Consider the following 286630-nt stretch of genomic DNA (forward strand, 5'->3'; position numbering starts at 1 on the left):
GCAACAGGGCTCAACTAGCTCAAGGGCTGCACTCTGACAGAAGTGGAAGTGCTCCCCAGAAGGTGGTACATAAGAGTTTTTTGTTTGCTTGTAATTTCCAACTTGATGGCAAGTTGTCCACTGTTTGCAAGTCACAGAGCAGAGAGTGGAACAGGGCAGGTGGAGCTCACGGCATGGGAGCCGGTGTGCACTCTGCCTTTGCCTACTTTCCCTGGACCCACCACTGGCCAACTGACTTACAGTCCCTGCTGGTCCCAACTCCTATGTAACTCCTACAACATTTTCTCAATGCGCTTGTGCTAGAGAAAGCATGTTGCGCCTACAAACAGTCTTCATTCTCTATGTCTCGTTAACTCCTACTCATCCCTCAGCACTCAAGATCCACCCCAACTTCTATCAAGATGCCTTCTGTAGTGGATGCTGTGGAGCCACCCAGATGTCCCCTTCAGGCCCTGGCCTCTCATCCCCCCAGCTGCTGGGAGAGTTGAGGCTAACACTCAGATGAATCTCTCTCTGGAAAATGCCCTGGCTGAAAGGAATAGGATGGGGGTGAGGGCCAACGTTGTGCCCCTCCCTGGGGGAAGTCTGCATCCATTGTCTAGTCCATGCAGGAGACAGGTTGGTGCTAAAAAGGCCCAAACCTCCTACCTCAATACAGAGCAACTCTGAAGGTTCACCTCAGCTGCAGAGTTCTCTGTGCGGCTGGCAGAGACTGCCGTTGTAACAGCAACTCGGTTTTCTCTTTCTGCCTGGTTCTACTACCTTCCCCCTCAAACTAGGGCTGATCCCGAGAGTACTTCTCAATAAGCTTCCCTACCCAGTGACACCTCTGTTGACCTCCCAGGCTAGAATGGTTCCCTTTATTATATGCTCTCCCAAAGCACATGTCTCCTTTGCAAGTTTTATGTCAGTTGGTGTTATCCAAGGCATACCTATGTGGCATAAACGGTTAGGTGCTTGCTACTGACTGAAAGGTTAGCAGGTTGAACCCACCCAGATATTCTTGGAAGAAAGGCCTGGCTATCTGCTTCCAAAAATTCACAGGCTTGAAAAGTCTATGGAGCAGTTCTACTCTGCACCCATAGGGTCACCATGAGTCACAATTCATTCAATGACAACTGGTTCGATTTTTTTGTTTTAGTGTTGTCTGGCCAATGTTGCTCCCTCCATTGGTTGTATTAGCTGCAAGGATGGGAGCCACATCTGACTGTCTGATTGTATTTACCCTTGCATTCCACTATCTGGCACGTGGTTTAGAAATATTTGGTGAATGAACAAACAAACAACTTTATTAACTATCTAGTCTAATCCCTCAGGAGGCCACCAACTTTGCTCAGGGCTGCAGAATGTTTCATTCTTTACTCAATAAATATTTGCTAAGAGAAACTGGATCCCTACCTCTAAACACCAAAATAATTCCAGATGGTTCAAAAAAGATGTTTACATGTAAGAAAATAAAACCAATAAAGTTCTAGAAAAGAAGATGAGTGAGTTTTAGAAAATAATTTTCAAATACGGAAGCCTTTATTTCCGTTAAGATTACAGCCTAGAAAACCCTATGGAGTAGTTCTACTCTGTAACACATGGGGTCGCCATGAGTTGGAATCGTCTCAACAGCAATGAGCTCTTTTTTTTTTTTGGTATAAGCATGACATAAAAAAATTTAAAGAAAAAAAAGATTATTATACATGACCACGTAAAATCAAAAACCTTCTTAGACAAAACAAACAAAAAGAAAAACAAACCAATAAAGAATATGTACTACAACTGTGTCAGAAAAGAGGCAAATTCTTTGATTACGCTAAGAATTCTTGCACATTAAAAAGGAAAAAAAGCCCACAGAAGAATGGGCAAAAAACATGAACAAGTATAAGAAATCTTATTTATATTCTCAGAAATGCAAATTAAAACAAAAAGGCAATGTTATTTTTCTATCAGAGTTAACAATTGACAATAACCAGTCTTGGCAAGAGTGTGGGTACACAGGAATTGCTCTCGCTCTTGTTGGCAAAAATTGGAACGAGCTCTTTGGCGGGCAATTTGGCAATATCTGTTAAATTAAAAGCATTTGCCCCTTTTGATCCTGCAATTCTACCCCTAGGAATTTGTTTATTCACAGTCAGGAGGCTGTACAGGAAGTACAGAGTAGAGCATTGCCACACAATAATTAAAAAAAAAAAAATTGGAAAAAAGGCTAGAACAATGGGGGTTGGTTAAGTAAGTTGTAACCGATCCTCACAATGAAATTCTTAACATCCATTATAAAGAATGAGGTACCTCTTCATGTATAACATGGAAAGATTCCCTGATGGAGATGAAGAGGAAAAAACAAATCATTAAATAGACATTTTTCATTTGGAAGGAGGGGTGGAGATATGGTGTGTATGCATGTGAGGAGTCACTGGGTGGGGCCAAAGATGTCTGCCTGCTAACCGAAAGGTTGGAGGTTCAAGTCCCCCCAGAGGTGTCTCAGAAGAAAGGCCTGGCAATCTTCAAAAAACTCAGCCACTGAAAACCCTATGGTTGCCTCCTTCGCCATGAGACCAGGAGAACTGGACAGGACCCAGCTACCACTACTGAACATTTTGATCAAGATTCTATGGAAGAATCTTGATCAAAAGGGGAAAACACAGAACAGAATTTCAGATTCTCATGGAATCCAGACTTCCTGGAGCCATTGCCCTGAGATAATCTCTAAACCTTAAACCAAAAATATCCTCTGAAGTCATCTTAAAACCAAACAATAGTTTAGCTTAACTCATAAAAAATGTTTTCCTTGAGCATTGTGCTCTTTTAAGATATATCAATATGGGATCAAGTTGACAATAGCAACTTGAAAGGCTAGACAGGAAACTTATGGGGCAGTGAGTTTATGTTAGCAGGAGAGGAACAAATTAGAAAAGGAGGGTGAATGACTACTCTGACAGGAATCACAATAGAGGGTTTCGGACAGAGCTGGAGAAAAATGCAGAACAAAATTCTAACTCACAAAAAATTACCAAACTTACTGGTCTGACAGTAACCCTGAGAGTATGGCCCCTGGGCACCCTTTTAACTCAGTACTGAAGTCACTCCTGAGGTTCCCGTCAACCGAAGATTAGACAGGTCTATAAAACAAAATGAAACTAAAGGGGCACACCAGCCCAGGGGCAAGGACTAGAAGGCAGGAGGGCACAGGAAAGCTGGTAACGGGGAACCCAAGGTCAAGAAGGGGAGAGTGCTGACATGTCATGGGGTTGGCAGCCGATGTCACAAAACAATGTATGTATTAATTGTTGAATGAGAAACTAATTTGCTCTGCAAACCTTCATTTAAAGTACAATAAAAAAAGAAAATGAGGGTGAGAATGGTTTGCACAACTGGAAGAATGTAATTGATGTTACTAAATTGTACACGTAGAAACTGTTGAATTGGTGTATGTTTTGCTGTGTACATTCTCAACAACAACAACAAACAAAATAAAAGAAATTATAAAATAAGTAAATAAATAGATCATAATGTGGTTTCAAAGATAAAAACAGAAAATGCTGTGTCCTACTCTGATACACATAGGGTTGCCATGAATCAGAGTCGACTTGGCAATTAGTTTATAGTAGTTAATGGCACCTCCCTTACAGGGTGGTCGTGAGGGCCTTGGGATACGGGGAAAGAGTGTTTAGAACAGTGCCTTGCTCACAGAAAGTACTCAGTACATGGTAGCTAAAAATAAATTACACATTATTTTCTTTTTGTCACATCTTACTTTATCTCTGAACCTTCTAAAGAATTGTTAAACATTGTCCACTGGTCTTAGCCCTGCAGCGAGAAGGAAGGGCTGGAGCCCGAGCTCAGGCAGGTTGTCTGGGCAGTGCAAGAAGCTGCCTGCTCACAAGGAGGACAGAGGGCCACACAGAAGTCTGGTGCCTTCAGGCTGGCCAACACACACCACCAACCCGGGCGAGTTTGTGGAACAGGCTCGGCTCCTAAAGGGGAAGCCCAGACACCCTCAGGGACAGGGCCTGGCTGGAAACTGTGATTAAGGGTGAGAGTTTCAAGTCCTTGTAATTTTGCTCTTAAACGGAAATGTTGCCTCATCTTACACTCTTGAGTCTTGAAGCTTGGATGTAAGGATTAACTCTCAGCGATAAGGCCAGGCACCAGGACCAGCTACGTTGTTTGTGGGACCCAGTGCAAAATGAAACTATGGGGACCCTTACTAAAAAATTGTTAAGAATTTCGAGATGGTTATGTTGTTGTTAGTTGCTGTGGGGTTGATTCCAACTCATGGTAACCCCACGTGTGCGGAGTAGAGCTGCTCCATAGGGTTTCCTTAGCTGTGACCTTTCCGAAGCAGATTGTCAGGTATGTGTTCCGAGGCTTCTCTGGGTGGGTTTGAACCACCAACCTTTTTGCTAGTAGTCAAACACTTAAGCATTTGTGCTACCTAGGGACTCCAAGACAGTTATAGTAAAGCATTAAACCAGGTGTGGGACACTTAATGCAAGACCCTATATGGCTGCACAGCTCCCATGCCCATGAAGCTATCTGGGATCTGCAACGATGGGGTGGGAGCTTTGGAGGGTTTGGAGTGGGAGGCACTAGACATGTGTGGTTTAGAAAGGCCACTGTGGCTGCAGCAATGTGTGGGAGTCAAGGCGAGCAGGGGTGGTGAGGGGCAGTTGGAACTTCTGCTGAGATGGGATGAGGGCTGCCTGGTATCAAAGGCAAGGGGATGAGAGAGGATCAGGATCTCTCTGGGGAAGTCCCCTGCTTCTCCCTTTTCTCAACTCACTGGGCCATTTCTGCATTCTTTGAGAAGTTCTCCCCCACTGACATTCTGGGGAAAGGGAAGCTCTGCAATTGCTAGGGGGGCTGAATTTCATGATTCGCCCCATTGCCAGCAACATATATGCCACGACCCTTCCCTTGAGGCACCATTAATGATTCCCCCTCCCCCACAGGACCTGCAGCCTGATGTCCTGCTGAATCATTTCACACCAGACTGTAACCAGCCACCCTGTGACATTCAAAGACAGATAATGAACAATACAGTAATAATAAAAGATAATGAGAGAAATTTGGGCGCAAGGGACCTTGGTACTGGGCACCCTAGCATCCCTCTCAGCTGCCCAGGCACAGGGGGATAGATGCAAGCTTGCTGCATTTCAGCTTGAATAAAATGGGAATAATGGTTGCAGGTATGTAGATAATTATAGAAACTGAAGCCTTTGGAAGCTCCCTCTCCTCCTAGGCTCTTAACCACTCACCTGCATTGCTCCAGTTCCAGCTGTCTAGAAGACAATACAGTCTTTTCAAATGGTGGAATTTCAGACACCGTGATTATCTGGGTGGGCTGTGTGTTTGTGGGTGGGTAGGGTGGTAGAGGGGAAACTTCTCCAGTCTTTTTCATCTACCTGGCACTAGATTAGCGCTGCCTCTACCTCCATTAAGACTGGCCCCGCCAGGATATTAAATCCAGCCTGTGAAAAAGCTCTATGTTAAATGGACTCACTTAATTCAACAACAAATCGCAAAGGTTTTGGAGCATGGGTCTGCTGAGTGCAAAGGCCTCTACCCTCCAGTGTAGGAAACAGGTGAGGAAGTAAAGAATTTTGAGACATGGATGTTCCAGGACACTGGAGGCAAGCACTGGGGACCTTGGTGGGTTTGCAAGACGTGAGCTGGACCAGCCTGGAGGTGGGAGAGTGGAAATCAATTTAACAGCAAGTAACAACAACAATAACAACAAGGTCCATTGAAAAGTTTATGGTACCCACTCCCGCAATATCTGAGTCAAAATAAAAATCATACTAAAACCCAAAAAACACAAGATCTATGTGTGTGTTGAAATGAAAACAGCTTCTTCCTAAGATTTTCTGATTGCATTAGTTGAAGATAAATTCATGGCAGCTGAATTCTTCATGTTTTCAATGCTCTTGCTTTATTGCCTGCTTGCTCCATGAGTTTACATCTGGAGAAATTAAGTAATTGTCTGCGATCCCTAAACACACATTCATGGAACAACCGGAAATGAAGTCTCTTCCTAGAGTCACTTCTTCCAACCTGCCAAGGTCCCCAGTGCTTACGTCCAGTGTCCTGGAACATCCATGCTTCGAAATGTTTTGTTTCCTCACCTGCTTCCTGAACTGGAGGGAGGGGAGCATTGCTCGCAGCTCTGTGCTCCAAAAACTTAGTGATCCCAGGAAGAGGTGACAGCTGATCTTGAATGATGTGTTGGGCTTTAAGAGTGAAAAGTGGTTGGGTGGTTTCAAGGCAGAGGGCAATTTGAAGGTCAATTGGCTTGTGATTTGTTGGGTCCAAAGATCTAGGCTTCATTTCTGATTGTTCCATGAATGTGTGTTTGGGGATCTCAAGCAATTACTGAATTTCTCTGGATGTAAATTCATAGAGCTAATACGGACTCCCTTCTGCCTGGCAGCCACATCTGGAAGACATAGAATTCAAGCAAGCTAATATAGATGAAAGGGCTTTGAAGAGTTTAAGGAACAATGGGATGCTACGAATGCAATGCATTATCATTATTATTAGATTATAGATGTGGGAACTGTCTCTTAGTTCTCAGATCCTAGGAATTTTTTAACCTGGGCTAGGGTGTGTGCTGGATTATCTGTGAGCAGGCAATAAAGCAAGGGCATTGAAAAAATGAAGAATTCAGCTGCCATCAATTTGTCTTCAATTATGCAATCAGAAATCTTAGGAAGAAGCTGTTTTCATTCCAACACACACATAGATCTTGTGTTTTATGGTATTCAGTATTACTTTTATTTTGACTCATATATTGTGAGAAAGAATATATTGTTATTTTGACGTGTATGTATTACTCATATATAATGGGAATTCCAGAACACTTAATTGTGCTCCTGAGGAACCTTTACATAGATCAAGAGGCAGTTGTCTGAACAGAACAAGGGGACAGTGTGTGGTTTAAAGTCAGGAAAGGTGTGCGTCAGGGTTGTATCTTTCACCATACCTATTCAATCTGTATGCTGAGTAAATAATCCAAGAAGCTGGACTATATGAAAAGAAGAGGCATCAGGATTGGAGCAACACTCATGAACAACCCGTGTTACACAGATGACACAACCTTGACTGCTGAAAGTGAAGAGGACTTTAAGCACTTGCTGATGAAGATCAAAGACCACAGCCTTCGGTATGGATTACACTTTAACATAAAGAAACGAAAATCCTCACAACTGGACCAATAAGCCACATCACAACAAACAAAGAAAAGATCGAAGTTGTCAAGGATTTCATTTTACTTGGATCCACAATCAATAGCCATGGAAGCAGCAGTCAAGAAATCAAAAGATGCATTGCACTGGGAAAATCTGCTACAAAGGACCTCTTTTAAGTGTTGAAAAGCAAAGATGTCCCCTTGAAGACTAAGGTGCACCTGACCCAAGCCATGGTATTTTCAATGGCCTCGTATGCATGTGAAAAGCAGACAATGAATAAGGAAGACCAAAGAAGAACTGATGCCTTTGAATTGTGGTATTGGCAAAGAATATTGAATATATCATGGACTGCCAAAAGAACAAACAAATCTGTTTCTAAAGAAATACAACCAGAATGCTCCTTAGAAACAAGGATGGCATACTTTGGACATGTTAGGAGGGATCAGTCCCTGGAGAAGGACATCATACTTGGTAGAGTACAGGGTCAATGGAAAAGAGGAAGACCCTCAACAAGATGGATTGACACAGTGGCTGCAACAATGGGCTCAGGCATAACAATGATTGTGAGCATGGCTAAAGACCAGGCAGTGTTTTGCTCTGTGGTACATGGAGTCGCTATGTGTTGGGACCAACTTGACAACACCTAACAACAATAACAATGTTGTGGGAGTGGGCACCATAAACTTTTCAGTGGACATTGTTGTTGTCGTTAGATGCTATTGAGTTGATTTCCACTCATAGTGATCCCATGCGACAGAGTAGAACTGCCCCATAGGGTTTTCTTGGCTGTAATCTTTATGGGAGCAGATCACCAGGTCTTTCTCCTGTGGAGCTACCAGGTGGGTTCAAACTGCTAACCTTTCAGTTAGCATGTGAGTGCTTAACTGTTTGCGCCGCCAGGGCTCCTTATCCTTAATTTTTAGTCCCTGATTTACCTCCTTCCAAGCAACCTGCCGGAAACAGCCAGCTGCCAAACCTTACTCTCAGTCCCCTGATCCGATCTATGTTCATCATTCCCTTTTGCAGCCTGGGATCACAGGGAAGTTTCTGGAATTGGGAAATCATGTAACTATAGATGCTATAGAAACGGTTGGTGCTGTTACAGTGTGCTTACATGCACCAGGGTCAGTGCTGAGGCTATATATGCATTGTTCACTTAATCCCTAAGACAACTCTACTAGGCAATTCAGAGATGAGAACCCCCGGGTTCACAGGGATAAAGTGACTTGGTTAAGATCACATCGTGCATGAGGATTAGAAATGAGATTTAAGCCCCTGGTACCTGACTGTTTCTCATACTGTCTCCTAGAGGCTAGAATAAGGAGGGGGGGGGGGCGGGCAAAGAGATCATTTCATTTTGAGTCTTCACTTTCCAGAATTACATGACAATAACATGGAACCTCATCTATATCCAAATCCATATTTCCAGATTCCCTGCTCAGGTTACTTTCACAGATATGTGTAATACATGTGAGTATAAATTTCATAGGAAAGGAAGTTTCCTTCAAAAGATCCAGTAAAGTATTTAAGTGCCTATTGGGAAATTCAGTCTTGCAAAAGTAAAACAGTGTTGTAAATTATTGACTTTTTCTTCCAATGTGATGCCTGCAAAGACCTTTACTATTTGTTCATTCAAAAATTATTTATTTAGCACCGAATTATTTACCTAGCTGCAACAATGGGCTGAAGCATAACAATGATCATGGAGATGGCACAGGACCAAGCAGTGTTTCATTCTGTTGTACATGGGGCTGGTATGAGTTGGAACCATTCGATGGCACCTAACAACAACAACCAAATGGGCAAGACTGCTAGATAACAAGTCCCTGGGTAAACAGGGAAACAAATCCATAAACCAACCAGTTAATAACAAGTAGTGATAAGGTCTATGAAGGAAACAAGCAGGGCAGCATGACACAGTGACAAGGGAAAGGGAAGGTCTCTCTGAGGAGGTGATACTTGAGCTGAGAGTTGAAGGATGAGAGCGGGTACAAAGGTGACAGTTCAAGTGAGGAAGAGAAAAAGGCCCCAGACAGATCTCTGGAGCAAGTCAATTTAGAGGATGAGGAGTCAGCGAGGAAGACCATAAAACTGTGGCTAGAGGGGTAGGAGGTAAAGCAGAGGGACATAGGGTCCAGAGAGCCAAGAGCATTGTATCAAGAAGGAAGACGTGGCAACTGTGCTTGAAAGGATGTTCTGGGGATTTGACAATGCAGAGGCCTCTGGTGACCTTGAAAAGGGGAATTTCAAGGAAATGTGGGAACAGAAGTCAGACTATATGATGGACGCAGAGGCTAGATCAGTAGGTTGGAGAAAGAATGTAAAGGAAGTGGAGTGTAGACAAATCTTCCAAGAAGTTTTGCTCTGAAGGGAAGCAGAGAAATGGGGGGAGAAGCTGGAAAGGGATTTGGGACCAAGGGAAGGTGTGTTGGCCAATCTCCCATCCAAGATTCATTCTTGCCTGTTTGTGTCCCACTCTGGGCCCTGGTTGCGGGTGAGTGTCCCCCATGAACTGCGTCACCTACCTGAGCTCTCTCACTAGAATGCTTCCAGATGTGTCCAGCCAAGGGAAGGCAAAGGCAGAAGGGTTGAATTCTGGAAGAGTGATGCACTGTTCTCCCCCCACTCCCTCTCTGCTTCAGTGCCATGTCTCTGGCAGTAGCTGTGTCCTTCTATACCTGCAATTCCCCCCAGGATGCCCCTTCCTCCTTGGCTCTGTTAAAACTTTCTTCCCTGGCCTCTTCTGCACTGGGAATGGTAAAAGCTTCCTACCATTGCTTATCTCTGGGTGCCCCAATATCTTTGTTTTCTCCCCTAACTTTGTAAGCCCCCTTTGACATCTCATCAACTGAGCCATCTGAGTGAATTCTGATTCTTGTCCTGATACAGAAGTGTTCTTTTTACTTATTTTCAAGACGTATTAGACTATGTTTGTATGCACATGGATCAAAGAGCAGAAAAGGAGAAAATGATGATGCAGAGGAAAGCAAGATCCAGATGATTCATTATTTGTGTAGTTATGTTCTGTAACTGAGTTAGCAAATACTGAACCATTACTCCTTGGGGAAATACACGGGTAGGCTCCTGCACCCTCTGGTCACAACATTTTCATCAATTGACCAATACTTAACCTTATTTTATGTGTGTTTCTGTTTAAAGACACCTTGCCTAATATATACTCTTGCTTCATTAACGTTGAACTCATGGCAACAGCTCTGTAACTCATGCCTGAATGAAACTTGTCTTACACGTGTATTTTATTCGCAAGGTGCATCCTCAGATGTACACTTAGGACCACTACGTATGTAGTACTTCAGCACTATGTTTGGGGACCATTTAAAACAGCAAAATCACCAACAGAAAGCACAAAAAATGCAAAGAACATGGCACTGAATAGATTTTGAAAAGGATGCTTGTTCACAGTATGAAAGCTGAAACAAGGCAGAACATTACCTTGTTCAACCTCATCTGGGAACATCCGCATTGGGCTACTCACATTTTTCTGCTGCTCTGTGCATGTTTGTGGAGCCCTGGTGGTGCAGTGGTTAAGAGCTTGGCTACTAACCAAAAGGTTGGCAGTTCAAATCTACCAGCCCCTCCTTGGAAACCCTATGGGGCAGTTCTACTCTGTCTTACTGGTTTGCTATGAATCCAAATCAAGGAGATGGCGACGGATTTGATTCGGGTTTGGTGCATATCTGTGAATGACTGAGAAAGTGCCGTGAGGAGTATTCATTTGGGGGTTACAAGTAGATCTTAATGAGCCCTGGTGGTGCAGTGGTTAAGCGGTCGCCTGCTAACTGATAGGTCAGTGGTTCGAACCCACCGGCCTTTCTGTGGGAGAAAGATGTGGTAGTCTGCTTCCATAAAGATTACAGCCTTGGAAACCCTATGGGGCAATTCTACTCTGTCCTATAGGGTCGCTTTGAGTCAGAATAGACTTGACAGCAACGAGTTTTAGCTTTTTTAAAAGTAAGGTTGCACAGTCGATTATTGTAACAGTTTCTGTTTTTTTTAAGCAGATCTTAGTGAGTGGGCCAATTCGCGAATATGGAACCTGTGGGTAATGAGAATCGACTTTACTTACCTTGAGCTTACTAGAGGGGCTAGGATCCAGAGTCAAAGTGGAGGGTAGTTGGCCTTGGACTTGAACAAGACGCCTCTTCTATGGGTACAAGAGGAAAGGCAGGAGGCATGAACACAGGCGCAGGGGAGGTGGTAGATTTGGTCCAATGGCTTCTAGTTTCTCAATGAAGGATGAGCAAAGAACATTAGCTGAGAAGTACAGGGCAGTTTATGGAGACAGAAGAAAGCATGAGACAGTCATCTTAGAGAATAGGAAAGTGAACTTTCTAGGAAAGGTTGGTAGTATTGCCAGGCACAAGGAGTGCCAATTTGAGGTTTGTGGTTATGAATCTTAAAGAGCCACTTGTCTGCAGAGCTGTGTGTTTTTCACCAGCATTGTGCAGCTGCTCTGGCATGGGCCTAGGGAAGGCAGAGAGCAGGGCTTTATCAGGGTTAGGATTAGCTGAGCTCATACCATGACAAGGGAGGGGGGCAAATTTCTTGAGGGTGTTAGCCAGGGAGTGATAGATATGATGGAACAAGAGATCTAAACTGGGTAAAGAGGGAAGAAAGGACATGAGCAGATGATAGTGGGAAAAGAATAGAGTCTGTGGCTTGGAGGTTTTGATGAAACATAGGGGAAGAGAGGAACCTAGAGCCCAAAATGAGTTGGAGTGATTGGGAGATTGGTACGCGTAGCCACAAGATGGAGTACCACATGGCGTACCCTGATGGCTTCAGAAGAGAAAGGATTTTGAAAGTAGAGGAGGATAAATGGTTGGAAGAGGCAATCGGGGGCAAAGAGGACCAGTGTCTCCCTACATCTCCCACAGTAGTTCTGCCTCCTGCCAAGTTGTCTGAAAAAAGTCCATGATAACTTGGGTGTCTTCGGTTTTAGGGTTGTGAAGGCCCTTTTTCAACTTGGATTCTTCCTGTGGCCTGACCCAGAGCCCAGTTCTGACCCCTCTGCACAGGTGGTAGTGATGTGTTCTAGAACGAGCACCTAGGGGGCCACACAGAGGTCAGTATCCCTGGAGAGGAACCCTGGTTTCTGTGAAATGCATCCAGTCATTTGTTTATTCAAACACACATTAAACACTGTTGTGGGCCAGGTGGGGCCCTGGTGGTGTAGTTTGACAGTTTGAATCTACCAGCTGGTCCTTGGAAACCCTATGGGGCAGTTCTACTCCATCCTGTAGGGTCGCTATGAGTCGGAATTGACTCTCCGGCAAAGGGTTTGGTTTTGTGGGCCAGCTGTATCTACTTTATTTCCCTTTCCCTTCTCGGCCACCCCGTGAAAAAGGATTATTATGCCCGGTTTTACAGATGAGGAAGCAGAAGCTCAGAGAGAGGTGCAAAACATTGCCAATGTCATACAGGATCTGAGTCCAAAGATCAGGCTTTTCTACAAACCCTGCCTTCCGGAGACTCAATATCCAGCCAGGGAAACAGGCAGGAAAAGAATAAAAAATCTGCCATGCGTGCAAAGTTCTATGGGAATACGGAAGTTGGAAAGATTAATTCTGTTGTGACTGAGGGGGTGAGGGCATATGAGCTAAATCTACAGGATGAATAGAAATGTACACAGGGGAGATGCAGAGGAAGACCTGCCGGCAGAGGTGACAGCCTGAGCAAAGGCAGGATGACATAAAATGCCACCGTGTGACCCAGGATTGTTGAGTATACACAGTGGGGACCAATATTAAGGCAGGGTTTTTAGCCTCATTTCTATTTTATAGCCCTGGGGCTCATGGACGGCGCTCAGGGATCCACAAACCCCCTGAAGTTTTATGCACAGTTGTGGGTGTACGTGTATTATTTTTTTTCTGGAGAGAGACTTTTATTTTCCTCAGATCCTTAAACCAAGACATTGCCTCGAAAAAGCCTTGAGTAGCAGATAAGCTTGGAGAGGTTGTCAGGGCCTGACAGTCAAGGACTTTGTAAGCCTTGTTCAGGAATTTGTACTTCACTCTGAGGTCAACAGGGAACCCATGGGGTTTTCTAGCAACATGGTAGGGGCCTTAGAAAGACAATCTAGGTTTACTATGCGCTGAAATGGAGGGAAAGACCTTTTATAAACTATGGAGTTGTGTACTGTTTATTGTTTCCCTAGAGTCTAGCATACTGACTTTTTTTGTGCCAGTCCACCTTTTCACAGGTGTACAACTTATTGACAGCGATTATAATAATCAGCTGTGCAACCCTACCCTTAATGGGATTTTTCCATCACAGTAAACCCTCCCTACCCCCCTCTCCCATCCCTATTAACCACTAATAAACTTTGGTCTCTATACTGTTGCCTTTTCTTGTCTTTTTATATAAGAGAGGTCATACAATATTTGTCCTTTTGTGATTGACTTTAGCATGCTGACTCTTAATACGTACTGGGGGCTCAGTAAATATTTGCTGAATGAATAAGGAACGAATGAGCACAGGTGTTGTTAACAATGATAATGAGAGTTCCTATCTCCGGGGGAACTCCATGAATTTCCGGAACGACTGAACGGAAGGTGAAATCCAGGAAACCAAAGCTCCCCCTGGGCTGCCCCAGGATCAGCAAAAACCTGTGTGCCTTGTGATGATGCTGGGAGTGGAGGTGGGAGTTGGGGAGAGTGGATGTGGCACCTGGGGTGTGGCTACACCTGGTTGCAGGTTAGCTGTAGGGGCGAGGGCTACAGCACTAGGATTGCTAAAACCCATTCCTTCCTTTCAACCCACAGGCTTGTCTTGTCTCCGTCTCCAAAATGTTTCCTCGGTCTCCTCTGCTCCCATCTGTTCCCCTACCTGGCCAGGGCCACTGCAGCAGCCTCAAATCTGCTGCCTCTGTTTCTCCTCTTCTGACTATCTATTCTCCATACGGTGGGCCAGAGGGCTTTTTTTTTTTTCTTTTTTGAACTTTAGATGAAGGTTTACAGAACAAACTAGTTTCTCATCAAACAGCTAGTATACACATTGTTCTATGACATTGATGAACAACCCCACGACGTGTCATGGAAATTACATGCGGATGCGTAAGTTCTTCTCAGCCCTGGGTTCCCTATTACCAGCTTTCCTGTTCCCTCCTACTTTCCAGTCCCCGCCCCAGGGCTGATGTGCCCCTTTAGTCTTGTTTTGTTCCATGGGCCTGTTCAATCTTTAGCTGAAGGGTGAACCTCAGGAGTGGGCTCATTACTGAGCTGAAAGTGTGTCCCGGGGGCCATACTCTCAGGGTTTCTTCAGTCACTGTCCGGCCAGCAAGTCTGATCTTTCTTTTTTGAGTTAGAATTTTTTTTTACATTTTTCTCCAGCTCTGTCTGGGACCCTCTACTGTGATCCTTGTTAGAGCAGTCAGTGGTGGTAGCCAGGCACCATCTCGTTGTACTGGACTCAGTCTGGTGGAGGCCGTGGTAGATGTGGTCTGTTAGTCCTTTGGATTAATCTTTCCTTTGTGTCTTTAGTTTTCTTCATCCTTCCTTGCTCCCAAAGGGGTGAGACCAGTGAAGTGTCCTAGATGGCCACACATAGGCTTTTAAGACCCCAGACACTACTCACCAAAGTAGAATGTAGAACATTTTCTTTATAAACTCTGTTATGCCAATTGAGCTAGATGTTCCCTGAGACCATGGTCCCCACAGCCCAGAGGGCTGTTTTAAAATACTCCCTTCCCCTGCTGAGAACACTGCCACTGCCTTCCTTGTACTTAGAGACCTATGCTTTGAAAATTTAACATGTACTCAGGTCACATGGGGATCTTGCTAAAGTGCAGTTTGTGATTCAGTTGATCTGGGGTGGAGCCTGTGACTCTGCATTTCTAACAAGCTCCCAGTGATGCAGTTGTTGCTGCTGTCGGACCACATTTGGAATCACAAAGACTTAGAGTAAAATCTAAACTCTTTCCCATGTCCTGGCCCTGCCCAGCTTGCCCGCGTCATCTCCAACCCTGTTCTTTCTCATCACGCTGTTAGCTGCACTGACCTTCACTCTGTTCTTGGAATGTGCCCAGCTGTTCCTGCCTCAGGGCCTTTGCACATGGTGTTCCCACAGCCTAGACCGCCCCATTCTTGGAGCTCCACATGGCTCAGTCCTTTTCTTTATTGAGGTCTTAGTTCAAATGACCTATTAGAGAGTACTTCCCTTACCACTCCATCTAGAGAAGCACTAAATAAGTTATTTGCTTTTTTTTTCCTTTGTAGCACTTACCACTGTATGAATTTATTTTAATAATATATGTGTTGATTTGTTAATATCCTATCCGCATCCGCATGTAAGTTCCATGTGGGCTAAGACTTAGTTTATTTCACTCTTGCATCCCTAACCCCTATCTTAGAGCCTGATCCATTGGGTAGATCCTCTTTTCATATTTGATGGATCTATACATGAATAGGAGTCCCTGGGTGGTGCAAATGGTTAACACGCTTGGCTGCTAACTGAAAGGTTAGAGGTTTGAGTCCAACCAGAGGCACTTCAGAAGGCAGGCCTGATGATACTTCCAAAAACTCAGCCACTGAAAACCCTATGGAGTATAGCTCTACTCTGACACACATGGGGTCACCATGAACAGAAGTCAACTTGACTGAGACTGGAGATATATGAACATACTCTCACGGCGGCTGTGGTGTTTAGAGGCAGGTGGGGGAGTCCAAGCTGCAACCAAGCTGAGTGTCACTAATGGAGGTGCCTGAGGTGGAGAGAAGAACCAGACGCTGTCCACTGAGGGTGCCAAAGAAAAAGCCTCAAGAATCTGGGGGTGATGCTAAACCTAAGAATCAACACAAAGCAGATGAAGTCATCTGAGCAGAAGAGACCCCTTCTGGAAGGCAGAGGGGTAAGAAAGGCACTAACAGGAGTTAAATGAGTTAATGAGGCATTTGGAACAGTGCCTGGCCCATGTTATTGTTGTGTGTTGTCAAGTCGATTCCGACTCATAGTGACCCTATATGACAGAGTAGTACTACCCCATAGCGTTTTCTAGGCTGTAATCTCTAAGGGAGCAGATCGCTAGGTCTTTCCTCCCCTGGAGCCACTGATAGATTCGAACTGCTAACCTTTTGGTTAGCAGCTGAGCGCTTAACCATTGTACCACCATGGCTCCTTGCCTGGCTCGTAAAATAAAACAAAACAACCAAACCTGTTGTCATCCAGCCAAGGCCGTAAATCTTTATGGAAGCAGACTGACACATCTTTCTCCCGAGGCGCAGCTGGTAGGTTCAAACTGCTGGTCTTTCGGTTAGCTGTTGAGCTCTTTAACCACCATGCCACCAGGACTCCTGCCTGGTCCATATTAAGTGTTTATTCGAATAAATAAAAATAAGTATGTTGAACATTTATTTTGTGGCCGTTACATTGCATGATGATCTCTATTCACCTGTGCAACACATAATTATCTTGCTGGTAAGGAGTGGGGCTCTGAGGTTAGGAGACTTGCCCAAGGTCATACAGCTCTTCAGAGATAGAGCTGAGGGCCCGACTCCCTAGACTGGCCCTATTCAAAGTTGCAGACACCCTGCTCTCATCCCCTTTCCCTGCTTTATGCTGTGCACTGCACCTGCTCCCATCTGATATAACGTGCATCCTATTTATTTGTTTATTGTCTATCTTCCCTCACTAGAATAGCAGTTCCCTGAGGGTAAGGAGTTTTGTTTTGTTTACTATTGTTTCCCAGTGCCTGGAACAGGGCCTGTCTCATAAGTAGGTACTTAATGACAAATTTATTGAATGTTGAAAGGACGAATAAAGAGGTTATTCCAAACCCCTTGCTTTCTCCACTTCTAAGAGGTGGTTCTATAAATCTGTGGCTGACCAAAACCAGTTGCCTTCAAATCAATCCTGGCTCATGGCAATCCTGTGTGTGTCAGAGTAGAACTGCTCCACAGGGTTTTCAATAGCTGATTTTTCAGAAGGGGATTGCCAGGCCTTTCATCCAAAGCATCTCTGGGTGGACTCAAACTGCCAACCCTTTGGTTAGCAGCCAAATACGTTAATGGTTCGCACCACCTCCAGACTCCTTGCGGCTGAGAAGATACCCAAATCCAGTTGAGAAGGCTAGTGTCCATCTGAGGTGAACTGAGGAGGAAAGCTGTGGCCAAATGGGTGCTTTAAACAAATCAGAAGAAATCTGTGTCTGCCGAGGAGGGACTGGACTACACAGAGCCTGGCAAGGGGGCTGCCAGGGAGCAAGCGCCTGTCTAATCTCCAGCCCTGACTCTGCACATACCACTGCCATGGGCTCACCAACAAGACTAGACAGATAAAGTAGCCCTGGGGGGAGAACGTGTGGACCAGGCCCACTGGCAGTTATAAGCTTGATAGAAATGAATAAATAGGCACTTATCAGGAAATCTCTTGTGAACTGAGTTGCAGTGAGTCAGTAGCTGAAGCCTGGCAGCCCTGGCTGCTGGACAAATGGAAGTCTGAGCCAGCCAGGCGGAGCTGTGGTCGGGCCCTGTGGATGGGCCCACTGGCCTTCAATGCTTCTTGAAGTGTGGTCTGCAGGCCAGCAGCATCACCATCACCTGGGAACTTCTTAGAAATTCCAATTCTCTGGTGCCATCCCTGACCCACTGAATCGAAAACTCTGGGGGTTGTGCCCAGTACTGTGTGTATTAAGAAGCCTTCCCAGATGATTCTGAGGCATGCTCAAGATTGAGAAGCACTATTACACAGTTTCTCTTTCAGGGCAGTTATTACTCAGCTGCCAGGGGATGGGGTAAGGTGACAGTTAGGGCTGGGGGGATTCAGAGGTGCAGTGCAGGGGGTCCTGATATAAACTGAATGAGGATTGGATTAGTAGTTCTTAATGCAAGGGGTCAGGGGTCAGGGGGGAAAACCCCTTGTATTTCTGAAAATCATCAGGGAAGGGGTTAGTTTGCAAAAGCCCATAGTGAAGTTCTCATAGCTTTGTTTTTCAGACCTGACATATAATTTATTCTGAAATTCTAAAAATCATTAAAGAAAGGTGTAATATTTTAACAGGCATAATAAAAAGGAGTGGCAGGCAGGCAGGTTAAATAAACTGCCACCCAGTACTGGTTATTTTAGTTCCTATAGCTCAGGCTGGAAGCCAATGCTTAGACCCCACCTCCTCAAAAAAACCTGAGTATCTGCTAATTGCCTAGGCCTGAGCTGGCCTGAGAACTTGGACAAACACAGCTGAAGGCCCATTTGCCTGAAGGAACTCACAAAGTGGTTGCCTAACCTTATGGAGCCCCTACTGTATGCTATGCACCTATTTGGCTCTGTGAAGCGGCTACCAAGATAAAATGAGCCAATGGCTTCTGCAATCAGGGATCTTTAGAAGAGAGAAGAATTCAGAGGTGAAACATTGCTTCTGGTTGGCAGATGTTTGAAGTAGGGATGTCTGGGACCTTTTATCAGAGTTTTGATTTTCCCTTTAGCCAGACAATGGAGCACATAAGGTGAACTGGTGGGAAGTGTGAAAGGGGGGTGAACAGATGGGCTTGCAAGCTAGATTTGGGTGCCTAGGAACACACAACTACCAGTCCATAGCAGTATTGCTCCCGAGCCCAGTGAGCTGGTGGGGGCCATACTTAGGAAATCTCAGGTTAGGCAGTAACAATCGCAAACATTCATCCAGTGACTACATGTGCCAGTAACCAATACAGGTGCTATACATACAATAACTCACTCTTCAAAAGAATCCTGTGAGACAGGTACTATTTATTACCAACCTATGTTACTGATGAGGAAACTCACCCAGCGCTAACTTGCCCAGTGGCACACAACTAGGAAGTGGTGGAGCCAGAATCTGAACCCGGGCTACTTGCACTAGAGCGCGCCCAACCGCACAGCATTAAATCAAAGTACCACCCCACATGTCTGGGCTGGCCTGCCGGGTTGCGGATGACAAAGGGAGGGGACGGGGTGGTTTAACCAGCAAGCAAGGCATGCACAGGCTTACTTGTGTTTACTTACTAATCTGTAGCGCAAAATTTCACATTGCGTTAAAGTGCGTTAGGCCCCTTCCCACTAGATGGCGGCCGGTAAACCCACATAGAAATTCTGGAACCTCACTGTCCCCATTTGGCAGGACTCGGGTGCGAACGATGAATTGCCGGACGCGTACCCTCTCCCGCCCCATCCGGGGGTCGCGGGAAGCCCCCCGGCTGTGGGCAAGGCGGTGGGCGGAAAGACAAGGCTCCCTTGGCTCCCGGCGCTCGGGGGAGGAGCCGGCGCGGAGCAGCCACTCCCGGCGCGCCGTGACGGGCCCTCCCGCGCCGCCTGCGCCCGGCGTGGAAAGAAGGGCCGGGACAGCGGCGCGGGGCGCGGAGCGCGGGCCGGGGCCGACCGCGAGCTCGGGCCGGGCGGCAGGTGCGGCGCGGACTACAAGTCCCAGCATGCCCCGCTGCCCTGACCCGGCCCCCGCTGCCCCTTAAAGGCTCCGGGAGCCGCAGCCGTCGGATCGCCGCGGCTTTCGCTTTGCCGCCGCCGCTGGGCGGGCGGAGGAGCGGGCTCGGTGGCCGGCTCGCCTAGCGTCCTGGCTGAGGCGGCGCCGAGGGCCCGCCTTGTCCAGCCTTCCCAGTTCGAGGATTCCCTTCCGAGGCGCCCGCGCTCCCGGGCCCCCGCCTCGGGATGCCGAGGCATGGATAAAGCGGCGCTGCGCGCGGCGGCGATGGGGGAGACGGAGGGCGGCGGCGGGGGGGACGCCGCGGCCGCAGATGGGGGCGCCGGGGCCGCGGCCAGCCGGGCGCTGCAGCAGTGCGGGCAGCTCCAGAAGCTCATCGACATCTCCATCGGCAGCCTGCGCGGGCTGCGCACCAAGTGCGCGGTGTCCAACGACCTCACCCAGCAGGAGATCCGGACCCTGGAGGTAAGGGGGCCCCGGCGTCGGGGGATCCCGGCCGCGGGCTGGGGCCGCGGGGACGGGGGTCCGCGGCTGGGAAAGCCGCGCCTACAACTCCCTCTCTGCCCCGGTTCACTCCTTCCCGAGTTGCATCCTGGAGCCCGGGCCGCCCCCTTTGAGGCTTCCTCTCCCTTCGCCACTCGCCGATGCGGCACCTTGAGGACCCAAGACCAGCCTCTCACCTTGGGCGGGATGGGGCGGGGGGAGGCGTGGTGGGAACGGGATGGGGGCTTGTGGGGCCCGTGGGAGGGGTGGGCTGCCTGCGGACATCCCCCGCCCCCTCCCACTCCACCCGCGCCTCATTTCCAGTTTACGGGGCCGCAGGACTCACTCTCCCACTGAGTCACACGCTGGACCTTTCGCTGTGTGACTGAGCCGAGCAGCCTTGGGCCGGGGTGACGGTTATGGGGGGCGTCCCCCTGAAGTGTGACCATAGGTCCGCCGCCCTCTGCCTTCCCCTGATGCCCCAGACTCCGTCTTGTCCCTTCCTTTTCCTCTCCTCCAGGTTCTTGTCGGCCGTCTTTCAAAAAGTGTTTGCTGAAACTGCATTTTTGCAGTTAAGGCATTTGGTGCTTTCCTTTTATGTTGCCACAGCGTTTCACTGCTCAAAATGTAATTACTCGTTCACTCTCCCCACCCCTCCCCCATACGTTGGATTTTGGCTTAGGAAGGATTATGCTGGGGAATGAAGCCTTTGGTGGGAAGATGACACTCTTTAAGGGGTTCTGGTGGAGAAGGCGTCGAATGTAAAGAAGAAACGAGATAAGCGGGCCCTTCTCTCAAATTACAGCTATAGGGAAGTGCAGTGTTAAAATGACTTTGAACCGGCCAGAAGGGGTGTTGGGCGGGGGGGGGGGGGGGAGTCTCTCCCTGCCCACCCCACACCCCATCCCATACACAATTGAGGGAAACTAGTGTCATTCCCAGCTTGCCCTTGTCCAGGGACTTGGAAGGCTCTGAAATTCCAGGGACCAGTTAATAGCTACCCTGTCTTGAGGAAGGGGCTGTCTCTACCTTGTATGCCACATCTGGCCTTCTGCAGGTCTCAGAATGTTTTGTTTTATTAGAACCTCATTTTCTCACCTCCCCCCCCTTATTGCTAATTGCCTCTGCCAGCTGTCATAGATCCAGCCAGCTATCTGCTGTAATTATTACAAGACCAGCCCTCCCTCCTCTTTGCACACCACAAGCCTGAATCCCTATTTGATCAAAAATGCTCTGGGGTGACTCTCCCTCACTTTTCTTCTCTTAAAAACTCGGAAGCCAGGGACATAGGAAGCATGCAGTCAGTGCTGGCTATTATTATTTTTATTACAGTTTTTTTATAGCAGTACTGACCAAGGCTTTGCTTAAAAAACAAACGAACAACCCCTCCCCTCCCGCAACTGTCTCTTCTGCATGCATGCTGCTGTTTTTCAAGTGACAAGAGAAATGGATTTCTTGAACACAGCTGAGTGTGTTTGCCCAGCAAAGTTCAGTTTTCAGGAGACACAATAGGGGCCTGTGTGGCTTAATTCCGGGAGGAGGGGTCCTCTGGCACCATGTGTCTGGTTGGACTTTTGTGTTGCTGGGATGAGAGAATATTCTCTGTGTTAGCATCTCTCAGGTTATCCCCATGTTGCTCTGAAGTGCTCCTGGTTCCCAGAGTGTATACAGGAGAGCTGTCTGCTGTTCTTTCTCTGGAAGTGGCACTGTGTCCTCCAGGTACCCTGACTTCCAAAGGCTCTTACTCTTTTTGGTGATAGTGTGGCATCGTGAGACCCCTAAATTGTGAGCTATTTTGGTCTCTGAGCTGGTTTACTCAGTGGCCTCCCTTCTGAGCTCCTGGGTGTCTGTTTGGATGTTAGTCTCTGGCAGCTGGAAATGCATGCTAAGGCCCGATGGGCATTTGCAGTAGAAATGGGAACTAAACCCAGCTCCATGTTCTCGCCGCTGCGATATGGATTCAGGCTCATTCTACCAGGTGCCGTCAAGTCGATTCCAACTTGTGGCAACCCCATGTGTGTCAGAGTAGAGCTGTGCTCCATAGGGTTTTCAGTGGTTGATTTTTTCAGAAGTAGATTGCCAGGCCTTTCTTCCGAGGTGCCTCTGGGTAGATTTGAACCTCCAACCTTTCAGTTCACTCTACTTCTCTGAAAAGCAAGACCTGGGGAATAGGAATTTAGACCCTTAGAGCTAGTTCCCTGGGGTTGCCACCAACAAGTTTGGGTGAATCACTTCACCCTGTAGGCCTTAGCCACCTTGCCTGCAAAATGAGAAAGTTGGAGTGGATCTCTGAGGGCTCTTGGCACCCTAAATCTGTGATTTAGTGAAGGAGACTGAACTGGGTTGAATCAAGCGTTCGTGATCGCGTTTACGTGCACCCCTGTTTAAGAATATCTAGGGTTCTAAACTCCAGATTTACTGAACTGATAAAATATGAGTTAAGTTTATAACTAAAAGAAGTTAACATTAGGGGTAGTGTGGCAAACAGAAAGCCTGAGGCTTTCAAATCAGGTCTGAGTTCTGTCTTTGTGACCGTGGGCAAATCCTGTGACTTTTGAACCTCAGCGTTCCCATCTGTAAAATGGGGATGAGACTGCGTAAACCCTGCAGCGTGGTTGTAAGTCTGTTAAGTCTGTGTTCTCCAAAATTCTGCCTGTAAGCTTTCTCTAGTAGGGTCAGGTGGATTCACTCCACAGGCCACCCTCAGGGGAAGGTGCTTCTATAGCTGGCCCTGGTTTCCAAGAGGTGGGTGACATAGTCCAGGAAACAATCCCAGCAGCTGGGCAGAGGTGGGCCACCCCCAGGAGGGTGTGGTGAGGCAAGGCAGGGCAGTGGTGATGTCCACTCTGGCCTTCTCTCCTGTTCTGTAGACTCCTCTCACATACCTGGCCAGGGTCCTGAGAGACCTGACTTGCAACATTGGATTCCTGGCTTTTGAAAAAGGGTCTGACGAGAGGGCTTGGCTTATGCAACTATGCCAGACTTCCTTCTGAATCTTAGGAACCCCAGCCCAGTCTGGCCGTCATTAAACAATGAGGCAGAAACAGCACATGAAATGCCCTGGCAGTGCCTGACCTGGGGCCAGCTTGCTGGTGCCAGAGATTCCAGGTTGTGTGCAGGGAGCAGTGTGCCTGGCTTGCCCCACTGACCAGAATGACTTTTCTCAGTATAGTGATCAGACTTGGACTGAAAAGGGTGGAGGGAGCCAGGGTTTCATATAATATTTGCCAGGCAGTATGCTGGACCCTTCTCGATCTCCTAAGATTTCCTGGAGAGCCATGGACCTTTACGACCTTTAGTACACACATTTTTTTTTCTTCCTCAAATGGGAAGGGAGGGAGATAAAACCTGGAACCAGAATCAGAATCTGTGAACAGATGTTGCGAGGCTCCTTCCTCCTAGCAGAACCTGGGGTGTCCTGTTTCCGGTAGACCCTCCCAGGGGTCTGAGAACTCCACCGAGGTGAGTGGAAATGTTTTCATTCCCCAGATGTGCTCAGTGAGGGACACCTGACTTGCCTCAGTGCTCCACCTGGGGCCCCATGCCAGCTCATTCCTTCATTCTTTCATCCTCTGTGGGTCGACCCTGTGCCAGATACTGGCAGGACAGTGGTGAGCAAAAGCACACATGCGCACGTTACCTCACGGAGCTTCAAGTCTCGTGGACGTTGTAACTTTGTCTGTTGAGGCCAACCTGTTAGTACTTTCTGGAGACAGGCCCTGCCACAGAGTCTCCCCACCTTGCGGTCTTACAGTGAAAAATTCCTCCTTAAGTAAGCTGACCTAGAAAAAGGGCCTTCCTGAAGGACCTTGCCCATAAGGCCTTGTTGAGGAGGAGACACTTGGGGGCCTGGGGCAGGCACAGTCTCTGCACTTTGGACACGTTCCTGCAGTGTTGCCCTGGAGCTAGGAGGCACCTAGGAGAGGGGGAGGCCAGGCTGTTACTGGGGGTGGTCAGAGATGCCTGACCTTCACTCAGCAGGGCTGTGCCAGAGGTCAGCCCCTTCCTTGGGGAGCACCTGAGCCCTCCCTGTGCCATCTGCTGTGACAGGAGAGCCATGCAATATGTCTTCCCAGGTCAGTCCTTAGGGCAGGTGTGAGCCTGCAGTCACTGACCACCATTTAGTTTTTATTGATTTGTTTACTGAACTCCTACCCTGGCAGGCTCCCCAAGACCTATAAGGATTCTGAGGTGGTATGGGACAAAGAACTAGATTTGGCCTTTTGTATCTGGTTTCTGAAAATAGCACAAGCAATTAAGGTGCTCTTTTGTCTTTCTAAAATAGCCATGCAAGCAGGGGCTACAGGGCCTCACACCTGTCTCAGACCTGCCAGCTGGCCTCAGGAAGGGAGGGGTCATAGTGCAGTCAGTCTTGCACATTCATTGGTTGGGTTGATCTTAACTATACATAAAGGCCCCAGTCATGCATATTCATTGAGATCCCAATGACCAGGGGAACCTGAACCTTGGAACCCTCTCTTTTGGGACCCCCTGGATTGGTGAGAACATCCATGAATGGGAGAGGGTGGCACGTCCCTGGGGACAATGGAGGCCTGTGCCATGAACTCTCCCAGACCTTGCAGGCAATGTGTCTCTTTGCTTGTATCCTTTCTGGTTATAGTAAATGGGTAAGTGTAAGTGTAGGTAATAGTCTCTGTGAATTTCATGAGCCGTAGAGAATTAACGAACCCACAAGGGACAGTGTGAGACTCTGACTTAGCTAAGGTGACTGATTCAGAGGAGGGCTGCGCAGGCGGTCATAAGGATGGAGTCCTAACTTGTGAGGAACCAGCTTTGGGTAGCTGGGTGATAGGGAAAGGGCACACCTTGAAGTCAGTGAAGAACAGAGTCCTTCCAGCTTGTGACCTAGCCCCAGGGGGCTAGAGGAAGAGAGAGAGCTGGCTGGTCTGAAGTGCAGGGAGTTGTGCAGACTCCTGAGCCTACGGCTGGTCCCTAATGGCCTGGCCTCGGGTGGCCACAGATGTTTTGACCTAACTTTAGGTGGTTAGGGTGAGAGAGGAAGTGCCACAGAAGAAGTGGCTGGTGAGGAGGAATGGAGGTGTGGGAAGGTGAAGCCTGGGTCCGTTTCCAGGTGGGAACTGGATTCATGCTGATCCTTACCATGCAGTGAATGACAAAGGTGGTTGTGTCCACCTTTCCCCTTTATTAGTGCAGTTGATGACAGCAGTAGCCTTGGAGGTGGGTGGGATGTTCTCTTGGTCTCCGGGGGCATGGTCAGTCTAATGGGAGAGCAGACAAGTACACAGTAACTCCAGGACCGTGCTTGTGCTTCAGGGAGGGGCCCTGCAGTAGGAATTCGAAGGGCTGTCTAGTTCAGCCTCCTAGTTTTATTGACGATCTTCCCAGAGTCACATATCCCTGGAAGAACTGAGACTGAAACCTGGTTTTGCTTTCCCCACCCAGCTGCTGCCACCGGTGTGGCATTTCTCTGCTTCTGTGCCGCCTTCGGATTTTGACCTCCTGCTGAAGCTATTCCAGCCATCCCCAGAAGGGTGCAGAACTGACCCACTGCCCCCCTGATGCCCGTTTTCACCTTGGCAGCTTTTCCTTTGGTGAAACGTGCCACAGGTGTCTCTCAGCGGCTGCCTGGAGAGGGACCTGACGTTTCCCTAGGTGTCCCCGGTGGTGTTCAGCTGTTAACCAAAAGGTTGGAGGTCTGAGTCCACCCAGAGGTGCCTTGGAAGAACGTCCTGCTGATCTGCTTTTGCAGAGTCAGCCACCGACAACCCTGTGGAGCACAGGTCTGTTCCGACACACGTGGGGTTACAGTGAGCTGAAATCTATTTGATGGCGATTGCTGTGAGCCTGAAGAGGGGTGGGTGGTGCTGGAGGGAATCCTCACCGGATCTACGGCCTGGATCTGGTTAGTTGAGCTTGAGGAGGCTATGGTTTGCTGCTGGGGACAGTGATGGGCATGTCTTCTTGGGGTCTTTGTAAGCTCCTTCCCCTTCAGAGCCATTTCCTCTGGCAGAGTGGTCTGGATTGGCTCAAAATCCAGGAAGGCTGCATTCTACACCGTGTGTTTTGGACCTGCCTACTTGGTGTGGTCTGCAGAGGGACAATGACAAAGGCTCTGACCTGTGGTGACAGTTGTTGCAGTGGGCGGGACCTAGCCAAGCCTGCACCAGGGCTAAGCTCTACTTTTTAAAACAGACGTCCTTTTAGAATAGGCTGGTTGAATCTTTATTTAGATGAAAGCTCCAAGGCATGTTTGGGGTAATGGAAGTGACCTTTGAGCAGAGAGGGCAGATGTGGAATGAGAAACATTCTTGGTCACCTGCTCTGTGTGAGCACTGCGCTAGGCTGTTGGCATGTGCTGTCCCATTTCACACTCACAATGACTCTGGGAGGTCTTAGCCCCATTGTACAGATAAGGAAATTATGGCTCAGAGGAACTGAGAGACTGTTCGAGCTAGTAGGTGGTTGAATCTAAACATCAGTCCAGAACCCATGTTGCCTTAAGAAACCACTGTGGGATTTCTGGGGTTGTGGCTGTTGAGACTAGGGAAGGACCAATAACAAAAGGGGTAACCAGGGGCATTTGTGTGGCTCAATTTGTGTGGCTCAATTCCAGATGCCTGGTCAACCCAGGCTGTGCAGCCTTTGAGCTCGGGATCAGGGCTGCTTCTCCAAAGTCCAGCCCAGCACATCCTCAAACCGTGAGGCAAGCGGCTCTGAGCTTGTGTCTAATTCTGAGAAACCAGAAGCTACCTGGTGATCGTACCAAAAAAATGAACCCATTGCCATCAAGTCAATTCCGACTCATAATGACCCTATGAGACGGGAGAACTGCCCCATAGGGTTTCCAAGGCTGTAGTCTTCACGGGAGCAGAGTGCCACATCTTTCTCCCGTGGAGCCACTGGTGGTTTCAAACCACTGACCTTTCGGTTAGCAGCTGAGTGCTTAACCACTGCACCACCAGAGTCTTTGCCTGGAGATCAACTTACTCATAATTGTTTTCGTGGCTTATTCTTTCTGAATGATTTTTTTATTGCTTTGATAAACTGTATATTCTTTCACTTTCTACTTTTAATTAAAATGTTTTAAAAATTCACGTAATGATATATAGTGATGGTTTTACCAAAAGAATACAGATGAACAACAACATCATGTATAGTGCTGCCTCTCAGAGTTTATTCCTATTAACTTCACTGTGCACCCCTCCAACATTTGCATATAGTGTACTACATATATGTAGATAGATGTTTGTGGAGCAGACCACGTGCATTGCCGTATAAATATCTTCAGCCTACGTCAGCACATAAGCATATGCAATGGGGTTATTAGTAGCTCCACTGTGTAATCATACCATAAATTCAACTAACCAGTCCCCCATTGTTGGCCATTCGGGATGATTCCAACTCTTGCCACTGTAAAACACAATGCACTGAGTATCTTCTTGGAAGTGGAATTTGCTGGGCCAAATGAATTTATGAACACGTTTAACATCTGTCCTATTCTTTAAAACCTGTAGCGCGGAACACTTCTCCCTCCTTCCCAGGCAGGATTGCCAGGGCTTATAAAATGGTAGCCAAAATGGTAGCCTTAGATTTACCCCTTTGCCAGTTCATCTGTATTTACTCTGAGGTTTAAGAGTGTAAATAGGAGACAGGAGGACATGGCCCCATGGCTTAGGTCTTGGATTATGTATCAGGAATTATGGGTTCTCATTTTGCAGTGGCTTGTGCTTGAGGTTCTGCACTGTGCATCATGGATTGTGGGTTCTAGTTTTACGGTTATCTGCAGCAAAACGAGGCCCCTCTGAGGACCTTTCTTTGCTCCAGGACAGCAAAAGGAGGGCTGAATTTCAGGTCTCTTGTGTCTGGGGACTGGTCACCTTCGGGCAGTGCACAACCATGTGGTGAGGTCGTGATCACTTGAGGCTCATGAGAGGTACTTCACTGAACTGTAGCCTCAGTTTCATCACCAATCACAAATATTGATCGGAGAGCTATTTGGGATATCTGGCTTTGGGATTGATTTAGTAGAGTCTGGTATTCCTGAGATAAGAGGGCTGAAAAGGATCTTGGGATTTCCATCTAGTCCAGCCCACTCATCTTGCAGGTGAGGAAACTGAAGACCAGAGAGGGAAGTGACTCACTGAGAACATCTACTAGAGAGAATTAACAAAGACTGGATGGTGAGAAGAGACGGTGGTTAGTTAATACAGGAGCACTGAGCTAGGCATCAGACCTGGGTGCTCACAACCTTGAGTGAGATATTACACTACCTTGACCCTGGTCTTTTGACTGAAGGTGAAGGAGCTTACCAATTCCATCCTCCAATGTTGGGACCCTTGACTTTAAGGAGTTTCCTGCATGAAGAAGCAAAGTAGCAAAGTAGCTTCCCCAGCCCCATGCCAATGTCTGAGGGACCCTGGGGACTGTGAGAGATTCTTGGTGAACAGTCTGCGGTGTTCTGTGGGTAGGCCCCCCCTTTAAAAATTTATTTGTTGGTGTTGTTGAGAGTTTACACAGCAGAACATGCACTGACTCAACAGTTTGTACACGTGCAACTCAGGGATATGGATTATGGTCTTTGAGTTGTGCAGCCATTCTTGCCCTCCTTTTCTGAGTTGTTCCTCCCCCATTAACATAAACTCACTGCCTCCTAAGGTTCCTATCAAATCTTTCAAGTTGCCATTGTCAGCTTGATCCCATATACATAGTTCTTAAAAGAACAGAATGCTCAAGGCAGATATTCTTTACTGGTTAAATTAGACCATTGTTTGCTTTTAAGAAGACTTTGGGAATGTTTTTGGTTTAAGCTTTTGAGATTATCTCAGGGCAGTAGTTTCAGGGGTTCATCTAGCCTCCATGGCCCCAGAAAGGCTGGAGTGCATGAGAATCTGAAATTTGGTTCTGCATTTTCCCCCTTTTGATGAGGATTCTGCTATAGAATCTTTGATCGAAACGTTCAGTAGTGGTAGCCCAGGCACCATTCAGTTCTTCTGGTCTCATGGCAAAGGAGGCAGTTGTTTGTGGATGTGATTAGCTGCATATTCCGTTTCCTCTTCCTATTCTTGACTGGGGTAGGCCCCTTTTTGAAAGTCAGTCTGCCTAATTGGCTGGCTCAGCCTGAATGAACTGTCTTGAGTCTTTGGCCCTAACTGGGGACTTTCAAGGGCTTCTCATACTTCCACTGAAAGATTCTCTGGGCCATAGGTTGGTGAGCCTTTACTTCTTTAGGGCCCAATATTTGTCTTAAGAAATCATGCAGGTATTCCATTGGTTTTAATATCAAGATCATGTTATGAATTCTTTATGATTGTTTCTAGAATCATAACCTCCGTTTCCATCTTGTGACCATCTTGACTTTCCCCTCAGTCCTAGACCCCAGGTGGAGATACAGAGGTAAACTCTGGGGACAGCTGTTTGGATCCAGAATGCTTTGTCATTGATTCCCAGGCACGACTGTTTCTCATCTACATTGAAAAAGTCTCAGTTCAAACTGCACCACTTTTAAAACCTGTGTGTTTATGTACATCCATATTTCTGTCTTCCTGGTGTTGGTGGGTGGCAGTGTGTTTGAACTGGGCAGACTGCCTTCCAAAATAACGGAGCTGAAGTCATCTTGTTTACTTGCTGTTTCTCCTCCCCTCTTCTATTTTTCCACCCCCAAGAATGAATTGGACTTATGTTTATAATGCAAAAAAGAAAAGAAAGAGTCGTTGCTGTATGTGGATAGACAAGCTATAATCAGAAAAAGTAACTTTTCGTACCATGAAATATGGACTTATACTAGCACCATACTGACCATGAGGGTTTTGCTTTCTGCAGTTGGATGAGGGAAGCTGCTTAAAGAGTGACGGGCTTTCTTAGGCCTGGCACCTGAGGGTTTTGAGTCTTGACTTAGTTAATTTGGGTGTAATTTTTATCTGGATGAGCAGAACCAATTTCCCTCATGGTATCCACAGAGTTTTGCTGATCAGAAAAAAAAGTTAGAGGTAATGGTGGAACATGACCTGAGTGCTCTCCCTTTTTAGGCTTCTAACCTGGGGGCTTTGCAGGGGCGTAATGCAGGCCTTTTGGTCCTATATTGTGTAGGGTACCCTTGTGAAGGAAGGCTTCAGGAAGTTCAGAATGTGCAGTCAGCAATCTCCTTCTTGAAGAATCCTGACCATGAAGACCAGTGTTCTAAAGGCTCTGAGAAGTCCTGCAGTGAGGGTTCCCAAACTCATTTGTCCAGGGGACCTTTTTCCCCGCTGCACTTAGTTGAGGAAACACTGCCTTAAGCCGTAAACAGGGAAGGAGGTAAGACATTATAGGCTTAGTTTCAACATCTGTTGTCTTTCTGTTTTATGTTTTTGTGGAACTGAGGTCCCATTGGATGTCCTAATTAAAATCGGGTTGGCTGAGGAGAGGCTGCTCTCCCATGGACCTACCCTGCCATGAGAGGTTGCCTTTTGTCTGTGGGAGGTGCTTTATGAAGGGAGGCAGAGCATGCTGTGGGCACCATGCCAGCACCTACCTTCATCCTTCCTACAAGCCTGTGGTGTGCCCATCATTCTGAGGAGGATAACACACACTAATAGGTCTCCCTGTCTTGGAGGCCTTGCATCCTGCCCGGGAGCCTCCAGCCCTGGGTGCCAGTTAGCCTGGTGCCAAGGGCAAGCTCCACTCAGGGTCTACCAGGAGCTTGGTGATCGCATCGATGGGCAGAGAACAGTCCAGAAGAAGTGCAGAGGGCAGTGGGTATGCTGGAGCCTGGGGCTGCTGAGGAGAGGGGAAGGGCTGGGCTGTAGACAAGGAATGCTTTTTAAAACAGAAAAGGAAATGCTAGCTCAGAATGGAAAGGAAAGGAAGCAGCTTCCTGTTTGTGGTGGTGGCCTTTTTGAAAGGAGGAGCTCTCTTTGACCCCTTGATCAACGGAGGCCTGGGCTGGCCGGGCAGGCCAGGGCCACTTCAAGTATACTGGGCCAGCCGCGGCTCCTGTGCCACCGCTTGAGGTTTCAGAAGGAGAGCACCAGCCCCACCTCCTTTTATTTTCCCCAGGTAACTGAGTCAAATGGATGTGTGGTTTCCAAAATGAGTATCTATACATGTTACAAAATGAATGTGTCATAGTAACTGACATTTACTGAGTGCTTACTCTGTGCCGGAAACCCTGGTGACATAGTGGTTAAGTGCTACAGCTGCTAACCAAAGGATTGGCAGTTCAAATCCGCCAGGTGCTCCTTGGAAACTCTATGGGGCAGTTCTGTTTTGTCCTATGGGGTCGCTGTGAGTCAGAATCGACTCGATGGCACTGGGTTTGGTTTGGTTTTTTGGTACTCCATGCCAGGCCTGCTTTTTAGGAGTTTTATGTGGCATTTGCACCTTCCATCCACATTGTGAGAAAGGTATTATTGTTACCCCCATTTTACAGGTGATGAAACTGAGGTGCAGAGAGGTTAAGTGACTTGCCCACAGTCATAGCTGTGGTGAGGCTAAGCTGTGACTTGACACTGAGCAGCCTTAATTACCTGCCAAAACCACGTGATCTGTGATTGGAAACCCCCCTCCCGATGACCTGGGAAGTCTGTTAGCAGCCAATAGTTTTTTAAGGCTCTGCTGGCCTCTGTCTGAGCACCGGAGGGTAGCCCTAAGCCCTGGTGGTTCCTAGGTGGGATGCCTGGGTCTGAGTTTACACTTTTTTTTTTTTTTTAAACTTTATCATGGAAATGTTCAAACATGTACAAAAGCAGGGAGACTGGTATGATAAAGTCTCAGGTAGGGATCTCCCAACTCCAGCAATAAAGAACTCTGGCCAACCTTGGGTCGACTATCACATTTACACTCCAAGTCAGCCTGGCTTTGAGAATGGTGATGTCTTGGCAGTTGGTCTGGAGGAAACAGAGTGACCAGAGGTGGATGAGCCTCTGGGAGGCCTTCTAGTCCAGCCCCCTGCCTCCACGCAGAGCTGTACCTCTCCCGGCCTGCTGGGAATCTCATTACCCTTTCCCATGAAATGAAGCTTTCAGCCCCCGCCCCTGCCCCGCCCAAGCTTGCTCTGGCTCCTGGCAGCCCGTACCTTGCAGGGAGTTTCACTATCTAACCTGAATCTCCTGCTGCACCTGAAACCTGTTCTCAGATGGTGGATCACCTTCCCACAGCCCCACAGGAGGCTGAGAGAAGACTCTTTTAATGGAGGCTGGGGCACCAGACCCAGCAGTCAAAATATGACATGTCCTGACTTCCAGTCCACTGTTCTTCACGGCTCTAGCATCTCATCCTCCAGCGTCCTTCACTGCTCTGTCTACGCAGCATGAGATGAGTGTATTTCAACCAGCACCTATTTATCGAGTACCTCGGTAGGTAAACCCTGGGGAAAAGAGCAGATGAATTCAGGCAGACCCTGTTCTCCAGTTCCAGGTTTCCTTGAAGCGGGATCCAGCACTCTCCAAGGGACTTCCTTGCCTTCAGTGTTTCTTGTCTCATGGTTCTGTCCAGTCCTTCCCAAAGTCTGATCTTGCTGACCACTCTCTGATTTCTTTTTCCCGGTTGCCTCCTGGCCCTCCCAGAGGTAGTTTTCTTTTTGTTGTTGTTTTTTGCTATATGCTCTTACAAGTGTTTCTCAGGAGCTGTGTTGCTTTTTACTAGTTGTTTCAGGTCTCTGGGTTTGGCCTCTCAAACACAATCATGATGTCGTTACGGGAAAGGACTGAGTGCCCGTCTCGAGCACTTAGTAGGACATGGAGGCAGGCAGTAAGGACTTCAGAGTGTATGTGGGCTTTGGGGTGAGAATCACACATATTCAAATCCTGTCTCTATTCCTTGGTAGCTGTGTGACCTCGGCCAGGCTCCTTAGCCCTCTGAACTTCAGTTTTCTTGTTAGTTATAACCAGGTGCTGCTGAGTCTGTTTTGACTCACGGTGACCCCCAAGCGTGTCAGAGTAAAGCAGTGCATCATAGGGTTCGCAGTGACTGATTTGTCAGAAATAGGTTGCCAGGCCTTTTTTCTGAGGCACCTCTGGGTAGACAGAACTCTCCAGCCATTCAGTTAGCAGCCGATCTTGTTAGTTAAACGGGAATAAAAAAGGTTTATTTTGGGCTCTTGTGAGGAGTTACTGAGACAGGGAAGGTATACTGGTCAGTGCCTGATACTTAGAAGGAATCAGTATTTTTTTTAACCCCGCTCACTTAACATTATTCTAAAGAACTTTTTCTTGTTTTTCTGTTATCTTCCATCCAGTCGTTTTAATTGGTACATGATATTCCACCCAGTGGACATGCTGGAATTTACCAAAGCATTTCCCGTTATTGGACATTTCGGTAATTTCCAGATTTCTGCTGTTATAAATAACGGGACTGGAATCATCTGTATAGATGCCTTTTTATTTTTGTTCTTATTTTGAATTCATTTCCTTGGGATATTCCCAGAAACGGAATTACCCAGTCACAGAGCATGAACATTCTTTGTGATAAGACTTGCTAAACTGCTCTCCATTTATGCTTTTTGAATGATGGTGTCTTGAAAATTGTACTCCTGGGTGCATTGTCTCATATTTTCCTTGCAATCCTTTTTGGCTTTTGTGCTTCCCCCGTCTCCCCAAACCCCGGCTGTTTTGGCCTTAGTAAATCATTCCCCATCTTGAATTTGCTATTTATTTCTCTTTTCCCTGGGTGGCACAAACAGTTAAGTGCTCAACTGCTATCCTAAAGGTTGGCAGCTCAGATCTACCTAGCAGTGCCATGGAAGAAAGGCCTGGCAATCTGCTTCGTAAAGATTGCAGCCACGAAAACCCTATGGAGCAGTTCTACTCTCTTGACAGCTGGAGTTGCCATGAGTTAGAATCCAGTTTACAGCAATGGGTTATCCATTCATTCAGTGACTTGACTGTTTACTGAGTGTCTCCTGTGTGCTGGGCACTGTTTCAGGCACAGCGGAAGGCACAGTGAACAAGACAGTCAGGGGGATCCCTTTAGCAGAAGGAGGAAGATAATAAACAAGCCAGTAGAGAAGAAGAAAACCTGAAAATGGGTTAAAGAGAGTTGGGGTTAGAGAAGAATGCGACTTCAGGTTGGATGGTCAGAATAGGTCTCCCTTCCAGGGAAGGACTACAAGCTGTCTTGAAAGATGCAGAGAAGGTAGGAACCCATTGAAAACTTGTTTCAGGCAGAGAGGCCGGCATGTGCGGGAGCTCTGAGACAGAAACGAGCTTGGTGAGTTCAAGGACCAGAAAGGAGGCCAGTGTGCCTGGAACACGGTGAGAAGGGGGTGGGTGGTAGCTGAGTTGATCAGAGGGGTAGACAGGAGTTGGTGTTGTTTCACTAAATTGGGCCACAGTGCAATTGGCTAAGCTCTCGACTACGAACTGAAAGGTTGGTGGTTCGAACACACCTAGAGGCTCCTTGGAAAAAAGGCCTGGTGATCTGCTTCTGAAAGGTCACAGCCTTGAAAACCCAATGGAGCACAGTTCTTTCTACTCTGCACAGGTGCGGTCACCATGTGTCAAAACTAACTTGATGGCAACTGGTAAATTGGTAAAGAATTAGTGCATTAATTCAACAAATAATTGTTGTGTCGGGGTATTAGAATCAATCAGAGGTGTGTTGTGCTCCAGAAAGTCAGCCTAGCGGCGGGGGAGTTTGTAGATGAGTGAACCAATAGAAGGTGCTGGAGAGGTGTGAATGAAGGCCTGTCACGCAGCACAGCTGACTCATCTCTGTACCCTAAGGTGTGCAGGGACTTGGGAGATATTTGTTGATTTGAACCAAGCTGTGCTCTGTGCTGCCAGCCTTTACCGGGTTAAGTGAAGCTCAGTTCTCTGCTGTAAGGCCTGGTAGTGCCAGCCAGGGAACGGAGGTTGTCAACTCAGAAGAGGGTCTGCTGATAGCAGGTATGCATATCTACCCACCCATTGTGGGAAACAAGCTGAGAAATAGACATGAGAAACTGCCTGTTACTGAGTTGCTCTGCCCTATTTTAGCTAGAGCAGGGGCTCTGATTTGGTCTCTTCTTGGGAATACTGACTTGGAAATATGGTGCTTTTCACTATTTTCTTCCCTGAGGGTTGGGTGAAGAGAGGAGGTGTGAGATCTGAGCAGACCCTTCCAGAAACTCAACTTTGGGATAACCTAGATTGTACCCACCTAGTAATTCGTTTGGAGCCCTCATGGCACAGTGGTTAAGATCTCGGCTGCTAACCAAAAGGTCAGCAGTTCTAATCCACCAGCTGCTCCTTGGAAACCCTGTGGGACAGTTCTACTCTGTCCCATAGGGTCACTATGAGTTGGAATCGACTCAACAGCAGTGGGTTAATGGGTTAATAATTCATTGGGTGGTGTAAATGGTTAAGTGCTCAGCTACTAATCAAAAGTTTGGCGGCTCAAATCCACCCAGAGGTGCCTTGGAAGAAAGGCCCTGGTGATCTACTTCCAAAAGGTCACAGCTATTGAAAACCCTATGAAGCACAGTTGTACTCTGACACGCATGGGTTTACCAGGAGTCGGAATCAACTTAATGGAAACAAGTTGATTGACCTGTGGACCTTATGACAATAGCAGGAAATGGAACTGTTGGAAGAAGTTGGCTGCCATTTTGTTTGGAGGAGGCCACATGACTCAAAAACTAGAAGGTGCTCTGATGCCATTGAATTGGGGGCCAGCTTTGATCAGTTAACCAACTCTTTAAGTTCCTTGTTTATGAGCTATTTGCCAAATAGAAAGGAAAGCCAGATCCTAGGAATATAATAACTTGAGGTCCCCACTTTCTGCCTTAGTTATGGCTAACCTGAGATAAATCCGTAAACCAAACTCGTTGCCACTGAGTCGATTCCAACCATAGTGACCCTATAGGACAGAGTAGGGCTGCCCCATGGAGTTTCCAAGGAGCACCTGGTGAATTTGAACTGCTGATCTTTTGGTTAGCAGCCGTAGCTCTTAACTGCTGTGCCACTGAGGTTTCCAACCTGATACAGACCTGTCCAGTTTTAATATATCAGACTTTTTACAGGAGTTCTCTCAGTCAACTCTTCAGAAATGATAACTTGATCAGCCCACTATGCAGAGGAGGAAATAAGGCTCAAGGTCAAGACACTTGCCCAAGGTCACATAGTAATTGGTAGAGCTGAGGTTCTAACCTAGGGTTGTCTGAATTCACATTTATGTCCATTTCGTTGCCAGCATCCCTCTGAAATCTGCTACTTTGACTGAGTCTTGTCCAGGCCAGAGAGAGGTCAGAAAAGACTTTGGTAATAACGCTGAGCATTTTGGAAGAAATAATGCTGGGGAGAAAAGGGACTGGAGATCTTTCCTTTCCACACTATTTGAATGAGATTAAGTCAAAGTTGTTAACAGAATGAAAAAACAGAGTACTGGCATCTGGCTTAGTAGATGACCATTTGCAGAAAAAAGGAGGCAAGAGGTGGATGACTCCTGATTGAGAAGGAAGATAGGGAGAGAAGAACCCTTGTATGGAGCTGGAGTCCCTGAGTGGTGCAAACAATTAAGCACTTGACTACTAACTGAAAGATTGGCAGTTTGAATCCACCTAGAGATACCTCAGATGAAAGGCCTGGCAATGTGCTTCCAAAAGGTCAAAAAAAAAGTGAAAACCGTATGGAGTGCAGTTCTACTCTGCACACAGGGGGTCGTCATGAGTCAAAATCGACTATGGCAACTGGTTGGTTGCTGTTGAGGTAGAGGGAGGTGGTGTTGAGAACAGAGGCCCTTATCTGATTCCACTGAGCTGCAGCTTCTTCATCTCAAAGAACTTTGCTTCTGGTTTGAAGCACCCTAACTAGGAAGGCAGCGTAGTGCTTGGGCATGATGGAGATGACTTGCGGGTACAGTTGTATTTTAAATGTTGGTGTCCAGTCTTAGGAGAAACAAGTTGACAAGTCCCTGGGGAGATTCCCCTGGGTGGCCCTGACTCACCTTGGCCAAGGGGACAGAACAGAGGAAACAGCAAGGAAGAATCCATCAGCGAATGGAAACTTATCTTTTTCGGGGACAGGAAGCTTTTTCTGTGTGGTTGGCTTGGTGGTTTAGGAGGAGAGGTGAGCATTGAGACAGAGCCCTGGGCCACTCTTGCAACTGCATCTTTGACGATTTTGAGAGTTTTAGGGAGTAGTTAAAAAAGAGAGAGACAGAGAGAAAAGAAACCAAAAGCCAGAGAACCCGTTTACTTGTAATACCTGTGTGTAGACAGCCATGTGGGCTGCCATCTGCCATGTGCCTAATGGAAGCTCCTTCATGTGCACCCTGCCCTTCCCTCTTTAGTTTGAGGTGGCTTCTGGCTATTCTTAGAAAAAGACTTCTGTGGCCTTAGATGACCAGCTCTTTTTTCAGCATCTAACAGCTTAAACTAAACTTCCTCTTTGGCTCTGTTTGGCTTAAGTAGTTTCCTGGTCTGACAGGATTTGCTTTCTTAGCACCCGGCTTATCGAAGCCCCGGTGCCACTTGTCACAGCAAACTTGACCCTGTTGCCCTGTGGCTGCCAAACCAGGCCATACTTGTGTTCTGAAAGTAACACTTGCTGCTCCTCTGGGGGAGGGGTAAGAAGCAGGCTCCTTGGGGTTCACTGCCTGGGCTCACTCGCCCTGTCTCCTCTTCCCCTTTTTTGATCACAGGATGGGTGCTTAGCCATGTTCTGGAAGGTACTGTTGGTCCATGTGCATCTTCTGTATTAATTGTAAGGCCAGGAGGCTGAGCAGCACCCTGTAGTGGGTGAAAGCGCAGGTCCTGGTGCTCTTTCCTGCCTAGCGGTGTATCTTTGGGCAAGTTGCTTAACCTCTCTGAGCAGCAATTTCTTCATCTGTAAAATGGGCATTATGATAGGGTTGCTGCTCATAATTGGCTCATAATAAGTGCAGTGAGCCATGTCAAGCACAATGCCTGGCATTAGAGTAAAAATATTTATATATATATATTACGATTTATTTTCTTAATAAATATTTAACTAGTACCCACTATGGGCTAGGTGAAGAGTCTGGATGATGCAAATGGTTAATGCGCTTGCCTGCTAACCAGGAGGTTGGAGTTTTGAGTCTACCCAGAGGTGCTTTGGAATAAAGGCCTGGTGGTCTGCTTCTGAAAACTCAGCTATTAAAAACCCTGTGGAGCACAGCTCTGCTCTGACATACACAGGGTCGCCAGGAGTTGGAATCAACTCGATGGCAACTGGTTTTATGGGCTGAGCATTATTCTAAGCTATGAGGAAAATAACTGTGAACAAAATGGATAAAAATTTCAGACTTTGTGGAGCTTGTGTCTGTTAAATGGTGAAAGTGCAGTGGAAAAAATGAAAGCAGGAAAGAGTGCTAGGGGTGGGGAGGGGTATAATTTTAAAAGAAGGGTCAGGAAGCTTTGCAGAGAAGGTAATATTTTAAGTAAAGGCCTCAAAAGAGTGAAGGAGAGTGCCCTGTAGAAATACCTGGGGAAGAACTATGGGAACTGAGAAACCGTGAGCTTGGCATGCTACAAAACCTCTAAGGAGGCCAGTGTGGTTGGAGCCAGGGGTGATGCCCTGGGGCACCCTGGGCTCAACATTTAAGGAAGCACTGGCTTCCGGGTGCTGAACTTCACTTACATGATCCTGAGAGCAAGTACTGCCTTAAATGCTGGGGCACCTGGCAGCCTCACTGGGTCCCAGCCCTAAGGAAAAAGCAGGAGACTAGGTGGCTTCAGGAGGAAGATGGGCCTATGACTTCCCAACCCTCTTCAGCTAGCCTACTCTCAACCTGTAGAATCCAAAAGGGGATTTGTAACTGGACTCATATCTTATTAAAAAATGGAATTTGGGGGTTGGTGCATTAGTAGATCAGTGGTAGAATTTGCCCTTTCCGTGTGGGAGACCTGGTTTCCATTATCACCCTGTGCACCTCCTGCATACCCACCGCTTATCTGTCAGTGGAAGCTTCCATGTTATGATGCTGAGCAGGTTTCAGCGGAGCTTCCAGACTAAGACTAGAAAGAAAGGCCTGGCAACCTGCTTCTGTAAATCAACTACTGAAAACCCTGTGGGCCACAAAGATCTGATCTACAACAGATCGTAAGGATGGTACGGGACTGGGCAGTGTTTCATTCCATTGTTCATGGGGTCAGCATGAGCTGGGGGCTGTCTGAACGGCAGCTACCAATGAGATTAACCTAGTACCAACCTAGCACTTAGTCCTGTTGCTGACACCCCCTAGAGTTTACTGAAAGGGCACCTGGGAGTGAGTCCTGTTCTGACCATGCGGGTGCATGGCAGAGCCCTGGCCCACTGAGGGTGTCATATGTGCGAGCCATTTTTATTCATTTCGCAAATGTGTATTGAGCACCCACAACCTACTAGGTCCCTGTCCTCTTCTGGCATTACTCTCCTCACCTGCATAATGAAGACAGGAGATACCCGTGGATCCTTTCCATTCTTCCAAGAGAGTTTATCTTAAGGCAATAATTCAGCAGAAAAGAGATGAAAAATTTAGGAGGATATTTGTATTATCTACGATACAGAAAAAAAAAGGAAACCAAACTAAATGTCCAGCTGTGAGGGAGTCAGTAAACAATACCATGGTGCAGCAGGATGTAGTAACACGATAGGTTATTACTCATGCAGCCATGAATTACAAAGGCTGAGTAAAAATATGACCATACTTATGATATTACATTAAGTGAAAATATACAGGAATGTAAAACTGTGTGTGCAGCATCTGTGGTCATGTAAATATGTAAAAATATGTATGCAGATGGAAAACACTAGAAGAGTAGTTAGTTGTGTTGGGAGTATGTTTTCCTTTAGGAGAAATTCCTTTATTATAGTCATATTATCTTCATTCATTTGTTAATTGGACTAATGAATATTTGAGTGCCTGCCGCATACTAGGCACTGAGCTGGTGGTCCTATAGGGTGGTGGATGGACTGGACTGGAGGCCCCTGTTCTTCTGGGAACAAGTGAGCCACACTGCGATGGCCCAATCCCCATCCCTTCTCCATGCTCCAGGGCCAAACGCTGATGATGTGATGCAATGCAAAAGTCAGACTTAGAATAAAAATGACACTTGGTGCCACAGATTCTCCTCCAGGGCCTTCAGGCCTTTGTCGAGCCAGCCCCGGATTTGGCTGAGAAGCAGGGAAGTTTCCAGAACCGCTGCCCCTCTTGAGGGTAGTGAGTTATTTCCAGTAAGCAGTCCTTGTGGGAGTAGAGCCTCGCTGGCACCGCAAGGGCTCCCCCAGCCTTGCCTCCCTGTCTGCAGCAATGCGGGGTGCTCAGTGGGTGAGTTGCAACCTGGTCTTCCAAGGGAGCACCTCAGCCCTCTTGACCACACTGACCTGTGTATGAGGAGTCATCCCAGAAAGGAGAACTGCTGCCGTGGGCATGGTTTCCTTGGTGCCAAACACTCACAGGGTAAACACTGCCTGTGACACTGCCCTGGGAAGCTGGTAGTCAGCTCAGAAAGCCTCTGTGTCTAAGTGTTGGAGAACCATTTACTGTTCTTGCAGCCCATGCTCCGGGAAAAGTCCTCTGGGTGTTTGCATGGTGGTGGTGGTGGTGATGAAATTTATTACAATACCAAATATTTATCGACTGCTCTCTTGGGTAGCACTGAGAATACCGTACCCCTCCAGACCTCCCAGAGTCCCTGATTTGTGCTCAAGTACTAACCTAAAGGTGTGTGGTTTCAGCCTATCCAGCAGTGCCATGAAATAAAGGCCTGGCAAACTGCTTCCATAAAGATTACAGCCAAGAAAATGCTATGGAGCAGTTTTACTCTCTAACACACGGAGTTGCCCTTAGTTGGAATGTACTCAAGGTCAACAGGTTTGGGTTTGGTTTTTCAGACTTCCCTGCTGCCCCGGGAGATTGATGGCATTATCACCTCCATTTATAGATGAGGGAACTGAGTCCCAGAGAGGGGAATTAGCTTCCCCAAGGTCACACAGAGTTACACTGATGGCCACAGAGCTAGGAGTCATTGGGATCTGGCTGTTTGTGAGGCCCATGCTTCTGCAGGCTCTGGGTCACGGCAGGCTCCCCTGCGCCGTGGTGCAAATTTAAAACCTGGCTGCACAGAGAAAACTACAAGAATGGGCTGCTCTCTGTCCTCCCACTCCCAGCCCAGCCCTCCCAGAATGCCATGGGCTGACATCTTGGCAGCCCCTCCACTTGGCCAAACCAGATGCTTCAGGGAGCCTCCTTTCTCTAAGTGCTGGAGCCCTTTAGCATTAAAGGAAGGATTTCTCCCTCTTTATTGTAGGGTCATCATGAGTTGGAATCGACACTGGGTTTTTTTTTTTGGTGTGGACAAAGACTACGCTGTGACCTTTCTATCCGTGAGTTCAGGGCCTAGCTCGGTGCGTGGCATGTAGTAAGTGTGGAGTAATTGAACGAGGGTTCTGGAATATGTGCTGTAATCAGTGCTACATTACCTTTATGACATTCCTAGGGAAATAACATGAATCCGTCCTTCGATGCAGGAGGCAGGAATGTGGCCTCTGAGGTCAGATCACCTGGGTTTGAATCATGGCTGTGCCACTCACTAACTCCAACCTTGGTCAAGCTATTTTTCTTTTCCAGTTGTTAGTGTCCTCCTTTGTACGATGGGGACAATCACATACCTACCAGTTAGGGCTGATAGGTGGATTAAATGAGTGAACATGGAAAGCTCCTGGGTCAGCTTTGCACACAGTGAGCACTTGATAAATGTGGGTTGTCATTGATCACCATCATCATTGTACACAGGGTTAAATGGAGTTGAACTTCTAGGGAGACTCCCCAGGATTGGGTTCTTACCCTGTCTGTGGCTTCAGAGTCCAGACCCAGTGCTACCAGCTTTCCTGTCCTTCCTCCTCCTTCAGGGAGCTCTGTTGGGGGACTGTGTGTGTACTTCCCTCTCTAGGCACGCTTACCTCTCCAGGAAGACTGGATGCATTTGGAGGTGGAAAGTCTTGGACAGACCCAGGCTCTGCCACTCTGTGGCCCTGGGCAGGTCTCTCGCCTTCTGGAGCCCATTTCCAGGTCTGGGAGATATGAGCAATCATAGCTACCCATAGTCATTGCCAGGATGATGAGAAAGGAGACAATGCTGTAAAGCACGTGGGGTGTTGTGGGCCCTCAGTAGATGTTCTCTTCGTACCCTGAGGTAAAGGCCTTGCTCAACCTTGCATAGGCTCCCCAGAGCCCAGCCTGTAGTGGGCACCCCAGGTCGTAGCTAGATGAGGAGACAATATGTGGCCAGGTGGGTCTCTCTTCTTAGCTGCAGCACCTGAAGTTGAGCTATTCTCACCTTACCTACCTCACCGCTCTTTGCCGTCCTTTCCTTTGTTCTGAGGCAGGTAAGGAGGAGGTAAGGGAGCTGTCCCTCCTGGTGCAGATGGCAGAGACGGGCCCCTCTGACCCATGTTGGTCCCTCTCCCTGGTTTCCCTGCTCAGACTCCCACCTTCTTCCCCTTCAAGTGTGCTAGGATACAAGTGACAGACACTTGGGCTATCATTCAGGCTTCTCTTTAAAGGTGGTTCAGCCCAGAACTCTGCCCGGGGATGCCCTCTGCTGGGGCCCTGAAGTGGGAGTGAGGTGGGATTCTAGCTGGAAGGAGGAAGGGCTTTGTGGGTATGTGAGCTGCAAGCAGGAGGGAATCTCATCCATGGGTCAAAACAGCTGAAGAGAGGCTGGTTCCTGAGGCCTCTGCAAGCGTAGGCGTTATGAGACCCCCTACTCAGGGTTGGGGTGTGAGGAAGACTGACCAGTGGAGGTAGATCTGCACCACACAGGCTGGACTGATGGTTGGGGTCACTGCTGGCATTAGGGGGCAGCCTGTGCTGCTGGGGGCATTCACACCTCTGCAGGACATCGTCACACGAGCAGTGGGGTGGTGGGTGTCACGGAGAGGAATCTGGAGAATGGGAGCCTCTTAGCATTCCTTGGGGGTGTGTGTGTGTGTGTCTATGTGTGGGAATGTCTGAAAGTGAATAGGAATTCTTGATGAAACTCAGGGAAAGATTTAATGATAAAGTGGCCTTTTGAAAATGAGAGTCTGTTCCTGTCAGTCTTCTTTTAAGATCTTCCCAGTGACCCCCATCCCACTCAGGGTAGAAGCCAAAGTGAAGGCCATAGTTTTTTTTTTTTTTTGAGCTCGGTGTTCCCCAGGACCATGGTCCCCACAACCCTCAGCCTAGCAATTTGGCCCCTCAGGGAGTTTAGATGGGTCTATGGAGCTTCCATGAGAATGCCATAGTTATATCCTTCTCCCCATTCGCTCATTTTGGCCCAGTTCCATTGGCCTGTTTTTTTTTTCCTTGAATACTCCAGGCATGTTGCCACCTGGCAGCCTTTGTCCCACCTGCAATGTCCTTCCCTAGACACCCACAGGGCCCATTCTCTCTCCCTTCACTTCTCAGGTCTTTGCTGAAATGTCACCTCAGTGAGGTCTCCTGACCACCTGCCCTATCTTCCACCACCTGCCCACCCTCTGTCCTTCCTCCCACCCTCATTGTCGCTACGTACCAACAACTGTCCCACACACTCTGTATGGCTTTACTTCTTAATTGCCTGTCTCCCCTTGCTAGAATGAAAGCCTCAGAAGGGTGGGTTTTTTAATCTGTTTTATCCACTGATGTATCCTCAGCACCTGAACAGGGCAGACTCTTGAATTATATTCAAATGAACAAAATAAATTAACAAAGTTATGAAGAAAGCTGTCAGTGCCTAATGCAGCTTGACTGTCAAAACCCAATAGGACCCATTGAGTAATTTTCCAGCTTTGGAAAATTGGAGTCATTGTCACACCAGTCAGGCCTCCAGTGCACCTGGGTGAAAACCTGTATCTTACTTTTTTTAATTCTTCTTTGTGTCTGCCAGGATAATGCTGGGTATGCCCAGGCTTCTGTGGTTAAGGTTGTAATATCCTGATGTCAATTTACAGGACTATAAAACAAAACAAAATACCTTTGACTTTAGCTATTGTTATTGACATTATTTATATCTCTTGGCTTTTTTTTTTTTTGGTCAGGTTTGCCAGAGACACTGGACTGAATCCCTGATCAAAGTCCTGTAAATCAGACACTCTGTTTTGTTTAAAATCCATGTCATTTTTTTCTTAAACCAGAAATTTTATTTTTTGGTCTTTAACTGAATTACAGTGAGTTTTGTGTTTCACATACTGCTATGAGTTATCTCCTGGACCACTGAGTTGGGAGGGGGGAGACCTGGCTCTGTCTTTAACTGATTTGGTAACTCAGTTTCTTTGAGCCTCAGTTTCTTCTTTTGTACATTTGAAGGATTTGGACTGGCTCATGTCCTCTGAGATCCTTTCCAGCTGCTCTTTAATTCTATTCCTTATGGACCAAACTAACAGATCATAATTTAAGTTTGTAACACACATGCACCTTATTTTAGTGGTGAAAGCATGCTGCACTTTGACATAATATGTACTGTGTCCCCTCAATTAGTCATGGGTCAGTCTCTTGTTTTCCTATTGGTGGAATTGGGGCCTTTGGAGCCATTGTCCTCTTGACGACCTGCCTGGTACCCTACTGCATGCTGCACCAGGGCCCCTCCATCCCATGGCAACCGGCCCATACAGGGGTTTACTTCTATCCCCTGCCTTCACCAAAACTGTAGATTTTATTGCCAAAGTTTGAGTCTGGTGCCATTGGGCTTTAGAATCGATTTGGTTTGAATCCTGAGTGCTGTCATGCTGTTGTTGTTATTAGGTGGTGTTAAGTATTGTTAGCTAGCTGTCATGCTAGCTGTGTGCATTGCTCAAACACCTTATGTTGAAACTCAGCTTTCTCGTCTATCAAATGGGGTTGATAATTTCTTCCCAGATGGTTTTGAGGGGTAACACAGTTCATGAAAACTGCTTAGCCTGGCACAAAGTAAGTATTGTTGATGATGGTGATGATAAGGAAAAGCTACTCGGGTGTGGGGCAAAGAATCTCTCCAAAAACTGAAAGGAGATAATGGCATTTTGGGACATCTATAAATCTGTAAGATTAATCTTTTGAATTTAAAAGATCCAGAATTAGCTGAGTTAATGCTATTTGGCTACAAAGCAGGTAAAACAGCAGTTGGGATTTGAAGGAAGCCTGGAGAAAGGCAGGGTTCTAAAGTGTAGATAAGTGCCTTAGAGAAGTGAGGCTAACAGGCAGGAAGACATGCCTTGCCTGGGGTAGAGTTTGGCCCATCAGTGTGTTCTGAGATCGTAGAGTGGGCCACCTGCAGGAGAACACCAACAAGAGAAGAGAAGGTTCCATTTATTGGTGTTGCCAAGGTAGAAAGTGAGCATGGGCACTCCCTCTCTGGGCTGGTAACTGATGAAGGCCCAGCCCCTTTAGATCCTTAGCATGCAAATTCAGTAAAGTTATGTGCATGTAGGTATGTGAGATAGGATTTTGTTTTAAGGAACAACTAGGATTTAAAAGAAATACAACTGGGATCCTCCTTAAAAGCAAGGATGGTGAGACTTTGTCTTACTTGGGGCACATCACTGAGAAAGACGAATCGCTAGAAAAGGACATCATGTTTGGTAAAGTAGAGGGCCGGCAAAAACGAGGAAAACTTTTAATGAGATGAATTGACACAGTAGCCTCAACAATGGGGTCAAATATATCAAAGATGGTGAAGCTGACGCAGGACCAGGCAACGTTTTGTTGTGTTATGTATAAGGTCATCGTGAGCTGGAGCCGGCTCAACAGCAGCTAACAGCAACAACCACCACGAGGATTTAACAAAGAATTTGGCCACAAGGATGTTCACTGTAGCATTATTTACAGCGACGAAGAATTGGAAATAACCTAAATAACTAATATCCCAAACATACAACTTCAGGATATTCCGTATGTAAAATTGGAGCATAGACTGATAGCCTCAGACCTATAGCTCTTAAAATACTAAAAACTTGCTGTAAAGAATTATCCCCTGAAAAAGTGTTTACAGTATGCCTTTAACAGAAAAAAAAAGTTTACCAAACAGTATGATCCTAATTAATTATTAAAAAACGAATAAATGGGGAAAAAAAAAAGGGTACACATAAAATTGTTCATGGCGGCTTATCCTTGGATAGTGGGATAATGGTTAACTGATTTTTCCTGATGGTGCTTTTCTTTCCTTTCTCTGTATTTCTCCAGTAAACATGCATCTGGATGGATTTTCATGTACTTTAAAAATAAAATGCAACAGACATTTCTCCTGTTTTATGCCCGTGTAAGGCAGTTCAAGTCCGCCAGGTGCTCCTCGGAAACCTATGGGGCGTTGCATAGGGTCGCTATGAGTCGGAAACGACTCGATAGCACAATTTTTTTTTTTTTTTTTTTAACATTTTAACTATTTTTATAATCCAGACCTTGTCTACTGCTTAGCGCGAATATTTGCTCATCTAACGTGGCTTGAGTCTACAGGTCAAAAAATAGATTTTTTTTTTCCAAGTATGTGAACTAGGACTTGAGAATGATGAGGGGAAAATGGAAAATTCACAGAGCAACTTGCTGACAGGTTCTTTGAAGTGAAATTATGTTGTGCTTAAAAATAATCTAAAACCAGGAAAGAGAACGTTAGATCCTATCAGCTCAGTTATGAGTGATATAAAAATATGACAGACGCTTTTCCTCTGTGACTTTACGTGCCATTTCATTCTGAGATCATTGGACTGATTTTCTGTTCTAGATGAAACTGTGCTTGAGGGAGCCATTGGAAAATGCTGAGATGCATTGAAAAGGCTGTGAGATGTTCCCTCAGGCCTGACTTCCCGCAATCTCCAGCTGCCGTGAGTGTTGGCTGCTGACAGCTTAGGGCTGAGTCCTTCCAGGAATTGCCTTTAGCTAGGGAGCTTCTCGTTCCCAGATAATACCCCTCCAAAGACTGGGGTACAAAGGTTGACCCACACGCCTCGACTAGGGGACAACTCAGAGGGGCCATCAGAACTCTAGACTTCCTCCCTATGGGATGGGCTGAGGGCCCTTTTGAAACTACATGGCAGCTCAGCTCTTCTTCTGCCCAGTCCTGCTTCTCACACTCCCTTTCAGGATTGACCGCTCCCCAATAAACTGCCTGCTTGAAAACCTCCATCTCAGAGTCCACTTCCTGAGAAACCTGACCTCAGATCCTTGATTTTGAGGTGAGTGGTTGTGAAGAAGAAAGTGGGAACTTCCTCCCAGCTCTGTGGCTATTCTGGTTGTCAGGAGGAAGAAGGAGGTTTGGCTCATAGAATGTAGTCTGGTGTCTCCTTGCTTTCCCGCCCCATTCAGAGCGAGTGACTTGGGTTCTTGGGGTCCTTAGTCAGAGATGAAGGCCACAGACATTGGTGGGTACCTGGTGAATCTACGTATCTCTCCATTTGTGCCTCCCCTATGTCTGCCTCCTGCCCCCACTTGCTGTTTCTTCTTCTGGGTCTGGCACTGACCGCCAGGCAGGGCGCCTAGCCACAAGCCCTGTCATCCAAGGGTTTGTGGGTCTCAACCTGAGTAGCCTCCCTGTGTGCTCAGAGCAGATTTGTGCTTCCGCTGAAGCCAGTGCCCTTGGAAGCCCTTTCTGTGTGGCTGTCTGGGCACTGGGCTTACTGCTACTTGCCCTCCTCTCAAACATTACCTAAACCAGGTGTCCTGTAGTCAGTAAGCTGATGGGCAAATGGAGGACAGTTGCTTCCTTAGCATTTGGTTGGGGGCCACCTCTCACGCCTGTAGGATAAATACAACTCTCCAAAGTGGCACTTTGCCTGCTTCTCCAACATGCTCCAGTCCTGCGATCCTGTCTCCATTCTTTCAATCTCAGATGACAGCCGTTTAAGGATACCCTCCCAGGATGCCTTCCTGTTTCATGCCTTCAAGCCTGGAATGCCCAGAATTCCTCCTTGTCTCACTGGATAACCATGCTCATCGATTCCCAATCTCTTTCCTGTCCAATCTTTCCCCAGCAGGGAATGTGCTGGGTGGGCCCTGAGAAATTCCTTCTTGAGATTTCCCCTGTCTCTGTTCCTGCAGCCCTGCCCTGTGAACATTGGACACTTCTCTCTGTGTGGCAGGGTGTGTTTCCCAGCAGGACCACTAGCCTCCAGCCTTGGTCTTGTGTACCTTTCAGAAATTTTGATCACGTTCTCAACGTGCACATTTTTGTTTACAAATTACACACACTTAACTGCTATTCTCCTGTATCAAGTCCATTATAATACATCTACAAAAACAGACATTGGAGAGGAAAAGATGAGGAAAGTTCTATTTTCTTCACACAGCCCTCCTCACGGGTCTTTGGATGGAAATTCCTAGATCGAGAACTCTATGGGGGTCGAGGATTTTATCTCCTTTTTCTCTGTAGCCTCAGTGCCTGGTACAGACAAGATGGACTTTGCTTTATGATGGAAGTTAATCTTTGGCTATGAGAAGGGTTTGCTGGGAAGCAGACAGGGTGCAGGGAGGGTCAGGCATTGGGTGGCCTTGGTCCATCCCAGTGTTGGAGGTCTCCTAGGTGGGTTCTGGCCTCTTCATGCATTTCAGAGGATGATAATGATAATAATTTTTCTTTATTGACGCCCTAGTGTGTTTTTTTTTTTTCAGTGTGTGCCAGGAAATAGCCATGGGGGCACTGGGGTTAAAGTGCTTGGCTGCTAACTGAAAGGTTGGTAGTTCAAACCCACTAGCTGCTCTGTGGGAGAAAGACATTGGTGGTCTGCTTCTGTAAAGATTACAGCCTTGGAAACCCTATAGAGCAGTTCTACTCTGTCCTATAGGTCTGCTATGAGTCGGAATCAACTCGACAGCAATGGGTCTGATTTTTGGTTTTAGCATATGCCAGATACCATAGCAGGTGTTGGGGGTACAAAGGGGCATCACCTCTACCCACAAGGGGTCCTGGTCCCCAGGAGAAATTGACCAGTGTGATGGGGGAGGTGCCCAAGGAACGTGAGGTTCCTGTGAGTTAGGGGAGGGTGATGCTCAGAGAAGGGAGTGGCCAACCTGCCTAGGAGTGGGGATCAGGGACAGCTTCCCAGAGGAGGTGGCGCTTGACCTGAGCCTGGAAGAACAAGTGGTGCCTGTCAGTTGGAAGAACATGGAAGTTATGCCATTCCTGCAGGTGGTGGGCATCCAGGGATCTGTATGTTGCTTGCGGCGGCCATAGTGTGTGGGGAGTGGTACCTCACATCTGTAAAATACGTCTCACATTCTCAAAACTCTTCCAAGAAGTTTGTCTTAGTTGTCTAGTGCTGCCGTAACAGAAATACCACAAGTAAATGGCTTTAAGAAATAGAAATTTATTTTCTCTCAGTTTAGGAGGCTGGAAGTCCAGCTCTGGAAGGAGGTCCTTTTTCCTTGGCTCCTTGGTAACGTTCATGTGGCATAGCATCTGTCCTTTCTTGTCTCTGCTTCCTTGCTTGCTTGTTTAATCTCTTTTATATCTCCAAAGAGATTGACTCAAGACACACCCAATACTAATCCTGCCTCATTAACGTAACAAAGACAACCCATTCCCAAAAGGGATTATAACCACAGGCATAAAAGCAAAAAATCAAACCCAGTGCCATCGAGATTCCGACTCTTAGCGACCACAGGCATAGAGGTTAGGATTTACAACACATATTTTTGGAGGACACAATTCAATCCACAACAAAATATCTCTTGAAGGTTTATATTAAGTCACTTTAACAATACCCCCGCTCTGTGTGAGAACTGGGGATGGATATTACCCCCACTTTTATAGACAAGGAGACATCCCAGAAAGATTTAGGGAAATTCCAAAGGCTCAGAGAGGCTGGACCTGGACTAGAACCCAGCTTCCCAGTGCCCAGCCAACTTTCCTGGCCTTGCCTGCAAGAAGGGCTGGCTTTGGCCTTCACAGTAAGAGTGAGAGGGGAAGCGTCCCACAGCTGCTGCTAAAGGGCCTTGCTGACCCTGTGGGCACTGTGGAGGGTGGCCCTGGGTCACTGGTGGCGAATGTGCCCACCTGGCCTGTTCTCCCCTCTCAGCAGTGAATCCTCCTTGCCCAGGCTGTCCCCTGGCTTGGTGCTAACATGTGGGCTGGTGGGGTCACAGGGCCCTTGGTCTGGAGCTGAAGCACAGAGGGTGCTTATGGGTAGACACTGGGCTCTTGATTTATTTGGAATCCCTGGGAAAGGCTCCCTCTGCCCTGGCTGTCTGCCTGTCATACACAATCAAAAAAGGAAGGTCCTTTACTGGAGTTCTGATGGGTGGACTCAGAGCCTGGGGATTGGGAAGTAATGAGACTGACTGACACCTTTTCTTCAGGGTGGGTGTAGAGGAAGCCCAGACCGTGCTACAGGAGAGCTGCTGAGGGCAGGGCTCATGCACTGGGTGGGGACATGGGCCGTAGAGCCAGACAAACCCGAGTTTGCCATTTGCTACACTGCAACCTTGGACAAGTTACTTAAATTCCGTAGCCTTGATTCGCTCTCCTCTGTAAAATGGGCTGTTTTGAGAACTAAAATGTGTTACTGCATGCCAAGAGCTTAGCAGCATGCCCTAGGTGTATAAACTAGTTGCTGTCAATTTGGCTCTGACTCATGGTGCCTCCACGTGTGCCAGAGTAGAACTGTGCTCCATTGGTTTTCAGTGGCTGTTTTTTTTTGGAAGTAGATTGCCAGGCCTTTTTTCCGAGGCCTCTCTGGGTAGACTTGAACCTCCAACCTTTCAATTAGCAGCTGAGCGTAGTAACCATTTGCACCATCCAGAATCTCTGGTATGTGGTAAGCATCCCCCAAATGTTAGCTGCTCTGATTACCCTCCACGCTCGCCAAGTGGGGAACTATTTGTTGAAAAGAGTGTATGGACTCAGGTTCATTAGAATTCCTTAAGTCAGCAAATAAGACACTGAGATCTGGACTGAGTTGTTTCTGGCCTCCAATAAATAAGGAGGGCCTGGTAGATTTTTACTGCAGGGAAAACTCTCCAGTTTTCTTAACTCCCCCTGGCTCTGCACATTTTACAATCCTCCTGCACAGGCTTTCAAGGATTTTCTTCAATGTAAACACACTGACAAGGGTGGTATTTAACACCTGGAGTCTGGTTTGGCTCGTGGTGCCCACCCACTGGCCCAGGTCTGGGACCTAAGGCTGTTGAGCTGGAAGGTCTGGTGCTGGGTGGCTGGCATGGAGGTAACAGCTTCCCCCACCCCCCTGCCAAGATGTGGTTATGACTACAAAGTGGCCAGACTGTGAAACTGCCCCCCTCCCCACCCTCCATCAGTGGTTTGCCCTGAAATCTGACAGTGCCTGAGAGAGAGTCGGAATGGGAGATGGGAGCCCTGGAGCCCTGGAGCCCACCCGCCTGTCTATGTGCCCACAGGCTAGACGCAGCAGCCCAGGTGACATGGGAAGGGGGAGGGTCCTGAGCTGGGACACTAACCTTGACTGTGCCCCCGACTCCCACCCTGGGGCTTGTGGGCCCCTCCCTTGACTCTCCCTGCTCTGTCTGTGCCTGCAGTCAGGGGAGGGCTGTAGGAGGCTTGGACCAGGAGGTACTTGGGTTTAAGCAGCCTGGGAGTACCTGGTTGAGAGAGCAGCGGGTAGAGAACTCTGGCCTGCACACTGGGGACTTGGCTTCTCCTCTGGGTCTACCACTCACTTGCTGCATGACCTTGGGCAAAACACTTGGACTCTCTGGGCTACAGTGTCTTCAACTGTAAAATGGGGAAATTGGCCCTTGGGTACTTTCCCGATCTGTGATGCTGAAACGCCCTGGGGAATTGCCAGTTACTATTTTTATAGACAAGCAATTCATGCATATGGTAAAAGACATTGAAAAGTTATAAAAAGGATGTATAGTAAACGAGTCACTCTCTCGTACTCCGTCCCACGGCCCCCCCAGTTTCCTTTCCCAGAGGCATCCACTTTAACAGTTTCTAGAAATTTTCTGTACACAGTGTACATATGCATCCATAAATGTACACATGTTCTCACCTTTAAACTGTGAAATGTCATACATCTAAAAGCATGTATAAAACATGGGTAGTTTAAAGACTACCACCTGTCTGTCAAGTTTGTCGTACTGTGGTCGTTTTATGTGCTACTTTGATGCTGGAAGCTACGCCACCAGTATTTCAAATATCAGTAGGCTCACCGATGGTGGACAGGTTTCAGCAGAGCTTCTAGGCTAAGACTAGCAAGAAAGGCCTGGCCATCTACTTCTGAAAATTAGCCAACATACAGCTTATGGACCACAACAGAACATTGTCTGACATGCTTGCGTTGGGCCATGTCATCAGGAAAGAACAGTTGCTGGAGGAGGACATCATGTTGGCAAAGTAGAGGGCCAACTAAGACGAGAGAGACCCTCAGTGAGATGGACTGGCATGGTGGCCACAGTGACGGTCTCAGCCATGCCCGCAATTGTAAGGATAATGCAGGTCTAGGGAGCATTTTGTTCTATTGTACGTGGGGTTGCCATGAGTCAGGGCTGACTTGATGGCAACCAGTAACAGCAACAACACAGTCTAAAAAATGATAATGCCAGGCACCCACTACTTATGTTAAGAAACAGAATATTCCTAGTCCCTTAGAACCCTTCTGTGCTCCCCATTCCTTTTTATTTCTAAATAATATTTTATTTTCGATGAAAGTTTATGTAACAAATTAGGTTCCTATTTAACAGTTTCTATCCAAATTGTTCAGTGACATTAGTTACATTTTTCACAATGTGTCAACATTCCTTTTAATTGCGTTCTGGTTGTTCCGTTTCCTATATTCTTGTTTCCCTGCCCTCTTATCTTCTCGTCCTTGCTTTAGAGTAATTGTTGACCTTTGGTCTTATGTAGCTGGTTTTTTAATGGAACCACTGTACTCACTGATAGTGTCCATTATATTGTGGGCCAATCTGCTATTTTGCTGAAAGGTGACCTTAGGGGATCCCCATTTCTTCTTTACTCAGATGGAAGCATACTATTTACACTCTTTTGACCCCTTTTTTTTTTTTTTTTTATTCTGTTTACTATGTCTGGGAGATTGGCTCCCATTGGTACCTATAGGGCTGTCTCGTTTTTTTTAATAGCCACAGAACATTTCCACTATATGGATGTGCCATTATTATTATTTTTTTCCTAATCCCCTCTTGATGGGCATTTAGGGTGTTTCCAATTTTTTGCCATTGCCAACAATGCTGCGATAATTTTCTGGCATCTAGGAACTGCCATTAATCAAAATGTGCAGTAATTGTTCTTGTTGCTTCAGCCTCTTTAGCCTATCGGTTACCTCCAAAACAACTTGGACACACTCAGAGCAGGCAAGCCCTGCCTGATCGTTGTCTCACTGGTCTCCTAACACATGGATGTCCTGTGCCACTCTTCCAACGCCTTCCTGGTGCCAGCACTTCCTGTCTGGAAGCTCTTGGGGGTGGGGTCTCTGGGAAAGAGCAGAACCCCCAGTTGGGCGTCCGCCATGGGTGCGCTCTCAGGCAGGGTGTGGAGAAGTACGCTGATGGGAACTCAGCTGCAGGTTTCATTCGAAGAAGAGATGTTCCTTTTATTTTGATTATGCAATGTCCCTGGCAAGGGGCCTGGGTCTGCTCTTCTGCTTTTCTTCATCTTTCTGCAGATGGGAATGAGGCCAGTGGGCTGGTTTGGGGGTTCTAGCCTAGGCCACTTGCATTTTTGAGGTGATCCTTTTTCCTGATTTATCTGCTTCCTCATTTCCCCAGGCATTTCCCCTTTGTTCTTTCTCCCCTTACTACCTCTTTAGACTAAAATTCCTGGGAACCTGGCTTGTGCCTTGATCCACACTTGCAAAAGTTCTGACTTCTTCCCTTTCTTTCCCAGTTTTGAATGTGGTAGTACCCAATGTGAAGGGGTGGGGTGGTAGGAGCTAAGGCCAGGGGCTAGTGAATTGGGATGTTCGGGGCCCTGGCCCCCTTTAGCTGCTTCTGTCTCCTGTTGAGCTGATCTTCTGCCATTGGTCTCTTTACTTCCTCCTTCTTCAGGATGTGTGGCTGTGAAATGTGAGGACAGCCCTTCCCTGGAGGAGGTCATGAAGAAAGTCAGCAATAGGGCTCGTGGACTTTGGATTTGAGGGGTGAGGGGCTGAGAGATGGCAGGGTCTTAGGGGGTGGGCACCTTTGCAAAATGGCAGTGTGCCCTTGGTTCACCAATCTGGGCAGAAAGATGACGATCCAAAGCTTGTCAAATCAAATTGGCTCAGAGAGATCAATAGACCTAGATCTGGTAGTGTGTGTGTGTGTGTGTGTATGTGTGTGTGTGTGTGTGTGTAAGGTGGTAAATTACTGGGCCAACAGCATGGACTCTGGATTCAAACGCCTGGGCCCATCCAGGATCCACCTCTCATCAGCACACTGGTGGGACCTTACTATGCCTTAGTTTCTGTATCTGTAAAATGGGGTTGTTGAGAGGATTAAATGAGATTATCCTTGTAATGTGTTAAAACAAACAAACCCAAACCTGTTGCTGTCTCCTAGTGACCCTAAGGACAGAGAAGACCTGCCCCGTAGAGTTTCCAAGACTTTAATCCCTACGGAAGCAGACTGTCAAATCCTTCTCCTGCAGGGCAGCTGGTGGGTTCGAACCACTAACCACTGTGCCACAAGAGCTCCTTGTAAAGTGTTAAACAGCGTGTAGTAAATACTGCATAAATGTTAACAATCGTAACCAAACCCATTGCTGTGCAGTCAATTCTGACTCACAGAGACCCTATAGGACAGAATAGAACTGTCCCACAGGATTTCGAAGGCTGTAAATCTTTACGTAAACAGACTGCCATATCTTCCTTCCGCAGAGTGGCTGGTTTGTTCAAAACACTAACCTTTCAGTTAATAGCTGAGTGTTTAAGTAACTGTTAGCAATTATTAATATCTTTTAGGTGGTTTTGTTGAAGCTCCGTTTGTAGCCAACAGTAATAGACCAACTCATTTGTCACTGGAAAAATACAGTTTTACTGTGAGATGACTAAAAGGTTTTATGTAAAATGTGACTATTTTATGGTTACTGGGTTATTGTTAAGGAATAGGAGCCCTGGTGGCACAGTGGCTGAGAGCTGGCCGCTAACCAAAAGGTCAGCAGTTTGAATTCTCCAGCTGCTCCTGGGAAACCTTTTGGGGCAGTTCTACTCTGTCCTATAGGATTGCTATGAATCGGAATTGACTCGATGGCAATGGGTTTTTATTGTTAAGGAATACAGGTGAAAGGAATATAAGTTAATTTAATGGATTTCAAACATTTTAGCCAGAGTAATCCCTCTTTCATTTTTAGGTAGAGTCTAAGATGAAGAGAAAATGGGAGCTGTATTCATTGGAAGGGTGGGGTGGGGGTGGCAGAATGTGGGCAGAAGAGGCCCAGGGTCTTCCTGCTGGCTCTCTGAACCTCCAGGGAGCAATTTGCAACTCTCCTACCTAGTCTATGGTTTCACAAGTCAGTGGTACTTTTTTGGGTGGTAATTTAACAGCATTTATGAAAGTGAAAATATATATTCCTTATGATTTAGCAGCCCAACTCTTGGGAATCTGACCTATAGAAACCCTAGCCTGTTTACATACAAGTATGTGTATAAGGTTGTTCATTGTAGCATTGTGTATAGAAGTAAAAGGTTAAAAAACCAGTCGCTGTCGAGTAGTTTCCGACTCATGGTGACCCCACGTGCGTCCAAGGAAAACTGTGCTCTATAGGGCTTCCAATGACTGATTTTTCAGAAGCAGATCACCAGGCCTTTCTTACGAGGCACCTCTGGGTAGACTAAAACCTCCAACCTTTTAGTTAGCAGCCAAGCATGTTAACCATTTGCACCATCTAGGGACTGTAAAAGGCTAGAGATGCCTAAATGTGTAGTAATAGGGAAGAGGTTGAATCACTTAGGAGATATTCCAAACCAAAAACCAAATCCGATGCTGTGGAGTTGATTCTGACTAATAGCGATCATGTAGGACGTAACAGAACTGCGCCATAGGCTTCCCAAGGAGGGCTGGTGGATTTGAAGTGCCAAACTCTTGATTAGCAGCTGGGCTCTTAACAACTGTGTCAACAGGGCTCCCTGAAATATTTCCAGCCATAAAATGGACAAGGTGGATCTAGGGACTGTTTTGGAAAGATTTTCACGGTATATTAAGTTTAAAAGAAGATTTGCAGAATAATAGATACATGGTATGATGCTATTTCTTTACAGTATATGTGTGTATATATGATCTGTACCTGCACATGTGTGCATATACTCACACACCTACACATAACATTTCATTGCTTGTAAGGATTTCATTTTCCTTGGACCCACAATCAACACCCATGGAAGCAGCGGTCAAGAAATGAAAAGATGCATTGCACTGGGCAAATTTGCTGCAAAGGACCTCTTTAAAGTGTTGAAGAGGAAAGATGTCACCCTGAAGACTAAAGTGCGCCGGACCCAAGTCGTGGTATTTTTAATCGCATCATATGCGTGTGAAAGCTGGACAGTGAATGAGGAAGACTGAAGAATTGACACCTTTGAATTGTGGTGTTGGTGAAGAATATTGAATATACCATGGACTGCCAGAAGAAAAAATAAATCTGTCTTGGAAGAAGTACAACCAGAACACTCTTTAGAAGCAAGGATGGCGAGATTGTGTTTTATATATTTTGGACATGTTATCAGGAGGGATCAGTCCCTGGAGAAGGACATCATGCTTGGTAAAGTACAAGGTCAGTGGAAAAGAGGAAGACCATCAACGAGATGGATTGACACAGTGGCTGCAACAATGGGCTCAAACATAACAAGAATTATGAGGGTGGCGCAGGACCGGGCAGTGTTTCAGTCTGTGGTACGTAGAGTTGCTGTGAGTCGGAACCAACTTGACAGCACCTAACAACAACAACGAAGGATAGAAAGCATCTGGGAAGGATACAGATCAAGCTGCTAATACTGTTTTACTTTTGGGGATGGAGGGGGATCTGTCATCTTACTTTGTGTAGTTCTCCCCTGCCCCAAAAAGGCTGGCACTTTTGCTTTCTATGCAGTGTAACTCTCTAGATTAAAAAGAAAGGAAAAAGAAAAAGTATGCTGGTCATTTTAGAAGAAAACAACTCCAAAGAGGGTAGTGGATTTGTTCAGGGTCTTACAGGCCTTGGATGAAAAAGCAAGGCTGTTGAACATGTGTAGGAAGAGAACTAAAGAGACTCTGTTCTACTGAACTGAGCTGGCTAGTGGAGGCCTCTTGCTCTTGCCTTGTTTTTCCCTCTGCAGGCTGGCTCTGTGGGCTGCTGTTCCTGATCCACTCTGCTTGCCATCTGGTGAGGAAGCAGTTGTTAGGCTGTTAGCAACACCCCCCCCACCCTATGTCTAATTTAACAAGCCACCCTTCTCTCAGTAGGCCTCTCTGAGGCTATGGGATCACCCTTTAATTATTTACAGGGGTCGGCCGCCTGATGAGGCTCCTTTGCAGGAGACAGACGGTACTAACAGATTAGTTGCAAATTGGGAGGAGGGAGGAGACAAGGAGGGTGCATGCAACAGCTAAGAGTGGGTGGCCTCAAAATAGAAATTCAGCGAGCATCTAAGAAGGTAATTTTAAACACTGATCATCTAGAGGCTGTGGTTCTGGGGTGAACCCAGCTGAAGGCAAGTTGTCCCTACCCGCATCAGATGCTTTCCTGGCAGAAAGGGTCTGCTTCGTTTGCCTTTGCCTTGCTCTGAAACCAGCATCTGTTCGAAGCTACATCTGCCACCTGCCTCTTCCCTGTACTGGCTTACTCCTCTAGGAACTGTTAGGCATCCACTGGCAAGATCTTTCTCCAGATTCCAAATACCAGCTCTGCCTCTGACCAGCCTTGTGACTTTGGGCAAGCCACTTCCCCTCCCTTGGCCTGAGTTTCTAGCACTCCTGAACACCAGGGGATCAGACAAGGAGATTCTCACAGCTCTAGCATGCTCTGCGAGTAATATGCCCATACATGCTCTTTGTTGGGAGAGAGCCATGATCTTGACAAATGGCCTGAGAATTCTAGGCACCATGGCTTAGTGCTCATTGTCAGGCCGACCTGGTGTGACTCCTGATCCGTCCCTTGTCTGTGTTGAGACTTTGGCGTACATCGGGAGGAGATAGGATCCATGAGCTTGAGCCTGGCTTCCCAATCTGTAAAGTGGGGCTAATGATACTTGCCTTGTGGGGCATGAGGGTTTGTAAATATGGTTAAATTCTTAGTACATGGTAGATGTTTATTATACACTTGGTATTTGGCATTCCTAAGTCTGCTTTTTGTCCCTGCTGTAAAATACATTCCATGTACATGTAGGAAGGGAAATGGGAATTACCTTGTTTTACAGGTACCCCAAGGTCACAGAGCCACTTCATAGAAAGAACTGGCACTGGGACTTGTTAGCCTTTCCCAAAGCAATGTGGTCCCTTCATCATTCTGATGTGGTTAACGTCTATCGAACATTTACTGTGTATAAGGCAAGTGACAACCCCAATATCCTTTAGTTCATATGAAACCCTATGAAGTAATGTTGTTATTAGCCGCCGTCAGGTTGGCTCTGACTCATGGAAATCTTATGTACAGCAGAATGAAACATTGCCAGGTCTTACGTAATCTTCGTGATTGCTGGCATGTTCGAGTCCATCATCGTGGTTATTGCGCCAGTCCATTTCACTGAGGGTCTTCCACACTCTCGTTGGCCCTCTGCTTCACCAGACATGATGCTCTCTTTTAGTGATTGATCCCGCCTGGTGATCTGACCAAAGTAAGCAAATTGGATACTATTGTTTTGTGATCCATAAGGTTTTCATTGGCTAATTTTTGAAAGTAGATCACTGGGCCTTTCTTCCTAGTCTGTCTTAGTCTGGAAGCTTTGCTGAAATCTGTCCACCATGGTTGACCCTGCTGATATTTAAAATACCAGAGGCATAGCTTCCAGCATCACAACAACACACAAGCCACCACAGTATAACACATTGACAGAGAGTTTGTCCTCATTATAAATGACGAAACTGAGACTGGGAAGTGACGTGCCTAAGGCCCCACAGCCAGTTAAAGGTGAAGTTGGAACTTAGAGTCACATCTTTCAGATCTTAGATTCCTCATTCTTAATCATCATGTCTGCTCTGCAGGACGGGAGTGCTTTGGGTGACCAGGGAGAGCTTCACCTCTGAAGTAAAGGCTCTGCAAACACCTGGGTCAGAAAATTTGGTAGATATTCTGAGTCCGCGACATTAACACAGTGCTGTGGCCTGTCTGACCCTATGAGGTGGTGGCGCCCCACGGCCCAGACGGACCAGATGATTCAGTTTTCTGTCTTGTTTATTGCAAGTGACCTTAAATTACCTAAAACCCAAGGAAACATGTCGCTAATTTTCCCTTTGAACAATGCTGATTTTCCCCTCAAATTCGGATTTAAATAACCCTTCCTTCTGTGTTGTCACACACTTAAAGAGCAGCATCATAAAAAAAAAAAAAAAATCCCAACCCTAAACTCTCTGTAATTACCGGGTATGGTGAGAAGGGAGGGGCACCGAATAGGAAATAATGGAATTGTCAGAGCGTTCTGAGTTGCATGGTTATATTCCGTGCAAGGTTGAAAACTTCTGTTGGCTGCTGGGAAAGTGAAAAAGCCAGACCTTGCCCTAACAAGGGCCTGGAGGTGCTGATTATTTTATCATCTTCCATTTGAGGCCCCCAGGGCTCCCATTTTGTGGTGTGATTGGCTGGACTTCACCACCTCTTCCTCTGCCTGGCCAAAGAGACACTTGGGGATTTTGAGGTGGTTTGGTTTTCTTCCCCACCGCTCAAAGCAGCTACTGGCAACAGCTGCCTTTGATGTCCATGGTGGTTTACAGCAGAGACCGGAAATGCTTGTGGGTCGCTGTGCGCTGGAAACAGGGCTCCTTCTGGCCCACCTCTGTTGACAGCAGGAAAAAAAAAAGTACAGTGGGTTTCCAGGAACAAGTAGAGATTTTTTTTTAAAGCCCCTTAAACAAAATCTTGCAATTTGAGAGTGAAAATGCTGCAGGGTTTCCTGTAGGGGGTATATAAGATGATTCCTGGAGAGGCAGGCATGTCCTGCGTTCGAGATATGGCTTTGTTTGACCATGCAAGCAGGTGAGCCTTCTGGACCTGTCAAAGGGAAGACGGTGGTGGTGGTGGCCGCGGTGGGGTGTGTGTGTGTGGGGGGGGGCGTGGGTGGTGTGTGTATGTGGGGTGTGTGTGTGTGTATGTGTGTGGAGGGGGGGTTGGGAACAGCAGGCAGCAGTAACTTGGAAGCTCAGCTCTGAGTGAGGTTAACTAGAGTGTGTCTATCCCAGGTGTTAAAAAGGAGGGAAAGGGGCGGATGTAGCTGGAGCCACGGGCCCAGTCAGTGCCGGAACTAGACACAATATATGGGGCCCCTCACCAGGCTGCAGCTAGAGTTAATGTTTTGCTAGAGACCAGTTCAGGGACCGATATTTTGGATTCCTGAGATGTGAACCAGCAGGTCTTTTAATTTACATTTAAAAGCAATCAAGAGCAGGAAGGAGATTGCTGGCATTTGTGCTGTTTAAAAACCAAGGAGATACAAAAATCTTGATTGAGCTGTTTGTTTCCTGGTGTGGCAGAGCCACCCTGCCAGCCCCAGGCTGGCAGCCCTCTCTGCGATGACGCCCCCATCATGAAGGCTCCTTCCCCAAGAGCGCCATTGGGCGGCGTCCCTTCCAAGCGCTCCATGAAGCAGATTTTGGACCCTGGCCGCTGACGCAGTGTGGCCTGCTGGGTGGTTCCCTGCACCGGGAGGCGGCCCTAGCAGTGTCCCTGGGCCCAGCCCATGAGCAGGTGCCCCAGGTGATCTTGTTCTGACTCAGAGGCTGGAGAGGCAGAGGGCAGGATTTCCCAGGCAGTGCGGGTCTGAGGTAGGCCAGCTGGTAAGTGGGGAACCTGGGCAGTGGGGACCAGATGGGGGTGGTCCCAGAAAGGGCATTCTTTGGGCGGAGGCCTCAGAGGAACAGAGTGGGTGTGAGTCCAGTAGGAACCCAGGAGGAGGTTCTGGACTTTACCCCACGGGGCAGGTAAGGAACTCAGAAAAGCTGAGCTTGGCTTTGGAGACGGTATCTGTCTGAAGCTTGGTTTCAGCAGGGTAAGAGCTTGCAGACTTTTGAAAAAAATGTGAGACTTAGAGGCAGAGAGAATTTTGGGGTACCTTCAAGAATTACTCCTCCCGGCCCCCCCACCCCCCCAGCTCTATTACTGATCTCTCATTCTCCTGGCTTTATCCCATGTCTTGGTTTCCAGAAAGACATAGTTTACATGTGTGTGTGAGATTTTGTGTGTTTGTGTGTGTGATTGCGACCAAGGGACCCCTCCCATAGAGGCAGCCGGGTACAATAGATAGCCTGGACCAGGAGTTCAAGGACATGTGTCCTGGTACCAGTGCTGACCATGACTTAGGGGTGGGTGACTTGGGGCTAACTCCTTGGTCTCCCTGGGACATAGCCCCCTCACCTGCCCCCATGTACAGATGGGCAATGTGAGGGTGGCTTGGTGATCATTTCTAACGTCCCTTCCAGCTCTGAAATCCTTTGAACAATGTTGTCTAGTGATACTGTCTCTAGCAGGTAACACCTGACTGCACTGTTGGTTCAGAATAACAGGACGAGTTCTCACGGAGTGTTCACTGCTTCGTCAATCACGCAGTCCTCCGTGGAACCCGGGATGGTGGCAGGTCTACAGTCGGTTCAGTTTCCTCAGGGCTGCTGTCATCAGGTGTGGGGACTCCTCTGAAAAGCTCAGAATCATCTTATTTTTAGGCAGGCTCATATTTGTCCATTGTGGTTAATTCATTTTGTATTGCCCCTGGGAGCCTAGGAATTCAGCCCTGGGGGACAGTTGGGAAAATGTGGCTTTCTGGGATGGGATGCCATTGCCTGGAAGCCTTTTTTATGGCTGGACAGATAGTGTTTCTGGAACCTACCTGGCTTAGCCCTGTGCCCCTGAGGAGCCCCAGGCCCAGCTTGTTGGGACCTTATGGGTGCATAAGTCAGGCCTGGCTCGTGGGATGGGTCTGTCTCTCCTTTAGTGACTGCAGTTTGGACAAGTCTTGTTTTGGATGAGAGACTCGGGCATTTACGCTTGTCTAAGGCTGGGGTGTTCTCTCCCAACTTGCCAAATATACTGAAAAGATAATCACAATGGTTTTTTTGTTCAATTTCTGTTTAATAAGATGGGGTGGGTGGTAGAAGGGTGCATGTGGTCATATATAGAAGCTTCTGTTTAGTAAGGAAACCCTGGTGGTGTAGCGGTTAAGTGCTGCAGCTTCTAACCAAAAGGTCAGCAGTTCAAATCCGCCAGGAGCTCCTTGGAAATTCTATGGGGCAGTTCTTCTCTGTCCTATAGGGTCTCTATGAGTCAGAATTGATTTGACGGCAACTGGTTTCGCTTGTTTTTTTTTCTGTTTAGTAAAACCCTAACTTCCCCTAAAATTAAAATTAGAAACCCTAAAACTCAGGAGTTGAATAGAAAAACCTAGGTAGCTTGCTGCCCTGCTTTCTATTTTGTCCAGATTTGTGGTTGATTCTGCCACCTAAGAAATTTAAGTCTTTGAGACAGGTTTTCTCTCACCCGATCCTATGGAGGGGAGACCCCACCTGGTGTGGGTACCTAGCCAGGCCTCTGACTGACAAAGCTAGAGAACTGAGAATCCAGGAATAGGGTTGAGACTGATGGGAACTTGTGGGTGCCATGGTAACCAGCACTGCTCAAGCCCCGGGGACCTCAGGTTAACGATTAAGCCCTAACTCTTCCTGCAGTTTCGCACGGGGCTGTGGCCCTCAGATTTCCCAGCCAACCATGGGTCCCTTTTACTTTCATTAGCTTTTCAGACTGAAGAAGATGAAAAATGTCTCAGGGCTACTGAGGGCCCACCAGTGGGAAGGTCGGAAATGTGGCCATCAATGGGCTGGTGGCTCAGCCACAACCATGCCACACAGTCTTCTAAAGGTGAGAGTTGGGGACCAACTGGGTTAGATTTCTGGACATGGCCACACAGTCCTCCCCTGAAGCTCAGCTTCTGCCAATTGCAGAAAGCTTTAAAAGCCCATGTTTATCTTCATTATTATATAAATAGGAAGTATCAGATCCTAACCCATCTGGTTTTTCCGGAGGGGGGTGGGCAGTAAGTGGTCTTTTTCTCCCTTCCCATTGGGAGAGGGGTTGAGGAACTGCTCATTGAGGTCAGCAAATGAGCAGATACTTGATCTTCAACCCTTTCAGTAGCACCTTCATTTTTGTATGGGGACGGTGGATGTTCACTCAGGGCTTGTAGTGCGCGTTATTGATCATCCCATCCCATCCCCGACACCTCCCTCAGGTTGAAGTGTCGTCAGCCCACCTCAGAGATGGAGAGGCCGAAGCTGGGGAACGTTAAATAACCAGTGCAGGGCTGGGTGGTGGGGGAGTGAGGCACTCTGGCGTGTGGGTGGGATGTGTCCAGCTAGCATCATGGGCTGACAACCCCAGGCTCGTTCACTTCTCAGGGCCGCAGCTCCTTTCTAGAAAACCCGGCTAAGGAAGAATAAAGTGCATGTGGGCACCCTAGACGATGTTAGGTGATGCCTGAATGTGGCCTCGTTAATTGCCGTTGAGTTGGCTCCAACTCATGGCAGCCTCCTGTGTAGCAGAACGAAACATTGCCTGGCTCTCCACCGTCTTCATGGTCGTTGATGTGTTCGAGCCCATTATTGTGGCTGATATGTCATTCCACCTCAGTGAGGCTTTCCCTTGTTTTTGATGACCCTCTCCTTTACCAACTACGATGCCTTTTTCTGTGATTAGTCTTTCCTGACGACGTGTCGGAACTAAGGAAGATGAGGTTTTGCCATTCTTGCTTCTCAGGAGTATTCCAGTTTTATTTCTTCTAAGACTGATTTGTTCATTCTTCTGGCAGTCTATGATGTATTCAGTATTCTTCGCTAATTGTTGTTGTTGTGTGCTATTGAGCTGATTTTGACTCATAATGACCGTATGTGACAGAGTAGAACTGCGGCCCAGAGTTTTGTAGACTCTAAATCTTTACAGGAGCCGATTGCCAGGTCTTTTCTCCTGTGGAGCAGCTGGTGGATTCGAACTGCCAACCTTCCGCTTAGTAGTTGAGCGCTTAACCGTTGGGCTACCAGGACTCCTTCACCAATTAATTATCTTAAATCTCACAGCAAAGAAGCTGTCTTCTTTACAGCCCCTTTCCAGTCCTTCTGATGGCCCCGAAGAGAAAGTCTGGTTGCTTCTTCCCTTTTTAAGAAGCAAGGAGCGGGAGTGAGGGAGAAACAGGCTTCAGAATGGCAGCCTTCCTCAGGCAACAGTTTGTCTGCTAGATTTCAGAACAATGTTTGATTTCAATTATACTTGCCATTATGGAAGCTTTCTAGGTATCGCACAGACACTGGTGTTCCACTTATGGTGATGATACATGGTTTCTTTTTTTAAAAATGAGTAGACTTAGGAATAAGTGTTAACTTAATAATAGTGTTGGTGGCCTATGCCAGAAGTGATGAACAGCCAGCGTTTGAGAAACCCTGCTTGTCCGTAGCAATGTGTATGCAATGAAGAGGGTCAGCCTTATTGGGCAGGAAGCTGAGCAAGCGGCTTGAGAGGGAAATGTATCTTTCTGGCAAGCCTGGCTGAGTAGACACACACGCACACAACAGGACTGTCAGGGCGGCATGCCCTCCTGGGATGGGCCAACAGGTTCGTACAGGTTTGGCCGCAAAGGTGGGGAGTATGTGTGCTGCTTGTTCCTTCAGCAGTAGTAGTGCTTCGCCCTCTTAGTGCCTCCTGACTGATTCGGTGTGCACACAGCTTAGTGTGACAGCTCTGTTTGGGGGATTTTAACCACAGCCCAGGAGTTTCTGAGGAAGAAGCACGGTTGGCCCAATCCCTTTGTCAAGCTGGGTTTGACAGTCTGGGTTCCAGACAGTCTAGTGGTTCTTAAACTTTAGTTGGCACTGGGATCACTGGGGAGCTTGGCAGAAGACTGGCTCTGAGCGGGGCCCCCGCGTTCTTTGCTCTCAGGGGATTCCGATGCACACCACTGTTTGGGAACCCCTGATCTGGGTCTTGGTTCCCATCCCTGGTTGCCCATTAGAATCACCTGGAGAGCTATGAAAAATACCAAAGCCGAGACCCTTGCCCCAGAGAAACTGAACCATAATCTCAGGGGTGGGGCTTTGGGATTTTTTAAAAAGTGCTCCACAGACGATTCTGTTGTGCAGGCAGGTTGAAATCCACTGGCCTTGATGGAGACTTTGGGAGAAATTTGAACCCACAGCTGGGAATGGTTGCTGTGAAGATACAAAGGGACGCATGTAAAGAAATGAGTGTGGCTGCAGAGGAAGCCCTCAGGTGAGTTCAGGTTGCGAGGACTTCTATAGGAAAATGAAGATAGAGGTGCCACCCCCTGTCTGCCAGTTTGTTGTGCTGCGGTGGCTCGTGTGTTGTTGTGCCACCCGTATTTCAAATACCAGCAGGATCACCAGGCGGACAGGTTTCAGTGGAGCTTCTAGACTAAGACAGACTAGGAAAAAAGGCCTGGAGATCTACGTCTGAAAATTTGCCAATGAAGAACTTACGGATCACAGCAAAATATTATCCGATGAAGTGCTGGAAGGCAGTACGGGACTGAGCAGTGTTTCATTCTGTTGTACATAAAGTCACCGTGTGTTGGCGCTGACTTAGTGACAACTAACAACTACCCAGGATGACAGCGGGAGTGGTACGGCCTGTTAGAACAGGGTTAGGAGGGTTAACAACTTTGAAAAATGCTAAGGACCATTAGAAGGGCTCTTAAGTTTTGTCCACAGCAAGTGGAATAAGGGTGCGATAAGCCTGTGGCTCGGCCAAGATGCCGTAGTGTTATCTCTGGGAGGTGGCAGGAAGCAGGTGGCAGTAGTTCCTGTTGGCTTCTTTCTTCTCTGTTAGGCCCATGGTGGCAAGGGTAAGTCAGCCAGGAGCAAGAGAGACTGAGGCGGAGATAGGTACAGATATGACCAGAGGGTACCCAGCTGCTTGATAGGAGGCTGATTCATCCCCAGGACTCATTTTCCTGGGTACTTGGGAACCTGGTCGTTACCGTTACAGGATGGCTTTCGGTCAACTTAAGAAGGCATGAAAGGAGAGTAAGGCCGCAGTGATTGGAGTGGGCCAAAAAATTGCCCCAGCTTTTAAGAAGTTAGGAAAAAATGAATTCCAGAAACCCTAGCCTGGTGAACTTGGGCTTCATTCCCAAGAAACTTCCAGAAAGCCTCACTAAGCAGCTGCTTTGTGAGAGTGTGGTAAGCCCAGGGTGGGTCAAGGTGATAGCTACTTACTTTTTTCAGAACAAGGCATGCCAGGCCAATCTTTCCCGTTCTGGTAGATAGCAGACTGCCAAGTCGGAGAGTGCCTGAGGCCTCTCAGGAAAGCACTTGGCGAAGTCCTTGTGATGTCTTCTTCACGGGCTGCCAGGGTGAAGCAAGATCTGGCTCAGCTAGGCACTTAATACGTAGCTGATGATTGCATGTGTGAAAATCCTTGTGGGTAAAGATGAAGCAATGGGGACTGAATGAGAGACAGCCCTGTGGCTTCAGAGTAAATTCAACAACCACTCCCCAGACAGAGGGAGTCCTTGAAATTTGATGTAGAAGGGGTCTGTCGAGGCTTTCTCATTGGAAAAAGGCAGGGGATTTGTCTGAAAGTAATGGTAACATGGCATGCATACAGTTCACCCAATTGTTACTTGGGGGTTGCCTGAGAGAACTGGTAGAGATTGTAGGGGCTGAAGTTGTCTTTTGCTGTGTGTACACCACCACTGCCCTGCCTGACTTGTTAGTGTGTCCGTGTCATTCTGGAGAATGGACTTTTCCCCTTCAGCATCATTGGAATAAAGCCATATTCCCTGAGATTGTGTAAGACCCAAGGCTGGGAGGACCCAGGCAGGATGGGTCACCATCAAGCTTACGAAGAGCTAGGTTGAGTGGCTGATTGTCCTGCACAAGGGGCGATATCATGGCAATGGGTGTAGAGCTTTGTACCTGGTCAAAAGGATTCTTGAAGTGACCTTCAAGTCTGATCTTTAGCATTAGAGTCAGCAGTGGCCCTAGTGATCAATTCCTTTCTTCTTAGAGATGAAATCTGAGGCTGGGCAGGTGAAGTAACATGCCCAAGGCCACCCAGCCACTTCTGCAGCTGGGTAAGTACCAGATGGGACAGTCTTGATATGACGACCTTCTGTATGAGAAAGACTCAAGATTTTGGTTACTGTTATAGTCCAAATAACTCCGTGGGGGTGTTGCTGTCGGAAAAGCAAATGACACCTTGGGCCATACTTGTCTAGGTTTGATGTCCAGACCATTGTCAGGGTTCAGTTGACCTGGACCAGCCAGGCCTCCCCTGGATGTTCATGTTCCATCTGGATACTACACTTTATTTTTAGCTTATTTGGTTAAATTAGAACGCAGTGTTTTAAAAGAATATTTTAAAGTTCTAAAAGTAACATTACAACAACTAGAAATTTAGGAAAAATGTGGGGGGGGCTTCACTTTGGAAGGGGTGTGGACAAACCCATGGGTGATTGGAGTGCAGGGGTGTGAGAAACGGGACGAAGAGGCTAGCAGAAGGACAACAGCAGTCACTGCCTTCCCGAATTGGGGCACCTTCTGCAAGGAAGAGAGCAAAGAGAACACAGTCATCATTGGGAGTTACTGTTATTTTCGTCACAGTGATCACCTAGTACTTTCTATGTGCCAGGCACTGCTATACACTTTGTATACATCCTCGTTAATCCTCATGATAATCTCGGGAGTTTGGGCATTATTACCCCTGTTTCCACATGAGGGAACTAAGGATCAGCAAGACCACTGCGCATACATGGTGCTTTTATGCACATTGCTGAAAAGTGGCCCTCTGAGAGGACCGTGCCAGGGCGCCGGGCTTGGTGAGGTTGTGTGGGCCAGATTCATGCCACCATGGCGGCCTCTTCAGCTGGTGCCTTTGTGCAGGGCTCAGGCTGTACAACCGTAGGTGATGGCTCTGAAAATAAACAAATCTAAGGAACTTTTCAAAGCCGCACAGCTAGTAAATAGCAGAGCAGGGATTTCAATCCAGGTTGGCCTGGTTCTGGAGTTGGTGCACCTAACCATTGCACGGGAGAGAGAACCACCCATTCATCAGAACTGTCCAGTGTAGACTGAGTCATACTGGGCCTGCCCTTGGATGTGGGACCTCACAGACAAGGTGGCTGGCTCCTAGTCAGGGCACCGCAGACAGAATTCCCGCTGTGGGTGGGAGGGAGGAATGACCTCGAAGGGCTCTTCTGCCAATTCTAAGAGCCTGTGATCCAAGTGAGGCATCTTTAAGAACGTAGTGTTTTTAAGTCTGACATTTCTTCTGCGCATTCTCTTTTTCTTTCACTAATTTAAACTCTCCATCTCTCCCTCCTTCCTCCTCCAGCCCTGGGGAAAAGGCCGCTTGACTCTAGCGGGTGCTGGGGTGTGGATGCTTGGCCAGGGGTGGGCCCCGCCTGGGAGCCACGTGCAGCCTCACAAATGGTCATTGTCAGCTGGGGGTGACTGCACCGCCTGTCATGAGCCCTTCTCAGGGGCAGACATTGGTTTATCAGCTTTTTGTGCATGCCTACACTCGAGGGTCGGCATATTCAGGGACCTACTTCTTCCATCTGGCATAATCATGACACAGATGTCATTTCACTTGAGACATTGGGGGCTGGAGTACAGATGGCAAGAATTTTGCGGCAGCTTCCCAGCCTCCAACTCCCACTGGGAGACAGGGATGACCTTGGGCTGGGTGATGACTTTGGGCCAGGTAAATGACTCTTGCTACTCTCCGGAAAAGAAATCTATGCCTGACCATTCCCATCTCTTCTTAGGGACAGTGATGCGAACTGCAGCATTGGTAGTGACAGTAACCCTGAGGGTCCTAGCTACTAGTGGGCAACAGTGGTTACCACCACCCGTCTGTCAGTTTGTGGTACTGTGGTGGCTTGTGTGTTGCTAAGATGTTGGAAGCTATGCCAATGGTTTTTCAAATATTAGCCGGATCACCCAGGTGGACAGATTTCAGTAAAGCTTTTTTTTCCAGACTAAGACAGACTAGGAAGAAAGGCCCAGTAATCTACTTCCAAAATTAGCCAATGAAAACCATATGGATCACAACAGAATGTTTTCTGATACAGTGCTAGAAGATGAGTCCCTTTGGTTGGAAGGAACTGAAAATACACAGTGGCTGCAACAATGCCCTGGAGCATACCAATGACTGTGAAGGTGGTGTAAGACCAGCAACGTTTTGTTCTGTCATACATGGGGTTGCCATGAGTTGGAGTGACCCAGTGGCAGCTAACAACATAACAACAACAGTGATTGGGTGCTCATCCTTATTGTGTGCTGAGTGCTTTACAGATATTAGCATGTTTAATCCTCACAGTAACCCTTCGAGGTGGACACGATTATCCCCATATTGCAGACATGAAAACTGCCCCTTAAGAAGATGGTTCTGGGTAAAATATCTTGAGAAAGGAAGACGTTGCCATTATTTTCTGTGCTCTTTAGGAGAGATTATGCTTCTTGGAATTCTTAAACAGAGCTTCTCAGTGGAGGGGGCAGCGATGATTTTGACCCCAGGGAACATTTGGAAGTGCCTGGAGATGTTTTTGGTTGACTCAACTGAGAATGGGGTGCAATAGCATCTATGGGTAGAGACCAGAGATGCTGCCCAACCTCTTCCAATGCATACGTCAACCCCACAACAAAGAATTACATGTCCCAAATGTCACTAGTGCTGAAGTTGAGAAACCCTTGCCTCCAGATATCCTACAATGCATAGGACAGCCTCAACAATAAAGAATTACATGTCCCAAAGTGTCAGCAGTGTTGAGGTTGAGAAACCCTGCCTAAAGAGAATGAGAAAGAGTATTCAGTCTTTCCACCTAGTCTGATATCATTAACTGCTGCTCAAACCCTCTTGGTGGTCATTGGAGCAGCTTACCATCTATTTCAGGCTCTCCTTCTACTCAGCACATGGTACAAGTGTACCTTCTTACCGTTCTGAAGTTAGGCATGGCCATGTGACTTCCTTTGACCAATGCACTGTGAGCAGGAAGTAACACGAATAGAAAACTTTAAGAGCTCATGTGCAATTTACCACATTCCTTCTTGGCTATGGCAAACATCAGTGCTCCCAGATGATGGAGGCTTCATCAGACTGCATCCTGGAGTAAGGAGTAAGGGTAGAGCTCTTAGCCAACTCACAATGGCCATGTAGTATGAATGAGAAATAGCTTTTGTTATTTAAACCACTAAGAAATTGGGGTTGTTTCTGTAGGGTCCCTATGAGTTGGAATCAACTTGACTACAACGAGTTATAGTTATTACCAAGGCATATCCTATCCTATCCTGACTGATATTATTCTCAATAGAACAGAAAAGAGAAGGAGTTAGTCTATGGATTAGGCAGGTGGTATATGTTTCTGTTTCTCTCTGGATACCCTGAGTGAAAGCTCATCCATTCAACATTTATGGATTGCTTACTACAGTGAAGACACCGTGCTCAACCTTGTTGGTTTAGAGATGCTGGCAGGTTGCTTCATAGAAGAAACAGAAGGGAGCTTAGGAGACCAGTCAGGCCCATCTAACCTCTGAGGTCTAGAGAGGTTAAGTCACTTACCCAACCATCTGCGAGTCTCCTGCTGGATTCCAGAAGCCACTTCCAGACTGTGGTTCCATGAATCTGGGGTTAGAGACTGCCGGCTTACTCAACTCAATAAATGGTTTGAAATCAGTTACTGGTCTGTGAACGTCTCGAGGGCAAAGTCCATCTTTACTTTCTGAGGGCCTCCTGCAGCATCTGGCACAGAATGTTTGCTGAGTGAGTCGAGGTGTCGGGGAGAGGGTAGAAAGTGAGGAGTGACATGCCATGAGAACCTCTGAGGGTTCTGAGGGAAGCCCCCAGGCAGGGACCCCAGAGCCTACACTGAGGAGTAGGTACAGAGTGGGGTGAAACCTGAGTAAGGAGGAGTGATGGCATAGAAACTTCGCACTTTTCTGAGAGTTGAAGATCTCCTGGAAGTTTCCTATCCTGAAGGACCCTGTGAATAAGGAGTGCTGTAGGGTGGGATACTGTCCTCCAGCGGCCCCAGGCGAGGGCTGCTGGTCCCCCCTCTTTGCCTGAGCAGGCACTGCTGTACCTGAGCAGCACGCACCCTTGGGAGGGTGTGCCATTGTACAGGGAGTGCTCTGCAGGGTCATTAATTCTGCTCTGCTCCCTCAGAGGCTCAGAAATGATCATTTAGTGCCAGGAGCAGGCTTCTCCTGGCACAGAGCCAGAGCTGTTCCCGGCAGCACAAAACAGAGTCAGCTTGTCTCACGCTCCCAGGCGACTCAATGTTTCCATCTATAAAACGGGCATAATTGACTGAGCTCACCCTACCTGTCTTCCACCAAAGTAGCCATGTGGGAGGGCTCTGTCCTATAAAGCAAGGGACAGATGCCCTTACAAGTCGGAAAGGGAGGAGTGAACATATTTATTTCTTGCCATTCAGTTCAGATTTTCAAGGAGCTTTTTTCTGAGGGGGAGGGGAGAGAGATTAGGACTGGAGTCTTGGGGCAGATCTAATGGTTGTTAGTAGCTGTTGAGTTGATCCTGACTCATGGCAACCCCATGTGTCCGGAGTAGAACTGCTCCATAAGGTTTTTAGGGCCGTGACCTTTCAGAAGCAGCTCACCAGACCTGTCTTCTGAGGTACCTCCGGTGGCCAACCTTTTGACTAGTATTGAGCGCTTAACTGTTTGCACCGCCCAGAGACCTTTGGGACAGCTCCGATAGCTCCTGCCTAATGGGCACCTGCTGGCTGTGGGCTTGGACTGTCCTAAGAAGACTTTGTCAGTGAGATTGTCCGTTTGAATCTTCTGGGTCTGTCCTCCTGACTCCTGCCGCCCCTGCTTCACTGTTCTAGGTGCTGCTAGCCTCAGGGGTCCATCGGCTCTGTAATGTGCCCTGGTTGCTCAGCAAGACTGCCTTTCCCACGGTGCCTGCAAGCCTGCATGTGCATGCATGTACATGCATGTGCTTCCTGTGAACCTGTACCTCCCCCTGCAACTTAATCCAAGAAGGTGCCAGCAATTTCTGCCTCAGCCAGGTGATTCATTCCAATTCCAGCAACAAAGGTTTATTAATATTATTATCAGAGAGGTGATGCGGCATAGAGCTTATGAGCCCTACTCTGGAGTCAGAGTAGGGTTTGAATCCCAGCCTTGCCACTTCCTGGCTCTGTGATCTTGAGCACATTACTAATCTCCCCATGACTCAGTTGCCTTATCAGTAAAACAGGGGAGATAATAATACCTACCTCAAGAGGGTTGCTGTGTGGCTTAAATGAGCTAGTATATGCAAAATGCAAATAGTGCCAGCACATTATAAACACATTACCTGTTAGTATTTTTGATTATGTTTCTCTCGTCTGTACCAGTTATTGGTGTCACCAACGGGTGGCCATCAGTTGTGCCTCCATCCCAGTTCTTTGATAAAAACAGTTGATGCTTTTTCGTTCTACTATAGTACTGTGCAAACATAGTTCAAGTCCCACCTCCCCAACAAGATCAGCTCCTCTAAACCATACCTGAGGTGCCCTGGTGGTGCAGTGCTTAAGAGCTCGGCTGCTAACCAAGAGGTCGGCACTTCAAATCCACCAGCCACTTCTTGGAAACCCCATGGGGCAGTACTACTCTGTCCTATAGGGTCGCTATGAGTTGGAATCTACTCGACAGCAACGGGTTTGGGTTTTTTTTTTTTTTTTTGCTTTAAACCAAACCTTAATAGAAATTCTGGAGGGTCACTGCTGCTAGGCTCTGGGCTAGGCATTGTGGGGCATATAGACCTGAATTAGGTATGATTTTGGCCCTCAGAGATCTCTGCTTTATGGGGTGAAGGTGGGTACATGGTCACACACGGTCCTTTTGGGCGGGGAACAAAGATAGAGGTCCCGCCTCCCCTTACCTTGTTCCTGGGATTGGGTTGTAGAACTCCAGACCTCAAGGAGGACCAGGACAGCTTTGTGCATGGTTGGGTTTCTTGGTACTTGTCTCATTGTTCTCAGAAGATAAAAATCAACACCAAACCCACAGCCGTCAAGTTGATTCCGACTCATAGCAACTATATAGGACAGAGTAGAGCTGCCCTATAGGGTTTCCAAGGAGCATCTGGTAGATTCAAACTGCTGACCTTTTTTTTTTTGGTTAGCAACCGCAGCTCTTAACTACTATGCCACGATAGCCTTCTTTAAAAATGATGCATTGCATAAAAAACATAATGGCAAAAAATAATTTGCTCACCCCTACCACCCAACCCAAAATGTCTTCAAATTTCCATGCTTCCTTCCTGTCCTTGTCTGTAGGCAGACAGCCATCTTGTAATGGATGTTGTAACTAAAGAGCAACGGCACTTTTTGAAGTTGTACTGCCCCCAACCCTAAAACTAGACCACAGCGTAGTAATGAATTCAGGTTCCTGCAGTTTGGTGGGCTTTGGCTCAAACGTGGCCTTGGCTTCTTCCTGGCTGGGCCATCTTGGGCAAGTTAATTTTGGGGCCAACTTTGTGGAGACTCTCTCTCTCTCTCTGGTAGCACGAGGATAATACTATCCTAACTCCTGCCTTTGTTGCAATAATTAAGAGATAAGAACTCAAAACCAAACCCACTGCCATCAAGTTGATTCCGACTCATAGCGACCCTATAGGACAGAGTAGAACTGCACCATAGAGTTTCCAAGGCTATAATCTTTACAGAAGCAGACTGCCACATCTTTCTCCTGTGAAGTGACTGGTGGGTTCGAATAGCCAACCTTTCGGTTAGCAGCCAAGTGCTTTAACCACTGTGCTACATAAGTGAAAATCCTAGCTCAGTGTAAAACCTCCCCACTCTTTTGATCATCTGTCTGGAGAGAGCAGCTTTGGGAGCTGGCAGCTGGGAGTCCCCTGTTAGGGAGGGCTGGCGTGTCTGCTTTCTAGACGCCCTTGGGGACATCGAGCTGGAATGAAATCTCCCCCTTTACAGTTGGTAACTTAGTGTCTCAGGGGTCAGTCCAGCTAAGAGTCTGCCCAGAGCACTGCTAAGGATTCACCTTTATGTCCTCATGCCCCCCATCCCCAACCAGGCTGGGTTTTTTTCTTCTGTGCTCTGGGTGTTGGTTCATCTCCCTGGGGAATGGTGCTATGGGGCCTGCAGGTGTCATGGAAACCCCCCAGCCCTGCCCAAGCCTGAGGACTAAGGAGGGGAAGCTTTTTCATAGCTAGACAAACAGGTATTTCCTGTCAGCCCCCAGCTGTGAGAGAAAGCAGCCCCCTTGGTAATTCAGAGAGAGGAGCCCCACCCATACCACCACCCAAGGCCAGAAACTCCCTGGATTTAATGAAGGGGGACTATAGAACTTTCTGCAAGAATGGAACTATCCGTTCTGCTCTTTCTAATACAGTACCCAGGACCCATCCACTTGTGACTATTGAGCGCTCGAAATGTGGCTGGTCCGAATTGCGATGTGCTCTGACGCTAAACTATACAGTGGATTTAGAAGTCAGAGTAGGGGCAAAAGGATGTATAAATATCTCAACGGTAATTTTAATGTGGATTACATATTAAAATGACAATATTTTAGATATATTTGGATATATATGTGTATGTATATATATTTTTTATATATATGTATTATATGTATATATATGCATATATATATATATACACACATGCATTGTCATGGATTGAATTGTGTCCCCCCCAAAATATCTGTCAGCTTGGCTAGGTCATGATTCCCAGTATTGTATGATTGTCTTCCATTTTGTCATCTGATGTGATTTCCCTGTGTGTTGTAAATCCTATCACTGTGAAGTAATAAGATGGATTATCGGCAGTTATATTGATAAGATCTACAAGATTAGATAGTGTCTTAAGCCAATCTCTTTTGAGATATAAAAGAGAGAAGCGAGCATAGAGACACGGGGACCTCCTACCACTAAGAAAGCAGTACTGGGAGCAGAACGTGCCCTTTGGACTTGGGGTTCCTGCGCTGAGATGCTCCCTGACCAAGGGAAGACTGATGACAAGGACCTTCCTCCAGAGCCAACAGAGAGAGAAAGACTTCCCCTGGACCCGGCGCCGTGAATTTGGACTTGTAGCCTACTAGATCGTGAAAGAATAAATTTTTCTTTGTTAAAGCTATCCATCCAGTGGTATTTCTGTTAGAGCAGCACTAGATGACTAAGACATACATCCAAACCTAAAAACCAAACCCACTGCTGTCGAGTCGATTCTGACTCATAGTGACCCTATAGGACAGAGTAGAACTGCCCCATAGAATTTCCAAAGAGCACCTGGCAGATTTGAACTGCTGACCTTTTGGTTAGTAGCCGTAGCACTTAACCACTATGCCACGAGGGACATTCATACATATATATATAAAACCCTGTTGCCGTGGAATTGATTCCGACTCATAGCGAGCCTATAGAACAGGGTAGAACTGCCCGTAGCGTTTCCAGGAAGCAACTAGTAGATTCAAACTGCTGTCGTTTTGGTTAGCAGCCATAGACGGTGCTGCCAGGGCTCCATGTATATAATATGCATTATTTTTGCTGGACAGTGCTCTTCTAGAGAGTATAGGTGGGCAGATGCTGTCCCCCACAAAGGGCTGACTGGGCTTGGAGAGGGGAGAATGACAAATACCTGGGCACTCCCCGCCACGTGCCTCCAGTGTCTTCTGCTCCCTGACCTGCCCCCTTGGTTAAGAAGGAGCAAGTTTCCTGGGCAGCTCCTGGGCCAGCAGGACTTAGTTGAAACTCTGTAGAGGGATTGTGTGGTTTAAAGGCAGTCAGTCCTCCATGGAGGCTTTAGGAAAAGGAGCAATCCTGAGTCAGACCCTGGCAGTGCCTAGCAAGGTTGCCCAGGAGAGGAGGCACTTCAGACATTAGACGTCTGTGCATTCCCTCCCATTGGCCAGATCATTGCTGAGGTTAGCCTCAAGCATCCAGGTATTTTTGCCCAATGTCACCAACATGGTGGTTCTTCAAACTTGTTTTAAGTGTTAGTTAAGGGTAAGCTTACCAAGCAAACATCTGCTTAGGTGTAAGCCTGGTCACAGGAGAAGACACTGATTCATGTGGGCTTTCTAGGATGGTGGAACCTGAGATGGCAATGTCTCTCCATAAAATAATAAAGTGGCTTTGTGGAATCTACAGCCATCTTGTGTGCTTGAACTGGTTCTCAGGGCTGGGAGTGGGCCAGATCCCGCACTCCTTGTGCCCTCATTGAGGTCCTACCCACTGACTCGGCTCTAGCCTTTGCTCTCAAGACCCCAGCAAAACTTCTACCTCTTTTTCCCGATAGCAACCTTTACAGTACTTTCTGAGCCTTTGCTGTCGTAGGTATCTGTCACTAACCTATGGAGCAAATATGTGTCCCAAGCTGTTTCCTTCCTCAAAGGAGCTTATAATTCTGATCTTGGGAGATCAAGCCTCTGGGAAGGATGAGATGCTGTACACCTGCCGGCTTCTTGCTGAACACAAATGTGAGCTCGTCCTCTCTGAAGAGGAGGGTACCAGGCTCCTTGGTGGGGGGGGGGGGGGGCGGTAATAATTACCACCCTGGAGGGGGTGATGGATCAGGCTTAGTTAAGTTGTATTGGTACCCATGGGAGGCTGGGTTTGTATCTAGACATCATTCCTTTTCATCATCATGTTTAACTATTTATATTGTGAAATATAACACATGTTCAGAAAAGTACATAAAACATAAATGTAGAGTTCAAACAATTATCACAAGAAGTGGAACCCCACCAGCACCCTACTAGTCTCCCTCCTGTCCTTGCTGGTCATAGTCCCATCTTTCACCACCAAGGGTAGCGTTAGCCTGGCTGCTATAGTCCTTCCTTGGTTCTTGAAGACATAATTTCAACACCAATGTGCATCCCTAACACTGTGATTTAATTTTGCCTGTTTTTTGAGTTTATTTGATTTATTTAGAGTTTTATAGAAGGAGACTCATGTTGTGTGTGTTCTTTAGTGTCTGGCTTCGTTTGCTCCCCGTTAAGTTTGTGAAGTGCGTGCATTTTTGTTGCACGTAGCTGTCATTGGCTCGTTTTTATTGCTGGGTGTTATTATGCTGTTGAATGACTAGCACAGTTTTGTATCCAGTCCCCCATTGGTGGCCATTTGGTTAGTTTCCAGTTTGGGATATTACCAAAAATCCTACTGTGAACATTCTTGTACATGTTTCTCGGTAAGCCTGTGTGTGTGTGTGCACGCGTGCACACATGTGCTTTCTTTTGGGTGTACAAGGTGATAGAATCACTGCGACCTGTCTCGTCTCCACACTGGTGTGTGTGTGTGTGTGTGTGTGTGTGCGCGCGTGCACACATGTGCTTTCTGTTGGGTGTACCAGGTGATGGAATCACTGCAACCTGTCTCGTCTCCACATCAGCCCTGTCGGTGATGGGGAGGGCTGGCTCAGCTCGGCGTGTTTCTGCTGGGGTCTTGGGGAAGCTTTGCTCACCATCCTGCCTCCCTGCCCCCAGGGTTGCCTCTGAGCTCCTGTTGGGGACACTTCACCTTTCCAGGTGCCGTGGGGAGGTTGAGTATCAAAGCTTGAGTGCTGTGTAGGTGGCATATATGAGTGGTGTGTAGCAGGTGTGAAATGGCTGATGAGGGGGGTGTACAGGTGGCATTGGGATCACAGCCTGTACATCACAGTTCTCTAGAGTGGGCCTGAATGCCCAGTTCCTTGCTGATTTAAGCCTTGGTCTCTGCCTGCAGCGATTCCTATGGAGTGGCTTTGGTGCCTTTCCAGCCTATTGAGCAGAGAGTGGCCAGAAAAGCCGAGGCCTCAGCTGAGCCTCCCGGTCGCTGCTTGCAGTGCAGCTAAGCTCTTAATGTGTTTTCATAATCAAAGCAGAAAGGTCCCATTGTGGCACTAACGCCTTTGCCATAATGCGCTTTTTGTTTCCTAACAAAATTCCAAGTTGCAAAAGCAAGTCAGCTTAGCAAAGACACAATACCAAAATATGGCCATTTGCCATTTGCTGCAGCTAGGCAAGCTCCCAGTGAGTAACAGCTGACCAGCCAGTGTTTTATTGGGGTACCCCAAAGACACAGAAATACTCTTCAGGGACTTGGAGGAGCATGGTAAGTAAGATATTAGGAGTTGTTTTTGTGACCCTGGAATTATAATCTGATATTGATGTATCTGTTAGGGTTTGTTTGGGTCCGTGTTTCAAAACATTTAAATAATACTGGGTTAGCCAACTAAGAGGGTTATTTTTCTCATGAAACAAAAAGTCCAGAGCCAGGCAGTTCTTGAGTTCCATGCTGCCTCCTTCTGTGTTTTTGCTCTGCCATCCTCAGCATGTGGGCTTTTCCCTCATGCTCGCAAGATGGCTGCCATATCTCCAGGTTTCTCTTCTGCTTTCCAGACAGGAAGAAGGGGGAGGGGGAAGCTGGATTTTGCCAGCTGAATCTATCCGTTTTGATGAGAAAAACTAGCATTCCTAGAAGTACCAAGCAATAGCTTACCCTTGCATTTCATTGGCTAGAACTGGGTCATGTGGCAGCCCCTGGTTGCAAGGGAGTCTGGAAAATTTGAGTGTTTTTGAGCTGAGCACCTTGTTACTCTGGGCAAAATCAGGGCTTCCCCAAGTTAAGGAAGAAGGGCAAAATGCGCATGGAAAAGCAACGACAGCACTTGCCACCATTCTCTGTCTATAATGATAGTGAGCAAGTTGTTTCACATTAAAGTGAATTTTTTCAGTAACCAAAACTTACTCCTTTAATACCACCACAATGTATTTTAATCATTTTAAATGAAACCTTTCCCAAGATGGCGCACACATTTTCTTCTAAATGATCTATGAGGTCTTTTTTTTTCATGGTGACTATCAATAGGCTCTACTGAGGTGTGGGTTGAAGGACTGCTTTGCCCCTTACTTACCAAAAAAAACAAAAACCAAACTCACTGTTGTTGAGTTGATTCCGACTCATAGTGATTCTGTAGGACAGAGTAGAACTGTCCCATAGGGTTTCCAAGGTTGTAAATCTTTACAGGAGCAGACTGCCATATCTTTCTTCCACGGAACGGCTGGTGGGTTTGAACCACTCACCTTTTGGTTAGCAGCTGAGCACTTAACCACTGTGCCAACAGGGCTCCTTACATAATGGCCCCCAAATGATGCTTTTTGAATCTTGGATCTGCTTTGCTGCTTTTTCCATTTCTTCCAGCATTGTCACATCTTGTGGTGTCCATACACTTACCTCTAGACACCATAGTTGTTCTCACCTTCAGGTTTTCTGCTTTCTATAGCCTATGGATGGGAGAAGCCAGATAACCATGAGATAGGGGTGCATGGATTGAGGATGGGCTCTGGGTGGGAGCACGAAGGACTCTCCTCTAGGTTCAATGGGTCCTTAATGAGTAGACTATGGGGTCTGTTTTCTCTGCTCAAAAGCATTTGATCTCTCCTGGCCTACCAGGTAAAAGAATTAAATCATCACACTTTTTATTTTAAAACCAGGGCTGTGGCATTCCAGCCTTATCCTTCAATCAAGGTGATACTGGACAGTGGTTTTCTGTGGCAAATTTAATGCTGATTTTCCTATCTCAACTCAAAATCACTCCCTCCTTGCCTCACCCACCCCTGGGAATGCAAGTCCCAATTTTATAAGCTCAATGCATATAAAACCTGGTTTTATCTAATTAAGAGCTGTGTCACATCCAGGCGGTGACCAAGGAGAAAATCCTGGCAAGGCAACTGTGTGACTTTAGGCAAGTTACCTGATCTCTTTGTGCCTATTTCCTCATCTGTAAAAGAGGGATAATAATCATTGCCTTGACGTCATTATAAGAAATAAAAAAGAATGAATTAATACATGGAATAGTGCCTAGCATATTGCAAATGCTTAGTAAAAGATTATTAATATTATCACTGTTCTCATAAATGGGGGTGTGTGCAGTGTGGGATTGGGCTGGCTTGGGAAGGTGTATGGAAAGACGCCAAACTGAGCCTCATTTACCTAATGACAGAGAAAAATCTATCGTCGGGACAACACAGGTGAGCCGAGAGCAGATGTCTTAGTGTATCTGTGCCCTTGCTCCCTGTGATTGCGCAGAGTGGAGCTTCTTCCTCCTTCCTCCCTGTCTCCCTCCCTCCTTCCTTCCTTCCAATAATAATTTTCATATCTGATTACAAAACTAATAGATGTTCATTGTGGGAAATTTGAAAAACATAAAAACGTAGAAGAAAATTTAAAAACCATTCTTTAAAAAAAATAGAGATTTAACTTGATGGCTTTTTAACTGGAGTTGAAAGACCACTGAGAATTGAAGACTGATTGGTTTTCCTAGGTGCTCTTAGGGAATCCTCCCTTGGCCCACTTCTATATTGTAAAACTGCATTTGTCCAGGGAAGGGACTCAGTGACTTAAAGTTGAGTCCCTATATTCTGCTTGTGGATGTTGTAAGCTAGGATTGAGTAGAAGATCGAGGACCTGGAATGATTTCAGATATAGACAGGTAAAGGAACCATTATAAGCAAGAGCAGTCAAACAATTCAAGCTACTTATGTATTCATTCCATCATTATTGAGGGCCTGCTATCCAGGCAGAACATTGAACTAGGCGCTTTTGATACAGAAATAAATAAGACATGGACAGTGCCTTCAAGGAGCTTCCAGTCTCAGTGGGTGGGAGACTTAACACTTTAATCAGTACAGTAAGTCGTTAGGGATGCTCTGATTGGAAGCTATCCTGGCTGCCAAGGAAGCATCAAGGAGGGAGGGGGCCATTCTTCTTAGGGGGCAGTGGAAGGTGACTGGGGACAGCAAGGGCTTTGTTGCAGGAAAGGGCATCCCAGGAGGAGAGAGTCTTATGAGCAAGGCCCTGAGGTGTGAGACCGTCGGCATGGATTAGTTTAGCAGCAAGATGAAGCAATAGCATCACCTGTTCATTTCTGAAACCATTTAATACTGGGCGGGGCAGCTACATTTGTGAAATTTGGCATAAACTTTAATATTTTTAAAGTGAAAGGTGAAGGCAGGAGTTACTTGTTTTGAAAATATCCTATGTTTTCCTTTCTGTCCCTTCTCTGGAAAGTGTAGAGTTTCCCCCAGAACATTATAGAAATAGTTTCTATTAACTCTGGGGTTTGCAATTCATTCACCCACCCAACCACCAGCCAGCCAGCCAGCCAGCCATGCACGCATACATGCATCCGTCCGTCTGTCCGTCCTCCAAGTGCCTACCCTCTACTAGGCACTGTGCTGTGGGTACGGATGGACAGATACAGCGGACACGGAGCGTGCCCTTGAGGGACTCTCACACTCCATTGAGGGAGGTGGACATCTACACTAATAACTGATGTCCTGTGTGGACAAGCTCTGTGCGAAAGTAGAGGCGGGAGCAGGAGCTCTGTGGGCAGGTAAGACTGTGATGCTCAAAGGGAAGGAAAAGTGTGTCACAAAAACTATGCCCCAATCCGCCTAAAAAAGGCATCGCCTTAGTCGTACTAGGAAAGTTCTATACCCTTCAGCTGTGCTACAGTGGAAAAGAGAGTGGGAAGAGAGCCCTTTAAGGAGCTGGCAGTCATCGGGACCTTCCCTGGCCGGGTACTGTGGTAGTAAAAAAAAAACAAAAAAACTAGTAGTACGCGTGTATTATTAACCCCGCGTAACATTTTACCAGTTTCCTTTGAGTCTGTTCGACTTCCTAGAGGTGAGGGAATTGTGGCTCAGAGGTTGGATGACTTTTCCAGAGCTGTGTTGCCTAGAAGTGGCAGGGCTGGCATTTACCCCGAGCTTGCTTGGCCCTGTAGCCCTGGCTCTTTGACCACACCCTGGAGTGAGAATGCACTTGACTTTTGACCCCCCCACCCCCCAGGCTGCAGAAGTGCCCTGGTGGCACAGTGGTTAAGAGCTCAGCCGCAAATCAAATGGTCGGCAGTTCACATCTACCTGCTGCTCCTTGGAAACTCTGTGGGACAGTTCTACTCTGTCCTGTAGGGTCATTATGAGTCGGAATTGACTCCGCAGCAATGGGTTTGGTTTGGGGCTGGGCTGCAGAACTCATTTCTGGGCCTTCCAAGTTGCTTTTGCAGGGGAGGCGGGGGCGTGGACAGAGCAATTCCTAACCCGAGGCCTCCCCGCAAATGATGGCTTGTGGTGGTCAGCAAATGTAAACCCTGAGAGTGGTTTCCCTGACGAGAGGCTTTCAGGGTGACTTGAGAATGAGGTTTTGTTTAATCAGAAGGGATTGTATATGACAAGGGGAGCCTCCACCCCTTACCCTTCTTTAATAGCTCCACACCCCTCAGACATGGGAGTCGAGCAAACCACTGCCCTTCTCTGGGCCTTGGTTTCCCACTCGGCAGATGCAGGCCCAGGCCTGCCCTGTGGCTGGAGCCTGTTGGGGTTGAATCAGCTACTCCCTTAGGGTTTTGAGAGGCAGGAGGACAGGAAATTCCCTTCAGGATTGTTTAGTCCAAAAACACTCCTTCCCATGCCCATTTTATAGCTGAGGAAACTTAGCTTCATTTAACCCTAAGCATTCAATGATTTAAAAAAAAAAAAATTATTTTTATTTTTATTCAATGATTCTTTGGCATAGGTGCGATTTCCTTTCTGGGCTCTTAGGCCACACAGCAGGGTTGATGCCAAGAGCAGGTAACTAGGATGTGACAGGCAGTGTGTGCCATGCTGAAAGTCACAACTCCAGCTGTCACCCTGAGTGGGACCTCCCTTCTTCACACAGCCTAGCCTTAGGCACTTGACCCAGGTAAGAGCTGAGGTTCCTGTCTGTGGGGGCCAGTGATATGAGTGTTTAGAGCAGACAGATTTGTGGGGGAATTTTTGTCACAGTTAAAACAAAACCAAGTGAAACAAAGAGGAAGGAGCTGTACTGAGCTTTATGATTGCTTAAGCCTTTAACTTGGGTCGGGGAAGATACATCCCAGAGTCCAGTCCATGGCATAGGCTTTGAATCTTGGCACCACCCCTTAGAAGCCGTGAGCTTTGGGAGAAGCTCTTAATTCAACTGAGCCTCAGTTTTCCCATCTGGGAAATGGGGATAGTAACATTGGACCCCACAGGGCTGCTCTGAGATGATGGGTACAAGGCAGAGTGCCCAGTGGGAGGGGAGATCTTAAGAAATGGCAGATTGTGCTTTGCAGGTGGGACAAGGTGTCAGGTAGTACTTTGTTGAGCTCTTTCTATCTAGTGATTCCATCCCTCAGGATCTCCTCCGAGTTAGGCTGCACTGTTCCCATTTTACAGATGAGGAAATCAGGTTCTGAGAGTTTAAGAAACTTGCCCAACTTCAATAGCAAGGAAAGTTTGACTCGCAAATTCTTTGCACTTCGCTATGAGAAAATTTCCATTCCTACGGAAGATGGCCTTCCATAAATTGCTGGGAAGGGATTTAGGTCACACCCTGGGATGCATTCCTGGTTCCAAGTGGTGCCTGTATCTTGTTACAGGGCAGGCAGAATGCAGTAGGTAAATATCAGCCTTAGATGGTTTACATGCCTGTGGAGGGGAGAGAATTAATTTTCCCCCCTCCCCAGACATTAACTTTGGAAAGCTGAAACCTCTGAATCATGGCCAACAGAATCATCAGAAAGTTTGTTGTTATTGTTAGTTGCCATCAAGTTGGCTTCGACTCATGCTGACCTTGTGTACAACAGAACGAAATGTCGCCGGTTCCCACGACTATCTCATGAGTGTGCTTGAGTCTGTTGTTGCCTTCCAACCTAGGGAGCTCATCTGCCAGCACTATATCAGACAGTATTCTGTTGTGATCCATTGGGTTTTCATTGGCTAATTTTCAGAAATAGATCACTAGGCTTTTTTCCCTAATCTGCCTTCATTTGGAAGCTCCTCTGAAACCCGTCTACCATGGGCAAGCTATCCTGTTGCTATTTGAAATATCAGTAGCATAGTTTCCAGAATCACAACAACACACAAGCCATCATAGTACGGCAAACTGACAGATGGGTTGTGGCATCAGAAACTAAAGGAGTTAATATTTAAAACGGGCTTAGAATAATGCCTGGCACATAGTAGGTGCTGTGGCCTGGAAGTGTTTGTTAGATAAAATGAAAGTAAATAAATAAAGAAATAAAATGCTAATGCCCTCGTAGGCCCCAAGTCTCTGTGTCTCTGCTGGTGTTTCCATGCAGGGCATGTACAATGGAGCTTTGTTTTCAGCCCCTTTGTCTGAAAGAGGCCTCTCAGTGGCTGACTCATGGGTAGGGGACTGGGCTGTGCCTGCCCGAGTTTCCCAGGCCCTGGCCACCTCTAGCTCCTGCTGTTTTTGGCCAGGGACTCCCCCTGTTGAGTGAATGGAGGGGACGAGAGGTGGGGACACAAGATGCCCCTTCACCCTGTGGTTACCTGTTTCCTCTGATGGGTGCAAGGGGAGATTGAGATCTGCCCGCAGGAGGGAGGCATCTCACTGACTGAGAGCAGGTGGAAAGAGGATGAGCTTTGGAGACAGGGTGATACCCTGTTTGCTGGTCTTCCTAACTGGAATCTTAGAGAACTCTGCCTCACATCAGCATATCCCTTTGAGAAGAGAACAGGCACTCATGGGTTATTTGGTCTCAGACTAGATATTTATCCCCACCAAGCCCCACCTCCAGACTTGGGCAAATTTTGGTCTCTGTGCATTTCTCTTTCAGTAAAATGAGGTGCCTGGCCCTTGGGGTCATGCTGAGGCTATATTGAGATACCCAGAGGAAGGTGCATCTGGGCCCTCAAGCACTGGTGGGTGCCACCTCTGGGAACATTGTTTAGAGCCTGGGCCCCAAGTTAGAACCACCTGGGGTGCTTTTAAAACATACTGATGTCAGCAGCACAGCCCAGACCCATTGACTCAGTATCTCTGGGGGTGATTCGGACGCACAATGAGGGCTGAGAACCTTGGTTAGAACGCTGGAGCTGAAAGGGTTGTTCCGAGTCATTTGTCCCACCTTTCAGTTCACCTGCAAGGAAGCTGAGGTCACAAGAAGGACAACAAGTTGCATAGACTATTCTGCCAGAGGCAGATTGGGTTAGGATCAGGTCTCCTGATGTCCAGCTGGTGGCTTTCCACCAAATACTGACTATACTGTGCTGTGTTATTCCCCATTTTCATGGTTATGGGAAAAGAAGGCAGTTGGGATTGTGCTGTTGACTATAAAATGTCTCCTCACCGCCAAAGCTGGTAGGGACCGCCCAGTGAGCCTGTGATCCTTCCATTCTCTGTGCCCATTGCATCTTTTCACATGACATCTCAGTGATGTATTTTCTAGGCTGTGAGCTTCCTGTAGGCAGGTTCTGGGTTATAGCTGATGTTTTCCACCAGTGCCTGGGCAGAGCAGACATTGGGTCATGTTTTGGGGGTAGAAGGGTGGACGCCGGGCCAAAACCACTGAACGCTCTGTCGCTCCCCTGAGCCCCTGGGACAAATGGGTCAAGCAACGGCCCTTCTGCATTTGGGGAAAATTCAGCTGGAAGATGCATAGTCAGGCAAAGAGTCAGGACAAACAAGGCTGGGAAGGGGCCTGTGAACTTGATCTCATAAAGACAGATTTACCCCAAAATAAACAGCCACCAATCCCCCTGCACAGCTCTGGGCCTCCCTCCCACAGGCCCTCCCACCCAGCTCTACTTTACAGTGGCAGAGTCAGTATACGTGTCACAGCTGGAATCCGGCTTGTGTTTGGAAATAAACAGGTTGGCCCCTCTCTCTGCCTGAAACTTTTCCTTTATCAGGAGACACTTACAAGCCACCACTGGGATGAGATGTTCCTTTTCAGCAGCTGGAGCGCTAGGGGTTGGAGGTAGGGGGTTGGGAGGGCTTTGCAGCTGAACCAAACACCATTTAGATCGTCCTCTTCTGTCTTCATGTTGGCATTGGAGAGGGCTTGAGGGAATGGTTTGATGTAACATAATTTGGGGGAGGGGGTGCACGCAGAAGACTAGCTTTTTTACCCCCCCAAATGCTGTGGGGAAAACAGTCAGTCTCCGTCTTGTACCCACTGTAAAAGCTGGCTCCCAGCTAGAATGCTTTTCCAGGGCGGCCCATCCTCAAGTGACAGCCAGGCAGTGCTTTGGCTACAGCCGAGCGAGTTAACCATTTGCAGCCCAGGATGTGCACTGTAGCATTGTTGGTGATCACGAAAAGCTGGAAACAACCCAGGTGCCTGTCAGCAGGGCACTATATCAATAAACGATGACATATTTACATAGCGCAGCCATTCAGCTCAGAGTGAGGGAGTGTCTTGCTATATAGGTGGTTGAGATGATTAAGAAAAGAAGAGAGAGAAAATCCTGCTGCCATCATGTAGGAACTGGTGGTTCAGAGGTAGAGAGGGCACGGCTGGAAGGCAAGGGTTCCTCTCCACGTAGCGCTGGGGGTAGGGTGGGGTGGCGTGGGGGTGGGGTGTAGATTGGTACAGCCACTCTCAAGAGGAAGTTAAGGATGTTCATGCCCTATAGCTAGAAATTTCCCTTCTGGTATCTGTACTAGGACAACTACCGCACAGGTGCTCAAGGAGAAATGGATACCAATACCAGTTGCCGTTGATTCATACTCGCGGCAGCCCCATGTGTATCAGAGCAGAACTATGCTCCATTAGGGTTTTCAGTGGCTGATTTTTTGGAAGTAGATTGCCAGCCTTTCTTCCGAGGTGCCTCTGGGTGGACTTGAACTTCCGACCTTTTGGCTACAGCTGAGCGTGTTAACCATTTGCACCACAGGATGTGCACTGTAGCATTGTTGGTGATCAAGAAAAGCTGGAAGCAACCCAAGTGCCTGTCAGTAGGGCACTATCAATAAGTGATGGCATATTTACATAGTGCAGCCATTCAGCGCTTAAATCTGATTTACATGAAGCAGTCAGACTGCATTTAAGAAAAAGATTGATAAAAAATCAGGTTCCAGAATATGTGCAGTTCTGACAGTTCTGTAAATTTTAAAAAGTCAAAACAACGCAGCTAAAGTATGAAATCCTAGAGAGGAAGGATACCCGCCAGCTTCACCATAGTGGCTGCCTCTAGGGAGGGAGGGTGGGTAAAAGGCTCTGGGAGGGCTGTAAAGGGGATTTCAACCTTATTTATAATGTTTTATTTCTTATTAAAGGAGCCCTAGTGGCACAATGGTTAAGCACTCTACTGTTAACCAAAATGTTGGCAGTTCGAACCCACCAACTGCTCTGCAGGAGAAAAGACCTGCCAATCTGCTCCTGTAAAGATTACAGTCTAGGAAAGTCTAAGAGTCAGTTCTGCTCTGTCCTGGAGGATTGCTATGAGTCAAGATTGACTTGATGGGACAAAACAACAACATTTCCTATTAAAAATAAATGTCTGAAGCAAATGTGATAAAATGCTAACATCTATTAAATCTGGTGGTGGGTGTTGTTATATTGTTCTTTTTTTTTTTAAATGTTTGAAATATTTTATTTGAAAAACGAGACATGTTCCTGCCATCGAGTTGCTTACAATCTAACAGGGAAAATGGGTAAATAAATATCCAGGGGCTCCCACATAGTGGATGTCATTGTTGCTGACCAGGATAAGGAATTCAGGAAGACCAGCTTGGATAGAGATTAAAGTTCAGCTTCATTTCACAATATCAGCAAACTAAAATAACTGTAGCTCAAATAAATTAGTTGTTTAAAATTTTTCTCATACATAGAAGAAATCTGGAGATAAGTAGCCTAGGACTGTGGCTGCACAGTCATTGGAGACTCAAATTCCATTCATCTCACCTTTCTGCTATCCCTAGAGTATGCCCTTTTTCCTTATTTTCCAAGATGGCTGCTAGAGCGCCAGCTATCATGTCAACTTTCCAGGCAACATGCCTGGATGAAGGATTGGAGAAGGATGCATCCTTTAAATAGTCTTTTTGAAATTCCCACATGGCACTTCCCTTATATGTCATTGGTCAGATGTTAGTCACACAGCTACACTTAGCTGCAAGGGAGGATAGAAACTGGGCTAGCTAAATGGAGAAAATATTGAAGTCGTGGTTTCATTTTACTTGGATCTATAATCATCACCCATGGAGGCAGCAGTCAGAAAATCAAACAATGTATCGCATTAGGCAGATCTGCTGCAAAAGACCTCTTTAAAGTGTTGAAAAGCAAAGACGTTACTTTGAGGACTAAAGTGTGCCTGATTCGAGCCAAAATATTTTCAGTCATCTCATACGCATATGAAAGCTGGACAGTGAATAAGGAAGATTGAAGAAGAATTGATGCCTTTGAATTACGGCGATGGCAAAGAATACTGATTATACTGCAGACTGCCGAAAGAATGAACAAGTCTGTCTTGGAAGAAGTACAGCCAGAGTGCTCCTTGGAAGTGAAGATGGTGAGACTTCTTCTCATATTCTTTGGACATGTTATCAGGAAGGATCAGTCCCTGGAGAAGGACACCAAGCTTGGTAAGGTAGAGGGTCAGTGAAAAAGAAGACCCTCAATGAGATGAATTGACACAGTGGCTGCAACAATGGGCTTAAGCAGCAGCAATTGTGAGGATGGTGCAGGACTGGGCAGTGTTTCATTCTGTTGTCCGTTGTGTTGCTATGAGTTGGAACCGACTCGACAGTGCCTAACAACAAAAACAACGACAAAACATTAGCATTCTGTTAGGAAGAAGGGAGAATGGAAAATGGGAGGCAACTAGATGGTGAAAAGCAAGAGAAAATGAATTTGCCTCAAGACCTTTGGGCCTGAAGGGGAGGAGAGAGAGACAGGGAAAGCTGGAGGAAAAGTGTTTTCTTAAGGCCAGAAAGACCTGAATGTGGTTTTGGAGGCTGAAGGGCAGCTAGACACCAATACTCCTCAGAGGGAAGGAGGTGGTGACAGGAGGTGATACGCTCCGAGGTGGGGGGAGAGGCAAGTTGAGGGAGGCCAGGCAGGTGGCCTCCCCTGCCTCTGCATAGGGACTTGTAATGTGATACAGATGAGACCTTTGCCCCAGGAATTGGGTAAGAGCAAGGAATTAAGTAGGAGCAAGTAAAAGAACTGCTGAAGCCATCCGGTTGTTGTCGCTGCCACAACTCAGCCCCCGACTCATGGCGGCCCCAAGCGTAATGGGATTGGACCATTGGGACCCATAGGTAGTCTGGAAGCTCTGCTGAAACCTGCTCAGCATCACAACGACACTCAGGCCTCCACTGACAGATGAGTGGTGGCTGTGCTCGAGGTGCACTGGTTGGAACTGAACCCAGGTCTCCTGTGTGGAAAGCAAGAATTCTACCACTGAACCACCATTGCTACCCCTAACATATCTGCACATTCAGTTTTCTCCAATATTAATTAAAGGAACAGAGAAAAACCAGTTGTCCAGGATCAGGAGACTGCAGGCTGGGTGTCAGGAAAAGATAAGGGTCTGTGGGTCCGTGTGTATGTGTGTGTGTGTGTGTATTTAAGCAAGGTTAAATAAATTATATTTGATGTACTCTGTCCTCAAAAGGCAGGGGGCACATTTTAGAAATAATTCCACTAGATACGGTGAAAAAGCAAAAAAACCTTGGCCCATGAAATTTGTTAATATTAGAGCAATAGGCAGTTTGCTTCCTTCCCACCATTGCTGAAAATCTGATCGTTCTAGACACACAGAACCGGTGCTCTTAGTCACCCAAATCAGCTTGCATTCATTTGCAAGCCACTTATTTGATATTAAACGATACCTGCTTGTTATTGGGGTGGTGGGGGGCAGCACCGCGTGGTGGTTAAGAACACAGACGCTATTAGGTGCTGTCGAGTCGGTTTCGACTCATAGCGACCCAGCGTACGACAGAAAAAACACTGCCCAGTCCTGCCAGATGAGTTGAGTTCAAATCCTGGCTCTGCCTCTTACTAGCTTTATGATGTTGGACGAGGCAGCATACAGCCAAGCAGGCTGTGCACTGCACATGCGGATGGGGGGACGCTGAAATTCAGGCTGCGCTCCATTTACAGGCGCGTGCCCTGTGCAAGACTGTGCCGTCTCTGCACAGAGGAAGGCCTGCCTTCTTCTAACTTGTACAAAGGCACCATATGGGCTAGCTCTGGTCCTGACCTTGGGCGGGTTACTTAACCTCGCTGTATATCAGGTAAATGGAAAGTGCTCAGAACCATGCCTGGCATATGGCAAGCATTGTGTAAGAATTAAGGATCCCTGGTGGTGCAATGGTTAAATACGCGGCTGTTAGCCAAAAGGCTGGTGGTTTGAACTCACCCAGCGGCTCCATGGGAGAAAGACCTGGCGATCTGCTTCTGTAAAGATTATAGCTAAGAAAACCCTGTGGTGCAGTTCTACTCTGTCACATGGAGTTGCAAGGTGTTGAAAATATAAGGATTAGCTGCTGTGATTATATATAGTAGGGGAGTAAGTTTTGCCCCCCGGGGTCGTCTTCACTGAAGGCTTATCTCATGGGGTTTGCCAAAGCCTGGTATTTGGAGGGCCTAGAGCTTTCAGTTGCTTGCAGTTACTCAACTCACATTTCTTTCAAGTGGTTCTTTCCAAATCTTCAGCTTTTCTAGGTGCAGCTCCTTCCTCTTAAGGCAACTGACCTTGGCGTTTCTGGTGCCCTCTTTACCTGAAAGAGGATGGAGTGGTTGGGCCTCAGGTCCCCCACATAGGCTAGGAAGGCTTCCATTTCAGAGTTTTCCCTAAATCCTTTCCCTAAATGTCAGACTGGAGAAATATAGGTGGGTTCCAGGAACGAGAACAGCACTCCCCAGCCAAGAATGGTTTCCATGGACGGTGGGTGTGGCCTTACCCAGATGGCACACGGACCTGGAAACCTGACCTGTCCTTTTTTTGGGGTTGGGCTGAACCAGACTGTACAAGAACAATGAGTACATTAATGTTCTAGACTATTACCAAATGTTTCATCCTGGTTATCGCCATCCTTAGAAGATATGAATTATCATATTTCCTTGAATTTAGGACAGATATCTTTTCATAGTTTAATATTTGTGACTTTGGGATGCATTGTATGATGGCATTAATGTAACATTTCTTTGTTTCCCCAAAATGTTGTTATTATATTGATGGCATATTTTATAAGTGAAGTTAAGTGTGCCTACCTCACCTGGGTTATTCAGGATAGGCTTCTTCGTATTGGTCAGTAAAAAAGGCTTTAACTTTATTTGCTTCTGAGGGAGTTGATCCAGTGGGGGGGATCCCTGGCCAGTGTATCAAGTAAATACTCTGAATAAGATAACGCATTTATTTTTGGACAGAAATTGAAGCTCAGGAGTGATTAAATAATTTGTTAAAGGTCATACAGCTAGAAAACGGTAGAGCCAGGATTCAAGTCTCGTGCTGTCTGACTCTAAAGTTCAGCCGTTTCTCCTCTTTCTCCCATGAAAGGTCTGTGTCTTCTGCCACCTGCTATTGTCTAAGATGCCTTCATTCAAACCCTATTTATTAGGCTTTTATTTAGAATAAGACAATTTTATGATGATGAAAATGACACACATTCTTTGGGGAAAATACAAGAAAGTGAAAACATTAAAATAAAAATCCTATATTGTCAGTGTTTGCATTTTGATACAATTTATTTTGCTACGAAACGTAAGTTGACCTCAATAAAGCTGAAAATAAATTTTGCCTTAAAGTAAATTAAAAAAAAAAAAAGCTGAATTGGAACTGTACCGTAAATATGTAATGGTTTTCTTATCTCGAGTTGTTAGCTTGTGCTGCTCTCATGGGCCTTTCCTGCTGTCGTTAGACATTCCTTTAGTGGTTGCATGGTGTTATACCACGTAGATACACCGGAACTTAGTTACCCACTTCCTGGTGGCGGGTATTTTAAGGAAGGCTTCCGTGAATAGCCTTATGGGCACCCTCGATTGTTTCTTCAGGATAAATTCCTAGAAGTGGAATTCCTGGCTCAAAGGGTGTGTGCCAATTTGTAAAGCTTCTGCTGCAGCGCCGTTTCTCGCTGCCGTCCAGGAAGGCAAGCCGCCGGCTTTTCCCACTGCAGCGCACGCCAGGGACCTCATGGGACTCACTGGGCCAGCTTCACCTTGCTTATTATTGAGGTGGAGAGGTTTGTTGTGGTGGCTGGCATCTGGAACTTTCCGTTTGAGATAAATGTGTATATTTCCTTGGCCTATTTTACTGACTTCTTTAAGGCATTACACTCATTCTTTAAGACTCGGTTTAAATTGCACCGTTTCCATGAACCCTTTCCTGATACTCATCTTTTCCCTATTGCTGGAAGTAATTTTATCTTCATCTCTGAATTCTTAAAGCAGCTTGTATCCTAAAACCTTTGTCAAATACTCCTTTGCATTATAATTTTACATCTTTGGTCCCTAGTAGAATCTAAGGTCTTCAATGTGGGACATAGGTCTTACTCATTTGTGTATCGAGTTCTGGGTCGTGCACACGGTCAACATGCTCAGCTGCTAATTGAAGGGTTGGAAATTTGAGTCCACCCAGAGGCAACTCCGAAGAAAGACTGGCAGTCTTCCTCCAAAAGCCGAGTTGTTGAAAACCCCATGGAGCACAGTTTTCCTCCAACATATGCGGGGTCACCACAAGTCGATGGAGTCACCACGATGATTCAATGGCAACTGGTTCATTTCTGCATTATCTACAGGGCCTGGCACAATGCCGGGTACTAGATACTATGGAATGGGTGGGTAGACAAATGAACACGCACTGCCCTGAAAAATAAAAACCTCACCTGTACAATGAGTCTAATTCCATCTTATCAGATTGTTCTCTGCCTTTCCTCCTCTTCCCCTTCTGAATCAGTGAGGCTCCATCTGTAGACCCAGCATGGCAGTAACTGGCAGTGGATTAACTGTCAAAGCGGCCTTGGTGGGAAGGTTGGGGCTTGGTGGACTGAGCCAGCTCTAGTTCAGGTAGAACATTGGATGGTTGGCGATTGGCTGCCCAAGCTTTTCTCCCCTTGGTCCAAAAGAATCATCCCCGCCCTCTCTTTTCTCTCTTTTGACAGTTTAAAGCCTATTATTATCATTAATAGCCTTATAAAACCAGTACATGGTAATTATAGAACATTTGGAAAACACAGGGAAATAAAAGGAAGAAAATGATCACCTGCAGCTTTCCCACTCAAGATCAACTCACTCCTGCTTTCCATTTCTGTTGTGTTGTCTTTTAGTTGCATTTTCTAGGCAAAACTTTTGTTTTTTTCCCTTTCATAGTTGTAGCCACATTTCGTGCAGTTTTTTTTTTTTTTTTTGGTCCTGTTTTTGTTAGTAGATCAGCACAAAAAACTTCCCATGTTTTTGTCAGCTCGTTCAGTGGCTTTGGAACGTTTTATTAAGTGGTTTTACCGTCACTTAGCCTTGCTTCTATTGTTGGACCTTTGGGTTGTCTCCACTGTTTCATTCTTATAAACAACGGTGCGATAGACAAGTTTGTGCACAACGTTGTCCTGCTGGTTTCTTTAGCTGGACTGTTGCAGCCTGGCCCATAGTGGCCCTTCCCCCGCTCACTGCCCTCCCTTCAGAGGAGAGAGGTCTGGTTGCCTCTTAGTTTCTGTTTCTCAGTATCCGTGTGTAGCAACATGTTGAGAAATGGCTTCCTTTTTCAGGAAGAAAATTCAAGTTCTTGAGCTTCGATGAGGCCACACGATAGTGCAGAATCATGCCCTGTGGGTGCCAGGGCTGCTGGGCAGGCCCTTGGCAGTGCATGGTTATCCCCTCCTCCACTTGCAGGCCAGGAGCTGCGGAGGGCACAGGCGAGAGGGAGGCTGAGCCTTTGGAGGGGCCACAGGCCCGGGGCCTGGCAAAGCCCCATTTCTAACAGTAAGTGGAGGGAGAGGCAGCTCCAGGGGACATGGTCCAGGTTCCCTGTAGGGGTTTATGGTGGACACTTGTGTCCATTTTCTAGCTAGTCTGTGGGTCCCAACTCGCGTACTTCATTGCTGATCACTCCCTGTGGTCTGTGGGCAAATCTTGCTGGAATACTCTCCTATGGGGGCTGCTGAGGCAGGAGCAGCTCTGGTGTCTTCAGCCCCACTCCTCCCAGGAGCTGCCCAGGCCTGCCCTCGAGCTCCCGAATGCTTCAGCTTGCAGCAAACAGCCCCTCTGAGGGGGCTGCAGTTACGAAGCCAGCATCGCGTAATGGTTCAGGGCAGGGACTGTGGAGTAACACTGCCTGGGCTCAGTCCCACTGGGGACAGTTACTTATTTCTGAGTCATAGTTTCATCCCCACATGGGGATAATAATAACACCTACCTCCTCGGATGAAATGAATTAGAATTTATAAATTTCTTAAAACAGTGTTTGGATTGTGTCTTAGTCATCTAGTGCTGTTACAACAGAAATATCACAAGTGGATGGTTTCAACAAACAGAAATTTATTCTCCCACACTTTAGTAGGCTAGAAGTCCAAATTTAGGTCAGCTTCAGGGGAAGGCTTTCTCTGTCAGCTCTGGAGAAAGATCCTTGTCGTCAATCTTCCTGTGGTCAAGGAGCTTCTCCATGTAGGGACCTCGGGTCCAAAGGATGCGCTATGCTCCCAGTGCCTCTATCTTGGTGTTGTGAGGTCTGCATTCTCTGCTTGCTTCCCTCTCCTTTTATCTCAATCCATGCCAGTTTGCTAAATAAAAACACAGAACCAAGCAAGCTAAGCTGCTTGCTCACACAGCAGGTCACACCCAGGCTTCTGCCACCCAGTATGGGGGAAAGCACTGGATGGGAGTCAGGACCCAGGGTCTGTCCTGGCACTGCCTTTTTTTTTTTTTTTAATAATTTTTATTGTGCTTCAAGTGAAAGTTTACAAATCAAGTCAGTCTGTCACATATAAGTTTATACACACCTTGCTCCATACTCCCACTTACTCTCCCCCTAATGAGTCAGCCCTCTCCCTCCTTCCAGTCTCTCCTTTCATGACGATTTTGCCAGTTTCTAACCCTCTCTACCCTCCTATCTCCCCTCCAGACAGGAGATGCCAACACAGTCTCAAGTGTCCACATGATACAAGTAGCTCACTCTTCATCAGCATCTCTCTCCAACCCATTGTCCAGTCCCTTCCATGTCTGATGAGTTGTCTTCGGGAATGGTTCCTGTCCTGGGCCAGCAGAAGGTTTGGGGACCATGACCACCGGGATTCCTCTAGTCTCAGTCAGACCATTAAGTCTGGTCTTTTTATGAAAATTTGGGGTCTGCATCCCACTGTTCTCCTGCTCCCTCAGGGGTTATCTGTTGGCACTGCCTTTTGACTTTCTGTGTGATTTTGAGTAAGTGCTGCCCTGCTTTTGTGCCTCAGGCTCCTCATTGGTTATTCATCTGTGTGTGCAAGGTGATCTTGGAGGCCCTTCTAATATTGGAACATTCTCGAATTTTGTGATTTAAAGCTAGTCCAGGTATCTTCAGGTATGTCCAGTGCTGACAGTAGCCCCACCTGGTTGGCATGGTCTGCAGGTTGGGTCTGACTGCAAACACAGGCAGCCCCCGAATTACCGAGTTCTGTTCCTAAGTCTGTCTTTAAGTCGCATTTTCACGTTAAATGAGAACAGTCAGATACAGTTCATATCTAATGTCAGTTAGTTAAATGTTTGTCTCAGTATATAGTGTCCCTTTGTATGCATAAAAAACATGAAAGAGACACTTGCAGATACAGTAAAACATCTTTAACATAATAACACAGTAATGATAATGTTTATGAGCATCACAAAGTAGTACCCCTTTGTTATTATGAACCATTGTATATGTCTCTAATTTTTAATATAATAGGCTTTGCAGCGGTTGGTTCCTGACTACAGGTTGCATGTAACTACGGGTCGTATGTAACCTGGGGAGTGCCTGTACTGTAGTGCAGGAGATCCAGAGCTTTTTAGGGTTCACCTGGGCTTTTTTTTTGCATAGATCTATCCTCCACCTCGACGGTTAATTAGAATACCCAGGTCACCTGGGAACAGGCTGTGGGTGAACTGGAATATGAGGCGTGTGCTGTCCTGTACGGAGGAGTGCTGCATGAACTCTGGGCTGTGGCGCCTCCTGCTGTATTGGCCACACTGGCCACAGGGCGCTCCGGCCCAGCCACAGACCCGCCATTGGTCACGCTGGCTACAGGGCACTCCAGCCCAGCCACAGCCTCGCGGAGCTCCGCACTTGGCCAGAAGTCTTTGTATGAGCAAGACCAGCAGTTACCCAAGAGCGTATGTATATCTCACTGTTTTGAGTTGTTACATCAGGAGGCTAAATATGCAGAGCTCTTGTGTTAGGGGGAACTATCAATAGGCCCTTGTTTCAGTTCTTTTCTGCAGAACAGGTAGGAAGGAGTAGGATGTACCTTGCAGTCTCCTGGTGAGGAGATGACTGTGTGTTGAGAGACAAGGTTGAGCCTAGTGAATTCTCTCCCAGCTCCACTGTTCTGAGACTTTCTAGAAGGTCCTGACCTCCTCTTGACCAGGTGGCAGAACAGCCTCTGGGGGCCTCGCCTGGGTTTGTGCACTGCCTGTCAGGTGTTCATTTTTGCAACACTGATATTGGAGCATAGCAGAAGGGTCTGTGTCTGAACCGTGGGTTTGGGGCAGAGATGGCCTGTTACAAGGCCAACGTAGTACCTCACATGGGGTGGGGGGCAGATGGGGTATCAGGCCTTCCTGAGTATAGATTTGGCTTTGACATGTACTAGCTGGGTAACATCGGGTTGGCTCCCTGGTACCAAGCTGCCCAGCACTGCCTGGTGCACAGTAAGTACCCAAAACATCTCTGTCATTCAAGAGGTAATGTAGGTTGAGATTAAGAGCATGAACTCAGCAGCTGAACTGCTTGGGTTCAAATCCCAGCTCTGCCACCTTCTAGCAGTGTGACTCCGGCAAGTTGCTTGACTGCCCCTTTTCCTCAGTTCACTCCTCTTTAAAATGGAGATAATGGTAGGCCCTCTCTCTCAAATGTCTTGTGAGGATTAAGTAACTTAATATATATAAAGCTCTGAAAGCAATGCCTAGCCCACAATGCATGCCCTGCCAGTATTGGCTGTTACTATCTAATTTCTTCACAAGTGGTGGTAGGTTGATTAATGAGGAGGTTTTCAGCCCCCCTCCGCCCCCCTTTTTTTTTGTCTAAACAGAGCTTCTCTCTATTCAGCGAGAGCTTGTCCATGATAGCAGGCATGTTTGTGTGTGTGTATCTTTGAGCCGTATTACCCCTGCCCAGACCTAGAGAATAGCTTCTGTTACAGCCCATGTGCTGGGCCTGGTGGCTGCCATGCTTGCCCCTCCCAGGGTCTTCTGTCTTACTTCAGAGTCTCAGTAGCTCTCCTGGTTTGCCTGACTCTTTTGCGCAGCCCACTTGCAAGTTCATGTCTGACTTGGAGTTCTTTTTGCAGCCTCTCTCTCTTCTTAACTGCCCAAGAATAAAGCAAGGGGTGGGAAAGCCAGCTTCTAAGTGATTGTGTTCCAGCCTGGTCTGGCCTCGTCTGCATTTGACCCTTTTCAAGAACACATGAGGGTAGCTTGGTGTTTGTTGAATGGATGAAGTCATTCTGGAACATGCTTAAAAATCTTAAAGCAATAAACCAGTCAGAATTGAACTGCTTTCAAAGATAACAAGATTCCATGATGATGACTGACAACCAATGTTAACAAGCTGAGCACTTTGCACCTACCTCCCATGAAGGTGGGCTGTTATTCCCCCATTTTACAGGTAGGGAGACTGATGCATAGAGAGGATGAGTAACTAGCCCAAGTGCCTAGTCCATGGCAGAGCTGGGGTTTGCGCACAGGGTCTGTTGGACTCCAGGCCCCGAGCATATGGCCATCCCTCTCCATCCCAGCTCTGGCTGGCATTCCTGGAATTACTCAACAGTAATATTCTGTTATCTGAATCCTTTCTAATTCCTCACTGATGATAGCATTGGTGACACACTAAACCAGTGTGTCCACTGAGGGGAAGAGCTTAGAGGGAGAAATCCTGTAGTCTCTTGGCCACTGCTTGTTAGAGAGGGTGGTCTCTTACTTTCTCTCTCCCAGAGCTGAGGTCACCTCTACCCCACCCTGGTTCTATTCTCAGGTTCTAGGTCAGGTTTCTTTTTTGTGTCACTTGAACTCCACATTTCTTTACCTTCTCCTGCCCGAATAAAGTGGTCCCTTAAGTTTTGGGGTTTTTAAGTGGAGAGTGGCCTTTACATATTTTTATGAAAAGAGGCACTGATGTCCTTTTCAAGCTGTCCCTGTCCCCCAGCCTCCTTTCCCTAAGAGACTCCCCTGGGGTGGGATTGACCCTGAATGGGTGTCAGTGTTTCAGAAGTCCTTGATTTTAATCTAATTAATTTAAGACCATGCTGTCTTTCATCTTACCTGCAGGGATGAAAGTCTGCTCCTGGAGAACACTGACCTTGAGATTCAGAAGCCCTGGGTGTGAAACTAACTCTGTTGTTGTTGTTGTGTTGGGTGCTGTGAAGTTGATTTTCAACTCATAGTGACCCCATGTAACAGAGTAGAACTCCCCATAGGGTTTTCTAGACTGAAATCTTTATAGGAGCAGATTGCCAGATCTTTCCCCTGTGGAACCGCTGGGTGGGTTCGAACTGCCAACCTTGCAGTTTGCAGCCAAGCACTTAAGCATCATGCCACCAGGGCTCCTTGAAGCTGACAGTATAACTTAGTAAATGTTGTGTGGCCTCAGGCACGTCGCCTAGCCTCTCTGAGCCTTGGTGTGTCATTTCTATAAAACAGAGATGAAAATAGTCCTGAAAGGTCTGTGGAGCAGATCAAACGAGATGACATCTTCACAGAGTGCTCTGCACTGTGAAGTGCTATGTCAGAATGTAAAGTGCTCTGACCAAGTATCCACAGCTGCGTAGTTCTCACACCAGGGTGTTTCATAGCAGGAATGAACGGGCACACCACTAGTAGGTCACTTTGGTCTCATGTGCGTATTTCCTTTCCTCACTGCAAAACTGAAACTTGGTAGCTTGATATCAGAGGTGTTGCTTAGACTTTTATTGTACAAAATGGGTCATAAAAGGGTGTGGGTGCTGATCTACCCTCAAGCACTGAGCTGTTTGTTTCTCTAAGCCTTTGCCATGCTTGCTCCATGGGAAGCATAAAGACACAGCAGATGGGTAATCGAGATCCTTCATTTGGACCCTTGCCTTTTGAGGTGTCCCCAATCAGCTGTCCCATCTCCCTGTCCTCTGTCAAAGCCATGGCCTTCCCCATGATTAAGGCTGCAGGGAACCAACCAAAACCAAACCTGTTGCTGTGGAGTCGATTCTGACTCCTGGGGAGCCTGTAGGACAGAGTAGAAACTGCCCCGTAGGATTTCCAAGGAGCCACTGGTGGATTCAAACTGCCAACCTTTTGATTAGCAGCCTGAGCTCTCAACCACTGCACCACTAGGGCTGAAGGCTGCAGGGAGGGGAGACAGGAACTGATATTCGCTGAACACCTATAGCACACCAGCTGACAGACATAGGTCGTTTCGTCTTCACGATGATCTTTCGAGGCGGATCTTTTCCCTCATCTACATCAGAGAACATAAAGGCTCAGAAATATTCTGTCAATTGCCCGTGGCCCCTAAGCTGGAAGGAGATGGAGGTGGGATTTGAACTTGGGTCTGTTTGACCCTGATCCCCGTGACCTTTCGACTAAGATAGGGAGATTGCACGTGTGCTCCTGCACTCTTTCTTGCTCTCGTACTCTCTCCTGCCAGGAAATCCTAGGCCCACTCTCCTCTGTGGAGTAGGGTGCTTCCTGCATGCGTATGGTTGGGGACAGGTGGACAGAACCAGTGACCCCAGGTTGGCTGGGGAAGGCCACTCTTAGGTCTGGCCAATGTGGCAAATGTGGTCCTCCTCTTTCAATGTGACCCAACTCTGGAGCTGTAGGAAGAGCTATAAATGGAATGCAACAGAGCAGTGACCTTTGCTCTTGACAATTATAGGGGTTTACCTCTGCCTGGGGAGGCAGGGAAGGGGCAGAGCTCAGAAATGGGGAGTTACCTGGGCTGGTAGTTACCTGTGGGCTGATATGCTGCTGCCAAGTTAGACCTTCAGCTGAAGGCCTCTGACAGGTAGCTGGTTCCTCTCTGCACTTACCCCTTCCCGCTGAAGTGCCCAACTCTGATAAATAAACATGGTTCTGCTTGGTTGGCCCCTGGTTGGCCCATTTGCTGGAGAAACTCAACTGTTCAGCTTCCTGCATTCCAGGGTGCTGGTATGCCAGAAATCCTCTGGACAAGCAGGAAGGGAAGTCTTGTCTGTATAGTAAAAATGCTAATAAAACATCTCTTGAATCTATTCCTTCCTTTTGACCAACACTGCCACCAACTAAATTACCATTTGTTCTCATCATTTGCTGAATCGCGGTGGCTTCTTAATTGATTTTCCTGTCTCGGGCTGCTCCACACCCACTTTAATCTGTCCTCCACATGGTTTACGGAATGATGATCATTCAAAAATGCAAGTCTTCCTTCACGTGCTTCTCTCTTCACTCCCCTCCCCATGCCTGCAAGATTGAGTGCAGATGCCATAGTATGGCCTTCAGGGACCTTCTTGAGATGGCCCTACCCGCTCACTGGCTCTGCTCCCGCCTTCCCTGTGCCCTCTAGTCACTTTTCCCTTAAAAAAAAAAAAAAAAAAAAAGGAAAAGACTTTTGAGACTCTAGTGGTGGGTTTTTAGTCTTTGCTTTAGCTGTGCCTTCTGCCAGAGGGGCCTTTCCTTACCCTCTGTGTGCCATGTACTATCTGACCCCGACCTGTTGTACTCATTTAAGGATTACCTCTTCTTTGATGCTTTCCCAGGTTCCCAGCCACCCTACCCCACAGTTAGGCACAATCTCTTTGGGACCCCACAGCATGTACCTCTGTTGAAACACTGAAGTGGAGTGCTCCATGTGCCATCAACTGATTGGTTTGGAGAGCCCAAGAAGGCTCCATTCACATATCCAGCACCTTAGTAGGGACCACTGGAAGGCTGGGCTCAGCCAGCTCATTCCAGTCTCCATCAGAGTCTTTAGGGCTCCAAAAGATCAAGGTGGAAGCTGCCGGTCCTCTTACATGTAAAAGCTGTAACTGGCAGAGTGTGCCTTCCACTGTACTCTAAGGGTCAAAGCAGTCACGGGTCAGCCCAGTTTTAAGGGGAGAGGAAATAGATTTCTAGATTGGAGGAGTATGAAATAATTTGTGGCCCTCAAATGAGCCTATGGTCACCAACTGGGTAAGAACAGCTCTTACTACCCACTACCAAGAGCAGGCACTCTTCCACCCAGTCTTTTTCTCTAACAAATGCGAGATGCTACACATCTCTGCTTCACCCCCAGCTCACAGGGTACATTCCTGGAAATCAGATCAGTTTGTCTCTAGGAGCAGCGGTACAAGTAGGGGTTGTGTTCCCAAGGACGTAGCATCAATTATATCAGGCAGGTTAAAACAACAAGGATTCCACATCCCTCTACCTGCTTACACACGTTAAATGTCCACTGTACTCCAGGTGCTATAAAATGAGCTTGAAGGTACAGTAAATGTTGATTGCAGAACACTTGGGCCCTTTTTCAAGTATAATGGAATTGATAATGATACCTGTCTCAGAGGATTAATGTATTAGATAATACACATAAAATGTGTAGCATCATGGCTGGCAATAAAAAAAATAGGAAAACCCAATTTAATAAAAACAAAAACGGCCCTGATATACAAAAAAATTAACTCAAAATAGACCATAGACCAAAATTGTTATAGATTGAAATGTGTCCCCCCAAAAACGTGTGTCAGCCTGGGTAGGCCATGATTCCCAGTATTGTGTGATTGTCCACCATTTTGTCATCTGATGTGATTTTCCTATATGTTGTAAATCCTGCCTCTATGATGTTAATGAGGTGGGATTACAGGCAGTTATGTTCATGAGGCAGGACTCATTCTACAAGGTTGGATTGTATTTTGAATCAATCTATTTTGATACAAAAGAGAGAAGCCAGCAGAGAGACACGGGGACCTCATACCACCAAGAAAGCAGCTCCAGGAGCAGAGTATGTCCTTTGGACCCAGGTTTCCTGTTCTGAGAAGCTCCTGATCCAGGGGAAGATTGATGATAAGGACCTTTCTCCAGAGCCAACAGAGAGAAAGCCTTCCCCTAAAGCTGATGCCCTGAATTCTGACTTCAACTAGACTGTGAGAGAATAAATTTCTATTTGTTAAAGCCATCCACTTGTGGTATTTCTGTTATAGCAGCAGTAGGTTACTAAGACAAAAACCAAAAAGATAAAATTACAAAATTTCTAGAAGAGAACATAGGAGAACATCTTTGTGATTGTGGGCTTGGGGAAGATTTCTCAGATAGCAAATAAAAAGCACAAACCAAAAAAAGAAAAAAAATTATAGATTGGACTTCATAAAAATTAAGAGCTGCTCTTTGAAATTTTGAAGGCCTTTCAGAGGAATGGTTTGGTTCCGAGAAGCACGAAGATATACCTACTTTTAGTTCTTGTAGATTTTATGGAAGCCATCAGAAGTGTCCTAAACCATTAGCCTTCAAAGGAAGTTTGAAATAATGCAGGCTTGATAAATGTTAGCAGAAAGAACTGCATTTGGCTGCAAGAACAGAAAATGTGAACAAAGTGGCTTAAACAAATAGGCCATTACGTTTCTCCTAGAACAAGAGGTTTGGAAATACGTGGCTCATGTTGGTTCACCTGAACAATGCTGGTGTCTTTGTGGTTCTCTTGGCAATTGTAATGGTTGCAGAATGGTTGCTTCAGCTTGTCCATATTCAAGGCAGGGTCAGGGAGGTGAACAGTACCAGAGACTGTCCCATTTATGAGGAAAGCAAACTCTTTCCCAGCAGTTTTCCAGCAGACAGGTCCTTATGTCTCATTGGCTACAGCTGTCACATGTACCTAGCTGCAAGGGAAGGTGAAAGTGGGGATAGGATCATCATGATGGTCCATGCTCGGTCACCATCCCAGATCAATTAAATTAGAGTGTCTGAGGCTTATGTGATTGTAATGTGAAGACAAGGTTGAGAACCACTGGCTCATACCAGTTCATCACTGAGTACATTGTTGCCTCAAAATTGGGTTCTGTGAGCAAGGAGGAAGTCAGATCTTTAGGTCAGGGAAGTGCCTTCATCTTGAAAATTGTTCCTGTTGAGTCTCTGGAGCAGAGATAGGTTACCAGGTGTCTTTAAGGATACTCGGGTCCTTGACTGTCTACCCTGGCCCGATTCAAGTTCCCTCTTTCTCAGGAGGCTTCGTGAATGCTTCTAACCCATATCAGTTTCTCCTTTCCCTGACTTGTCATACTCAGTACCTATTTTATGAATTAGAAAACGTGACATTATCTAATGAGGGTGCTAATCACACATAAGAGCTTAACTAACTTGTCAGTGCTTCCGGGCAGGGTCTGTGCCAGACCTGGGTGGGTCTCCCATCCACCCACAAGGTCAAGAGTGACCCCCAGTTGGTCTCAGCCTGAATTTGAACCTCCCCTCTGTAGCCTGCTGCCAGGCCCCTGGAGTTTGCAGCCCCAGTGGATCCAAGTAAGGGGTGGGTAGCCCCAAGTTCCCAGCTGTGGTGGCTCTCACCCCTGGCCTCCCTGGGAATGTCTCTACTTGTGGTCTGGGGCAGACTTGTTTGTTTGTGTTTGAAGTTCCCCGACTCCGAGTTTGACGTCAGGGCAGGATTGCTAGTGGGAGGCTTGGTGGGGAGATTGCCTGCACAAATGCACATGTCTGGCAGCTTCCCCAGAAGAACACAGGCGCCGGATGGAGTTGGTGAGGGGTGGCTGGTTGCGAAATGCCTGGCTTGGGAATTGAGGTCACTTGTACTTTCTCCTCTCCTTGCCTCACTTTCCCCGGTGCTCTCTCTTGCTGGGTGCCCTTGAGAGAGTTGCGAGGGCTTGGTGGTGTTTGGAGCCTGATGGCTGCATCTGGCACGCCCTGAGCTGAGCGTTGTGGTCGGTCTGCTCCTGTGTGTAGAGTTGTCAGCTGCGTCACTACCTTCAGAAGGCCTCCTTACATTCTCAGAAATCATTTTGCAACAGGCTGGCCATGGCAGCCAGACCAGACTGCTTAGCTGGCTGGGTTGGCAGGAAGTCCCCAGAAGCACGCTCCAGCTTTAGGGAGGGGGCAGAAGATGGGAAGTAATAGCCCTGAAGTTTGGGCAGAGCAGGCCAGGACTGGGGAAGGAGGGCCCAAGAGCCTTTCCATCTCTCCCTCGTCAGCTTCAGGGACCATTGGAGGGACAGCTGGAATAAGTCATGAGAGCTTTGGCGACTTCCTGAGGTTCAGGATGAGCGTACAGGGACTTGGCACTAGCAAGGATATCTGTGAGTGTCCACTGAAGAGTATGTGCTGCCTACTTCTTGTGGGGCAGGTGTCAAGGTCCCACAGGTGTTGATAAGTTGGAAACAAGTCTAAATGTTGCACCTGCTGGTGGAGGACTGAAGAGCAGAGAGAAGAGGGATAGAGGTGGAATGGCCATCCAGGATGTCAGAGAGGCTGCGAAGTATGCTGGGATTGCCTTGAAAGGGCCAATCCCAGGTACTGGGCAGGGTGGTGGCTAATTTTAATTAATTCAGTGCTGGTCTGGAGCCATTGCCTGTGGGTGGTCAGGATGGGGTCTCACCCACAAGGCAGGTTATTGCAGACCAGAGCTAGAGGCAGTGGCTTGAAGATTATGGGGTGGTCTATGATTTTATTCAGAGGTTTTGCTGCCTGCGACAACCTGGGCATTGCTGGATCCTGGTCTTTGGGCAGTAAGAGAGGTAGACCCTGCCCTCTGCTATCCTGCCTGTAGGGGTCAGGACTGGCTGCAGCTTAGAAGAGCTAAGTGGGTAGTAGGAGTCAGTATTTTGGGAAACAGTATGGCACATAGAAACAGCAGTAGGTTGGAGTCTGAAGATGGGGAGTTTGAATCCCTTCTTTAACCATGGTGCCCCATTTTTCTCACTCGTAATAAAATATACCTTTAAGTCTCTTTAAGTCTCATGGGGTCCCTGGGTGGCACAAATGGCTAAGCCCTTGGCTACTAACCAACCATTGAAAACCCTATGGAGCACAGTTCTCTGACATACGTGAGGTTGCCATGAGTCGGAACGGACCCCAAAGCAACTGGTTTGTTTTTTTTTTTCAGTTAAGTCTCGTGGGTTTATCATGTGTGCTTTGACTGTCTGTGAGTGACCCTAAACTTGTCGTTTTGCTGAGGCTAGACTCAGAATCCCTTGTGTTGCTGCCTGCAGGGTGGATGGGGGTCTTCCTTAGCCAGTGAGTGAGCCAAGCAGGCTGCCCAACACCCACATCACAACACAGCTCTGTGCTTCTCTACCAGATGTCAAATACAAAGTAGTTCCCATGAAAGGCCTGGAAGGGTCTGTAGTGTTTTTAGTTACACATGACTGTATCTTATAGGGAAAATGATTTGTTTCAGGCAAGCGTGAAGGTTGGCACTTCACCCTTGAGGTGTCAGAGATCTACTGTAATTCCTACTGCCTGGAATTCTTAATTCAGATCCAGAGAAAGAAGATGATAATGCAGTATACAAATGGAAGAGATTATCATTATTATCAGGATTGAAAATTAAGTGCTGACATGAATATACATGGGAATGCTACACATGGGAAACTGGTGTCCATCCTAGCCTGGGCCTGGGATTCATTTGACATTTATATTTCAGCGTCTGTCCCCTTAGATTTACTCAACCTGGCCTGCTTGAGAGATGAAGAGCTGGGCCACTGGGAGGGGCAGTGATTTGTTTAGGGTCCTGCGATAGCCCACATCTAAGATAGGGTTAAACTGACAAATGTCTTGGCATCTGGCTACTTCCATAGCCCTGGATCATGAATTTGAGAGCTCCCCTCAAAAGAGACCTCTTCCTCCCAGGGCCTTGCAATTTTAGGGTGGAGCTGACTTTGTTTGCAAAGTCAGTTGTCTGGAAAGAGGCTGTTCAGTGTTTTCTGCAAAGGGATAGCCTGGGTAAGGTATAACCCAAATGGCACCAGCCAAAAGTCTTTTATACTTCTCATCATCAAGGCTGTTCTTGCAGGATGAGCAGGAATAATACTTGTAAGATCCTTTTTATCGAGCTCTTTAGGGGTTCTAAGGAGCCCTGGTGGCACAGTAGTTAAACTATTGGCTGCCAACCAAAAGGTTGGCGGTTTGAACCCACCAGCTGCTCCACAGAAGAAAGATGTGGCAGTCTGCTTCCATAAAGATTTACAGCCTTGGAAACTGTGTTAGCAGTTCTACTTTATTCTGTAGGGTCGCTATGAGTCGAAATCAACTCGATGGCAGTGGATTTGGTTTTTTGTTTGGTTTATGTGTTCTGGACATTGGACTAAGCACTGTGCATACATGAATCTTGCAGTGAATTTTGAGGGGTGCGAGGAGCCAGAACCAACTCTGATGGCAGTGGATTTTGTGGATGGGGCGTGTGGAGCCCTGGTGGCACAGTGGTTAAGCACTCGGCTGCTAAATAAAAGGTCGGCAGTTCAAATCCACCAGCTGCTCCTTGGAAACCCTATGGGGCAGTTCTACTCTGTTTTGTAGGGTCGCTGTGAGTCAGAATCAACTTGACAGCACCAGGTTTGTTTTTGGTTGTGGGGCATGTATTATTTTATCGGTTTTACAGATGAAGATACCAAGGTGAAGTTACTAGTCACCGCCACACAGCTGGTAAACGATAGTGCTGGGGATGGATCTGCCTGGCCTCCAAGCCTGAGTTTCTCGCTAGGAGTGATGTAACAGTTAACTAATGGTAGGCATGGCCCCCTACCGATCAGAACAGGTACCAGTGGTAAACAAGAAGTGTGGTCACAGGCATGGTCATATGTGCCCCTGGTAGAATGCTCCCCCTGGTCATTACTACCACACCACCCAGCCAGGCTGCACAATGGCTGGCCCTTTTCCAGCTACCCCGTGGAAGCCTGCAAGTAGCTCTGCGTGGACGACTATTTTGGCTGGCATTGCCCTCTCTTTTGGAGGCAGGGCAGCTACTGCCCTAACTGTGCTCCACTGCGGCAGCCTCCAAGGAGTTGTCGGTTCTGTGGCCACAGAGGAACTTGGCATCCCAGGTCTGGCTGGTCTGTGGTCGCCTGTGTCACCTGCCTTTGAATTTTTGTGATGCACTCTGGAGAGTGGGCCTGGAATCCATGGGTGTCAGCTCTGGGGAGGCAGGTTTGGACCCAGTGGGAAGGAAGAATGCCTGCCAAGAACCCTACCTAGGAACAGGGACACATATCTGGGAGGCCTGCTGTGTTCCTGGCAATCCTTATAGCTCTGGGATCTGCTTCCTTTTCCGGTGGAAATTTTTCTCTTTCTGTGGCACATGCTTCGGTGAGAGCCTACTGCGTGTGCTCTGCATGGTGCTACCCTCTCCAGGAACATTTGACAAGCCTCATGCCACGGGATTGATGCTTGGGCAGCCTCGGTTCGAGATCCCATGTCAGAGTCAGACCTGGAGCAGCTAGGGGGTGGCAGATTATGTTTGAGTTTGACCAGGGTGCCAGATTTCTGGTGCAGGTGCTTGTATGGACAAGTGGCATTTCTGGAACTGCAGCTCTGCTTCAGCCACCTCCTCTGGTGCTGAGAGAGGAGGTGAGGGCATCTGAGGAGATAAAGAGCTCAGGTTTCCTGGAGTCTTCATGGCTTTAATATAAAGGTACAGGCGGTCTGCGTTGTTCGTCAGTTCCGCGTAGGGGATTTCACCCACTCGCTGCGATTTATTTGTAATCTCCAAATCAATGCTCACGCACTTCATCGGTCACAGCGCAGGGTGGTGAAAAATCGGAGTTCCCAGATATGCACACGTTCCCAGCTGAGGTTGAACTGGCTGTCCTCTGCCTTATTTCAGCTCTTACACTCGTGTAAGTGTCCTTTTTGCCACCTACTTAGTGCCATGTTTTTTGCATTTTTGTGCTTTTTGTTGGTGATTTCATGGCCCCCAAGTGTAGTGCTGAAGTGCTGTGTAGAGCTTCTAAGGGCAGAAAGGCTGTGATGTGCCTAATGGAGATGGTGCTTCATTCAGGCAAGAGGTACAGAGCTGTTGGCCATGTGTTCAGTGTTAATGGATCAACAGTACATTCAACAATGCATATTAAATAAGCTGTCTTTAAACAGAAGCACACATAAAACAAAGTCATGTGTTGATTGGCTGACGAAAATGTTGCGACCAGAGGAACATCTAACCCTGTATTTCCCCAAGGAGCAATGGTTTGGTATCAGTGGTAACTTTATACGACATACCTACTGGGAATAACAAGAATCGACTATACCTGATCCGTAAGTTCTGTCAGCTCTTGGGTCTTTTTTTTTTTTTTTTAATTTTTATTGTGCTTTAAGTGAAAGTTTACAAATCAAGTCAGTCTCTCACACAAAAACCCATATACACCTTGGTACATACTTCCAGTTGCTCTCCCCCCAATGAGACAGCCCGCTCTCTCCCTCTACTCTCTCTTTTCGTGTCGTTTTCGCCAGCTCCTAACCCCCTCCACCCTCTCATCTCCCCTCCAGGCAGGAGATGCCAACATAGTCTCAAGCGTCCACCTGATCCAAGAAGCTCACTCCTCACCAGCATCCCTCTCCAACCCATTGTCCAGTCCAATCCATGTCTGAAGAGTTGGCCTCAGGAATGGCTCCTGTCCTGGGCCGACAGAAGGTCTGGGAGCCATGACCACCCGGGTCCTTCCAGTCTCAGTCAGACCATTAAGTCTGGTCTTTTTACGAGAATTTGGGGTCTTGGGTCTTCTTTATCCCCATTTCTGAAACAGGCGTGATGGTGCCCACACCTTTTTTCTGCCCAGGAGATAATAAGAGTGAAGCTGAAGACTTAGCTTGATGAGGACAACAGCCACAGTAGCTACCAATGAACAAGCGTTCTCTTTGTTCCCAGCACTTTGCTGAACATTTTACGTCCATATTTTCTCATGTAAATTTTCACAACATCCTTTTGAGGTAGATCATCCCCATTTTATGGGTGGGGAAACTGAGGCTGACAGGTTAAATCTCTTGGCCATGGTCACCCGCTGAGGGAGTGTGGCTTTGAGGCCAGGACTGCCTGCCTCCAGAGCTGGAGTTCTTCCCCACAGAGTTATGCCGCCTCTTGAATATGACTGGAATAACCAATAGTAAAGTAGTAGGAACCATATTTCTTTTGCTCATTCCAGACACCTTTATATTTAGCAACTTACTTGGCCCCAACCTTTACAAAATGATACCTATTTTATAGGTGGTGAGATCTAAGCTGAGGTAAGGGAGATTTCTCCAAGATCTCAATCTCTTTTAGTGTCAGAGCTGGGACCAGAACCTACTTCCTTCAGCCCAGGGCATTTAGTGAGCACCTACTATATACCATGTGTCAGATAGCACCCACCAAACCTTTATGGGGAGACTTCGTGCTCTTCTGCATTTTGTGAAAACCAGGCCCAGAATCAGGGCTGTGGGTGGGGCACACTGTCATGAAGCAAAAGAATGTTGAGGGTGGGCTTCATTTCCAGCCCCAGGTCCTCCCCTGTGACCAAAGACCTAAGGACTCTTTCGCTCCTGCTGCTGGTCCCATCACTGAAACCCCAGGTGCTTTTCTCTTCCGGAAAATTTATAGTCTGTGGTTTTGTGGTTAAGAGAAAATGAGGCTGCCCATGAAAGGGCCCCTTATTGGCCCCCTAGGCCAGGCTGGCAGGCCCTGCTGTGGTTTGTCTGGGAAGGTAGCCCCTTGGTGCTTCTGTGCCTGCAGCCAACTTTCTGAAAAGTAAGGGCAGCCTTATTTTGCATAACAGGGAGCTGCTTCACTCCCACAACCTGGGCACCTCCATCCTTGGTGAGTGAGAACGGCTTTGGCCCTCAGCAGAACCCAATTCTGGAGCTGTCTTTCTTTCTAAGAGCTTGATGAGCTCCAGTAGGTATCAGCTGGCCACCTGGATACCAGACCCACTAGCAAATGGGCGACACGTACTGAGGTCTTCCCCTTCCCTTGTCTCATGCACAGCCAGCCAGGTGTGAGGGTTGTTAACTGGGTGCGGTGAGAGGTCACTTCAAATTCTGTACAGTCCTACCTGCAGGCCTGCTTTGGGCTGTCAAGCAGGACTCTCTAATGCCTTCACAAAAAGAAGCTGCTCACTCCTCTTCCAGGGACCTTGCTTGTTTTTCGAGAGTCTCTGAGATTCTCATTACTTGCCCAATTGGCATTTGTTTCCCACCCTCACTGCCTGTGCCTGTCTGGGCTACAAATTGAATGGTGTGTTCACCTAGCCATTCAACAAAGGCTTTAAAATAGCAAGCCACGTGCCAGGTATGCTGTGTAGGTTCCTGGGGTCTGACAGTGGTAACCAAGAAAACAGACCATGCCCCCCCCCCCCCCCCCCCCCGCCCCATGGACTTTACAGTTTGAAGAGTAAAACATTGGAACTGTGAGATGTGATCTGAGGGAGGAGAGGGCAGGGTGCTGTGGGGGACTGGGCTGGAGGGCAGGGTGGGGGTCATCCTGGAGGAAGGGTTGCCTAAACTGAGTCTTGGAGGCTGAGGGGTCCCTGAGAAGAGCCTTCCTGGCCAAGTGAGCTGCTTGAGGGAGTGAGAGCCTCAAGGCTGGAAAGGGCTTCACCCCTTGGAGGAAGCTGTACTGGAGAAAATCCAAACCTAGCCTCAGCCCAAGACTAGGTTGGCTAATCTCAAGCGTGGCCAAAGGCTTGCGCAGACTGTGTTATTCATCAGCTCCCAGAGGTGTGACCCCGGAAGTCCTTGTGCCAGTGACGGATGCTCGTCACTGCTGCTGAGAGCCAGGAGTCTGACTTCTCGGATTAATGTGAGAAAAGCGTGGTTTTGAGTTTGGGCAGTTATTTGATTTATTGTCCTGCCTTTCGTCAGCTCTTCGAAGCTATGGTTTGAGAGCAGTTTGGAGCTACGGGAAGGACTGGCTCCAAGAAATGCTTTAATACACGAAGATGGCCCACACGTTTCCTTTCCTCCTTCCCTTCTCAGATGTTTTGAGCACATGCTTGTGCCAGGTGGGGGATGGGGACTGGGAGGGTAGGTAGGGTGGAGTGTAGATGAGCTTGGAAAAGGAAATTGGGGCCCTGATTTTAGAGTTTACCTCTGGTCACACTTAGTGGGATGGATTAGAGTGGGTGAACCTGGAGGCGGGTCAGGAGTGCCTCTTCTTAGACCTGTAGGGTAAAAGCAACCTTGTGTCTTCGTGTTTGTGAGCTTCCTGCTTTGACGATGTTTGCAGGGACTTAGGCTCCAGAATAGGACAGCCAGGGCTTCGAGTCAGTTCGAACTAGTTCAGTCATGGCAGGCGAGGCACAACCAAAACAGTCCCAAATTTTTAAAATAATTGGATGATCCGGAACCATAACCGGAATGGGAAAAATTATGGGTCGAAGCCTTGGAATGGGAGACTCAGAAGAGGCTTAGTGAGCCCTTTCAGGAGCCCAGTGTGTGAGACTGGATTATTGCCAGGACTGTGGAGAGCAATACACATTCAAAGCAGTGTGCTCTGCTGCCATCTCTGACCCGGGCCCACTGTTTCCAACCCTCTGCAGGATCCAAGGGGCAAAAGATCTGGTTGCTATGCAACACTTACCCTGCCCTTGTTTTCTAAGAGAGATCAAGTTTCTAGTAGTAATTTTTCCCATTTCAGTTACGGTTCTGGGTCACCCAGATTTTTAAAATTCAGGTCTGTTCCCGTGTCATCTCCCTGACCATGACTGAACCAGGAAGAACAGGTTCGAAGCCCTGAGGACAGCAAATATGCACTTGTTGGCAACTCCAAGTTGCAAGCCTCAGGGGTGAGTGTATGATTAGCAATGTCTTTTTGGAGTTGTGAGCTTCAGTACAGAATGTTTGATTAGCAATGCCTGCTCGGGTTACTGGAGTAGTATGTGATGTAGGAGTGCCATGGGTTTGCCTCTCTACCAGTATTTTCATCTAACCTCGAAACCGTACGTTTGAGTGAGGTTATTTTGGTTCTGACTCAGTGTTCCCTTTCTAGCAATTGTTTCACTTGCCACTGAGCCCCATGATACCCTGAAGATAGTTCAAAGCCTCCCCAGAGGGCCAGTGCCCCTGAACAGGCTAAATCTGGGTCTGGCAGATTGTTTCTGAGTCTGAAACTAGACTAGTTTCTGCACTAATTTCTGGGGGGATATTTCAGAAAAGCTGATTTGAAGACGTGGTTTTGTTGTCATTTTGGGTCTTTATGGCTTGCTTCACATCTCTCCAGCCACAGAGGTTCTTCACCTGGAGTCTGTGGATAAAATTCAAGGGTCCACAAGCTTGGGTGGGAAAAAAAATTGCACCTTTATTTCCATTAACCTTAACTGAAATTTAGCGTGCTGTTGGATTTTGAATGTCAGCAACAGGGCACAGCCATCTTAGCAAATACCTGTGACTTGGTCACTGGTAGGAATCACAGCAATTTTCGTATCATATTATGGTTATAGGTATCTGAAAAAGTAGCTTACGCTTGTCAGAACTTCAAAATTCTGGTAGTTATTAGACCTCTTGCTAGATCTTACAATTTAATATTTCAGTATACAAGCTTTTATTGCTGTATCACAATTTTAAATAATACTTTGATAAATGTATTTAATTATAATTAATTTCCTTTGTAACCCTAAGTATTTTATGCATTTAAAAGCACTATTCTTTTAATCAGCCTTGGGCTGTGCCTTCCCACACCTTCCCCCCTCTGCATTTTTCAGTTAAGTTGGTGTTTTTAAAAGATTCCACCAGACGGACTTAAGCTACACTGTACTTATAGCCAGGTTTAAACTTCTTTCTTTCTTTTTTGAAATTCTAGCCTTTTGAGGAGGTCACTGGTGGTTCAGTGGTAGAATCCTCTCCTTCCATGGGGGAGACCTGGGTTCAGTTCCCAACCAGTGTACCTCATGTGCAGCCACGACATGGCCCTCAGTGGAGGCTTGCATCTTGTTATGATGCTGAAAATGTTTCAGTGGACCTTCCGGACTAAGACAGACTAGGAAGAAAGGCCTGGTGATCTGCTTCCAAAAATCAGCCCATGAAAACCCTGTGGATCACAACGGTCCAATTATAATCAAGGAGGGGCGTTGATGCAGGGCCAGGCAGCCTTTTGTTCCGTTGTGTTTGGGGTCTCCTTGAGTCAGGGACCAACTTGATGACAGCTAACAACAAGAAGAAGCCTGAAGCTTTGGACACCTCCCCACCCCCCACCCCGGGAAATCACAGACTCACAACCCTGCAGTTTACATACATTTCAGGGTGTGGATCCCTTAAAGCCTCTTCATGGACCCAAAGTCAAGGACCCTCACTAGTACTGCCACAGTACAGTCATGGCCAGGCATGTGCCCAGTGCTTCCTTTGAACTTTGTCATTTAATCCTCTCAACCTCCCTAAGAGGGAGCTTCTAATGTTATTCCTGTTCTATGTAGGAGGAAAATGAGGCTTTCCTGGGGCTTAGTAACTTGCCTGGAGTCCCTGGGTGGTACAAATGGTTAACACACTCAACTGCTAACCAAAAGGTTGGAGGTTCAAGTTCTCCCAGAGGCACCTTGGAGAAAAAGCCTCACGATCTACTTCTAAAACATCAGCCATTGAAAACCCTATAGAGCACGGTTCTACTCTGACATACATGGGGTCACCATGAGTCAGAGTTGACTCCACGACAGCTGGTTAGTTACTTGTTTAAGATCGCAGAGCTAGTGTGCGACTGAGCCCCTGGATCCCAACCCAGGTACTTTGATTCTAGGCTGGCAGCATCCTAGGTGAAAGGTTCCCCATCTTCCCCAAACCCCCGTGTCTTCTTGTTGTCAGTGCTCCTGCCCCCTCAAAGCAAGAAGCCCTTCTTGTGTTTAACCCAGTGTTCTGTTCTGACCCGTCTTGCCCATTTACTGTCCGATGATCATGGTTGTAAGGGTGGGGCAGTGTCAGCCATCCTTTGGTGGGGAAGATGTTTCTTGGGTGGTTGTCCAGGCCCTCTGCTGGCCCTCCAGACTGTTCTCCCCTCTCCTTCCCTGTTTCCTGCTTCACACTCCTTGAATGGCAGCAAAGGGGCGTTGGGCAGGCTCCTCCCCTCATCACACTGCTCTGGTCTGGCTGAGAGTCCCTGTAGTGCGTTCGGAATTGGCATGTGTGTGAGCCATGAGGAAACCCTGGTGGCATAGTGGTTAAGTGCTCTGGCTGCTAAGCAAGAGGTTCGCAGTTCAAATCTGCCAGGCCCTCCTTGGAAACTCTATGGGCAGTTCTACTCTGTCCTATAGGGTCGCTATGAGTCGGGATCAACTCGACGGCAGTGGTGGGTTTTATGAGCCATGACTGAACTGGCCTTTTCCTTCCTGAACTTCTGGCAGGCGAAGCTGGTCCGCTACATTTGCAAGCAGCGGCAGTGCAAGCTGAGCGTGGCTCCAGGTGAGAGGACCTCCGAGCTGAACAGCTACCCCCGCTTCAGCGACTGGTTGTACACCTTCAACGTGAGGCCAGAGGTGGTGCAGGTACGGGGGCCGGGACACAGGTCAGGGTGTGGGGCGTGAGGGACCAAGACATTTTGTGGGTAGAAAAAGTCAGTGAATAGAAGCAAAGGACCGCACACAAATCCAAGGGTTAGCTTCCTGTGGTTAAGACTGAGGGGGTCTCCCATGGGAATGCAGGCTCCAAGAGGCAGACCTACCTTGTCTGATTTGTCTGCCACAACATCGCCATTCAGTATTGGGCCTGATATACCAGCTGCTTAATTGAGATCAGTGGGTAGTTAGGGAACAAAAAAAAAACCTGTTGCTGTTGAGTCACTTCCAACCAGGTCTTCGAACTGATTCTCCTCAGTTCAGTCATGGCCGAGGAATTAACACCGAATAGAATCAATTTTTTAAAATTTGGATGAACTGAAACCATAACTGGAATGGGAAAAATTACGGGTTGTGACTAGGAACTAACCTCCCTCTCAGAAAACTAGGGCAGTGTATGTGTTGCGTAGCAACCAAATCTCTTGCCCATTGGATTTTGCACAGAGTCAGAAACAGTGGTGCCCCACTCAAAGATGGGGCTGACCACACCGCTTTGAATGTGTGTCACTGTCCTCAGTCCTGGCAATCATCCGATTTCACGTGTCAGGCTCCTGAAAGGGCTCACTACGCCTTTTCTGAGTCTCCCATTCCAGGGCTTCAACTGTAATTTTTCCTGTTCTGGGGCACCCAAATTATAAAAATTCGAGTCTGTTCCAGTTTCATTTTGTTGGCTGTGACTGAGCTGGTTCGAAGCCCTGATTCTAACTCATAGCGACCTTAGAGGACAGAGCAGAACTGCCTCATAGGGCTTCCAAGACTGTGCTCTTTATGGAAGCAGACTGCCTCATCTTTATCCTGTGGAGTGGCTGGTGGGTTCCAGCTGCCAACCTTCAAATCAGCACCTGAGAGCTTATCCACTGTGCTACCAGAGCTCCTTAGGTAGATAGGTAGATAAATAATTTTATTCATTTATTGAATGAATGAATATAGTTATGAAGTGGTGGATGCCCCCAGGAGCCAAAGGTTTGCTCCTGAGTGGGTGGTGACACAGCTTACTCCAAGTTCTGGTCTTCAGTTAAAGTCCTACAAGGGAAGCTGCTGCCACCAAAGAGCCACCATCCCCAGATATGCCCAGCTACTCTTGAGCTTACCTCTGGAAAGAGCCGTGGGAGTGCTGGTCACCAAGGGGAGAGGGCCTTCTCCAGGAAGACTGGGCAGGCAAAGTGGGGGAGCCCCACAGCAGGAAGTCCTTGGGCCCCTCAGAACTAGATCCTTTGCTCCTGAAGGAGCGATGCTTATGGGAGTCAGACTAGCCCTGAAATGGGCCCTGCAGTTTGGCTATAGGGCTGCACCAGTCACCACAGTGGGGTCCCAGTGCCCTTCGGAGCCTCCTGCTGCTCATTTTGCTTCAACACTGACACATACGCTGTATTTGTATGCAAATAACGCACACCTTCTATGGTTGTTTGCTAGCGATGCCTTCCCCTACAAGGTATTTTCGTAAGGATGCTATGATAATTTTTTTTACAGCAACATGTTAAAAAAAAAAAACTGGTATAGTGGCGCTTATGAAAATATCTCATGGGGAAGGGTGCGGTTGGCAAACAAATGTAGAAGGCATGCATTATTTGAGTAAAAATATGGTAGAGTACCTCTGGCTGCAGTGTTAAGTGCTGGGCATGTGTTGTGTCATTTAATTGTCCCAACATCCTAATGAAGCAGGTAGTGTTTCCTCCATTTCACAGTTGAGGAAGCTGGGGCTTGGTGAGGGGCAGGGACCCATTCAAGGTCCTAGAGCCAGTGAGATACACAGCTGGGCGCCCTGTAGGCCTGGCTCTCTGAGTCCTCACTCTCAGCCACTTCTCTCTCCTTGCTCTTGGGGATGCCCAGGTTCTTGGCCTGTGAACCTGGACAAACACTTTGACTTCCCTAAGCCTAAGTTTCCCTCCCTATTAAAGGGAAGAATAGCCCATACACCACTTCTTGCTTGCTGAGGCAGAAAGTGGTGAGGATCAAGTACTAAAGGCACAGTGGTATGCACTGGAGCAGGAGAGAGAAAGTTAAGGCAATTTCCACACTCATCTTCAGCTGCTGTGATTCCCTGGGGAGAGCCAGACTGAACAGTGACCCGCTGGAGGCATGCACATGGGGGCAACTCTAAAAAGCCATCTGGAGATTAAAAGGAAGGCCAGGAACAGGCGGTGGACAGAGGCAGTTTTTTGACTCAAGAGAGGTGGTGGGAGTCAGCTCAGGGCTTGAGAGAGAGAGCAAGTGTCCATCTTCCACCCTCATGCTGGTACCAAGGGATACACCTGGCATTCTTCACCCACAGGGCAAGGAGGAATTGAAGCTGGAGGAGGCGAAGGGGTGGGCAAGGCTGCCTGAGGGTGTCTGGGGAGTGGGCCCAGCAGCTTTCTGGGGAGTGGGCCCAGCAGCTTTCTGGTTGAGTTTTAGGGAATATGGGGAACTGTTGACTGAAGGCAGGGGAAAAAAGGCTGTTTACTAAGCCCAGCTCCAACCTCTGCTGACTGGGGAGGGGAGGTGGGGAAGTGGCTGCCTTCATTCTGCTCTGATCCTTGGAGTTTCTCCTTGTGCACGTATGGAGCACAGCAGTGGGGGATGAGGGTTAGGGAGGCTCCTTGGAGCATTGTTCTCCAGATGCTGGCCCCGGGAGGGGAGGGTGTGGGTCTATTTTATTCTGCTTCTTAATTCAAACAGTTGTTCAGACACTGCTCTGACACTCCCTCCCCCACCTTCCCTACCCTAGGCCCTGAGGGATCCTTGGTGGTTTCAGTTGAATTTGGTTCTAGAAGGTTCTGTCCATAAAAGATAAGTGCAAATTTCAGAAGAGTCTGAAGTTCCAAACAGCATAAAAATACATGCCTTTTCAAAGGTGAACTCAGAGACGGAATCCTTTGACTTCTGAATGTCATCTAAACCATTTTCCCTCCTTAAATAAACTCTTTATTTTGGAATAATTTTAGATTTTCAGCAAAGTTGCAGCGCTAGTACAGAGAGTCCCACGCACACCTTTTACCGAGTTCCCCCTGCTGTCGACATCTTATATTACGATGGGACATTTGTGAAAGCTAAGAAATCAACTTTGGTACCTTACTTTTAACTAAACTCCAGACTTTCCTTGGATTCCACCAAGTTTTTCATTAATGTCCTCCTTTTGTTCCAGGATCCCACCCAGGGTACACAGTGCATTTAGTTGTCATGTTTCGCCAGTCTCCTCTGGTCTGTGATGGTTTCTCAGTCTTCCTTGTCTTTCATGACCTTGACAGTCTTGAGGCTGGGTGTCTTGTAGCATGTCCCCCAACCTGGGTCTGTCTGTTTTGTCTGCATCACTTGGTTAACGTAGTGTCTGCCAGACCTCTCCACTGTAAAGTTACTGTTGTTCCCTCTCCCTGTTTTATTCTTTGGAAGCCAGTCACTAAATCTAGTCCACCCTTAGGATTGAGGGGAATGGGATTAAGCTCCACTCCTGTAGAGGGGAGTGTTTACTCATATTATTTGGAGCTCTTTCGTAAGAAAGGAGCCCTGGTTGCACAGTGGTTAGGAGCTCAGCTGCTAACCAAAAGGTAGGCAGTTTGAATCCACCAGCCACTCCTTGGAAACTCTATGGGGCAGTTCTACTCTATCCTATAGGGTCACTATGGGTTGGAATCTACTCAGTAGCAACCAGTACTTGGGTTTGTAAGGAACAGTCATCTCTTCTCCCCTATTTATGTATTTGGTCATTTATATTTATATCAGTAAGCACTCGATGTCTATTTTAAACTTTGGGTTATAATTCAGTATTACATTATGTACTTTGTTGGTCAAATTATTCCATGTTTGGACATGGCAATTTCTTTCAGGTTGGCTTCTGTGTTCCTTAACATGCTCTGTACTTCTGTTTTGTTGTTTATTTGTTTTGGTTTTTGTTGATTTGTTTTGAGCATTTCCTTACTTTCTGGTCCTACAACATGCTTCAGGGTCATCTTGTATTTTCCCTGCCTCAGCCCTAGAATGAACTATTTCTCTAAAGAGCCCTGTCAACCATTACTTTTTTTTTTTTTAATTTTATTAACTTTTATTGAGCTTCAAGTGAACATTTACAAATCAAGTCAGACTGTCACACACAAGTTTATAGACACTTTACTCCGCACTCCCACTTGCTCTCCCCCTAATGAGTCAGCCCTTCCAGTCTCTTCCTTCGTGACAATTTTGCCAGCTTCCAACTTTCTCCATCCTCCCATCCCCTCTCCAGTCAGGAGATGCCAACACAGTCTCAAGTGTCCACCTGATATAATTAGCTCACTCTTCATCAGCATCTCTCTCCTACCCACTGTCCAGTCCCTTTCATGTCTGATGAGTTGTCTTCGGGAATGGTTCCTGTCCTGGGCCAACAGAAGGTTTGGGGACCATGACCGCCGGGATTCCTCTAGTCTCAGTCAGACCATTAAGTCTGGTCTTTTTGTGAGAATTTGGGGTCTGCATCCCACTGATCTCCTGCTCCCTCAGGGGTTCTCTGTTGTGCTCCCTGTCAGGGCAGTCATTGATTGTGGCCGGGCACCAACTAGTTCTTCTGGTCTTAGGATGATGTAGGTCTCTGGTTCACGTGGCCCTTTGTGTCTCTTGGGCCCATAGTTATCGTGTGACCTTGGTGTTCTTCATTCTCCTTTGATCCAGGTGGGTTGAAACCAATTGATGCATCTTAGATGGCTGCTTGTTAGCATTTAAGACCCCAGACGCCACATTTCAAAGTGGGATGCAGAATGTTTTCATAATAGAATTATTTTGCCAATGGACTTAGAAGTCCCCTTAAACCATGGTCCGCATACCCCTGCCCTTGCTTCGCTGACCTTTGAAGCATTCAGTTTATCCAGGACACTTCTTTGCTTTTTGTCCAGTCCAGTTGAGCTGACCTTCCATGTATTGAGCATTGTCCTTCCCTTCACCTAAAGCAGTTCTTATCTACTAATAAATCAGTAAAAAACCCTCTCCCACCTTCCCTCCCTCCCCCCACCCCTCATAACCACAAAAGTATGTGTTCTGAACCATTACTTTTTTAAAAGTTAGTTTTTAAGAAAATATGTGTTCACAAAAAAAAGACCAGACTTACTGGTCTGACAGAGACTGGAGAAACCCCAAAAGTATGGCCCCTGGACACCCTTTTAACTCAGCACTGAAGTCACTCCTGTGGTTCACCCTTCAGCCAAAGATTAGACAGGCCCATAAAATAAAACAGGACTAAATGGGCACACCAGCCCAAGGGCAAGGACGAGAAGGCAGGAGGGGACAGGAAAACTGGTAACGGGGAACCCAAGGTCGAGAAGGGGAGAATGTTGACATGTCATAGGGTTGACAACCAATGTCACATAACAACACGTGTATTAATTGTTTAATGAGAAACTAGTTTGCTCTGTAAACCTTCATCTAAAGTACAATTAAAAAAAAAAAGAAAATATGTGTTCATTGTAAAACAAAAATGAAAAGCAAAGCAAAATAAAACAAAAAAACACCAAAGAAAGAGATAAAGTGAAATAGCCCTGCCCCTCCCCCCACCAGGAGCACCTGTTTTTGCTTATCCTTCTGGACCTTTCCTAGCATCACCTGCTTCTGTGTACTGCTCCTTTTTGTACCTACAGAATTGGACTAGACATTTAATTCTGCAACCTGCTTCTTCCCAATAGTGATCTACATTTTCTATGATTCCAAACACTGCTATCAAGAATATCTTTGTACACCTGTGTATTCTGTAGGAAAGAATCTTGGAAGTGGACTTGCTAGGCTGAATTTTGATGAATGCTGCTAAATTATGCTTAAAAATACAATAAGAAAATCAAGGCAGGTTTGGCTCAGCTTTTTAGAACAGCCAGCGCAGAAAGAGAGACTCTTATTGCAGATGTTCTTGGAGTAAGACAGTGTCTCAGTCATCTACTGCTGCTGTAACAAGTACCACAAGTGGATGGCGTTAACAAAGAGAAATTTATTCTCTCACAGTCTGGTAGGCTAGAAGTCCAAATTCAGGGTGTCAGCTCCAGGGGAAGGCTTTCTCTTTGTCTGCTCTGGAGGAAGGTCCTTCTCCTCAGTCTTCCCCGGAATAGGAGCTTCTCTCTGCAGGAACCCCAGGTCCAAATGATGCGCTCTGCTCCCGATGCTTCTTTCTTGATGGTATGAGGTCCCCACGTCTCTGCTTGCTTCTCTCTTTTATATCTAAAAAGAGATTGGCTTAAGACACTATCTAATCTTGTAGATCTCATCAGTATAATTGCTGCTAATCCGTCTTATTATATCATAGTGATAGGATTCACAACATATAGGGAAATCACATAAAATGGTGGACAATCATACAATACTGAGAATCATGGCCTGGCTAAGCTGACAGATGTTTTTGGGGGACACAGTTCAATCCACGACAGACAGTAAACTATACATATACCTTTTCTGAACATGTACTTTATTAGGTGGTAGTTGGGACCTCCCTCATGTGCTCCCCAAGAAATTGTGCAGGGCCATGCCAGAGAGACAGAGGAGAAACCAGGGCCCCTGTGATGTTGAATTGTTGCTGTGGACCAGGGCTCTCAATCCAGCCTGTCTTCTTCCTGCCTTAGGAAACCTCCCAGGATGCCCAGGTTTTATGGGATGGCATGTATTCTGCTGTCCAGACAGCAGATCCAGCTATCTGGCTAGAACCCAAGTGACAGTTTCTTCCTGGCCTGCCCCAGTGCCTTAGCCCACCTGATGCTTGGGAAACTAGAGAGCCCTAAAAGGGCCAACAGGACTGCTTGGCTCACACTGAGCAGGAGGAGTGTCAAGGGCCTGCCGACACCATCAAGGGACAATCCAAACACCAGAGCCCAGTCTTCTGGAAGCTTCAGGAAGGAAAGGAGCATGTACCCATCAGGATCTCCAAAAGCCCAGCCCAGGAAGTGGGAGAGGGTCTTTGGTCTGTGGGGCGTTGTTCTGGCTTGGAGCATCCTTCTAGAGCTGGCCCTCTCTCTTTGTGACCCTGAAGTTTGAGCTGCAGAGTCTCTTATGAGGTGGCTCAGACTCCAGAGCTCAGCACCTTGAAGAAGTCGTTCCATGTTTGTGTGTGTGTGTGTTTTGAGTTTTGGACCAAAGAGCACCAGCAGAGCCAAGAGGGAATCATGGGGGTTAGGAGATGCTGGGAGTCATGGTGGCTGCCCTTGTTTCCAGGCAAGAATTACACATAAACCTTAACGTGGTTGGAATTTTTAGCATAGCCTCTGTAGGCCAGCCACTGTGGCGGGCACTGCAGGTGGGCCACAAGTACCTTCTGCCTTCCAGAGCTACTGGCCAGCGGAAGCAAGGTGGACCTGTGGACCTGTGGCAGTGGTTGGCCAGGTGTTGGGGACAGGCAGACCTTAGAGTATTATTTGTATCTAGAGTGGGCCTCTCTGCCTTTTGTACTCTTTGAGATCTTGGGCTAGTTATTTCACCTTCTGGGCCTGTTTACCATATGAGAAATAATGAGATTATCATTTTTAAGACTTTACCTCCCACAGACAGTTATTCTGAAAAGTGAAGGAGCCTGAGGGAGAGAGAGATTATGTCAGATGAGATGGTTCCAGGAGGCCGTTTGGAGTAGTGCCCCCCACTTTCCCCCAAACCCTCCAAATGGTGGCTTTGCCTAGTATCTGAGATGTGTTTCTTTCCTCACAAATTGTAGTACCACTCTCCTTCCAGAAGGCATTTCTTAACACAGTGGTTTTCCCACGGGGCCCCTATGTAATATTTGTGGCCAACAGTTGGAGCAAGGAGTTCTGCCATGCAGTTTAAATGACGGTGCTTCCACCCCCAACCTCCTCACACCCCCAAGTTCACAGTATCAGGTATAGATTTTGGGCAATCGTCGTGGTATGTTTTGACTCATTTCCTAACCCACAGAAGATTTGGTCAGGAAGCAAAAAAATCCATGGCTGCCAAGGTGTGTGAGTTTTTAAATCTTTCTCAGTACCGAATGGCATACAATAAGTGTAATGAAGTAGGGCGAAGGCCTTCCTTCCTCTTCCACGTCTCAGAGGTAACCACCGTTGCTAACAAGTTGGTTAGGTCCCTACCAGTCCTTTTTTTTTTTTTTTTAATTCCTCCTCTTTTTTTTTTTTTAATTGTAGTGAAAACATGCATACCAAAACATCCACCAACACTACAGCTTCCACATTTACCACTCAGTGACCTTGACCTACCAAGCCTTTCCATGCCAGTTCTGGTTGTTTAAGTTGGCATACAAATTTGTACCCCCCCCCTTTTTTTTTCTAGAATGGTATCATAAAATGTGTATCATTCCACAGGTTTTTAGTCTTCCTCTCATCTCTGTGTTAGTCCGCACAAGTCCACCTCATTCTTCTTCAACAATAGAATAGTAAGAGATGAGCTTTCTCTGCAATATCTTATGAATGACTGTTTGAGGGATGCCACCTGCTCACATAGATGTTCATGATGTTGTAAGATGTCATTGTCATCCGCCGTGGTTCATCAAGGTTGAGAGCCTGTGCTGGGGAGGCCATGTGCCTAGTACCACAGCGCCTGGCACATGAGGGACCCTCAGCAAATATGTGCTGGGGAAGGAGTGGCTGAGGAATGAGTGAGGGTCACTGAGGGTGGAGGCTGGGACATCAGACTTGAAATGGGTCTCTTTCTCAACCAATATCTGTCTTTCTGTCTTTTTTTTTTTTTCATTGTTTTGTTTTTGAAAGGGATCCAAATCCCAGAAGTCTAGCAGATTCCCTTTGCTAAGCTGTCAGTGCTGAAGGGTCCCAGCATCAATGCAGCTAATACCCCAAGACGATTTTCCTAGGGCTGCCCCCTGAGGCCAGTGGAGATGCTCTTTGTGTGGTGGGATTTGCCCTTCAGCCTCTTTGACCTCTCTGCTGACCTTGACTCTTCATGGCTTTGTGACTGGGCCCTGCCTTTTCCCTTGGGGTAAAAACATGAATGTATCACGTGTGGGTGTGCTTATACGTGTGTGTGTACAATCCCCTTCTTCCTCTCCAATATTGCCTTCCTGGGGTCAGTGCCTATAGGATTATCTAAATATTATTTCAGCTTATGTCTTTTGAGTGGGTGGTGTTTGTGGTCATAAAGTTTCAAGGACATAATGCGTTTCTGCTGAATGAAACTATTATACGTCTACTTAAATGAAAAATTAAAATAAAATTTTACTTCCCCAGTCACACTAGGCACATTTCAAGTGCTCAGTAGGCTATATGTGGCTTGTTGTTGCTGTTTAGCCAGCCCCTGACTCATGACAATCCCAGATGTTACGGAGTAGAACTGTGTTCCATAAGGTTTTCTTGGCTGTAATCTTTACAGAAAAGAGGGGATAGAGACAGAAGTGGACACAGGGCGGTGGTTGCACATCCAGGTCTCAGGTGTGAGTGAGTGCCTGTGCACTTGTTTCCTTCCGTCCCTGCCTGTGTCAGATTTCAGCCCTCTGCAGCCCCAGAGCCTGCCATGGGCATTCCTGACATGTGTGCCTTCTGATTCCTCTGCTCTTCCCTCATCTGTGGGTGTTGGAGACAGACAGCCTGGGCGGTGCCTTCATTTATTTACTATCAGGCCTTCATCTAGAGTAGTGCCATCTAATAGAATGTTCTGCAATGATAGAATGTTCTGTATTCCTTTATCCAATATGGTGGCCACTATGGGTGGCGCAAGCAGTTTGCAGTCAGCTGCTAACCTAAAGGTTGGTGGTTCGAAGCGACCCAGCTGCTCCGCAGAGGAAAAGGCCTGGCAATCTGCTTCCGTAAAGATTACAGCCAAGAAAACCTTATGGAGCAGTTCTACTCTGTAGCACATAGGTCGCCATGAGTTGGGGGCAGACTCAGCAGAAGCCACAACAAGAAAAAGCCACATATGGCTACTGAGCACTTGAAGTGTGCCTAGTGCAACGGAGGAACTGAAATTCAAGTTTATTTTAATGTTTAATTTAAATAGACATGTGGCTAATGCTGTTTTGGACAGTGTAGGCTGAGAGCCTGTTCTGGGTAGGGCCCCGTGCTGAGAGCTGGAATGCTAAAAACACTGTCCCTGGCCCCAGGAGCTCACAGACTTGGCTGGAGGCAGGGTCTGGAGCTGGGCAACAAGTGCCCTGGTGGAACCCAGCCTAGGGTCTGTGGAGCACGTGGGTAAACCTACCTCGGGTGGTTAAAGCAAGACCAATACCAGGAAAGGCTTCCGAGAGCTGAGACTTAGCCTGGCAGGAAGCGGGGAAGAGCACACCAGACAGAGGGAGTAGCACATGCAAAGACCCTGAGGTATGAGACAGCCAGTGCCATCCCCATATGAAGTGTTTTAAAAGGGCCCGGTCTTGCGGGGGACTGGTGAAGAAGCAGAGCCCATTCATGGGAGTCTTGATGTGTTAGCATAGGGATTGGGGGTTCATCTGGAGGACGACGTGTAGCTAACTGAGGTATGTGTACGTGTGTGTGCGCTTCAGAGAAGGAGAATCTGAAGCAGATCTGTGTTTAAGGAAAATAAAACTACTGCCAGCGGGAAGGTAGATTTATCTGAGGGTGGGGTGAGAGTGGTGAGACAGTGACCCTGGCTGGCGTGGGAACAAGGGGTGCCTGTGTGGAGGCAAGGATTAGAGGGCTAGAGGGGTTAGAGCCTTGGGACCAAGCATGGTGGTGAGCTCAGAGGCAAAACTTTTCCCTACCCCCCACCTTGAGTCACATACTATGGCTATTTCCAGCTACCCCAGGTTCCACAGGTTAAAAAAAAATTGCAGCTTCATTTTCTGGCTGCAGCTGGGGAAATGATTTCAGAGCCTGCTGGCATGGAGCCCTTTTTTTTTTCCCTTCAGCAATTTCCCTGTTGGAAATTGTTAAAGGAGGTGGCAAGCGCTGGCCGGGGTCAGTTCTATCAGGGGGAGCTGGGAGGTGCAGAGGCAGGGATCCCAGGGCCGAAGCCACAGGCCACAGGTTCCCCTGAATAAGCTCTCGCTGGGGACGTTTTTTGAACTGAAGATGCAGGCGGCTTTGGTAAGGAGTTTTTTTTTTTTTTGCTGTGGCTCTGACTAGGCACATTTCTCTTTCCCATCTCCTTTATCCTTGCATGCCTGTGTTTAAAATGAGGCCTTCTCTTGGGGATGGGGAAGAAAGCTACCTGACTTCTGCCACCATCTTTGTTTCTGGAAACATCTGAGGTCCTTGGCTGGACGTGGCTGTAGCTCTCTGTGGGCCCCAGGAATCCAGGCCGTCTAAGTTGGGGGTATATGTAAGATCTGAACCAGAAAAATGACCTGGCATCCGGCTCCTGGGGTACTGCTTTAATTGGCATGAATCCTGTCCCTCTCCCTCTAGCCTCTCCTCCCCACCCCTCTTCCCGTCTGTCCCCACCCTCTCCCTTTGGGAGACAGAAGCCCGGCTGTTCTGACAGCCTTGCTCTTTGGCAGCTGGGAACCTCCTGAGGATGCAGCACATACCCTCAACCGGTCTCGCGGAGGAATCTGCGCAGACATGTCAGCTGGAGCAACCCAGGGCTGCCTTGGTAATGAGGATTTGAGCACCTGGGAGCTGGATATCAACTCCAGCCCAGTGAGTCTGGCCCACACAGCCCTCCCCACTTAGAATGGTGAAAAGGAGGCCTGAACAGTGGACTGCCCAGGTTACCCACCCAGTCAGGAGAGGGGCTGAACTTGGAATATGGAAAGAAGAGGGCAAACTACCAGGTTGCATTTTCAATACATCATCCTGTTCAGTTCTTATACCTGTGGGGGAGGCACCGAGGTCCTCATTCTACAGCTCAGAGAAGTTGAGTGACTCGTTAGTGTCACACAGTGAGCCGGTGACAGGACCAGGATTCAAACTTAAGTCCCTGTGACTCCAAAGCCAGACCTCCTTCCCCCACAGGAGTTTACCATCTGACATCTAACCGAGAAATAGCCCAACCTGGAGCCACTGTATGTAGTTGTGTAATAGAATTGACCTACTTTTTTTTCTTTCTCTCTTTCTCTTCCCTTCCTTTCGTCCTTCCATCCTTCTTCTTTTCCTCACTCCCCTCCTTAACGTACATTCCATTTATTCTACATCTGTGGTGGCACAAACCTACCCAGAGTTACCTTGAAGATAGGCCTGTCCGTATGCTTCTGAAAGATCACAGCCTTGAAAACCCTATGGACACATAGGGTCGCCACGAGTCAGAATTGACCCGATGGCAACTAACAACAATCGATCACTTGCTTCGTGCTGGGTACTCAGATGAATTATCACAGGGGGTTAAATGAACAAAATACAGTCCTGCCCCAGAGGGCTCACGGTATGGTGGGATGTGCGTGTCTGCAAGGTAACCATCATGCAGAATGGACTGACGGGTCCCAAGGGAGAAAAGGATAAAATGTGGCAAGATAGGGAGCTGAGAGCCTATTTCTATGTTTTTGTCCGTCCGTCCGTCCGTCTGTCCGTCCGTCTGTCCATCCAGTGTGTACTTGGCATCTGTTGTGTGGCAGGTACTGTTCTAGGTGCTGGGCATGAGTTCCTGTTCTTAGGGAGCTTACATACATCACTCTCTCCAATTTATGAATTAATTCATTTTTCTGACCTTGAACCAAATTACCGTCTTTTATGCTTTGAAGGGGTGGGAATCTCCCTGGTTTCTAGAAATCTGAAAAGTTATGAGCATGACTTTTCTGCCTTGCCCTGCACTACTTGGCATATTTGAACGTTGGGCCCACCTCCTTAGTCCTTGGGATTTCTGAAAACCAAACCCCCAGCCTGGCTTGGGAGAAAGTGCTGGATGTGGCTGTATTGTTCACTGCTCTGTCCCCAGTGCCTACTGTATAATAGGTGTTCTTGTTGAGTGACTGAATTCAAAATAAGAGTATCCATAAAGTTTTGGTGTCTTAGGCCAGGGTGTTTCAGGGGCTCTTTCATCTGGGCCAATGAAGGTTGAATCCCAGGGGTCCCTGGGGAGGGTGAAGACGAGGTAGCTACCGATGGCCTGCTGAGGCCTGGGGATATGTGGAATTAGGTTTCTGAGCTGTCTTTCGTTTCTATTGGTGACAGGCTGGACTTGAATTACAACGTGTGCCTGTAGCCCTGCCATGAAATGGCTTTGTCTTAGTGTGTGCCTGAGCCTCCTCTGGGGGTCACCTAGCTCCTGGGCTGTCAGCTTGTGTTGAGTCCCTCCTCCTCAATGGGCTACCTCAAAGGCAATATTGCCCTAAAATGGACCTGAACAACCAGATATCACTGGGAAATTCCTGTGTCAACATTGTACTGTTTTAATTATCATAAAGCAAGTGTTTATCTCTCGTTACCTTTCTTTTTCAAATATCAGCATGTAAATTTTCCTAGTCCTTGCTCCCAGCTATATCTGCCTTTGGGCAGGCTGAAAATTCTCTGACTGGAAAGCAGGATTGCTTAAGAGCATGACTTCTGGAAGTAGATGACCCAGAACTTGGCCTTGCGAGGCAGACAAAATGCTGGCTTTATTTACCACTTGCCATCGATGAGACCTTGGATAAGCCTGTTTACTCATCTGTCAGATGCTCTAGCAAGAAACTCAGGAGTCATTTCTGATTCCTTCTGCTTCCTCACCCCCCACATTCAGTCAGTTAGCAAATCCCACTGGCTGTGTTTGTAAATTTGCTCCCCAAATCTATCTGTGTCTCTTTTTTAACAATACCATCCCCTAGTCCCACTTGGCCGTCTGCAGTGGCCTCCATGTCACTCTGCTTCCTCTCTTGTCTTCCCCTTCAGTCCATGCTTCATGAGTCAAGAGTGATTTTCTTCAAACCCAAATCCAGTTATCTCACTTTTCTGAGTAAAATCCTTCAATAGTGTCTTGTTGCGCTCAGCATAAAATCTAGATTCCTCACCATTCCCTACACAGCTCTGTAGAATTCAGCGTCTGCCTTTATTCTCCCACATGGTCTCCTGCCTCTTCTTACCAGTCTCCTCCTCGTGATAGAACACGTTAGGTTGTTTCCTCTCTCAGCCCAGGGCCTTTGTGTCCTCTGTTGCCTCTGCCTGGAAATTTCTTCACCTCCATGGCTAGTGCCTTCTCATCTTTTGACAGGGGTTAGAGGTCAGCTCTTCAGAGAGGCTACCGTATCTAAAATTAGATGTCGCCTTTCCCATACCCACCACTTTATCTCAGCATGCTATTTCCTTTTTAGCACTTATTCACAAATTTCAATTACTGTTTACTTCTGTATTTGTTTTTTATTCTGTGTTTCTCATTAGAGCATAGGCTCCCTGAGGAAAGAGACTGTCTTCTTCAGTGTTGTAGTCACAGTGCTGAGTAAAATGCCTGGCACACAGTTGGTATTCTATAGTTATTTGTTGATTGGATGGAGGGATGAAGGAGGGAGGAATGAATGACATGGTACCAGGGCACACAATAAGCACTTACTACATAAAAGCTATTATATTCTCCTACTACTAGTTAAGGCAGAAACCCTGGTGGTGTAGTGATTAAGAGCTATGGCTGCTAACCAAAAGGTTGGCAGTTCAAATCCACCAGGTACTCCTTGGAAACCCTGTGGGACAGTTCAGCTCTGCCCTATAGGGTTGCTATGGGTCGGAATCAACTCGATGGCAGCAAGTTTACTACCAGTTAGAAATTTCCTGTAGTAAGTTCAGACACCCAGCTGGCTTAGGCAAAATGGAGACTTTATCAGCTCAGGTAACAGAAGTCCAGGGAAGCCTGGATGCAGGGACTCAGATGATGCTATCAGGGCTCTCCTCTTAGACAGGCCCACTGCCATAGCAGGCATGAAGGGCACAAGCAACTAAGTCTTACTTTCTTCCAGCATAGTCTATGTTGCCTTTGTAGAGCTTCCCCTATAATTATAGCTGAAAAATCTCAGGGAGGGCTCTGATTAGCTTGGCTTTGGTCATGTGCTCATATGGGAACCTATCGCTGGACTAGGAAGATGGAGACCTCCAGTTGGCCCAAACTGGGCCATGGCCCAGCCCTTTAGCAGCATGATGGAGGGGCCTAAAGGGTCAGGGCTACTTGAACTCAGGAAATGGGTTCCTGGAGAAAGACAGCCCTGTTAGCCAGAGAAGGAGGCGTGTAAAAATAAACACTCTCACTCCCTCAGATGGCAAAAGCAGTCACTGCTGCAGTTGGTGAGATATCTCCACCTCTATCCTTACACAGGGCTCTCTATGGCGGTAGGTCGCCTGCCTTGCCCTGGGGGTCTCAGGTGTGACAACCGTACTTCTGTTTTCCCATCAGTGAGCAGAACCCATAGGTCTGTGTGGGAGTGGGACGTGAAGAGCCTCTGACTCAGAGACAGCTGTCTGTCAGGGGCTTGGCAGCTCCCGGTAGGGTCTGCTGAGAGCATGTTTCTAGAATAAATAGGTGAGCCCATTCCACCCTCCTCCGTGGTCTTTGTTTTTAATAACATTTAAAGTTTTTCTCTCTATGAGTGTAATAAATGTTTATTATTGAAAATTAGAAAATATATCATTTTTCATGGCTGTCTTACGTGCCATCCAGGGAATCTGCTGCACTTTGTGCGGCTCTTCCCTTGGGTGTCCACAGCACCCAGCCCAAATGTGTGAGAGCTGTGGAGGGCTTGCGGGTAGCCGGAGTTCACGTGGGGGTAGGAGTTTCCCCAGATGATTCATTGGAGTGGGGAGATGATACCGTTCTTTGATGACTCAGGTCCTGCTTTTTGGAGGGGACGGTGAGGCAGGGAAAACTTCTCTTGTCTGTAGCCTGGTATCCCGGGTATCTGGGCACCCGAGTCCCCAGCCCCCTGCAGCAAGGCCCACAGAGCCTGTGCCTCTCACACCCAGCACCTGCTCCAGGAGGTATGTGCTGACTCCCCAGCTCCCAGGCGCAAACTATTTTTGGCCCTGGTGACTGTTCACTACAGTCATGAAAACAGAAACCCCTCTCCCTGCCTCCTCCTTCCCTGGGACACTGCACAGGGGCCAGGGCTGTGGGCACCCTGGTCCTGGGACCCTTACCATGCATTGCCTGTGGAGCTGGGTGACAGCCAAGGCTACAAGGGGCACGGGGACCCCGCCGCCCGTGGTGCTGAGGGAGGCACGAGGACTAGGCCGGCCCAAACCAGAGGGTTGCAAGGTAAGTGCTGGGGCCTGGGATCAGAAGGCCTCTCCCGGAGCCCCTGGAATGGGCACCTTTGGCTAGGCCCTGAGTCTTTACTTTGCTAATTGTTTACAGAACATGCTTTCCTGAGTTAAAGTGTCTGAAGAGAGATCAGAATCTTCCTGAAAGAGATCTTCCCTGTCCTTGTAGTGCTAGGAAAAGGGTTCTGGTCTTTTAGTGCTTTGGGTTTGACCAGGACACGTGTGTTGTGAGCACATTTCCTTTTGCAGGCACTTAAGAAATGGGTGACATGTAGGCTGACCCAGCCCTGCCTCTCAGGCCAAGGAGGCAAAGAGGCACAGAGGCTGGGTGTACTCGCTTTGTGGTTACACGGACCACCCTCCAAATCCAGCTCCCTCACTTACTTGCTGTGTCTTAACGTGAGTAGCTTAATCTCTCAGGACCTCAGTGTCCTCAGCTGCCAAGCAATTGTACCTCAGCTGCTCACCAAGGAGTAGTAGCACCAGTCATTGTTATTTTAATTATTATAGATGGGTTGTGAGAAGAAGAAGTGTGTCAAGAAGCTGAGTAAGAGTCAGTGTGTTGCAGCAACCTGTGGATCTCTGGCCCTGTCTCAGGGGCTGGGTGTTTAGGTAGATCTGGCAATGTGGGATTTATTTCTTCCTTTCAGAAAGGAGAAGATTATGTACCATCTCCGAAGAGAATAGTGGAGATGTTCAAGGACATGGAGTTGAAGATTTCTGCCCAACCCCGTCTTGTAAGCCACCAAGACTTTGGGGACTGGCCAGACTATGGGTGAGGCCAGGAGCCCAGACTCCATGGCTTCCAAATTGCATAGGGCTCTTGGCCCACAAGACAAGCACATGGCCTGGCATCCCTACACCAGCTGTCTTTGGAGGTCATTCTCAGGGTAGATCTCAGTGGAATCTTCCCCTTGGCTCATTTCTTGGACCAGCTTAGAAAAACCTGGAAAGAATGAAGCCTTTTCTTATGGATTGAATTGTGTCCCCCCAAAATGTGTGTCAACTTGGCTAGTCATGATTTCCATGTCCTCTATTTTGTGATCTGATATAATTTTCCTATGTGTTGTAAATCCTGCCTCTGTGATGTTAATGAGGCAAGGTTAGAGGCAGTTATGTTAATGAGGCAGGACATAATCTACATGATTAGGGTGTATCTTGAGTCAATCTTTTTTGAGATATAAAAAAGAGAACCAAGCAGAGAGGAGAGGGACCTCACTACCACTAAGCAAGAAGAGTCAGGAGTGGAGGGTGTCCTTTGGACCCAGGGTCCCTGCACTAAGAAACTCTTACACCAGGGAAAAATTGATGTCAAGGACCGTCTCCCAGAGCTGACAGAGAGAGAAAGCCTTCCCCTGGAGCTGGCATCCTGAATTTGGACTTCTAGCCTCCTAAAATGTGAGAGAATAGATTTCTCTTTGTTAAAACCATCCGCTTGTGGTATTTCTTAGTTATCTAAGATAACTAAGATACCTTTTACCTCTCTTTAGGCAAGGAACGCTCACTGTGGAAAAAGGTAAGCTCTCCCAGGGTCATGATTTATCTTGGTGTTGGTCACTGGAAGGGGTGTCAGGGGACCTGTCCCCTGGTCCTGATGCTGCTGCTCTGGGTGGCCCGGGTAAGTCCCCTCCCTCTTTGGGCCTCAGTTTCCTCCTCTATAAAATGAGAGTGCATGACTAGATTGTCCCTAAGTCTCTAAGATTGCCTTTGAATTCGGACTTTGACCTTGGCAAAGGAAAACTTTTTCTCCTCTCTTCACTACCTCATGAAGATCCATTGGCCCTCTTTTGTGCCCTCAGAACCTGGTAGCCACAGCGATGACCTCCTTGGCCTGGGTCCTGACCATCCACTGGGCTCCCATAGTTTTGAAGCCCCTGTGGGACAGGAGTTATTTACAGGGATTCTGGAAAACTATAGAGAGGGATTGCCTAGTCTAGGACCTCCTGAGAGATCTGCGGTTCCTGGTTGGACACTGAGGGGTAGCTCTTAAACAATGCAGCACTTCTTCTCAAGCAGAGGTGGCTGATTCTTTGGGCTCACTTCATGCACCCTGCCTCATCTCCCACACGGACAAACAACACTGAAGGACAAACTTCACGTGCTGATATTGGGATGTGCCCCTTGTGAGGAGGGCCTCTGCGATTTGGTTCCTGGTCCCACAGGGGGCCTGCCAGACTCCAAGGCCGGAGCCAGTCACCTGCCAGGGTCCTAAAGCAAAGACCCACCCCTGTGGCCTGTGCCCCATTTGCCAGTTTGGGGACTCTCTGGTGCAGTGGGCCTCACAGTATAAATCCGCTTTCTCACTGGAGAAGAAGTAGACTTAATGAGAATTAGTTTTTCACTGGTGTTTGAATGGGGGGAATTAGAAGAGAGAGCAGTAGGGGAGCCAACAGGCAATAAAGATGGCTACAGACATGGCCGTGCCTGAAAGCCTCTGCTTACTTTTCTGCCTTCACCCTCAGGAGAACTAAGATTCCCCAAAGGAAGATACATTTCCAGCCAGACCTTGCTCCCTGCATACTTTGCATAAGATTGCTAGGCATCCCAATTTGCCGGGATGGTCCTGGTTTGGGCCTATTGCCCTGGTTGTCCTGTTGTTCCTGGGGGGATGGTACAGCACATGGCTGTCCTCCTTTTGCACCTTCTCTTCACCTAGCTGCTACCTGGCCTCTGCTCTCCACTACCACCCCTGTCCTTCTTCCTTACACCTGCTATTTCACTAGGCATGGTGGGTAGCAGCTGAGCCAGGGTGGGCCTGTAGGTCTGGGGAAGATACTGCCCTGGAGCAGGGGCAGCAGATGGTGTTGAAAGGGCCTCTGACTGACCCCTGGCTCACTGAGCTCTGGCCCTTCCACACTTGCCCTGTTTTGCACAGAGAAAGACTTTCGTATTTGCTGTTTCCCCAGAAGCCACCTGAATTTAGACACCATCTCAAGAATAGATGTGATGCATTGAATGCTAATGACCAAAGACCAGAGGAGTTGTGGAATGACATCAAGGACATCATACATGAAGAAAGTAAGAGGTCATTAGGAAAGAAAGAAATGACCAAAATGGATGTCAGAAGAGACTCTGAAAGTTGCTCTTGAATGTCAGGTACCTAAAGCGAAAGGAAGAAATGATGAAGTAAAGGGGCTGAACAGAAGATTTCAAAGGACGGCTCAAGAAGACAAAATAAAATATTATAAGGAAATGTGCAAAGACCTGGAGATAGAAAACCAAAAGGGAAGAATACACTCGGCATTTCTTAAGCTGAAAGAACTGAAGAAAAATTTCAAGCCTTGAGTTGCAATATTGAAGGACTCAATGGGGAAAATATTAAACGATGCAGGAAGCATCAAAAGAAGATGGAAGGAATACTGAGTCACTGTACCAAAAAGAATTGGTCAATGTTCAGCCATTTCAGGAGGTAGCATATGATCAAGAACCAATGGTACTGAAAGAAGAGGTCCAAGCTGCACTGAAGGCATTGTCGAAAAACAAGGCTCCAGGAATCGATGGGGTATCAATTGAGATGTTTCAACAAACGAATGCAGGCCTGGAAGCGCTCACTCATCTCTGCCAACCGACTAGAAAAGATTCGTATTTGTACCCATTCCAAAGAAAGGTGATCCAGGAGGATGAGGAAATTATTTGAACAGTATCATTAATATCACAAGCAAGTGAAATTTTGCTGAAGATCATTCAAAAGTGGTTGCAGCAGTACATTGAGAGGGAACTGCCAGAGATTCAAGCCAGATTCAGAAGAGGACGTGGAACGAGGGATATCATTGCTAATGACAGATGAATCCTGGCCGAAAACAGAGAATACTAGAAAGATGTTTTACGTGTGTTTTATTGACTATGCAAAGGCATTCAACTGTGTGGATCCTAACAAATTATGAATAACATTTCGAAGAATGGGAATTCCAGAACACGTAATTGTGCTCATGTCGAACCTGTACTTAGACCAAAAGGGGATAATGCATGGTTTAAAGTCAAGAAAGGCATTTGTCAGGGCTGTGTCCTTTCGCCATACTGAGCAAATAATCAAAGAAGCTGGACTATATGAAGAAGAACGGGGCATCAGAATTGGAGGAAGACTCATTAACAACCTGTTATATGCAGATGACACAGCCTTGATTGCTGAAAGTGAAGAGGACTTGAAGCACTTACTGATGAAAATCAAAGACTGTAGCCTTCAGTATGGATTACACTTCAACATAAAGAAAACAAAAATCCTCACAACCGGACCAGTAAGTAACATCATTATAAATGAAGAAAAGATTGAAGTTTTCACGGATTTCATTTTACATGGATCCATAATCAACACCCATGAAAGCAGCAGTCAAGAAATCAAACGATGCAGTGTATTGGGCAAATCTGCTGCAAAAGACCTTTTTAAAGTTTTAAAAAGCAAAGATGTCATTTTAAGGACCAAGGTGTGCCTCACTCAAGCCATGGTGTTTTCAGTTTCCTAATATGCATGCGAAAGCTAGACAATGAGTAAGGAAGACTGAAGAAGAATTGATGCCTTTGAATTATGGTGTTGGTGAAAGAGTATTGAATTTTATATCATGGACTGTCAGAAGAATGAACAAATCTGTCTTGGAGGAAGTACGGCTGTAATGCTCCTTAGTAGCAAGGATGGCAAGACTTCATCTCACGTACTTTGGACATGTTATCAGGAGGGATCAGTCTCTGGAGAAGGCCATCATGCTTGGTAAAGTAGAGGGTCAGCGAAAAAGAGGAAGACCCTCAATGAGATGGATTGACACAGTGGCTGCAACAATGGGCTAAAGCATAACAACGATTGGGAGGATGGCGTAAGACCAGGCATTGTTTCGTTCTGTTGTACAACTCATAGGGTTGCTGAGTTGGAACCGACGCGAAAAAGAGGAAGACCCTCAATGAGATGGATTGACACAGTGGCTGCAACAATGGGCTAAAGCATAACAACGATTGGGAGGATGGCGTAAGACCAGGCAGTGTTTCGTTCTGTTGTACAACTCATAGGGTTGCTGAGTTGGAACTGACTTGACCATACCTAACAACGATAACTGGGAAACCCTGGCGGCATAGTGGTTAAGTGTTACGGCTGCTAACCAAGAGGTCAGTAGTTCAAATCCACCAGGCACTCCTTGGAAATTGTGGGGGCAGTTCTACTCTGTCCTGTAGGGTCGCTATGAGTCAGAATCGACTCAATGGCAGTGGATTTTTTTTTTTTTTTTTAACAACGATAATGGAAACCATGGTGGTGTAGCGGTTAAGCGCTACAGCTGCTAACCAGAGGACCGGCAGTTCGAATCTGCCAGGTGCTCTTTGGAAACTGTATGGGGCAGTTCTACTCTGTCCTGTAGGGTCGCTATGAGTTGGAATCGCCTCGATGGCACTGGGTTTGTTTTTAACAACAATAACAGAAGCCAAGCTTCACCCGTGGGTCAGTGTAGCCCGTTGGGCATTGACAAACCCAGCTATCCTACCCTCTCATCATTCCTATTTAAAAAAAAAAATCTCTTTGTTTTAGAGTTTCCATTTCTGACTTAAGTTTTATTGTGGGGTCTTTTGGATAAAAGAATGTGTGTGTGTGTTTTCTACACAATCAGCAAACATCCTGGGCTTAGAGAAACCTTCCTGGAATCCTGCCTGGCTCCTTCCTTCATTTCGGGAGAAACGTGTGTACTGGGGAGAAACGCCCAGCCCCCACAGCTGGGGCCTGTGTATATGTGTGTGTGCTGCTCTAATGCTGGGCACGTCTGGCCGTTTTCAAACAGCAGCTGGGAGGAACAGTTTTGGAAATATGAACGTGTCTCAGATGGTGGATGTAGGCCTGCCTCAGAGCCTCTCCTCTGTATTCCCTTCTGCTGATTGCATGGGCAACAGGAGACAGATCAGCACAGGAGGAGGCAGGGAGGGGGAGGAATAGTGAGGCTTGGGCCACCAGGAGATGGAGCCCAACATAGCTGGTGTCCAGAAGGTGTTTGTTGAGTGACTGAAAGACCCACTAAATTGGGGGCTGGCAAACTATCAACTGCAGGGCAAGTTCAGTCCACCACCTGTTTTTGTACAGCCTTGCAAAATAAGAATGGTTTTTACGTTTTTAAACGGTTAAAAAAAAAATTCCATGACTTGTGAAAATTATATGAAATTCAAATTTCAGTGTCCCAGAATAAAGCTTTATTGCCACACAGCTACACCCATTTGTTTACATGTTGTCTACGGCTGTTTCTGCGCTACAGTGGCAGAGTTGAGTAGTTGTGACAGAGGCCGTCTGGCCGGCAAAGCCGACAATACTGTGGAAGGGGTTTTGGCACCAGATACCTCAGGGCTTATAGGAGGCAGAATACCTGATTCCAGCACTGGATTCCTCAGGGTTTATGGGAGGCAGAACACCTGATTCCAGCACTGGATTCCTCAGGGTTTGTAGGAGGCAGAATACCTGATTCCAGCACTGGATTCCTCAGGGTTTATGGGAGGCAGAATACCTGATTCCAGCACTGGATTCCTCAGGGTTTGTAGGAGGCAGAATACCTGATTCCAGCACTGGATTCCTCAGGGTTTATGGGAGGCAGAATGTGGCCTGATAGGGAAGGAGCCAGGAGATGGACAGGTTTTCTAGAAAGGTGGGGTGGCCCCATGGCAGTCCCTTGGGGTGACAGTAGTAGCTGTGATGATACCAGATGCAGCCGGAAGCTGGAGCTCTGGTCCCAGGCCGAGTTGGAAAGCACAACGTTCTCTAGAGAGCAGAAGAGGAACCAAGGGGGCAGCTTGACCAAGGTGATTAAAAGGGAAGGTGGATAGAAGACCTCCTCGGAGGCCTCCTGAAGCTGCTTTTAACTGAACTGCAGGCACCCACTCTAACTGGTCCTGGGGTGGCACAGGGTGGCATCTGGGCAGCCACATGTGACTGTGACCTATAATGCCAGATAAACTCCGCCTTAGGAACAAGCTCACCTTAGAGAGCAAGGCAGTGGGCACCAGGACAGGCAGGGCCAGCTGGCTGAGGGCAGTTAGAGTTGGCCATGCCCTGGCTCCACCATCCAGCTGCGTGGCCTTGAGCAAGTTACCTTCCCTCTCTGAGCCTGAACGCCCATCTGGGGATGTTAAGAGCATTGCATACGCTCACCTTTATTATTCCTCTAGCAGAGTGCCTGCCTGGCCAACAGGAGATGTGCACTGCTCTTTCTTGGTCTCCTCCACATCTCCTTCTCTCCTTTGACCTGTATCCCTCGACATCCATTTCCACACCCGCCCCTACCCCTGCCCCATCTTTCTTAGGCCTTTGGGCCCAGACATACCAATAAGTGGGCCAGAGACAGCCAATCCCTGAAGATGCTGAGTCCCACCCAGCTCCCACTCTGTAAGCCCCCAAGCTACCTTTTTGGGAAAGGGGATCAGTGTATGGCAGAGGGCATCTCCTGGGGTGGCAGTGAACTTGGGCCAGCTTGGGGTTGAGTGGAAGGAGTGTGGGCCTCTTGAGAGGAAGGCAGGAGGACAAGCCCCAGGATGCAGCCCTGCCCTACCCTGATCCCAACCAGACCCACCTTCTGCCCTGGGCTCCTTTGGCCAGATGGAAGGCCCAGCAACCGCTTGCCCTCGTGCTCCCCACACCCAGGAATTCTGATTCTATTGGATGTCAGGATTGTTTTTAAGCTCTGCAGTTAATTCCAGTGTGCACCGGGGTTGAGAGCCACTGATCTGATCTCCCCACACCTACTCATTTCATACATGCAGAAATGGAGGCCCTGAGAGGGGCAGGGAGAGACTTGCACAAGGTCAAGGGGCTGCAAGGACCAAGTTTTGGCTCTTTCTGTTGCTGTGCTGGCTGGGGTGTGGTGTGGAGAAGCTGGGGTGTGCTCTCAAGGAAGCAGCTGACTTCTCCCAGGAGGGCTTTGGTCTCCGTGTTTCCCAGGGGTGGGACAGTGAAGAGGCTGGGTCTATAGGCAAAGCCCGTGTTCCCAAGCTTTCTGCTGATCTCCATGGAAACTCCTGCAGGCTGCCTGACCCTAGGGCCCTTTGTTACCCCAGCCTCTCCTTTGCCTAGAATATCCCAGAATATCCAACCGTTATTATCCAAGTCTCGCTCCTGTCTCTTCCTCAGCCCCAGTAGCAGAGAGAATGCAAGAAGGAACATGTGCCAGGTACTCCCTTGCCGATTTGAGGCGTGTGGTTTCCCAGCCTGGGCTGCCATAGAAACCCCTGTTTGCTCTTCTAGGACTCTGACCTCCTCTGGGCCCTAGCCTAGGAGCCCCTGAGCAATATACAGAGTTCTATATGTCAGGGTCCACAGGCTTCTAGAAGACCCCTCTGGCCTCTTTGGTATGACCAGTTTCAGGGGAAGCACCTGTGGTTAAGGATTCTGGCCCTTTAATTAATCCACAGCCAAGGAAGCTGGAGACACATCTGCCCACAAGTGCCAGGAGCTCAGGTTCTATAAGTGGACACAGGACTGGCAGGACTGATGGAGGCATTGCTGTTAGTTGCTGTCAGGTTGGCCCCAACTCATCATGGCCCCATGTACAACAGAAAAAACTGTAGTCTGGTTGTCACCGATGGAATTGTGTCCCCAAAAGCTATGTGTAAACTTGGCTTGGCCATGATTCCCAGCATTGTATGAGTGTCCTCCATTTTGTGATCTGATGTAATTTTCTTATGTGTTGTAAATCTTGATCACTGCCTGTGGTTAAAGAGGCAAGATTGAGTTAAAGAGGATTAGGGTGGCATGCAACGCCCTTACTCAGGTCACATCCTGATCTCAAGTAAAGGTAGTTTCCCTGGGGTGTGGCCTGTATCACCTTTTGTCTTACAAGAGATAAAAAGAGAATCAAGCAGAGTGGGGGAGGGGATCTCACACCACCAAGAAAGAAGCGCCAAGAGTGGAGTGCGTCCTTTGGACTCAGGGTCCCTGCACTGAGAAGCTCCTAGACCAGGGGAAGTTTGATGACAACGACCTTCCCCCAGAGTCGACAGAGAGAGAAAGCCTTCCCCTGTAGCTGGTGCCCTGAATTTGAACTTCTAGCCTCCCAAGCTGTTAGAGAATAAATTTCTCTTTGTTAAAGCCATCCGCTCGTGGTATTTCTGTTATAGCAGCACTAGATGACTGAGACAGTGATCTTGTGCCATCTTCATGATCTTTGGTTTGCTTAAGTCCATAGTTGCAGCCACTGTTATTCTGAGTGCCTTCCAACCTAGGGGTCTTACCTTTCAGCACTATATCAGACAGTATTCAGTTATAATCCATAGAGTTTTCATTGGCTAAATTTTGGAAGTAGATTACCAGGCCTTTCTTTTTAGTCTTGTCTTAGTCTGGAAGCTCCACTGAAACCAGTCCATCATGGGTATTTGAAATACTGATGGCACAGCTTCCAGCATCATAACAATACGCAAGCCACCAAACCGACAGATAGGTGGCGGATTGAGGCATTAGCCCTTGCTCTACTGACTTCTCGTTAGCTCTGGTACTAGAAAACTAAATAGAAACATAATGTCTGAGTTTGCTTCTTGGTCTTCCCTCAACCGGTGCTCTCGTTCGAATTCTGGCTTGAGCAGCAGTGTGTTCTTGTCTGTGGTCCACACAGTCCCTTGACTGACCCTCGGTGAGTGTGGATGGCCTTCAGTGTCAGCCAGCACTGTTTCTAAGTTTAGACCTCAGGCAGCCCCGTGGCTGCTAGTAAGTCCCAGGGTACCATTTGATATCCATCTGGCCCGAGCCACTGTCTTACCCAGCCTGGCCTGTGATACCAGCTACTGCCGGTGCTAAAGGGAGCGGGCAGCCTCATTTGGCCAAACCCATCCTTGTCTTCTGCTATAGAGAACAGAGACCAGCAGCCTCCTCTCTGCTGATGACTTGGTTTTATTGTCACAAACTAGGATTGACCTCAGTGATCAGCTGACCCTACCCTCTAATCGTTATCTGAAAAAATAATATCACCTGCAGGAAAACAGAAATTGTGGCTTGAGGAAATGGGGCTGAAGCAGGGGCAGGGAGCCAGGAGTTCACGGAGGCTTTTCTGTGACCTGTGTCCTCATTGCCCATCATGTGGGCTCCTGTGCGCAGAGTCTCTTTGGGACCAGGGCTTGGCACCTCCAGCAATGGGATGGGCATCCATTTCTTCCCTTCTTGGTTTCTAGTTTCATATTTCCTTCTTTATGAAAGAGCATTAATTCTTCTCAAAGACTCTTAGACTTTACCTAATCCAGAACTGCTGGGTGTGGGCAGAGAGGAGGGACCCTCTGCCCTCACCTTTGAGATAACTGGGCACCTTTTCTTCTATGTGGCTCCAGGCAGGTGAGGTACCCTCCTGGGGCCTTGGGGCTTCTCAAGCCTGGGAGAGTTTCAGAGTAGGTGGGTTCACCTCCCAGCTGGTTGGCAGGCCTGTGATTTCACTTCAGCAGGTGGACTTGATTTCCTAATTTGCTTTCCACTTAGAGATTATCCAGAAAAGTTTAAGTGAACTACAGGTATCCCCCACTTTTTGAAAGTTCACTTTTACAAAATACCTAAGTTAGTACCTGTTTTCAATAACCGATAGAAACCCAGAGAGGATTTTCGCTTTTATGAAAAAAGGCGAAACTAGCATTCAGTGTTTGTTTGGCAGTGAGCTGTTAAAGAGGCAGCAATTCTGGCAACTGAAACTACACTGTACAGACACTATTTCTACTTTACATAGGCTGTGTATTTATTATTTCATCCTGTGTTTACTATATGTTAGTGCTATTTTAGGTTTTATGTGTTTCTTGGTATGATTTGGTAGGTTATTTCTGGGGTCAGGGAACACTCAAAAATAAATTAATAGTAATTGCTTCTTTGCTTTACGCCATCTCGGCTTACAAAAGAACTCATGGGGACTTTCTGCTTTCTGATAGTGGGGGAAAACAAGAACTCTGGTTTGAAATAGCTTCCTAACTCAGTCTTGGCTGTGGGTATCATTCTAGGTGAGTGAGCCACATCTGTGTGTGAGGTTTGGGGGTGCCAAGTTGCTTTGGCACCCGGCTTGAATCATGATACTAGGAGGTATCAGGGCAACCCCCAGGGACATGTGCAGCCACTGGGCCTCCCACCTACCTGCTATCTAGCTGGGGGCCCAGGCCAGAGTTGGGAGCATGCTTTTCTTTGTATACTAGTTCTGCTGGTCCAAGCATGCCTGCTCAGTAGGCTTTCCCCTCTTGATTACATTAACTGCAGGCCCTGAAATTGGACCCAAGAGTTAGAAGGCCAAGGCACTGTGTTTCTGGGGTGGGAGCCCCAAAGCCTGAGTGATGCCTCACTGAGAAGGCCATTGATACATCATCCAGTGCACTTGCTGCAGTGCAGCCCACCCCTCCCCGTTTGCTTACAGAGATGGAGCTTTCAACATTGCTGACTGGGCAACCTTCGAGTTCATTAGATCCTCCATCCAGAGCCCCACGCTGGAGCATGGGGCTCCCTATAAACCGCAGACATGACTTCTCTTGCCTGCACAGATTTGAATTGTTATCTTGTACAAAACAGCCATTTTGAAATAAAAACTTGAATTCTTGAGAAGCCAGAAGTTCTGAACCGCCTCCCATAGCCTCCCCTGTCCTCCCCAATGTTGAGTGAGGGCAGAGCCTGGGTTTCTGATTAATACTGTCCTTGCTGCTATCAGGAAACCCTGGTGGGGTAGTGGTTAAGAGCTATAGCTTTTAATCAAAAGGTCAGCAATTCAAATCTACCAGGTGCTCCTTGGAAACCCTGTGGGGCAGCTCCACTCTGTCCTGTAGGGCCGCTATGAGTTGGAATCGACTTGACGGCAACGGGTTTGGTTTGGTTTTTGGTTGCTGCTATCAGGGTTCTTGGGCACTGGGTTTTTTGGGTTATCAGGGTTCTTGTTTGTCAGTAAAGGGGAAAGAGGTATTTCTAGTACCTGAATCTCCATCACAAGATAGATGGAAGAGGTCTTGTTCCCGCTGGCCTCATTTCTTCCCAAGGCCTAGCCCTGAGGCTTGTGGGCTTGGGGCCTCTGCTCTGCGGGATGACCTGCTGTCTGGCGCATTGTTTTACCGACTGCAGCTTTTGTAGAGAATGGAAGGGTTGGAGAATGAAAGGAACAGCCCCTCAGAAATAATGATCATGATCTTCAGTGCCAAGTGGTGTGCTGAAGGCATTCTGTGTTTCTCATTTCATTGAATCCTCATCAAAAAAAAAAAAATGGAGTTTACACCAGAGGAAGCAATGTGCTGGCGAGTTCCTTGCCCTAGGAGAGGCAGGGCAACTCTGATTTGGGGCTGTGAAATTAGAAGTGGGGTCCTGCGTTGGCTCTCCTGCCCCTCCACTTAAGCTCCCCAATTTGGTCTTGCTGGCTTCTGTCCTCTGGTTTGGATTGGAGCCTAAAAAGAGAGGCGAAGGAGAGGGGGCAATGGTGGCTGAGCCGATCCCCAAAACCTCAGGGGAGAGAGAAACCTTCCAGCTAATTTCAAGCTATTGGGGATTCCTTTTTTTTTTTCCTAAAGGGCATGGATTTGAATATATTGCGTCTTAAGTTTTTATAGGGAATTATAGTACTTGCTTCAGGAAAAAGAATATTCTACTTTACAATATAGCTTTCTTAGTAAGTAGGTAGAGATTACCTACTTAAAAAGAAATTCTCCAAAAGGAAGCTGCTGAGTCCCAAGGCTTTGCCAGGTTAGTGAGTGGTGGCATGGATAATTGAAAGAGCTTTGGAAGCTGGCCCACCTGGGCTTAAATTCTGGTCCCCAGCCACGTATTAAGCTATGTTACTCACATGAGGTCTTTGAGCTTAAGTAAAACGGGCTTATCAGCGTTCTCACTACGAGTTGGAAACTCTACAACACCTGACAGCAACAACAAGATAATGTATACAAAACGCTGGGCATATTTATTGTATCTGAGAAATAGAATGTAATGATAAATGTAGCTGTTATTTTTGAGAAACTTGGTGAGAGTGACAGGGAGAGTTAAAAAAAAAAAAAAAAAGGAAAAAATACCTGTTTGCATTATAGTTAGGTTGGGGATTGGATTTCCTGTGCTTGGTATAACCCTCTCCCGCAGTGGTATCAAGCAGATACAGGGACCCCTCCTCTCCCAGAAAACTGCCTAGTCATCATAGCTTTGCATGTGTGTGGGTGACAACTGAGGACACTCCAGAGGAAGGCAGAGGGTTGCTTTGTGCGGTTGTATTAAGGTCAACTGTTTGTTCTCACCCTGCCAGTATGGCTGTGTTGCTTTTTCATAGTAAGCAAAGGAAAAAGATGTCCAAACCGCATTTCCATGAAGATGAGTTGCTGAGGAAAAAAAAGGAAGACACATTTATTGAATAAAACGTGCCTGCCATTATCTAATCAGCCAGTCTGTGCTGTTCTTATCAGTGGTTTCCTGTGATGATGCTTCAGTTTTATCATCTGGAAGGCTTTCTGACAACCAGGGGTTTGCCCAACCAACGATGAGCTTCTTGGTGCTTTAACATGTCCGTTTCTTTCCTATTTTTGGTGTGAATTATTCTAAACAGTGATGAGATTCATGCCCGCAACCCTGGAGATGGAAGAATGTATGGACAAAACAGAAAGGCATCTGACCAGGCCCCACAGTGTGGTGGTTGCCAGGGACTGCCTGGGCCAGGCCTCCTCTAAGGCATTGTCATGAAGCCCCTCACCAGTGCCGTGGGGACTTGTGACCAGTATCTTCATCACTTTCAGCTTTGACACTTAATTTGACTAAGATTTACACCAGCCTGAACTGACAATAAAATTACTCTTTTTAAAAGAAACTAGACACAATTTTATAAAATCATTGAAAATCAACTTAGATTCTCAAGAACTGTGAGCTCTATATGAATCATTTGATAGGCTATGTCTGGCTGCCTCGATTATAGAAAAATTGGAAAATACAGAAAAGGGCAAAGAAGAGAAAAAAAAATCCCTAACCTCACCACTGGTCCCATAGCTCTTTGAGCTTCCTCTGTTCTAGCCCCTATCTTATTTCATTGTAATTAATTGTTTTGATGTCAGTTGCCCCTCTCTGGACTGCAAGGCAGTCTAGGCCAGGGACACGTCCCATTGTGCTGTGTATCTGCTTCAGGCTTGGTATCACCTGGCTCAGTCACAGCTGGAGGGGTTTCCTCCCTTCTTCAAGCTTTGAGGCCAGTTAGCTTCCTATTGCTGCCCAACAAATCGCCACAAATTTGGAAGCTTAAGATAATACCCACTTGTTAACCTCCCCGGGAGGAGCAGGCGGCTAGGCTATCTGTTTAGGAGCTCACAAGACTGAAGTCAAAGTATTGGCCAGGGCTCTGACCTGTAGACTCTGGAGAAGATTCCCCTTCCATATTCATTTAGGCTGTTGGCAGAGTCCAGTTCCCTTGTGGCTCTATATCTGAGGTAATTTCCTTGCTGGTTCACATCCAGGGGCTGTTCAGTCTCCTGAGGCCGCCCATATTCCTTTTCACGTGGCCCCCTCCACCTTCAGAGTCAGCAACAGCACGTGCTTTGAATCTCTCTGACTTCTCCACTAATATCCAGAGAGTGGAGCCCTGGTGGCGCAGTGGTTAAGAGCTTGGCTACTAATCAAGAGGTCAGTAGTTCGAATCTACTAGCTGCTCCTTGGAAACCCTATGGGAGGTCCTGCTCTGTCTTATAGGGTTGCTATGAGTTAGAACCGACTCAATGGAAACCGCTTTTTTTTTTTTTTAGTATCTAGAGAAAACTGTCTGCTTTAAAGAGCTCATATGATTAGTTTAGGCCTACCTGGACAATTTCCCTTTTGCCATATAATGTAGCAATCACAGGAATAACAATATGGGGTCATGAAACCATCTTAAAATTCTGCCTATAATACTTTTCCTCCTCCTACCTGAGTGAACTGGTACAGGTACCTTAACCTCCCTGAGCCTCTCTCCTTAGCCATCAAATAGGCAGAATAAAGGTTTTGACTGAGAATTAAATAAGGTGAAGTAGTAAATACCTACCCAGTGCTTGGTATGTAGATATTTCTCTCTATATTTTTTTAATCCTTGATAAGCCAATTTTATTTGAAATCTGTGTTGTCTGATTCAGATATAGCAAAATTGTCAAGAGCCACCTTTATCGGAAGTATTTGTCTTTCTAAAAAGTTGTGATTCAGAAATTTTCTGCGCAGAGGAAACAAGGGGGCAACATGCCCTCCTCTAGACTCTTGTTTTCCTCCGTCCCCACCCCCAGCCCTGAAGCACTGGCTTCTCTGCTTCAGCTGCTGTCTCTGGGAGGGTGCGAGTGGGGGTGAGAGCTTGCTGCCTGTCCTCAAATAAGTGGTGGCTCCTGGCTGGAGGCCGGCCCACCCAGCCAGCAGCTGCTGGCCCCTGCCACTCAGCAGGAAGGCTGGGCCCTGGCTGGGTGCAGGCTGACGAGGACACCCAGGCCTGCCTGACTGACTGCTCACCCATCTCTCTGCCTCTCCTTCTGTGCCCCCTCAGGAGATCCCCAGCGAGCTCACGCTGGATGCCCTGCTAGACATGAACGAGGCCAAGGTAAAGGAGACGCTGCGGCGCTGCGGGGCCAGCACTGAGGAATGTGGCCGCCTACAGCATGCCCTCACCTGCCTGCGGAAGGTGACAGGCCGGGGTAGGTAGGGCCTGAGGGGGCCGAGGCCAGCCCCTTTGGCTCCCTTTCCCCAGGCCTGGTCTGGTTCCCTAGGGGCTGAGGTCTCTACTGAGGAGGGAAGGATAGGGCGGGGTGAGTGTGGCCTAGGGCTTCTGGGGCAGCTTGGAAAGACCAGAGCAGATGCTCAGAGCGTGATGGAGCTGACCCAAGAGGGTCTTCAGTGCTTGGGTTCCGAATGGCTTGGGCACTGCAAAACCCCGGGAAGCACCCATTAGCCCTGGCTAGACATTCCAGGCCAGTCTGCCGGGGCGGATCCTCTGTAGAGCGCATATGTTGGGCTCTTCCAAGCCTCCACCAGCTTCCTGCATTCCAGCTCCTCAGACCGCCCCACCACCTCCTGGCCCTGTGGCTGGCTGGGCTCTCTGTTCAGAAGGGGCACAATGACTTGGGCTTAGCCTGAGCCAAACCTGATTAGAGAAATTGCACAGCTTTTCAGCTGGGAGTGTGTACACGGCTGTTCCCGGCAAAGTGTGTAATCCTGGCATTATGAGGAGTTCTTGGGAATTATTTGCAGGCTTTCTAAGTCTTGCCTTGGAAACGGCTTCAAATGCCTGCCTTAATACTCTGACTACTGCGCAGATAGAGCATTACAATGAGCCTAAGGAATGGAATTAGCCCTGTTTTTTAATGATCTGAGCCACCTGTCTTATCTTCCCCTGCCTGAGGCTTAAGGTAGGCACCGAGGTTTATATTCAGCTTGATTTTTTTCCGGAGAGGATTGGGCTTAATTTCTTCCCTGGTCCCATTGTCTGGTGGCATAGCGGTTAAGTGCTATGGCTGCTAACCAAGAGGTCGGCAGTTTGAATCCACGAGGCGCTCCTTGGAAACTCTACAGGGCAGTTCTACTCTGTCCTATAGGGTTGCTATGAGTCAGAATCGACTCAACGGCAGGTTTGGGGTTGGGTTTTGCGCCCCATTGTACCAAGTCCTCCTCTGAACCCAGAGCGCTGTGTAGAGTGCCTCACTTAGTTCAGAAAACCTCGACATGCCAAGCTTCTTGCCAGGTCCTGGGAGATAAACCTGACCGAGATGTGGTCAGCATCTCGTCCCATTTTATGGAGGAGACTGAGCCCAGAGAGGGGAAGAGGCTTGACCAACGACACAGCCAGCCAGCGGCAGAGCCGGGATTCGCGTCTTGGTCCTTGGCGGTGGCAGGGTTGTTTCCACCTTGTGGAAGAGTAGAAGGACTGTTCCCCCAAGCTGGCATCTTTGGGGTGACTTGTCAGCCTTTCCCATCCTCTCCTTATGCCTGGTTTTTAAAGACTTGTGGAGGAGGCAGCTGCTGAGCGGTAATAGCCGTTTATGTTACCACAGCTTCTGTTCCGCCTGTCCTGGATGCCTGCCAGGGTAGGGAGATCATTGATTTATTAAGCACCTACTGTGTTCCAGGCATTGAGCCAGGCACTTGACACACACTGCTGCAACAGCCTCTTAAGCAGTGTTGTTAAGCTCGTGTTGTAGCTGAAGCATCCAAGCATCCGAGGCCGTGGGTGCCTTGCGTGGGGTCCTGTACCTGGCACGTGGCAGAGCTGGCGTTTGAACTCAGGTTTCTCCCTCAGAGGATGCGTTTTCCACTGTGCCCGGGGGAGGCCCCGGAGCGGGGAGCTTTTCCAGGTTCCGTCCTGCTCGTTAGGCTATAGCTTGTGGTGCCCCTGCAGCCCCGAGAGTGCTGGTCCAGGACACAGGCCTTTTGTCTGCCCAGAGGTGGCTGACGTCACAAGCACCTGCGGGGACTGGGCGGGTATAAATGATCACCCCCGTCTCCTGGCTCATACAGTCAGTGAGTCTTCATTGCACCCTGACAGGGCTTGTAGAGAAGCAGGCTAGTGTCACAGTAAAGAGCGTGGGTTCTGAAACGAGACTGCTCGGCCACTTAGAAGCTGTGTGGCCTTTGGCCAGCTACTTAACTGCACTGTGCCTCAGTTTCCTCATTTGTAAAATTGGGGTAATAAAACACCTCTCTCCTAGGATTGTTGTGAGAATTAAATTAGCAAAGGTAACATGTTTAGTTAGGCCAGGGCCTGGCACGTATTAGGTGTTCTGTTTACTGTTAGGCCTGTGAGATGATAGAAGATGTTGAAGTTATTCCCCTTGTGGTCTCTGGTCTTGAGAAGGGCGAGTGAAGGATGGTTCTCTGTGGCAGAAGCTGGTGCGTAGGAGATCATTCTTGCTGATGCTCCCTGTCCTTTGTCTAGGGCAGACATCACTAATCTGTGAAGTCTTTGCTATTTAGTGACCCCAGCATTATTCTCAAGCAGTAACTGCCAATCGACTGATGCTGGCTTGCAAATCAAGACCAATTTGCCATCCCTGAGCTGGCTCAAAGCGATGATGATTAAATAGGCAATTTGAAAAATGTGGGCGCATTTAGTTTTGGTGGCAGACTTGCCCTTGGCAGTTTTGGTTGGTTCAAATGAATTTATAGGTTCATGAACTCATTCTTTCCTTCATTCAACAAGAAAAATATATTCAGGGCTTCTTATTAACCAGTTGCTGACTCCAACTCATGGCAACCTGTGTGTCAGAGCAGAACTGTGCTCCATAGGGTTTTCAGCGGCCGATTCTTTGGAAGTAGCTATAGGCCAGTATATAGATAAAAAGGTAAGGCGTGGCTCTAAGAGCAAGCAGTGTGGGAACACAGAAAGTGAGTAACTCATTCTGCCAAGTTGATTCATGAATAGAAAGTCACCGTGCAGTGAAGGAGGAGGTAGGATGTTTGAAGAAGACAGCTTGGGCTGTACAGAGAGGTTTTGAAGGCCAATCCTTCTCCACCATCCCTGATAAATGGCTCTGTAGGCTTAGGGTTGACTACCTCTGATGACAGAGAGCTCGTTACCTCCTAAGGCTGTTCCATTGTAGGTTATTCAAAGTTGATAGCAGTGTGGGAGGACGTAGAGTGCTGAGATAGAGGGATTCAAGTCCCATTCCACCACCGACTTAGCTGTCTGATATTGGGCAGCGTGCTTAGCCTCACTTGTACACAGGACAGCAGAACAGGACTGCTGGGAAGATTGCGGGAGACAGGCAATAGATAGCACCTAGTAGAAGGAATTCAGTGTAGAAGCTTATTTGGTCATGTGTCAGAATCTCCCTTCCCATACTTTCCTCTCATTGATAAACATAAGAGGAGAGAGGTATTTTCTCCTTCCCCGTGACAGCCCCTTGGGCATCTGTAGGATGTGAGATGAGGTCCTTTCTCCCTGCCTCAACTCTCCAGTGTCTCTCTGTCTCCTACACGGTCAAATCTGAAGTCCTTACCAAGACATCCAAGGCCCTTCCTGAGCTGGCCCCAGCTGGGCTGACCCTGTCTCTTGCCTCTCCCTGGCTTGTCCTCACCTCCCAGGGCACATGGAACTCTTTATAGTTAACTAGAGTATACCATGCATGCTCATATCTTTGCATGTGCTGTTTCCACTACCTGGTACGCCTTTCCCACCTTCTTTCCTAGCAGGTTCCTGTGTATCTCGTAAGACTCAGATATCACCTCCTCTGGGAAGCCTTCCCTGACCACCCCCCTCCTGAGGCTAATTTAGAGTCCTCCTCCTCTCTGTTTCTCAGCCCTCATGCACGTCTTCGTTCCAGCACTGTCAAGTGTCTGTCATCCCCATTAGACTCCTGAAGGATAGGGGATGTATCTTTTTATGCCTCTACACCCAGCACCCAGAAGATGCTTGAATAAATGGATAGACTATGCCATTGAGCTGGAGGTTCAAATGCCACAGAGCCACAGGGACGAGGGTCATGGGGTGGGGGGGGGGGCTTTAAAGCTTAGGGCTGGGCAGCAGACAGTCACTCACAGGCTTCTCTCAGGAGGAGACCCTGATCCCTTTGTAGCAGGATCTCGTTTCACAAGCCCCAAGGCAGTTTGCTACTGGAAGGTGGGTGCAGCCCTTTTTCTTAAAGTGGATCCCTTTCCTTCCTTCACATACGCCAGTTCCCCTTTCCTGCTCTTTTTTTTTTTGGCATTGTAATTAATTTTAGTATTTGTATTTCCCATGTAGCAATACAATTCAGTTAAGCCAAGGTAACCAAAGACAATGGCTTACTTTATACCAGATATGTTTGAAATTTATTTTTTTTAATCTCTAATCATGAAATGGAAGGATTTTCCATAAGTTAAATTAGAGTTACAATTAGCAGAATTCAGGTGGCATTTTCTTTACGCACCTTTTTCCATTCTCTGTTGTCTTTGGAAACCCTGGTAGAGTAGTGGTTAAGTGCTATGCCTGCGAACCAAAAGGTCGGCTAGTTCAGATCCACCAGGCGCTCCTTGGAAACTCTGTGGGGGCAGTTCTACCCTGCCCTACAGGGTCGCTATGAGTCGGAATCCACTCGACGGCAAAAGGTTTAGTTTTTTTTTTGGTTACCTTTGGGCAGTCTTCCTTCTTACTACCCTATACTGTGCTAATAGAGTTTATTGTTTAACATCATGGCTTTGTTTCCTAACTCTTAATAGTCAGTCATCACTTCCTTCCCGAGGGCACACACTTGTGGAGGGAGAGGGTTCCGTGCTCACTCCCCGAGACCTGCCAGTAAGAGCACTGCACAGCCAGTCCTTCTCTGGGCCTCATTCCCCCCTCTATAAAACGGGAAAGTAATATCGGCCGTGGTGGCCTCACAGGCAGCTAGATAATGTGTAAGATGATGTGTGACAGGCTTCTGTAAACCAGGCAATGGCTATTAGCTGAGGGTTATTGGCCCTTCTGTTAAGGAACTGTGCAACCTTGGGCAAGGTGCTTAACCTCTCTGGACCCGTCAGTCCCTTCTAGCCCCAACCAGCAGTGACTCAACTTCTTGGCTCACAGGAGGGGAGCACAAAGAAGATTCAGGCTGGAGTCCATTAGATGCCCGGCGAGAAAGTGGTTCGGGGCCTTCCACGGACACGTTCTTATCAGCCAGCATGACCTGCCTCCCGGGGAGCACCCAGCTGGGCAGAATGGGCAGCAGTGCCCAGGGTCCACGTTCCATCTCCGTGTCAGCTTTGCCTGCCTCAGACTCCCTAACCCCCGGCCCCAGTGAGGGCCTCGTGGACACCTGTATCCCCCTGCACGCCAGCGGCCGGCTGACTCCCCGCGCCTTGCACAGCTTCATCACACCCCCGACCACGCCACAACTGCGCCGGCACACCAAGCTGAAGCCACCGCGGACACCCCCGCCACCCAGCCGCAAGGTCTTTCAGCTGTTGCCCAGCTTCCCCACACTCACCCGGAGCAAGTCCCATGAGTCCCAGCTAGGGAACCGCATCGACGAGGTCTCCTCAATGAGGTGAGTGTCCCTGCCAGGCCGGTGCTGAGTTTGCCGGCTAACGAAAGTTTTAATCGTGGTTTTCCAATTATAAGAGTAATAATAGGCTTGATATTAAAAAAAAAAAAAAAACCCAAACCCATTGCTGTTGAGTCAATTCTGACTCATAGTGACCCTGTAGGACAGAGTAGAACTGCCCCATAGTTTCCAAAGAGTACCTGGTGGATTTGAACTGCTGACCTCTTGGTTAGCAGCAGTAGCGCTTAACCACTATACCACCAGGGTTTCCTTGATATGAAAAGGACAAGTAAAAGCAAGTACAGAAGTGTGCAAAGTAAAAGGTGCCCCATCTCAGGCAACTCCCCCAACTACCATAAGAGATCAGGCTGAATCATACTAGATTCCTTTCATATATACACACACACACATCTTGCTCACTCATATATACACACACTCAAAGGAGGTTTTTTATTTGTTATCAACAATAATGAAATGACACCACATATCACTCAGAATGGGCTGGGTTATGCTGCAGTAACAAGCCTCCCCCCTCCCCCCCAAATCTCTGTGTCTTAAAACAACAGAGATTTAGTTCTTGGTCATGCTACCTGTCCATTGTGGGTCATCCTCATTCCAGGTCCCAAGTGACAGAACAGCCACTGAACATTGCTGGACACTGTGGTAGAAGGAAAAGAGAGTTCTAGATATTTTGTACTGGCGGTTAATGCTCATACCTGGAAGTTCCACTCTCTTTTATGCCCTTATCCAAGCAAAGGGGCCAAGAAATGCAGTTCTCAGGTGCGCTCACAAGAGGAGAACTGGAATATTTGAGTAAAACCGCCAGTGATTCTCAAATACAGTGAAATCTCTGAGAGCTGGAACTTGACAGGACTGCCTTGTTTTTCCGGGTCTCACAAGTTTTTCACCTTTGACCACCTTACTGTTGCTCTCTATTACCAGACCCATTGCCATCCAGTCGATTCCAATTCATAATGACCCTATCTATTAGTGGAAAATATTTGAGTTTTCCTCTCTGACAGGTTTTCACCTTACGCAGGTTCTGGCTTTTGCAGGTTTGAGTGTACCATGAACTCTGTCTGTCCTATAACTTGCTTTCTCAACTTACCTTGGTATCTCTGAGAACTTATGTCAGTACATCACGAAATACAGTAAGTCCCGGAGTTAAGAACATCCAACTTATGGGGCAACTCGTACTGACAACGGACTGCCATAAAGCCTGTTGTATTAAAAAATTGAGTTAAACACAACGGTTCATGATCACGAATGCATGCACTGCTTTGCCATGCTCATGAAAACATTGCATGGTTTCAGTGGTTCATGGGCATAGATAAAATATGTGCTGTATACTGAGCCAAATGTTTGATACTAAATAAGAACCGTATGTACCTTTTCTGACTTACCTACCGATTCGCCTTAAAGACAGACTTAGGAACGGACCTTGTTTGTAACTCGGGGACTGCCTGTACCTTATTCTTTTATTCTGTGTTTGAAATACGTGACACAGTCACATGATACCAAAGGCAAAAGCTTTGTGGCTTATGTCTGCTAGTCTTTGTAGGGGCATGCAGTAAAAAGTCCACTGCCCCCACCTCCACCGTTCCCCCACAGGAGGCAACCAGGTTGTCAGTTTTGTGTGTATCTATGACTATTCAAATGACCTCACTCTTTTTAACTTTTGCTTATCATTCCCTTGTATAGTTTACCTCACTAGGTGCCTCTTGATGGACATTTAGATCATTTTCATTTTTGCCATTACCAGGATTGCCCGTGTAGGTAGACTCTTCCATGCAGTGCAGAAGGAAAGGGAGGGTTTTTTTGGGTGTCTCTTTCTTGTACCCTCAACGTTGGGGCACCTGGCTTTTCTCCTGGCATAGGTACCCATTTTCTGGGGGTTCCTCGGGCTGTGATCTGCCTTGGGCCTTAGTGTCATTTTTGTTGGATGGGCTTGTCCCCTTTGCTGGCCATTTTGAGTCCTTCACCTCTAGGGTCCTGGACTGCCCTGAAGGTTTTGAGTGTGTCATCTAAGGAGGAGAAAGCCGCACTGGGCACTCTGACTCTGCCATGCCTGATCTGGCTCTCTTGCTGGGGACTGGAAGCCACCAGAGGGGCCGCTGCCCTTCCTTTATGCCCTGGACTCTTGACAGGCAGGCCTCCCCTTCTCACAGAGAGCACAGCGATAACTAACATGTGTGCTACGTGCCTGGCAGTGAGGATGTCACAGTGGGCAGAACCCAAGTGCATCTGTTTCTTACTATCTCCCGAAAGAGTGTTAGCAGGGGGTCTGGTCTCCTTGCCATGCTCTGGGCAGAGAACAGACTTGCCTCAGAGCCCGCAGCTGGTGACCTGAGCCTCAGACACTGAGGTTCGGAGCCCGGTCCCTGCAAAGCCATCAGAACTAGTACTGACATTGCCCCACAGGCCACCTCATGCCCTCCATAAGCCCTGAGGGCAGACTGAGGCATCCTGTTCCTCCCCAGCACTCTGCATCCCTCCGGGAAGACGTTGCTCAGGGCATGTCCCGGCCTGACCCTCCTTGGGGGCCACCTTTCTGCTCTCCACAGCTGTTCTCCCCTGCCCCTCCTGCCTCAGTCATATCCTTTCCTCCAGACTGACCCCTTTTCCTGCCTAGACCCTGGGCATCCGTCCTTCCCAGGGCTATAGCCAGGGCTTCCCTACTTACTGGCTTCGTGACCTTGGAACACTCACTTGACTTGTGTGAGCCTCAGTTTCCTCAGCTGTGAAATGGGCAGAATGGTAATCACCATGCTAGGTGGTTGGTGAGGCCTAGATGAGCTAACATATGAAAGTGCAAGGCACAGAACATAGCTCTTGTGCCCACTAGAGGGCACAGGGTGGGCCATTGAGGACGGTGGGCCATTGAGGACGCTGGTCCCCACAGAGATTGCAGGACCTTTCCACCTTTACTCAGCAAGCCTGGCCCCAACCCACGGAGTCTCCCATCCCAGCGCCCTGCCTGCTCTCTCCCAGGGGTACTGTTCTAGGGGGCGTGCTGAGCCAGCGCGGTGACACGTAATCCTTTCTCTCCTTTTTGTCTCCTCCAGGTTCGGTAAGAACAATTCGTTTTCATCCCCTCTGCTACCTGGGAGCCGGGTTTGTGTTGCTGTCCCCATCGGGGGTGGATTTCTTTGACACTATTAGCCCACTCGGCCTTTTGGGAACTCAGAAGCAGAGATACTGGCAAATGCCACAGGAAATAGCTTTAAGACAGGTGGCCTTAGAGTGAGGCTGACCTCATTCCAGCCAGCGGTACCCTCTGGGAGGTGCAGACCTTGGGTGTCGCAGTCCACACCAGCCCCATGATGAGCCTTGTGTGCACTTTGCCTGCTCCACAGGTGACCTCAGTGGCAGGGAGCATTTGCCTGCTTGGTGCCAGGGTAAAGTGATGCTCCCACGAGGGAGCCACCTGTCTCTTTGGTTTAGGTGGACTGACTCCATCCTCAGAACCCCAGCCGATGTCTCAGGATCCCTGTCTTCAGGAGAGAGGCATTCCAGGAGGCAGAATGTGACTGGCTCTGAATGAAGCCCAAGGGAAACCAAGCGCAGGAATCGGAGGGTGCAAATACCCGCTTGGAAGCGGAGGAGGCAGCCCAGGCAACCCTTGGCTCCCTTCTCCACCCCAACCCTACTTTGGGCGTAGGTTCTTGCACACGGCTGTCTGTGGGGCTCTCTTCAGTGAGTCAGGGCTGTGGGAAACAGCCATGCCTTTTGAGCCTGCTTTTAATTCTCTGAGCGGAAATGCAGAGACATCAAGTTTTCACCTGAGCAAATAGTTTATTTGTTCTATCCAGAGCTGGCTAAGGAGAGAGCTTTGCTGACAGCAGGGTCTTGGAGATAAGGATGGAGTGTCGTAGGCAGTGAGTGCTGAAGTGGAGCTGGCTGCAGGAACACTCAGGGAGGCATAGGGAGGAGGAAGGGAGAGCTGCACATTCCCTTCTCCAGGGCACAGGCGGAAACTCTCAGGGCCTTGGAAGAGGATTTCACATCACCAGCCCTAGGAGAGCCCTGGCCCTCTCATCCTCCCAGTTGCCATGGTAGTGCAGGGACCATAGTAGTGAGGCTGCTTCCCAGTCTTGCTGGGAAGGGAGGGTGAGACTTTCAGGGCCATATTTCCATCTAGATCAGGGACAGTCGATGCCTGGCACATTGCTCACGTCCCATGCCTGTGGCAGACATTACCAATCAATCATTGCATGCTTTCAGAGATAGATGGTTAAAGTCTCATTTTCCCACAGTTTATTTCTCTCAGGCTGGCAGCCTGACCACTTTTAGACCCCCAGGTCTGAGAACCCATGTTATGATTGCTTTGGCTACTGATTGGGATTGGGTGGGCCTCAGGAGCAGGTCGGGATGAGTCAGTCCCATGGTAAATGTGCCAGTAAGAGCTGCAGGTGATATGATTGTGGGTTCCCAGGTCAGGAGAGCACAAGAGTCATTTTTGTCCTGACCGGAACTCACCCTGGTTTGAGAGGAGTCAGTACCTCCAACATCCTCTTCTCCTTGCAGTTGGCTTTGTGGTACTTGGCCTTAAGTGAGCCAGTACTTAATGGGCACCAGCTGTGTGCCGCCCCTCAGGGGCCTACTGACTCAGAGAAGCAGCACTGTTTCTTGACCTTTCTGGGTCATGCGTCCTTTTGATAATTGGATGAAAGTCCCTAGAAAGCCTTTAACATTCTGTTAACCAGTCCAGAGAGTTCACAAACCCATCCATGGGCTCTCTTGAGAACTGCCCCGGGCACAGACAGGCAGTGACAAGGACGTGTGTGTGTCTTTGTCTATCTGCCTGTCAGTCTGTGAGGGGTGGCCGGGTTGGACACGTGGCTGTCAGGGGATAGAAAGATTGTTTCTTCCCGCACTACCTGAGCCTGTAATGCCATAAGCAATAAGCACTCAGTGTCCCTGTTCTTACGAGGAAGCCCAGGATTTGGAGGGGGAGAACCCAGGGCACCCTCCAGGAAGGCAAGCAGAGGGGTGCCTCATGGCCCTTCTCTCGGTAGAGAGGCTGCCCGAGGCCTCCCTGAGTGAGGCTCACGCAGACTGACTTTGGTACCCGGTGGAGCTGGACCCGTGAGGGAGTATGAAAGCTTCATCTTGTCTTTGTTCTACCTGCCAAGATCTGGCAATGGTGGTTCCCAGAGGAATATTCTCCAGGTGCCTCCAGCTGGAAAGGTACTGGATGAACTATGTGGCTAACCTCGCATTCCCCACTAAAGGTCAAACAGCTTCCACCCACTTAACAAGAAGTGACTGGAATTAAACCCTCACCAAGTGGTGACCTATAGGTGTGTCCACAAAGAGTGTGAGAGATTGGGGCGTGTAGAGCCTTCTACCCTAACTTTGCTCTGGTGTCTGGCTCTCAAGCTGGCCTCTCACTGGAGCCGGGATCTGTGCAGGGTTGGCAGCCTGAGCCGTCTGCTGAGGCGAGGCAGTAACCTTCGCTAGAGAAGCCGCCACGCCACGGACAGTCATACTGTCCCCTGGGTCTAGCCTGGGTCTAGCTTGGCCTTTCCCTGTTTTGATAGATGTAGGTTCAGGGAAACATTGCTCTACTGTGCTATAAATAACCGCACCACATCCAGCCTTGACCTAGAAGGCCATGGGTGCTAGCCGTCCAGGGCAGGGCATCCTCACCTGCCCCACACGGCCTCTTTCCCACAGATCTCCCGCATGGGTCTCCACAGATGGTACGAAGGGACATCGGGCTTTCCGTGACCCACAGGTAGGTCTGGCCAAGGCCTGGGCGGGGAGGGGTGTGGGAGCGGGGCTGCAGCTCACACAGTGCTGGCCCCCTGAGGGGTTGCTGTTCACCACAGGTGGGAAATCGATCCTGGTCGATTGCTCTTCCTCATTCTGGCCTGTCTGTCCATCTCCTCTCTGGACACAGCCCTGTACCTGCCTCGAGCCCCTGCATTGTCACACAACCACGTGGATGTGCTGCGCCCTCCCTGCCCCTCAGGGCCTGTCTTGCCCTGCAGCTTTCACTTCCACCAGGGGCTGTGAGCTAGACTCCAGCTGTGTGTGGAGGCACACCTAGAATTCTCTCCCCAGTGGAGGAAGCCTGGGCTTGGAGAGGTTGAGTGACTCACCCAAGGTCATGCTGCCAGTGAGGAATGCTTGAGCCCAAGCTGGCTGGAGCTCAGGGACCTCTCTTCGGAGCCTCATTGGTACTGGGCTGCCTGTGACCCAGAATCTCGGGGAGGAGGTGTCTGGGGTGCCAAAGACAACTCGGGCGAGAGGGCCCTTGGACTGAAGGCCATACCCAGGTAGTCAAGCGTGGTCTTCTCGTGAGAAACCCACTTCTTCCCCACGAGCTGTACAACTGAGGCAGCCAGGTAACCTCTCCAAGCCTCAGTTTCCTCCTCCCAAGTGGGATTAGAAAGGTTGCGAATAAGGTGAGAGTGTTGGCCCTCTTGCAGAAGAAGGCAGCTAGTCCGAGGCAAGATTCAAACCTTCCCAGGGCTGTCATGGGTATAAAATGGGGTGACGTGCATCTGAGCTTCACATGTCTAGCAGTAGGGGGCACTCTGATGGTACAATGGTTAAGAGCTTGGCTACTAACCAAACGGTCAGCAGTTTGAATCCACCAGCCACTTCTTGGAAGCCCTACAGGGCAGTTCTACTCTGTCCTATAGGGTCACTGTGAGTTGGAATCGACTCTACAGCAACGGGGTTTTTTTTTTTGTCCTGGCCCTGAGAGAGGCAGACATTATCAGGGCAAATGTTATCTGAGGGATTCAGTACAGCAGGGGGCACCATTTTGGTTTTTTCATACCTGATTTCACAGAGGATTTAAGGCTGGGCCAGCTTGCTCCTGGGTGTTTCCTGGTCTTTGTCCTTCCACCTTGTGGCAGCCAGTTCCAGGGGCCACCCTCCCTCCTCACTGGTGTTTCCAGGCTGCTCCACCCTGGGTTCTGGGCTTGGGTAGAGATCATGGTCATACCCTCTTGGATTTTGAAACCCATGACCCAGGCCCCTCCTCAACAAAAGGTCTAAAGGTGTTTGGTCTCATCATAGGGGGAAAATACTGTCCCGTGACCCTTCCCTGGTCCAGGAAGGCTTTTCTCACCCCAATCTCCCCACACCCTCCAACCTCACTAGCATCTGCCCCTTCTCAGGCCCAGACCTGACTCCTATTTAGACCTATATTCAGGATTTTTTAGTGGAGATCATCTCCATTACCACTGAGTTGTCCCTTCTCCCCCAGTGTCAGCATGAGAGGAAATTAAAGCCGAGACTGAGAGAGCGAGTGTGCAAGCACCTGTGTGAGTTTGCACACCCTGGTCCCAGGGAGACAGGATCTGGACTCCTTTTATTGTAGCTTGCTCACTGCACTTCTGGAAGGCAGGCACCCTTTGTCCTAGCCACCAGCAGCTCCCGTCTTTGTTGGGTCCTGGAGACAACAAAAATGTTTATGTTTATGAATGATATGAACCCCTCTGTGTTCCAGGCACTGCACATTTACACAGCACATATTTCATCCTCATCAAACCCCCGTAAGGTTGAGTGTTGGCCCGTTTGCAGAACTCTCAGGCAGCTAGTTGGAGGCAGGATTCAAACCCAGCTCTGTCTTACCCTGAAGCTCGTGCTCTTTCCTTGCACTCAGGCCTTCTTTGGCCTCAGCCGCCCCAGTGGCACCTCTTAGAGAACCATGCAGCTCTGGGTTCTAGCCCCTACCATACAGCGTACCATCTGTGTGACCTTGGGAAAGTCACCTCACCTCTCTGAGCTGGTTTCCTGACCTATAACTGAATCCCGGACCTGCCTCACTGCGGGGAGAGGGGGGTTGTTATAAGAATCAAAGGAGCTAATGTTCATGGATGCAGTGCAAACGCCCTCCCAAATCCTGCTGAGTCATTCTGCTGTTAGTATGATACACTGTGCTCCTAAAAGTTTATACCTCCAAAAAAGTGAACTCCGGCCCTTAGGCCTGCCTACCTTATGGACTGGCCTGGAGCTTTTTTTCTGGAGGATACCCCCTGCTCAGCCCCCATCCTTCTGATCCTTCCGATTGTTTGTGTTTTAAATTTTGATTTCGTTTGGATTGAAAATTCACTAATGAGTTCAAAAGTCAAGAGTGGTATAAGACGGTGTGTGTAGGAGAAGGTCTCCCCTCCACGTCTGTCCCCAGTCAGTGCCCAGGTGCCCCCATAGGCAGGTGTGAGCAGTGGCCTGCTGTCCTCCCCAGAGCTCTTCTGTCCAATCAAGTGCATAGGTGTGTTCTTTCTTCTTTTTTTTTTTTTAAACAAATACTACGTATATTACATATACTGTTACATACTATTTTTTTTTTTTACTTGTGGGAAAATTTACACAGAGTAAAATGCACAAATGATCAATTAAAAAAAAAAATTTTTTTTATACACTTATGTAGGAGCCCTGTAGTGGCTAAGTGCTCAGCTGCTAACCGAAATGCCAGCAGTTCAAACCCACCACAGGAAAAAGATGTGGCAGTCTGCTTCCATAAAGATTACAGCCTTGGAAACCCTATGGGACAGTTCTACTCTGCCTGTAGGGTTGCTATAAGTTGGAATCAACTCAACGACAGTGGGTTTGACTTTTTTTGGATATACTTGTGCATATCACCCAAATGAAGATACAGAACATTCCAGCACCTCAGAAAATTATCATTGACCCTTCTCAGTTGATAGTATCACTACCCAGAGGTCACTATTCAAATTCTGTCATCCTAGGTCAGTTTTTGCTTGAACTTGCTCGAACATACTTGAGCTTCATGTAAAGAGAGTCATATGATATTGTACCTTATGTATTTCACTTGACAGGGGGACTTGGAGATCATTCTACATTTGCACAAAAACAGCTTTCCTTTTTCACTTTCTGGCTGCATGGTGCTCCATTGTATGGCTGTACCGTACTTTATTTAGCTAGTCATCTATCACTGGACACTTGTTTCCAGTCCTTCACTGTTATAAACACACTGCGGTGGGTAACCTTATACATCGCCGTCTGACACATGGGAGTAAATTTCTAGGACTGAATTGCCAGGTCAGCAGGTATACACGCCTGAAATCTTGATGACCAGATTGCCTCCCAGAGGGCTTGTTATCAGTGATCACACCAACTTTGGGATTTTGACACTGATGACTTTGTGGCTGGGAAACCTGAATCCCTGCAGGGGAGGCAGTGGCTCCTGGGTGTCCCTGCCCTCTCTGGAGAGGGCCCCTGGGGCTCTGAGGTGGAACCAAGTCTCCTGGTTTTCCTGGGGCTGTGTGGGGATCCTTCTGCAGCCAGGCCCTGGCCTCCCAGTCAGCGTGAGCATGTGTGTATCCTCTCTCTGCAGGTTCTCCACCAAATCCTGGCTGTCCCAGGTCTGCCACGTGTGCCAGAAGAGCATGATGTTTGGAGTGAAGTGCAAGCACTGCAGGTGATGGGCAGAGGGTGGGAAGGGGAGTACCAGGGGCGGGGAATAGCCATGAACCTTTCCAGTCAGTCTTGTTATTGTATTCTTAGCTGTAGGTCAAGTCAGAGTTCAAAGGAGTTTCTTTAAACCCAGTATTCATAATCCTATTGAGCACTCTCTACGGAGATTAAGGAAGCATCAAGTGACGTAATTCTACAAGAAGGGGATATTTGAAGTGGGCTTTGAAGGATGAATAGAAGTTTTCTAGATGGACCAAGGAGGAAGAGAATTCCAGTCCAAGGGGATATCTTGTGTAAAGGAAGGGAGGAATGTGAGGACTGTCCTGGGAACTTTAAAGAAGTTTTGAAGTTTGGCTTTGCATTTTAGGCTGTAAGGGGTGGGAAACGCAGACAGGCAATGGTGAAAACAGAAAGATAGCTCATGGTGTTTAAAGAAGGGGAGGATATAGATTCCATGCAAATTCAATTTAAAAGAGCAAGATGAGATGAGGGAATAGTACGGGGTGAGCAGAGACTGGAGAAATCTTTGCAGGGTGAACACTGTTCCCATTCCTCTTTGCTCTGTATTACTGTGTGACCCGGGGTAAGGTGCTTACCCTTCCTGGGCTTCATTTTTGTCATTTATACACCTGGGAAAATGATTCCAGACCTCTTTGCCCGTTAGGATCTCTTCGAGAACCTGAGCTAGTGTGTGTGAAAGCATCTGGGCTCTGATCAGACCTTGGGTGGTGGGTCTTCTTAAAATATGTCAGTTGGATCAGTTTTATTTACCTGATTACACTCTTGATCACCAAGGAGATGCTGGTACTTTCTCTCTGGTCTAGGACTGCTGTAGCACCTGGTCATTTGGCTTTAAACTGGGGAGCTCCAGCTCTCTTGCAAGTAATACCTTTCATATGGAGAGCCCATGATGAGCCCTGAGCCTCACACTGTCATACAATGTGGTATGAAGTTAATGGGCACCAACTGTTTGCCCATTTTATGCATGTGAACACTGAGAGTCAGCAGCAGTCAGGACTAAAACAGGAACCCAGATCTTTCAATTCCTGATTCGGTACTGATCCCTCTGACCACATGGCCCCCTGCTTGAGTTTAGTGGGAGTGTCTGCCTACACAGAGGAACACCTTGGATCCTTTGGTAATTCAGTCACCTTCTAATTCATCCTTTTTGTAAGTTCAGATTTGTTTTGAGCTTTCTGAATGTGGTGGAGGGCCTCCTTTTCTTCAGAAGAGAGAAATAGATGTGACCTGGTACAGGTTAAAATGAGTATATTGATGCCTGCTTGGTTATGAGGATGGACTTGATGGGTAAACGAACAGGAACATGATAAATGCTCAACAAATAGCTGCTGTTACTGGTAACGTCAGGAACGTTGCAGACTTTTGAGCTAAGGTGGGTTGAGAAATTGTGGCTCCCAAGGCAGCTGTGGCGAGTGTTAGCGGAGCTGCTCCGGCAACGCCCTGGCCCATGTGTGCCTGGGAGCCCCTGCCTGGCCTGTGGGTACTAACCTTGCCTCCTTTGCCAGGTTGAAGTGTCACAACAAGTGTACAAAAGAAGCCCCCGCCTGCCGAATATCCTTCCTGCCGTGTGAGTTTTCTGCCCTTCCTCTCTTCACCTTCCACATTTGGGGTAAATCTTTTCTTAGCCTTTTTTTTTTTTTTCCCCTACTGATGGTTTCTCCCCCTTTTAAAACAGTACCTAGACTCCGGAGGACAGAATCTGTCCCTTCAGATATCAACAACCCAGTGGACAGAGCAGCTGAACCCCATTTTGGAACCCTCCCCAAAGCACTGACAAAGAAGGTACGCTGGGCCACAGCCCCACAGCCTGTGTCCCCACCAGGAAGAAATCCCACCTGGATTCCCTTCCGTAGGAAGGATGATGTCACAATCTGGGTCTCACAGCCAGGTGGTGGCCTTCAGGGATCATATCTTTAGTAATTTAGTGGACTTCATGTTTGCATCCACATTGTAGTTCTGTGGCCCTGACTCTTTCCCCCACCCCTTCCTCCTCCTCTGAGCTAACATTTCCTGAGTGCTTAGTATGTGCCAGGAACTTTTCCATGTATTATTCCGTTTGACCCTCACAATGGTCCTGATATCAGGCACATCCTGATAGTAGCTCCATTTTACAGATGGGGAAACTGAGCACAAGATCCCCCTCGAGCGATAGGTAGGCTGAGGGTGACTGGCTCCAGAAAAAAAAAAAGCCTGGACCTAATCAAGGTGTGGCAAATAGTCCTTAAACTGTTCAATTAAATGGCCTCTGCTGATCTGTTACAGGGGTGGACCTGAAAGCCCTACATAAACATGCATTTCTTACATAGCCTGGGGTCAGTCTTCTCTGCTCATGCAGATAGGTGTCTCCTGTAGCTAAACACATTCTCCAAGGCCCACATGCTCCAGGAGGGCCTGCAGACCTACTGGGGCTGTATGCACTGGCTCAGTGTGCGCAGGATCCACGAGGCTCTGGGCTGGTGGCTTCTGACAGTGACCTCCGTCCTGGCGCCCACACAGCCGGGGCTGGCTTCTCCAGAGGCAGGTGTGGGTGCACACCTGTAAATGTGTGCTGTCCTAGCCTCAGACCAGGGGTGTGGCTGAGTATGTGCCTCCTCATTGGGCACCCACGTGACCCACTGCTCCCCATCCGGCCTTGGTGGAGGTGCAGGTGGAGAGAAGACGGAGCAGGCAGGCAAGCAGGCCCCATGGCCAGGTAACACCGGGTGCCCCCTAGAGGCACAGCCACGGGGGCCACTCTGGGAGCGTCCAGGGCTGACTTCTTGTTGTCAAACAAGGCAGCAGCCACAGCGGACTTGCCGACCATCTTCATGGGCCCCTCACGTCTTCTCTCTGCCTCTTTCCCTGCCATCGCCATATTTTCCCTCTGATAGTGTCTTCCCACCAGAAATGGGGAGGCAGAGTGGAAAGATGATAGGATCTAACTCGCCCAAGATGATGCCAACAGCAGCCCACGCTGTTAGCTCTTTCAGGGTTTTGTAGTTGAAAGTGAGCTCTTAGTGTCCCCAGGGCCTGTGAGACAACAAAGGTGAGGACCATCGGCTCGGCTCATGTCTCCGTGTCCAGCAGGGTGCCTGGCACAAACCAAACATGGCAGACACTAAATGAACACTTGTCAGTGGGTGAATTTCGTTCACTAACATCCCTGCCATGTTCCCGGCTCAGAGCCAGGCATTGGGGTGCAGCGATGAGCATCTGTGGTCCCTGTCACCCATCAGAGTGCAGTGGGAGGGGCATGAATCAGAAAGTCATCCAAGGATGAGGATGTCTGCACTTTACAAACTGTACTTAAAGTGCAGGCTTTGACCTTAAGTGCTGGGAGCTCTGGAATGATAAAGAAGGGGAGCATGGTCACGGCTTCTGGGAGGAAGGGGTGTTTGAACTGAGCTAGGAAAGATGAGCAGGAGTCCTCGAGGGGATGTGTGGTGAGGTCTCTGTGTGCCCTCCCTCAAATAGTGAAAAAACCAGTTGCTCTGGTTTTTTCAGCTCTGAGTCATGGCAACCCCATGTATATCAGAGTAGAATTGTGCTCCCTAGGGCTTTCAAGAGCTGCTTTGGGGGAGTAGATTGTCAAGAGTTTCTTCCAAGGCACCTCTGGGTGGACTCAAACCTCCAACCTTTGAGTTGGCAGCCAAGCACAGGATTCCCCTCAAATATTAGACCCATAAGATGTTGAAGCTGGAAGGCAGGACCCTGAGGATCCCTGGCCTGACCTCTTTGTGTTCAGATGGGGAAATGGAGGCCGGGAGGGTGCTGGCAGTGGGTGTAGGAGTGTGGGGGGCAGCTGGGCAGGGTGGCGATGGCCCCCACTCACTCTGGGCATCTCTGTCCCACAGGAGCACCCTCCGGCCATGAGCCATCTGGACTCCAGCAGCACCCCGTCCTCCACCACGTCCTCCACGCCCTCGTCACCAGCGCCCTTCCCGACGTCCTCCAACCCATCCAGTGCCACCACGCCCCCCAACCCCTCGCCTGGTCAGCGGGACAGCAGATTCAACTTCCCAGGTACCACACCTCTGGGATTTACTGGGCCCTCAGGGATGTGGTCAGATGTCCTTCTCAGCAGACCCCAGCAGGCTGAAGGTCAAACACTGCCACCACTAAGAGCTGACTTGTATGAAATACTTGCACTGAGCTCAGTGCTGTGCCGAGCACCTAAGTACATTACTGTTTAAACTTGATAGCAGCTCTGAGGCAAATGCTGTTGTTACACCCATTTTATAGACGGGGACACTGAGATTCAGAGAGAGGAAGTGGCTTGACCAGAGCTATACAGCCAGTAAGCAGCAGAGCCAGGATCAAACCCAAATCCACCCAACACAAAGCCTGGGGTCTTGATGTAATCCCCACGTGCCCTCCTGTGTGTGGGGTGGCTTCTCCTAGGCATGGTCCACTCACGCAGGGCTGGCGGCTGAGTCCCCAGGAGGCCTGGCTGGCAGCATGTGGTACTGGGGCAGGCCCAGGGGAGGGAATCTGAGGCCCTGTTGCTTACCTGCTCTGTGATCCGGGCAAGCTACTAAAGGGAGTTTTTGTTTCCTTTTCTCTAAAACGAGGACACCATGTGACGTGGGGATATTGTCCTGTTGTGTAGGTGAGGGCACTGAGGCCCACACAGGAGTGCCGGTAGAGCAGGACTGAAGCCAGACCTGCCTCTGACCCCACCCATAGCCTGGTCACCCTGGGGTCTGTAGTGCAAGTGCCAGGATCTCCAGCCTGAGGGGTCCAGGCCAGGTTCCCATCCCTCACCTGTCCCTGGAGCTCCAGGCCCAGGAGGACAGTGCGGCACTTCCTGTGCAGGGGCCCCCACCTGGAGGCTTGTAGCATTTCTGGGCCTACCTCACCAGGGTTCCAGAGACTTGTCTAGGGGGCCGAGATTCTGTAGGAGTCTTTTCTCTGCCTCTCCTTTGCCTTAACCACACATGGCTGTCTGTCTCCGGGCATTAACGTTCCCGTCCCTGCCACTGATGGCTGATGGCCCATTTGATTAACCTCCTCTGTAGTGGTGCTCTGAAACCATGCCTTTTGCTAAACCTACTAGTTTGGGTTCTCTAAAGGGAAGGGCCTGTTTGAAAAACAACAGCCACAGGAAAAGTCCTTACTGCCATGTCAGCCAGACCCGCTTGACTTTCCCTCATGTCCCCAGGCTGCGTCCCCTGCACAGAACCTCACTCTTGGACTGGTCATGGCCGAATCTACAACTCCCCCAGGGGCCGGGCTGGGCTGGCCTGGCTCTTGGGAAGGGACTCCTTCCATTGTCCGTCTGTTCTTTATTGTCCCATACAATGGATGGGAGCATTTCAGTTTATCTTCAGGGATAAACCCATTTATGTCCCCACCTTACAATGAGGCTGGGAGAGGTTGGCTAACTTCCCAGGTCCCAGGGAACTAGGTCAGATTCCCAAACCCCAGCACACCCTCTTCAGCACCCTAAGGGAGAGGATTCTTTTCCTTTTTTGTGGATGGGAGGTCGACCTGCTGAAGCCTCAGCTCCTCTAGGTGGTGCAGATGGGGCTGCTGGGCACAGCACTGTTCACCTTTTTCACAGGCACTTCCCCCACCGTTGTATTTTGGTTCACAGAGAAGTGGGCCTGGGAGGGGGCTGGAATTGGCCTGGGCTCTGCAGCCGGGTGGCCCCCATCCCTCGTCCCTTTTTGCTCCTGGAGGCTCCTGCCAATGCCTTTTGCTCCCAGCTCTTTCCCCTCTTCCTGCATGGATGCCCTTGTCCTTGCCAGGCCCACCTGGAGTGGGGCAGGAGAGGCGGGGCTGCCCCTGCCCCCTAACCAGCCCCCTTCTCCCAAGTGGAGAGCCCATGCCTGCCTGCCTCCCCTCTCGCTGCGTTTACCGTTCTGCCTGTGTGACTGACCTCCTCTTCTGTTTAAAGCTGCCTACTTCATTCATCATAGACAGCAGTTTATCTTCCCAGGTGAGTCCTCTGCATGGTCCCACTAACTGTCCCCTGCTGGGATCCCCTCTGTCCAGCCCTCTTGGGCACCCTCTTTCTGGGCACCTACCTGGCAGGTGCTTGAGTCTCAAACCCACTTGTTTTGAGAGATAACTATCTGCTGGGCAGGGAGGCAGGGTGAGTGGCCTTGAGGTGGGCCCCCCACATGGATAGTGCATTCTGAGACCCTAGGATCCTGTCCAATCTGTCACACAGAGACTGCAACTTGCCCCAGGTCACACAGCCAGGAGCTGGCAGAAGCGGGCTTAGAACCAGGTTTACAGAACGGGTGAGAGGACATTTTGCTGATGCCATAAGAGCACCTGGAGACCCTGGTGGTGTAGTGCTTAAGAGCTATGGCTGCTAAACAAAAGGTTGGCAGTTCGAATCCACCAGGTGCTCCTTGGAAACCCTATGGGGCAGTTCTACTCTGTCCTATAGGGTCGCTATGAGTCGGAATTGACTTGACGGCAATGGGTTTGGTATGAGCGTCTGTCACCATACCATATCCTCCCCTACACAAAGAGGAGTGCTACTCAACCTGGAAAGGTCTGCTGCAAAACCCAGTGCAGTCAATTCTGACTCATAGTGACCCTACAGGACAGAGTAGAACTGCTCCATAGGGATTCCAAGGAGCGCCTGGCGGATTCGAACTGCCGACCCTTTGGTTGGCAGCCTTAGCACTCAACCGCTCCAAAAGGTCTGCAGGCCTCACTTATTCAGCAGGCTCCACCTTTCTGAGCCTTACCATACAGTGCCATCTGCTGGCCATCATTGGAAGTGCCTCCTTATTGCAGGAAGTTTCAAGGAAAAAATGAGGTAATTTCATTGATTCCCTTCTGCAAAAAATCTTTGCAAACCTGCTATGTACCAGCCATTGCGTTTGACCATTTTCCTTTCCCTAAGAAGTTTACAAGATGACTGCTAGTTTCCCTAGCCAAAGGTGGTGAGCGTTAATAATAGTAACCTGCAACTTTCAAGTCCTTCACTTGTTCTTTGTATTTCAGGTAGTCTGTAGCTAGTAGGGAAACCCTGGTGGTGTAGTGGTTAAGTGCTATGGCTGCTAACCAAAGGTCAGCAGTTCAAATCCACCAGCTGCTCCTTGGAAACCCTATGGGCCAGTTCCACTCTGTCCTTTAGGGTTGCTATGAGTCAGGATCGACTTGATGGCAACAGGTATGGGTACCTAGTAGTGTTTTTCTTGGATTGAACAGATCCTTCCTCGGAGTCACAGTATTTTGGTTATTCTAGGCTTTTCCCAGCTCTGTCATCTATCTAATGGAGCATTTTTAAGTCCTTGCAAGACCGATCATACTGCTGTGCCCTGGCAGGGGTCAGGGGCCTGTGACCCGCTCAGCAGAGCCTTCTGTGAATAGCTGAGCTGCTTCTGTGGCTTCACACCCATTTAGGCTGAAACCCCGCCTCGAAGAGCCTCCAGGATGGTGTGCAGAGAGTGCCCAAAAGCACGGGGAAAGCATGGCTCTTCTTCCAGAATGTATGTGGGGGGTGCATTTATATTAAAACAACGTAGACACATTTCGGAGCAGAATGCAAAATACGCTACGTTCTCAACTTTTAAGGAAACACACCAGACTTCAGAGAGGTTTTGCCTTCTTCCTTGGAATTCTGTTTTTTCCTAACCCCCCAGCCTCCCTGCCCCTCTGCCTCCTGTTTACCCTGCTCCCTGTGTGCTTATGTTTCTCTTACTTGAGCCAGCGTCAAGTGGGTAGAAACACCAGACTGGCCCCAGTAGTCTGCAGACAGGCTGTACTGGTGTCTGGGGGCAGGGGTGAGGGGGGGGTCTTAGCAGAGGGCCTGGGACCCCCCCAGAGATTATGCTCAGGATGCTGGGTGCACATGTGCATTCCCCTGATGAGGAAGCCCACCGCTCCATCAGGTTCTCGGTCTTTGAGGTTCCACAGATGTTTGGAACCTCTGGTTCCAATGACCTTCAGAGGCAGCCATGGAGAAAGCCCTAAAGGGTACATAGGTTGAGGGAGGTTTGATGGCTGAGGGAGGAGGGTCTTTGTCCTAGAATGCAAAGGAGAGGCATCTGAACTTCAGCCACAGATACCTTCAGTCCCCCTCCTTTTGCTAAAGGAAGAGGAGGGAGTGAGGGATCCAGGCCAGCCTGGGGCTGCGGGCCACCCTGAGCAGGACTGGAGGGGAAGGTAGCGAACAGCGAACCATGATGATGGAGGGTTTCGCCTACAGAACTTTGGATCTGCACTGGGGTGACCATCCATCCGGGTATTCCGGGGACATGGGTCTTCGGCACTAAAACCAGGGGTCAGCTCATGCTGCCAAGTCTTGGGCTCCCTGATGTGTAGACTATTCCTTCCTCCCCCATGAGAGCTGCCACCAAGAGGCCCAACCATGAAGCTGAGAGGGCTCAGGCCGCTGACTGGATAGTCCCAGCAGCTGTGCTGGGCACCAGGTGGCGCTAAGGAGCCACTCGTGGGAACTGTCTTCAGCCTCTGCTGGCCTAAGCCTTCTGGTAAAGGAGCCTCACTACTTCCAAGAGTTGTTGCAGCCAGCCCCCGCCTCCAGATAGGGGCCCCATGCACAGAAGGAGGCTCTGGCCCACACGCTGAGTAAATAAAAACCTAGTGTGTTTTTACCACTCACGGGTATGGGGCAGTGTAGCCACAGGGGAATGGAGCTAACTGAGGGGGAGTCTCAACTGCCTTGCTCACCAGGGGTCCCTTCTTGGGACAGAGCTGTGCAGGCAAAACCAGGTCCTGGAATGGCCAGGCCAGGCCACGTTTTCAGAAAAGGCCCAGGGAGGTCCTCACAGAGGTGGCCTGGAGATGTGCGTGCCACCCTGTCCCGAGGTCCCTGTGGGTGCTGGACTTGTAGTGCCCTGTCCTTTGCGGGGAGTGGGAAAGTGGTCTCATTCTTTGCATTTGTTTTTTGTTCCCTCAGACATTTCGGCCTTCCCACCGGTAGCTCCACCCCCTGATGCAGCAGACAGTCCCCGGTAGGTGCCCCTCGCCATGTCCCCTTCTCTTCCGTGGGACTTGTTAAGGCAGGACTCACCCCTGACCTCCCAGTTTTAAATCTCGCGCACATGTGTGGGACATTGAAGCACATCTGGGCCAGCCAGATGGATAGCTGCTTATACTCACTTCCCCTCGGGACAGTGACCTCAGCCCATTCAGCCTTGGGTGGAGCCGCATGTGGAACTGGAGCGTCTTATGACTCAGGAGGGAGGGTGGGCAAAGCGCTGCCAGAGCCACCTACTAAGAAAAGCTCCCATTGATCGAGCCTTTTCTCTGTCAGGCTGTGCTGAGCACTTGACTCACGTTGCCTCTTGGAGTCTTCAGCCCAGTGAGGCAGGTATTGAAGTAGATGTCAACTTACAGATGAAGAAGCAGCTCAGAGAGGCTGAGAAACTTGCATGGGGTCACACAGCTAGGAAATGGCAAAGTCAGTTCTCAAATGCAAGCCTGTCAGATTCCAAGTCCTGGGTGTGTGCTTGGAATCTTTGTACTACGGTGTCAGCTTGATGGATCCTACCCGCCCTGCAGCCCCCACCCCCCCTAGTCTGAAGAAAGCTGAGTTCTGGAGAAGGGAAGTGGTGGGACCTGGTCCTTCGCCTCCTGCCTCCTGTGTCCACGCTGCCTTTCCCACAGCCAAGTGGGTCAAAATAAGATCCAGGCCTGGTGGCCAATGTGTCCCAGGCCTCACATGGGGAGTCCCAGCTGAGAGGAGAGTGGCCCACCCTCAGGGTCTCCTTGACAAACCCTATTTTACCCTTAGGCTCAACGACCAGCCAAAAGCAGACGTGTTGGAGGATCACGAAGCAGAAGTGAGTGAGGTGACACACACAGAGCCATGGACAGTCCCTCTCTGCTCCTCTCCTCTCCCCATCTCACAACATGCAGGGCCTGGGGAGTGGGTGGGTGCTGGGCCTTGGCAAGGCTCCACCCAGGTGGCCCCTGTAGCAGGTGTAGGCAGGTGTGCACAGCAGGCAAGAATGATGAAGGAAGCAATGAGACCAACTTCTTTTTGCTTTTCTGTTTTTGCAGCTAACAAAAGTAGGCTCTTAATTCTAATGGTTTTTATTCTCGGCCTGGTGGGGAGGCCTGCGCCCCAGCCTGGGAGATTCTTATTCAGTCAGTCTGGGATGGGGCCAGGCATCTGTATTTTTTAAAGATTCCCCAGGTGATTCTGATTCCTAGAGAAGATTGAGAACCACCGTCTTGAGCCTCGAATAAAAGTGTTAACTGAGCCTGGCTCCTAGCAATGAGATATAGTTTAGGCAATGTTGACAGACTGATTGACTTCTGCCCAGGGAGAGCCAGGACCTCTGTGTTTAGACAAAAGAATACCCAGAAAGGATGAATGTGGCTAAATTCTTCGATTCCAGGGATGTAAACATTCTTCCCTAGTGATTAGAAGCTGCTTGTAGATAGACCTTGGAAAGTTAGTGGGACAAAGGGCCTTATGGACAACTGCCATATTTTGTGGATGAGGAGGTTGAGGTCCAGAGAGGTTAAGCAACCTGCCCGCTGTCCATAGCAAGCCAGTGCAGAGCTGCAACTAAAATCCTAGGCTTCTCTTTTCCCTCTTACCTGCTTGGGGCTCTGGAAGAGACAAGAGAAGTTGGCTGAGCTCAGATCTGCTGCTCCTGTCTATTCTTTTCTCCTTTCCTTTTAGGCTGAGGAGCCGGAGGCTGGCAAGTCCGAGGCAGAAGATGACGAGGACGAGGTGGACGACCTGCCGAGCTCCCGTCGGACCTGGCGAGGCCCGATCTCACGCAAGGCCAGCCAGACCAGCGTGTACTTGCAGGAGTGGGACATCCCCTTTGAGCAGGTGGAGCTGGGTGAGCCCATTGGGCAGGGCCGCTGGGGCCGGGTGCACCGTGGCCGCTGGCACGGCGAGGTGGCCATCCGCCTGCTGGAGATGGACGGCAACAACCAGGACCACCTGAAACTGTTTAAGAAGGAGGTGATGAACTATCGGCAGACGCGGCACGAGAATGTGGTGCTCTTCATGGGGGCCTGCATGAACCCTCCCCACCTGGCCATCATCACCAGGTAACCCGGCCCAGCCTTCCCTGGGCCCAGCCTCGCCCATTCCTGGACTCCCTGCTGTTTGGGTGGACACAGAATGTTCACTAACAACAGCAACAAAAGTTAGTGTGTCCTAGAAAAGGCTGAGGAGAAATGCAACCAGGCAAGGAGACCATCAACCAATTTTCCAGGCCCTTGCCCTGCCTCTCAAAGTCCCTGAGGCTCCAAGAATCTGATCTCCTGGAGACTCCCCTAAAAAAATCCCCTTTGTATGATGGTTTAGGTCCGCTTCTCCCTGGAACAGGGGAGTGAACCACAGATTTCTCTCTGGGTCCTTTCTCACCCTTGGTTTTAGGAGTGGATGTAGATAGAGACCCCAAAACATGAGCCCTTTTCCTGGTAATTGCTCTGATCCTCCTGACAGCCATCCCACCCACCTTCATCTTCCTTCTCGCACGCACCTTTATTGCAATAAAAACCCAGTAATGAAAAAAAAAAATAATAATAAAAAAACGATTGTCTTTACAGTGTACCCAAGAGCCCAGATGTGCCTAACTATAGCCCTAAAAGGCCTAATGCCTCCCCGTCTGTGTTCCTACTTTGACCCAGTGAACATGGGCTGCTCTGAATTGCCAGCAGCTTATTTTTTTGTAATTTTTTTTTACTGTTGTTGAAAGTATACATAAAACATAAATCCAATTCAACAATTTCTACATGTACAATTCAGTGACATTGATATTCTTCAAGAAGTGCGACCATCGTCTCTCAGCCTCGTTTACTGAATTGTTCCTCCCCCATTCCCATGAACTCACTGCCCCCTAAGCTTCCTATCAGACCTTTTGAGTTGCTGCTGTCAATTTGATCCCATTATAGATGGTTCTTCAAAAGAGCACACGATGTTCAAGGCAAACATTCTCCACTGAGCAAGCTAACCTGTTGTTTGGTTTAAAGGAGACTTCAGGGGATATTTTTGGTTTAAGGTTTAAAGATTATCTTAGGGCAACAGTTTCAGGGGTTCATCCAGCCTCAGTGGCTCCCGAAAGTCTGGATTCCATGAGAATTTGGAGTTCAGTTCTGCATTTTCCCCCCATTTCTATCAGGATTCTTCTATAGGGTCTTTTTTTTTTTTTTAATGTTGTTGTTAAAGATATACACAGCAAAACATATACCAGTTCAGCAGTTTCTACATGTACAATTCAGTGACATTGATTCTTCTATAGAATATTTGATCAAAGTGTTCAGTAATGGGAGTTGGGCACCATCCAGTTCTTCTGGTCTCGTGGCGAAAAGAGGCAGTTGTTCGTGGAGGCAATTAGGCATGCATTGTTTCCTCCACATAGTCTCTCCCTGTGTTGCTCTGGGAAAATAGAGACCAATTGTTGTACCTTGGATGGCCACTTGCAAGCTTTTAAGACCCCATTGCCAGGAGCTTCGATGCACTAAATGTCTTGTTCCAGTGTGGGCAGGTCCTGGGCCTAGGGAGTGGGGTATGGGTACATGGGTGTTTATGCACATTCAGCAATTCAGAAGGATTGGATGTTGGACTTGGTTAAGAATGAGGATTCTAGACCAGACTTACTGGTCTGACAGAGACTGTGGCTCCTGGACACCCTGCTAACTCAGAACTGAAACCACTCCCAAAGTCCACCTTTCAGCCGAAGATTAGACAGGCCTATAAAACAAACAACACACAGGAGAAATGTGCTTCTTAGTTGAATCAAGTATCAGAGACCAAAGGGGCAACACCTGCCCAAAAACAAAGATAAGGCAGGAAGGGACAGGAAAACTGGCCTAACGAACACGGGGAACCCAGGGTAAAAAGAGAGAGAGTGCTGTCACATTGTGGGGATTACAAACAATGTCACAAAACAATTTGTGTATAAATTTTTCGATGAGAAACTTATTTGGGCTGTAAATTTTCACTTAAAGGACAATAAAATTAAAGGAAAAAAAAGGATTCTGGAGCTCACAGTTGTGGGGGACAGAGAGAGCCCCCAGAGGCACATGGGGACAGTGCTCCCCATGGACTTCTCCTGGGCTCCACAATGGTGAGGTTAGGCTGCATGGCCCCAGACCCGTGACTGACCCCTACCACTCTTGACAGCTTCTGCAAGGGGCGGACGTTGCACTCATTTGTGAGGGACCCCAAGACGTCCTTGGACATCAACAAGACGAGGCAGATTGCCCAGGAGATCATCAAGGTAAAAGGAGCTTCTGGATGCTGGAGGTGGGGCTGGGGGATGGGCTTCCAGGCAGTCCCAGAGCTCCTGGCCATCCCTCTGCTCTATCTGCCCTTCTCGGGGCAGTTCGTGGCTGCCCTGCCTCCCTGTCCAGCTGGGGCTTCTCAAGGGTGGTACCCTGTCTCTTTCCCTTTGTCCCTTTCTCCTCTACTTGGAGCAGGGAGCTGTTTGGAATGTAATTGGTTAGGGAAGAACTCAGCAGGGTACTTAGGACAGAAGGCTTTAAAGACACAGCCTGAGTTTGAATCCTGGTCACCAGCTGTGTGACCTTGGGCAGGTTGTTTAGCCTCTCTGGTCTGGCTTCCTTATCTGTAAAATGAAGATAACAACCTAATTTCCCTCTTTGGATTGGTGCAAAGATAAAAATGATAATATACATAGAAAGTGTTTGTCACAGAGACTGGCACTTAGGAAGAGTCTGTTAGGGACTATGATGGGGCGCGGGGGAGGGGGTGTTATACTCACAGGGGCTATAAAAGGACCCGCGCTTTTGTGCTGTAACATTTCTGCATCAAAACTTCATAAGGACAGGCCCTCAGGCTCAAGTCAGGCAGTTTTTTTTTCTTTCATCTTTTTTTAAAGTAATTGAATAAAAGAATTAAATAAGTAAATGAGAGAAAAGCTCCTTTGCTGCTTTATGCAACGACACTCAGAAACTAGAATTCTCATGGGTAAGGGTTCCTCTTTTTTTTTTGTTAATTATTTCAGTTGAAAAGCTTTCTCTTACCAGCTCCCACCAAGTTTTTTTTTCCCTTTTCATTCTTTTGCTTCTCCCTCCTCCCCTTTCTTCCTTCCTGCCATGTGTGTTTCCTTTAGAAAGAAAAAAAATAGTAAGCACACGATCTTTCTTCTACTAAGAGGTTGAACATTTGGGAAGGCCAAAATCCAAATCTCACATTCATGCATTCCTTTGTAGCCTCTTATCAACTCGACGGGAGTGTGTCTGGTTTGGAAACCCTGGTGGCGTAGTGGCTAAGTGCTATGGCTGTCAACTGAAAGGCTGGCAGTTCGAATCCACCAGCTGCTCCTTGGCAACTCTATGGGGCAGTTCTAGTCTGTCCTGTAGGGTCACTATGAGTTGGAATCACCTCAGCGACAACGGGTTTGGTTTTTTGTTTTTGGTTTATTTTAGAACAGTTAGAGGGAGAAGCTCAGTGTTACCTATACTTCATTTCTGTCCCTCAACTTGCTAGGCCCTGCCGCCTTCTATCTCCCCTCCCCCAAACCTTTTCCTCTCCTATCAGCAGAACATTGGAGCAGTTTTGCCTGGGTGCTGTCCAGTTGAGAGACGATGACTGAGCCATCTGGAAGATTCCAGGGCAGAGGGGAAAAGTTAACTAAAAGGTTTTGGAGCTGAAGGGCCGGAAGCTGCCTCTGCTGGCTGTATTTGGTTTTGGAGCTGAAGGGCCGGAAGCTGCCTCTGCTGGCTGTATTTGGTTTTGGAGCTGAAGGGCCGGAAGCCGTCTCTGCTGGCTGTATTTGGTTTTTGTGCTGCTGAGAAGCCACTCTCTCTCCCTTCTGCTGGGAGTTTCCAAGTCACTTGCTTTTTGTACTCATCTCTGGTACTTTGGGGCTCAGAACAAATAATTCCCTTGGTTAGAGAATTTGCAGCTTCTGAGCTGCTATAGAAACGCAGTGAATTATGGGAAGGAAAGAGGATTTATATCCCAGTCCTGAGGGCTTTGCGTTGTGTCCCTTTAAACTGGCCTTTCAGAGATGTGATACCAATTGTATAAGCAAGGGGGCAGAGGCTCAGAGAGGTACAGCATCTTGCCCTCAGTCACACAGCTGGCCTCTTTTCAACCCAAGGGGGAGACTTCGACCCTGTTTGGCTACAGGGAAGACTTGTACCTTGGTTTGGTTTGGGAAATGGGCAGGTCTTTTAAGAAGGTCATCTGGCACGCAGGACAGCGTTTTGGAAGGAATAACTCTTTAAGGAGCCCTGGTGGCACTGTGGTTAAGCACTTGGCTGCTAACTGTAAGGTTGGTGGTTCAACTCCATCCGCTGCTCTGCAGGAGAAAGATGTGGTGGTCAGCTTCCAGAAAGATTATAGCCTTGATAACCCTGTGGACAGTTATATTCTGTCCTGTAGGGGCGTGATGAGTCGGAATCAACGACAACGGTTTTTTTTTTTTTTTAAGTTACTCTTTTGGGAACTGTCTGCTGCTTTTGCGGGGGAAGCGGCTCTCAGCAGCCTACAGGGGACCACACTCTGCCAGTCTCTTTCTCAGGAGAATCTGCTGACTGGCCTTGTTTCAATTCCTCTCTGGCTGGGCTGTCCAGACCCACTTGACCCTAGCTCTTGCTGGGCTTTGAGTTCTTCCTGGTTCTGCATCAGGGCTCATTCTTTTGGCTTCCTAAAAGTGGCTTGTTTTTCTCCAGGCCTTGCCCTTCTGTCCTCACCCCAAGATATTGTTAAAGCCAGGGAGGTTTAGCCATCTTGAGTGAAGCACCAGCGATGTGGGCAGATTGGGAGGTGGATTCATGTTGGCTTCTGAGCTGGGCAAACATTTAACGAGTTTGGTGTTAGAAGACAGCTTTGACCTTGGGTGAAATCCTGCCTGTGTCAGGTCACCTACGCCCCATGCACCTGGCCCATCATTGTTCAATCTAAATAGAGTGCTGGATATAAATCTCCCACTCTGGGCCTTTGTTCAGCAGATAAAGAAACTGAAGCTCAGAGAAGTTGAGCAAGGTGTCCAAGCCCACACAGCGAGTTAGCATCTGAGCTGAGATGGAATTCGAACCCAGGATTTCAGTCTTAGTCCAGTGCTCCTTCTACACAGCACAGATAATGGGACCACCCGAAGTGGGGGACTCCATCTATGAGAATTCTTCTCTGTTCCCCAAGCCTGAGGGCAGAGACCATCTTGCAAAGCCTAATAGAGACCCCAGCTCATTCAGGTCCTTTATGACTTAATATGGATCCTATTATCGCTCTTTACATACCTCCTCACCCCTGCTCATCAACCTCTCCACACCTCACCCTCATGGGATCCGGTCTAAGGTGCCTGTTTGGTGGCATGGCCGCTTGGAGAGAGGACTGGCCTGGGATCAGATCTCAGCTGCGTTACTTAACTGTTAGTGGCCTAGGGCAAGTAATTACCCCTCTCTAAGCCTCAGTTTCCCCCTCTGTAAAGTGGGGACAATATACTGCATAGGATTATGAAATTTAAATGAAGGGATGTTGGTAAAGCATCCAGCCCAGTGCCTGGCCCAGGGTAGAAGCTCAGTCTTCACTCTTCCAAGTCCAGCCTTCCCTCCCAACCTAATGCGAGGCTCACTGTCTTCCAGGGCATGGGCTATCTCCATGCCAAGGGCATTGTACACAAAGATCTCAAATCCAAGAACGTCTTCTACGATAATGGCAAGGTGGTCATCACGGACTTCGGGCTGTTTGGGATCTCAGGCATGGTCCGAGAAGGACGGTGAGTTGGCCTTGGGCTCCTGGGAGAGACAGAGGGGAGCTGGGCGGAGCCTTGAGGGCCAGCTGAAGTCTCTGGCGCTTTTTCTGCCAGTTGCCAAGGAGCCATCCTGTGGGAAAGGCCAGGTTTTCTTGGGTCCTGCTCATCTGGTTCTGGTCCAAAATCAGGTGTGGGCGAAGTTCAGGTCCTCCATAACACTAGATTCTAAGGTGTGAGAATCTCAGGGAGGCTGGCTCTCCTTTCTACTGTTCAGTCTGTCTGTCTGTCCACGTGGGCCAGGGACCAGGGTTGAAGTCCTCATTACAAGGAAGAGTTTTATTTTCCCCAAATCTTGAAAGGGCCGAGGGTGGGGAGAAAGGCGCCTCCCCATACATCTGGAGTACCTCAGAAAGGAGCATGGAAGCCAGGCTGGAATCTAGGCCCAGGCCAGGTTGGAGATCCAAAGGCAGATCTGGTTTCCTGAGTGGAGACACAGCGCGTCTCCCAGCATAGAGAACCAGGCACCATCAAGTGCAGCTCCATGCCAACACCCCTTTTTGGCTGCTTTCCTAGAAGAAGCCTGCTTATCACCCCAGTGAGATGTTCCCCCAAAAGCTGGCGGTGTCCCTGCAAGCATAGGCTCAGGGTGCTACATTATGGGTGCTAGGCTGTACATGGGTGGTCTGCCAGCCCTGGGGCAGATGTGTGCCAGACAGGCCTTTGCTGTGGTGGAAAGCCCTGGTGCCCTTGTCCTGGCTTCTTGACCTCCAGGCGTGAGAACCAACTGAAGCTGTCACACGACTGGCTGTGCTACCTGGCCCCCGAGATCGTGCGCGAGATGACCCCCGGGAAGGATGAGGACAAGCTGCCATTCTCCAAAGCTGCTGACGTCTATGCATTTGGGTGAGGAGGCCCCTGGTGTCCCTCTCTCTGGGGCCGTGAGGCCAAGTGTGGCCAAGAGAGCCCTGGTGACCATCAGGGGCAGAGAAGTGCTTTTCAGGGTATTTAAATCTAAGCTTTGAAATGAAAACAAACCTGGTTTTGAGTCCTAGTTCTGCCACTTGTTAAAGGGAGTGACCATGTCCTTGACCTTCTGTTTCCCCACCTGTAAAATGGGAGAGTAATAGTACCTCCCTGATAGGGTTGTTTCATGCGGACTCAATTAGGTAATTGCATAAGATGATTAACACTGGTTGTCAGTCTCACCCATTGCCCCGTGAGGACACTCACCAGAGCTAACAGGGAACTGCCCTCCTAGGCCGTGGTGTTTGGTTGTTGGGAAGCTTTTGTGCAGTTCGGTGCCACCCGACTTGTGGAGGCCAGCCAGCCTCTCGTGTTCCCTAAACTCAGTGTTTGCATAGTTAGAGCTGGGCACTGTACATTTGACATATAATGTTAGCCACATTGGAGCCCTAGTGGCATAATGGTTAAGAGCTCAGCTGCTAACCAAAAGCTCAGCAGTTCAAATCCACCAGCTGCTCCTTGGAAACCCTGTGGAACAGTTCTACTCTGTTCTGTAGGATCACTATGAGTTGGAATCGACTTGATGGCACCTAACAACAACAACAACAGTGGCCTCATTAAAAAAAGAAGAAACCAGTGAGATCATTTTTAATAATATATTTAGCTCAATATGTACCCACAATATTGTCATTTCTACATGGATTCAATATCAACAATTATTGCAATAGTCTACATTCTTTTTCCTGCAAAGTCTTCAAAGTCTGGTGTGTGTTTAACACCTTCAAAACATCTCAGTTCAGACTCTCAACACTTCAGGTGCTCAGTACCCCCCTGTGGCAAGTGGCAGTACAGGGCTGATGGACACCCCCACACCCCCAGGATAAGTGGAGAAGGCCAAGGGGACTTGGAGAGCCAAGTAAGAGCCCACTGCCCCAGGCACCTGTAGCTTCTCTGGGCAGCCTTCCACGGGCTGGCCTGGGCTCCTGTCTCCCTGCCCTGGCCTGTACCATTTCCTGAGCCCCTGCTGTGTGCAGGCACTGGCCTTGGCATTTTAGTTATTCCTCAAACAACCTTATGAAGTAGGTTCAACAGTTTTACAACTAGAAGGTGGCAGAGCTAGGGTTCAGACCCAGGTCAGAACAAACACCAATGCCTCAGCGAACTGTGTGGCGTCTGCCTCATTTTCTACCACAGCAGGATCCTCTGGTGCCCCGGGAGCAGATGCCCCCAGGACACAGTCATGGTGTCTCCTGAAGCCTGGTGGGGTGAGGAAGGACTGGAAAAGGATCCTGGGTCCTCCAGCTTGACTCTTGGCATTGCAGTAGCCAGCCCTCTGGCTGCAGAACCCCCAGGGCATGGGCTGGGTTCATCCATGAGCTCATGCTGTGTGGGTTGGTCTCCACAGGACTATCTGGTATGAGCTACAAGCAAGAGACTGGCCCTTTAAGAACCAAGCAGCGGAGGCCCTAATCTGGCAGATTGGAAGTGGGGAAGGGATGAAGCGTATCCTGGCCTCCGTCAGCCTGGGGAAGGAAGTCAGCGTGAGTAGCCACTTGCTCCTTGCTCCCCGAGAGGGGAGAGGGAAGTAAGACTAGAGGGTGGGGCTGGGGCACATTACATTAAAAAAAAAAAAATTTTTTTTTTTTTTACATGGCTGCCCTTTATTTGCCCACCTAAGAAGTGGGACCAGTGGGGAGCTCTGCCGCCCATAGGTGTCTAAATTAGAGAAGAAAAATAATACACATTTACAGAAAATGAGAAAAAGAACTGAGACGCAGAAAGAAGAAAATAAAACTGTATTATTATCCCACTGTTAACCTTTTTCTTTATTTCCTTTCAGTCTTTTTTATTTTTAAGGTAACGGTTTTAATTGAGTTATGAGATGAAAAGATAGTAAAGCCCTGTGTGTTACTTACATAAAAGAAGACTCAAAAAAAAATAATCGCTGTAGAAAATAAAAACGGGCCTGGGGCTGGGGTGGGTTTATGGTGTCGTAGCAAATCTTTCTCCATAATGCTTTTCTTAACTGTTCAAGAACAAGTGAAGGTTCCAAGGCAAATTTGTTTGCAAAATGCTGAATTGTAACACGATTGCTGGCTTCACGTTTCTGAATACCTTCAATGGTTTCTCTGCGTTGCAGTTTTAAGTTTCCTTGTCATGGCATAGTCCATATATACAGAAACCTAAGGAATCAATGTTTTCAATGCTATAAGTGATAACCATGCTTTTGGGAATCAGACAGGACGGGCCAAATAGGTTCCAGCCTTGAATAAGTAACTTTAATATGTGACTGGGCGGCACAGCAATGGAAGTATTCAGAGGAATGACATAACACTTCTCCTGGTTTTGAGTTTCTTATTAAAATCGTGAACAGTGTTGGCAGGATCACTGTCTGCAAACTCTGGGACAGGTACGGTGATGAATTCTGCTGTATCTCCCTCTAAGGTCTTAGTGTTTTCCTCAGTTGTCTAGTAGCCGGCAGCTGGGTATCTGCAGAAGGCTTATTTAAGATGCCGTCATAATTGATGTCCTTATTCCACAGTGGTACATGTCATCTGGCTTAAGTGCCAAATATTTGTACAGGTGTGCCCTGCCAAGAATGGCACCAAAATGCTCGTCCAAAGCAACAATAGCAGGCTCTTCTTCGCCAGCCGGTACCACTTCACCTGGGGCCTTGCAGTCCACAGCAAGGACGTTGGTGGCATGATGGAAAGGGGGATTGAGCACCTCCTCACTGCTCTTGGGTCCACCCTTCTTGGCCTCCTTCTGAGCCAGAGCCAAGTTGAACGCCGTCTTTACCATGGCTTGGCCTTAGGCGCCCTTGGAGGATAGTGGCAGGTTCAAGGCATGGGCTGTAGGCTACTTGGCTGAGCTCCACAGGCGGCTTATGTAATGGCTGAAGTCTTTAAAAAAATATTCTAGAAATACATATCTTTAAAAAATCAGGATCACACCATATAGCCAATTTTCTTTTTTTTTTTTTTTTTACCTATTTCCCCACAGGAAACCCTGGTGGCGTAGTGGTTAAGAGCTACGTCTGCTAACCAAAAGGCCCGCAGTTTGCAACCACCAAGCACTTCTTGGAAACTCTATGGGGCAGTTCTTCTGTGTCCTATAGGGTCACTATGAGTCAGAATAGACTCAATGGCAATGGGTTTTATTTCCCCACATGGCATTTTATTATGTCATTATCTCAGTCATTTAACAAATCCTTATTTTTAAACCTGTCTCCTCTTCTGTCCTATGACTATGCTATATTTAACTACTTCACTGTCGTTGGGTGTTTAGGTTATTTCTAATATTTACCTTCTGCAATAAAGTTATTAAGGTCATCTTTATATAAACCAGAGTATGGATGCATGGATGTTTATTTTATCTGAAAGAAAGAACTATCCTTAGTAAGTTGCTCTCCTGGCAACAATCTTAGGTACCTTTTTGCACACTTAGAGTCTTGGAGCAGAGAGAGCTAAGTGCTGCCTTCAGGGAGCTGATGGCCTGGAGCTGAGCCCAGAGCACATCAGAGGGCGGGAAGGGAGTTAGGCTCAGCTTTGGCTACACGCTGGATTCTTCTTGGAACTTTTTAAAAATGCCAGTGCCAGGATCTCGCCCCAGGGGATGCCGATTTAATTGGCCTGGGATACAACCAAGGTCATTGTTAATTTTTTTATTTTTAAATAAAGCTCCTTGGATAATTGCATTGTGCGGCCAGAGTTCACAACTAATTGGTTGGAGATCTGAAAGGATTTCTTACAGTACCCGGTTATGGTCGATCTTTGAAGCTTTGTAAGAAGTTGGGAGTTGGGGTGGGGACAGAGAAAATGTTACAGCAGCCAGCTCCTGGCTCATGGGCGTTGTCTTTTTAACCTGTTGCTCATGAAAGGTAACTCTCATGAGCCAGGAGCTGGCTACTGTAACATACGTATAGAGAGATATACATATAGGTGTAGATACAAAACCCGCCCCCCCCAAAAAAAAACCCCAGTGCCGTGGAGTCGATTCCAACTCATAGCGACCCTATAGGACGGAGTAGAACTGCTCCATAGTTTCCAACGAGCGCCTGGTGGATTCAAACTGCCGACCTTTTGGTTAGCAGCCGTGGCACTTAACCACTATGCCACCAGGGTTTCCTTATATAAATATATACATATTTATATAAAACAGCCCGCCACTTGTCTGTCAGTTTGTCGTACTTTGGTTGTTTGCTTGGTGTTGTGATGCTGGAAGCTATGCCACCAGTTTTTCAAATACCAGCAGGGCCACCCGTGGTGGACAGGTTTCAGCAGAACTTTCAGACTAAGACAGACTAGGAAGAAGGAGAAGGACCTGGTGATCTATTTATAAAAACACTGGCCAATGAAAACCTTATGAATAGCAATGGCAAGTGTCTGATGCAGTGCCAGAAGATGAGCCCCTCAGGTTGGAAGTCACGTAAAATATGACTGGGGAAGAGCTGCCCCCTAAAGTAGAACTGACCTTAACGACATTGACGGAGTCAAGCCCATCGAAGCGTTAGTCAAGAAATCAAATGATGTTTCGCATTGGGCAAATCTGCTGCAAAAGAACTCTTTTTAAAGTGTTAAGAAGTAAAGATGTCACTTTGAGAACTGAGATATGCCTGACCCAAGCCATGGGTGGCACCTAACAACAACAACAGCATATAATAGCACTTAGCTATCTCTGCTGTAAGACTGTAAGTGTGCAGAAAGGTATCGTTGCCAGGAGGGCAACTTAGTAAGAATACTTTTTTCTTTCAGATAAAACAAGTATACATACATACTCTGGTTTATACAAAGAAATATATATGTATGTGTGTGTTTTTGGTTTTTTTTTTTTTACAACTTGGCACTCTCTATGTGACAAAGCAGCCACAGTGATTTAGTTGTTTTATCTAAGTAATATGTGCACATGGGAAGACATCAGAAGGCCTGAAGTGTTCTCAATGGATGGAAACCAGTAGTCCCTTACTCCATTCCTCACCAAAGGCATTAATTTTTTCTTGTTCCATCAGCTCTTTACTCCCCGTCAGTCTTCCCCTTCCTCTGTACATCAGCTTTGCCTTTATTTTTACATCAGTTTCAAGGCTGATTTCATGACTAACTCTTCTATGCCGTGTCTATAGATTGAGGCTATAAGCACGAAGTGTGTGTTCACTATTATAATAGACTGTAAGTGCTGTTAGCTGCCGGTCGGGTCATTCACTAGAATTATACTTTCTTCTTTGTAGGTCCATCTCTTTTCTTACAACCCCATCAGTTTCTCAAAGGCTGACCATAATTTTGTTGACTTCACATTTGGACCATGTCTTTCTTGTGCAGTTATAGATTTTCCCTGGAGTTTCCTTTCTTCTCTACTTGAGGAAAGAAGAAACAAACAGCTTCATTGTATTCTTGAGATCTTGCAGCTTCTTCCTCATTCTGCCTATTGAATCTGTCCCATTCTTCCCAGAGCCTACTGCTTTCTTATCATTTAAATCATTGGGTTTTTAGATCTGCGGCATACCTGTCATTTTCTGTTTCTTTTCATTCATTCCTGGGTCAGTTGTACTGTTGTATCGCATATTTTCCCTTTTTTTAAATTGCAGTCCAGCAAAATGAGTGTGAAACCTAAAGAAACTGCCTCCCAGTGAATGTATTAGAGTTGATCTTTGAAGCTTTACATAACTAAAAATGTCCTTATTTTGTCCTTCCTATCTAAAACTAGGCCGCACAGTCTGAGGGGATTGTCCTACTCATCTAGTGCTGCTGTAACGGAAATACCACAGGTGGATGGCTTTAACAAACAGAAGTTTATTCTCTCAGTCTAATGGGCTAGAAGTCCAAATTCAGGGTGTCAGCTCCAGGGGAAGGCTTTTTCTATCGGGTCTGGGGGAAGGTCCTTGTCATCAATCTTCCCTTGGTCTAAGAGCTTCTCAGCACAGGAACCCCGGGTTCAAAGGACCTGTTCTGCTCCTGGTGCTGCTTTCTTGGTGGTACGAGGTCCCTTTGTCTCTCTGCTCCCTTCTATCTTTTATATCCCAAAAGAAATTGGCTCAAGACACAATACAATCTTGTAGCTTGAGTCCTGCCTCATTAACATAACTGCCGCCAATCCCCCCCCATTAACATCATAGGGACAGGATTTACAACACATAGGAAAATCACATCAGATGACAAAATGGCAGACAGTCACACAATACTGGGGATCATGGCCTAGCCAAACTGATACACATATTTCGGGTAGACACAATTAAATCCATGACAGGGACTTTCTTGATTTTATCTTCCAGTACTTCTAAATAATGTTTTATTTTAGAAATTATATTTTTCATTTCAAGCGCTTCCTTCTTTTTTGATTAATTCTTTTTTATTGCCCCCTGGTTTTGTTTAATGGGTATAGTAGTTTCTAGAATTCTTCCCCCTGCCCCATTTCCTCGAGTCAGTGTTTCTGTTTATCTTTGGTCTCTGGCTCCCCTGACCCTAGTGGGAGACTCTGGGGGGGTCAAGTCATATTTAAGAATAAAAGCGTGAGTGCTGATAGATGTTTACTTTCTGCCCCATTGCATGAGCGCCTTTTGCCCTGTCTCGTGAGCATTTTCTCTAGGCCTGTTTTCTCACAGGTAGTTCTGAGGAGGAAGGCTGAATGGGTCAGCTGTGTACATGAGTGGATCCTGTGAATTATTCCTGTTGTTGTTAGCAGCTGCCAGGTCAGCCCCCGACTCATGGCAACCCCATGCACAAAGAGATGAAATGCTGCCGGGCCCTGCGCCGTCCCCATGATCAGCTGTGAACTGGACCGTTGTGACCTGAAAGGTTTTCAGTGTCTGGTGTTTAGAAGTAGATCACCAGGTCTTTCTTTCTAGTCCATCTTGGTCTGGAAGCTCCCCTGAACTCTATTCAACATCATAGCAGCCTGCACGCCTCCACTGACAGATGGGTTCACATGAGGTCCCTTGGCTGGGAATCCTGAGAGTAGGCAGGTCCCAATACCAAAGTAAGAAGGGCTTTACTCTGGGCAACTAACACCCATGTGGCAGTCGTCATCATCATGGGTGCAGGGTGTGGGGGTGATTGGGACAGCAGTTCTACTGACTCTCAGTTGATGCCCCTATATTTAGCGTTTGTCACTCCCAGCCTCCACACCTGCTAACACTGAGGCTTCCAACCTCCGTTGTTGCCCCATCCACAAATATTCCAAGCATCCTGTATTTCATTTTTTTTTTTTTCTTATTATGCTCTAGGTGAAGGTTTACAGAGCAAATTAGTTTCTCATTAAACAATCAACACACATTGTTTTCTGACATGGGTTGCCAACCCCACGATGTGCTAATACTATCCCCCTTCTCAACTTTGGGTTCCCCATTACCAGCTTTCCTGTCCCCTCCTGTCTTCTCGTCCTTGCCCCTGGGTTGGTGTGCCCATTTAGTCTCATTTTGTTTTATGGGCCTGTCTAATCTTTGGCTGAAGGGTGAACTTCAGGAGTGACTTCAGTACTGAGTTAAAAGGGTGTCTGGGGGCCATACTCTCAGGGTTTTTGCAGTCTCTGTCAGACCATTAAGTCTGGTCTTTTTTTGTGAGTTAGAATTTTTTCTACATGTATCTCCAGCTCTGTCCAGGACCCTCTGTTGTGATTCCTTTCCAAGCAGTCAGTGGTGATAGCCAGACACCATCTAGTTGTGCTGGATTCAGTCTGGTAGAGGCTGTGGTACTTGTGGTCTGTTAGTCCTTTGGACTAATCCTTCCCTTGTGTCTTTGATTTTCTTCATTCTCCCTTGCTCCAGACAGGGTGGGACCAGTGGAGTATCTTATATGGCTGCTCACAAGCTTTTAAGACTCCAGATGCTACTCACCAAAGTAGGATGTAGAACATTTTCCTTATAAACTATGTTATTGCAGTTGAGCTTTCGAACATCTTGTATTTCAACACACTTCCTTCCACTTTCCATCGTCTAAAAAATCAGTGCTGTCTACTTCTGATCTTTCCCGTTACCAAGTTTATTCAGCTGTAAACTTTGTTACTGTTGTTCCAGTGGGGCCTGAGAAGGAAGGAGGGGAAGCAAGTTCATGTGCTTCATTTTAAACTGGAAGGACCAGAGCTCTCCTGAAATGGAGTTATTCCTCAGCCCTACTCCAGGCAATGGCTGGTCTTCTTAATGTGGGTATTTAAGGGGCCACCAGCTGGGGGACTGTTGAGAGCATCAAAGGGATCCTGTACAAAGTGCCCCAGCTGTACCCCATTGGCTTCTAGCCAGCACAGGCACCCGCTAATGCCAGCTCCATTTGCAGGAGATCCTATCTGCCTGCTGGGCATTCGACCTGCAGGAGAGGCCCAGCTTCCCTCTGCTGATGGACATGCTGGAGAAACTGCCCAAACTGAACCGACGCCTCTCCCACCCCGGGCACTTCTGGAAGTCAGCCGAGTAAGTACTCCTGGGGGGGAGAGGGGGCCAGAACTTGTAGGTCAGGCCCCTCCAGCTCCACCCAGGTTCTTAGCTGATAATCTCTGCTCTGTTTACCCAAGACTTTGATCTGGGAAATTCACAAAGCAGACTAACCAGATGATTGGTCCCCTTGGTCCAAGTGATACTAGGATTGAATTTACCAAGTGGAGTTTGAAGACTCCTTTTGACTGGTGAGTACCTCCAGTGCTCATCAGTGAAAAGCTACATCTCACTAATCATTAGATCAGAGCTGATGCTGGGCCCAGGCTAGACTGGACGAGAAGATTCTGCCTAGGGAGGGGCAGGATGGGGCCAGCTGGAATAAGAAGGACGTAGGTATTGAGTTTCCCCCAAATAAGCAGAGTCAGTATCGTTTAAAGTGGTGCATGCTCAAAGACAGAGCTTTCTAGCACAAAAAGTCAGCTGCCCCGTATGGGGAACCGCATCACTTGGGGCTATGTGGTGCTTTGATACTTGAAGCCCTTTGGCCCCTTCTGTTTAATAACGTAAACCTTTCTACCCCTCGGGGCAGGGAGAGTCTCCACTGGACAGTGGAGGCCATTGTCATCTCTTCTCTGTCTGTCTCACTCCCTTATTTCTTTGTCTTGCCGGCCTGCTCTCCAGAACACTCAATTCTGAGACCTCAGCCCTGCCACAAACCCTTTGCGAGAAACTGGGGAAGTCTTCCATTTTTCTGGGCCTCCGTTTCTCATCTGTAAAAAGAAGGGAGGGGTTGGCTAAGATCAGGGGTGGGCAGATGTTTTCTGAAGGGTCAGGTGGTAAATATTTTAGGTTTTGCAAGCTAAGAGGCAAATTTGGGTGAATCTGGTGCCGCTGTGATTTGTGGTGTGCTGAGCAGCAGTGCAGAGTGATGTGAGCATGAAGTATGGTCTGTGCCACCAGCCCTCAGCTCTGCCCTTGTAGAGTAGACTTTGATGACCTGGGCCAGTTAAAGGGAAGGTCCGGATGAATGACAGTTTGGGATTAGGGAATACTTTCTCTTACAATGCAATATTATGTGCAATATTTGGCTCTTAAGATGGGTCAGAGCCCAGTACAGATGTGGGCTCACAGAATGTTGCTGTTAGAGGTGTGTTGGGTTTTAGTCCACTATTGCTGAGTACCCTCTACACACCTGGGCACACAGATGGCCAGGGCTGATCTTTACCAGCAAGGAGTTTACGGTCTAATGGAGGATAAAGACAAGCAGACATACTGTAAGGAAACCTCCATGTGGGCAGAGCTCTGTCTTGTTCACCTCTGTAGTCCCTGCTCCTAGCACAGTCCCAGGAACACAGCAGTTGCTCGGTAAATATTGAGCGAGTGAATGAATGAGTGAATGATTACCATGCGCTGAGTGCTGTAAAAAAGCACAGGGCTCTATGTTTTTGAATTGTCTGGTGCCTATCGCCCATCAGGGGGCTTGAGGAAGACTGTCCGGAAGAAAGGTCCTGGGAGCTGCATGTTAAGTGGGAACTATGCAGGCAGGCTGGAGCCTGGGCTTCTCCTGGACTTGCACACAGTCAGGGAGGGTGGTGTGAGGAGGCAAGGCCTACCTCCCATCTGCTTCTTTTGGACCTTGGGCAACTTGGTTAGCAACCTGGGCCTTGGTGTTCTTATCTATGAAAGAGAAGGTTGCACTAGGTGAGTCCTGACATTCAGGAGATCATTCTGGATTCCCTAACGACCAGTTAGTCCCATTGTCTCACTTCACGGGGGAAGCTGAGTCACACTATGGGGCTGCTACCTGCCCAGAGTGATCCATTCTAGCCCCTAAAGGAAGGCACACCAGCATATCTGAATGAGCCTGTGTCGAAAGCTTTGTTCATGATTTTTACTTTCTGTACCCTCAACCTCTAATCCTCATTTTCTCTTTTCTTTTCCATTGGTCTTGTTTTTTTGTTTTCGGGGGGGGGGGGCGGTGGTGGGTACTCTTGCCTGGCCTGTCATCTCCCCCTTTCCTACCACCATGATTTCTGCAGCCCCTCCTGCGTCTGTCTGTGCCATCATCTGCGGGGCTCTCACCGCCTGGACTACATTCTTCCCACACCTGGCGAATCTGGCACGGGCACTCCCAGCCGCTGTTGGAGCCGCTTCCACGGGAAAGGACGTTACGGTCACCTTGACTTTAAGAATTCCTACCCGGTTCTGGAGGAATAGTGTGTTTTCTGTTATTTCCCTCATTTTCTGCCTGTTTGTGGTTATCCCATTGCACACCCCGCTTCCTGCTCTGTCTTTGCATCCCAGCTTCCCCATCTTTCTGTGTTCGATGCCCATAAACCAAAGTGACATTCAGCTGAAGTGGCCAGCAAGGGCCGTGCAGGGTTTTATAGCTGAGAGAAGACCCTCTATTGACGGTCAGTGTAGCCAGGCTGTGGGCTGACAGCCGGCTTATCTCTGGGTGGAAGAGAACTTGGATCATTGGTCTGAGTCCCCAAGGTCTCCTCTGGCCAGAGCTCAAAAGTAGGGAATCTCCAGTGAGCAAAAGTAGTAAGCTCCAAGAAGTAAATTTTGAGTCAGTTGGTAAGAAGCGTTGAGTCCGCTAGCTAACCGCTATCAAGCACCTTCGTAAGCATGACTGGGCCGTGGGGGAGTTTGAAGAAGGTTCTTTGTTCTCAGACTCCTTTTCTAAGCTTGCACTGCTGCCAAGCCCAGGATGGGGGCAGGACACGTCCCTTTCTCTTTTTGAAGGGGACGCGAGGGTCCCCTGCCCGCTGTCCTAGCCAGCATCTAGTGCTCCTCAGGCTCCCTCTGGGGCTGTTGGTTCTGACACTGCTCTCTCCTTCTTCTCTTCCCTCCTGTAGGTTGTAGGCCTGACTGCCTTGCATGCACCCGGGGCTTTCTTCCTCCTAACGGACAACTCGGGACCGGGACTTCTGCTAAAACACAAAACCAGATGCGGGCACTAACCCAGGGGGTGCAATCTCTACAGCTGCAGCCGTCTCTCCTGAGACTTCTTTTGCTTGTTTGTGTTTTGAACCCCCCTCGCCACATGGCCTGTGTGTGCCTGAGCCACTGCTCTCTGCGGGAAGACCCCGCCACTAACCGAGCTCTCCTCCAAGGCGGTTTGGGCAACTTTTAACTACCTTCCTGGACGTGACTTTTCTCTCTCGCCCTCTTGTCTCCTGTGGGATGATTTTGTTTTTGTTTGGGTGGTGCTGGCTCACTACTAACATCTTAGTGAGATTAAACCCCATCCATGGGGGGTACCAGCCTCCCACTAGTGTTCACAGTACACGGGGCAGGAGTTTTGCTTGGCTTTTAACCCATGGGAGCTTGTCTGACGAGGAGTGATTTAGAGCTGCCTAGAGGCCGTATTCCCTTAAGCCAAAGTTGCCAGCACTGTGGGCACAAGAACCCCCATTAACTCCTCATCCCGTCTGTAGTCTACCCCTGGGAGGTGGACACATGGTCCTGTTGCCATGAAAGACACCAGGTTTTCCTGAAGCAAAGGGGTGCCTGTCTCCAATTTCATTAATAAAAACAAAGCTTCTCCCCCTCCCTGCTCCTCACCCCCCACACACAGTCATCACCTTTACATCCACCCCAGGCACCAGAGACCCCAAGTCAGCAGTCATCGGGGTATGACTTTCAGGCCATATGCATCAGAGTCACTGGAGGGCTTACAGAATGCAGGTTCCTGGGCCTGTCCCAGGACCTGCTGAATCCAGATTTGAGGAAGTAAGCTCTGGGAATCTGCATTTCAGTCATTCTCCCAGATGACCCTGATGAATCCCAAAGTTTGAGAAGCATTTTCAAAAGGACTATATGATGTTACCCTCAGTACTGGGGTCAGGTTTCTCTACTCCCTCACTTCTGCTTGGAACAAGAGCAAATGAGAAAACAGTTCCGATGTGCCCAGGCAGTTACTGAGCGTGCTGGGTGCCTGAGATTCAGAGATGAGTGAGTCACTGTCCTTGCCCTCCAGGCACGGGTGTCTGAGGACCAGGACTTAGCCCCTCCATGTCTGCCAGAGCAGCTCTGCCAAGGCTGTTAGCTCTGCAGTCATTTTCACTTCTTGGTGGGTGGCCAGGCCCTCCCTGAGCTTCTGGAACTGGCTTGCTCCTTAGCTAGTGTTACCCTACTTCTGATAAAGACCAACGAAGCTATAACCCTTGTTTTTTTCCTCTTTGCAGCATTAACAGCAGCAAAGTGGTACCCCGGTTTGAAAGGTTTGGCTTGGGTGTCTTGGAGTCCAGTAATCCAAAGATGTAGCCAGGTGTTCAGTTTTTCTACTGCGATTTCTTTAACTGTGTTTCTCAAACACCCAAACAACAAACAACCACAACAAAAAACATTCTTCAAAACATCGGCCACCCTCCTAAACCTGCCCAGCACTGCAAACCAGGAGCACGAGTCTTCAATTCTGACTGTTCGTCCACAAAAACATTTGGGTCCTGTGGAGATGGAGTTGCACCTGCTTTTTCTTAAAATGACGCCACCAACAACCAGACCTGTCCCGACAGACAGGAAATGTTTACATATATGTTTCTGCTGCGTGAACTCGATGTTTTACAATAGGTAATAATAAAGACTATCAGTATCTGTGCATAGGGTGTGTGCGCCATCTGCCAGGATGGCGGAAGTGGCCATACCTTCTGGAGGACCCTGTCTGCAGGGAGGGGCCCACACTGGGCCAGAGCAAGAAAAACATCATGATTGTGGCTCTTCCCAGGGTAGGGCGGGGGGCCACAAGGTTCAGCCTGGCTTCTGCTTTGGCCCCAAACCCTGCCAGTGGGAAGTTCCTTCTTTAGGCTTCTCCTCTGACCCTATCAAAGGGGTGCTGTCTCTTCCTCATCTTACAGAGGAAACCCTGATCAAGCCTGTCCCTGCTGCAACAGTGGAGACAGAATCCAAATAAACCCAGATCTGGACTTACCCGTGGTTCCTAGTGAGGGATCTCTCTGCGAGAGGAGGACATGTTTACATCCCTGTGGAGACACGTTTCTTTCATGAAGCCCCAAGGAAGACACCAAGGAGATGGGACTTAGACCCATGGCTTTTTAGACGTACCCAGTCCCAGGCTGACCTTTGACCCCAGAGCTCAGGGCCAGCCCAGCAGTTGTGTGTGTCCTGAAGCTTGATCAGGGACAAGGTGAAGGGGAAGGAGAGGGTAGCAGAAGGCAGCGGGTACCCAGGCCCTCCCTTCCCAGCCACATGGTGACCTGGCCCTTTAGAACCCATTGTCAGTAATGCCTGAAGGCTGTGCGACCACCCACCTCTTCTGCTTCTCCAGTCCTGCCCACTCTCTGAGCTCTAAGCGAAGATGGCGAGGCCCAGACCCACCTGCCCTTTCAGTTAAACCCATCAAGCAAGCCCCCTTTGCTCCAATCTTCAGAGCCTCCCCAAATGCTAAGTCAGGCCTTTGGCTCTTTTGACGCAGAATGAGGGGCTGGGTTTGGGAAAGTCCTTTGACGTGAGAGCGCCTGGCCTGTCTTCATTAGAAACTGGCTCCTAAAGAGCAAAGTTCCACGTGGTAAAAAAGCCCTTAAGTGGAGGCTGTGTTGTATTTGACTCCAAAACCAGAAAAGAACAAGGGTGATGGGTGTGTAGATGTGATTGGATCCAGGCTCAGAATCCTTGTCCATGCTCTGAGCTGTGAGCTAGGATGGGGCGGCATGTGGCTTATACTCCCCACAACCCCCATCCCTGGTTTCAGTTAGGCCCACCTAGCAAACCCACCACCACCACCAATTTTCAAAGCTGTCTCTAGCGCCAAAGTTTGGCTGTAGCAGCATTACAGTGGCCACTCTGCCTGGGGCTGTGGGCTGTCTTCTTGCTCTGGCGCCCGAGCCCCCTGGCCACCCCAGCTGTCCTAACTGGTAGCATCCTAACTCTTTCCAGTCAGCGTGTGGGGAGGATGAAAGAGGAAGTATACACCAGTTAGCTCCGTGTGGGGCTTTTCTCCTCGTGGGTATGTTCATTTCACCCCATCATCCCTTGGCCACCCAAATCACCCTTGTACGTGACCTCCTACACTTCAGAGCCACATGGCATGTAACCACCACCCCTGTGGCTCAGAGCCTTCCACACATACCTGCCTTCCCAGAGGTCACACTCTGTGTATCTCTGACCCCTCCCCTTTCAGGGTCACACCCTGCACTCCCCCCCGCCCCCCGGCCCCAGCCTCATCTGGCATTGACCTTCCTGCAGGCAAGAGCTGAACCAACTGACAACCTGGGGAGCCCTGGCTGCTCAACTCATATTTTCTCTGACTCCTGATACCACAGCCCCCAAAAAGTCAGCCTGGGGTCTTGGTTTTTTCTTGTCATGTCCTCAGTTCACTTCATGAAGCTTTTGTTGAGTACCTGTTGTGTACTTGGTCTTGTGCAAGTGCTGGGACTCAGAAATGGGGGAAATCATGGTCCCTGCTCTTAAGGAACTGGCCATGGCGTGGGGCCTGGTTTCAGCCAAGCACCCCGAGGGTGGTGCTGAGGGATCCCCCTTTCCCTCCAAGGCCCTGGGTTACCTCGGGCTTTCGGCCCGCACCTTGGCACTGCCTGTTGTTGAGGAAAAATGGCTGAACAAAGTCACTCCCCTTCCCCCGCGGCCCCCTCCTCACTGGTTGTATTTAAGTCACTGTGAATTGAGGTTAGGAAGACGCGCCTGCCCTTCTGTGTGGTCTCTCCCTGTCTGCCTTGGCAACACATGAAGGACAACAGATACTGTGAATTCAGCCCTCACGGGCGGGCGACTGTGAAGGGGGTGGAGACACTGAGAGGGCCTCCTTGGAGAGCCTGGGCTGCGGAGGTGCCCGCTGCGGTCTGTGGCAAGTTCCGTTCACGGGGCCTCCAGTCCCCAGCCGCCCCTCCGAAGCCCTGGGCTCTGTGTCCCTGCTGCCTCTAACCAGAGCCTCAACCCCTGAGCTTCTGACCCGAGGTCAGTGGTGAGCAGTGTGCCAGGAAGCTGGCCCCTTCTTGTCACCAAATCCAAGCTGCTCGTGGCTCTGGATCCCTCCGCCATCCCGCACCTTTCTCTCGAGTGCAAGCCCTGAAAGCCTACTTTGTGGTTATTCTGTATTGTGTGGGATTGCTGTGTGCCATCTGGTCGATTCCAACTCATAGTGACCCTATAGGGAAGAGCAGAACTGCCCCATGGTGGTTGGGGGGGGGGGGACGGACATAAATGTGAAGCCGGTTGGGGAGCTTGTGTGAGGCTGCGACATTCGCCAGGATTTCAGCAGTGGACGCAAACCCAGCGTCTTCTGTGGCCACAAGGGACACACTTGCTTTTTCGAATGTGATGTAAAATTTGTACAGTAAAAGTTTTTATATTTTCTATCAACTGTATTTGTCGTCCAGAAATGCTATTAATTTAAATTAAAATGGTTAGTATTAACAAACGTGCTGTATCTGCTCTTGTTTTTGTTTTTTTTTTGCCACTGGCGAGAATATACCCTCAGTCCAGTCTGGGTGTCTGGAGTTGGCATATAGTAAAGTTATACCATTGTGTGTGGGGGCCTGTGACTGCTTTGGTCAGTTCTAGGTGAGTGTTGGGGCCATGCCTCTCCTGGTCATCTAGTGCTGCTGTAGCAGAAATACCACAAGTGGATGGCTTTAACAAAGAGAAGTTTATTTTCTCGCAGTAAAACCCAGTAACCCAGTGTAAAGTAGCCTAAAAGTCCATATTCACGGCATCAGCTCCAGGGCAGGTCCTTCCCTGTCTGCTCTGGAGGAAGGTCCATTGTCCTCAATATTCCCCTGGTGGAGGAGCTTCTCAGGTGCAGGGACCCGGTGTCCAAAGGACGTGCTCTGCTGGTGGTTCTGCTTTCTTGGTGGTAAGAGGTCCCCAACTCTGCATGCTTCCGTTTCCTTTTATCTCTTGAGAGAGAAAAGGTGGTGCAGGCCACACCCCAGGGAAACTCCCTTTACACTGGATCAGGTATGTGACCTGGTAAGGGTGTTACAATCACACCCTAATCCTCCTTAACAGAAAATTACAATCACAAAATGGAGGTGTTGGGGGGGTGGGGGGGGACAGCCCCAGGAAGGAAAGACCCTTACTGTGAGTCCTGGCAGATAATAGGAAGAACTGACAGGGGCAAGCAGCTGCTCTCCAGTGGCAGCTGGCTGGAGTGGATCCGCAACCACCTAGCAAGGGTCTCAAGCTTATATACATACCATTCCAGCTGGGACCAAGGCTCATTGTTTTCTCCTGCGTCCTTGGGCAGTCAGTGTTCCCAGGGACTTCATGTCCAGGCCCAGATATTTTCCTTCCTGTTGCTAAGGCATTCCTCGGCCTTGGCCACTGGCCCAATCATGCCACTCCTGGTCTTGTACCTTAGCCCAAGTCCATCCCGAATTCATCCCCAGCATGCTTCAGGGAAGAGCAAAGCTGATTCCATTAGGGAGGGGATGCATATAGCTCAATAGCATTACCCTACAGGAGGACAACCATAGAATACTGGGAATCATGGCCTAACCAAGTTGATACACACATTTTTGGGGGACATAATTTAATCCATGACAATGCCCCACTCAGATGGTGCCACAGGACAAGACTAGAGGAGTCAAGAGTGTTTGGACCCCCTCCGAGGGTTAAGGAGCTCCTTACAAAGGAAGAGAGACTTATACATGGGCCTTGAAGGCTGATGTTTCTACATAATGGTGAAAGGGAGAAGGAACAGAACCAAAGGCCATGGTGTCCAGAGGATTATTTATCTAGCTGACAACAATAACAAAGCCCAGGAGCAGACCCAGACCCAGTCCAAAATGTAACCCCCCCCCCCCAAAGCCTTGGCTTTATAGAAGTCTTGGGGGAGGGTGGCTTTCATCCAAATCTAATTTCTAAGAGCCTCTGTTTGCCAGTTACATATACGGAGAAGTGTTTTGGAGGTTGGGGTAAAGAACAGGTGGAGACGAAGAGGGACTGATATTTGTGGGGCCCCTCCTGTGAGCCAGGGAGGTGCTCTCAACACATGAGCTCACCTTGACCTAACCCTCACAATGCCATGAGCTAGGAATGAGGAAACAGACATGAAGAGGTCAAGATACTCACCCAAGATCACACAGCCAGTGAGTGGCTAGTTCAAGACTCAGTCCCATGGCTTTGACTCCACAGAACCTCCCTCTCCTCACAAGTTGGGGAACTTACTGATCAGAGGTTTATTGAGCACCTACTGTGTGCAAGAGATGGTGCTAAGTGATAGGGACACAGATGAAAAGGTAGCGCCCTTGCCTTCATTCATGAGCCAATGAGTGCCCAGATGAAGGGGTCCCTCAGCCTGGCAGGCTTCATGGAGGAGGTGGCATTGGAGCTGACTTGAAAAAGATATGCCTGGTGCATATAAGCAAGGGAGGGGGGGCATTCTACCCAGCAGAAAAGGCATGTGCAAAGCCTTGGGTGAACTTGGAGCAGATGGCTGGCCCAACACCCCTCTTCGGGACGAAGGTGGCCAGGGAGCAGGTGCAGGAGGGCTGGGTTCTGAGTCTCACCTGGTCCCTCTTTTGCTGGGTACATGGAACAAGCTTTCCATGGCAGTGTGAAAGGAAATGGGGCTGAGTCATGGCAGAAATGGCCTGTGATTTGCTGTTCAGGAATTCCACGACCTTCACTGTCTGCAGCTGGGCCCATTTTGATGGCTGTTGGGAGGGGCTGAGGAGCAGCTGCTATATATGGAAAGAACTATGGGATTGTAGTTGGTGAGAACCACCAAATTATGTGGCTGCTGAAAATAATAAGATGGTCTTAGGCTGCACTAACAGAGTGTCTAGAAACAACGGAGGTAAGAACCTTACAGTGTTATGTGTTGGTCAGATTCCTTGGCATATAGAGTCTAGTTCTGGGCAGCTCACCAGGAGGTAAAGACAAAGGGAATGGACATTCACTTAGCACCTACTACGTGGCAGGGCCAGGCTAGGTGCTTTACGTGTGTTCTCTCATTTAATCCCTGCGATGGTTAATGTCCTGTATCAGCTTCCTCGTGAAAATTATGCGAGGCAATTACTACCCCCACTTACAGAAGGGGAAACTGAGGGTCACTGGGGTGAAGTAATCTTCTTAAGGTCATCCAACCAGGAAGTGAGACAGGTTTGAACCCATGTCTGGCTGACTCCTGAAGTGTGTGCTCTTGCTTGCTACACCCGGACTCTCCTGTAAGAAGATGTTCCAATATATGGAAAATACCATTTTGTTCTATGTCACAGTCTCTCTTACAAAAGAGAATGTGCTCACTGTTCCTCCCAGCAGAGCAACAGCACCCCTGTCACCCTCCGCCACCCCTCTGGAATCAGACCTGGATGAAAGGGCGTCACCAGGACTAGAATCTCAGCTACAACACTCTGGGTTTCTCATTCCCCAAAATAGTGATCAAAAATGAAACCAAGAGACTGGTTCTGGCAGAGCCCTTCTCACCCCCAGGGACACAGCACAGAGCCACCCAGGCCCACCTTCCCTGGGACAGATGTTGAGTTCTGATACCCCAATAGATCTTGAGCAAGATGGGGAAGAAGGCCTGTCCTGTGAGAAGATATCTGAGAAGAGAGGCAGGATGGTGCAGTGGTTAAGAACACAAGCTCCATTGCTGCATTGCCTGGGCTGAGCCCCAGCTCTGATACTTTTTAGCTGTGTGACCATCGGCAAGTTGCTTCACCTCTCTGTGCCTTTGTTTTATCTCATGTCAAATGAGAATAATTGTACCTACCTCATAAAGCTGATATAAGATTAAACATAAGGCGCCTAGAGTGCTGCCTAGTACATAATCAACACTACACAAATATTAACTTTAAAAATTTCTCTGAGCACTTCCTCCTTGACACCCACATAGCGCCCAGCTGTATGTCTGTCTTACTCTGTAGAACGTGGAACACTCATGGCCCCATTGTTTCTAAGTCCTCTCCCTATCCCAGTGCCTAGCTCAGTGCTTGGCACCCAGGAGGCATCCCCCCAAGCCCCCCCACACACACACCAAAACCAATTGCCGTGAGTCAATTCTGATTCATGGTGACCCCATGCTTTTCAGAATAGAACAGTGCTCCATAGAGTTTTCATGGCTGTGACCTTTCAGAAGCAGATTGCCCAGACTTTAGTAGGGTGCCTCTGGGTAGGTTTGAACCGTCAACCTTTCTGTTAGCAGCTGAGTGCTTAGTCATCTGCACTGTCCAGGGGCCCAGCGCTTGTTTATTAACTGTGATAGTTTGTGTTTTCCAACTATTCCTGGTCTCACACTGTCTATCAGAGCCTTGCTGCTTACTCCCCATCAAAAGGTGAAGTCTTTTTCCTCCCCTCCTTGAGCCTGGGTGGGATTTTTGAGATTGCCTTGACAAATAGAATGGGTGGACTTAACTGCTGAGTGACTTCTGAGAGAAGATTGTAAAAGCAATAGGACTGCTCACTCTTGGAATTCAGCCACCCTATTGTAAGGAAGTTCAGGCCACTTAGCAAGGCCATCGGTAGGTGTTCCACCCGATAAAAAAAAAAAAACCCGATAGCACCAGCTAAATTCTCAGCCAACAGCCAGTATTAACTGGTAGACATGTGAGTAAGCAAGCCTTCAGATAACTCCAGCCCAGCCTCCAAGCCACCCTAGCTGATGCCAAGTGGAGCAGAGATGAGCTATCCCCACCAAGCCCTGCCCAAGCTGCAGATTTGTGAGCAAAAGGAATGTCATTTTTTTGCCATTATGTTTTATGATAATTTTTATGCAGGAATAGATTACTAGAGCAACGATTAGATGAATCCACCCCGGTGGCATGACCTCGGTACACCAGCAGCTGGTGTTGCTGGTTGCTCAGGACAGCTGCCTCAGGTGATCTCTTCAACTAAGACCAAAATAAGAAGACAGTGGTAGAATTCTCACCTTCCACGCAGAAGACCTGGGTTTGATTTCTGGCCAATGCACCTCAGGCGTAACTACCACCCATCTGTCAGTGGAGGCGTTCATGTTGCTATGACGTTGAACAGGTTCTAGCAGATCTTCCAGACGAAGGCAGACTAGGAAGAAAGGCCTGGCAATCTACTTCCAAAAATCAGCCACTGAAAACTCTATGGATCACTGCAGTCCAATCCAGTTGTCCATGGCATTGACATGAGTCATACACTTAGGTGCCAGGCTGACTTGGTTCTTATCCTGCTTCTGCTGCTCCTTACATGTGTGACCCTGGGCACTTCTCTGATTCTTCAATTTCTCATTCACTTGTCAGTTATTCAGCCTGGCCAGGCTGCTGGCAGCTCCACGAGAGTAGACATATGTAAAATACCTGTCCCTAGTGCCAGGCAGAGAGCAATATGGGGTTCAGTAAACATTGGTTCCTTTCCTGGGGAGCGTTTACAGTGAACAAAGAAGGACTTTGTTCCTCAAAAGCATGGTGTAGGGAAGGAGGAAAGGGGAGCAGCACTGGGGCCAGTGGAGAGGGTGGGCAGGGCTGGGGTCCAGGGCTGCAGCCTAACCAGGTCTTGCCTCCATATGGCAAACCACTGACTGCCACCCCACCTGTCATCAGTTTTTCCTGGCTGCATTAGAAACTGAGCCCAGAGGTGGGCTCATCAGGAAGCTAATGAAGCTTGGACTTCAGGGCCCTTCCCTGCATGGGTAACGTGTTCACACGATCATAAAAAAAAAAAAGAAGAACGACCAAAAATAAAACCATTGTCAATGGTTTGATTCCAGCTCATGGTGACTCCATGTGTGCAGAGTAGAACTGTACTCCATAGGGTTTTTAAGGCTGTGACCTTTCAGAAGCAAATCGCCAAGCCTTTCTTCCGAGGCACATCTGGGTGGGTTCAAACTTCAATTAGTAGTCGAGCATTTAACCATTTGTTCCACTCAGGGAAGCTTTGTCTGTATATACTTGTCTTTGTGCATTAAAACAAAAGTTTAAAAAAGTACTTTGATCTGAGTAGCTCCCTAGAGTTTACATAAGCCACACCTTGGTGCCATCTGGACTATTCCACCACCACCACCACTCCCCCAAGTTTTATATCGAGTATTTCAAAACCACTTGCACACAAGAGGGATGGGCAGTTGGGGCCAGCCCATGGGAATTGATTGCATGTTCTTAGAAACGGGATTGTGTTTCCAGGCTGACTAGCTATCTGCCAGAACCTGGTTTCACATCACTCGCCTGCTTATCTCTATGAAGTTAATATTGTACTACGATCTCATTCAGCCTTATTGCAGTTCCCTAAATTGGATAATACAAAGCTGCGAAAAAGCACTTCTAGCACAAATGGCTGGTGACTTGGTCCACCTCTGTCACCACTGTAGCCACCAGATTCAGAGCTGAGTTCCCTTCTCACTGCGGCTTCTGCGTCCCCTCCCCACTGGCCTCCTTGCCTTCACCCTCACCTGTTCCAATCCCTCCTCCTCTTGGCTGCCCTAGTGATTTTTCTAAAACACAAAGCATGTGATCATATTCTTCTGCTGACTACCTTTCTGTGACTCCACCTGACACATGAGGGCTTCCAGATCTGGCCCCTGTCTGCTCTCCCAGCACCATCTGTTGTGCTGCCTTGTTCTCAGGCTCTGCCCTTCAGCCACATGGAGCTGCATGCTCTTCCATCTCTCATGTCTGCCATCCATGGAAGGGACAAGACTGTTGTGGGGCTTACATTAACTTTACCCAAAGAATTCGGTCTTTGACCTTGACTCCTGAGAGGTAAACTCTAAAACCTTGGAATTTTCCCAGTGATCTTAATTGTCTTTGAGGACTCCAGATTACATCTAACCTAGTAGGTCATGCTAAGGAGGTGACTCAGGTAGGGGCTAATGTCATGGCTTGAATTGTGTTCCCCCAAAATACCTGTCAACTTGGCTAGGTCATGATTCCCTTGTATGATTGTATTATTGTCTACCATTTTACCTTCTAATGTGATTTCTCTATGTGGTGTAAATCCTATCACTATGATGTAATAAAATGGACTGTTGTTGTCGTTAGGTGCTGTCGAGTCCATTCGGACTCATAGCGACCCTGTGCACAACAGAACGAAACACTGCCCGGTCCTGAGCCATTCTTACAATCGTTGTTATGCTTGAGCTCATTGTTGCAGCCACTGTGTCATCCACCTCGTCGAGGGTCTTCCTCTTTTCCGCTGACCCTGTACTCTGCCAAGTATGATGTCCTTCTCCAGAGACTGATCCCTCCTGACAACATGTCCAAAGTATGGAAGACGCAGTCTCGCCATCCTTGCCTCTAAGGAGCATTCTGGCCTCACTTCTTCCAAGACAGATTTGTTCGTTCTTTTGGCAGTCCATGGTATATTCAATATTCTTCGCCAACACAATTCAAAGGCGTCGACTCTTCTTTGGTCTTCCTTATTCATTGTCCAGCTTTCACATGAATATGATGTGATTGAAAATACCATGGCTTGGGTCAGGCGCACCTTAGTCTTCAGGGTGACATCTTTGCTCTTCAACACTTTGAAGAGGTCCTTTGCAGCAGATTTGCCCAGTGCAATACGTCTTTTGATTTCTTGGGTGCTGCTTCCATGGCTGTTGATTGTGGATCCAAGTACAATGAAATCCTTGACAACTTCAATCTTTTCTCCATTTATCATGATGTTGCTCATTGGTCCAGTTATGAGGATTTTTGTTTTCTTTATGTTGAGGTGTAATCCGTACTGAAGGCTGTGGTCTTTGATCTTCATTAGTAAGTGCTTCAAGTCCTCTTCACTTTCAGCAAGCAAGGTTGTGTCGTCTGCATAACGCAGGTTGTTAACGAGCCTTCCTCCAATCCTGATGCCCTGTTCTTCATATAGTCCAGCTTCTCATATTATTTGTTCAGCATACAGATTAAATAGGTATGGTGAAAGAAAACAACCCTGACGCACACCTTTCCTGACTTTAAACCAATCAGCATCCCCTTGTTCTGTCTGAATAACTGCCTCTTGATCTATGTAAAGGTTCCTCATGAGCACGATTAAGTGTTCTGGATTACCAGCAATTATACTGATGAGGTCTATAAGATTAGATAGTGTTTTAAGCCAATCTCTTTTGAGATTTAAAAGAGAGAAGCAAACAGAGAGACATGGGAACTTCATACCACCAAGAAAACGATGCCGGGAGCAGAGTGCATCCTTTGGACCTGAGGTTCCTGTGCTGAGATGCTCCCAGACCAAGGGAAGACTGATGATGAGGACCTTCTTCCAGAGCTGACAGTGAGAGAAAGCCTCCCCCTGGAGCTGGCGCCCTGAATTCGGACTTCTAGCTTACTGGACTGTGAGAGAATAAACTTCTCTGTTAAAGCCATCCACTTGTGGTATTTCTGTTACAGCAGCACTAGATGACCAAGACAGCTGGCCAGGCCAGAAAGATCACTGGGTGATATCAGCTGACCTGGGGAAGGGGTGACATGATTCATTCAATCATGCCTACATACGCAATAAGACCCCAATAAAGTCTCTGGACATAGAAGCTCTATGGGCTTCCTGATTGGTGATTGACATCAATGCACATGGGAGAGTATCACAACCATTTTTAGGGGATCTATCACCCTAAAATGGAGCCTGGTAGTACAGTGGTTAAACATTCAGCTGCTAACCTAAAGATCAGCAGTTCAAATCCATCAACCCCTCCTTAGAAACCCCGTTAACCAGTTCTAATTTGTCCTATAGGATCGTTATAAGTCAGAATCAACTTGACGGCAACAGGTTTTTTAATTGTCCTATGGGTCTTTTTCTTTGTATCCTTTTTGCTATAATAAAACTGTAAGTGTAAGTATAGTGCTTCCATGAGTTCTGTGAATTGTTCTAGCAAATTGTTGAACCCAAAGGGTAGTGGGAACCAGCAGGTCAGAAGTGAGGGGGGCTAGGAACTCCCAAGCTTATGGGTGGTATTCTGATGGGGATAGAGGGAGCCGTTGAATTTGTAGCCAGCAGTTCAGAAGTGAGGGTGTCACGGGGACTCCCAAGCTTGCTGCTAGCATCTGAAGTCTTGGGCAGACCTGGCAGTCTGGAGGACTGTGCCTCGTAACTTAGGAGATCTAACCTATCTCTGGGTGGTCAGGGCCAGAGGAAGAAGTGCTGCTACATGTGCAGCTGTTGTCGGAAGAGATGGGAACAGAATCGATAATGAGTTGAATTGGTCATTACAATTTGGCATCAGAGAAGTGAGAGAAGTGGGATTTTGATATTTTCCCTCACAACTATCCTTCAAGCTTCAGCTGCAGGGCCACCTCCTCTCTGAAGTCTATCCTGGCCTCACCTTCTACAGGTATGATATGTGAAAACACAGACACAATGTATTGAGTGCTCACTCCCTGCCAGGATTGAGCATTTACGAGCATGTGTTCATTTAATCCTGACAACAACCTTATGGAATAGAGCCTGTGATTATCTCCATTTTGTAGATGGGGAAACTGAGGCTTGGAGAGTTTCAGTAACTTGCCTGGTTTCACCCACATGCTGCTCCCCATTGAAAGCTGAATATGATTCCCTCATAGCCTGTTGAGATGGTCTCTAAATTCAGGCGGGATATGCTCAAGGTTGTACTTTGGCTCTCATGGATTTGTTTTAATTTTCTTCAACTTCAACTGGAACTTGTATATAAGCAATTGATGGTCTGTTCCACAGTGGGCCCCTCGCTTTGTTCTGACTGATGATATTGAGCCTCTCCATTGCCTCTTTCCACAGATGTAGTCGATTTGATTCCTGTGTATTCCATTTGGGGAGGTCCATGTGTATAGTCACCATTTATGTTGTTGAAAAAAGGTATTTGCAGTGAAGAAGTCATTGGTCTTGCAAAATTCTATCATGCAATCTCTGGTGTCGTTTCTATCACCAAAGCCATCATTTTCCAACTACCAATTCTTGTTCTTTGTTTCCAACTTTCACATTGGAAAGTTGGAAACAAATTGCCGATAATCCAATTGCTGGTAATTATCAATGCATCCTGATTATATGTTCAATCAATTTCAGACTGCAGAAGTTGGTAAAAATCTTCAGTTTCTTCATCTTTGGCCTTAATGGTTGGTGCATAAATTTGAATATCGGTCATATTAACTGGTCTTCCTTGTAAGCGTATAGATATTGTCCTATCATATCTGAATTTAGAGACTATCTCGAGAATAGATTTGATTCACTGAACACTTATGACCGAAGACCAGACAAGTCATAGAATGACATCAAGGATATCATCCATGAAGAAAGCAAGAGGTCATTAAAAAGACAGGAGAGAAAGAAAAGACCAAAATGGATGTCAGAAGAGACTCTGAAAGTTGCTGTTAAACTAAGAGTAGCTAAAGCAAAAGGAAGAAATGATGAAGTAAAAGAGCTGAATAGAAAATTTCAAAGGGTTGTTGAAGAAGACAAAGTAAAGTATTATAATGAAATGTACAAAGAGCCGGAGTTAGAAAACCAAAAGGGGAAAAAACGCTCAGCATTTCTAAAGCTGAAAGAACTCAAGAAAAAATTCAAGGCTTGAGTTGCAATATTGAAGGATTCTATGAGGAAAATACTAAATGACACAGGAAGTATCAAAAGAAGATGAAAGAAATACACAGAGTCACTGTACCAAAAAGAATTGGTCGACGTTCAATCATTTTAGGAGGTAGCATATGATCAAGAACCAATGGTACTGAAGGAAGAAGTCCAAGCTGCACTGAAGGTATTGGCAAAAACAAGGCTCCAGGAACTGATGAAATACCAATTGAGGTGTTTCAACAAATGGAAGCAATGCTGGAAGTGCTCACTCATCTGTGCCAAGAAATTTGGAAGACAGCTACCTGGCCAACCAACTGGAAGAGATCCATATTTGTAACCATTCCAAAGAAAGGTTATCCAACAGAATATGGAAATTATTGAACAATATCATTAATATCATACACAAATAAAATTTTGCTGAAAATCATTCAAAAGTGGTTCCAGCAGTACATCAATAGTGAACTGTCAGAAATTTAAGCTGGATTCAGAAGAGGATGTGGAACAAGGGATATTATTGCTGATGTCAGATGAATCATGACTAAAAGGAGAGAATATCAGAAAGAAATTTACCTATGTTTTATTAACTATGCAAAGGCATTCGGCTGTGTGGATCATAACAAATTAAGGATAACATTGTGAAAAATGGGAATTCCAGAACACTTAATCGTGTTCACGAGGAGCCTGCACTTATACCAAGAGGCAGTTGTTGGAACAGAACAATGGGATACTGAGAGGTTTAAAGTCAAGAAAGTGTGCATCAGTTTTGTATCCTCTCACCATACTTATTTGATCTGTACACTGAGCAAATAATTTGAGAAGCTGGACTATCTGAAGAAGAACAGGGTGTCATGGATTGAATTATGTCCCCCAAAAATATGTGTATCGATTTGGCTGGGTCATGATTCCCTGTATTGTGTGGTTGTCCTCCATTTTGTGATTGATATAATTTTCCTACATGTTGTAAATCCTAATCTCTGCTTGTGGTTAATGAGGCAAGATTAGATTATGTTAAAGAGAATTAGGGTGGGATGTAACACCCTTCCTCATATCACATCCTTGATCCAATGTAAAGGGAGTTTCTCTGCTGTGTGGCCTGTATGGCATTTTATCTTTCAAGAGATAAAAGGAAAGGAAGGTGAGCAGAGAGAGGGGAACTAATACCATCAAGAAAGCAGCTTCGGGAGCACAGAGTTTCCTTTGGACCTGGGGTTCCTGCACTGAGAAGCTCCTAGTCCAGGGGAGGATTGATGAAAAGGACCTTCCTCCAGAGCCAGCAGAGAAAGCCTTCCCCCAGTGCTGACGCCCTGAATGTAGACTTTTAGCCAACTTTACTATGAGGAAATAAATTTCTCTTTGTTAAAGCCACCCACTTGTGGTACTTCTGTTGTAGCAGCATTAGATAACTAAGATACGGGCATCAGGATTGAAAGAAGACTCATTAACAACCTGTGGTATACAGATGACACAAACTTCATTGCTGAAAGTCAAGAGGACTTGAAGCACTTACTGATGAAGATCAAAGACTACAGCCTTCGGTATGGATTATACCTCAACATAAAGAAAACAAAAATCCTCACAACTGAACCAAGAAGCAACATCATGATAAACGGACAAAAGATTGAAGTTGTGGAGGATTTCATTTTACCTGGACCTGTTACCAATTGCCAATCTGACACAAAGGGTCCTTGTCTTTTCCTGAGAAAGAATACATGGGAAAAACAAACTTTATCTTCAGCAAGCTTTATTTTGCTTGAGTCAAGCTAAAGGAGTCAGCGGGGATCTAAGCCTCTCCAAAAGACTGACTCGAAAAGGGAAGTAAGGCTAGGGCTTATATGGGTTTGGTGGAGACAAGAGAGTAATGAATATTTAGTGGGCTTCTTTCAAGGGGCGGTGTATATTAATTAGGCTGCGCGTGCTTCTGGAATCTAGATGGAACCTACTAATATTCTAGACGGAGTCCCCTCGGCAGCCCTTGGCATCACTTATTATGGAATATAGCACAAGCGCACTTAATCTTAGGCACTACATCACCATCTTGGGAGGGCTAAAGAAGGCCAAACAGCAGTCACACTCTGGTCCTCTGCACATACTACGGATCCTGCAAAGGAGGAGGGGTCTAGAAAGACACTAAGAAAAAAAAAAAAAAAAAGGAGATAGTAATTCACAGGCTGCCCCAATCCTATCTCATGTTGACAGGGTGGGTTCCTGTTTACACAACTTCTAGATGGTAAACTTTTTAAAACTCTTTTATTCCACCAGCACAGTTAACCCTATCTGTCTCAGGATAGGGTGTTTTTCTAGATGATAATCTTTGAAAAGCTCTTTTGTTCAGCCACTGGCACAGTTAACCCTATCTGTCTCGGATCCACAATCATCGCCTATGGAAGCGTAAGAAAAGAGGCAGCAGCCAAAAAATCAGGCAACACATTGCATTGGGCAAATCTGCTGCAAAAGACCTCTTTAAAGTGTTAAAAAGCAAAGATGTCACATTAAGGACTCAACAACGCCTAACAGCAACATAGCCTGTTATGCATTTAACCATTTACATAACTGCCAACCCTAAAGATTTATTAACCTTTGGAGGAAAAGGACAATGTCTTCTTGGTCTGTGGTCCCTAGAACCAAACTCAGGGCCTGACACCTAGCAGGCGCCCAGTAAATGCTTATGCATGAGTGGCTAGTCTCTTTCTTCAAGGGAGTTTCACTGACCTTAAATCAGAATCTGTTGGGCTAAGTGGTGGACTCACTGTGAGGCCTGTGAGGCTCAGGCTGCAGAGTTCCTCACTGTATGAGCCCTGGGAGGGGCCCCAGCAACGTGTCTGTTTGGTCATTTACTTTTGTAAAATAAGATATTTTTCTTCTTAAAGAGATCCCCAAATTTGTGATTTCCAGGCTCCACACCCCTAGATCTGCATGGTGTGCTTCTCCCACTCTCCCCCAAACTACTGGATCTGAGTCATGAGTAGGGGGTGTGCGATTCTGCCTTACCAGTTTGAGTCCCACTGTACTAAATATTTCTTCCCTATTCCCAGTGCTTTGCATGCTGCTTTAGAACTCAAGAGACCCATCGCAGTAGTGGTGACTCCTCCTTTTTCCTGGAAAAGCCTTACGCCCACAGAAGGAGCTTTCTGAGCTCTCTGAATAATTTCAATTCCTTCTTATCAGGCCAAGACATGCATTGCTAGCCCTTCAGATGGGCTGGAGAGAGGGTGGGATGGGCCTGGGGGATAAGCTGGGGGGGGGGGCCTGGAGACCTGAAATCTGCCATTGTCCGCTTCCTGCTTCATAATGGTTCACCTTCCAAGCCAAGCCTCTTCTTTCCTCCCTCATCCCCTGTTGTAGGGTAAAAACATCACAAAGTTTAGTAAAGCAAAAAGAAAGTTTTCTTTGGCATATCTTCAAAAAAGCAAAAGCGGGAAGCGGACAAGCATGCTGCCAGAGCTAATGTCTGCTGGAATCTGAGGAATGGCACAGAATCATCAGGATATGTCAACATCACAAAAGGGAAAAATCGTTCAAAGCTTTACCTTTTCACAGATTAGCTAAAAACTAACTGTTAAGTCAATGTGATCCTACATTTTGGATCATCTTTCTTAATAATCATTGGTACCAGTTTCAGTAACAACAGTCAGGAGGGTCTTAATTGGTCCTATAAATCTTGCTATTCACTAAAGGCTAATTAAAAAAAAAAAAAAAAAGATGAGAATGGAAAGTATGTGGATCTTTTGTGCTGTGTTTTATGATTTGTTTATGGGAAAGTTTCCCTAGAAGATGTTTTTCCAAGATTGTCTAGTCTTTATACCTCAGAGCCCAGTTGATGTGTCCTTGTGAGTCCAGCTCCAGCTGCGTCACATTCTCTACGTTCAAGGACAAGGAATAATGGCTCCAATATTGTCTCCTAAATCACCCCCCAAATAAGCATCCTCACCCCAGATCCCATTGGTTTTGATTCAGGTTGGTGGAAGGGGTTGACTCAGGAGCAACAGGGTCATTGAGGCGGTGTGGGAAGTGCAGCCTGCACTGAGTGACTCTGTTAGAGTGGATGACACCAACATGGTTGTCTATAAAATTTCTGTAGCGTTTCAGCAGAAATTTGTTATTTTTTATAAAAATATCCATGTAGTTATAACAACAAAAACATTTTTCATAAGTCCAGCTTACATGTATCAATATACCTACAAGGCTAAAACTCTGCTAATTTACTTTTTGAACCTTCCCATGTGCTCCGGTCAGAGATGTCATTATTACTTAACTACAATGATGCTTCGAATCACATGACTTGTTCTCCAGGGCTACAAACATGTGCTGTTGTTTTTGTCGCTGCCAGTGTTTTTATAGTCTCTGATTTTATCAAAATTTCTAGTGTTTTATCTCCAATATTGTGGTAATTAGTATTCGTGAACCTATATCAATAACTTTTTTGAGAATGAAGTAGTAATTGCAGGAAAAGAAAGAGAAAAGTCAAAAAAGGCTTCCGCTCAGTTATTAATAATGTTATAATTCAATGTAGAAAGATTTTACTAAACAATTTTGTTGTTGTTGTTAGGTGCCGTTGCGCCAGTTCCAACTCATAGCAACCTTGTGTACAATAGGATGAAACACTGTCTGGTCCTGTGCCATCGTCACAATCGTTGCTATGTTTGAGCTTATTGTTGCAGCGACTGTGCCAATGCATCTCATTGAGGGCCTTCCTCCTTTCACTGACCCTCTACCAAGCACGATGTTCTTCTCCAGGGACTGGTCCCTCCTGATAACATGTCCGAAGTATGTGAGACGAAGTCTTGCCATCCTTGCTTCCACGGATCACGCTAGCTGTACCTCTTCCAAGACAGACCTGTTTGTCCTCTGACAGTCCATGGTATATACAATATTCTTTGCCAGCTCCATAATTCAAAGACATCAATTCCTCTTTAGTCTTCCTTAGTCTTTGTCCAACTTTGGCATGCATATGAGGCAATTGAAACAATTGAGTCAGGCAGTTGAGTCAGGTGCACCTTAGTCCTCAAAGTGACATCTTTGTTTTGTTGTTTGTATTCGTATAGCCTAAGAAATAATTACATTTAAGCAATTTACAAATATATTATACAGTTAGTCAAGATGTTCACTAAATGCTGACATGCTTGTGTTCTTGTTTATTTTTATGGTCATATTTCATTTATGAATATATTTCCATGTGCATTTGTGTACAACTTCTACATTATTTGGGCCATTATTGATCTGGCTTTTTTTTGGGTTAATCTATTAATAAATCTCATGTGAAGTGTAACGTTCAAATGATAATTTTGATGCAGTTCTTAAAAATTTTGACTTCAAATTCTATTGTTTTCTTACCAATATTTCACTTTAAACACAGGAAACTATGTAAATGTAAATACATTTAGGCTGTGCATATGATATTGTAATATAAAGGTGTAATTTTAATTTTGCTAGTTGTTTATTTCACTACTAATGCCATTACATTCAGCGATATAGGGAAAATATGATTTACAAGTATCATTAGTAAAAAAAATCACTAAGAATTCTGTATGGTCTGGTACAGGAGGAGGTCCATGGGGGGTGACACCATGAGTTACTGCATTGGGTACCACCAGCCCTAGTGATGTCACTGCTCAGGAGGCTATGCTGTGAAGGAAGGGCAGAGCTGGTTGCAGGTGGGACTCCTGAATTCCTCCCAGGAAGCTTGGCTGCTTTTTGATTTGCTCCACAGATGACCTTGGTGCCTGAGCCCATGTGACCCTTTCTTTGTCAAGAAGAGATCAAGGGAAATGAGTGTCAGAGCTGGAGGAGGGACTTTCACAAGGTCTGGTGGGGGGTGCTCTCAGCAGACCATGTGGAATGTCACTCCCTAAAAGACCAGGGCAGGGAGAGTCAGCCTGGATGCTGGAGGTGGCCCATCCAGACTGAAAGATGATTCACGGGACTTCTTATGGCATGGCCTCCCCTCGGGGATATATGGCTTCTCTCCGTCTTTACTGAGACCCCATGTGTTACAGACTAGGACTGCTCCATAGGGTTCTCTTGGTTGTAGTTTTTAAGGTAGGAGTTTACCAGGCCTTTCTTCCATGGTGCCGCTGGGTGGGTTTGAACTGATGACCTTTGGGTTAGCAGTCAATTGCAAACACTTGTGCCACTCAGGCTCCTCTGTTAGGTGCACCTTTATTTGTAATTGTTTTATATCTTTTTGATGAATTGACCCTTTTGTCATTAGAAAATGTCCATTGTATCTTTCTAGCTTGTCTTAAAGTATATTTTGTCTGATATTAATATAGCCAGCCCAGCTCTCTTTTGGTTACCTTTTGCATGGAATATTCTTTTCCCGTCCTTTCACTTTCAACCCATCTGTGTCTTTGAATCTGAAGTGAGTCTCTTGTAAAGTACTTATTTGCATTTTGATGGGCTCATGGACTGTTTCCATTTGGAAAGTCCGGTTTCCCCACTTGGCCTCTGTTGACACCTGAAGGGGCTCCTCATTATTGCTGGGCATGGGTGGGTGTTCTGGCTTCCCACTAGGCCTCTCGGTTGGTGGGGGTAGGAGTGCTTTGTTACTGGTCCCCACCAGCCTCCACTGACACCACAGGTGGAGGTGGCCTCATTAATACTGGGAAGTAGTAACAGTCCTAACTCCCCACTAAACCACCTATGGGTGGAAATGAGGCCACAGAAAGTTTCTGATTTGCTATGCTGCATTTCTGGGTTGCCAGCTTCTTTAGCTACAAGTCTGGGATATATGAGGCACAAAGAAAACTCAGGAAATTCACCATATCGGGTTGTTTCTTGGGTCCTGAGTTCCTGAGCCAGTCTGCCTTCTTTTTTATACCTTCCAGAGCTTTGTATGGTTGTTTCACATGTAATGTCCAGGGTTGTTAATTGTACTTGCCAGAGGAATAGAGAAAAGTACATCTACTCCATCTTCCCAGAAGTAGAAGTCTCTGGTTGATTTTAAGATTTTTTTCCTCTTTTGGTTACTGATGTTCAACAGTTTGACTATATGTCTTGGTGTGATTTTCTTTGTGTTTGGATTCATTGAGTTTCTTGACTGTGAGTTTATATTTGTGATCTTAAGGTTGTGTGTCAACTTGGCTGGGCTGTGATTCTCGGTGGTTTGGCAGCTATGATGTAGTTTGGCAGTCATATAATAATGTGATCACCTCCATGATGGCATATGCTGTGAGTAGCCAATAGGCTGAAAGGGAGTTTCCTTGGGGGGTGTGGTCTGCATCCAATATAGATGGACTTTCTGGCAAGGCTCATACGCTTCTGTTCACTCTGAATCTTACAGCTGGCTCCCATTAGTCTGGCCTCTGGTTCTTGGGACTTTTGCTGGTGGCTTGCCTGCTTGTCTTGGAATTCCTCAGCTTCTACAGTATGTGAGCCAGTAGTCTGCCAGCTGACCCTCCAATCTTGGGATTTGCCAGTCTCCACAATCTATGAACCAGAGGCCTACCAGCCTTGGGTTCACCACCCCCTGCAACTGCGTGGGTCGGGAGAAGCCTCCAGCCTGACTCATGGACTTGGAACTTTCCAGGCTCTACAACCATATGAGCCATATGTTGCTATATAGATGCTTCACTGGTTTTGCTCCTCTGGAGAACCCAGCCTAAGACATTTGGTACTGAGAGTGGTTCAAGAGAAACAAAATTGTAAGGATGAGTTTTATAAATTGATTCTCAAGCCTGGTTACTTTTAAAGATGTTGATGACTCTGCTTTCAGTAGTAAAGTGGGCATTGTTAATCCATGGTGTGAGGTGGCAACAGAAATATGCAAAATATCACCACCAATAGATCATGTATTGGTAAGAGACAAGGCTCTGAGTGATCTCATGTTTGATTCATTTCTACAACTTTTTCATAATAAGAAGTGTAAAGAAGCTGGTGCTTGGTCCTACTTTTGCTAGACAAAGTCATAAAAGAAAGAGATGAGCTCAGGGCTTCAGAGTCAAAGCTCGAGCACTGCATAAATGACCTCAAATTTTCCTCTTGTGCCTTGAAAGAAAGCCTTATTTCTTGTAGCAGGGCTGACATAGCAGAAAACCAAACCCAGAGTCTTAAGAATGGCTGAATTACAACACCGGCTATATTCCCAACCTCCAGTGGTGTCTAAAGTTAAAGTGAGGACATTGATTAGGAAGAAATGGGATCCTGAAACTTGGGATGGGTATATATGGGAGATAATCAAGAAGCTGGAGACACTGAGCCCCTAAATTCTGTTGAATCACTCCTACCAACAGAACCAACCCTCTCACTCCCATCTGAAGAGATTACTCCATCTTTGTCTGCTGAGCCACTCTCCCTAGTAAAACCACTAGCCCCTCCACCCCCATCTAATGAGATTAACCCAGCCGTGTCTAAAGAGACTTTGTCTGTATCATTGCCTCAGACATCATCTGAGGCAGATGCCTTACAAGACAATGCTGAATGTTCTCAAAACACATCCCAACCACCCATTTTGGCTTCTAGACCTAATACTAGACTTAAGTCCCAGTGAGCCCCAAAAAGTGAAGTACAGAGTGTGACCCAGGAGGAGGTACTACACACTCCAAAAGACCTGCTTGACTTTTCTAATATGTACAAATAGAAACCTGGGGAATATGTGTGGGAATGGCTATTAAGCGTATGGGATAATGGTGCAAGGAACATAAAGATGAATCAGTCTGAGTTTATGAATATAAATTAAGCATACTGAGAACAGATTCTTCATTCAATATTTCAGCTTGGGAGGTTAGTTTATTTGTTTGGGCCACTGAAGCATGAGTTATGTGGTGGCCTGCCTACACTAAATCAAGTTGAAGTACGAGACTTGCCTTGATAAGCTGTAGAATAAGATATCCAAAGGCTCAGGGAAATTGACATGTTAGAGTGGATTTATCAGGTTAGACCCATAGAACCATGCATGGAGTGCCCAGAGGACACATCTTTCACTACAACTGTGAGCAATAGATTTGTGAAGGGAGCTCCAGGATCCTCGAAGACTGCTGTGATTTCTATTTTATGGAAGTCAGATTTGACAGTGGGAACTGCCCTAACTGAATTAAGACACCTAACTCCAATGGGGCTGATTGGCCCCCATGGTGGTAAGGCCCAAGTGGGGACACTGAATAAACAAAGACAAGGTGGGTGTGGTTACCTTAATGGACAGAGAAGTCAAAGCAGTAATCAGAATAGTCTGACTCGTATGAACTTATGGCATTGGCTACTTAGTCAGGATGTCCCTAGGAGTGAAATAGGTAGGACGTCTACTAAATATTTACTTGATCTATACAAGCAGAAGAATTCTAGGTCAAGTGAACAGCAGTCTAACTTAAATCACATAATAGAGAGTCATGGCCACTCAATCAATTCCTGGACTTGAGTGACTTTGCAGACCCACAACCCCTGGAATGAAGGGAGGCCAGGTCCCCTTGAGGAAGGACCCCGCTACACTACCAAATATTTGTACTGTTAATCTTTCTCCCACATTCCCCAAAGGGATCTATAGCCCTTTACAAGAGTGACTGGGAGAAGGAAATAATCAGAGTTTTCAGGGATTATTAAATACTGGCTCTGAATAGACACTAATTTCAGGAGATTCAAAACGTCACTGTGGCCCACCAGTCAGTGTGAGGGCATATGGAAGTCAGGGCATTAATGGAGTCTTAGCTCACGTCTGTCTCACAGTAGGTCCAATGGATCCCTGAATCCATCCTGTGGTGATTTTTCCAGTTCAAGAATGTATAATTGGAATAGATATACTACGCAAATAACAGAAACCCCACTTTGGATTTCTGACATGTGGAGTAAAGGCTATTGTGGTAGGAAAAGCCAAGTGGAAGCCCCTACCTAGCAAATAGTAAACAAAAAGAAATACCACATCCCTGGAGGGATTGCAGAGATTACAGCAACCATCAAGAACTTGAAGGATGCAGGGGTGATGATTCTCATCGCATTCCCTTTCAACTTGCCTATTTGGCCTATGCAAAAAACAAATGGACCTCGGAGAATGACAGTGGATTACTGAAAACTTAACCAGGTGGTGACTCCAATTTCAGGTGCTTTTTGGAAACTCTATGGGGTAGTTCTACTGTGTCCTATAGGGTCGCTATGAGTTGGAATCGACTTGACGGCAGTGGCGGTGGGTTTTTCCAAATGTAGTTTCATTGTTTGAGCAAGTTAATACATCTCTTGGTACCTTGTATGCAGCTATTGATCTGGTTAATGCCTTTTTCTCTATACCTGTTTTGAAGGACCACCAGAAACAGTTTACCTTCAGCTGGCAAGGCCAGTAATACACCTTCACTTGCCTACTTCAGGGCTACACCAACTCTCCAGCCTTATGTCATAAATTTAGTCCACAGGGACCTTGATCGCCTTTCCCTTCCACAGGACATCACACTGGTTCATTACATTAATGACATTATGCTGATTGAACCTTGTAAGGAAGATGGGTCAATGACTCTGGATTTATTGGTAAAACATATGTGTGCTAGAGGGTGGGAAATTAATCCCACGAAAATTCAGGCACCTTCTACTTGAGTGAAATTTCTAGGAGTCCAGTGGTGTGGGGCATGTCAAGATATTCCTTCTAAAGTGAAGGATAAATTATTGCATCTGGCCCCTTCTATGACTAAAAAGGAGGTGTGACGTCTAGTGGGCCTCTTTGGATTTTGGAGGCAGCATATCCCTCATTTGGGTGTGCTGCTCCAGCCTGTTTATCAAGTGACTCAAAAAGCTGCTAGTTTTGAGTGGGGCCCAGACAAAGAAAAAGCTCTGCAACAGGTTCAGGCTGCTGTGCAAGCAGCTCTGTCACCTGGGCCATATGATCCGGCTGATCTAATGGTGCTTGAAGTGTCAGTGGCAGATAGTGATGCTGTTTGGAGTTTTTGGCAGGCCCCTATTAGTGAATCACAGTGCAGACCCTTAGGATTTTGGAGCAAAGCCCTGCCATCCTCTGCAGATAACTACTCTTGTTTTAAGAAACAGCTTTTGGCTTGTTACTCGGCCTTAGTAGAGACTAGGCACTTAATCATAGGACAAAAAGTCACCATGTAGCCTGAGCTGCCCACTCACTATTACCCCTAGTGACCCACTCCTAAATTTTTGCTTCCTTCCCCCGTGAACCTATGTTCAGCAGGACTACAGTTCTTAGTTCCAGAGGAAAGAATGCTCCCACCTTGAAACACTTCACTGATTTAATTGAAGTGGAAATTAAGAATGCCATCTGGTCACTTTGGGCTCCTCAAGCCTCTGGGTCAACAGGCAAAGGAGGGAGTTACAATATTGGCTGATGTGATTGATTCTGATTACCGAGAGGAAATCGAATTGAGATAAAGAAGAGCATGTCTGGAATGCAGGAGATCCTTTAGGGCGTCTCTTAGTGTACCATGCCCTATGATTAAAGTCAATGGAAAACTATAGCAACCCAATTCCAACATGACTACTAATGGCCCAGACCCTTCATGAATGAAGGTTTGGGTCACCCCACCAGGCAAAGAACCTCAACCACCTGAGGTGCTTGCTGAGGGCAAGGGGAATATGAAATGTGTGGTGGAAGAAAGTAGTTCTAAATACCAATTACAGTCACACGACCAGTTGCAGAAACAAGGACTATAATTGTTAGGAGCATTTCTTCCTTGTATGTGCACATCAAATATTTTTGTTTTCTTCACTTACAAAATATGAGATGTAGACAAGGCTAGTGCATTTTTGGCTGTGTGTTAGTAGTGTCACGTCAGGTGCAAGTATAACTTTATAACTGTCCTTATTCAGACATTATGCATGGTTTAAGGAGATGTGTATGGGTGCCAAGTTGACAAGGAGTGGACTGTGATCGTTAAGGTTGTGTGTCTACTTGGCTGGGCCATGATTCTCAGTGATTTGGCAGTTACGATGTAGTGTGGCAGATATGTAATAATGGGATCACCTCTGTCTTAGGCTGGGTTCTCTAGAGAAGAGAAACCAGTAAAGCGTATAAATATATATAGAGAGATTTATATTAAGGAAACAGCTCACGAGATTGTAGGGGTTGGAATGTCACAAGTCCTTGGATCAGGATAGAGGCCTTTCCCAAGTCACAGAACCACAGAAGCTGGTGAACTCAAGATGAACAGGTCAGAGAGCAGGGCTCCTACTTGCAGGCCATGACGGCCAAGGGATCCCCAAGGTTGGCAGGCAAGACCACAAGGTTTCTTCTGAGTCACAAAGCTGCAGGGTCTGGGGAACCCAAGATAGGCACGTCGGGGAGCAGGACTCTTGCTCACAGGCCATGCAGATCGATGAATCCCAAGATGGACAGGTAAGCTGCTAGCTCAAGTCCCAAGAACCAGAGGTCAGACAAGAGATAGCTGCTGGATCCAGAACAAACCAACAACTTTTGCAAGGAGAGCAGAAAGAAAGTAGGTAGCAGAAGGCATAGAGATGAAGCCTGAGGGGGCGGTGAGCTACCACAGGCCCCACCCCAGCCAGTACCGCTCAGCAGATTCCATCTTGGAGGTGATCACATATCAGATTTCAACAAGGAAGTGATTACAACATTATACAACTGCCAGAACACTGAGAATCATGGCCTAGCCAATTTGACACACAATCTTAACCGTCACAACCTCCATGATGGAATCTGCTGTGAATAGCCAATCAGTTGAAAGGAAGTTTCCTTGGTGTAATGGTCTGCATCGAAGAAAGTTGGGCTTTCTGGCAAGGCTTGTGGGCTTTTGCTCCCTCTGGATCCTGCAGCTGGCTCCTGTTCATCTCGCCTCTGGTTCTTGGGGCTTGAGGTGGTGACTTGCCTGCTGGTCTTGGGATTCATCAGCCTCCACAGTCTGTGAGCCAGTGGCCTGCCAGCTTACCCTCCTATCTTGGGATTTGTCAGTTTCCACAGCTTGTGACCCAGAGGCCTGTTGTCTGGCCTGTTGATCTTGGGTTCGCTAGCCCCTGCAACTGCATGGGTCACGAGAAGCCTCCAGCCTGACCCACAGACTTAGGACTTTCCAGTCTCTACAATAGTGTGGGCTGTTTCCTTGATATAAATCTCTCTATAAATATGTATGACACTTCACTGGTTTTGCTTCTCTGGAGAACGCAGCCTAAGACAATATTTTTCATCAAATTTGGAAAGTCTCTGAACAATATTTTTCTCTCTGTCTCTTTTTTTTTTTTATTGTGCTTTAAGTGAAAGTTTACAATTCAAGTCAGCTTCTCATACAAAAACTTATACATGCATTGTTATGTGACCCTCGTTGCTCTCCCTATAACGTGACAGCACACTTCTCCTCTCCACCCTGTATTTCCCATGTCCAGTCAGTAAGCTCCTGTCCCCCTCTGCCTTCTGATCTCATCTCTGGACAGGAGCTGCCCACATAGTCTCATGTGTCTACTTGAGCTAAGAATCACACTCCTCACCAGTATCATTTTCTGTTTTATAGTCCAGTCTAATCTTTGAACAATTGGCTTCGGGAATGGTTTTAGTTTTGAGCTAACAGAGAGTCTGGGGGCCATGTCCCCTGGGGTTCTTCCAGTCTCAGTCAGGCCATTAATTCTGGTCTTTTTATTAGAATTTGGATTCTGCATTCCACTTTTCTCCCACTCCCTCAGGGATTCTCTATTGTGTTCCCTGTCAGGGTGGTAATTGATGGTAGCTGGGCACCATCCAGTTCTTCCCATGTCACGCAGATGGAGTCTGCAGTTTATGTGGCCATTCATGTCTCTTGGGCTTCTTATTTTCCTTGTGTCTTCGATGTTCTTCATTCTCCTTTGCTTCAGGTGGGTTGAGACCAATTGATTCATCTTAGATGGCTGCTTGCTAGCTTTGAAGACCCCACAGACCATTCACCGAAGTGGAATGCAGCACATTTTCTTAATATACTTTGTGATGCCATTTGACCTAGATGTCCCCTGAAACCACTCTGACAACTATTTTTGTCAAATGTTTTTTCTGCCCCAATCGCACTTCTCTCCTAGAACTACAATTACATTTTTCTGCTTAAAGGACTTACTTCAACATTTTCATGGAGGTTATCTGCTGCTGATGAAATCTCTCAGTTTTTCTACATCTGAAAAAGTCTGTTTCACCTTTGTTTCAGGAGATATTTTTCACTGGTTGTAATGACAGTTTGTTTTTTCTTTTATTACTTCAAAAGGTTGCTTCACTGTCTTCTGGGGTACATTATGTCCAAAAGGAAGTCTGCTGTAATTCTTATCTTTGTTCTTTTTTATATAATGTATCTTTTTCATTGTTTGAATTAAAGATTTTCGCTTTATTATTGATTTAAACCAACAACACTTGGTTTTGGAATGATTGGATATCTGTACAAAAAAAAAAAAAGTACTTCAATCTATCCCTGACACCACATTAAAAAAAAAAAAAGAAAATTAACTCAAAATGGATCATAGGCCTAATTTAAAACTATAAAACTTGTAGGAGAAAACAAAGGAGAAAAGTCTTTGTGACCTTAGGTTAGAGAAAGATTTCTTAGATATGATACCAAAAGCATGATTGATATAAGAAAAAATTGACAAATTGGACTGCATCAAAAGTAAAAACTGATTTTGGAAAGATACTATTTTAAAAAATGGAAAGACAGGCAATGGACCGGGAGAAAATATTTGCAAATCATATTTTGGATAAAGTATTGTATCCAGAACATATAAATCACTCTCAAAACTCAATAATAAAAAAACAAACAACCCAAATAAAAAATGGGCAACGTATTTGCACAGACGCTTTCAAAAAGGGAATATACAGATGGTAAATAAGCACATGCGTGGGTGCTCAGCATCATCACTCTTTAGTGAAATGCAAATCAAAGCCATTAGGATGTCTCAAATTAAAACATTTCACTCAAGCTGCAGAGGCCAGTTATGAGGCTCTGCCGAAGTCCTGCTACCTAGAGTAATCAGATGTACCTCAGGAACAAGCCTCAGGTGTAGGACTTGAATCCAGGTTGTCTGACTGCAAAGCCTGGGCTCTTTTCACTAGACTAATGGGACAGGCAATATGGCACTGTGGTTAACAGCATGCCCTTGGGCAGACAAACAGGAAGGGAGGGAGGTAGGAAAGGAAGAAACTAATTAATGCAATGCAGACAGGAGTGTGGAGCCAGAGCCCATGAGAGTATGACTTCTCCATCACACACAGAAACCTCAGACAGGTCCTTGGACTTTCTTTAGGTTTGGAATGTGGTTTGAGACAATTTAGCTAGAGGATGCATTTATTGAGTTTCTGCTCCATGCCAGGCACCTTGCTCACTGTAAAGCAGTCAGGTGGCCCTGGCCCCACTTCTGCAGAAGCTTCCATCTTTCTTCACACAGGACTCATTGGGATCCTCCAAAAGCATAAATCCAATTGTGTCAGTTCCCTGCTCAAAATTGCTTTAGGCCACTAAAATGCAACTTGTACATCCCATGACCCAGTAATACCCAACGTTTGTTGTACTGTATCAGAGGAGATGACAAGACAGGCTGAGAAGCCTGACTGTGGACTTGACTAGTCTGAAAACGCGTTTACCTTTGGGCTTGACAGTTGCCACTCCCTGCAGAGCACAGAACAGAAGGCCCAGGGGCTTCCTTTTGGAAGACTATTTGCCACTGCCTCACCTCCAAGGCCCATGAGGCCAGGCCTTGAGAGCAGTGCAATGGGGAAGTTCCTGTTTGCCAGGAGTCTTTCGCTGGGCCCATTGTGTCTCCCTGGGCCCTGGGAGATTTTTTTAAAATATTTATTTGTAAGTATCTGACTATTGTGGTCAATATATATGTAACAGAACATTTGCCATCTCAACATTCTTCACATGTATTTGTTTATAGTTCAGTGACATTATATTTATCTTGTTCAACTATCACTATTCTCCATTTCCAAAGTTTCCCATACCCCTAACAGAAGCTCAGCGTCCCCTAAACAACGAGTCCCCTTTTCTCCTCCCTTCTGCCCACTCGAATTTTTTTTTTTTAGCACTGTTGTGCTGAGACATTGTTTCCATAGGGTAAAAAGCACAGATCCTAGCTCGCTGGATGAGTTTTTATTTAAGTATTCACCTGCATGATCATGCCGGAAATCAAGACCCAGAATATTTCCAGCACTCGGAGGTTCCTTCATGGCCTTCCCAGTCGTACGCCCCAAGATAACCACTATTCTGACCTGTTGTTGGGCTTCATTGCAGCAGGTACTCACTTTGCGTCCGGCTGCTTCTGCTCAGCTGGGAGGTTCATGCACATTTTTTCCTGTGTCAGTGATTGCTTCTTTTTTATTGCTGAGAAGTATTCTGCGGTATGAATATCAGAATTTGTTTCTCCTTTCTCCTGTTGATAAACATTTGTGTCATTTCCAGTTTAGGGCTATAATGAGTGCTGTTATGAACATAAACACATGTTTTTGTTCCTCTTGGGTAAATATTTAGAAGTGAAATAGCTGGGGCAGAGGATAGGTAGTTATTTGGCGTTACTGCAATCCACCAGTCTTTCAAAGTTGCATTACTTCACACTCCTACCTGCAATGAATGAGACTTCCAGTTGTCCCACATCCCAACCGGTTGACTATGGGCTGCAAACGCCTGCCCATGTTGACATTGTCCCTGATGTTGGAGGGGATTTCAAAGACTTTCTCTTCTTCCCCTCCCTTCTGCTCCAGTATCAAACTGTGGCTGTCTGCCTCTTAAATCTGATGAAATTCTGATTGATCCAGGAGCATAGTGAGGCTGAGGGGTGAACAGAGGGGACACATGTCCTCGGTCTATGGGAGCCCATTGCCGTTGAGTTAATTCCAACACATAGGAACCCTGTAGGACAGGGTAGAACTGCCCCATAAGGTTTCCAAGGCAGGAAATTTTTAAGGAAGCAAACTGCCACATCATTCTCCTGGGGAGAGGCTGGTAAGTTCGAACTGCCGACCTTTTGGTTAGCAGTTGAGCACTTTAACTGCTGTGCTACCAGTTAAAACCAAACCCAGTGCTGTTGAGTCTATTGTGACTCATAGCGACCCTATAGGACAGAGTGGAACTGCTCCATAGAGTTTCCAAGGAGCGCCTGGCAGATTTGCACTGCCGACCTTTTGGTTAGCAGCTGTAGCACTTAACCACCACGCCCCCAGGGTTTCCGCGCTATAAATTCTGATGTGACCAGGTGGACTGCGTGGAGGGAGAGAGGAACAGAGGAATATATGGCCCCAGGGGACCTTTTACCCACTCAACATGTATATGACCCTTAGCTGCTCACCCCGGCTTGATTACCAGGCCTTCTCTTAGCACATTGCAGGGACCTGGTTAACATCAACAAGTTTATTGTCACTGCTGCCCACTCCTTCCCCCCATATTGTCCCCCTCGGTCTATCCTGCTATTTTCTGTGAGTCACAAGCAGATTACTTCCCTTAACCGGGTGCTGGAACTAAAGGAAGTTTATTTAGTATGTCACTTGAAATGTTCTAGAACTCCCAAGACTTCCCATCAACTCCTTTCCCCATTTCTAAAGTCCAGGAAAGAAAGGAGAGAGAAGAGAAGAAAAACACAATTTCACGGAGGAGAGGGTTAGAAGGTCCTGGGATGCCGCTGTGCTCCAGGTTGAAAATCTCCATTATAGCATTTTCCTATTTGGAAAACTTTTCTTCCTACAATGATTATTTTTTTACATAAGGAATAGAACTTTAAAAGGGAGAAATACTTTTTTGAGAACCTGAGAATCCTCATATGGGTCACCACTACCAGTTACTGTCGAGTTAATCCAACTCATGTGACATCATGTGTGTCAGAGTAGAACTGGGCTCCACAGGATTTTCGATGGCTGGTTTTTTGGAAGCAGATCACCGGGCCTTTCTTCCAAGGCCCCTCTGGGTGGACTTGAATCACCAACCTTTCGGTCAACAGCTGAGTGAGTTAACCTATATGGCTCAAGAGGCCATTAATAATTAGCTGTGTGATTTGGGGCATGTCCATTAGGCTTTTTGAGATTAGTTTCTGTATGTGTAAAATGGATACAACCAGGCTTCACACCCCGCGGGTGGTGGTGGTGATTCTGGGAGTGTGCACAGGGGCAATGCCCAGCCATGTGGGCCCTTTCAAGCAGCCCCATTTTTTCTGGACACTGTAACCCAGCATGGTCAGACGCGTAGTCACATAGCATAAGTTAGGCGTCATCTAGAAACCTCCATCTTATGATATGGTCAGACACTTTTGAACGTATGTGAACGAAATATGGTTAGCTTTGCGGGGGAGGTGCAAGGTCACTGAGAGGAAGAAAAGATTACTGGTGTTGGCAGTAACCACTACCCTCTCCCCGGGTCCCATCCTCATCCCTCCTCCCTAAGCCATCACCTCCCAGCATTCTATCTTTCTCCCTCTCTCAGACTCACTTCCTCTTGCTCCCAGCTCCTCCCCATTGAATATCTGCCAAGTTGCTTTGGTTTCTCTTTCATTGTAAAGTCCTCCCACTGTGCAGAGGACTGCCTGGCAGGTGGGAAAAGCAGCAGTAGCCCCAGAGGCACAGAGAGATGGCTTTCAGCAGTGCCCAGCCTCCTTACCTGAACCCGGTGAGTCCTGGGGCTACAGCATGTGGTGGTGCTGGCCAGCCGGGCTGCTGCCACAGCCAGGGAAAGGAGCTCTGGGTCTCTGAGGAAGCAATTCTTGGGTGGCAGAAGCTAGTGGGGGCATCCCAAAGAGACTCAAGAAGGGGAGAAATGCCAGATGGGGCAATTCTGATGCTACTTCTATTCCACCTGGGTCTCCCCAGTGCCTTTCAGGGACTAAGAGATGATAATCATGATTTGTGCATTGGTCTAACAGAAGTTTACTCAGCTCCCTCTGGGTGCCTGTCCTGTCCTAGGTGCTGGGGGTGGGAGTTGGGGGGAGACAGGCATATGTAATAACTAAAAGGGCAATGGGTTGTATGAAAGGGGAAGGAAGCAGGGCTCTAGGAGTGATAACAACCTAGCACTTACTTTGGAGAAGGCCTCCCTTGGTTCAAGTCCTGGTTCATCCATTTACTAATTGAGTGACCTCAGGCAAGTTACTTTCACCACTCTGTGCTCAGCTTCCTCTTCTGTAAAATGGGGATGATTCTTGAGCCCACCTCTCAGGGCTGGGATAAGGGTTACACAAGGTAGCATATCTGGAGCGCTCAATTCAGTGCCTCACACACCGTGAGTGCATTGTAAGTGCAGTAGGAACCTGGGGGCAATAGGGAAGACCTCCCGAGGAGGTGTCTGCACCCTGAGGGGTGAGTCGGTGTTAACAAGGCAAGGCGAGTCAACGGTGTTTGTGGAGGGGGCAGTGTCAGGAGTGAAAGGAGAGGGAACTGTCACTGCAGCGTGGGGAGCAGAGGGCAACCTCTGCACCATTTTTCCATGTTCGCTTAAGCCCTGTCTGCAGATGGCCTTGCTCAAACCCTGTGAGGCTTGTTATCCCCATTTCATATATAAAAAAAACTGAGACTCAGGAAGGCTGAGGCCCTTGCCAGCTATCCAAAGATGGTAAGTGGCAGAGAAGGAAGGTGCCTTGATTTACCCTGAGAGAGAGGAATAATGGGGAGAATGAGGGGAAGTAGCAGCTCCAGGCCCAGGAGGCTTCTGCGGTTGCTGTGTCCTGGGCTGGTTCTGTGGTAGGAACCTCTCCTCGCCTTGGCAGAGAGTTTCCTGTGGGGCTGGAGCAGTGTGCTGACAGAACCCTTCCTGGGCTGGGGGAGGCAGTAAGGGCAGATGGGCAGCAGCATAGAACTGAGGGAGGGAAAGTTGCTAGGGCCTCACATTCGAGCCCTGGTTAGCAGAGACCCCTGTCCGGCCTCAGCTATTGCCGGTGCCCTCTCAGCCAACCTGTTCAGGCTCCTGGTGAGAGACCTGCATGGAGGGGCTGGGAGACCTGGGACAGGACCTGTCCACACCTCAAGGGGCACCGCAGGTTCAGAGCACACCACCTTGGGCAGGTTATGCCCCTCTGGTTCTTCTCAGACAGTATCCCAAAGCTCCTCCAGCCTCTGACATTTTATTATTCTCATGACTAGTTTTTACATTCCAATTCTTTGACTCAGAAGCCAAAATTTTCAAGCCAGAAGGAAAATCCTCCTGTGAGTACCAGACCCAGACAAGAAAAGGCCAATGACCTTTCCCTCCCCTCATGTGGCTGTAGGCTCTCTTAGGCTGGGTGAGTTGAGCCTCATCAAAGTGACCCCCTGACCTTTGGCAGTCAGAGCCACACTTCCTTCAAAATGCTGACTTGTATGAGAAGGTCATGTGGCTCCATGTTCTTTTGAGAAGTAACCAGGAGTTGAGGGCCTGGCTTGGGAATCTCGCCTTCCACTCCTTACCCATGCCTGAGCCTGCCTCCTCAGAGAGCCAAGAGGAAAGCTAGAGCCACAGTCAGGGTGGGGCTGGCTGTTTGGCTCAGGAAGTAGTTGGTGAGCTAGGACAGTGGTGTGTGGGAGTTGAAAACATGGGATCTGGGGTTTAAATTCCAGCTCTACTGCTGACCAGCTGTGTGACCTTGGGCAAGTTACTGAACTTTTCTGTGACTCAGTTTCCTCATCTGTAAGATGCCCCTAATAAGGGTGTTGTGGGAACTCCAGGTTCTGCTGGGCATAACTCCATCAGGGCCAAAAAGACAGAGACCGAGTTGAGGAGAGTGAAAGACAACTTTATTGGTTGGCTGAGCAAGGAGACAGACGGGGCTGGGTGTCCTCCGAGACTGCCTAGCAGGCAGCTTGTTGAGGCTGGTTTATATAGGAAGGATCAGTTTGAAAATACAAAATGGTGCACATGCAGGTGCAGAGTGTTTTAGGATTAGTAAGCATTTTCTAAGGCAGAGTTCAATTCCCCAAGCAGGAGGAACTTAGTCATTTTTATTCATTAGCATGTCAGTATTCCACCCAAGGGTGGAGAATTTATCATGCATGAAGGAGTTAATGAGCTAAAGGTCATCTGGGATGCCAGGATGGAGGGTAGGACTTGTTTCAACGGATTCCAGCTAGCCAGTGACAGTTTCTCTTTAAGGAGGTTCTGAGGAGGGGAAAAAAAAAAAAAAAAAACTCTAGGAAATGGGTTGGGTGAGGGGGTGTCTTGAGGCTAAGCAAAATGGCCCTATGGCTGTAGGACAGATAACACAGAGCATGGGAGGTTGGCCACCATAAGGCTCTCGGTACCTCTAAGGCAGGAGAGCCCTGAGGCTGAAAGCCTCACACTGCCCTCTTTGGGGCTCCTCTCTGCCAGTGCTGGAGTGGGTGTCCTCTGGTGACACAGTCTCTGGCCTGTAGGACTTTGTTACAGAGTAGAAACCTGAGGTTCTTACTCAGCATGACTTGTATTGGCCAAAAAACAAAAGACTGAGGTGGGAGAACAGGAAAGGCACCTTTATTTCGTTGTACAAAGAAATGGAGTCACTCAGAGCTGCTGCTGCCAAGACTGCTGGCCAAGGGCGGGCAGGTAAGTTGCTTTTAAAGGGGTTTACAAGTAGGGAGTTCATACAAGTCACATCAGTGACTATTTTTAATCATACTATGCTGGCGCAATGGGGTTTACATAAACCTCCAAGGTAAAGCGGGATTCAAGGGCAAAGCTGGGTGGGGCGGGGAGGAGGGTTGCGGGGAACGCGGGAAGGAAATGATTTTTCAATTCAACACTGTAGGGGAGGAAGCCAGGTAAAGAATACAGCACTGTGGGGGCTCTGTCTCGCTTCACCCATTTCTTTTTGGACATCAATCATTCAAGACCAGTGTCCATTTTGAACTATAGCCTGGCTCAGAATTGTTCGGTATATTTTCGGGGAGGGGCAAATATTGGGCCTAGGCCTTTCATTGTGGCTACTGACCTCTTCGTGCTTTATAATTGCCTATTTTTATTTATTAAAAGAAAAAGAGTGGCTTTTATGAAAAAAAATTATTTTATTTATTTTTTTTTGTGTGTGTGAATGTCTCCCTAAAAGTTTTATTTTTTTTTCAGATTGTCTTAGCTGTTGTCTTTATACCTCAGGGCCCAGTTGATGTGTCTTTATGAGTCTTTGTGATTTCAGCTTCAGCTGAGCCACGCTCTCTATGCTCAAGGACAGGGAATAATAGCTCTAACATTGTCTCCTATATCACTGGTTTCTTTTGATCGGAGATTGGAGATATTAATACCTGGACTTAGTCGAGCCTTAGATGGTAGCCCTGGCAGGCCCTTTAAACTCATGGTACTGGTTTCCCACAGGATACCATCTGGTTCTTCACCAGGATCTTAAGTAAGAGCCAAGTTCCCATCAATAGCATTGCTGAGTGGGCTCAAAGTACATCAGTATTTTTTGAGGCTTTTTTAAGTGTGTAAGACAATCCAAGATAAGTTTTTTCAGAATGCAGACTAAGAACTTTACTATCCCTTGCTGTAGTGATCTAGCCCATGTACTTATTCCTGATGGTAACCAACCAAATAAATCTAGTGTTTGTAAGGGCGTTACTGTGTGTAACCAATTAGCTTATTGTCTACTACAATGTATATCCTCTTCAACTTCTCCTGTGTTGTTTATCCAAATGCAACAAGAGGTATTTGCTACAGTACAAACTACACTTTCTTGGGCTAATAAAAAAACCTGAGGCTATTTTGTTATCTCATGTCATCTCGGCTAATGAGGTCAGAGATTCCCGTTGTGTTTTTAATCTCATTAGCAACTTCATCTGTTATTTGTCCCATAATGATTGACAAATTTCTTAATGATTTCTCTAATTCCACTATACCATAACTAGGAATTAAAACTATCAACCATACCCTGAGTGTTGGACAAATGGGTTTCTTTTTGACTCTGGTTTTATAATGTGTGACAATTTAACATTACGTGTTCAATATTTATTAGCATTATTACTATGAATATCTAAAGGTAATCTTAAAATTCTCAAAGTGCATTGCCCATGCATTCACCAGGAATTTAAACAAGAGATTTCCCACGTAAAACTCACTGTCAGTTGGAAAGGACTAGAGGAAATAGATGGTATAGAAAAATTCAGATGTGACAACCAGGTTTGCATTAGAGAATACATGATTAACAAGATAATGTAAGGTGGACTTCTCCGGTTGGAGGTCTTCAGTTAATCTGTTTAAAACATACTAAGTGTTCTTCTCAAAGGCAAGCTGCCCCTCCTTGGTTTACCTATTAACAGTCATAGGTCACTTTCTCAAAAGCAGAAGTGTCACAGAGCTGTTTTTAGGAGAGAAGAACTTCTAATTCAAGAGTTACAATATCTAAGCCCATTAGTTAAATAATTTAGGTGAGAGGAAAATGGTTTCTTATATCCAGAAAATAGGGCCTTACTGCATGAGCAGTACTCCCACAAAAAGCCCATAGTTTCTTTTTGTTTACTCAGTCATATGTAGTTAATTTTTGTTCCACATGATTCTGGATCAGCCTCAGTCTGTGACCCCTTCAGCTTCTGCACAGGAGTTCTGGAAACTTTCTTCCATCTAGTCACAGTCCTTTTTGCAAATCCAGTATAGTCCATCTTTTTGTTGAGATATTTTGGACAAATGTTTTCAGCAAATCAGCAAAGTAAAAGCTTATCTGCAGATGACAAAACTTAATATGGCCATGATTAATTTATAAAAATAATACTCTTGGAGGCGGGGCCAAGATGGCGGACTAGGTGGACGCTACCGTGGATCCCTCTCGCAACAAAGACTCGGAAAAACAAGTGAATCGATCACATACATAACAATCTATGAACCCTGAACAAAAAACACAGATTTAGAGACAGAGAACGAACAAATACAGGGAGGCAGCGATTGTTTTCAGAGCCTGGAGCCAGCGTACCAGTCAGGTGACCTTTGGCGCCCGATTTGGGGCAGACGGCACAAACAAGGGGCCCAGCCCTGGCCCCCAAACTCATTCCGGGAGAGGGCCCAGCCAGTGCGCGCGGGCGGTGTGGCGGCCCAGCCGGTGGAGAAGTCCCCGGGAGGCAGTGACTGGTCTTGGAGCGGGGAGAGCAGTGTTCCAGCCGGGAACCGTCCCGCCGGGATTTTGGTGGGGCGCGGGCACGGCATAAGCGCGGGGAGCAGCTCCAACCCCCTGAACTGACCCGAGGGGGGTTCCATCCGGTTCGCACGGGCGGCGTGGCGACGCAGCTGGTGGGAGAAGACCCTGGGAGACAGTGACGGGTCTTGGAGCGGGGAGAGTGGCGTCCCAGCCGGGGAACCGTCCCGCCGGAATTTTGATTGGGCGCAGGCACGGCATAGGCGCGGAAAGCTGCTCCATCCCCCTGAACTAGCCCCGGGGGGGGCCCAGCTGGTTCACGCAGGCGATGTGGCGACGCGGCTGGTGGGGGAGGTCCCCGGGGGGCAGCGACTGGTCTTGGAGTGGGGAGAGCGGCGTCCCAGCCGGGACGCGCGGGTCACGGCGCAGACGCGGGGAGCTGCTCCGCTCGCCTGAGCTGACCCCGGGGGGGGGGCCCAGCCGGTTCTCGGAGGAGGCACAGCGACGCAGCTGGTGGGACAGGGAGTCCCCGGGAGGCAGCGACTGATTTTGAAGTTGAGAGTGCACTGTCCCAGTAGGGGAACCTTGACGTTGGGCGTGGGGCTGGCAGCGGAGGATCTGACCGTGACTCCAGTGGGCCAGACCCCCCGGGGGCAATCTCTACACAGCCAGCACACAAAGGCGACGCGCCCCACGGAAATCTCAGATATAATAGTCATTCCAAGCAAGACAAGCAACTCTGGCTATATTCTGAGGTGCTACTCTCCTATCTCTCTGATCCCTCCCCCACCCTCCCCAGGCAGCTTCATTAACATCCGAATAGCCTGAGCCAGAGGGAGAACTCTGATAGGGATCTGACTGCATTTTTTTTTAGTGGATTTTCTGGAAAAACTAGTTACCCAGTGATGGCTCAGAGACAGCAGTCCATATCAAACCACATAAAGAAGCAGACCATGACAGCTTCTCCAACCCCCCAAACAAAAGAATCAAAATCTTTCCCAAATGAAGATACAATCCTGGAATTATCAGATACAGAATATAAAAAACTAATTTACAGAATGCTTCAAGACATCACAAACGAAATAAGGCAAACTGCAGAAAAAGCCGAGGAACACACTGATAAAACAGTTGAAGAACTCAAAAAGATTATTCAAGAACATAGTGGAAAAATTAATAAGTTGCAAGAATCCATAGAGAGACAGCATGTAGAAATCCAAAAGATTAACAATAAAATTACAGAATTAGACAACGCAATAGGAAGTCAGAGGAGCAGACTCGAGCAATTAGAACGCAGACTGGGACATCTGGAGGACCAGGGAATCAACACCAACATAGCTGAAAAAAAATCAGATAAAAGAATTAAAAAAAATGAAGAAACCCTAAGAATCATGTGGGACTCTATCAAGAAGGATAATTTGCGAGTGATTGGAGTCCCAGAACAGGGAGGGGGGACAGAAAACACAGAGAAAATAGTTGAAGAACTCCTGACACAAAACTTCTCTGACATCATGAAAGACGAAAGGATATCTATCCAAGATGCTCATCGAACCCCATTTAAGATTGATCCAAAAAGAAAAACACCAAGAGATATTATCATCAAACTCGCCAAAACCAAAGATAAAGAGAAAATTTTAAAAGCAGCCAGGAAGAAAAGAAAGGTTTCCTTCAACGGAGAATCTATAAGAATAAGTTCAGACTACTCAGCAGAAACCATGCAGGCAAGAAGGGAATGGGACGACATATACAGAGCACTGGAGGAGAAAAACTGCCAGCCAAGGATCATATATCCAGCAAAACTGTCTCTGAAATATGAAGGAGAAATTAAGATATTTACAGATAAACACAAGTTTAGAGAATTTACAAAAACCAAACCAAAGCTACAAGAAATACTAAAGGATATTGTTTGGTCAGAAAACCAATAATATCAGATACCAGCACAATACAAGGTCACAAAACAGAACGTCCTGATATCAACTCAAATAGGGAAATCACAAAAACAAACAAATTAAGATTAATTAAAAAAAAAATAATACACATAACAGGGAATCATGGAAGTCAATAGGTAAAAGATCACAATAATCAAAAAGAGGGACTAAATACAGGAGGCATTGAACTGCCAGATGGAGAGTGATACAAGGCGATATAGAACGATACAAGTTAGGTTTTTACTTAGAAAAATAGGGGTAGATAATAAGGTAACCATAAAAAGTTATAACAACTCCGTAACTCAAGATAGAAGCCAAGAAAAACGTAACGACTCAACTAACATAAAGTCAAACACTATGAAAATGAGGATCTCACAATTTAATAAGAAAAACGTCTCAGCACAAAAAAGTATGTGGAAAAATGAAATTGCCAACAACACACATGAAAAGGCATCAAAATGACAGCACTAAAAACTTATTTATCTATAATTACCCTGAATGTAAATGGACTAAATGCACCAATAAAGAGACAGAGAGTCACGGACTGGATAAAGAAACACGATCCATCTATATGCTGCCTACAAGAGACACACCTTAGACTTAGAGACACAAACAAACTAAAACTCAAAGGATGGAAAAAAATATATCAAGCAAACAATAAGCAAAAAAGAAGAGGAGTAGCAATATTAATTTCTGACAAAATAGACTTTAGACTTAAATCCACCACAAAGGATAAAGAAGGACACTATATAATGATAAAAGGGACAATTGATCAGGAAGACATAACCATGTTAAATATTTATGCACCCAATGACAGGGCTGCAAGATACATAAATCAAATTTTAACAGAATTGAAAAGTGAGATAGACACCTCCACAATTATAGTAGGAGACTTCAACACACCACTTTCGGAGAAGGACGGGACATCCAGTAAGAAGCTCAATAGAGACACGGAAGACCTACTTACAACAATCAACCAACTTGACCTCATTGACTTATACAGAACTCTCCACCCAGCTGCAGCAAAGTATACTTTTTTTTCTAGCGCACATGGAATGTTCTCTAGAATAGACCACATATTAGGTCATAAAACAAACCTTGGCAGAGTCCAAAACATCGAAATATTACAAAGCATCTTCTCAGACCACAAGGCAATAAAACTAGAAATCAATAACAGAAAAACTAGGGAAAAGAAATCAAATACTTGGAAAATGAACAATGAAAACCCTCCTGAAAAAAGACTGGGTTATAGAAGATATCAAGGAGGGAATAAGGAAATTCATAGAATGCAACGAGAATGAAAATACTTCCTATCAAAACCTCTGGGACACAGCAAAAGCAGTGCTCAGAGGCCAATTTATATCGATAAATGCACACATACAAAAAGAAGAAAGAGCCAAAATCAGAGAACTGTCCCTACAACTTGAACAAATAGAAAGTGAGCAACAAAAGAACCCATCAGGCACCAGAAGAAACAAATACTAAAAATAAGAGCTGAACTAAATGAATTAGAGAACAGAAAAACAATTGAAAGAATTAACAAAGCCAAAAGCTGGTTCTTTGAAAAAATTAACAAAATTGATAAACCATTGGCTAGACTGACTAAAGAAATACAGGAAAGGAAACAAATAACCCGAATAAGAAACGAGAAGGACCACATCACAACAGAACCAAATGAAATTAAAAGAATCATTTCAGATTACTACGAAAAATTGTACTCTAACAAATTTGAAAACCTAGAAGAAATGGATGAATTCTTGGAAAAACACTACCTACCTAAACTAACACATTTAGAAGTAGAACAACTAAATAGACCCATAACAAAAAAAGAGACTGAAACGGTAATCAAAAAACTTCCAACAAAAAAAAGCCCTGGCCCGGACGGCTTCACTGCAGAGTTCTACCAAACTTTCAGGGAAGAGTTAACACCACTACTACTGAAGGTATTTCAAAGCATAGAAAATGACGGAATACTACCCCACTCATTCTATGAGGCCACCATCTCCCTGATACCAAAACCAGGTAAAGACATTACAAAAAAAGAAAATTATACACCTATATCCCTCATGAACATAGATGCAAAAATCCTCAACAAAATTCTAGCCAATAGAATCCAACAACACATCAAAAAAATAATTCACCATGATCAAGTGGGATTTATACCAGGTATGCAAGGCTGGTTTAATATCAGAAAAACCATTAATGTAATTCATCACATAAATAAAACAGAAGATAAAAACCACATGATCTTATCAATTGATGCAGAAAAGGCATTTGACAAAGTCCAACACCCATTTATGATAAAAACTCTTACCAAAATAGGAATTGAAGGAAAATTCCTCAACATAATAAAGGGCATCTATGCAAAGCCAACAGCCAATATCACTCTAAATGGAGAGAACCTGAAAGCATTTCCCTTGAGAATGGGAACCAGACAAGGATGCCCTTTATCACCGCTCTTATTCAACATCATACTTGAAGTCCTAGCCAGGGCAATTAGGCTAGACAAAGAAATAAAGGGTATCCGGATTGGCAAGGAGGAAGTAAAATTATCACTATTTGCAGATGACATGATCATATACACAGAAAACCCTAAGGAATCTTCCAGAAAACTACTGAAACTAATAGAAGAGTTTGGCAGAGTCTCAGGTTATAAAATAAACATACAAAAATCACTTGGATTCCTCTACATCAACAAAAAGAACACCGAAGAGGAAATAACCAAATCAATACCATTCACAGTAGCGCCCAAGAAGATAAAATACTTAGGAATAAATTTTACCAAGGATGTAAAAGACCTATACAAAGAAAACTACAAAGCTCTACTACAAGAAATTCAAAAGGACATACTTAAGTGGAAAAACATACCTTGCTCATGGATAGGAAGACTTAACATAGTAAAAATGTCTATTCTACCAAAAGCCATCTATACATATAACCCACTTCCGATCCAAATTCCAATGTCATATTTTAAGGGGATAGAGAAACAAATCACCAATTTCATATGGAAGGGAAAGAAGCCCCGGATAAGCAAAGCACTACTGAAAAAGAAGAAGAAAGTGGGAGGCCTCACTCTACCTGATTTCAGAACCTATTATACAGCCACAGTAGTCAAAACAGCCTGGTACCGGTACAACAACAGGCACATAGACCAATGGAACAGAATTGAGAACCCAGATATAAATCCATCCACGTATGAGCAGCTGATATTTGACAAAGGCCCAGTGTCAGTTAATTGGGGAAAAGATAGTCTTTTTAACAAATGGTGCTGGCATAACTGGATATCCATTTGCAAAAGAATGAAACAGGACCCATACCTCACACCATGCACAAAAACTAACTCCAAGTGGATCAAAGACCTAAACATAAAAACTAAAACGATAAAGATCATGGAAGAAAAAATAGGGACAACCCTAGGAGCCCTAATACAAGGCATAAACAGAATACAAAACATTACCAAAAATGATGAAGAGAAACCCGATAACTGGGAGCTCCTAAAAATCAAACACCTGTGCTCATCTAAAGACTTCACCAAAAGAGTAAAAAGACCACCTACAGACTGGGAAAGAATTTTCAGCTATGACATCTCAGACCAGCGCCTGATCTCTAAAATCTACATGATTCTGTCAAAACTCAACCACAAAAAGACAAACAACCCAATCAAGGAGTGGGCAAAGGATATGAACACACATTTCACTAAAGAAGATATTCAGGCAGCCAACAGATACATGAGAAAATGCTCTCAATCATTAGCCATTAGAGAAATGCAAATTAAAACTATGATGAGATTCCATGTCACACCAACAAGGCTGGCATTAATCCAAAAAACACAAAATAATAAATGTTGGAGAGTCTGCGGAGAGATTGGAACTCTTATACACTGCTGGTGGGAATGTCAAATGGTACAACCACTTTGGAAATCTATCTGGCGTTATCTTAAACAGTTAGAAATAGAACTACCATACAACCCAGAAATCCCACTCCTCGGAATATACCCTAGAGATACAAGAGCCTTCACACAAACAGATATATGCACACCCATGTTTATTGCAGCTCTGTTTACAATAGCAAAAAGCTGGAAGCAACCAAGGTGTCCATCAACGGATGAATGGGTAAATAAATTGTGGTATATTCACACAATGGAATACTACGCATCGATAAAGAACAGTGACGAATCTGTGAAACATTTCATAACATGGAGGAACCTGGAAGGCATTATGCTGAGCGAAATGAGTCAGAGGCAAAAGGACAAATATTGTATAAGACCACTATTATAAGATCTTGAGAAATAGTAAAAACTGAGAAGAACACATACTTTTGTGGTTACGAAGCGGGGAGGGAGGGAGGGAGGGAGAGGGTTTTTTATTGATTAATCAGTAGATAAGAACTGCTTTGGGTGAAGGGAAAGACAACACTCAATACATGGAAGGTCAGCTCAATTGGACTGGACCAAAAGCAAAGAAGTTTCCGGGATAAAAGGAATGCTTCAAAGGTCAGCGGAGCAGGGGCGGGGGTCTGGGGAACATGGTTTGAGGGGACTTCTAAGTCAATTGGCAAAATAATTCTATTATGAAAACATTCTGCATCCCACTTTGAAATGTGGCATCTGGGGTCTGAAATGCTAACAAGCGGCCACACGACAACTAAGAGCCCAAGAGACAGAAAGGGCCACATGAACCAAAGACCTACATCATCCTGAGACCAGAAGAACTAGTTGGTGCCCGGCCACAATCGATGACTGCCCTGTCAGGGAGCACAACAGAGAACTCCTGAGGGAACAGGAGATCAGTGGGATGCAGACCCCAAATTCTCATAAAAAGACCATACTTAATGGTCTGACTGAGACTAGACGAATCCCGGCGGCCATGCTCCCCAGACCTTCTGTTGGCACAGGACAGGAACCATCCCCGAAGACAACTCATCAGACATGAAAGGGACTGGACAGCGGGTGGGAGAGAGATGCTGATGAGGAGTGAGCTAATTATATCAGGTGGACACTTGAGAGTGTGTTGGCAACTCTTGTCTGGAGGGGGGATGGGAGGATAGAGAGAGAGGGAAGCTGGCAAAATTGTCACGAAAGCAGAGACTGAAAGGGCTGACTCAATAGGGGAAAAGCAGGTGGGAGTACGGAGTAAGATGTATGTAAACTTATATGTGACAGACTGGATTTGTAAACGTTCACTTGAAGCTTAATAAAAGTTAATAAAAAAAATAATACTTTTATAGTTTCTGGGAGTGAAAGACCTGATAGAAATTAATTACAACATAAAGGCCAAATAAAATCAGTTAAAAAAAAAAAAAAACCTTTAGATAAAAATATCTTTTCTCTAAATATAACCGTTAACTGTATATTTAAAGAGCTTCAGATATAATACATAATGATCTTGAGATATAAAACCAGGATATACCAAGTCAGGATACAGCAAGGATATACCAAGATTATCAAATCTTTAAATCCTTGAATAGTAATAAAAGAAAACTTCCTAGGTAAATGATGTGAATTCCCAGCCGAACCCTTGGCTTTGATAAAATTGCAACCAAGTTAGCAATTAAGAAATATTAATAAAATTGTGACATAATATCATTCATTTGCTGTCTAATATTAGGCAAAAACACAAGAGAAAATACTAACATATAAATTTTAACCCAAAGAGAATCAGGCATTTCTCTTGATTTTGACACGTTCCATATAATTTATTAAATAAGACTTTTTAGCCTTTTTTCTTTTATAAAAGTTTTTTGTGGCTTTCACGAAGTTTCAGAGTTGTCAGGAGTTTATTACAGGCCACTGTGAAACAATACTTAAGTTATTTAACCAAAGGTCTTAAAGTAAAAAACCTTACCTTTTTTTTTTTTCCTAAAAGCCATGAAGCTTGGTTTTCAACTCAGGGATCTTTTTCTAATGAGAGGACAAACCTCTGCCTTCAAGACAGATTACACAAAGAATAAATTAACACTTTAACTCAAAAAGCAAAGAAAATTTTGTTATTTTAACAGTAAGAAACCCAATTCTTTGTTTTATGTTTTATTTAATGTAAAGCTCCAAAAAAGATCATAAATTAAACAATTAAACTTTAGTCAGATAAAACTTTTGACTATATCACATAAATTTCTTTTTAATAAACCTCTTAAAGGTTGACTTTGTTGCATATCTTATAATACATCCTTTTAAAATGGCAAAGACAAACTTACTTATTAGCAGACTGTTAATATATGTATATATATATATCTCCTTTCTCTTGTGGCTTAAAAAGCAAAAGTATATAAGCTTAAATTATGACAAATATCTATTAACTCAATTTCACATTAATAGGTTACCTAAAAGGTCTTAGAAATTATTTTAACCCTGTATACTTAAAACGTAACTGTTGTTGGAAGAAAGCCTTTTTAAACATTCTAAGCTTTCATTCAACTTTTACTATTTCCCATATTTTTCCAATCTAATATATATATATATTTTTTAATATTAGCCCTTAAAGAATTTATCAGCTGGCTTTGGAAATCACAAAGTCTCTGCTCAACTGACCAATTCATTGATACGGATATAACCTTAAGTGTCTGTCTAGGGTTGGAAACATTTTCCAGGCCCTTTCAGGTGTGTCTTATTGTGATTTATATATATATTTGGCTTCTTAAAGTTCCCCTGTAATAGAGATAACTTGTTTACAGTTCTTTTATGATTCAGACCCATCCAATTTCTGATAACTATAGTAAGCTTCCTAAAAGTATATGATCTTGGAGACTTGATATTGCCCTACCCTCCCTATTTCTGACTCATGGTAGAAGACAAGATTAGGCCATTCTGAGTACGTATGTTTAAATTGATCTAGGCATTTTGAATCTATCAGCCGGAATTGACTGGATGGTATTGGATGGCAACGTGTTTATTCAGTAAATACCAAAACTCTTTAGCAATTTGGTGAATGAATCCATAAATTCTTGGCTAGCAAGACTGGGGGCTGGGAGGTCATCCCAATTCATTTACATATGTTTAAGTTGGCCAAGGCATTTTGAAAGGCTATCTACCCAGTATGCTGCTAACCAAAAAGGTGGCAGTTCAAATCCACCAGACGCTCCTTGGAAACTCTTTGGGGCAGTTCTACTCTATCATATAGGGTTGCTATGAATCAGAATTGACTAGATGGCAATGGGTTGGGGTTGGGTTGGATATCTACCCAGTAAATAACAAAGCTCTTTAGCAATTTTGTAAACAAATCCATCAACCCTCGGCTAGCTTTTTTTTTTTCTCTTAGGCTTGTCCTATGTCTCCCTTTCTCTCTCTCTGTTGTTTTTTTTTTTTTAACCCACTCTGGAACTAATAGTTTTACTTTAAGAAAAAATTATTTTTTTCCTCAAATAAAACACATTTCATATAATATTTAGCTTAAGTTACTTAGGTTTTGCTTTTAAGATTGACTTAAACATAAAGTTCTTCAGTGTAGCTACTAAAAATCTAGATCATGAGACAGAGAGAAGGCAGTTTTTCTTGGGTAATGAAAGAACTGAGGTTCTAAGACAGCTTTACAAAAAAACAGCAATTCTCAGCCATAGGCTCCAACCTGACACAAGGCAGAAACAGACACAAAGCTCTAGGCCAGAAGCAAGCTCTCAGAACAAAACAAGATAGAAAGGCCACATAAACTCACTGAACAATATACCACACAAAACAAGGATACAGGGATTCTAGTTTCTTAAAGTGTATATAGCAGTTTTTGGTAAGATCAACCTAATTCAACAGAAATAATGGGTTTTAGATAAAACTTATTAACTTGCCAGAGTGTCAGATGGAGAAATATTATTGTGATTCTTTATTGAGAAGCTATATCATAAAATAGGTATGGAGCTATCACTTCTCCCTGCAAATTTTATAAAACAGGTTTGGAGCTGCCACTTTTTCCTGCAAATTTCATAACACAGGTCGGCAGCTGCCACCTCTCCCTGAGAATTTGGCAAAACAGGTCAGGAGCTGCCACCTCCCCCTGCAAATTTGGCAAAACAGAGCTGTATTTTCCAGGTTTTCTCTGAGCCACAAAAAGAAACCTAACAAGGAATGCTGAGGGGTTTGGACAGTGTTTTGCTTAGACCGATGTGTACCCTTCATTGCGCGAGAGTTTACTTGCAGGTGGCAGGCAGCCTAGTGCCCTAGCCTGTTCTCTTGACCAACTTATCCTGTCAGGGGAGTCTTTAATGCTCACGATGAGTGCCAGCGACCACCCTAATGGCTTTTACTGGTCGATCTGTGCCTGAATTTTTGTGGCTTATAGTGGCTCAGAGCATATATTTAAAGAGGTAAAAGTAGGAAAGGGACAAGCATACTGCCAGAGCCAAGTCTGTCTGAGTCTCTGTTCCCAGTTCTTAAGGATGCATCTTAGTGGGCTGCATTCCAGGATTCCTTGAACATTCCCCATTCTCTGCATACACACACTTAAACACTCACACAATTCGGTGCACCAACTTAACAGGTACCTGAACCTTCTGTGCCCTCAGTGGCCAATTTCTCCCACTTCTTGAGACTCTTCTAAGGCCTTACCTAGGAATTACCCTGTTACTTACCAAATAACCTCAGATTCCTAATGCCCTCAAAAGTTAATTTCTCCCACTTTGGGGACTCTTCTAAGGCCTTACCTAGACACTTACCAAACAACCCAGGTGTGTTTCATGTCTCTCCCAGAGCCATTGTTTGGGCTCCAAGGTCTCCAGGAGACATCTCCTGGTGGCACCAGACATTGGGGCCAATCTATTTTCCAATCCACCTCAGGAACTGAGCAGATGGCTCCTGACTGGCTTGCCAGAAATGTTACCAGGTGGAAACTCCAGGTTTTTACTCGACATGACTGGTATTGACCAGTAAATGAGACTGAGGTGGGAGAACAGGAAAAACACATTTATTTCATTATACAAGGAAATGGGATCAGTGGTGTAACCGAACAAGGGTTTTTGCCCTGTTTTTTATTAGCCAATTGAAATAAGATGGATGACACACCACCATTTGCAAGGGAAACAGAAAGTGGAAATTCATTGTTTGTGCAAATAAGGAGCAACGTGGGGCCTAGCAGGTGAAAGACCACGTGCTCCCCATCTGAGAGGGTTGGGGAGTTTTTACTTCCTGTGGCACCTGGGGGCTGGGTTTGGTGCCTGGAACTCTCCACCCTTACCCCTCCCATGTCCACATTTGGGGGTCCAGATGCTGAATCATGCTGGTGATGCTCAGGTCCAAGGACAGATTGAGGACGCCATTCTTCAGGTCCTGTGCATGTGCCAAAATCTTGGTTTGTGCATGCATGGGATTCTGGTGCCAAATTCAAACTGTGCTTAGGGCCGAGGTGTGGTCGGAGCAAACTTCAGTTAGAAGCCCTGGCTTGGTGGGCCGTGGGGTGGGGGGGAACTGTGGTGGAGTGGTGGAAGTCTCAGCAGAGGCTTCAGTGAGAGCTGCTGTTGCCAAGACTGGGGGCCAAGGGCAAGCAGGCAAGTTACTTTAAAGGGGTTTACAAGTAGGGAGTTCATACAAGTTACCTCAGCAAATATTCTTAATCATATTACAAGGCACAATGGGATTTACATACAACCTCCAAGCAAAAGCAGGATTCAAATGCAAGCTGGGGTTGGGTCGGGGAGGAGCCCAGCAAAAGAAATCATTTTCAATACAACACTGTAGGGGAGGAAGCCAGGTAAAGAATAAGCACTATGGGGGCTCTGTCTCAACTTGACTTTGCCATCTGGACTTCTTGAGGGGATGAAAAAATCCCCAGCCTATAGGGTTGGCCAGAAAGAGAGAGCAAGTTCTGCCCCAGCAGAGGGATTAATCTATCCTGATGCAAATGCTGTCATTTTCAAGGCCAGCTTTCCACATGGTTTCTTGTCTAATCCTCTCAAGAATACTGCCAGGCCATTGCTGTTATCCAGCTGCTCTGTGGAGGGAACTGGGCGCAGAGAAGTTAAGCGACTTGTCCAACATCAGAGCTACAAACCCAGGGAGCTGCGAGGTGTGCCGCGGCCTGTGAGCCCACAAATCCAGTGCATAAATCCATCCTCCTGCATCACAGGAAGCCAAACTGCTTCGTGTGGTTCCCACACCGATACACACAGTTCCAAATTCCACAGGTGAAAACATGTCCTGTGAAAGTGTCTTTCTCCCTGGCTCGCCTTTCCTCCAGTTCCCGGATGCCCCTCCGTACTAATTTCCCATTAATGCTGAGGATATTGAAGTTTTTACCAATTTCTGCAGTCTGAAATTGATCAGACATGCCATCAAGATGCATCGATAAATATTGGTGATGGGAATGCAAAAGTTGGACACAAAGAAGAGGGATCAGTAGTTGGAAAATAAGGCCTATGTGATAGAAATGACACCGGAGATCACATGATAGAATTTTGCAAGACCAGCGACTGCCTCATTGCAAATGCTTTCTTTCAATAACATAAATGGTGACTATACCTGTGGACATAGCCAGATGAAATACACAGGAATCAAATTGACGACATCTGTGGAAAGAGACGATGGAGAAGTTCAGTATCATCAGTCAGAATAAGGCCAGGGGGCGACTGTGGAACAGACCATCACTTGCTCAACTTCAAGTTCAAGTTGAAGCTAAAGAAAATTGGAGCAAGTCTATGAGAGCCAAAAAGTAACTTTTAGTATATCCCGCCTGGATTTAGAGAGCAACTCAAGAATAGATTTGATACATTGAACACTAATAACTAAAGGCCAGATGAGTTGTGGAATGACATTGAGGACATCATACATGTAGAAAGCAAAAGGTCATTAAAAAGACAGGAAAGAAAGAAAGACCAAAATGGATGTCAGAAGAGACTCTGGAACTGACTCTTGAACATAGAGCAGCTAAAGTAAAAGGAAGAAATGATGAAGTAAAAGACCTAAACAGAAAATTTCAAAGAGTAGCTTGAGAAGACAGAGTAAAGTCTTGTAATGAAATGTACAAAGATCTGGTGTTAGAAAACCAAAAGAGAAGAACACACTGACCATCTCTCAAGCTGAAAGAACAGAAGAAACAAATTCAAGCCTCAAGTTGCAATCCCAAAGGATTCTACGAGGAAAATATTGAATGAAGTGGGAAGCATCAAAAGTAAATGAAGGAATACACAGAGTCGCTGTACCAAAAAGAACTGGTTGGTGTTCACCCATTTCAGGAAGTATCATATGATCAAGAATCGATAGCATTGAAGGAAGAAGTCTGAGCTGCACTGAAGGCATTGTCGAAAAACAAGGCTCCAGGAATTGACATACTACCAACTGAGATGTTTAAGCAAACTATGCAGCGCTGGAGGTGCTCACTCATCTATGCCAAGAAATTTGGAAGACAGCTTCCTGGCCAACCAATAGGAAGATATCCATATTTGTGCCCCTTCCAAAGAAAGGTGATCCAACAGAATGCAGAAATTTTGGAGCAATATCATTAATATCACACACAAGTAAAATTTTGCTGAAGATCGTTCAAAAGTGGTGCAACCGTACATCAACAGGGAACTGCCAGAACTTCAACCTGGATTCAGGACATGGAACGAGGGATATCCTCACTGAAGCAGAGAATACCAGAATGATGTTTACCTGTGTTTTATTAACTACGAAAAGGCATTTGACTGTGCGGATCTTAACCAATTATGGATAACACTGTGAAGAATGGGAATTCCAGAACACTTAATTGTGCTTATGAGGAACCTGTACTTAGACCAAGAAGCAGTCTTTTGAACAGAACAAGGGGAAACTGGGTGGTTTAAAGTCAGGAAAGATATGTGTCAGCGTTGTATCCTTCGCCATACTTATTCATTCTGTATGCTGAACAACTAATCTGAAAAGGTGGACTAGATGAAGAATGGGGCATCAGGATTGGGGGAAGACTCATTAACAACTTGTGATATGCAGATGACACAATCTTGCTTTCTGAAAGTGAAGAGGACTTGAAGCACTTACTGATGAAGATCAAAGACTATGTCCTTCAGTATGGATTACACCTCAACATAAAACAAAAATCCTCACAACTGGGGCAATAAGCAACATTATCGTAAACAGAGAAAAGATTTGAAGTTGTCAAGGATTTCATTTTACTTGGATCCACACTCAACGCCCATGGAAGCAGCAGTCAAGGAACCAAACAATGTATTGCATTGGGCAAATTTGCTGCAAAAGACCTCTTTAAAATGTTAAAAAGCAAAGATGTCACTTTGAGGGCAAAGGTGTGCCTGACCCAAGCCATGGTATTTTCAGTTGCCTCATATGCATGTGAAAGGTGGACAATGAATAAGGAAGACTGAAGAAAAATTGATGCCTTTGAATTATGGCATTGGTGAAGAATATTGAATATACCATGGACTGCCAGAAGGACGAGCAATTCTGTCTTGAAGAAGTACAGCCAGAATGCTTCTTAGAAGTAAGGATGATAAGATTTCATCTTGCGTGCTTTGGGCATGTTATCAGCAGGGAGCAGTCCCTAGAGAGGGACATCATACTTGGTGAAGTAGAGGGTCAGGGAAAAAGAAGAGGACCCTCAATGAGAAGGACTGACAAGGTGGCTACCATGATGGGCTCAAGGTTAACAAGGGTTTTGAGGATGGCACAGGACAGAAAGTGTTCTGTTCTGTTCTGTTGTGCATAGGGTCCCTGTGAGTTGGAACCGACTCAATGGCATCTAAACAACAACATTGCTCTTGTAACAAGTTTAGTGGCTTTAAACAACATAAATTTATTCGCTTACAATTGGGGAGGTCAGAGCCCTAAAACAAAGGTGTTGACCAGGCTGTGTTCCTTCTGAAGGTTCTAGGGGAACATCTGTTTCCTGGTCTTTTGTACTTTCTAGAGGCTGCATGCATTCCTTGGCTGGTGAACCCTTCTTCAATTTTCAAAAACAGCAGAAACCTCTTGCTTCTGTCATCACATCTATTACTGACTCCAGTCCCCCAGCCTCCCTCTTACAAGGACCCTGTGATTACATTGGGCCCAACTGGATAATCCAGGATAATCTTCCCATCTCAAAATCCTTAATTTAATCACATCTGCAAAGTCCCTCTTACCACTTAAAGTAACATATTCACAGATTCTGGGAAGTAGGGTGCAGACATCTCTGGGGTAGTCATTATTCAGATGACCATATCCTTCTTGGGATCACCTAGTATTATCAGATTCTAATGAATTCTCATAAATAGTGTTGTTGTTGTTAGGTGCCATCCAGTCAGTTCTGCCTCATAGCAATCCTGTGTACAACAAAACAAAACGCTGCCTGCGCCTGTGCCATCCTCACAATCATTTCTGTGTTTGAGTTCCTTGTTGCAGCCACTGTGTCAGTCCATCTCGTTGAGGGACTTCCTCTCTTTTGCCATCCCTCAATTTTACCAAGCATAATGTCCTTCTTCAGGAACAGGTCCCTCCTGATAATATGTCCAAAGTAAGTGAGATGAAGTCTCTCCATCCTTGTTTATAAACAGCATTCTGGCTGTACTTCTTCCAAGACGGATTTGTTCGTTCTTCTGGTAGTCCATAGTCTATTCAGTATTCTTCACCAACATCATAATTCAAAGGCATCAGTTCTTCTTTAGTCTTCCTTAGTCATTGTCCACCTTTCATATGCATATGAGGTGACTGAAAATACCATGGCTTGGGTCAGGTGCACCTTAGTCCTCTAGGTGACATCTTTGCTTTGTAACACTTTAAAGAGGTCTTTTGCAGCAGATTTATCCAATGCAATACATTGTTTGATTTCTTGACTGCTGCTTTCATGGGCATCGATTGTAAAATGAAACTCTTGACAAGTCCAAAATTTTCTTTGTTTATCTTGACATTGCTTCCTGGTCCAGTTTTGAGGATTTTTGTTTTGGTTATGTTGAGGTGTAACCCATATTGGAGGCTATAGTCTTTGATCTTCACCAGTAAGTGCTGATGTCATTTGTGTAAAAAATGGGTGAGGAAAGTATATCCGTGCATAATTTCCATACAAATGACATCAGTCCACATTAGTGCTCAAAGAGTTCCCTCTTCCTCTTCTTCTGTTGTCTTTAAGGCTTCCTAGACTCTACCGTATGGCAATACTATAATCTATTTCACCATTTTCCTATTGGTTGACTTTCAGGCTGTTTCTAATCCTTTGCTATTTTAATGTTGCAACAAATAAATCTTGTTTGTATGATTATATAAGAACAAAACAAAAGCCATTGCCATCAAGTCAGTTAATACTCATAGCGCCCCTACAGGTTAGAGTAGAACTTCCCCATAGGGTTTCCCAGGCTGTAATCTTTATGGAAGCAGACTGCCACATCCTCATCCCATGAAGCAGCTGGTGGGTTCCTTTCAGTCAGCAACCAAGTGCTTAACTAGTGCATTAGCAGGGCCCCTATTGCATGATTATACTCGCTTTAAAATAATTTTGTTTTTCAGAATCTGGGAATTACTGTTTAAGACATATTGCCATGTCTCAAAGGTTTTTTGGAGAAATTGTTACCTTAAAGACTAATCTGTCCTACTCCATACCCATGATGTGTGTTCTTTCTTCCTTCATCTCCAACCTGCTTAATGTCTTCTATGCACTTACCATCCCCACCCAGTACCCCCTACCCCATCAAGCCCTGCTGTCAGTTCTTTTACCTCAGTGTGAATAGGCTTAAGTGAAGGTCTCTTGCTTCACCGTATTTGCACTTTAAGCATGATCTCTTAGGATGGTATGAAAGGCTTTGTCCTCTCTTAAGAGAATTCCAGCTTGCAACAAACATATGAGAGGAGTATTTTTCAGGGAAGACAGGCTTCCAGATACCCTTGAAATCATACTAAGCAATGCTGGTCCATGTTTATATTAGGTTGACTCTGCTTTCCCTGAGGAGCCCTGGTGGCAGAGTGGTTAAGAGCTCAGGCTGCTAATCAAAAGGTTGGCAGCTTGAATCCACCAGTCACTCCTTGAAAACCCTATGAGGGAGTCCTACTCTGTCCTATAGGGTCACTATCAGGTTTTTTTTTTTTTATTCCCCCAAAACTGATGTTACCAGGGAAGAAGTCAGAGAGAACCCAGAGACACAGAGAAGCTGCGGTTTGCTGAAGGCCACCAAAGTATTTAATAACACAGTTAGACTTAACCCAAGTTGCAAAAAAAAAAAAAAAGGAACTCTCCCCCAAATGTCTGTAGACCTCAGAGGCTGTCTGAATGTGACAGGAGAAATCCCGGCATTACTGGGGGCTTTTCCAGTGCTAGCTGTATGCACTGAGCTAGGGTTGGTTTCCTGTGGCTTCTGTGTCATGGTACAACTCAAGACACAGGCCAGGAAGCAATGGCCACCGGGGTGAATGTGCAATGAATTTGGGTATAGGATGTTTTCTTTCACCTGCTCAGAGTTTGTTTAACTTATGATAGAAAGTTCAAACACCCAGCAAGAATAGTATCATAAACAACACGCACCCATCGCCCAGCTGAGACCATTATCAGCTCACAACCAATAGTATGTCACCTCTACCCCCACCTACTTCCCTTTCCACCCTTGGGTTATTCTGAAGCAAATTCAGATATTACATCATTTCCTTTGCAAGTATTTCAATATGTGTCCCTGTAAGGGATTCTTACACTATGCTTTTAAAAAGATTTTTCACAGAAGCTAGAAAATAAAATTCTGATTTCCGTCTTCTCTTAAAAATTTGGCGCTCTGCCAACACTGGGCCTGGATGGCAACAATTGGTTAAAGCTGAGTGGACGCTGCTCTGTTAGATGAGAAATGTGACATATGGTTTGTCATAGTCCACACCACTCCCTACTGTGTCCTATCTGGCCATCTCACTTATTTACATTACCTGCTGCCTCCGGGAATTATTTAATTTTTGTAGGGAATTGACATACAGAAGATGTTAGAGAAGAAATTAACAATGTGAAAATCAGCTAAGATATAGAACAGTGTTTTCATGCAGGTTGTAGAAGCACGTTGAATAAAAGGTGTCCCGGAGATAAAGTTTGAAAGTTGGGAATAGCCAGTTTGGGAATTTTGCTCATAGAGTCCAAGGGGGTGGAGGAGGAGAGGACCCTACTATGTGCCAGGCTGTTCTGCAGACTTTTCTCACTGAGTCATCGCAAGAATCCTATGAAGTAGGACCATGCTTGTCCCTAATTTACAGTTGAGAAAACTGAGGCAAAGAGATGTTAAATTGACTGCCCAAGGCTACTCAGATTATAAGCAGCAGAGCTGGGATTCAGACTCGGAGTATGCCTGACTCTATAACAGATGTGTACCTCACCACAGCCGCTGCTCCCATGGAGAGGCCCACAGGAGAGAATTTGATAAAGTGGTTGCCAGTGGAACCTAGGACAAATGAAGATACCACACTGGGGCTTCACCACACCAGGGCTTCGGAGGCCACTGAGGGCCTGAGGGAAGGGATGGTGTCTTAGGCTGCGTTCCCTAGAGAGGCAAAGCCAGTTAAGTATATATATGTATTAAATACAGAGAGTGAGATTTATTTCAAGGAAATATATCAAGTAGTTGTGGAGGCTGGCAATTCCCAAATCTGTGGGTCAGGGGCCAGGCTGAAGGCTTCTCCTAACTCACTGATTGCAGGTGCTGATGAACCCAAAACTGGTAGGTCAGACGGCAGGCTGCTGGCTTACAGGGCTTCGGAAGCTGGGGAATCTAAAATCTGCAGGTCAGGTGGCAGGCTGCTGGCTTACAGGGCTTCGGAAGCTGGGGAATCTAAAATCTGCAGGTCACGTGGCAGGCTGCTGGCTTACAGGGCTTTGGAAGCTGGGGAATCTCAAATCTGCAGGTCAGGTGGCAGGCTGCTGGCTCATGTCCCAAGAACCAGAGTTCAGAGGATGATGAGTCAGATGCAGGATCAGAGAGGGTGAGTTTTGCCAGAACATCCATATATGTTCCATGCAGGCCACACCCCCAAGGAAACTTTCATTTCAACTGATTGGCTGCTCACATCAGATCACAAAATGGAGGGTGATTATATAATACCTGCCAAGCCACTGAGAATCATGGCCTAGCCAAAGTGACACATAACCTTAACCATCATAAATGGGGAACCTAGGGGCAGGAGTAGAGAACGGGTGGCCCCATGGCACAAAGGGCTGGGGTAGTGGCACTGCCAGAGATGGCTGGGAGGGCAAAGGTCATGGTCACCATTGTCCATTGGGGCAATGGGAATGCCTTCTTATCCTTCTTAGGAGAGCAGAAGGGTTACCCTCCAGAATAGGTTGGTGGGCCCCTTTGATCCTTTGGACCTCTTGGGTTCCTGGGTAGGGCCCTAGGGCCTTTGCTGGGAGCTTGGCCTAGGGTGCTGCAGCCCCCATTGCTACACTGGTTCCTTCCCATCTCAGTCAGGGCCCATGTACTTGCTACTTCCCATGCCTCCACAGCCCTCCTGCTGGTGAACTCTAAGTGGGCTCGGCTTGCTGTGACTTCCTCTCCCACCTTCAAGGGAGGTCAGCCCCCCTCACATCCTCTCAGAACCCACAGTAAACTTATCACAGTCACAGAATGTTGTGTAATTAGATCAACTGGTGTCCACCTCCTCACACAGTCAGAAGATCTATAAGGCTGAGAGACTTAATCTGTCTAGTTCACAGCCACACTCTCTGCCCCCAGCACGGCCCCTGACACACACAGGCAGCCGTTAGCAAGTGCTGACAGAGAGCCAATAGAGCAGCAGACAGACTGACTGGTCTCCACCTTTTCCTCCCTGCAGAGCGTCCCTTTCCAGGGGACAATCCTAGGGGGCCTCCAGGATGGACTTCAGATCATCATCAAGGGGGCCGTTCTTTCCTCCAGTGGATCCAGGTACCTGGCACAGATGTTTCTCTCCAGCCTGTCCCTTAGCAAACCATGGAGCCTGTCAGCCCTGGTCCGTTCAACCAACAACCTCCCTGCTGTGCCCTCACCTGGCTCCTGCAATGCAGATGTGACCTCCTCCACAGCACCCACCACCTGAGGGCAGTACTCCCATAGACTCTAGGGCTAACAGGCCCCTGGGACCCTGGGCCTGCAAGGAGCACCAAATTTAAGGAAGGAAGTAGACCCCTGCAGAGGCAGATAATTATGTTACAGGCTTGAACTTTACAGACTATGACCCAGAGTTGCGAAAGTTTAACTTGCTTCATTTCCCGTAACGGTTCTCTTCTACTTTGGAACCCTCATTCTGCTGATGTGAAAATATTTAAAGTTTCTACCAAAAGTAATTTGGTATGTTTTAGTTTCAAAGTCTTTGCCCTGCCTGTCTCTCTGTGTCAGTCTTCTCTTTTTAAGTACACAGCTCAGATTGGGTTAGGACCCATCCTTACTTCAATAGGACCTCATGTTAACTGATAACATTTTCAAAGACTCTATTTCCGAACAAGGTCACATTCGCAGGTATAAGGGTTAGGGGGACACAATTCAACAGGTACTTGTGTTGGGAGCTCCCTGAACACCACTCAGTCACTCTGCAGGAAGAGGGGCACCAGTTGTTGTCAAGTCGACTCCAGCTCATGGTGACCCCATGTGCGTCAGAGTAGAACTGTGCGCCATAGGGTTCTCAGTGGCTGACTTTTTGGAAGTAGATGGCCAGGCCTTTCTTCTGAGGTCCCTCTGGGTAGACTTGAGCCGCCAAACTTTCACTAGCAGCCAAATGTGTTAACTCTTTGCACTACCATGAGCCGGTAGGAAGAGAGTCACGCCCTCTCCTGGACGCAGTAACTTGAGAGCAGTGTGGTTCCGTGGTCATCCCAAATGACCAACAGTGCAGAGTGGGGGCCTGAGTCTAGGCCCACCTGGCTTTAGGAGTTCTACTGCCACACCTCACATGTTCCTGACAGAAACCCCAACATCCAGTATGGGAAAGATGCTCATATTATAAGTTGTCATGCCCAGAGAGCTAATATTCATTCTATGCCTCACCTTTTAGACAAGATCTTTATATGTACATCCCCATCCATTTACATGTTCTTTAATTTCGTTCTTTTCCTTCCCAACTGGCCATGCTTAACAACTTCCATTTTTCATATAAATTTGTAGTTAATATCTAAGACCTATGCTTCTGGGTGCTAGTGTCAACATTTTTCTTTACCCATTTTCTTTTTATTTCTAGAAGATAATGCTGTAAGGGTGAAATGCAATAATGACACAAAAAAACACCAAATCCAAATTAGGTGAACAAAAATGATGCCAACGAATTAGTCTCTGCCACACAGTTTGTATGCAAGTTCCTAGACAAACGTAGATCAAAGACACTGAGGACTTCCTGTTAACACCACTGGCAATAAACGGTGCTACAGAAGACTATTTGATTTCCCTTGGCCTAGGTTTTCCGTGAACTTTCAGACTGGTAGCGATGAAAAGGACATTGCCTTCCACTTCAACCCTCGGTTTGAAGAAGGTGGGTATGTGGTCTGCAATACAAAGCAGAAAGGATCCTGGGGGCCCGAGGAGAGGAAGATGCAAATGCCTTTCCAGAAGGGGCAGCCCTTTGAGATCTGTGTCCTGGTGCAGAGCCCGGATTTCAAGGTGAGCAGGAACCCCCCTATTTCTCCTGGGCCCCATCCCCAGGCTCCCAGCCCCTCCAGCCCCATCACACTGAGGGCGTGGCCTTTAACTAATCACATCCATTGGGATCAGGTGGTAGCAAAACCCTTCTCTAAAAACAGGACCATTGTCTTGTGACGTCCTTACCAATGGCTGCACAGTCTCCTCACACACCTTCATCTGCATCAACAAGTGCACCTGTTGCTGCTTTTACTCAGAAGATCAGAACTAGATATGTCACGTGCTGCTTTTTGACCTTGTGTCTTTAAAAAAAATAAACAGTTGCTGTCGTGTGGACTCTGACTCATGGAAACATCACACGTGTCAGAGTAGACCTGTGCTCCATAGCGCAGTTGCCTGGTTTTTTTAGAAGTGGATCACCAAGCCTTTCTTGTGAGGCACCTCTGGGTGGACCTGAACCGCCTGCCTTTTAATTAGCAGCCAAGCATGTTCATTAACTGTTTGCGTCACCCAGGCATCTGCCTGTGAAGTCCAAGTTAACTCTGCTTCTCTGCCGTAGCCCTTCCTCTACTTCAGGACTGTGATAATGTCTAGTTTTTTGCAACATTGTACCAGCCTTTATCTAGGTTCCACTAATTGCTTAGTTTTTTAAGCTATTGCAAATTACTTCTGTGAATAGTGTCTCTCAACCTGGGGAGTTGGGTGGGAGAGAGTACATCTGGGTCTATGCTTGTCTATATGAACAAGGACACACCCACCCACTCAATGTAAAAGCTGGGGTTGCCTCTCCCCTTCTCCCCAGTGTACATTCCTACTGGTGGCGCACAGGTAAGTAACACCCCAGGTGAACTATGATTAGGAAGACAAACCTACTGCAATAAGTCAACAAGCATACCGTAAGAACTAAGTTAAAGCCAAGTAGAGATTGGGTTTGGATGCGCTTTGGATCCCATACATATGCCTCTAACTGGCACAGGATGGATGTGAAAAGCATACCTGGGGCTGAATTTCAAGAAACAGTGGCCACGAGGCTCACATGTGTTCCTCCACCTGGCGTGGGATTCCTCTCCTGGAATATGCACTCCCTTGGCACTGGGTTTGGTTTTTTGGTGTTTTGGCAGGTGGCGGTGAACGGGAGCCATTTCCTGCAGTACTCACATCGCGTGCCCTTCCACCGCGCGGACACCATTTCGGTCCAAGGTGCTCTGCGGCTATACTCCATCGAGTTCCAGGTCAGACTGTCCACCTGGCACCCGTCCCGGGGGCTGGGGCACAGGGCCTAGACTGTCTGTGCCTAGGTCCTGTTGGGTGGGCCTAAAGGTACCAGTCTAATCTCCTACCCTGGTGACTTTGGGGACACACCTCTGGCTCCAAGTCCTGGTGTCTGTCTTCCCCTTCACCTCTGTCATCATGAGCTTCATGTGTCACTATCTCTGTCTGGAGCACCTTAGTCTCACAGACTCCTCAGCTACTTGGCTGTCTGTTGCTCTCCATTTCCACCCCAGTTAGGAGGCAATGTGAGCCCAGAAAGAGCCGAGGCTGGGAAATCAGATTTAATCCAGTTCGAATTCCCAGCTTGGCCATTCTTATTGGTTGTGGGCTCTTAGATGAGTGACTTCGCCTCTCCCAGCCTCAGTTTCCTCATCTGTAGAATGAGCATAAACATTGCCATTCCATGGTATGTTGTGTGAGGAAATATATGTCAGAGGTCACCAAATGTCCTCCAGGGGCCTCACAACGGATAATTTGACCCTCTCATGTTTCAAATATTTTGAATGCTTTGGCCACATCTAAAAGGCCGGAAGGTACCACAATTGAGGTATATTGGGCTCACATTCTTGAAGCTGGATTGGGGTTGCTGGCACCACCATTGGCCTTTGTGTGGGCTGGCCTGGGATGAGTGAAGCACATGGTAGGCCTGCAACACATATGGGTTCCTCTCCCTTTGGTCCTCATCTCTCCTATTTCTTCCCTACACACTCTCTCCCCTGTGGGGTGGGAGAGGGAGAGGGAGAGAATGACACCCTGTTGTACTCGCTGGAGCCTGGTCTTGTCTCTCTCTTTCTCTCCACCGGCCTCTGCACTCCCCTGCCTGCCTGGCTTGCTCCCTTTTGCCCCTGCCACTGTCTCTCCACTCTTCCGTGGCTGTACTAATGCTTGTTTTCCCCCTGTGCTGATTTCTTGTTTTAGCAGAACAGTGGTGCTGCCCCTGTCCAGCCCGTCTTCTCCACAGTGCACTTCTCGCAGCCTGCCCGTTTCCCCCCCAAGCCCAAGGGGCGCAGACCAAAAGTGAGTGAGGCTCAGAGGCCTGGAGGCTGAGCGGTGGCAGGGAGGGACAGCAGGTCTGAGGGGCAGGTTCCAACCACGGACCACTAGGACCTACAGGCTCCATCATACCCACCCCAGGACTTCCCCATCTTCAACCACCAGGACCTAGACCTGGGGATGAGGAAGTGTCCTTGACTCCTCCCACTTCCTCCTTAATATCTCTCCAGTGGGCCAACTCCTCTCCCTGTGCAAGGCCATAGCCTTGGTTCAGGCTGCTGTGATCCTTGGTCAAGATGACCATGGTCCTGCCTAACATGTATCCACTGCCTCAGTGACCTTCTAGAAGCAAATCTGATCGCATCCCATCTCTGCTTAAAAATCTTAGTACTTCCAAGCCTTCCAAATACAGCCCAAACTCCCCAGCAGGACATACAGAATTTTTCCCAATATTGCCCCAACTCACCTCACAGCCCCACCCAGCCTCTGCTGTTCACAAGCCCTCTCTGGTGTCATGCTTTTGCACATGTTGTCCCCAGTGCCAAAAACACTCTTTGCCAACCTCAACCTTCCAGCAGGCTCCTAATCCCTCCAGTGCTCTGTCTAGATGTCGCTTCTTTGCAGAGGTTTCCCTGCCCACGTAATTGTTGGATATGCCCCTCTGTGTTCCCATGGACTTTATGCATATCTGTGCTGGTCACCACGTTGCACTGTTATTGTGTTTACCTGTTTGTTCCCAGCACTCCACCCTCACCTTTCCTATGCCCATGAGCCCTTTGAGGGCTGGGATGGTGACATTTTAATTTTTGTATCCCCAGCACTTTGCACAGTGCCAGGTGTGCACTAGGACTCAATAAATGAATGTGGAGTGTGGTTTGCACATGCAGGACAGATGGAATGGGAGACCAGCCAGGACAAGAATAGTCTGTTGGGTGGGGGCAGGATCCTGGACAGGAAAGGGAGCAGGGCCCACCCTTCCTTTGGCCACCTAAGCAGTGGGGGGTGAGGGGACAGAGGTTCTATTTACCCAGCCTTCCTGTGCCCCATCATGCTACAGATGAGGCACCTGCCTCTTGCCATGCTGACTTCAGGACTGGTGAAGCTCCAGGGAACCTTTAAGGGGCAGCCTAACTTTGGCCCTTCCTGGTGAGGATGGATAAAAGTTGTGGTGGATACAATCAGAGAGAACTAGGTACCATGTTAGATTTTACTACTTGCAACCTGGGTGAGCATGGGCAAGTTGCTTAATCTTTCTGAACCTGGTTACCTCACTAGCAAAGCATGGAAGCCCAGAGCTTGGCATGCAGTAGGCCTTCAGTAAATACCACTTCCCATCTCTTGGGTGAAATATGACATGGTTTTCCTCTGGAGCTAATGGAGGCAATATGGTCTATATCAAACCCGTATTTCTCTCTCTGGGGGAGCCAGTAGGAATATTCCACCTTCTTCAACCCAGACCCTTGCTCATCTGGTTCCATAACCATTAAGTGTACCTGGGATGATGGGTGAGAATCTGGGTGCCAGAGGTTCAGGAAGGCTTGAGAGCAGGAAGGGAGTGAATGTGAGTCTGGAGAGGCATTTCTTACCATGAGAACCTACCCCGGAATTCAGCCATCATCTCTCATCTTCATGAAGTGCCAACAATAACCACCATTTTGATTTTCTCATCCCTTCCAGCCTCCAGACATTTGGTCTGTCAACTCGGCTCCCATTGTAAGTCTCTTGCTCTCTCTTCAGTTTCTCTTCTTTTTGTGGGTTAAATGGAGAAGGCAGGACCAGGCCCTGGATTTCCTTCATTGGGAGGGAAGGGAGCCAAGGCCAGACCCCTTGACCATCTGCCTGGCTTTTGTGGTGGTGCTGGGGACGGGAAGTGTGGGAGGTGGCAGTGTGGGGTTCGCTGGCCCTGATGAATGCGGAACCAACAAAATGAGGAATTTGCTCAAGCTTCTTCCCTTCTGCTGGCAGCCACAGAAGACTGAGGCCCGAAATTCAGTTCTTCTTCCTATTAAGTGAGCCTACCCTGAGAGAAATTTCCCTGAGAAAATGGTCTACAGGCCACAAGTGTAGCCTATTTCTTCTCCAAGAACTTTAACCTTGTGCCCCTGCCCTATTCCCTTGAGAGAAGAAACACCTCTGCCTGCCCATTTTGGGGGTCTGGCCAGGCAATGGGTTGGAAATAGATGCAATGTTAATTCATCTCAGAGGTGTCCTCTGGTGGTAGGTGGTGGTGAGAGCTTGTTAAGACACTAATTTCTTTCTTCCAGGGTCAAACAATCATTCACACAATGCACAGCACCCCTGGATGGGTATTCCCTGTAAGTCCGAAGATTTTAGTCAGCTCACAGCTCCATTGTTTCCTTCTCAACCGAGGACTGAATTCCCCAGAGACCTAGAGTCAGAAGAAAACGGTTAAGCAAGGAAGATGGGAACATTTGGGGCTGGGCCTGCTGCTCTGGGGATGTGCTGCTAAGACTCTTCTTGGAATAGCAAAGATTCTGGGGTGGGCTGGACTTACCCAGTGGTCAAAACAGCAGATCCTCTAGGAACCAGTAGGGAAATGGGAATACAGTGGCCCCAGCTACTGGACATGAGGTCCTGAGGCTGTATATCCTGAAGAAAAGCCCCAGGATGTCACTATGATCACAGGCTTAACCTCCTCTTATTCTCTTCTTGCTTGTGCAAATCAATGGGGAAATAGTGGGGCTACCTGGGAGGGCTTGAGGGGCAGGTGACCTTGATGGGGTCCAGGGACTTAAATAGAAACTTCATGAAGGCTGCCATGAGAAGGCAGGTGAGTGGGACAGCCCAAGGGGGTGGAAGCCTCCTGACCTCAGCCTCACATTGGAGCATGCCTGTTCAAGTGTGCAGGTGCCTGTGCGTGTGTGCACAACCTCGTTGAATTGCCTGATCTCTTTTCAACAGAATCCTACAATCCCACCTATGGTGTACTCCAGTCCCAGTCCAACTTATGTAAGTGGTTTCTTGGGGAGGGATGGAGGCTTTGCTTGAGCTGGGCACAGTGGGATATGAGAAGCAGCGTGGGAAAGAACCTAGGCCTCACCAAATTCAAGGCTGAAGTTCCTATAAACAGCCAAGTACATCAGAAGACTGTTGAAAGGAGACTTGATAGAGACTTTAAAACAATCTCTTCAACATGATCAAATCATGTGGCCTTCCCTTTTCAGCCCAAGTGTCTTTATGTGCCTGACCAAAGTTCCTTTCTGATGAATTAAGTACATTAATTTGAAGACTGCTGGAAAGTTTCCCTTTGATGTTTGCTAGATGAATAATGATATCATGGGGTGCTTTCTCTAAACTATATTACTCACAGGCACTGCTGCCAAGCTCAGTGGACAGCCCACATTCATGGAAATCTGTATAAAATTCCCCTCTTGCAGTGGCCAGTGGTGGCCCTGGCTGCTGCTGACTGACCTGTCCCCTCCTCCCACAGCTGGTGCCTTACTTCACTGCCATCCCCGGTGGGCTGTACCCATCCAAGTCCATCATTGTGTCGGGCACCATCCTGCCCAATGCCCAGAGGTAAGTAGGGGCCTCAGGGATCTCAGGAATGAGAGAGAAACCCAAGGCCATTCTGGCCACTCTCTTGCCCCAGGGTGTGCTGAGGAGGAAGAGAAGGACTGGGACCCAGGGCTCAGTGGGCAAAGGTGTTTGATGTGAGCTGTTCACCCACAGGTTTCACATTAACCTGCGCTCTGGGAGTGACATCGCCTTTCACCTGAACCCCCGCTTCAACGAGAACACTGTGGTCCGCAACACCCAGATCAACAGTTCTTGGGGATCTGAGGAACGCTGGCTGCCTGGGAAAATGCCCTTCAACCGCGGCCAGAACTTCTTGGTAAGGGACTGAAGCCTGGAGCTCAGAGGCACTGGCACGGGATGCAGAGAGGGTTGGAGTGGAGGGGGCCTGGGGACACATTGAATGGGATGGAGGCTGAAGCTTCTGAGGTGAGGCTGGGCCTAGAAGAAGGCAAAGTATCCAAAAAATTATTATTCAAGTGTTATTGATATTATTAATTTTATTATTATTGTTGTCCCACAAGAGGTAGGTGTTGCCATCTGATTTTTACAGATGACGAAACAAACTCACAAATGCAAGTTATTTGTCTGCAGTCCCAAAGCCAATTAGTGCCATATGGAACCTGAAATTGAAGCATCATTCATTCACTCACTTATTCATTCAACAAATGCATTTATCAACTGTTTTATGGAGGGCCACTCCTTGTAGGAAGCACCCTAGGTGCTGAGGACACAGCCAGGAAGAAGACAGACAAGGTCCTGCATCCACAGTCTCAGTGGGGGAGGAACAAGGAAACAAATGCTGAACAAGATAACTGTAGGTAGGACAGCTGCTATGCAGAAAGCAATAGAGCAATGGGATGCTGTGAGCCCTTAGGCAGGGCCACCCTGCCTGAGAGGGAAGAAGCCAGCCAATCAAGGACCTGTGAGGAAAGCATTCCAGGTGGGCATGGAGAACAGCTAGTGCAAATGTTGGGAACCATGCCTGTGGCCTGTCAAGAAAGGGGCTTCGGGGTAGAGCGAGGGCAGAGATGTGAGGTGAGGAGGCTAGAGGCTCAGGTTGCAGACAGCAGGCTTTCTCAACCCTGACTACACATTGAGATGAGCAGGGGGCTTAAAACAAATGAGGTGGTGAGCCTGGGCAACTGTATTTGTAAAATATGCCCTAATACTCTGCAACCAGAGTTGGAAATGACTGGTGTAGGGCCTTGAGGGCATAGAAAGGAGTTTGAATTTTAATACACTGGGAGGTTCCAGTTGAGAGGTTGTAGACCAGGGAGAATATATTCTGATTTATAGATAGTTGTGTGACCTTAACTGCTCTGTGCCTCAGTTTCCTCATCTGCAAAACCAGGACAATAATAATCTCGATCCCATAGAGTTGTAAGAATTCAAAGAGATAATAGCTGTAACATGCTGAGGACACATAATGTGTGGGATATAAGCTATGGTGGAGGGGATGATGAGGTTTTAACAGACTTGCTCTGTCTGCCTCATGGAGAATGTATTGGGGTAGAAAAGACAAGTTACGAGTCCAGGTGCAGAGCACTTCTACATGCTGCGTATAGGGATACAAGCCAGAGTTTCTGCTCCTACTGGCTCAGGGGTCAGTTAGGGAGAGGGAAACAACCTTGAGCCATCAAGAGTGTTGGTGTAGGGGAAGTCTGTGGAGGCCCTCAGTTCCAACTAGGAGCGGTTCAGGAGGTAGAGAAAGGTAGGGAAGGCTTGCCGGAAAGGGTTGACTCCTGAAGGGTGATTAGCAGTTATTCCTGTAGGGAAGGTGTATTGGGGTGAGAAGAAGAGGTGGAAGGGTATTCTAAGGAGAGGGAACAGCATATGGGAAAGTATGGAAGAAGGAGAGCACATGACATGACATGACATGACATGACATGACATGACATGACATGACATGACATGACATGACATGACATGACATGACTAGAATAGCAAATGATTCAGTATAGCTAGAATGCCGAATGTGGGGTTAACAATATTTGAGGAAGGAAATATTAAGGGAGGGAAGGAGGGAGGGAGGGAGGGAGGGAGACACAAGCCTGCATTTTGTTTGAGGACTTTCCAAGTGTAATGCAAATGTTGTGGCCTCTCTGCCCAGGTGCAGATATTGTGCGAAAGCTTCTGCTTCAGAGTGGCCGTGAACAACCAGCACTTGTGTGAATACAACCATCGCCTGAAGAACCTGCCGGCCATCAACAGCTTGGAAGTGGCGGGTGATATCCAGCTGACCCATGTGCAGGCATAAGAAGACCCTGGACTCTTAGCTGGTGGTCTGGGGTGCATTCCTGTCTGGTCTCCTCGTCATTCAACTCCACTACCCCTGTCCCAGCCCCAGCTCAGCCCTTTCCATCCAGCCTGTGACCTGGGGCTTTTCTGGAAGACCATGCCTTGTCTGGCCCTGCTCTGGGCAGCAGCCAGCCTGGAAGGGAAACCCAGCTGGCCAGATTGGCCTTCCTCAGTCAGCAGTGCCTGAGGCTCCAGCTGCCCAAATCCTACCATCCGATGAGAGGGGTACAGTTGGAGGCCCTCTGTGCAGGCTGAGGCCCCACGTTCAGTCCATCAGCAGGGTGGAAGAGTCCTGAGCCTTCCCAATCTCCCCGCACAGGCTTTCCCTCCTCCTCTTTCTCTTAACCACATCCAGCACCCCACTGGACTCCTTCCCAACCCCCAAGTTACCAGCAGTACACTCCAGGTGGGAGGTGATTTCAGCCCCTCCCTTTCTCTGACCTTTAGCCTACACCCTTAGCCTGTACCAATATTACATCCTCTCCAGGATGCCTACGCTGGTGATGCCCCAATAACCTCCACCCAACTGACCTGACCTTTCCCATTGTCACTGGAATAAATAAAAATGCTTACCAGAACAGAGGCATGGAATTGTGTAAGGGAATTAAGGAAAAAAAATCGAGGTACCTGATAATATCTGAAATGGCCATTTTGAGGACTGGGTGTGATTTCTTGTTTGCTGGTTCTGTTTTCACCCTAGCAGCAGCTATCTTCTGTAGTATTTCTAAGAGATGAATGTCCAGAAATGATGATGTAAGTATACTTCAACCCCCCCATCATATACCTTTTTAATCGCCACACTGAAACCAATATAAGAGACATATACCCTTTTTAGCCAGTTGTCTTACAGAGCTTACCAGAGGAAACCCAGCCTTTTGAGTTTTGCCATAAACTATCTACTTTAAAATTATCTACTGCCAATCAAGAGGAGCCCTGTCAGCACAGTGGCTAAGTGCTTGGTTGCTAACCAGTAGATTGGCAGCCTGAATCCACCAGCCACTCTTTGGAAACCCCATGGGGCAATCTCTAGTCTGTCCTAAAGGGCCGCCATGAGTTAGAATTGACTTGACGGTGACAGGTTAGTTTTTTTTTTTTTTTTTTTTTTAAGCCTTATACTATCCCTACTACCAATAAACAGTTAAAAGGATTTCTAGGACGCTGAAGCTATTGCAGAGCTTGGATACATAATTTTTCTTTGCTGGCTCAACCTCATTAACGTTATCTAAGGAGTTGAGATCCTGACCCCTTCCAGCTATCAAAGGGGGGCCAAAAGGCCATCACTCAATTAAAAGAAGCATTAACACACCTGTTCTAGGGTTTCCTGATTATAATTTAAACTTTTCATGTTTGTCCATGAGATTACTGATAATGTTTTAGGTGTTCTCACTCAAAAACACAGAGGGTAACTGAGACACATTGGTGATTATATTATCCAGCTGGAGTCCATCACAAGGGCTTACTTTCCCTCCCCCTTGCCTTACAGCAGTAGCTGAAATTGTTAGACTAGTTGAGACTGCAGCAGATATTGTTTTAGGAAATTTCCTTGATGTTTATGTCCCTAGTGCAGTGTCAGCCATTTTAAATTCAAGGCTTACAAAACACCTGTCAGCCAGCAGGCTGACTTCTTATGAGGATCTCCTTTTGGCTGCTTCTAATATTTAATTACATGCTATAACCTCTCTGACTCCAACTTCATTGTTACTTTCACCTAATAATGATGACCATCTACCCCATGATTGATTAAATCTTGCTGAACAGGATTTGTCTCCTAGACCAGATTTATAAGAGACCCCATTATCAAATCCTGATTTAGTTCTATTTGTTGATGGGTCATACTTAAAGCCTGAACCTACGAGCTCTCATTACCAGGAAGGTTATCTGGTGACTGCTACAGGACCGGGGAGTGTCTTATTCTGTTGTACATAGGGTCGCCATGGGTTGGGACTGACTCAATGGCACCTAACAACAACAACCACCTCAGTAGAGGTTCATGAAAGTGGCACCCTTCCTGAAGTCGCTTCAGCTCAGCAAGCTGAACTAATTGCACTCACAAAGCCTTGCAAACTGACTTCTGAATGGTCAGTAAATATTTTTACAGAATGTAGGTATGTTCCTGGTGTTATTCATGTTTTGCAAATGTTTGGGAACAAAGGGGATTCCTAATTTCTTTTAAGCCCCCAATTAAAAATGACTTCTTAGTAGCAGACCTCTTAGGAGCCCTTTTGATCCCCTCTGAGATTGCCATCATTAAAATCCAGACCCACTAACCCAAAGTTGCTCCAGGAACAAAGGAAATTAAAGGAAACTACAAAACTGAAAGAGGAGGTAAACAAGCCACTTCAAAATCACCCTTTAAAGATGCTGTGCTCATTAATAACCACAATAATAATTCCACTCATAATCATGATGAAAAGGAGGGAATAGATAATAAAACTTTTAGAATGCTAGTAAATATGGCACCTGTAAAATATTGTCCACCAAAATTTAACATGAAAGAAAATTCAGAATCATTTTTTAAACACAAATAATAAGCCCCCACAGAGGAGATTAGAGAATGAGAACAGGTTAGCTGTCATCAAGATCCAACCATTGGACTGTGGATCGGGCCTAATAACAAACCCATCTTCTCAGAATGCTTACATGTTCCTATGGTTAGAAATACTGGCATGATAATATAGGAATAATTAGAGATGAACTATCAGGGCTTTAGAAGCCCATTGGTGGGGAGATTGTTCTGTCCCTGTAGGCCATATTTTTTCTCATAGTTTTAAAGATCACACCCCTCTACCCCCTTGTTTCAATCCTGTCAATGCCCCAATGCTCCTCACAAGTTTTAACAGTTATGTATGGTCCCTCACATCGGGGGACTGTTTCAGTTGATGAACAACACTCTAACATGCTTGTAGAGAATCCATCTAGGCCTGGAGGAACTGCTTTAAAGGATTTATTTCAACATCAAAACTCAGCTCCACATGATGAGGTTGAAAAAGAGAAGAAACATGGCTGCTCACAAAGCCCACCTCTGGAATATGGATGGAACCCCCCCAAAAAACTTTAGTTTTCCCCCAAACATCTGCAAACCTCTGTACTGGGGCATTGCACATGAATACTCATTTGGGAAGACAGAAGGTGATACAGATTTTTAAAGAAATACTGGTGGGTACATTTTCATGAAGCCGCTTAACAAGTGACTACCCAATGTTCAATATGCTCTCAGTTTCATTCAGGTAAATCCTACAAAGCTCCACCTGGGAGATTTACATTGAACTCAGGACAAAAGCTTGAATGTCAGATTGATTTTATCCAACTTCCTTCCTCAAGTGGTTACAAGTTTCTATTAGTAATGATTTGTAGATTTTCTCACTGGGTTGATGCTTTCCCCAGGCATCGAGCTACTGCCAGGTTTGTGACTAAGAAACTTCTTGAGAACACTATCCCAATTTGGGGAGCCCCAAGGCTCCTTTGAAGTGACCAATGCTCCCACTTCACTGAGCAAATAAGTAAGGAAATATGTAAAATCTTTCCCATTGTTCAAAAACTTCATTGTCCTTATCACCTTCAATTCTCTGGTCTAGTTGTAAGAACTAATGGTGTAATAAAAACTCAACTAGCCAAACTTTACAAATCTTTACAATTGACTTGGACTAAGGTGCTGATAGTGAGCAAAGCCAGCAGCTGCTCAGCCACTATCAAGCAAGACCTGTTTCTCCTGTCCATTGTCATCAAGACCCTGAGCACCCTCTGCCTTAAATCTGCCAAAACTGCCAAAAAATCAGTTTGCTAGCCTCAAAACTGTCCTAAAGTAACCTAAGCCTCATTAGGACCCAATTGAATATTAAAATCTTAGCCCAGGGAGGGGCTTATCTGACATTTTCTGTACATGCTGAAGAAAAAAAAGGCAATTTGCTTTAGTACACCTGCGTGTCAAGACAACTTATATGTTCCATGATGTTTCTGTGTACTTCCTTGTGAGGCATGGTATAAAAGGTTCTGCCTCCCTTTATCTGGGGGGCTTGATTTGAGCTATACCCCTCTTTGCTCCTTGCCTACATGCTTGAAATAAATGTTCTTCCTCCCTCCTGACCTTGGTGTGTTTTCATTGATGAAAAGCCACACTGAGCAGAACCTCCTTCGGGTAACAAATTCTGGCAACCCCAGATGGGACTAGCATTGTCCATCTCCTGAGATTCACCTCCAGCCAATGGGAACTGACTGCTTTTCCCAAGTGCACACTGGTAACCTTTCTCCAGAGAAGAACCTCAGACTCCTCAGCAGTGAACTACATGAGGAGGAGGGAGAACGTCCTCAAGTAGCCCACAAAGAGGGAAAAGATTCCCTTGGTGAGTACAGAAGTAAATCCTAGTGTTCAGAATGTGGATAGACTGTAGATCTGGTAGTGCTTAGCCAGTGAAGCTCAGCTCAGCTCAAACACCTTGATTTCGAATAGGCGTCTGTGTCTTCAGGTTTCTTATAGAAATAAATCATATTTGTAGAAAGTAGACAGAGTGTAGATTCTGGTAATGCTTAGCCAATGAAGGTTGGGTCAAATACTTTTGTTTTAAGTAGGCATCTGTAGTTTCAGGTTTTGGTACCATGGAAGTAAGTCAAGCATTCCAGAATGTAGTTCTCTAGGGTGTATTTTAAAGAATTGGCCTTATTTTGGATGTGACCCAACAAAAAAGCCTAAAATGAAATTTTATGTAACACTGCCTGGCCCCGGTACAAACTCAGGGACAGTGACCACTGGCTTGGCAAAGGACCCCTACATTATAACACCATAGTGCTGTTAGATTTGTTTTGTACTAGAGAATGAAAGTGGGAAAGGAAAATATATGTTGAAACTTTTATACTGCTGTGGCAAAGTAAGAGTTTGCAGAAACAATGTGAAATCATGGCTCGAACTGAGGTTAAAACCCCTGTTTTATAGCCTTTCAAAAGAGGACCCAGTTTTAACCGGAGGTCATAGACCCCCCTGCTTATCCTGTAAACCCTCCATTAGCCCCTGAGGTCTCCAGTGCTGGATGTTTTCCCTGGCATACACTTGCATTGGTGCTCATTTTGGCCTAGGGAACCCAGGACCCTCAACCGGCTAAAGTCATTGAGGCAACTCTCTGTGTTTACGTGATGGTGAGGAGGGGGTAGCAGGAGTCCTGGCCATGGTCTGAATACGTAGTCCATTCACCACTTCTGACTTATTTACTTGAAAAAAGAATCTACCAGCATACTGACAGGATCCTAAGCAAATGTATGATCTTATTTTTTTCTATTTTTCAAACCCACTACCCGAATTGCGCAGATTGTCAAACCTTATGTGACATTTTACTCACTCTGGAGGAGAGGACAATGGTTTTTGAAAAGGTCAGGGAAGAAGCAGGAAGCCTTCACCAGCAAAATGTCAGTGACCACCTCCCTGTAAATTTGGCCATACTGACCACTGAACCAGGTTGGGACCCAAACACTTAGGTCAACTGAGCCAGATTAAGTCAGTAGAGTGACTACTTGCTCACTGGGGTCAAAAATGAGGCACCCAAACAAAAGAATTTAAGGAAAGTGCGTGAAGTCATGCAAGAAGCATAAGAAGGCTCCTCTACCTTCCTTGAATGAATTTTCATGATTTGTGGACAATTTACTGATCTAGATCCTGAGGTGCCTAATATTCATAGGGAAAAATGCCCCCAACATAAGAAAGTAATTACAGAAGGTAGAAGGCAGTGTTGGAATGTGAATTTCACAGTTGGTTGAATTAGCCTTTGTCATGGATTGAATTATGTGTCCCCCCCCTGCCCCCACATGTGTATCAGCTTGGTTAGGTAATGATTCTCAGCACTGTGTGGTTGTCCTCCATTTTGTGATTGTAATTTTGTATTAAAAGGATTAGGGTGGGATTGTAACAGCACCCTTACTCAGGTCAACTCCCTTATTCAAGGTAAAGGGAGTTTCCCTGGGGTGTGGCCTGAACCTTGTTTTATTTCTTAGGGGATAAAAGGAAAGAGAAGCAAGCAGAGTTGGTCACCTCATACCACCAAGAAAGTAGTACCAGGAGCAGAGCGTGTCCTTTGGACATGGGGTCTCTGTGCCTGAGAAGCTCTTCAACCAGGGGAAGATTAAGGACAAGGACTTTCCTCCAGAGCCAACAAAGAGAGAAACCTTCCCTTGGAGCTGACACCCTGAATTTGGACTTGTAACCTACTAGACTGTGAGAATAAATTTCTCCTTGTTAAAGCCATCCACTTGTGGTATTTCTGTTATAGCAGCACTAGATAATTAAGACAGCTTTCAAGATCTATTCTAACCGAGAACAAGTTCAGGGGAGAAAGGAGGACAAGTGTGCCAAGCAACAAGTAGCTATGCTTTCAGCAGCTTTCCAGCCAAAAGGAGGCTTCCAGACCCAGCCACTGGGGAAGTTTACCCAGTGTCTGGAACCTAGCCTAAGTCAGGAAAAAACCAATGTGGGTGGTATAAACAGGAAAGACATTGGAAGAGAGAATGTCCTAAGAGACGGAGAGCCCTGGACGATCCTGAAAAGTTTATGATACAACAAGGGGAAGAGTTAGACTGAGGGGGACCAGGGGCCATCCTTATTCCAGTTTACTTTGAAGAGTCCCTGGTTAAAGTAAAGGTTAGAAAGAAAGAAATTTTAGGTGAGAAATAATTGATTTTTGTTGGACACAGAAGCCACACATTCTGTTAACATTCTGAAGGGAACCTTATCAAAGAAATCAATACCGGTGGTGTTAGTTACAGGAAGAAAGGTTACTAGGAGTTTTATCCAATCTATGGAGTATTCAGTTGGTGACTCTACTTTGAATCACTCTTTTCTCTACATGCAAGAGTGCCCAGTTCCTACTAGGGCAAAGTATGCTTGGTAAATTACAAGCTGAAATCCATTTTCAAGATGGTAAGCTAAATTTAACAGTACCAAAAGAGCAAAGGTAAAGAATGCAGGCCCACTTGTTGACCCTCATGATGTCCATTGCAGCCCCCCACTGAGACTGTGCCTAAACAGACAGAGGATGCAGTAGTCACTTGGGTTTGGGCACAAGGGCAACTAGAGTGAGCTAAAAATGTTCCAGTCAAAGCTGAAGTGTTACCAGAAATCACCCCCTACATGTGAAGCAATACCCTCAGAGGTGGAGCTAGGCCTCCACCCACTTATCCTGTACTATCCAAAATCTGGACTCATAAGATCATGCCAATCCACTTATAATCCACCAATTTTGCCTTTAATGAAATTTCATTCCAATAAGTATAGGCTTGTTCAAGACCTCAGAGCTATTAACCAAATATTAGTTACAGTCCATCCTGTAGTGCCAGATCCATATACATTGCTAACCACTTTTCCAGGAGATTTTGCCTTGTTTACTGCTCTAGACTTAAAAGATGCCTTATTTTGTATACCATTAGAGTCTGAAACCCAAGTTCTGTTTGCCTTTGAGTGGCAGGACCCCCAAAAGAGGTCAGAAACAACATTTCTGCTTGAGCGTACTCCCAATGGGGTTCAAAAATAGCCTCACATTGTTTGGCACTGCTTTGGCTAAAGACTGAAGTCAGTTAACCCTCCAAAATGGAATTCTGCTTCAGAATGTGGATGACTTGCTCATAGCAAGCAAGGCTAAAGAAGAATCAGATTTAAACATTATCAGCACTTTTAACTTTCTGGGCCAGGCTGGGTACAAAGTATCCAGACCTAAGGCCCAGATTTCCCAAGCTAAGGTTACATTCCTGGATTTTGAATGTGTCAGGGAAAAAAAGAGCTGCTCTGAGAGAAAAAAAGATTATCTGTGTAATCTTGTGTCCCAGCTCGTGGAGGCAAATCCGAGAATTCCTGGGAATGGCAGGTTCTTGCAGAATCTGGATTCCCAAACATTTCTACAAAGCAACTTAAGGGAAAGATTCAGATCCTTTTATCTGAACTTATGAACAATAACAAGCCTTCCAGACAATTAAAGAAAAACTCATATCAGCTCCAGCCCTGAATATCCACAATCTAGCAAAAGCCTTAACTATTCGTACATGAGACCTCAATTTACCAACGATGTCCTCAAAGGACAACTGAAACTGTGAGCCCTTATAGGACCTACAATTTCTGTAAAAAACAAACAAACTATGAAGTCTCTTTCATTTTTATCCTTGTTCCTACTCCTAGCCCAAGCCTGGCATAGTAACACTTTTGTCAAATTAACTCAATTAGTAGCAAGTGTGACCAACATGACTAAATGTTGGATTTGTCAATACACCAGAAAACTACTTGGTTTCATGTTCCTTAATTAAGATACATCAAATATCTTTGATTGGCTCACCTCCTGGTTACCTAACTATAATTAGCTAAAGCATTTGTTTACTTTTTTTTTTAATTGTAATAGCAATTTTTGTCTGCTGTTCTATGCAATGCTTTCCTTTTTGTCTATCTCAACGTAAGGTAAAAAAAAAAAAAAAAAACAAGTGTCTTAGGCTGGGTTCTCTAGACAAACAAAACCAAGAAAGCATATAAACATATACAGTCATTTTTTTCATACAGTCATAGAGAGATTTATATCAAGGAAATGGCTTACGTGGTTGTAGACACTGGAACATCCCAAGTCTATGGGTCAAGATTGAAGCTTCTCCTGACTCACGTGGCTGCAGGAGCTGGTGAACCCAAGATCAGCAGGTTGGAGAGCAGGGCTGTTCCTCACAGGCTGTGAAGATTGACAAATCCTAAGATTGGCAGGCAAGACCGCAGGTAAGCTTCTAGCTCAAGTCAAGAACCAGAGGTCAGATGAACAGGAGCTAGCTGCAGGATCCAGAAGGAGCAAAAGCCCCTGAGCCCTGCCACTAGATGCAGGCCACACGCCCAAGGAAACTCCCCTCAATGGATTGACTACTCACAGCAGATCCCATCATAGGTGTGATCACATATCAAATCTCAATGGGAAAACGACCACAATATCACACAACTGTCAAAACACTAAGAATCATTGCCCAGCCAAACTGATACAAAATCTTAACCATCACAGTCCACCCCTTGTCAACTTGGCACCTGTACACATCTTAAATCATACATAATCTCTGAATAAACACAATTATATAGTCATACTTGTGGCTAACATGATACAATGAACACACATGCAGCCGAAAAAGCACTAGTCCTGTTTATAACTTTTTGTAAGTGAAAACAAAAATATTTGATGCACACGTACAAAGCAGAAATACTTGTAACAATTACAGTCCTTGTTTCTGCAACTGATAATGTGGCCATAACTAGTATTTAGAATATCTTCTTTCACCGCCCATTCCTTATTCTCTTTGCCCTCAGCAAGCACCTCAACTGGTTCTTTGTCTGGTGGGGTGGCTCAAACCTTCATTTCTGAAGAGCCTGTGCCATTAGTAGTCATGTTGGAATTGATTTGCTATAGTTTTTAATGTACTTTAATCACAGGGTATGGGAGTACTAAGAGATGCCCTAAGGGGTCTCCTGCATTCCAGATATACTCTTTCTACCCCCATTATGTAATATTGATCCTATTTCCTCTTGGTAATCAAGATTAATCACACCAGCTGGTATGGTACTCCCTTTGCCTGTTGATCCAGAGGAATCAGGAGCCCAAAGTGGCTAGATGGTTTGAGACAATTTAGCTAAAGGATAAACATATTGAGTTTCTGCTGTGCACCATCTTTCTTCACACAGCACTCATTATGATCCTTCGAAAGCATATATCCAATTACATCAATTGTCTGTTCAAAATTGCTTTAGGCCACCAAAATGAAACATGTATACCACTTGTCTTAGTTATCTAGCTCTGCTATATCAGAAATATCTCAAGTGGATGGCTTTAACAAACAGAAATTTATTCTCTCACAGTTTAGGAGGCTGGAAGTCTGAATTCAGGGTGCCAGACCCAGGGGAAGGCCTTCTCTCCCTGTTGGCTCTGGGGGAAGGTACTTGTCATTAATCTTCTCCAGCCTAGGAGCTTCTCAGCACAGGGACCCTGGGTCAAAATTAGCGCTTCCCTTCCTGGCTCTTCTTATTTGATGGTAATGAGGCCCCCCTCCACTCTGCTTGATTCTCTCTTTTATATCTCAAAAGAGATGGCTCAAAATACAACCTAATACTGTAGATTGAGTCCTGCCTCATTAACATAACCGACTCCAATCCTGCGTCATTAACATCAGAGAGGTAGGATTTACAGCATGTAGGAAAATCACATCAGATTATAAAAGGTGGACAACCACACAATACTGGGAATCATGGCTGTCTTATTTATCTAGTGCTGCTATAACAGAAATACCACAAGTGGACAGCTTTAACAAAGATAAATTTATTGCCTTATAGTAAAGTAGGCTAGAAGTCCAAATTCAGGGTTTGGGCTCCAGGGGAAGGCTTTCTTTCTCTGTTGGATCTGGAGCAAGGCCCTTGTCATCGATCTTACCCTGGTTAAGGAGCTTCTCAGGCTCTGGGACAGGGTCCAAAGGATGTGCTCTGCTCCCGGTGCTGCTTCCTTGGTGGTATGAGGTCCCCAACTCTCTGCTTGCTCTCTTTCCTTTTATCTCTTATGACATAAAAGGTGGTGCAGGCCACACCCCAGGGAAACTCCCTTTACCTTGGATCAGGGAGGTGACATGAGTAAGGGTCGTGTTACAATCCCACCCTAATCCTTTTAACATAAAATTACAATCACAAAATGGAGGACAACCACACAACACTGGGAATTATGGCCTAATCAAGTTGATACACATTTTTTCTCGGACATAATTCAATCCGTGACAATGGCCTAGCCGAGTTGACACATACTTTTGCAGGACACAATTCAATCCATAACATTCCACCCATTGTTGTCTTGTAAGGTGCCCTTGAGTCAGTTTCGACTCATAGCCACCCTAGGTACAACAGAACAAAATATTGCCCTATCCTGTGCCATCCTCACAATCGTTGTTATGCTTAAGACCATTGATACACCCACTGTGCCAATCCACCTCATTGAGGGTCTTCTTCTTTTTCACTGACCCTCTACCCATTGTCATAGAGTCGATTCCGACTCATAGAGACCCTATAGGACAGAGTAGAACTGCCTCGTAGAGTTTCCAGGGAGTGCCTGGTGGATTTGAACTGCAGACCTTTTGACTAGCAGGTGTAGCACTTAGCCTCTATGCCACTGACCCTCTACTTTACCAAATTTTCTTCAGTTTCAACTTGAACTTGCATTTGGACAATTGATGATCTGTTCTGCAGTCGGCCCCTGGCCTTGTTCTGACTGATGATATCAAACTTTTCCATCATTTCTTCCCACAGATGTAATTGATTTGATTCCTGTGTATTCCATCCAGCGATGTCCACGTGTAAAGTCACCATTCATGTTGGTGAAAAAAGTATTTGCGAGGAAGTAGTCGTTGGTCTTGCAAAATTCTATCATATGATCTCTGGCATCATTTCTATCACCAAGGCCACATTTTTTCCAACTAACGATCCTTCTTTTTGTTTCCAACTTTTGAATTCCAATCTCCATAATTATTAATGCATCCTGATTGCATGTTCGATCAATTTCAGAACTGCATAATTTGGTAAAAATCTTCAATTTCTTCATCTTTCTCCTTAGTGGTCGGTGCATAAATATGAATAATAATCGTATTAACTGGTCTTCCTTCCAGGTGTGTGGAGTAAAACCGACAACGTTTTACTTCAGGAAATGTTATTTTTGACATCGAATGCAACGCCATTCCTCTTCAAGTTGTCATTCCTGGCATAGTAGACCATATGATTGTCGGATTTGGAATGGTCAATACCAGTCCATTTCAGCTCACTAATACCTAGGACATCAATGTTTATGCATTTTATTTCATTTTTGACGATTTACAATTTTCCTAGATTCATACTTCATATATTCGATGTTCCAATTATTAATGGATGTTTTCAGCTGTTTCTTCTCATTTTGAATCGTGCCACATCAGGAAATGAAGGTCCCAAAAGCTTGACTCCAACCATGTTATTAAGGTCGACTCTACTTTGAGGAGGCAGCTCTTCCCCAGTTGTCTTTTGAGGGCCTTCAAACCTGGGGCTTTCATCTTCCAGCACTGTATCAGACAATGTCCCACTGCTATTCATAAGGTTTTCACTGGCTCATTCTTTTCAGAAGTAGACTGCCAGGTCCTTCTTCCTACTCTTTCGTAGTCTGGAAGCTCAGCTGATACCTGTCCACTATGGGTGACCCTGTTGTTATCTGAATACTGGTGGCATAGCTTCCAGCATTGCAGCAACAGGTAAGCCCCCACAGTATGACAAATTTACAGACACGCAGGGGCCCATTGTGCTTTATCAGAGGAGGTGGTAAGCATTGTGGCTGGGATCACAGTAGAGGATCCCAGAGAGAGTGGGAGAAAAGTGTAGACCAAAAAACCAAATATGTGAAGAAAGACCAGGCTTACGGGCCCGACAGACACTGGAGGAACCCCTGAGAGTATGGTCCTAAGACACGCCTTTGACTTGGAACTGCAGCAATTCCTGTAAACCACCTTCTGGCAAAGCAACAAACCTACAAATTAAACAATAACATCCAAAAAAGAAAGTGCCCTGTAGAACAATTATAGGAAACAAAGAGGGCAACCAAATTGTTTTGGTTTCTATTTCTTTGTGAAGTCCTCCCACTGTGCAGAGGACTGCCTGGCAATTAAAAAGCAACAGTAGCCTTAGGGGCACAGAGAGATGGCTTTCAGCAGTGCCCAGCCTCCTTACCTGAGCCCGGTGAGTCCTGGGGCTAGGGGCATGGGGTGGTGCTGGCCGGCCGCGCTGCTGCCACAGCGAGGGGAAGGAGCTCTGGGTCTCTGAGGAAGAAAACCCTAGGTGGCAGGAGGTAGTGGAGGGGGGCATCCCAAAGAGAACACAGGAAGGGTAGAAACGCCATATGGGGCAATCCTGATGCAACTTCTGTTTCATGTGGGTTTCCCCAGTTCCTTTCAGGGACTGAGGGATGATAATCCTTAGGATTCGAGGATTATTCTGACAAATGTTTACAAACCTTCCCCTCTGGGTGCCTGTCCTGTCCTAGGTGCTGCGGGGAGACAGGCATACATAATAACTAGAAGGGTGATGGCTTATATGAAAAGGGAAGGAAGCAGGGTTTCTAGGAGTGATAAAAACCTAGCATTTAATTTGGAGAAGGCCTTCCTGGGTTCAAGTCCTGGTTCAGCCATTTACTAGCTGGGTGGCCTTAGACAAGTTACTTTCACCACTCTGCCTCAGCTTCCACATCTGTAAAATGGGGATGACTCTTGAGCTCACACCCCAGGGCTGGAATAAGGATTATGCGAGGTGGTATATCTGGAGTTCTCAGGACAGTGCATGACTTGGGTGGGGAGACTATATCCGTGCATAATTTTTATACAAATGACATCAGTCCACATTAGCTTTCAGAGTTCGCTCTTTCTCTTCTTCTAATCCTTTAGGGTTCTTGAGTTCCTGAGCAGAGCCCTAGGGCCTTTGCTGGGAGCTTGGCCTGGGGTCCTGCAGCCCCATCACTACACTGGTTTCTTCCCATCTCAGTCAGGGCCCATGTACTTGTGACTTCCCCTGCCTCCAAGTCCCTCCTCCTGGTGAACTCTACATGGGCTCAGCTTGCTGGAACTTCTTCTCAGACCTTCAAGGGAAGTCAGCCCCTGTCACGTCCTCTCAGAGAACACAGTCTCCTTATCACAATCAGAATGTTGGAGTAATTAGCTCGGTTAGTGAGCACTGCTTCACATGATCAGAAGATCTGTGAGGCTGAGAGACTTGATCTGTCTAGTTCACAGCCACACCCTCTGCCCCCAGCATGGTGCCCAACACACACAGGCCACCATTAGCAAGTGCTGACAGAGAGCAAATAGAGGAGCAGGCAGACTGACTGGTCTCCATCCTTTCCCCCCTGCAGGGCGTCCCTTTCCAGGGGACAATCCTAGGGGGCCTCCAGGATGGTCTTCAGATCATCATCAAGGGGACTGTTCATTTCTCCACTGAAACCAGGTACCTGGCACAGGTGTTTCTCTTTAGCCTGTCCCTTAGCAAACCATGGAGCCTGTCAGCTCTGATCCATTCAACCAACAACCTCTGTGCTTCACCCACACCAGTCTCCTGGGATGCAGATGTGCAGGGTGGGCCCTGCCAACACCCAGTGACCTGTTCCACAGTGCCCACCCCATGAGGGCATAGACTCCAAGGTTAATGGGCCCCTGGGACCCCCTCGGAGCTCCAAATCTAGGGAAGGTAGCAGGCACCCGCCCCCTCCCCGCCCCGCCCCCCCATGCAGATAATTATGTTAATTCCTTACCTTACAGTCACAGCTACACCCTAAGGCAGCTTTCATGCCCAGGGGCTTCCTCCAAGGAGACAGAAGAAAACTGCATTAGTTTCCCGCAGTTACCTTAGAAGATACCACAAACTACTTAGGAGAACAGAATTATTGTCTTACACTTCTGGAGCCTCGAAGTCTGAATTCAGGGGATTGGCAGGGCCACGCTCTCTCCGAAGGCTCTAGGGGAAGACCTTCCTTGTCTGTCCTGGCTTCTGGGGGCCCCAGGTGGTCCTTGACTTGCACGTGCATCTTCACAGGGCTGTCTTTGCCCTGCCTGTCTCTCTGTGTCTCTCTTCTCTTACACAAGGACACCACTCAGGTTGCATCAGGACCCACCCTTACTTCGGTAAGACCTCATGTTAACTGATAACACTTCAAAGACCCTATTGCCAAACAGGATCACACTCACAGGTACAACGGTTAGGGGGACACAATTCAACATGTACTTGTGTTGGGGGCTTCCTGAACACTCCTCACTTAATCACTGTGCAGGGAGAGGGATACCAGTTGTTGTCAGGTCGACTCTGACTCATGATGACCCCATGCATGTCTCAGTAGAACTGTGCTCCATAGGGTTCTCAATGGCTGACTTTTTGGAAGTAGATGGCCAGGCCTTTCTTCCGAGGTGCCTCTGGATTGACTTAAACCTCCCATCTTTTCAGTAGCAACCAAGTATGTTAACTCTTTGCACTACCATGGGGCTGTAGGAACAGAGTCACTCCCTCTCCTGGATGCAGTAACTTGAGGGTAGTGTGGTTTGACGGTCATCCCAAATGACCAAGAATGCAGAACTGGGGCCTGAGTCCAGGCCCACCTGGCTTCAGGGGTTCTGCTTCCACACCTCCCATGTTCCTGACATAAACCCCAACATATACTATGGGCAAGATGCTCAGTAATAAGTTGTCATGCCCAGAGAGCTAATATTCATCCTACATCTCACCTTTAGACATCTGGCCGTACTTGTTCTTTAATTTTGTTCTTGTCTTTCCCAGTTGAGCATGCTTGACAATTTCCATGTTTGCAACACTTAAAAAAAAATTTTTTTTATTGTCCTTTAGATAAAGGCTTACAGAGCAAACTAATTTCTCATTAAACGATTAATACACATATTGTTTTGTGACTTTTGTTGCCACCCCCTTGGCATGTCAACACTCTCCCGGTCTCGACCTTGGGTTCCCCATTACCAGCTTTCCTGTCCCTTCCTGCTTTCTTGTCCTTACTCCTGGGCTGGTGTGCCCATTTACTCTTGTTTTTTTTTTTTTTTTTAATGGGCCTGTCTAATCTTTGGCTGAAGTGTGAACCTCAGGCATTACTTCAATACCAAGCTATAAGTGTGTCCGGGGGCCATACTCTTGGGGCTTCTCCAGTCTCTGTCAGACCAGTAATTCTGGTCTTTTTTTTTTTGTGTGTGTGTGTGTGTGAATTAGAATTTTGTACTACATTTTTCTCCAGCTCTGTCTGGGACCCTCTATTGTGATCCCTGTCAGAGCAGTCAGTGGTGGTATCCGGGCACCATCTAGTTGTGCTGGACTCAGTCTGGTGGAGGCTGTGGTACTTGTAGTCCATTAGTCTTTTGGAACAATCTTTCTCTTGTGTCTTTGGTTTTCTTCACTCTTCCTTGCTCCATATGGGGTGAGACCACTGAAGTATCTTAGATGGCTGCTCACAAGCTTTTAAGACCCCAGGCACCACTCACTAAAGTAGAATGTAGAACATTTTCTTTAAAAACTGTTATGCCAGTTGAGCTAGATCTTCCCTGAGACCCTGGTCCCCAGAGCTCGCAGCCCAGTAATTCAGTGCCTCAGGGAGTTTGGACGTGTCTTTGGAGCTTACACGACCTTGCCTTGGACAAGTTGTGCTGGCTTTCCCAACTTTTTAGAGCAGTGGTCTCATACAATATTAGTCCATTTTGACTGACTTATTTCACTCAGCATAATGCCCTCCAGATTCATCCATGTTGTGAGATGCTTTGGGGATTCATCTCTGTTCTTCATCATTGCGTAATACTCCATGGTGTGAATGTACCATAGTCTGTTTATCCATTCATCTGTTGATGGGCAGCTCGGTTGTTTCCATTTTTTTGCTACTGTGAACAATGTTGCAATTAACATGGGTGTGCATATGTCTATTGTGTGACAACTCTTATTTCTTTAGAATATGTCCCTAGGAGTGGGATTACAGGATCATATGGTATTTTTATTTCTAGCTTTTTAAGGAAAGTGCCAGATCGTTTTCCAAATTGGTTGTACCATTGTTTTCCCACTGGCAGTGCATAAGGGTTCCAATCTTCCCACAGCTTCTCCAACATTTGTTATTTTCTGTTTTGGTTTTGATTCGTGCCATTAATGTCAGGTGAAATTGTATCTCATTATGATTTTGATTTGCATTTCTCTAATGGCTAGTGATCAGGAGCATTTTCTCATGTACCTGTTAGCTGCTTGAATGTCTTCTTGGTGAAGTGTCTGATCATATCCTTTGCCCATTTTTTAATTGTATTATTTGTCTTTTTGTTGTAGAGGTGTTGGATTTCCTGTAGATTTTAGACCTTTGTCAAATTGTCGTAGCCAAAATTTTTTTTTTTTCAGTCTGTAGTTTCTCTTGTTACTCTTTTGGTGACAATAAGTTTTTAATTTTTAGATGATCCCAGTTATCTAACTTATCTTCTGGTGTTTGTGTATTGTTAGTTATGGTTTTTATTTTGTTAATGCTGTGTATAAGGGCCTCTAGATTTAACCCAATTTTTTTCTTCCATGATCTGTATAGTTTTTGGTTTTATATTTAGGTCTTTGATCCATTTTGAATTAGTTTTTGTATATGGCATGTGGTTTGGATCCTGTTTCACTTTTTTGCAGATGGGCATCCAGTTTTGCCAGCACCATTTGTTAAAAAGACTGTCTTTTGCCCATTTGATGGACTTTGGCCCTTCGTCAAAGATCAGGTGATTATAGGTGGATGGATCTACATCTGGGTTCTCAACTCTGTTCCATTGGTCAATGTGTCTGTCATTGTACCAGTACCAGCTGTTTTTACTACTGTAACTGTACAGTAGGTTCTGAGGTCAGGTAGTGCAAGGCCTCCTAATTTATTCTTCTTCTTCCATAGTGCTTTACTTATCCAGGGTCTCTTTCCTTTCCATATGAAGTCAATGATTAGTTTTTCCATCTCTTTAAAGAATGCTGTTGGTATGTGGATTGGGATTGGATTGTATTTGTAGATTGCTTTGGGTTGTATTCACATTTTCACAATATTAAATCTGCCTATCCATGAGCATGGTATGTTTTTGCACTTATGTAAGTCTCTTTTGATTTTTCTCAGTAGTGTTTTGTAGTTGTCTTTGTATAGGTCTTTTACATCCCTGGTTAGATTTATTCCTGAGTTTTTTTTTTTTTTTTTTTTTAGGGGCTATTATAAATGGTATTGTTTTCCTGATTTCCTTTTCATAGTTCTCTACATTGGTGTATGGGAATCCCACTGATTTTCGTAGCTTATCTTGTATCCTGCTACTCTGCTGAATCTATCAGTTCCAATCGTTTTCTTGTGGAGTCTTTTGGGTTTTCAATGTATAGTATCATATCATCTGCAAATAGGGAAAGTTTTACCTCTTCCTTACCAATTTGGATGCCCTTTCTTTTTTTCTTTGGCTTATTGCTTTAGGTAGGACTTCCAGCACAATGTGAAATAGTTGTGTTCCTGTTCTCAAGGGAAATGTTTTCAGCCTCTTTCCATTAAGAATGATGTTGGCTATTGATTTCATATAAACGTCCTTTATTATGCTGAGGAATTTCCCTTCTATAGCTATTTTATTGAGAGATTTTATCAGGAATGGCTGTTGGACTTTGTCATATACCTTTTCTGTGTTGATTGAGATGATCGTGTGATAATTTTATTTATTTGGTGGATTATACTGGTTGATTTTCTAATGTTGAACCATCCTTGAATACCTGGTATAAATCCCACTTGGTCATGGTGTATTTTTTTTCTGGTATGATGTTGAATTCTATTGGCTAGAATTTTGTTGAGAATCTTTGCATCTACATTCCTGAGAGATATTGGTGTGTAATTTTCTATTTTTGTGATTCCTTTGCCTGGTTTTGGTATCAGGGTTATGCTGGCTTCATAGAATGAATTCGGAAGTATCCCTTACGTTTCTATGTTCTGAATTAATTTGAGTAGTACTGGTGTAGGCTCTTCTGTGAATGCTTGGTAGAATTCTCCAGTGAAGCCATTTGGGCCAGGGCATTTTTATCTTGGGAGTTTTTTGATTACCTTTTCAATAACTTCTCTTGCTATGGGCCTGTTCAGATTTTCAACTTTAGTTTGTGTTAGTTTGGGTAGGTAGTGTGTTCTAGAAATATGTCTGTTTCCTCTAGGTTTTCAAATTTGTTAGAGTTCAGTTTTTCATAGAACTCTGTTTTGATCCTTTTTATTTCAGCTGGATCTGTTGTAAAGTCCCCCATTTCATTTCCTACTAGGGTTGTTTTCATCCTTTCCTGTTGTTCTTTTGTCAGTTTGACAATGGTTTGTCAATTTTGTCGATCCTTTCAAAGAACCAACTTTTGGTTTTGTTGATTCTTTCTATTGTTTTTCTATTCTCTATTTCACTTATTTCTGCTCTGATATTTATTTCCTTTCTTCTGGTGGCTGTGGGCTTCTTTTGCTATTCCTTTTTCTATTTGTTCTAGTTGTGTAGCTAACTTTTTTGTCCCTTTCTTTCTTTCTTTTTTTTTTTTTTGATGCGTGCATCTGTTGCTATAAATTGAACTTTGAGCACTGCCTTTGCTCTGTCTCAAAGGTTTTGTTATGCCGTGTTTTCATTCTCATTTGATTCCAGAAATTTTTTATTCCATCTTTGATTTCTTCTATTACCCAGTGGTTTTTAAGCAGGGTGTTGTTCAGTTTCCCTGTATCTGATTTTTTCCCCCCTTGGTCTTCCTCTTATTAACTTCTACTTTGATGGTGTTGTGATCAGAGAAGATAGTTTGTATTATCTCAATGCTTTAGATTTTTGAGGGGCTTGCCTGTGACCTAAGATGTGATCTTTTCTGAAGAAAATTCCATGCTCATTGGAAAAGAATGTGTACTTTGCTACTGTTGGATGGAGTGTTCTATATATGTCTATGAGGTCAATTTAGTTGATTGCGGGCTTTAGATCTTTCATGTCTTTGCTGAGTTTCTTTCTAGATGTCTGTCCTCTACCAAGAATAATGTGTTGAAGTCTCCTACTATTATTGTAGAACTACCAATTTCTCTTTTCAGTGCTGTTAGGGTTCGTTTTCTGTATTTTGGAGCCCTGTCATTGGGTGCGTAGATATTTATTATGATTATGTCTTTATAGTGAACTGTCCCTTTAATCACTATATAATGCCCTTTCTTTGTCTTTTATGGTGGATTTTGTTTTAAAGGGTATTTTATCTGAGGTTAGTATTACCATTCCTGCTCTTTTTTGGTAGCTATTTGCTTGATATATTTTTTCCATCCTTTGATTTTTAATAAATTTATGTCTTTGTTTCTAAGGTGTCTCTTGGAGACAGCATATTGATGGATCCTGTTTTTTAAATCCATTCTCTCACTCTCTCTCTCTTTATAGGTGCATTTAAGCCATTTACTTTCATTGTGTTTATTGATAGATGTGAGTTTATAGTTGTCATTCTGTAGTGTTTTTTTTGTAGTGCTGATGTTTTCTTTTTTCCTCTTCTTTAATACAAATTTGTGGTTAGTTTCTAAGACCTGTGCTTCTGGGTGCCAGTATCAACACTTTTCTTTACCCATTTTCTACTCATTTCCAGAAAACAATGCCGTAAGGGCAAAATGCAACAATTTCACAAAAACACACAAAGTCCAAATTAGGTGAACAAAAAGATGCCAACAAATTAGTTTCTGCCACAAAGTTCACATGCAAGTTCCCAGATCAAATGCATAGATCAAATGTACTGAAGACCTCCTGTTCCCACCACTGGCAATAAACCATGCTGCAGAAGACAATTTGATTCCCCCTTCGCCTAGGTTTGCTGTGAACTTTCAGACTGGTCGCAGTGACAAAGACATTGCCTTCCACTTCAACCCTCGGTTTGAAGAGGGTGGGTATGTGGTCTGCAATACGAAGCAGAATGGATCCTGGGGAAGTGAGGAGAGGAAGATTCAAATGCCTTTCCAGAAGGGGCAGCCCTTTGAGATCTGTGTCCTGGTGCAGATCTGGGATTTCAAGGTGAGCAGATACCCTCCTATTTCTCCCTGTCTCCATCCCTAGGGTCCTAGTCCCCCCAGCTGCATCGCACTGAGAGAATGGCCTTTAAATAATCACGTCCTTTGAGATCAGGTAGTAGCAACACCATTCTACAAGACCATCATCAAGGCCTATACAGTTTCCTTACGTACCTTCATCTTCATCAACGAGTGCACCTGTTGCTTCTTTTACTCAAAAAATCAGAATTAGATACATTGCCATGTTGTTTTTTGGTCTTGTGTGTCTTTAAAGGAGCCCTGGTGGTGCAGTGGTTAAGAGTTCAGCTGCTAAACAAAAGGTTGGCAGTTCAAATCCACCAGCTGCTCCTTGGAAACACTATGGGGCAGTTCTATCCTGTCTGATAGGGTCACTATGAGTTGGAATAGACTTGATGGCAATAAATTTGGTTTTGGTATTGAAAAAAACTGGAACAGTTGAGGTTGAGTAGACACTGAGTCATGGAGACCTCGTGTGTGTCACAGTAGAAGTGAGCTCTATCGGGTTTTTAATGGCTAATTTTTTGGAAGTAGATCTCCAGGCCTTTATTTTGAGACACTTCTGGTGGACTCGAACCAAGCAGCAGAAGGAATTAACTGTTTGCACCACACAGGCACCCATCTTGAAAGTCCAAGTTAATTCCATTCCTGTGCTGTAGCCCTAACTCCACTTCAGGTCCCTGATAACATCTAGATTTCTGCAACATTGTACCAGTCTTTACCAGTCTTTATCTAGGTTCTGTTAATTGGTTTGTTTTGTAAGCCATTGTAAATTACTTTTGCAAGCAGTGTCTCTCATCTTGGGGAGCTGGGTGGGAGAAAGTACATCTGTGTCTATGCTCATCTGTGTGAACATGGACGTGCCCTCCCACTCCGTGTAAAGCCTGCCTCTCGCCTACTCCCCATGAGTACTCTTACTGGTGGCGCACAGGTAAATAACGCCCCAGGTAAACCTACTGCAATAAATCAACAAACCCCAGAAGAACTAAGCTTAAGGCGAGCGGAGATTGGGTCTGGATGCGCTTTGGATTCCACACGCACTCCTGTAACTGGCACAGGTTGGATGTGAGAAGCATACCTGGGGCTTTTCAAGAAACAAGAGCCAGGAGGCTCAGGTGTGCTCCTCCATCTGGCTTGGGATTCTGCTCCTGGAATATATACTCCCTTGGCAGGTGGCAGTGGACGGGAACCATTTCGTGCAGTACTCACACCGCGTGCCTTTCCACTGCGTGGACACCATTTCGGTCCGAGGTCCTCTGCAGCTAGACTCCATCAGGTTCCAGGTCAGGCGGTCCACCTGGACCTGTCCCAGGGGCTGGGGCACAGGGCCCAGACTATCTGTGCCTAGGCCCTGTTGGATGGACCTAAACATACCAGTCTAATCTCATATCTAGGTAACTTTGGGGACACACCTCTGGCTCCCCATCCTAGTCTCTGACCTCCTCCTTCCCCTCGGTCATCATGCCATTCCTGTGTCACCACCTCTGTCTGGAGTACCTGCCTTAGTCTCACAGACTCCTCAGCCACTTGGGTCTCTGTTGGTCTCCATTTTCACCCTGGTTAGAAGGCAGAGTGATTCCAGAAAGAGCCTAGGCTGCGGAATCAGATGGAATCCAGTTCAAATCCCCAGCTTGGCTATGCTCATTGGCTATGGGACCTTAGATGAGTGACTTAGCCTCTCCCAGCCTGTTTCCTCATTGGTAGAATGAGCATAAGCATTGCTATTCCATGGGGTGTCCTGCGGCTTCAATGAAACAATATACGTCAGAGGTCTCGAAATGGACCCCAGGGTCCTCACAAAGGACAATTTGATCCTCTCATGTTTCAAATATTTTGAATGTGTTGCCCATATCTAAAAGGTCAGGAGACACCACAGGGAAATTTGGATCTCTGGCCTTTTCATGAAAAACGGGAAGATTGGGGTATGTTGGGCTCACACTCTCACAGCTGGATTGGAGCAGCTGCTGCCACTCTTGGTATTTGAGTGGGCTAGCCTGGGATAAATGAAGCACACAGTAGGCCCACAACACATATGTGTTCCTGTCCCTTTGGTCCTCATCTCTCCTATTCCTTTCCTACCCACTCTTTTCCCTGTGGGGAGAGAGAGAGAGCGATTGATACCCCACTGTACTTGATGGAGCCTAATCCTTTGTCTCTCTCCCTCTCTACCACCCTCTGCACTCCCCTGCCTGCCTGGCTTGCTCGTTCTTGCTCCTGCCCCTGCCTTTCTACTCTTTCTTGGTTCCATTAATGCTTGTCTTCCCATGTGGGGCTTTTTGTTTTAGTAGAACAGCCATACTGCCCCCATCTAGCCCGACTTGTCCAGGTGATGTCACAATGATCATAGGCTTAAGCTCTTCTTATTCTCCCCTTGTCTGTGCAAATCAGTGGGGAGAGAGTAGGCTACCTGGGAGGAGTTGAAGGATGGGTAACCTTGATGGAGTCCAGCAACATAACTGGAAGCTTCATGAAGGCTAATATAAGAAGGCAGGTGAATGGGAGAACCTGAGGTAGTGGAAGCATCCTGACCTCAGCTTCACATCTGAGCATGCCCTTTAGAGTGTGCGGGTGCCTCTTTGTGCACACAACCTCATTGAATTTCCTGGTCTCTTTTCAACAGAATCCTACAATCCCGCCTATGGTGTACCCCAGCCTAACCTATGTAAGTGTTTTCTTGGGGAGAGATGGAGGCATTGCTTGTGTCGGGCAGAGTGGGATGTGAGGAGCAGCCTGCCTCGCCAAATTCAAAGCCGAAGTTCCTATAAACCGCCAAGTACATTAGAAAAAGACTTGAAAGAAACCTTAAAACAGTCTCTTCAGCATGATCAAATCAAGTGGCCTCCTCTTATCAGCCCAAATGTCTTTCTGTGTCTGACCAAACTTCCTTTCCTGATGGCTCAAGTCCATTAATTTGAGGAATGCTAGAGAGTTTCCCTTTGATGCTTACTAGACAAATAATGATATCGTGGGATGCTTTCTCTAAACTGTATTACTTATAGGCACACTGCCAAGCTCAATAGACAGTCCACATTCATGAAAATCTGTACCAAAAAAAAAAAAAAAAAAAAAAATTACCCTCCCTCAGTGGCCGGCAGTGGATGTGGTTGCTACGGGCTGACCTGTCCCCTCCTCCCACAGAAGCTGCCTTATTTCACCGCCATCCCCAGTGGGCTGTACCCGTCCAAGTCCATCATCATGACAGGCACCGTCCTGCCCAAAGCCCAGAGGTAAAGCAGGGTACCAGGGATCTCGGGGATGAGAGAGAACCCCAAGGGCATTCGGGCCACTCTCCTGCCCCAGGGCAGGCTGAGGAGGAAGACAGGGACTGGGACCCAGGGTTCAGTGGGCAAAGGTGCTCAATGTGAGCGATTCACCCACAGTTTTCACATTAACCTGCGCTCTGGGAGTGACATCGCCTTTCACCTGAACCCCCGCTTCAATGAGAACACTGTGGTCTGCAACACCCAGATCAATGGTTCTTGGGGATCTGAGGAACTCTGGCTGCCTGGGAAAATGCCCTTCAACCGCGGCCAGAACTTCTCGGTAAGGGACTGAAGCCTGGAGCTCAGAGGCACTGGCACGGGATGCAGAGAGCGTTGGAGTGGAGGGGGTCTGGGGACACATTGAATGGGATGGAGGCTGAAGCTTCTGAGGTGAGGCTGGGCCTAGAAGAAGGCAAAGTATCCAAAAAATTATTATTCAAGTGTTATTGATATTATTAATTTTATTATTATTGTTGTCCCACAAGAGGTAGGTGTTGCCATCTGATTTTTACAGATGACGAAACAAACTCACAAATGCAAGTTATTTGTCTGCAGTCCCAAAGCCAATTAGTGCCATATGGAACCTGAAATTGAAGCATCATTCATTCACTCACTTATTCATTCAACAAATGCATTTATCAACTGTTTTATGGAGGGCCACTCCTTGTAGGAAGCACCCTAGGTGCTGAGGACACAGCCAGGAAGAAGACAGACAAGGTCCTGCATCCACAGTCTCAGTGGGGGAGGAACAAGGAAACAAATGCTGAACAAGATAACTGTAGGTAGGACAGCTGCTATGCAGAAAGCAATAGAGCAATGGGATGCTGTGAGCCCTGAGGCAGGGCCACCCTGCCTGAGAGGGAAGAAGCCAGCCAATCAAGGACCTGTGAGGAAAGCATTCCAGGTGGGTGTGTAGAACAGCTAGTGCAAATGTTGGGAAACATGCCTGTGGCCTGTCAAGAAACAACAAGTCCAGGGGCTTCTGGGTAGAGAGAGGGCAGAGGTGTGAGGTAAGGAGGCTAGAGGCTCGAGTGCAGACAGCAGGTGTTCTCAACCCTGAGGACACATTCAGATCACCAAGGAGCTTAAGAAAAAAGAGGTGGTGAGCCTGGGCAACTGTATTTGTAAAGTATGCCCCAACACTCTGCCACCAAAGTTGGAAATGACTGGTGTAGGGCCTTGAGGGCATAGAAAGGAGTTTGAATTTTACTACAGTGGGAGTTTCCTATCGAGAGGTTGCAAACCAGGAAGAATATATTTTGATTTATAGATAGTTGTGTAACGTTGGGCAAGTGACTTAACTGCTCTGTGCTTCAGTTTCCTTATGTACAAAATGAGGCCAATAGTAACAGTGATCACACAGAGTTATGAGTTAAATGAGATAATATTCGTAACATGCTTAGGACATATAATTTGTGGGATATAAGCTATCGTGGGGATGATGATGTTTTACAGTATTTGGTCTGTCTGTCTCATGGAGAATGTACTGGGGTAGAAAAGACAAGTTAGGACTCCAGGTGCAGAGCACTACTATGTGCTGGGTATAGGGATACAAGCCGGAGTTTCTGCCCCTGGTGGCTCAGGGGCCAGTTAGAAGCAGTGTGTGGAGGCCCTCAATTCCGACGAGGAGTGGTCAGGAGGTGGAGAAAGGCAGGGAAGACTTGCCAAAAGGGGCTGACTCCCAGAGGGTGATTAGCAGTTATTCATGTGGGGAAGGTGTGCTGGGGTGGGGAGCAGAGGGGGAAGGGTATTCTAAGGAGAGGGAACAGCATATGGGAAAGTATGGAAGGAGTGCACATGACACGACAGGACATGATTAGAAGAGCAAATGATTCTGTATAGCTAGAATGCTGGATGTGGGGTTAACAATATTTGAGGAAGGAGATATTAAGGGAGGGAAGGAGGGAAAGAGGGAGGGAGGGAGACACAGGCTTGCATTTTGTTGGAGGACTTTCTAAGTGTAATGTAAAATGCTGTGACCTCTCTGCCCAGGTGTGGATATTGTGTGAAAGCCACTGCTTCAAAGTGGCCGTGAATGACCAGCACTTTTGTGAGTACAAGCACCGCCTGAGGAACCTACCGGCCATCAACAACCTGGAAGTGGCTGGTGACATCCAGCTGACCCACGTGCAGGCATAGGAAGGTCCCAGGCCCTGGGCTGACTGGCATGGGCACATTCCTGTCTGGATCTCAACGCTCAACTCCACCACCCCTGCCCCAGCCCCAGCTCAGCCCTTTCCATGCAGCCTATGACCTGGGCTTCTCTGGGAGATCACGCTTTGTCTGGCCCTGCTTCAGGCAGCAGACAGCCTGGAGGGGGAACCCAGCTGGTTGGGTCGGCCTTCCTAAATTGGCAACACAGGAGGTTCCAGCTGCCAAATCCTATCATCCAATAAGAGAGGTGCATTTGGGGGCCCTCTGTGCAAGGTGAGGACCCATGTTCAGTCCATCAGCAGGGAGGGAGTGCCCTGAGCCTTCTCAAGCTCTCTGCACAGGCCCCTACCTCCTCCTCTTGCTCTCAACCACTTCCAGCCCCAACCTGGACTCCTCCTCAAATGTCAAGCCACCAGCTGTGCTCTCCAGGTGGGAGGTGATTTCAGCTTCTCCATTTCCCTGACCTTTAACCTACACCTTCACCCTGTACCAATATTACATCCCCTCCAGGAAGCCTACTCTGGTGACACCCCACTAACCTCCACCCAACTGACCTGACCTTTCCTAGTGTCACTGAAATAAATAAAAATGCTTTACAGAACGGAGGCATGGAATTATGTAAGGAAATTCAGGGGGAAAAAAAAATCGAGGCACCTGATAAGATCCGAAATTGCCATTTTGAGGATTGAGTGTGATTTCTTGTTTGCTGGTTCCATTTTTGCCCTAGCTGCAGCCATCTTCCGTACTGTTTCTAAGAGATGAATGTGTAGTAATGATGATGTAAGTACACTTCGGCCCCTCCCAGTTATACACCTGTGTAATTGCCACACTGAAACCAATATAAGACAGAGATGTATACCCTTTTAAGCCAATCACCTTACAGAGCTTGCCAGAGGAAACCCTGACTTTTGAGTACTGCCACAGAATTTCCTGCCTTAAAATTATCTACTACGAATTCAGAGGACCCCTGCCAGCACAGTGGTTGAGCCCTTAGTTGCTAACCAATAGATCAGCAGTTGAATCCATCAGCTGCTCCTTGGAAACCCTAAAGGGTCACCATGAGTTGGACTTGACTCGAGGGCAACAGGTTTGTTTGTTTTTTAAGTTTACACTGTCCTTACTATCAATAAACAGTTAAGAGGATTTCTAGGACTCTTCAGCTATTGCAGAGCTTGGATACCTAATTTTTCTTTGCTGGCTCAAAGTCATTATCATTATCTAAATATTTGGGAGCCTGACCCCTTCTAGCTATCCAAGAATGGTCAAAAGACCATCACTCAATTAAAAGAAGCATTAATACACCTGCTTTAGGGTATCCCAATTATAATTTAAACTTTTCACCTTTGTCCATGAGATTTCTGGTAATGTTCTAGGAGTCCTCACTCAAAAACGCAGAGGGTAACTGAGACACATTGGTTATTATAGTACCCAGCTGGAGCCCAGTACAAGGGCTTACCCTTCCCACCCTCCCTTGCCTTAGAGCAGTAGTTGAAATCACTAGACTAGTTGAGACCACAGCAGCTATTGTTTTAAGAAATTTTGTTGACGTTTGTGTCCCTCATGCAGTGTCAGCCATTTTAAATTTAACACTTACTAAACACCTGTCAGCCAGTAGGCTGACTTCTTATAAGGATCCACTTTTGGCTGCTTCTAATATTTGGTTGTATCCTATAACCTCTCTGAATCCAGCTGCATTGTTACTTTTACCTAATAATGACGACCATTTACCCCATGATTGCTTAAATCTAATAAGGCAGGTTTTGTCTTCTAGACCAGATTTACGAGAAACCCCATTACCAAATCCTGATTTAGTTCTGTTGGTTGATGGGTCACATTTAAAGCCTGAACCTACCAGCTCTCATTACCAGGAAGGTTATGTCGTGACTGCTGCAGGATCAAGCCATGTCTTCTTCTGTTGTACACAGTGTTGCTATGAGTCAGGACTGACTCGATGGTACCTAACAACAATAAGCTCAACTGAGGTCCTTGAATGTGGCACGCTTCCTGAAGTCACTTCAGGTCAGCAAGCTGAACTAAGTGCACTCACAAAGACTTCCAAACTGACTTCTGCATGGTCAGAAAAGATTTTTACAAAATGAAGGTATGTTTCTGGAGTTACTCATGTTTTTGAAATATTAAGAAACAGGGGATTCCTGACATCTTCTGGGCCCCAAATTAAAACGGGCCCTTAGTGGCAGACCTCTTGGAAGCCCTTTTGATCCCCTCTGAGACCGCTGTAGTTAAAATCCAGGCCCACCAACCCAAAGCTTCTCCACAAACAAAGTACATAGTTGAAAGATCAGGTAAACAAGCCACTTCAAAATCACTCTTTAAAGATGCTGCCCTCATTAATAACCACAATAATAATTCCACTCATAATCATGATGAAAAGGAGGGAATAGATAATAAAACTTTTAGAATGCTAGTAAATATGGCACCTGTAAAATATTGTCCACCAAAATTTAACATGAAAGAAAATTCAGAATCATTTTTTAAACACAAATAATAAGCTCCCACAGAGGAGATTAGAGAATGAGAACAGGTTAGCTGTCATCAAGATCCAACCATTGGACTGTGGATCGGGCCTAATAATAAACCCATCTTCTCAGAATGCTTACATGTTCCTATGGTTAGAAATTACTGGCATGATAATATAGGAATAATTAGAGATGAACTATCAGAGCTTTAGAAGCCCATTGGTGGGGAGATTGTTCTGTCCCTGTAGGCCATGTTTTTTCTCATAGTTTTAAAGATCACACCCCTCTACCCCCTTGTTTCAATCCTGTCAATGCCCCAATGCTCCTCACAAGTTTTAACAGTTATGTATGGTCCCTCACATCGGGGGACTGTTTCAGTTGATGAACAACACTCTAACATGCTTGTAGAGAATCCTTCTAGGCCTGGAGGAACTGCTTTAAAGGATTTATTTCAACATCAAAACTCAGCTCCACATGATGAGGTTGAAAAATAGAAGAAACGTGGCTGCTCACAACGCCCACCTCTGGAATATGGATGGAACCCCCCCAAAAAACCTTAGTTTTCTCCAAACATCTGCAAACCTCTGTACTGGAGGCATTGCACATGAATACTCATTTGGGAAGAGAGAAGGTGATACAGATTTTTAAAGAAATACTGGTGGGTACATTTTCATGAAGCCGCTTAACAAGTGACCACCCAGTGTTCAATATGCTTTCAATTTCATTCAGGTAAATCCTACAAAGCTCCACCTGGGAGATTTACATTGAATTCAGGACAAAAGCTTGAATGTCAGATTGATTTTATCCAACTTCCTTCCTCAAGTGGTTACAAGTTTCTATTAGTAATGATTTGTAGATTTTCTCACTGGGTTGATGCTTTCCCCAGGCATCGAGCTACTGCCAGGTTT

The 286630-nt window shown here is 46.8% G+C and overlaps 3 protein-coding genes, 1 long non-coding RNA gene and 1 pseudogene across 10 annotated transcripts; 4 read left to right on the forward strand and 1 right to left on the reverse strand.

Annotated features, from left to right (window-relative positions):
- Nucleotides 1-19657: 19657 nt before the first annotated feature.
- KSR1 (kinase suppressor of ras 1) lies at nt 19658-191426 on the forward strand. Of its 4 annotated transcripts, XM_064271446.1 has the most exons (21): nt 19658-20046; nt 114152-114292; nt 145767-145914; nt 150759-151218; nt 154281-154285; nt 156895-156955; nt 160535-160618; nt 162141-162202; nt 162311-162417; nt 164469-164637; nt 166514-166555; nt 169499-169553; nt 170336-170384; nt 171236-171615; nt 173696-173792; nt 177127-177260; nt 178008-178139; nt 179605-179740; nt 186461-186594; nt 188694-188774; nt 190752-191426. In XM_064271446.1, exons 1-21 carry the CDS (start codon nt 19819-19821, stop codon nt 190828-190830), a joined length of 2784 nt encoding a protein of 927 aa, XP_064127516.1. In that variant the 5' UTR covers nt 19658-19818; the 3' UTR covers nt 190831-191426. The 4 variants fall into 4 exon arrangements, with proteins under 4 accessions (XP_064127516.1, XP_010592503.2, XP_064127513.1 ...); XM_010594201.3 differs by lacking the exon at nt 188694-188774 and having other exon boundaries at nt 19660-20046; XM_064271443.1 differs by lacking the exons at nt 19658-20046; nt 114152-114292; nt 145767-145914; ... (1 more) ...; nt 154281-154285; nt 188694-188774 and having other exon boundaries at nt 154379-156955.
- LOC135228103 (uncharacterized) lies at nt 114306-133303 on the forward strand. The gene is made up of 3 exons (XR_010318402.1): nt 114306-131760; nt 131853-131878; nt 133269-133303. It is a non-coding gene; the product is annotated as an uncharacterized LOC135228103 (long non-coding RNA).
- On the reverse strand, nt 180052-181115 carry LOC111751754 (integral membrane protein 2B-like; annotated as a pseudogene).
- A 30891-nt stretch (nt 191427-222317) lies between the features above and the next one.
- Nucleotides 222318-258165, forward strand: LOC100671480 (galectin-9-like). Of its 3 annotated transcripts, none has more exons than XM_023553443.2 (11): nt 222318-222452; nt 247435-247526; nt 249026-249227; nt 250328-250438; nt 251397-251495; nt 253149-253184; nt 253736-253786; nt 254394-254441; nt 254923-255011; nt 255165-255327; nt 257122-258165. In XM_023553443.2, exons 1-11 carry the CDS (start codon nt 222414-222416, stop codon nt 257266-257268), a joined length of 1077 nt encoding a protein of 358 aa, XP_023409211.2. In that variant the 5' UTR covers nt 222318-222413; the 3' UTR covers nt 257269-258165. The 3 variants fall into 3 exon arrangements, with proteins under 3 accessions (XP_023409211.2, XP_010592497.2, XP_010592498.2); XM_010594195.3 differs by having other exon boundaries at nt 251400-251495; nt 257122-258164; XM_010594196.3 differs by lacking the exon at nt 251397-251495 and having other exon boundaries at nt 257122-258143.
- Nucleotides 258166-269723: 11558 nt separating this feature from the next.
- LOC135228104 (galectin-9-like) lies at nt 269724-283857 on the forward strand. Of its 2 annotated transcripts, XM_064271447.1 has the most exons (8): nt 269725-270024; nt 271190-271281; nt 277613-277814; nt 279001-279111; nt 280449-280490; nt 280967-281055; nt 281209-281371; nt 283084-283857. In XM_064271447.1, exons 1-8 carry the CDS (start codon nt 269986-269988, stop codon nt 283228-283230), a joined length of 885 nt encoding a protein of 294 aa, XP_064127517.1. In that variant the 5' UTR covers nt 269725-269985; the 3' UTR covers nt 283231-283857. The 2 variants fall into 2 exon arrangements, with proteins under 2 accessions (XP_064127518.1, XP_064127517.1); XM_064271448.1 differs by lacking the exon at nt 279001-279111 and having other exon boundaries at nt 269724-270024.
- Nucleotides 283858-286630: the final 2773 nt, after the last annotated feature.

The sequence above is a fragment of the Loxodonta africana genome, chromosome 18 (assembly GCF_030014295.1).
Source record: "Loxodonta africana isolate mLoxAfr1 chromosome 18, mLoxAfr1.hap2, whole genome shotgun sequence".
Classification (NCBI taxonomy): domain Eukaryota; kingdom Metazoa; phylum Chordata; class Mammalia; order Proboscidea; family Elephantidae; genus Loxodonta; species Loxodonta africana.

What these genes read in the sequence shown, in the direction of transcription:
- LOC135228104 (XM_064271447.1), top strand. Translation starts at nt 269,986, where the DNA reads ATGGCTTTCAGCAGTGCCCAGCCTCCTTACCTGAGCCCG. An exon ending in TGCAGATCTGGGATTTCAAG is followed by an intron (nt 277,815 to 279,000) that starts GTGAGCAGATAC and finishes CTCCCTTGGCAG; the next exon opens with GTGGCAGTGGACGGGAACCA. An exon ending in TGTACCCCAGCCTAACCTAT is followed by an intron (nt 280,491 to 280,966) that starts GTAAGTGTTTTC and finishes CTCCTCCCACAG; the next exon opens with AAGCTGCCTTATTTCACCGC.
- LOC100671480 (XM_023553443.2), top strand. Translation starts at nt 222,414, where the DNA reads ATGGCTTTCAGCAGTGCCCAGCCTCCTTACCTGAACCCG. An exon ending in CTTTCCTCCAGTGGATCCAG is followed by an intron (nt 247,527 to 249,025) that starts GTACCTGGCACA and finishes CCCTTGGCCTAG; the next exon opens with GTTTTCCGTGAACTTTCAGA. An exon ending in CCAAGGGGCGCAGACCAAAA is followed by an intron (nt 251,496 to 253,148) that starts GTGAGTGAGGCT and finishes CATCCCTTCCAG; the next exon opens with CCTCCAGACATTTGGTCTGT.
- KSR1 (XM_064271446.1), top strand. Translation starts at nt 19,819, where the DNA reads ATGGATAAAGCGGCGCTGCGCGCGGCGGCGATGGGGGAGACGGAGGGC. An exon ending in CAGCAGATTCAACTTCCCAG is followed by an intron (nt 164,638 to 166,513) that starts GTACCACACCTC and finishes TTCTGTTTAAAG; the next exon opens with CTGCCTACTTCATTCATCAT. An exon ending in TTGCCCAGGAGATCATCAAG is followed by an intron (nt 173,793 to 177,126) that starts GTAAAAGGAGCT and finishes ACTGTCTTCCAG; the next exon opens with GGCATGGGCTATCTCCATGC.